Source organism: Bos javanicus, chromosome 21 (genome assembly GCF_032452875.1).
Source record: "Bos javanicus breed banteng chromosome 21, ARS-OSU_banteng_1.0, whole genome shotgun sequence".
In the NCBI taxonomy this organism is placed as follows: Eukaryota; Metazoa; Chordata; class Mammalia; order Artiodactyla; family Bovidae; genus Bos; species Bos javanicus.
The window spans coordinates 28510782-28758899 of NC_083888.1; the positions used below are offsets into that span (position 1 = coordinate 28510782).

A 248118-nucleotide genomic window follows, 5' to 3' on the forward strand; every position below is an offset into this window, starting at 1 on the left:
TGGTGCTGAGTGGAAATAAGAAACAAACAAGGCCAACAGAATCATATTAATCATGTAAATTTAAAATATGGCGCTGTGTGTCAACAGATGAGTGGATAACCAAGCCGTGGTTTCAAAACACCGTGCTACTGTGTGCTAAGTCGCTTAGTCGTGTCTGAATCTGCGACCCTATGGACTGTAGCTTTCCAGGCTCCTCTGTCCATGGGATTCTCCAGGCAAGAATACTGGAGTGAGTTGCCATTTCCTTCTCTAGGGGATCTCCCCAACCCAGGGATAGAACCTGCATCTCCTATGTCTCCTGCATTGCAGGCAGATTCTTTACCGCTGAGCCCCCTGAGAAGCATTCACTGCACTACTCCTCAGCCCTAAGAATGAGGGAAACTCTGGCACCTGCTATGATGTGCATGAACTTAATACATTGTGCTCAGTGAAAGAAGCCGGTCACAAAAGAGCAACGACTGTGAAGTTCCACTTAGGTGAGGTTCCTGGAGGTGGTATAGTCATGTCCGACTCTTTTTCGACTCCATGGACTGTAGCCCTTTAGGCTCCTCTGTCCATGGGATTTCCAGGCAAGAATATTGGAGTTTCCATTTACTCCTCCAGGGGATCTTCCTGACCCACAGATCAAACCCAGGTCTCCTACACTGCAGGTGGATTCTTTCCTGTCTGAGCCACCAGGGAAGCTCTAGGTGAGGTCCCCATAGCAGTCAAAGTCCTAAGGACAGAAAGTAGATGGAGGGTGCTGGGAGCTGGAGAGGGAGAGAATGGGAAGTGAGTGTTAATGGGTGCAGAGTGTCATTTGGGGAAGATAGAGTTCTGTGGATGGATGGTGGTGATGACTGCACATGCAACCAGTTAAGTGAATGTACTTAACACCTCTGAAATGTACACTTAAAAGGAGTTAAAATGGTGTGGCTTTCCTGGTGGTCCAGTGGCTGAGACTCCACGCTCCCCAATGTAGGGGGCATGGGTTCAATCCCTGGTCAGGGAGTTAGATCCCACAGGCCACAATTAAAGATCCTGCTTGCCACAACTCAGAACTGGCACAGCCAAATACATTTTTTTTTAAGTAGTTGAAGCAGTAAATTTTATGTTAGGTATATTTTACCACAATAAAAAAGTAAAATCTAAAAAAATTTTGATGAAGATAATAAAAGCGCTGTGTTATATACACGGACGCATACCAATAAAAGGACGCACATTCAGTTTGCTGGGAGGGTGAGGACATAAAAAGGAATAAACAGACAAATAAGCCAAAGGGCTGCAATGCAGGGCAGACAATGACCTCTGCCCTGTCCAGAGAGGACACTCACGTCCTCACCAGGGAGGGAGAGGGCGACTGGCTGGGGAGACTGGATTTTCCCAGGAGCAGCTTTGCCAAAGGCAGGGGCTCCCTTGTACCCACAGAGCCAACAGCCCTTCCAACCCCCAGCCCCACCAACACCTTTAATGCTGTCCACGGTTCCCTTCTCCTCTGCTCTGCGGCACTCGAAGCCTGTCCTTGCCTTGCTGGCCACCTGGGGCCACCCCTTCCCCCACAGCCACGGTCAGTACACACTCCTGCCTGCTGGTGGGGGACTCGCAGCTGGCTCATGCCTGCAGTAGGTGTTCAGTGTGTTTCTGTTGGGTGACAATGAATGAATGATGGGGTGACTGAAAGGAGAGGCATTTTTAAAGGGAGACCCAGTGGGTGGAGGATCACCTGGAGGAAATGATCAGAACCCTAGAGGCGCTGGGGGCCGTAGCCTTAGCCCAGGGCCTGCCCAGGTTGTATCCAGGCCTCTGCTACTTATGCCCAGGCCTGCTGGGGGTCCTGCCCAGCCCAGTGCCCCCTCCCAGGGCTCAGGAAGAGCTCCTTCTGGCCCTTTGGGTTTTTGTAGAAGGAAGCAGGGGTTGGCCTCCCACCAGGAGAGCTGATTCCCCCGATGTGAGAAGGCCATTCTGATGCTGGACAGCCTAAAATAAAAATGCCCAGCACCATCTCAGTGACCCTGGATGTTTCTCAACCCTGTGACCCCTCTTTGCTGAAGACAAATTACTACTGACCAGTGTCATGCTGATCAGATTCTTTCTGTGTTTCTTTCTGGTTTCCAGCTGTCAGAACCGTGCTGTGCGCAGAGAAAACCTTCTTCCAATACTTTACACACTCTCATGTCTTTTTTTCAGGGTATAAAACTATATTCATTCTGTGAAACCTGGGATTAAGTCTTCACGCAAACATTGGCTGTAACAATTGAAAAGTGACTTCACCAAGGACTGATGTGCAGGCCCCAGTCTGCCTACAGATCTGTCACAGTGGAACACTGCTCAGCGCTTCGTCCTTCACAATAAATGGCCAGGTGTGCAAATAGCCTCAGAGTTGTCCAGAGGTCAAGGTCAGCTGTGGTTTGGGCAGGGTGGGCAGTGACTGGCCAGGGGGTGTCTCGGTCTGTGGGTCTACGGTTGGGCAACTCCACAATCGATGCCCTGGATGATGAAATGGGGAGTTTGGCAGCAGCCCTTGGTCCTGAGCTGGAATTTCACGTGCAGGTGACCCCAAGAGCCACAGTCAGGGGGGAGGAGGCGGGGCTCCAGGAGGTCTCTGTGGAGAGCCTTAGGGATGATGGAAAATAGGGGTGGGGGTGGGGGAGGGTGGGTATAAGGCTTGAGGTGAGTGCATGATCTGTCACTCCTGGCCTGATTGATCCAGACTCGGTCAAGATAACCACGCTGGTGGAGACCAGGCAACTGCAAGGTGGGAGCCACGGAGAGAACACTCCAGAAAACAGGCTGGCTTGTCATCTCCGGGAAGAAGCCGTCCTGCTTGGTGTCCCGAAAGGCCCAAGTGTGAGCTGGAGGGCTTTCAAGCAAGCCTGGGATTCTTTTCACAAGTTAGAGGTTCTCCATTTGCGAGCACCTGCCCCCGGCTATGCGCCGGGAGTCTCCAAGGACACCCCCTGGGACAGCGCACGAGTCCAGGAGGACAACCCAGCCAGGGCTGCGGGGCGCAGCTGCCCACGCGAGGGGCCTCCGGCCAGCCAGGAGCCGCCTCCCAGGCCCAGCTGCAGGGCTGGGTTTCCTGCAGAGCGCGATTCTGGAGCCGGGCCGCTAAGCCCGTGACGCGTGTTTATGGTTCTCACTGCCCCCGGGGACAGCTGCAGGCCTCTCCGCCCGGCCAGGGCCTGGTCAAGGGCTGTTGGAGCTGGAAACCCTGGCAGCTGCTAATCCCCTAAAGCCTCCCCGGCTTTGAGCAATCGGAGCTGTTTGTTCTTCTCAGTAAACAGCTGTTCTCCCAGTGACTGCCCAGATCGTGTTAAATATTAACAAAGCTGCCTCCACAGCCCCTCGCTGGGCGTCTGCTTTAAATATTTAAGTAATTGCCTTTCGGTCCCTGAGTGACTTTGGCTCAAATTGCTCCGTCACCGCACTTGCCTTCGGGTTTATGGAGCATCGGGAAGTGCCAGCGCTCCTGTTCTCTCTCCTCTGCTGTCTGTCCCCTCCGGACATCACTCAGGCCCTGGGTCAGATGTGAATGGCCAGAGTGCGCCCCGTCTCCCTCTCACATGTGTGTGTCTGTGCATGTTTGCATGCTCATGTGTGCGTGCGCGCGCATTCTTGTGTGCATCTGTTTATGTGCGCACGGGTGCTCAGGTGCGCGCTTCTGCGATCTGTCCTCTCGGGGGCCGGGCATCTCCGTCCTAGTGCACTTTGACCTCTAAGCCGTACTCTAGTTTGCTCTTCATCCGCGTCAGGGTTCATCTGAGACCTGTGACTCCTCTGCTGAAGGCTCACTGCGAAGATCAGGAAAAAGGACTAGGAGTTCAGAGAGCAGCCTCCGCACCGCTGCCGGCAGAAAGGGGCACAGAGCTCAGGGCTCCTGGGAGCTCGGGCTATGCCGTAGTTTCTGTGTCCGCATGGCCTCTGGTCATAACCACACGCCTTTGGAACGTCCTCCCAGAAACCACAGATTCACTTGGATTCAGCTGTGGATCTGGCTCCAAACAGGCACTATGGGGGAACCACAAGGCAGTGAGCTTCTCTAGCTTCATCCTTCCTTGGCTGAAGGTTGGGGATGAAACCACTGAAGGTCTCCATAGAAAACGTGGAAAATTCTGGCCCCTAGCTGGGGTCTTCTATCCCCGCAGGAGCCGACAAATTTGTTGGATAACAAATTGGCATCCGTCTCCAACGTGGGCTGGACATTTCTCACCTAGTTTTGTGGCATCACCTGTCCTACGGCTGCTTCCCGTGGGCAGAGCCTGTTGTAGGCGCGGCCAGCAGCACTTGAGCCTGTGTGGGAGTCACGGGCCCCAACCATGCTGGCATCTCTGCTTCTCACGCCCCTCCTTCCTAAATGGAGAAAATAGAATACCTGTCTCTTAGTATTCGGAGATTACAGTAGACCCCATCTGTGAAGCGTGGTGCCTGGACACGGTGAACCAGCAACATAAGCGCTGGAGCCACAGCCATGACCACAAGCTGGAAAGAAGCATTGCGTGGGTGGAGCAGGAAGTGTCTAGGTTGCACATGGGGGTCACTGGTAGACAATGAGCTGGCTGCTGTGGTCCAGGCTGGCCTGGAAGTGGGGAGCATTAGCAGTCAAAAATTTTGAAAAAAAGAAAAACACGAAATGATTCTATAAGCTGGAAAGCAGGTGGATGGGTATGAACGGAGGAGAAAGGACAGAAGAGTCCAGCCCGGGACATCGCCAGAGGGAGGCTGCAGGCTGCTGGTACCTCCCTCAACCAGAGGGGCACAGGCTGCGAGCTGGCAGGTCAGGAGGTGGGGGAGGGGAAGGCTGAAAAGTGCAGGACTCATTGGAAATCTGCTTATGAAGTAGCTCAGTCTGGCCATTCCCCACCCCAAGGCACAGAACAACGACAACCTCAGGCCACAAAATGGGCTTTTATTTAGAGACATTGAACAAGCTTTCTGATGTGCAAGAATTAACTCTAAAGCTATGCTTCTCAAAATACGTTCCCTACTAGCAGCATCAACATCACCTGGGAACTTGTTAGAAATGCAGGTTCCAAGGTCCACCCCATACCTGCTGAATCAGAAGCTCTCAGCCTTGCGGCCCACTGGTTGTATTTTAACCAGCCTCCTCCCACCCCACCCCCTCTAGGAGATGAAGGCCACACACTGTAGGCTGAGGATCCCTGATCTAGAACAGAGCTCTTCATTCTTGGCTGCATATTGGAATCACTTTAGAAAATGCTGATGCCTGGGGCCCCACCCCCTAAAAAGATTCTGACTTCATGGGTTTTGCACATTGCCCAGGCATCAGGATTTTTAAGACATCCACCAGCCAGGACAGAGAACCACTCCATTAAGGCCTTCCTGTTTCACACGCATCAGCCGTCAGCCCAATTGCTTAGGCCTGAAGCTTCTCAGCCAGAAGCCCTGTCCACTTAGATCTCACTGTCACCCTCCTCAGCTAAAGGAGAGGACTAGTGGAGTCCAGACTGACCGCAGCCACAGGGGAATCACGTACCAAGCACCCAGGACCACTGGTCTGGAGCTCTGCTCTCAAACATGAAAGGAGGTATAATGGTCCCAGGCACATAAGAGAGACCCGCCATGTGAATGAGAAATAGGAAGATAAGCAAGCCAGCCAGCCCTATAGGAAAAGAAACAACGCAGGGATCACAAGATAATTCCTAAAAATTCTCATATCCTCAAAGGGATATGAGAAGTTATTAAGTCTGTGAAACAAAAACCAATGCTATGAAAAGGAAATAATTACATAATCAAGAAGAAATTTTAAAAATTAAAAATGCAATCTTTTAAACAAAACTTTCAATAAAAGAAAAACTGGGATGCTTCCCAGAAAATAGGATAGAAATGAGAAAAAAAACTGAAAACATGAGAGAGATGGGGAAAAAAGACAAATAGCAATTCAAACCAGGATCTCCAATGTCTGCCTATTACAGTCCCAGAACAAGCAGAGAACAGGGAGGGGAAAGAAGCAATCTCAGATGGACTGAAGGGTATCTCCTCTGAGGTAGGAGCTGTAAGTTGTCAGACCGAGGACACCTACAAGGGTCACTCGGGGTGGATAATGAAATGTCCACACCCAGACACAGCCTCATGAATCTGAGAACATGAAGGATGAAAGGCAGGTGCTGCAAGCATTCAGGGAGAAAATAAACAAATACAAGCGGACTGCCTGTAAAGAAATAAAGCCCGGACCTCCTCAGGGAGGTTGCGTTCTAGAAGACAAAGGCCTTCCAAGGCTTAAGAGGAAATATCTTGAATGTAGAATTCTATACCTGCTGAAACAATCCTCAAAAGGATTTGGACTAACAAAAGCAGTTTGAAAACTTGTAGAAATTCTACAAGCTTTTCTTGTGGAGTTTCCTGAGGAAGTACTCCAGCAAAACAAGGAGGAAAATCAAGAAGGAAGGATCCAAGAAACAGGCTCTTGGTGAAGGGAAGTCCTCAGAGGACATGGATGCAGCAACCTGGGGGACCCCTGGTCAGGAGGTGAGGCTTTCAGGGGGGTCTGGGAGGCTTGTCTCCAGCCAGAGGAGACTCAGTGCATGGGTCAGTGTCCAGTCAGTAAAGCAGAAACTCCTACAGATGTTTCCAACAGAGGGGGTTGAAATGAGGGAACTGCTTTAAGATGTATTGAAAGCAACTTAGAATTTCCAGTCTGACATGAAAGGAGCTTGGAAGTTACCACTCCTGTCTTCACCAAACAGCTGAATGAACTGAAAATCAGCAACTCCCCTTAGACCTACAGGAGAACTGGGGTCACAGCAAACCACTGCCCCAGATATTGGAGAGACAGACAGGTAGATATGGAGAATAGAGGCTCACTGGAGCGGAAGCCTCCAGTGAGTCTGGTGGGTCTGTGGGTCCAGCGCTGAGGCAGAAAGGCCCAAACTGCCCTTTGAGGACTGGAGCCCTGGTGTGGATGAATCTGAGAGGGCTTCAGCCTTTGGTGGGGGTCCACACATTCATGAGCTTTACCTCCACGATCCCTGCAGTGAATTTCAGAGCATAATCTTCTCTTGTGCTTCCAACAGGGGAGTTAGAACAGTAGTCATTCTGGGGACTTCCCTGGAGGTCGTGGTTAGGACTTTGGGCTTCCACTGCAGAATACACCATACATGGATTCAGTCCCTGGTCGGGGAACTAAGATCCCGCATACTGCACAGAGTGGCCCCTTCCCCTCCACCCCCCCTCCAAAAAAGTGACAAAAACAGAAAGAGAGAGAAAAGTTATTGTTCAGTTGCTAAGTTGTGTCGGACTCTCTGCGACCCCATAGATTGAAGCACGCCAGGCTTCCCTGTCCTTTACCATCCCCTGGAGTTTGCTCAAACTCATGTCCACTGAATCAGTGACGCCATCCAACCATCTCATCCTCTGCTTTCCCCTTTCTCTTCCTGCCCTCAATCTTTCCCAGCATCAGGGGCTCTTCCAATGAGTCAGTTCTTCGCATAATGTGGCCAAAGTATTGGAGCTTCCATTTTAGCATCAGTTCTTCCAATGAATATTCAGAGTTGATTTCCTTTAGGATTGACTGGTTTGATCTCCTTGCTGCCCAAGGGACTCTCAAGAGTCTTCTCCAGTACTACACTTTGAAAGCATCAATTGTTTGGCACTCAGCCTTCTTTATGGTCCAACTCCCACATCCATACATGACTGCTGGGAAAACCCATAGTTTTGACTACATGGACCTTTGTCAGCAAAGTAATGTCTCTGCTTTTTAATACTAATACACTTTCTAGGTTTGTCATAGCTCCTTTTCTTCCAAGGAGTAAGCGCCTTTTAATTTCATGGCTGCAGGGATTTTAGAGCCCAAGAAAACAAAATCTCCAGGAACAGTATGAAAAAATGAAAGAAATGCAACCATTCTGAAATATTTCCAGAGCATTCTGCTCTTCTTAATAAGGCCTGCCCTCAAGAGAAACTAGTTTGCTAGAGTCTGACCAACTAGGGTTTTATCAGGCCCTAACTGACCTGGGAGGAGAGAAATGTCTAATTCCATCCCCTCCAGCCTTCCTGTCTTATTGGGAGTTGGGGTATTGAGAAGAGCTTGTGAAGGTCACAGCCCAGAGGCACAGACCCTCCAAAAGGCTGAGACCCAAACTGTGGACTATGGGAAGCTTCCCCTCCCCCACACTCGCCAGCCCTTCAGCAGGGCTTCTGAATAACAACCAGAACACAACTAATTAGATGTGCATCTCAGGCTTTATTTTAGAAGCCTCTAGGGAAACTCAAAAGACAAGGAGATGTAAACAAGAACACTAGAGTAAATTTTAGCCCCTGACCCTACAATTATAGGACTTCTAGCCAGATACGCGTGGTGAAGGCCTACCTACATCCCCAGCTCTTTTACCTGATACAGCTGTCTGGCTTTAAGCAAACATTACATGGCATACTAAAAGACAAAAAAAAAAAAAAAGAAACCAAAAAACCACACAGCTTGAAGAGACAGAGCAGGCATCAGAAGCAGACTCAGATATGGCAGAGATGTTGGAATTTCCAGACTAGGAATTTAAAACAACTATGATGAATACACTAAGGGCTCTAATGGAAAAGTGGACAACATGCAGAAATACAAGGATAAGGTAAGCAGAGAGATAGAAACTCTGAGAAAGAATCAATAAGAATCACTAGCAACTGAAACACCAGAACAGAAATGAACAATGCCTTTGATGGGCTCATTAATAGACTGGATGTGGTCCAGAAAAGAGCTGGTAAGCTTGAAGGAGTGTCAATAAACAGTTCTCAAGCTGAAATGTAAAGAGGAAAAATAAGGATTGAAGGACAGAGGCACAGATATGGGGAGTGGATGTCACCCAGTGTGTTAGTCTTCTTGGGCAGCCGTGACCATATGTTGGGGGCCTTACACAGCACTTATTTCTCACAGTTCTGGAGGCTGGAAGTCCAAGATCAAGGTGTTGGAGGTCTGGGGACTTCCCTGGTAGTCCAGTGGTTAAAAATCCACCTTCCAATGCAGAAGACATGGGTTTGATCTGAGGTTGGGGAACTAAGATCCCTCATGCAGTGGGGCAACTAAGCCAACGTATCACAAGAGAAAGCCCATGCACCGCAATGAAGATCCAGCACAGCCAAAAAAGAAAAGGTGTTGGAAGTTTGGTTTCTGGTGAGGACTCTGTGGTTTTCAGACAGCTGTCTTCTCCCCATGTCCTCAGATGACATTTCCTCTGTGTGTGTGCAGAGAGAGAGAGAGACAGACAGACACAGAGAGAACTCCGGCATCTCCTCCTTCTCTTGTAAGGAGACAGGCAAGTAGGGTAAGGTCTCCATCCTATGGCCTTACCAACCTTAGTTACCTCCTTAAACGTCCTGTCTCCAAATACAGGGCTTCAACATATGAACTCAGTGCGTAACACTCAGAGATCAGTGGCCACAGGGGGCCCCCAGCCCCTTCCAGAACTGGAGGAGTGGAGTGGGAAGTGGGGTGACCCAGGGCACGGGAGCACTACCGCCATTCACTGGGAAGCGGGGAGCTGGCCCCTGGCTAGTGCAGAGTCTGAACACGCAGAGCCCCACCCTCCTGCCAGGCCCTCGACTGTCTGAGGCTTCAGGCACCTGTTGTTGCCAGGTGCTGCCACCAGAGCCAGACCTTGCTGGGGAATACAGTTCACAGGTTTCCAGCCCCGTGGTGCCCATGGGAGTGTAGAATGCCATCCATGTTCCCAGACAGGCGCTGAGTAAATGATCAGCGCAGAACTGAGAAGCTCAAGAATCAGAAGGCAGTTTCTCTTTGTCTACAGGAAAAAAAGAAAGGGTAGTAGAACATTGAGGGAAAAAAACAGAAAGTGGTCTACAAAAGTCAGGCTCTCGTCGTGAATAAACTGAACTCGTGGTCTGATTTTGAGCAAGATGAATATGTGGAAGAGAAAGAATCCTTCGACCTTGAGGCTAAAATCTTTCTCCTTTGTGTGACTTGGGAAAGCCATCAGCCTACTGTAGAGAAGGAAACTGCATGGCTGCGGTAGACAGAGAATGTTGCCTGCCATTTCAGTAAACAGAGGATATTACTGTGGCCACAAAGCCTAAAGCCACCAGGCACTGCAGCTCTCCCCCTACCCCATCCCACCAAGATGCACCTTGAAGGGATTCAGGATGGAGAAAAACAGAATACTGGCCCGAAACAGTTAAAGTTCCTTTCAAAGGAATAAATTCAATAAGCCCAGACTCTTACATCCTCTCAGACATAGAAAAGCACTAAATCATTAACTTGAAATATCTGTTTTTTTGTGATTAGCAATCTTTTGATGTTCAACCTTCCTCCCCCCACCCCAGCAAAAATTCCTATATATCCTGTCTCCTCCCTTACCTCAATGGAACAGTCCCTCCAAGGGAGCTGAGAGGCTGCCATCCCAGCCTATGTTGGTGTAGTTTAGTCACTCAGTTGTGTTCAACTCTTTGCGACCCCATGGACTGTAGCCCGCCATGCTCCTCTCTGCGTGGAAATCTCCAGGCAAGAATACTGGAGTGGGTTGCCATGCCCTTCTCCAGGAAATCTTCCCGACCCAGGGATTGTACCTGAATCTCCTGCATTGCAGGTGGATTCTTTACAGCTGAGCCATAACTTTTAGGCTCTGCTTTTTTATTTTTTCGTTGACACTATTGTGAATACTTTAAGGAGTTGTAAAAATGCAAATGTAGTTTACTTGTTTTTACCTAGATAAAACTTAACAAAGAACAGAAAACTCAATTATGGTTGTCAAACGGAATGTTATAAATCTTTGATGCTGTAAAAGGAAAACGCAGCTGATAAGGGAGAAACAGGGAAGGAAAATGGAGGAGAGGGCAGAGATGCCATGGTGAAAGCTCAATGCTCCTTACAGTGGACAGACAAGCAATGCGTTTCAAGGCTGCAGATGTAAAAAGTATGAAAAATAAAAAATTGTTTTCTGGAGGAGGCAAGGTTAGGGTAAATGAGTGAAATTCTCATTTTAAATACTGTAGAATCAGTAAGTATTGTCTAAAAATGACAAATGAAGAAGTAGATGTATTGGCTTACTACCAAGAGTTGTGATGGTGAATGAATGGATTCTTTTTAAGAATGGAAACAAGGCCAGAACTACAAATCTTTGTCACAGAGTTTGCAGGAGGGGGTCAGCTGCCCTATGGCCTTGGGACAGTTTTGTGCTGTTTTGTTTTTTTGTCCTTTGCCATTTGCTTCTGAAGGTATTTGCATGAGTTTTTATGTTTCCTTGAGCTAAAAGAGGTTGCTAGGGATTTTTCTGGGCCTGTTTGTCTTACTGTAACCACCACAAGACTGTGTGTATCTTCACAAATTAGATGTGGTTTGTTTAACTTCTCAAATGAAGACTTTTGCCCAAGGGCATGTTTGCCTTCTCTTTCTTGCTTGTTCAGGGCGGGGAATCAGGCTTGGGTACAGCTTCAAATGCCCTCTGCATGCTGAGCTGGCTGTCCTCAGGCTCCACTGCTCCCTGCAAAGCTGTGGCCAGGCGAGCAGCTGGGAGGCGCTAGACCAGGTCTTGCCGAGCACAGAGGCCAGAGAGCTGGGTGCTGGCAGCCAGTCCTGGGCACTGCAGAGCACTCATATCCCCAGACCCCCAGGAATATGAATGTTTCCTCCCTTCCAGTGTCCCCTTCCCTCTGACCGGCTAATGGTGCCACGACCTGCACTGTGGGCAGTGGTCCCTTTGCCACCCCTGCTTGTAAGGGGCCTCCTGTGCCACCAGCTCCATGCGGGCAGGGCAGCCTCAGGTCTCCAGCATCTCCTGTCTCAGCACCCCTGCCAGAAGCCCTCCTCCCACTTCCAGGGCCTGTGGGCAGGACTTTCAGGTACCTGTTTTGTTACCCGGCATCTGCATGCCAGCCTGTTCGCTGGCATTTTCAGGACGTTGCTCATCCCTGTCCACTACCCCTGATCTTGCTGTCACTCCAGGTACTGGCCTAATAATCCTTCCAGCCCTGAGTCCCCTGCCCCCTTTCACTTCAGTACAGACCATCAGGTAAACTCCTGGATCTGTGCTATAAACGGGACAGACAAGATGTGAGGACAGGATGGCTCTCCTCAGCAAGCACTTACGGTGTGCTTGACGCTGCTCAAGGCATTTTACGTCTCTGAACTCATTTACTCCTTGGAGCTCCAATTTTATCTCCTTTCTGTAGATAAGGCTCTGGATGCACAGAGAGGTTAAGTGACTTGCCCAAGATCACACAGCCAGGAAGGGAGAGAGAAGGGATTTGATTTCAGGCTCTAGGGTCCAGACTCTCAATCTTTACACTCTACTACCCCTCCTCGAAGGTTGTTGCTGACCTTGGCCTGGGGTAAAGACGAATTCCATCGGATTGCCATCTTACCTGAGGCCTGGAACCAAGGAGAGGGTACAGACAACCTCCTGGTGTCCCTATGATGGCCTGGATATTGAAATGTTATGGCGTCACTGTCTCAGTGGACATGAATGTGACCCAACTCCAAGAGACAGTGAAAGACAGGGAAGCCTGGCGTGCTTCAGTCCACAGGGTGGCAAAGAGTCGGACACGACTAGTGACTGAACAACAACATCTCTGTTAGGTTGCCCCGAGCTAGTGGCTCAGAATGACAGAAATCTGTTGTCTCACAGGGTCTGCAGGCCAGAAATCCCAGGTAAGCCCTGCGGGGCAGCTACAGCCCTTCAGCCTTTGCCTCCATCACCACCTGGTGTTCTGCGTGAGTGACTGTTTCCTCTTCTCATATGTACCACAGTTGTATTGGATCAGGAACCACCGTCATTCAGCATGACCTCACTTGAACTTGATCATGTCTGCAAAGACCTTGTTTCCCAATAAAGGACACATTTACAGGTACTGGGGATTAGGACTTGAACACATCTTTTATGGAAACAGTTCAGCCCACGATACAGTTGTCTTTGCCCTGTGTTGTTCTTCGTGTGTGATAGATAATGAGCATAATTTTCAAAATGTCTGCCAATGCCCACTCAAGCATATTATGTAACCTTCTTTTTTTTTGGCAGTGATTTTTTTTCTAAGGGGAGGTTTACTTATCCCTCACTGATGACTGTGTACTGCTCTCTGGTGAGTCCCTGGAATGGGCCACTAAGTGAGGGTCTACAGCTTTTCGTGGGAAAGAATTCAAGAGCGAGACTAGTAAAGGGAAAGCAGGTTTACTGAGAGAGACACACTCCACAGACACAGTGTGGGCATCTCAGAAGGCTAGAGGCAGCTGGGAAATATGGAGTGGTTAGCTCTTGCTGCTGCTAAGTCACTTCAGTCGTGTCTGACTCTGCGTGACCCCAGAGATGGGAGCCCACCAGGCTCCCCGTCCCTGGGATTCTCTAGGCAAGAACACTGGAGTGGGTTGTCATTTCCTTCTCCAATGCATGAAAGTGAAAAGTGAGAGGGAAGTCGCTCAGTCGTGTCCGACTCTTCGCGACCCCATGGACTGCAGCCTACCAGGCTCCTCCGTCCATGGGATTTGCCAGGCAAGAGTACTGGAGTGGGGTGCCATTGCCTTGGGTAATTTCACAGGCTAACTACTGGGAGAAAGCGGGTGGATTTCCAGGCTTTGGGGCCCCACCCACTTTTGGCCTTTTATGGTTCCCCGGAACTGTCATGGCGCCTGTGGGCACGGCTTAGATGCTAATATATTACAATGAGCGTATAATGAGGCAGACCTTCCACCAGAAGTCCAACCTTCCACCATATTGGGCCCATTCAGGCTCTGCCAGCTTTAGGTCAAGTCGCCCACTGCCTTTTAGCGGCCGTACCCTACCCCTTCCATCTTGTTTCACTGGAAGTTGAGGAGCAGTTAGGAGACACACTGTGTAGAGCCAGCGGCCACCTGGGGCCCATGTGAAGGCGGACGGCACCCAGGCGTGGGGCTGCCGGAGACACCCTCAGGACCCAGCTGAGGAGGAGCCAGGACCGCCCGCCTCTGGAGCCCCCGCGAACCTGTGAGGTAAGGAAGCCTGCCCGCTGCCGGACAGTGGTCACTGGGGTCGGGCAGTGCAGTCCCTGTTGGTCCAGTGGCGCCCGCCCCCCGTCCCAGTGACCAGCGCCTGTGAGCTAGATCTGCCACTAGGCTCGCCCACAGGGGCTCCTTGGGTTCTGGGCTTGGGGTGGTAGCCGAGTGGGGAGCTGGCTGGCCTCACTCAGGGCTTCCTGGCTGAAGGAGATCAGTGAGCTGGTCTGCCTCGCGGCCAGAGCTTCCCAAGGGTTTCCTTCCTTTCAGGGTAGACGGCCTGCGGGGCTCCGCCCTCGCCTAATTCCCCGCCTCTGCCAACGGGGTGCCTCCCCCACCCCCACCCCGCTCCACCCCCCTCACTCCGTGTCCTGGCGATGTGACTTCTTGTCATGTGCGGGCCTCGTGTCCTCAGCCTGAAAACACTGGCACGAGGTCGCCTTTGTTTTATCCATCTAATTTCGGGAGGTGTGGCTCCTGTCCGGGATTACGTGCGGAGCAAGGATGCTCTGAGCGGTCCCCCGGGAGGGTGTAGGACAGGCGGAAAACTCGGGGAAGAGCCAAGCCTCGCAGAAGGTGGCTGGCCTCCTGGGTCCCCGTCAGGATATGAAAAGTTCTCTGTCAGCGGTCCTGTTATGAGGGCGCCCTGTTATGAGGGCGCCCTCTGCACCCGCGGAAAATGTCGCTAAACAGGGTTTTGTTTGCGATTTAAAAGAAATAGAACGCTTGGAGCATTTGGGTTTGGTGAACAAAGAACACAAAGATGTGGGATTTCCTTGGGGTCCGTCCACGCCCAGCCAGGTTCCCGCGGCGGCTGGAGGGAGCGGTGGGTACCCAGATCCCTTCTTCCTTGCGCCACCCCTACCCCCGGGGACTGTCCCTGGAGCTGAGTTCTGCCTGTTGACTGCTCTGGCATTTCTGTTGTGCTGGTTGGTTGGTTGGTGGGGTGGCTGCTGCGGGCCTGGGGCCGTGGTGCGTGGGCTTCTATCCCCAGCTCGGCTGTATTTATAGGAAGAGAATTAAAGCCAAAGTAACTGCCATGGTAAATGTCCATACCCTTGGCTCCCACCAGACCTACTAGTCGAACTGGAGCCTGAGTCAGTTCCCAGGAGGATAAACTTAATATTAGTGATAATAATACTTTGCACTTGGTCTAGTGAAAATATTTTGAGTACGGTGGAGGCAAGGATATGAATGTTTGCTTGGCGCTATTTATCAGGAAGTGCTTCTGCTTGTTTATTATGTTAGGGCTTTGTATACAAAACTATTTTTTTCCTCTCTCACCACCGGGGGCCACATTTCTTGCCTTTTGCTACATCCAAAGTTTAACAGGAAGTTGCCGTTCATATTTAAATCATATGTTTTTAAAACATCTGTAAATAGCTGAAGACAGGAGGGCTGAAAGGTGTGGAGTTGTTTAATATTCTCCCTGACAGATATTTTTGCACTTGAAATTAAATCTCAGTGGTTGTGAAACAGGAAATTTGAAAGCACCTAGTCCCAGAGATGATGACATTTTAATGCTTATTCATCTTTGAACCTCTGGGGGTTCTGAGATACTCAGGGAATAAGGATTCTGAGGGAAGGAAGTGACTCTGAGGAATTATTCTTACTTGTATTCAGACATATTACAGGAGAGCAGGAGCTAACCTGGGAAAAGCAAGTGCATATTAGTCTTCTTCCCGAGTTGACAGTGGGGAGAAAAAAAGACCCTTTATGTATTGCACGGTAGCTGTCTTCTCTCCAGTAATTATGAAGAGTTTTCTTGCAGATTCTTAACTTCCTCCGGGAGCCATCTCCTGGGTGTGTGATACATCACCTGTGGGGGACTCTGGTGTCAGTGAGGCAGCACCCAGTGATGACTGGGGGCTGTGCAATCGCAGCAGCAGGTCCCTCGGACAGGGTTGGGGCGCTCCATCTTTCCAGCACAGCCTCAGGTGATGTGTTATTCACAGGATAGAACCTCCCCAGAGACCAGTGTGCTCTGACTCCAACTCAGATGAACCCAAGATGCATCTTCCGGTTGCTTATTGGGTCTCTGTGGCAGTGATTCAGTATCTTATAATCCTTCGGAGTCACAGATCTTGCTACAGCAAATCTGGCTTCAGATCCAGGAGACTGTAACCCCCACAGACCAGCAGACATCAAGTCTGGGCACCACAGACCCATGGCACCGGCTAGCTCAAGAACTTGGAAGGTCCTTTGACTCCTACTTAGATGTTTCTCTAAGTTAAGGAAAAACCAATTATGTGTTTATTCTGCAGAAGCTTAAGGGCTCATAAAACTAGGGGAAAACAGACTTCTGCTTTAAGATGGTGGATTTTTCACAAGGATTTTTCTTTTTCCTCCCAAATCTCAATAAAGAGATACAAAACTAAAAAATTTCCTTAACAGGAAGGGGGAGTAGAAGAAGGGGTTATAGGCAAAGAAGACATTAAAGTGGATACAGAGAGATGGAAAAGGCTAGATGACAGATGGGAAGAAGCCAAGGATGGCTGTGCCCATTCCAAGAACATGGCAGTGGGGCTTACAACAGTGGCCAGTCCTCCCAGCAGAACACAGAGAGACTGGAAAGTGAACAGGGGCATCAGACAGGATGTTTAATTGAAGGTTTATCAACAGAACAGTTGTGTCAATTAGTCTCTAGCCTAAAACCCTACCCACTTCACCAGGAGAGACCAGCAATCAGGTATTTACCCCTGAGTGAACTGAAAAACCAGAAGACTCCTCCTAAAGGCAGTTGACCAAGGAGATCCAACAGTCTCAGTGTGGGTTTTGGGGACTTCCTGTTCAGATATCAAAGAATGCTCCGAAGAGCACCAGCAACCTACCGGTGAACCCTAAAGCAAAGTCTACTGGTGCACATGGCTAAGCCCATGCATGATTCTTGCCTCCAAGCCTTTATTAGCTCAGGGTATGGCTTGTTGATGAGACACAACATGCCAGCTACAGTAAACATGTTCCTTCAATCTCAGATATGAACAGAGGACTAAAGATAACCAGACACATGGGGAAAGCTGGCCATCTGAAAGAAAAAGACCAAGAAAACTAAACAGAATAGCTGACCCCATAAGATTAAAATCACAACCCAGGGATGAGAGAGAACCTGACTAATCTAGTGATTAGGTTGGTGCAAAGATAACTGTAGTTTTGCATTGTTGAACTTTGCTGTTTGATATTGGAATATATCCTTAAGTAAATGTGGTTATGTTATATATCATTTTAATGTGCATTTCTCACTCTATGTTTTTTTTACTAATGACTTACCACTTGTTTATTTTATATATTTTAGACTAGGGAAATGATGTTAAATGAAAAGCGAATTTGAGTGAGTTTCCTATTCGAGTTCAGAATGGGTCATAAAGCAGTAGAGCAACTTGCAACATCAACAGCGCATTTGGCCCAGGAACTGCTAATGAATGTTACAGTGCAGTGGTGGTTCAAGAAGTTTTGCAAAGGAGATGAGACCCTTGAAGATGAGAAGCACAGTGGCTGGCCATCGAAAGTTGACAATGACCAATTGAGAGTTATCATCAAAGCTAATCCTCTTATAACTACATGAGAAGTTGCCAAAGAACTCAACATTGACTATTCTACAGTAATTTGGCATTTGAAGTAAAGTGGGTGCCCCGCGAGCTGACTGCAAATCAGAAAAATTGTTTTGAAGTGTGGTCTTCTCTCATTCTATTCAACAACAAACAAACCATTTCTCTTTGGATTGTGACGTGCAACAAAAAGTGGATTTTATATGATAACCACTGATGACCCCTCAGTGACTGAACCTAGAAAAGCACTTCCCAAACTTGCACCAAAAAAAAGTCATGGTCACTGTTTGTTGGTCTGCTGCCCATCTCATCCACTACAACTTTCGGAACCCAGGTGAAACCATTATATCTGAGAAGTATGCTCAGCAAATCGACCAGATGCACCCAAAATTGTTATACCTGCATCTGGCATTGGTCAACAGAATAGGCCCAGTTCTTCACCATGACAATGTCTGACCACACATTGCACAATCAACACTTAAACATTGAACGAACTGGGCTACAAAGCTTTGCCTCATCTGCCATTCTCACCTGACTTCTCACTAGCGGACTAGCATTTCTTCAAGCATCTTGTCAACTTTTTGCAGGGAAGATGCTTCCACAACCAGCAGGATGCATAAAATGGTTTCCAAGAGTTTGTTGAATCCTAAAGCATAGATTTTTAACCTTCAGGGATAAACAAACTTATTTCTCGTTGGCAAAAATGTGTTGATTGTAGTGGTTCCTATTTTGATTAATAAAGATGTGTTTGAGTATGGATATAATTATTTAAAATTCATGGTCCAAAACCAAAATTACGTTTGCACCAATCTAATAGTATCTTCAGAGAAATTTGGGTGAGATTTTGCATCCACAAAATCAGAACTGGTTGCTATGAAAAGAGAATCAGAAGCAGTGGTTTTTGTTTGTTTGGTTTCTGGCTTAGAGCAGCAGCAGCAGTCCTAGAGGCTGGAAATCAGGTGTTGGCAGGGCTGTGTTCCTTCTGAGGGCTCTAGGGGAGAATCATGAGGCTTTTGGAAGCTAAGCATTCGGACAGAGGGCTGAGAGACAAAGCTGAGGAGACCATTTGGATGTGAAACACAGGGACGAAGAGATTTAAAATATAAGAGAAAACATAAGGGACCTATAGCATTACTCCAAGAGAGCCCCACCCAGGCTATCCATTTTTAGACAGAAGATGGAGAGAAGAATATTACCAAAAAAAAAAAAATGCAAACTTTTTGTTCTTTCTTTTAAAAATTTTATTAAAATATAGTAGATGTATAATGACTAACAAATTTTTAGATTTGTTAGTCGCAAGTATGTAGTAATTTAGTTATATGTATAAACTATATAGATATATATTCCTTTTTCTACATTCTCTTCCATTGTAGGTTATTACAAGATATTGAGTGAGTATAGTTCCCTGTGGTATACAGTCAGTCCTTGTTATGTATTTCATATATTTGTAGTTGTTGTTTAGTTGCTAATTCATGTCTGACTCTTTTGCGACCCCATGGACTGTAGCCTGCCAGGCACCTTTGTCCGTGGGATTTCCCAGGCAAGAATACTGGAGTGGGTGGCCATTTCCTTCTCCGGGGGATGGTCACAACCCAGTGGTTGAACTCACATGTTCTGCATCTGCATTGGCAGGTGAATTCTTTACCACTGAGCCACCCGGGAAAGCCCGCATTTATATATAGTAGTGTGTATGTTTTAATCCCCAGCTCCTAATTTATCCCTCTCCCCCATCTCCTTTGTTTTCTATATCTGTGAATCTGTTTCTGTTTTGTAAATAAGTTAATTTACATCCTTTTTAAATTGCACCTACAGCTTATATCATATGTTAATTTGTCTTTCTCTGTTTGACTTGCTTCACTTGGTGTGATAATCTTGCATGTTGCTGCAGTGGCATAATTTCGTTCTTTTTTATGGCTGAGTAATATTCTGTTGTATCTATGTACCACATCTTCTTTATCCACTTATCTGTTGATAGACATTAAAATGGTTTCCATGTTGTGGGTACTGTAAATAGAGCTGCAGTGAACTTTGGGGTGTATGTACCTTTTCAAATTATGGTATTCTCCAGATATATATGCCCAGGGGGGAGATTGAAAGATCATATAGTAGCTCTATTTTTAGTTTTTTAAGGAACCTCCATACTGTTCTCCATACTGACTTTACCAATTTATATTCCCACTGACAGTCTAGGAGGGTTCTGTTTTCTCCACACTGTACCTAGCATTTACTATTTGTAGACTTTTTTATGATGGCCATTCTGATCAGTGTGTGTGAGATAATACCTTATTGTAGTTTTGGTTTCCATTTTCTAATAAGTAAAAAATTGAACATCTTTTCATGTGCTTTTTGGCCATCTGTATGTCTTCTTTGGAAAAATGTCTTTTTAGAGCCTCTGCCTATTTCTTTTTTATTGGGTTTATTATTTTTTTATGTATATCCTGCAAATTTACCAAATTCATTGATGAGCTCTAGTAGTTCTCTGGTAGTGTTTTTAGGATTTTCTATGCATAGTATCCATGAAATTAAAAGACACTTACTCCTTGGAAGAAAAGTTATGACCAACCTAGAGAGCATATTGAAAAGCAGAGACATTACTTTGCCAACAAAGGTCCGTCTAGTCAAGGCTATGGTTTTTCCTGTGGTCATGTATGGATGTGAGAGCTGGACTGTGAAGAAAGCTGAGAGCCGAAAAATTGATGCTTTTGAACTGTGGTGTTGGAGAAGACTCTTGAGAGTCCCTTGGACTGCAAGGAGATCCAACCAGTCCATTCTGAAGGAGATCAGCCCTGGCATTTCTTTGGAAGGAATGATGCTAAGGCTGAGACTCCAGTACTTTGGCCACCTCATGTGAAGAGTTGACTCTTTGGAAAAGACTCTGATGCTGGGAGGGATTGGGGGCAGGAAGAGAAGGGGAAAACAGAGGATGAGATGGCTGGATGGCATCACTGACTGGATGGATGTGAGTCTGAGTGAACTCCGGGAGTTGGTGATGGACAGGGAGGCCTGGCGTGCTGCGATTCATGGGGTCGCAAAGAGTCGGACACGACTGAGCGACTGAACTGAACTGAACTGAACTGATGCATAGTATCATGTCATCTGCAGACAGTGACAGTTTTATTTATTCTTTTTGAATTTGGATTCCTTTTATTTTTTCCTTCTTTGATTGCTACAGCTTCAACTTACAAAAGTATGTTGAATAAAAGTGCTAAGAGTGGACATCTTGTCTTGTTTCTGATCTTAGAAAAAATGCTTTCAGCTTTTCATCTTTAAGTATGATCTTAGCTGTGGGTTTGCATATATAACCTTTATTATATTGTGGTAAGTTCCCTCTATGCTTACTTTCTGGATAGTTTTTTTTATCATAAATGGATGTTGAATTTTATCAACAGGTTTTTAATGCATCTATTGAGATGATCATATGGTTTTTAATTCTTCAGTTTGTTAATGTGGTTTATAGCACTGATTGATTTGCAAATATTGAAAATGGAAATATTTGAATATTTCTAAATATTTATAATATTTCTTAATATTTCTAAATATTGAAAGTCTTTGCATCCCTGGGATATATCCAGTTGATCATGGTGTATGATCTTTTACATGTGTTGTTGGATTTGGTTTGCTAGAATTTTGTTGATGATTTTTGCATCTATGTTCATTGGTTATATTGGCCTGTAAAACACAGAAAAAGTGTTATCTTTGGTTTTGGTATCAGGGTGATACTCTCCTTATAGAAGGAGTTTGGAAGTGTTCCTCTCTCTGCAATTTTTTGGAGTAGTTTCAGAAAGATAAACTCTTCTCTGCTTGTTTGATAGAATTCACCTGTGATGCCATCTGGTCCTAGACTTTTGTTTGTTGGTAGTTTGTAAATCACAGATTCAGTTTCAGTACTTGTAATTGGTCTGTTGATATTTTGGTTTCTTCTTGGTACTTCTTGGGAGATCATACCTTTTTAACAGTTTGTCTATTTCTTCTAGGTTATTCATTTTATTAACACATAGTTGCTTGTAGTAACATGGTAGGTAGTCTCTTATGGTCCTTTGTATTTCTGTGGGGTCTATTGTGACTTCTTCATTTCTGAGTTTATTGATTTGAATCCTCTCCTTTTTTTTTTTTTCTTCATGAGTCTGGTTAAAGATTTATCAATTTTGTTTTATCTTTTCAAAGAACCAGCTTTTAGTTTCCTAGATCTTTTCTAGTGTTTTTTAGTTTCTAGTTCATTTATTTCTGCTCTGATCTTTACAATTTCCTTCCTTCTACTAATTTTTTTCCCCCACTCATCTTTCTCTTCTTGCTTTAGTTGTAAGGTTAGGTTTTTTATTTGAGATTTTCTTACTTCTGAGGTAAGCTTGTATTGCTGTAAACTTCCCTCATATAACTGCCTTGCTGCATCTCTTAGAGTTTGGATTATGGGTTTTGGATTGTTGTGTTTTCATTTTCATTTATCTCTAGGAATTATTTGATTTCCTCTTTGACTTCTTCAGTGACCCATTGGTTGTTAAGTAGCATATTTGGCTTCACATTTTTGTGGGTTTTTTTTTTTTTTTTTGCAGTATTTTTTTCTTGTAGTTGATTTCTAATCTCCTGGCATTGTGGTTGGGAAAGTGGACTGATACAATTTCAATTTTCTTAAATTTGCCATGGTTTGCTTTATGGTCCAGCATGTCATCTGTCCTGGAGAGTGTTCTATGTGCACTTGAAAAGGATGTGTATTCTGCTACTTGTGGATGGAATGCTTTCTAAATATTAACGGAGTCCATCTGATCTGATATTTCATTTAAATTCTCAGTTTCCTTATTGATTTTCTGTCTGGATGATCTGTCCATTGATATAAGTGGGATGTTAAGGTCCCTCACTATTACTGTGTTTCTGTCAATTTCTCCTTTTATGTCTGTTGACATTTGCTTTATATATTGATAGGCCCCTATGTAGGGTAAATGTTGGAGAAGGCAATGGCACCCCACTCCAGTACTCTTGCCTGGAAAATCCCGTGGTCGGAGGAGCCTGGTGGGCTCCAGTCCATGGTGTCGCTAGGAGTCGGACAGGACTGAGCGACTTCACTTTCACTTTTCACTTTCATGCACTGGAGAAGGAAATGGCAGCCCACTCCAGTATTCTTGCCTGGAGAATCCCAGGGACAGAGGAGCCTGGTGGGCTGCCGTCTATGGGGTCGCACAGAGTCGGACACGACTGAAGCGACTTAGCAGCAGCAGCAGCAGGGTAAATGCTTATTTACAATTGTCATATCTTCTTTTTGGATTGATTATCATGTAGTGTCCTTCTTTGTTGTGACAACTTCCATTTTAACATCTTTTATTTCTGATATGACTGTTGCTACTCCAGCTTTCTTTTGATGTCCATTTTCATGGAGTACCTTTTTTCATTTCCTCACTTTCAGTGTATGTGTCTCAGGATCTGAAGTGGGTCTTTTGTAGACAGTGTATATATGAGTCTTGGTTTTGTATCCATTCAGCCAGTCTATGTTTTTTGGTTGGAGCATTTAATCTGTTTAAGGTAATTATCGATATGTATGTTCTTATTTCCATTTTGTTAAGAGTTTTGGATTTGTATCAGTACGTCTTTTTTCCTCCTTTCTTCCTCTGTTCTCTTCTCTTGTGATTTGATAGCTATTTTCAGTTTGGATTCCATTTTCATTTTTCTGTGTATATATATCTATTATGGATTTTTGGTTTGTGGTTACCATGAGGTTTTGATATAGCAATCTATGTAAATACATGATTTTTTAAAGTTGCTGATCTCTTAATTTCAAATTCATTTCAAATATCTTGCATTTATACCCTCTTTCTCTTATGTTTACTGGTTTTGATGTCTATATTTGTGTGTATCACACCTTTCCTATGTTTACAATATGTTTGTCTTTACCAGTGAGCTTTCCCATTTAGTTTTCTTGTTTCTAGTTGTGGCTTTTTCTTTTCCACCTAGAGAAGTTTGTTTAGCATTTGTTGTAAAGCTGGTTTGGCGGTACTGAATTCTTTTAGCTTTTGCTTTTCTGTGAAGCTTTTGATTTTTCTTTCAAATCTAAATGAGAGCCTTCCTGTGGAGAGTATTTTGGCTATAGGTTTTTCCCTTTCATGACTTTAAATATATCACTTTAAACATATATATCGATAATTACCCTTTTGGCCTGCAGAGTTCTGCTGGAAAAATCAGCTGATAACCTTATGGGGATTTCCTTATATGTTAAGTGTTCCTTTTTCCTTGTTGCTTTTAATATTTTGTATTTATCTTTAATTTTTGTCAGTTTGACTAATATGTTTCTCAGTGTGGTCTTTCTTGGGTTAATCCTGCGTAGGACTCTCTGTGCTTGCTGGATTGGGTGATTGCTTCCTTTTCCACGTTAGGGGAATTTTTGGTGGGTAACTCTTCAAATATCTTCTCAGGCCTCTTCCCTCTCTCTTCGCCTTCCTGGGACCCCTGTCATGTGAACGTTGGTGTGTTTGACATTGTCTCAGAGGTGTTTTAAACTGTCCTGGTTTCTTGTCATTCTTTTTCTTTATTCTGTTCCGCAGCAGTGGTTTCCAGTGCTCTGTCTGATCACTTATGTGTTCTTCTGCCTCATTTATTTTGCTATTGATTCCTTTTAGTGCATTTTTCATTTCACTTTAATAGTCAACTCTGTTTGGCTGTTCTTCATTTTCTTCATTAAAAACTTTCTGTAACTTCTCACTTTGCACTGCATTCTCTCTCAAATTCTTGGATCGTCTTTACTTTCCTTTACTTGGAACTCTTCCTCAGGTAGATTGCCTGTATCCACTTCACTCAGTTGTTTTCTGGGGTTTTGTCTGAAACATATTTCTTTTGTGTCTCACTTTGTTTAAATTCTATTTGTGTTTTTATGTATGTAGTAGCTTGGCTGTGTTTTTAGATCTTGGAGAAGTAGCTTTCTGTGGGGCATGTCCTATGTATCCCATCGGTCCTCTCCCCTCTCACCTCCCAGGGGCCAGGGACCAGCCGACCCAGGGCGGTTCTGACCTGTGTTTACAGAGTCAGTTCTGCAGTCTGCAGGATAGTAGTCTCCTTCCTTCTGGTGTCTGCCCTGAGATGGGTGAGGCTGACCTAGGGGCGTGTGCAGGCTTCCTGGTGGGAGGGACTGGTGCCTGCCCATTGGTGGGTAGAATGGGGTCTTGGCCCTCTGGGGGAGGACAGAATTGGGCAGGACCACGTCAAGGGGCATGTCTAGAGGAGGCTGAGGGCTCAGAAAGTCTTTCAGCAGCTTGTCTGTTGATGGTGGGGCTGTGTTCCAACCTGCTGATTGTTTGGCCTTAGGAATCTCAGCACTGGAGCCTGCAGGCTATTGAGTGGACCAGGTCTTGGTGCTGATGTGCCAAGCAAGATGTCAGCCTTCAGCTGAGTACTCTGCGTATGTTCACCACCAGCTTTTATGCCCCAGGAGAGAGCCACAGCCATCCTCTGCCTCCGCAGGAGACCCTCTAAGCAGCAGGTAGGAGAGGCCCAGGCTCCTGAGGAGTCACTGCTTTGCCATGGGTCCTGGCATACATGACACCTTTTGTGCGCCCTCTGAGACTGGAGTCTCTGTTTCTCCCAGCCCTGTGATCAAGACCCACTGGTCTTCAAAGCCAAATGCCCTAGGGGGCTCTTCCTCCCGATACCAGCCCCCCAAGCTGGTAAGCCTGACACAAGGTTCTCTCACTTCCGTGAGAGAACTTGTGCCATGTAATTATTCTGTAGTTTGTGGATCACCTACCCAGGAGGGTATGGGGTTGTTTTTTTATATCACGTGTCGCCCCTCCTACCATCTTGTTGTGATTCTTTCTTTGTTTTTGGTTGTAGTATATCTTTGGTAGGTTCCACTTTTTTTTAATTGATAGTTGTTCAGTAGTTAGTTGTGATTTGAGTGTTCTCATGGGAGGATGTGAGCTTAAGAGCTTCTATTCCATGATGTTGTCTTCAATCTCAAGATTATTTATCCTTATTGAGGATGCCTCTGTTCCTCTGCCTCATAATGATATTGTTGGGGCCTTGGTTAAAATGCACTCTATGTGGGACTTCCCTGGTGGTTCAGTGGCTAAGACTCCATGTTCCCAATGCAGGGGTCCTGGTTTTCATTCCTGGTGAGGGAACTAGGTCTCACATGCTGCAACTAAGTTCACATGCTGCTGCTAAAGATACCACATGCCCCAACCAAAAGGTCCCTGCAGAAAGATCAAATAAATAAAAATAAAATATTAAAGAAATCTATGCTGTGAGTGGGCAGTAGTCCCTCTACTGAAAAACAAAGACTGTCAGGTTGCCTCAAAATTTTGCCATATTCTGCTTATAAGACACTTGCCTCTGCCATCAGTGGTGGGCGGTCTGATGAGGGAGCCACGTGATAGAGCAGAGCTGAGGGAAGTGGCAACAGGATGACCAGGTCCAAAGAGGGTAGGGAAACTGGTAGGGCAGACAGTTATCTGGGGGCCAGAGCCCCAGAGTGCAGCTGTGTATGGTGCAACTCCATGTGTGATGCACTCCACGTAGAGATATTTTAGAAATAGATCTATCTTCTGATTTAATGTGGCAGAATAAACACCTGAATTTATGGCTGCTCCCTCTCAGAATTTCAGTAAAATGAAAATGGGGAGAGGGGGATGACTATGTAAGGGCAAAGAGAATGGGAGAAGAGACTGAAGCAATCCATTTGGAAGCTGAGAGGCAGATGGATGAGCAATAACTGTTAATAGACCCACAAAAGCTGAAGCCTACACTAGGGTAAACTCTAGAAACTGAAGAGCCACCAAAAGACTCTGGAGTTGAAAGCATCAGTTAACTCTGAATGAAGGGACTGGGTGAGGCTCAAATGAGAATTGGTTGAAGATCTTTATAAGAAGTAGGTAGACCTCCTGAGATTCCCATCCTCATTGTGTTCATTTAGGTGACCATCACTCTCTTGATGAGCAGAAAAAAGCTTAAAAATCGTGATTGAAATCTTAGAAACAAATATATCCATCAAACAAGATTATTGGACTTCTGTTTTAGCTGATGATAGTGTAACAGGGGTCAGATTTATCCTCTCTCCTAAAACAACTAAAAATATGGAAAAATGAATGAAACTGAACTGGAGGGCTACTTGAAATTGGAACCCTAGAAGGAGAAGATAAGTGCATGAGGTAGGAGTAGGAAACAGAAAAAAAAACATTTGAAGAAATAATGCCATAATTTTTCCAATTTTGATGAAAATTATAAACCCGTAGGTCTAAGGAACTCAGTAGCTCCCCCAGCATAAGAAATGTAAAGAAGACTACACAAAGGCACATCATAATAAAACTGCTTAAAATCAGAGATAAAGAGAAAAGAGCACCAAGAAAAAAAGTACATTGCTGTTAGATACAAGTCATAGCAATTTCTTGTTGGAAACAAAGCAAGCCAGAAGACAGTGGAGCAACATGTTTATGTACTGAAAGGGAAAAAATGTCAAATAAAAATTTTATACATGGTGAAAATGTACTTTGAAGACAAAGGCAATACTAAACACATTTTTGAACATACTGAAGCAGAAAATATCACTTACAGAAACAAACTACAAGAAATTTTAAACGAAGTTATAAAGGCAGAAGGAAAATGATCTAGGGGTAAAACTGGATTTGCAAAAAGGAATGATGAGCGCCAGAAATGATGTGTACGTGAATATAAGATTTCTTTTCTAGTTTTTTAAAAAATAATTTTTAATTATAAAAGTAATAACCATGGAGGGTAAAGTTTGTAACATGTAAAATCTAGACAAAACATAGCACAAAATTCAGGGGAGGGAGAATGGAAATATACTATTGTAAAATTTTTATACTACACATGAAATGGTATAATATTACTTAAGTGAGACTATAATAAGTTAAAGATGTATACTATAAACACTAAAGTAACCACCAAGATAAGAAAGTAAAGTTATAGCGTAGCTAATAAAGCCAAAAAAGGAGATAGTTAAATTATAAAATAAACCAAAAGAAGCCAACAGTAAAGGAAAATAGGAACAAATAAAAGATGAGACAAATAGGAGACAGATATCAAAATGACATATTTAAACCCAAACACATTAATAATCACACTAGATGTAAATAGTATAAACATCCCCAATGAAAAGGCACAGATATTCAGAGTGAATAAAAGAAAGCAAGACAACTATTCCCTTCCTTAAAGAAACCCATTAAAATATAAAGACACAGGTTAAAAGTAAAAGTTGAAAGAAAGCATATAAAGGTGAAAAAAAGATTTAAAAAAGATCCAGTTGTCTGGATTTAAAGATAGCAGGAATGGCTGTCAGAGAAATTAAATTTCAGAGCAGAGACTATTATTAGGGGTAAAAAGATAATTTCATGATCATAAAGGAGGCAGGCAATTTAACAAGAGTATAAAAAACAAATGTAAACATTAATGCGTATCATAATAGAGCTTCAAAATACTTGAAGCAAGAGTAAAAATATTTGTAAGGGAAAATGGACAGATACAAATTCTAGTTAGAGATTTCAACATTCTACTCTCAGTAATTTGTGCAAAAAGTATATAAAAATCAGTAAATATATAGAAGTCTTGAATAGTATTTGCAACCAACATATTCTGATATTTATAGAACCTTCCACTTACCATTCTTTTGCAATGCATATGAAATGCCCACTAAAATAGAAAATTCTTGGGCAATAAAAAATTCAATAACTCTATAAGAATTTAAATCAGTCTATTCTCTGACCACTATGGAATTATATGGATACCTGTAATATCTTCAAATATTTGGAAATGAACACATTTTAAAATAACCAAAAGTCAAGGGAGAAATAAAAAGATAACTAAATCAAAATGAAAATGCAATCTGTCAAAATTTGTGGGATACAGCTAAAGCACTATGCAGAAGAAAATGTATAGTGCCAAGTGCATATATTAGAAAAAAGAAAAGTCTCAAATAAATTACTTCATCTTATACTATAAAAAATAAGAGAATAAAAATTAAACTCAAAACAGATGAAAAGAATGAAGGTAAGAGTATAAATGAATAGAGAATAGAGAACAAAAGAAAAAAATCGATGAAACCAAAAGTTTGTTCTTTGGTAAAATCAATAAAACTCAAAGCTTCTTGCCAGAAGTATTAGAAAAAAAGAAAGAAGATAGGAATAACCAATATCAGGAATCAGAGAGGTAATATCATTATAGACTTTATACATATTAAAAAGAAAATTATGAAGTATTATAAACAACTTTGTATCAGTTTAATAACTGAGATGAAAAAGACATTCTTTGAAAAGACGTAAACTTTCAAAGCTCATTCAAAAATAAATAGATAGCCATAATAAAGAACAACATTCTGATACTTGCTGCAACATGGATGAACTTTGAAAACTATGCTGAGTAAACCAGACACAAAAGTGAAAATGTTGTATGATTCCACTTATATGAAATACCTATGATAGGCAAACTCAGAGAGGAATAGAGGTTATCAGGGACCAAAAGGAGTGGGGGAAAAAGTTTGCTGTTTAATGGGTACAGTTTCTGTTTGTAATGATGAGAATATTCTGGAAATAGTGGTCATACAATTACAGAACATTGTAAATGTGCTTAATGCCCTTGAATTGTGCATTTGAAATGTTTAAAATGGTAAATTGTATGTTATGAATATTTTATCACATAAAAATTTTATCACATAAAAATTTTTAAAAGCTGAGTCTGAAATAGATAACCTGAATCAAAAATACATAATCTGAATATGAATAGATCTATTAAAGAAATTTAGTTTGTAAGTAAAAATCTTTCCAAAAACATGAGTCTAAGCACATATGGCTTCACTTAAGTGTATTCCATACATTTAAGGAAGAAAAAATAATCAGTTCTACACAACTAGGGCAATTGAGTTTTGAGAAAGATGCCAAAGTGGTTCAAGGAGAAAGGAATAGGCTTTTCAATAATTGGCACCAAAACAGTGAGATACACATATTCAAAAAAAATGAACCTTGTTTATTGGTTCACATCAGATCATAGACTAAAATATAAAACCTAAAACTACAAATCTTGTAGATGAAGAAAACATAAGGAAAATCATTGTGAGCATGAGTCAGGTAAAGATTTTTCAGATACAACATAAAAGCATAATCCATGCAAGAAAAATTATTATATTGATTGTGGTGACAGTTTCAATTTTATATACATTTGTCAAAACTTACCAAATTGTATATTTTAGATGTGAGCAATTACATATTAATTATATCTCAATAAAGCTGATCAAGGAATATTGTGGTAAAAAAGATTTAGAACACAAAAATGACTTGGGAATTTAAAAATAAAAAAGCAGAAATGAAATGTTTAGTAGAAGCCTAAAAAGAAAGTTGAGGAAATCTAAAAAAAAAAAAAAAGAACAACTCCAACAAAGAAATGGAAAATAGAAGCTAAAAAGTGAGGAAATTAGACTAAGCAGGAAGTTCAGTTCAGTTCAATTGCTCAGTCGTGTCTGACTCGTTGCGACCCCATGAACACCAGGCCTCCCTGTCCATCACCAACTCCCGGAGTTCACCCAAACTCATGTCCATTGAGTCGGTGATGCCATCCAACCATCTCATCCTCTGTCATCCCCTTCTCCTCCTGCCCTCAATCTTTCCCAGTATCAGGGTCTTTTCAGATGAGTCAGCTGTTCGCATGAGGTGGCCAAAGTATTGGAGTTTCAGCTTCAACATCAGTCCTTCCAATGAACTCCCAGGACTGATCTCCTTTAGGATGGACTGGTTGGATTTCCTTGCAGGAAGTAGAACAGCTTAAATTATAAAACTTTCAAAAATAGAGAAGAAAGAAAATGGAGGGGGACAGTTTACCAAAGAAACAACTCAAGGAGATTTTCTGCACATGAAAGACTGAGGGGTTCACCACACACCCAGCATGTTGAGTGGAAACAAAGCCACACAGGACACATCAGAGAAAAGTTTCAAAACACTGGTGGCAAAAAGAAGGCACTGCAGTTAGGGAGAAAGCAGAGGCCCACACAAGACCCACTGTTAGTCCTGCAAGTGAAGGTGAAGGGTGAGAAAGACCTTCACAATTATTTTTATTTATTTTTTAATTGAAGCATAATTGCTTTACAGAATTTTGTTTTCTGTCAAACATCAATGTGAATAAGTCATAGGTATACATATGTCTTATTGAAAGTGACTTCTTAGGACTTTGTGTCTTCAGACTCTCACTGTGCTGTTGTTACTGGTGGGCACTTTCAGACATGCACTGTCTTGGGAACTTTTAAAAAATTGCTTATGTTTTCTTTCCCAGGAAAGGGAAGATTATCTCTTCTGTTGAAGAGTTTGGGGATGGGTTTGGGATAGGTACATTAAAAACTAAACAAATGGAAAAAAACACTGGCTTCCAGTGAAAACACAAGATTGTATAAGAAAGGAAAGAAAAATTTAATGTACTACCTGCTACAGCCTATAATAATGTATACATAGTAATAATTTTATAAATGCTAAATATTGATTTGTCCAAAAGTTATGATAATCATTCTATTAGCAGAATGGGAAGGAGAAGAAATGTATTTTAGAGTATGGAAGTAGACTGAGAGAGCTGAACCCTTATTGTACATTGTCTGAAGTAAATACATTATATTTAAAATATACAAAAAGAGATATTGGAATTTAAGCATACAGTTTAGAAATACAGAGGCAAATACCAAGGGCTAAAATCATTGAAAGTGGTAGCTTTGGGGAATGGGAAGGAAACGGCTAACCTTATGTGAGACTCATAAAACTATTTTTGAACCATGTAAACATACAACTTCTATTAAAAGAATAAAGACACAATAGAAGAAAGTTTCTCGAAAGTGAAGGAAGATATTTATCGCCAGACTAAAAAAGCCTCCAGGTTCCAAGTAGGACAGAGAATAAAAGATTCATGCCTTGATACAGACTCAAGATATTTCAGGACACCAAATATAAAGAGAAATTCCTAAAGCTTCGAGGAGAAGAGAAGTCATCCTTGAGAGAGCAAAAATATTCTGTCCTCAAACGTCTTATCAGGAACACTAGGTATTAGAAGAAAAAAGTCTAGAAAATATATAATTAAAAACACAATATTCTATACATAGAAAATTGTCACGCATGTTAGAAATATAGAACTTCAGACTTGTAAGTACTCAGAAAATTGATCTCCAGAGTGCGCTTTCTGTTTCTGCAGGATGTATTCCAGCAAAAAGCTTCAAGAAATAGTATGATTAAGAGGCTTGGTAATCACAAAGATCTAGCAAACGGAAAATAAGGCCAATAAAAATTCCAAGAAGGAAAAGCTATGTAAGAAGCTCATTCAGTTCATTTCAGTTCAGTCGCTCAGTCGTGTCCAACTCTTTGCGACCCCATGAATTGCAGCACGCCAGGCCTACCTGTCCATCACCAACTCCCGGAGTTCACTCAGACTCACGTCCATCGAGTCGGTGATGCCATCCAGCCATCTCATCCTCTGTCATCCTCTTCTCCTCCTGGCCCCAATCCCTCCCAGCATCAGAGTCTTTTCCAAAGAGTCAACTCTTCACGTGAGGTGGCCAAGGTACTGGAGTTTCAGCTTTAGCATCATTCCTTCCAAAGAAATCCCAGGACTGATCTCCGTTAGAATGGACTGGTTGGATCTCCTTGCAGTCCAAGGGACTCTCAAGAGTCTTCTCCAACACCACAGTTCAAAAGCATCAATTCTTCGGCACTCAGCTTTCTTCACAGTCCAACTCTCACATCCATACATGACCACTGGAAAAACCATAGTCTTGACTAGACGGACCCTTGTTGGCAAAGTAATGTCTCTGCTTTTGAATATGCTATCTAGGTTGGTCATAACTTTCCTTCCAAGGAGTAAGCATCTTTTCATTTCATGGCTGCAGTCACTCTCTGCAGTGATTTTGGAGCCCAGAAAAATAAAGTCTGACACTGTTTCCACCGTTTCCCCATCTATTTGCCATGAAGTGATAGGACCAGATGCCATGATCTTAGTTTTCTGAATGTTGAGCTTTAAGCCAACTTTTTCACTCTCCTCTTTCACTTTCATCAAGAGGCTTTTTAGTTCCTCTTCACTTTCTGCTGTAAAGGGTGGTGTCATCTGCATATCTGAGGTGATTGATATTTCTCCCAGCAGTCTTGATTCCAGCTTGTGTTTCTTCCAGCCCAGCGTTTCTCATGATGTATCCTGCATATAAGTTAAATAAGCAGGGTGACAATATACAGCCTTGACTTACTCCTTTTCCTGTCTGGAACCAGTCTGTTGTTCCATGTCCAGTTCTAACTGTTGCTTCCTGACCTGCATATAGGTTTCTCAAGAGGCAGGTCAGGTGATCTGGTATTCCCATCTCTTTCAGAATTTTCCACAGTTTATTGTGATCCACACAGTCAAAGGCTTTGGCATAGTCAATAAAGCAGAAATAGATGTTTTTCTGAAACTCTCTTGCTTTTTTGGTGATCCAGCGGATGTTGGCAATTTGATCTCTGGTTCCTCTGCCTTTTCTAAAACCAGCTTGAACATCTGGAAGTTTACGGTTCATGTATTGCTGAAGCCTGGCTTGGAGAATTTTGAGCATTACTTTACTAGCGTGTGAGATGAATGCAATTGTGCGGTAGTTTGAGCATTCTTTGGCATTGCCTTTCTTAGGGATTGGAATGAAAACTCACCTTTTCCAGTCCTGTGGCCACTGCTGAGTTTTCCAAATTTGCTGGCATATTGAGTGCAGCACTTTCACAGCATCATCTTTCAGGATTTGGAATAGCTCAACTGGAATTCCATCACCTCCACTAGCTTTGTTTGTAGCGATGCTTTCTAAGGCCCACTTGACTTCACGTTCCAGGATGTCTGGCTCTAGGTCAGTGATCACACCATTGTGATTATCTTGGTCATGAAGATCTTTTTAGTACAGTTCTCCTGTGTATTCTTGCTACCTCTTCTTAATATCTTCTGCTTCTGTTAGGTCCATACCATTTCTGTCCTTTATCGAGCCCATCTTTGCATGAAATGTTCCCTTGGTATCTCTAACTTTCTTGAAGAGATCTCTAGTCTTTTCCATTCTGTTGTTTTCCTCTATTTCTTTGCATTGATCACTGAGGAAGGCTTTCTTATCTCTTCTTGCTATTCTTTGGAACTCTGCATTCAGATGCTTATATCTTTCCTTTTCTCCTTTGCTTTTCACTTCTCTTTTTTTTTGCAGCTATTTGTAAGGCCTCCTCAAACAGCCATTTTGCTTTTTGCATTTCTTTTCCATGGGGATGGTCTTGATCCCTGTCTCCTGTACAATGTCACGAACCTCTGTCCATAGTTCATCAGGCACTCTATCTATCAGATCTAGTCCCTTAAATCTATTTCTCACTTCCACTGTATAATCATAAGGGATTTGATTTAGGTCATACCTGAATAGTCTAGTGGTTTTCCCTACTGTCTTCAATTTAAGTCTGAATTTGGCAGTAAGGAGTTCATGATCTGAGCCACAGTCAGCTCCCAGTCTTGTTTTTGTGGCCTATATAGAGCTTCTCCATTTTTGGCTAAAAAGAATATAATCAATCTGATTTCGGTGTTGACCATCTGGTCATGTCCACATGTAGAGTCTTCTCTTGTGTTGTTGGAAGAGGGTGTTTGCTATGACTAGCGTGTTCTCTTGGCAGAACTCTATGAGCCTTTGCCCTGCTTCATTCCGTATTCCAAGGCCAAATTTGCCTGTTACTCCAGGTGTTTCTTGACTTCCTACTTTTGCATTCCAGTCCCCTATAATGAAAAGGACATCTTTTTTTGGTGTTAGTTCTAAAAGGTCTTGTAGGTCCTCAGAGAACCGTTCAACTTCAGCTTCTTCAGCATTACTGGTTGCGGCATAGACTTGGATTACCGTGATATTGAATGGTTTGCCTTGGAAACGAATAGAGATCATTTTGTTGTTTTTGAGATTTCATCCAACTACTGCATTTCGGACTCTTTTGTTGACCATGATGGCTACTCCATTTCTTCCTAGGGATTCCTGCCTGCAGTAGTAGATATAATGGTCATCTGAGTTAAATTCACCCATTCCAGTCCATTTTAGTTTGCTGATTCCTAGAATGTCAACGTTCACTCTTGCCATCTCTTGTTTGACCACTTCGAATTTGCCTTGATTCATGGACCTGACATTCCAGGTTCCTATGCAATATTGCTCTTTACAGCATCAGATCTTGCTTCTATCACCAGTCACATCCACAACTAGGTATTGTTTTTGCTTTGGCTCCATCCCTTCATTCTTTCTGGAGTTATTTCTCCACTGATCTCCAGGAGCATATTGGGCACCTACCGACCTGGGGAGTTCCTCTTTCAGTATCCTATCATTTTGTCTTTCATACTGTTCATGGGGTTCTCAAGGCAAGAATACTGAAGTGGTTTAGTGCACCGGCTGCGACGGACCGTGCGGCAGAAGCAGCTCATATCTATGCCTAAATGTGAAAGAAACAAGGTAACATGAATGTAACGATTGACCATCTGTGATTCTTGGAGTTAATGACACTGAACCCACAGAGAGGGAAAAAAGTCCTACCTGATTGACTTGAATAATATTTTCAAAGCCATCAGTTCAGTTCAGTTCAGTTCAGTCGCTCAGTCATGTCCGACTCTTTGCGACCCCATGAATTGCAGCACGCGAGGCCTCCCTGTCTATCACCAACTCCCGGAGTTCACCCAGACTCATGTCCATCGAGTCAGTGATGCCATCCAGCCATCTCATCCTCTGTCGTCCCCTTCTCCTCCTGCCCCCAATCCCTCCCAGCATCAGAGTCTTTTCCAATGAGTCAACTCTTCGCATGAGGTGGCCAAAGTACTGGAGTTTCAGCTTCAGCATCATTCCTTCCAAAGAAATCCCAGGGCTGATCTCCTTCAGAATGGACTGGATGGATCTCCTTGCAGTCCAAGGGACTCTCAAGAGTCTTCTCCAACACCATAGTTCAAAAGCATCAATTTTTCGGCTCTCAGCTTTCTTCACAGTCCAGCTCTCACATCCATACATGACCACTGGAGCATACAAACAGTATTTGTTGTTTTTTTTAAGAATCAGCCTATGGACAGAACATGAAAGAATTATGTTCGTAAAATAGTATATAAAATTATCAACTCTGGCAAAGTAAAAATTGTTAGGGTATAATTTGTTGTTGTTGTTTAATCGCTAAGTTGTGTCCAACTGTTGGTGATCCCATGGACTGTAGCCAGCCAGGCTGTTCTGTCTGTGGGATTCTCCAGGCAAGAATACTGGGGTGGGTTGCCATTTCCTTCTCCAGGGGTCTTCCTGACCCAGGGATCGAACCCACATCTCCTGCTTGGAGGCGGATACTTTACTGCTGAGCCATCAGGGAAGCCCCTGTCAAAGTATCATTGAGAGAAATTAATAGATTAAAAACAATAGAACAAGAAGTAAGATTTAGGTGTGAGACTGAATGATTCAAAGGTAGCCAACAGAAAAATTTAAATAGTAACTGTCAAAATTTAGGGGAGGATGTAGTTTAAGTTAGCTAAAGCCTGTGTTTCATAGTAAGGGGTCAAGTTGAGTATCAAGATAGAGCCAGAGTATGCTAGAATTAGGATGCTAAGCACCAGAAGAGCCAAATGCAGAAATGGTTAAAGATGACAGCTTGTGGGCCTCTGGGTTGGGAAAGGAAAGGAAAGGGCGGTCTTTGCTTTTCATTACATGCCCTCTTCTGCTACACATATTCAGAAAAGCATTTTGAAATGCTTAAATGAATAAAATAAAATATTGATGTAGTACAAGCCCAAACAACTTTTTGTTGTTGTTTTGTAATGCAAGTGCCTGATTGCTTAAGCATCCACTTCAGAAATGGCTGCCTGGTAAATACACCACTATCCATGGGACTAGAGAAAGACCCAGGCTGCCTCTCCCACTTGTGCTCCTCATTTTAGAGATCTTGTTTGATTTCAGTAACTGGCTGCTTGGGCTACTTGTTTTTTTCTCTTCCTGCTCTTTCATTTTAAATTCACCAATAAAAAGTGAGCCTGTGAAACCCTAGACCCCCATACTCAGCCTCAGTAGAAACAGAAACCCTGGCCCAAGACCTCCCTGTGACTGTGTGGATTCTGGGTCCTGTAAGTAGTAAACCTTCATTTTCTCCAGGCTTCCTGATGGCTACTGCTGAAGGGTGTCTTGCAGTCATAATAAGAGCCACAAGGGCCTGTCCAACAACGTCACTGGTTATTGAGAGGAGGAGTCGGGTGCAGAATAGCTATACTGTGAATACACCCTTGTTCTGAGGTCTGGATGCGAAGGCTTGTTGATAGGGAAAAGCACTTTTTTTAACCATCAGGATACTAGGGTCTTTAGTGTTTATCGTCCATTTGTCATCAGGCTCCAGGATGCTGACTTTGCTGGGAATGAGAGAACAGTCCATTTTTAGTTAGGACTTGGTGACTCAGATGGTAAAGAAACTGCCTGCAATGCGGGAGACCTGGGTTCAGTCCCTGGCTTGGGAAGATCTCCTGGAGAAGGGAATGGCTACCCACTTGACTATTCTGGCCTGGAGAGTTCCATGGACAGAGGAGCCTGGCAGGCAGTCCATGTGGTTGCAAAGAGTCGGACCGAGTGACTTTCACTTTCCTAAACCAAGAATAAGGATAAGCTTACAGCTTATTGAACATGGGGTATTGTTTTGAGGCCATATGTCCGTGTGTGTGTGTGCACGCCTAGTGAATGATAAGAAGAGTGAAATGTCTGAGTTATGAATCAAAACAGACAAGCAATTTTTGTAGAATGTGATTTAGAAGACCTAAAAATAAAACACTACTAAGTATAAGAGAAAGTCCATTATTATGATCTTTAGTAATAGAGCCAACTGCTGGTTGGGATCCTCCTCTGTGACAGATTTCCCCAGTGGCTTCTGCTCAGAGAGAGCCCCTTGCGTGCTTGTGTGGTTCAGCAGTCTTGGAGATTTTTGCATCCTGTCTGGGTCCTGGCAGACAGACCCTGGGGAGCTGGTAGTGACTTGCCGCCTGGCAGACACACAGGGCCTCCGTCCTCCCAACTCCCCTCCCATCTCATTGTGGGAGGCAGTTCCTGTTTGCCTGACCTCTTACCTGCCGAGCCAGGCCTCCCATGGACCATGTCTGACCGTCCGGCCTGGTGTCCCCAGGCCTCTCAGATGGCAGACCTATGGACACAGCCCCCGCGGGATTTCCTCCCTGGCTCATTCCCACCACCCCGAGGTGCATAAGGATGGCGTGGACTGCCTGGGGATGCTGAGTTTCAGCACCAGCGGATGCTCTGACCTTGAAATCCAATCTGGCATTCACGACACTGGTGGAAACTGTACATCACGTATTTCACAAGGAAAAAGTCTCACCTGGCCAAAAATGCAGGCTGTCTTGCCAACACCTTCAGGCCATTTCCAGTGCATTGCCTTTTCCACCAGCCCTTAGATGCTTACCGTGATTGCACTTGTTTGGTTTTAATGACCACTTGGTTATCTTTGCCTTTGGGGCTGTGTGTCTGACCCTTTGCCTGGCACCTGTGGGAAAAGCTTTGCATTATGTGTGTCTGCACGGAGGTAGTGTGCATCGCAGCCTCACTTAGAAGAGAAGGCTGAGAAGAGCAGAATCAGGGCTGTGGGAGAGGGTCTGGGGCCAAGGTGGGCTGTTAACGCTTGTTCAGAAAGGCACTGGGACACCCACTGAGAAGGCCCCTCCTGACTGCTCTGCTGACACGAGTGATGACCCCCCTCATCAGGGTTTGGTTCAGGTTCCCAGTGACTGTCAGCAAATAGCACCCCCCCGCACCCACCTTGCCTGACAGAGCTCTGGGAGGGGATGATGCCACTGTAGACGCGCTCAGCTGGAAAGTGTTCAGATGATGGGCTCGTGGCCAAAGTTTGACATTTCCGTAGCTTTTGCCTTTTAATGTGCTCACTTGAGGACAGCCTGTACCTGCTTTTCTTCTTCAATCCATCACATTTTTTCTGGGAAAAGCACAAAATAATACAGAATAAGGTTTCTGGGTCCAGCGATGGCAGGTACATCCAGGGCTCCCTGATCCTAAAGAAGTGTGTATTAGTCAGAGCTCATGGTTGGCACCCCGTTTCCATGTGTGGCAGACAAGGATGACCATTTTCAAATAACTAGGAAACAGTTCAGTAAATTACTGTATCATGGCTTCTCTTTAACCTGAGACTCAAACCACCCTAGGACTGCTTACAACCTTGATGCTCACTATTCTGCAGGCCTCCAGAAGGGCTGGATATTGTAGAACTGAAGTCACCAACCCTTAACCCTGCCCCTGGCTTTGGACTAGAAGACAGAGCTGTAGACACTGCTGGACCCCTCCTTGCAGGGGGTGTTGTGTGTCCCCACGGCCTCCCACCTGGTGTCCAAGCTGCCCCATGTGCTGTCTTTCACCGTGGCTGCTCCAGCCAAGCAGAGTTCATGAAAAGGTTCCTGGGTATCTGGTCTTACGGGGCAGAAAAGACAACAGATGGAATTCACGTCGCATTGTAAAATGTGACAAGAGTCTTGCTCACGATCAGAAAAACATTTGGGGGAAGGGGGAAATAAGTAACAAAAAAATGGAGGAAAACAGAATTTAAAACTCAAGGAAGACAGGTAAGAGGTGAAAGGAAATGAAAGAAGAAACAGGAGTTGTTTGGGATGGAGCCTCTGATTTGGACAGTGGTCCATTTTGCTGGGGTGCTTGGTGAGTGGTGGGAGCCAGGAGGGATGCTCCAGGGGGATGTGCACAGGAAACCTTCACCTGCTCTGGCCTTGGTGTCTCACTCCACTCCTCACACCATAGAGCCCTCTGGGGCCAGGGATGGGCAGGTAACAGGATGCTTCTTGGGTCACCCAAACCCTTCCTGATACACCAGCTTGCAAAAGCTCCCTGACTTGAGCCAATTCCAAGCCCTGGATGCTGCTGCCAGAGGCTCCAAGCTTTATTGTGATGGCCTTCCTGTCTGTGTCTGTCTTTGTTTTTGTGTTATTTTAACCTGTCTAGATTCCTGATGGGCTGTAATTGAGCTCAGCAAGACACTGTTAATGGTTTTCATTGCCTTGATTCCTGGTCCCATCAGAAAGTGTTCGGAATTTTTAAGCTAAAACCTTCGCCTGGTACTTTTTTTTGGCTCTCCTGGGTCTTAGTTGTAGCATATGGGGTATTTAGTTGTGGCATGCAGAGTCTTTGGTTTCCCTGAATGCTCAGTGGGTAAAGAAATCTGCCTGAAATACAGGAGACCCAGGAAACGTGGTTTCAATCCCTACGTTGGGAAGATCCCCTGGAGGAAGAAAATGGCGACCCATTCCAGTATTCTTGCCTGAAGAATTTCATGGACAGAAGAGTCTAATGTGCTACAGTCCTTGGGGTCACACAGACTTGGATATGACTGAGTGACTAAGCAAACACATGTGGAATATTGAGCTGTGGCATGTGGGATCTAGCTCTCTGACCAGAGATGGAACTTGGGCCTCCTGCACTGTGAGCTCACCATCTTAGCCACTGGACCACCAGGGAAGTTCCTCTCCTGGCACTTCTTCTTAAAGTATTAGTGATACTCTGCCCTTCCCAATTCAGCTGAAGCATTTCTTACCCATCTAAGGCTGCCAGATTTAGCAAAGAAAAGTACAGGAGAGCCAGGTAAGTTGGGATTTCAGATAAATAACAAATTAATTTATTAGTATATCCTAACTATTATGTGGGATATACTTAAAAATTTTCCCATTGTTTATCTGAAATTTAAATTAAACTCAGTATCCAGTTTTCAAACTGTGATGCTGGAGAAGACTCTTGAAAGTCCCTTGGACTGCAGGGAGATCAAACCAGTCAATCCTAAAGGAAATCAACCCTGAATATTCATTGGAAGGACTGATGCTGAAGCTGAAGCTCCAATCCTTTGCCCACCTGATGCGAAGAACTGACTCATTGGAAAAGACCCTGATATTGGGAAGGATTGAAGGCAAGAGGAGAAGGGGACAACAGAGGATGAGATGGTTGGATGGCATCACCAACTCAACGGACATGAGCTTGAGAAAACTCCAGGAGATAGTGGAGGACAGGGGAGCCTGGTGTGCTTCAGTCCATGAGGTTGCAAAGAATTGGGCACGACTTAGCAATTGAAAAACAACCCAGTTTTTGTCTGGCAACCCTGCCAACTAATCCTTTAGCCATTCTATGAAAGCATGTAAGCCCAGGCTCACTCACACTAGAGATATGTGGTTGTATTTGCTGCCTAGCGATCACCCGCGTTGCTTGCAGTGTGCACGTCTCTGGCTGGATGTGTCCAGGCACGCCTCAGCAGTGGGCTCCTGAGGAAGGGCTGACTGCACAGCTCACCTTTGGATGGTGTAAGGCCATTGGAGGGGATATGTGGGGTGCTCCCGAGCTCTGCCAGGGGTAGGCAGATGGGCTTTGAGGCTGTTTACACTGAATTCTAGACTCAGGGAGCAGGCTCTGGGAGTCTCCTTGAGCTCAGCTTCATGGAGGGTGAAGGAGGCCCCACCTCAGCGTCTCCAGCAGGTGCTGCCCGGCTCTTCCTGAACCCCTCCCCTCTCAGGAGGCTCTTCACCTCACCTATGGTAACAGCGGTCCCTGTGGGTCTGCCCTTCAGCCCAGCTCCTTCATCTTCTGGCCAAGGGAAGCCTGGCTTAGGAGGGACAGGAGCACTCTCAGAGCAGGGTGTCTGTGAGGTCTTTTGAGCATGGGCCCTGCTCCTCCACAGTGAATTCTGCTTTCTACCCTCTTCATTCCTTCTTCCTTCCTTCCTTTCTTTCTCTTTTATTTGCCTATTAGAAGACCATAACTAGTTGCTATTTTTTCATCTCAAAAAGGACACATTTCCCAAAATTGTGACCAGAGATGGCGCAATGTTCTCATGAACAAGTCAGGGGCCCAAAGAGTGGAGGTGCTCTTCCCGGGCGGTGGGCATGTCGTTCCTGCCGCTCCACAGCCTGCCAGCCATCACAGGCAGCACAGTGACTGACAGGAGGATTTATTTCCGCCAACGAGAGAATGGCTCATAATTTACAGCCCACTGAGCCGGCTTCCACCATGTCATTAGAGCCTTCTTTTTGTAGACAGTAATAAATTGTCTTATCACCACTGCTGACATAACATGCTCCTTTTTAAGTGCACCATAATTTTTATTTTTAAGAGAATATTCATCCTTGATGGCCTAGCTCAGGGGCATGTGGCTGCTGCCCTGGAGAGAAGACCTTTTCTGTTCTTTTCTGTTTTGAAAAAGAAGGTATAATTCAGTTCCCACAAGCCACTGGCAGGGTAGGCTTGCAGACATTGGAGGGCAGAAAGATGTTTCTAGACATCGATAGAGGGCCTTGTCTTTCAGGAGGAACGCATCAGAAGGAGGAAGGCACCAGAAAGGTGAAGGCAAGACTTTGCTGCTGGTTTGTGTTGCCTCGATTCCTGGCCCCATCAGAAAGTGTTCTGAATTTCTACTCCAAAGCCTTTGCCTGACACTTCTCAAAGTATCAGTGATACCTGCCCTCCCCAGCTCTAGCTGAAACGTATGATACCATGTAAGGCTGCCAGATGTAGCAAAGAAAAATACATGGTAGCCAGGTTAAGTGGGAATTTCAGATAGACAGTATAAGTATATCCCAGTGATTGTGTGGGATACATTTATACTGAGATTTTTTCATTGTTTATCTGAAATTCAGATTTAACTGGGCGGCTAGTATTCATCCGCAACCCTCCCAGCTAGTCCTGCGTCTGCTCTAGGGACACATGCATCCCAGGCTGGTGTTCGGTGCCCACCCTTGGATGTGCCCTTGCTACTGCCCCTGGAGGAGGGCCATGGGCTATGGGTGTGTCCTTGGGCTTTCCATCCCAAAGGGCCAGTTTTCCACCACCCAGGGGCAGTGACTGACTGAGGGTGTCCCAGACCGGGAGTGGAGGCAGCTCTTGGGATGGTGGGCCCCCCAGCCAGGGGGTCCCCAGCTTGGAAAACCTGGTCTTCCTCCCCGCTTCACTAGGCTTGCAGTGTGGAGTGGCTTCCTCTCCTCTGTTTCCTTCAGGGGCAGCAGTATGGCCTGCTGACCCCAGGGGCAGTTCTGTAGGGACCCCAAGAGCCCAGGAGCACAGCCAGATGGGGATGCCAAAGACACCACGTCACTGATGGCAGGGACTTCCTGGGCCTGTCGCCCGTTCCTGCTGAGACACAGGTGGACCAGTCAGGGCTCTGCTTCCCTGCCCTTGCGGCCTGGTCTGGGACCCAGGGAGCTCCCTCACTGTGTGCAGGGAGGGACAAGCACCTCTGGGTGTGACTTGGCCTCCTCGTCCACCTTTCATCCTGTGCCCTCAGAGCTACCACCTCCATCCTGCCTAAAACACTCGTTCATTCACTCAACCTCAGGGGGGTCTGAGGCCTTAAGCAAGGCCCTTCTTCCCTCTGAGCCTCGACTCTCCTATCTGTGAAATGGGAGAAAAGATAGGTACTATTCAGGGCAGTTTCCAAAACCAACGAGACACAGACACGCAGGACAGCCTGGCAGAGGCCTCAGGAGGGCTGGGTGTGTTTCTCTTCTTGGCCACCTTCCTCCCCCCTCCCTTGCCTGGCTCCCAGCTGCACGTGGTATGCTCTTTCTGGGTCTAGGATGTGGAGCATCTGTCTTCAAGGAGTGGCACCTCGGGGCCGGCCGGCCTGGAGCACGTTTGTGTTCATACAGTACACATACACTTCTACAGCGTCTGTGTTCACAGGTAGCGGTCAGATGCCTCCCAGCCTGTGGCGTCATAGTCACAGATCTTATATGCTGCTGTCTAGGCAAGGACACAAGTCTATACCTACCCTGTCTCATAGTCACAGCTCTTTTGTGATGCTGTCTAGACGAGGACACAAGTCTACATCTACCCTACCTCATAGTCACAGCTCTTATGTGATGCTGTCTAGGCAAGGGCACAAGTCTATATCTACCCTGATTCATTACTGGTGAACACACATATTATGCCCATTTTATCCTCAGTTGGGAAAACCCAGGCCCAGAGAAGTTAACTGACTTGCCTGAGGTCACACAGCTAGGAAGGGCAGGGCTGGGTACATGGTCAGTTCAGGTATCTGTGCTCTAAGCTCAGTGATACACTGCCTCTCGTCCTCCTGCCTGGGCATCTGCTCAGTCTGGACCCTCTCTTCCTGTTCTGGGGGCAGGACCTGAGCTCACTTCCTGCCATGCTGTCTTGTTTGTGCCCCAAGTCCCACATGAACTTTGACCTGAGAGGCAAAGCATCTTGGCCTAAGGGCGGAGACTGAGTGAACAACAGTGACATCTGTGACCCGTGATGGAGCACACTGCTCACTGTTGGTTTTATGAAGGATCAGCTCACAAGATGGAGGGAGAAGGAGCTCAGGAGAAAGACAAAGAATAAGGGATTGGCCCTGATCCAGATGAAGAGAGCAGGACACAAAATCGTATGGGCCACAGAAATATTATATGGTTACCAAAGTCTCCAAAATCACTGTGGATGGTGACTGCAGCCATGAGTTAAAAGACACTTTTTGGAAGGAAAGCTATGATAATGATAGACAACATATTAAAAAGCAAAGACATCACTTTGCTGACAAAGGTCTGTATAGTCAAGGCTATGGTCTTTCCGGTAGTCGTGTACAGATGTGAGTGTTGGACCATAAAGAAGGCTGAACGCTGAAGAATTGATGCTTTCGAACTGTGGTGTTGGAGAAGACTCTTGAGAGTCCTTTGGACAGCAAGGAGATCAAACCAGCCAATCCTAAAGGAAATCAGTCCTGAATACTCATTGGAAGAACTGATGCTGAACCTGAAGCTCCAATCCTTTGCCCACCTGATGTGAAGAACTGACTCATTGGAAAAGACCCTGATGCTGGGAAAGATTGAAGGCAAGAGGAGAAGGGGGATGACAGAGGATGAGATGGTTGGATGGCATCACTGATTCAATGGACATGAGTTTGAGCAAGCTCTGGAAGGTGGTGAAGGACACGGAAGCCTGGTGTGCTGCAGTCCATGGGGTCACAAAGAGTCGGACACAACTGAGCGACTGAATTACAGCAACCAGATTTTCCACCTTTTGGGAATGACCGTATGGAATGCCAGGAATGGATAGAGTTTCTGGAGTTCCTACGAGGGAGAGGGGATGGACGTGGTGACCAGCAACTCTCCAAGGAGCAGAGGAGTCCCTGGTTTCATCCCCAGGAGAAAGCGTGCTGGGCTGGCCAGGGCTGCAGATGCCGTAGCTCTGTTCTCCCAGGCTGGAGTGTCTGGGCGGAGAGAAAGAATAGCAGGGATGTGCTGGCTGGGCTGGGGATTTGGAAGAGTTTAGACTATAAATAGTGAGTATATAAAAAGCCTCAAGTGGATTTTTGGAAGCCCTAAATCCACCACATAGATCCAAGCAAGATAACAGAAACCATTTAGGTTTTAGTAACATCTAAATGTAACTCGGCACAGTGCCCACCGCCCCACGCTTCTGCTGTCACCACAACCCCTGCCAGCGTCTGCCAAACCAGACACGCGCCTCAGGAGCTCGGCTGTGGGCTACGGCGCGGTGCTGGTCCACTCTCCAGGGAGCGCCCGTTTCAAGTCCCATTCTGGAGGCTGAGTAGGCCAGGTGACCAGTCCAGAGTGACACAGCCGGCAGGTGCCGGGCTGGATTCCACCCTCCTCCCAGAGCCGTACCCTGCCTGCTGCCTGCCCCGCCCAAGACCAGGCTCTGGTCGCGCCAGGGCAAGCCTGCCCGAAGCTGTGCTCATGTCAGCAGAAAATCAAAGCAGCGAGCACGTGGACAGGAAAGGGGATGTCCTTGTGTCTTGCTTCTCATGGCCTGCGGTCGCCAGGCTTCTTTCGTCTCTGCAGCCCTTGTTTCATGTGACCCATTGACGTCATGAAGCCCCACATGCCCTGGCTCGACAAGCCCGACGCCCACCCTGGTCACTGGGCGGCTCAGCATGGATGGGACCTGGCTTTCCTGCCCTTGGCCCTTGACCGGTTGCTGCTCCTGGACATCTGTGGTTGGGTGTTCTGGTCTTAACTTTTTCAGCAAAGTCATTGTCACCTGTCACCAAAGGATAGAGAACCTTTGCAGAGTGACATTTAGGATGATCACTGTCACATTTACAGGGAAAACCCAAGGCTCCAATGAATCGTTCTTTAAACTTGGAGAATTCCCTTCACAGTCCTTCCCGCCCACGTCAGAGTAGCTCATCCTCCCCAGGGTTCTGGAAGACACTGCTGTAGGAAGCCCCAGAAGGAGGTTCCAGCTGGTTTCTGCAGGGGAGGGCCATCGGGCCTGAGAATTCATCTCGCAGGGACAAATGGGGGGCCCAGGGAGCCCCATGAGATGAAAAGTGCTTCTGAGACTCAGTCCCTTGCTGGCACCAAGCTGGGTGTGAGAGGTTCCAGGGCAGAAAAGAGCACCGAAGCAGTTCCTCCTGGGGACAGGAGGGAGGGACACTCTCAGTGAAGGAAGACTTCTTGGAGGAGGTGCCCCAAGGCAGGAGGAATCTGTGTGTGGGGGCGGAGAGGGGAGAAAGGCACGCCCAGGGAAGAGATGTCCAAAGCCAGGCAGCCTGGGCCTGAAGGGCTGGTCTATCTGGGAACGTGGCTCCCCATGACAGGGCAGGACGAACAAGAAAGACAGTGCCTGCCTGCTAAACGCACAAGGGCTGTGCCTTGTGGAGTCTGGGCTCCACCCTGGTGGCCACAGAGACTCATGGTGGTCTGAGAGGGCTCCCAGGAGCGTGTCAGGTGTAGTAGGGGTGGGTTTGAGGGGCAATGAGCTAGAGCTGGAGACCACATGGGGAGTTACCCCCGGAGCCTGTGTTAGTGGTGAGGGCTCTTCCAGGATGGGGCTGGGAAGGAGGGGCCGGGGAGAGAGGCAGGGGAATGTCACAGGGAACCTTCCAGGCCAGGGTCTGGGTGGGGTTGAAGAGGCCAGAGGCAGTGAGGGTGTTAAGTAAAGGGCTGAAGGTGTGGATAGGGGGTGTGGCTTTCTGAAGATGAGGGTGGCTCAGATACTGGCTGGAGCAGGGCAGTGTCTCTCCTCCAGGGATCTAGTCCAGATTCTTGCCAGAGCTGATGAGGCTGGGGCAGCCTGGCCCCTGCCTCCTCTCAGGCTGCCCTCCTCTCACTGTCAGGACTCCTTCCCCTCTGCCTTCTTCTGCATCAGGCCCTTTGCATGTGCTGGTCCTACTGCAGGTGCAATGCCTAGAGCCGGTGACACCAGGCAGGGGTGGATGGGAGAGTTGGTGCAGATCTAGGGCTGCCCCTGTCTCCTCACTTCAGCTCCTCCCTCGCCCAGGCCACCAGTTCTTCCAATGTAAACACTTGGTGCAGTTTGTGTTTTCCTACTTAGACCTGACAGATGTCCACTCATCTGGGTATTTCCTGTTTATTTCTTTGAGCTCAGCTTAAAAGTCACTTCCTCCAGGAAGCTCAAACCATCCAGTTCAATATGCTTCCAATATCTGACCGGTCCACTGTGCATGGTGGGGGTGGAGGAGGGTGGGTCACACAGGACATCTGGGCTGCTCCGACTTCAGTTTTGCTCTATGTGAGCCTGGAAGCCAGGGGGACTCTGCACCAGGGAGTGGCCTGAGTGACTGTTGCACATGGTCCCCCATGCTGTGGGCTGATTCAAGGGGCATGGTCAGAGTAGGGGGGCATTTGGGAGACTGCCAAGTTACACCAGGGGGCACGTGTGAGTGGTAGCAGTGAGAGTGGTGAGAAGAACTCAAACTCTGAACGCATTTCCAAGGTAGAAACGATCAGATCCCTGAGAGCCTAGAATGGGGAGGGGTCGAAGGGGCTGCCCTCTACTGTGATGGGAAGTCTGGGGCAGGATGGGGGCTAGGCAGACCAGAGCTGTTTGTGTGGGGGGCCTTGGGTGCAGAGGGGAAACACCCTCAGTGTTCACAGCTCAGCTGTTGGGCCACACGGGGTTAGGAGCCATTGGCTTGTAATGGGCGCCCACAGTGTGAGGATGGCAGACCTGTACCAGGGGCAGGGAAGAGGGAAAGAGCCCAAGAATGGAGGCCTGGGGCCCTTGATACCAAGAAGGACCAGGCTGTGGAGGCTGAGGAGCAGCTGTGCGGTGGGGAACCAGCAGGGTGAGGGGGGTGTCCCAGAGACCACGTTGGAGAGGCTTCAGGGCCAAGTGGTCACAAGCTGCAGGAAGGGCCTGAGGACCAGGGCTGAGAACCGGCCCCTGGACTTAGTGACGTGAGCAGTGGTGACAGAGCTGCTCTAAAAGGAGGGAGAGAGACGGAGGGCTGCCGGAGAGTTTGTTGTCATCTCTGTCTTAGAGACGATGGACCGCAGCAGCTTGTTTATGCACAAAGATCACTTGGCAGCTGGAGCAGGGAAGCCCCTGCATGACCATGGGGCGGGACGGGGGTCCTCAGGCCGCAGGGGTGGGGCAGCAGAGCCCTTGGGTGTGGTAGGAGAGGAGGGTCTCCCCTGAAAACGTGGTAGGAAAGGGTGAGGGCCTGGGAGAGAGAGGGTGGGGCTGGGGTGGGAGTGGAGAGGAGTATGGGGACTTGCATGACCCTGGAAGTGTGGATAGCAAGTGTCAGAGAGACCTGGTGGCTGGTTCTTCAACTGTGGTCGACTGTGGGCCCAGAGTGACCATCAGGCGAAGAGCCAGGAGCTCACAGGGTGGGGTGGGGCCACAAGTAGGAGTTCCCTGGGGACCGGGGCAACCGGGGACGGGTGGCTTGGAAAGCGGAGGAGGGCAGAGAGGGACTGCATTGCTGCCTTCTGGCCCTAGTAGCCAATTTATCCACCCACCCAGCTCGGCCACTCTGCTTGCATCCCCTGAGATGCATGTCCCCACTATCTCTGTGTACACTCCAGCCCCCGAGACCGTAATTGTCTAGAAAGGGCTCATTTGGAACCCTTCTCTACAGCTTGTGCCTACAGCCCCACTGCCACCCCATCCACTGCCTTGCTCCATTTGCAGAGACTGCGAAGGGGCCCAAGTTCCTAATTTACTCTCACTTGGAAAGAGTGCTCGGGCAGTGAAGCCGAAACTCGTCCTGGCATCAGAGTGATGGTGTCTTCACCCAGGACCCAGATGCAGGTCCCACTGCTCATCTGTTGAGCCTCCTAGAAGCCAAGGCAAGAAGGGAAACTGGAGAAACTGCAAGGCTTTTATTCTTAGTTGGGACAAGCTTCTGAGGGATTTTGTTTTGCTCACAAATTCCTCGCTTGACACTAAATTTCCACGTGGGAGTTTATGAAAGGAGCACTGAGATAGACAACTGCTAGATCCAGGATAACTGTTTTGTAGGAGAAGCAGTTTTCACAAGATTCTTCAGACATGGAAGATCTAGATATAAAAGGAGAGTCTAACCAGAAAGATAAGGAGGCGGGGAGTGGGAGCTGTTTATGGCCCCCCCATCCCAGATGGTCAGACATACCCTTAGAAAGGAGTAAAGTAGGAATTGGAGCCCACACTAAGGAGGTGATGAGATAAACAGGCAGCAACACAGAACGGAAGGGAGAGCATGGAACATGGGAAGGGCAAGCCCTCTGACCCGCCACAGCTAGAGGCAATGGCTCCAGGTTGGATTTGGGCTGAAAAGATTTGGGGTTGGTTGAGGGATCCCTGGTTTGTAGATTCCCTGGGCCTGGGTGAAGCTTTCTCTGGGACTGCGGGTGGGGTGAAGATGGAGGTGCATGAAGGGAGGCAGAGGTCTGCTCTTTCCCACCCCTCCCTCATCTCAGGTTCTCTCACTGGGTGCTGTATGCGGTGTCTGTGTCAGCATCTCCTGTCCCCCAGGCTGGGTACCGGTGTGCCATCCAGGCTGGGTGGCGAGGCTGTCAGCTCCATAGGATGCATTTGTGCGTCTCATCAGGCGTCACACCTCTGAAGGCTGCATAGCCTAAAGCATCCAGGGGTTCTCCCAACAGAAGGATAGGATTTGAAAATTCATGCTAACCAGGTAATGGAAGAGCCCTTGCTTTGCCAAAGGAATCACAGCAGATTTTCATTAAAAACACCGCACTCTCTACCTCTGCTGTAGGATGTCAATAGATGCTACAAGAAAAAAGGTCAGATAACATGTGAGAGGGTTAAACAGGTTATCTTTACTGCAGTATGCCTCAGAGGCACTAGTGCCACAGTCATCAAATCCAAGACATGCCCTTGAGTAGAAGATGATCAGCGTTTGACATGTTACTAAGAAAGGAAATGTGTCCAAGTTGGGGAGTGTCACGGGGACCCTTCCATGAAGCTGTGCCAGTAAAGGCTGCAGTCGGTGCAGAAGATGAGAAGTAAACCACCACCAGAGAGGGACCACACAGTCCTGTGGCCTCTGTCCTGGCCATTGTGGAGTCAGGGAGGAATCCCGACCCTTTGAACGGCCAGCCGATTCTCAACTGGGGCCACACCACCCACGTGGTCCCCAAGGGGTTTCAGGAGCTGTGCCCCAGATCACTGGTGGGAGCAAACAGAAACCTACTTGGGAAGATCTCAATTTCAGTCCAGGCCAGTGGTGATCACAAAACACCATCTGTGAGATTTCCGGGATGTTAAAATGCAAGGAAGTGTGCAACGAGGCCTGGTGGAGGATAGGACATTTCCATGCCCCCCTGGAGGCTCCTGGTGCCCGGCAGCAGTGGTCACCATTTGTTCAGTGCAAACTTGGTGCCAGATTGGGTGAGGGACTTGGCCTGCTTCAGCTTTGACTGGCCTTGTGGCTCTTGCGTGGAGACAGCATCACCACTGCCATTTCTGGCAGAGGGTACTGAAGAAACTCTGCCTGGAGCTGCACAGAGCAGGGGCGAAGGTCTGCTGAGGGCTTGCTCTTCCCTCACATCAGACACTCTGGGGGCCATCCTGACCTGCCAAATGGAGCACATGTCCAGAAATGCAATTTTTCAATCAAGTGCCTGTTGCCTAAATGGAGGCAGTTTCTGGATCAAATTCTGCTCCAGCACACCCCAGTAGCTATGTGAAGTCGTCTTCTGTTCAGTTGTCTGGGCAGTACTGGGCATCTCGTGGCCCCAGCTGTATAAGCCTGCACTTGGGTAAAGGGGTCAGCCTTTGTGTAAAGTAATATCCACCAGCAATGCTGCCGTCTCTGGTCTGATTTGAGAAGATGCTGGCATAAATATCACGTTGTCATATTAGCATTTGCTAAAACTTCTGAAGGGACTTCCCTGGTAGTCCACCACTGGTTATCCCAGTGCCACTGCAAGGGGTGCGTGTTCAGTCCCTGATGGGGGAACTAAGACACCCACATGCTGCATGGTGCAGTCAAAAAGTAATTAATAAAAAAAAAAAAAAACAACTTCTGAAAAATGTCCTGGTTCCAGTCACCTTTCTGGTCCATGTCCTATCCACCTGTAGGTCTGTTGACCTCCCCCTCCCTGCAGAGCTGTGCGACCCCCAAGGGCAGTCTGGAGAGCTGAAGCTAGAGTGAGTGGGAAACCCCCTTCCTGCAGGAGGATGAGCCAAGTTGCATTCCAGGTCCCATTACAGAGCAGAGGGCTAGACTTCTGTTATTGAGCCGTCCTGTCACCATGAAATCAACAGGAAGCCACAGGAGGCACTATGATTTGGGATGTTCATTTTGGGAAGCTGGTCTGCTTACCACATTGAAGCCAAGATATTGTCCGGGCACATCCACAATAAATGGGAAGTTTAGCCCCAAATGAGCAGATGTTAATAAATTCGGATCCCTCCAAATAAAAATTCAGATGCATTTTAGTCTACTCTCAGCTCAGTGGGCTGAATCCCTTAATCTACTAAATTGTTATGGAAAAACCCTTATCTCTGTCTGTCAAAATCACTGCTGTCATGGGGTGCACTCTTGGGAGGCATGAGCTGCCTCATAATAACTTAGATTTTCTGCAGTGTAGCCTTAGCGTGAAGAGAGTCACACTTTTTTTTTTTTCATGTTTTCTTTTTTACTGTGGTAAATCACATAATATAAAACATACTGTTTTAACCATATATATGGTGAATGAACTCAGTGGTACTAATGACATACACATAGTTGTGCAACTCTCACCATCATCAATCTCCCAAATTTTCCACCTTCCTGAACTGAAACTCTGTCCCCATTAAACACTAATTCCCCCTCCCCCTCCCCACACCCACACCCCCACAACCCCCGATCCCTGGCATCTACCAGTGTACTTTCTGCCTCTATGAAATTGACTATTCTAAATACTTCATATAAATGGAATCAAATAGTATTTGTCTGCACCCAATGTATATTGGAATGCATTTTAAAGGTTAACTTAATAATGTCCTGCAAACAGATGGTGCCTTTTTTTCCCCTGTGCTGAACAGTAGCTTCTCATTAGTTACCTATTTTATATATGGAGGATTGTATATGTCAATTCTTATCTTCCAGTTCGTCCCACTGCCTCCTGTTCCCCCTTGGTATCCATACATTGGTTCTCTACCCGTGTCTCTATTTCTGCTCTGGAAATAGGTTCACCGGTATTATTTTCTAGATTCCACATATATGTATTAACATATGATATTTGTTTTTCTCTTTCTGACTTACTTCACTCTGTTTGACAGCTTTTAGGTCCACCCTGAGGGTCACAGACTTGAAGGAGAACAACACAGGGTTCAGGCCAGGGCCTGGAGACAGTCTGGACAACAGGGGCCAGAAGGGGACAGGTAAATATTGCTGGTAAGTGACAGTGACCCTCCTCTGTGGGCAGCCAGGGTGGCATTGGGAGGAGGTGGGCTGCAGGTTCTGGCTTTGCCTGTGCCCCATTGGGCAGTATGATCTCCCATAGGGCAATCCCACCTGCCTTCAGGCCTCCTGCCTCATGGGTGGGCAGGGCGAGGCTGTCTGCAGGTGGGGAAGGAGGGGTCTGCATTCTGCCTGGTGGGGCAGGCCCAGGGAGCTGAGCCCGCTTGGCAGGGGAGAAAAGGGAGGACAGACTGCATTTAGTGCAGAGAAGAGGAGAAGGTGTGGGGAATCAATTCCAGTTCCATAAGGGGCCTCTGGCAGGAGATCGTGTGTGCAGGAGTTCGGCTGGTCCCTGTTGGGCCTCCCATGCTCCCACCTCCACTGGGGTGACTCATGCCTGCATAAAGGGTGAATCATGTGGGTTACGAAACCAAAGGGCTCCTGAGAGGGAGGCTGGAGAGGCCCCAGGGGAGGCCATCATCCTTGGGTCCTGCTCTGTCCCCACTGGCTCCTGCCCCTCATCACCTGCCTTCTATGTGCCAAGCCACAGAAGCACACCCTGAGCTCTCTACAGCCATCCAGAGGCAGATGGTCAGGTCACTGGTCCTCTTCCCACTTAAAGGCCTTCCTGGCCTAGTTTCTGCTTTGCTGCCAGTGTTAATCAGGGTGAAGCCTTGCTTCCCACGTGTTGCCAGTTGGGACCAACAGCCCTTGGGAGGAATGGCAGAAGAGACCCTGGCCAGTCACCTGTCCCATGTGTGACACTCCTGGAGCTCTCCAGGTGCACCAAGTGTGTCTCTACTGGACTCTAGGTTGCTGGAGGCAGCAGAGCCAGGAAGACCCCACTGACTGTCTCCCTGACTGGTCCCAGGGTCGGGCGGTGGGGGTCGGGTGGCGTTTAAGTCTGCACAACTAGTGATCTCCTACTGCGAGGCAGGCCAGAGCTCATACAAACACTCAACAAAAGCTGGTGCATGGCCAGCGCTCCTGTCATCCTCTGAACAGCGCCACCGGGGAGATGACTGTTGTCACTGCACTCACAGATAAAGGGGTGGCAGTTTGCCCACGGTCGCGCTGCTGGGAAATGGACAGTTGGGGACCCACAGCGCCGTCCTCCCTCAGGAAGGCTGTCCCCGAGGTTCTTCCCAAAGCCAAACGTCTCTGGCCCCCTTGCTGTGTCCCACTGTCAGGCCTGGTTTTCAGCGGGGCCGACCCGTCTTTCCTTGTGGTTTCTTCGCCCAATATTCAGGCGAGCCGCGCTCTCACGCGGGGACGAGTAAGGCTTTGCGCGCAGGAGGTCAAACACTGTTAGGCAAATGACGGAGGCCCCCAGGCACCCCGACGGGAGGGAGATGCGGGCAACCAGGCTGGGAGTGGGACTCACCTGAAATGCCCTGGCCCTTCCGGCCGCTGGGGGAACGCGTGTCCCGAGCGCCCCCTTAGTCTGCGGGAAGTTACGGGGTGAGGGGGGAGCTCTTTGCTCGGGGCGCGCGAGGGACGGGTGCCGGTCACCGAGCGCGGGCCAGGGCACTGCCGGGCCGCGCGGGCGGGAACGCGCGGCGGCCGCCGCCTCCTCCCCTCGCTCCCGCCCGCAGCGGCGGCGGCGGCGGCGCTTCCCCGGCGCGGAGCGGCTTTAAAAGGCGGCACCCCACCCCCCGGCGCACTCGCCGCTCCGGCGCCGCGCGAGCCTGCCACTGCCATGCCTCCGCGCGCGCCGCCCGCGCCCGGGCCCCGGCCGCCGCCCCGCGCCCCCGCCCGCGCCGGGGACGCGGGCCCCGACTCGAGGGCCGCCGGCGGGCCCGGGCTCCGGCCGCTCGCGCCGCGCCCTTGGCGCTGGCTGCTGCTACTCGCGCTGCCCGCCGCCTGCTCCGCGCCGCCGCCGCCGCGCCCCGTCTACACCAACCACTGGGCGGTGCAAGTGCTGGGCGGCCCGGCCGTGGCGGACCGCGTGGCCGCGGCGCACGGCTACCTCAACTTGGGCCAGGTGAGTGCGGATGGCCCCGCGCGCCCAAAACTTTGGCTGTCGCCGGCGGGCGCGGCGCGAGGGGGCGCCCTGTGAGGAATCTCCCGGAGCGCGGCGCGGGGTCCTCGGCGGCCAACGGGGCAGCACCCAGACGCGGACACCTGCCCAGCCGCGCGGGTGGGGAGCCCGTGAGAGCGCCGTCCTCCCGTGTTCCTCAGGTCCTCCCGCCGCCGACCCGGCCTATCGGCGCCGGCCCTCCAACTAGACGGGCGGCGCGGGGCTCCGGACCCTGTACGCGCGCAGGTGGGGACTGAGGTGCTCTCCCTCGGCGTCCGAGTCTCTCGGAGGGAGGGCGGCCGGAGTCAAGGGGGCTTTCCGGGCGGCCTGGACCCCGCAGCCAGAGGCGAGGGTCCAGCCTTTAATCCCCTCCAGGCCCCCGGCAGGGGTGGGGGGAATTGGCTTCGTCTCTGGGCCTCTGGTCGGCGGGTCTGATAGCAGTTCTCTGCGGACCGGTCGTGTAACCTTAGGCTGGTCTCTTCCTTCTTTTCCATCCGCCCGCGTGTCGGGACGTTGACCTTGTGTACTTAGGTGCGCGATGTTTGGGACGGGACGGTCCAGTGTTTCGGGCCGCAGAGCACCTGCCGGGGCCTGACCACTCCCGCGCCTGGTTCGCAGGAGTGCTGTCAGCGAGCAAGAGGGGACAAGCCTGGGGCAGGACCGCGGGTGGGGTAGCTCCATAGGACCTCAGAGGCAGGCTCCCTTTTCCTGTGCCAACCCAGCCCGGCGGGTTGATCCTGATCTATGGCGGGTGGGGGCCCACCGGGGGACCTCTCTGTGCGTTGAGCAAACCTCCAACAAACACTTAGAGGATCAAGTGGAGTGACAGGGACGCGCCTGCTCATAACTGAGACCCTGCCACCAGCCAGCGTTAAATTTAGTTTCATCATTATCCGTGGCAGAAGTGGGCCACCTCTGGTGTGGCTCTGATGTGAGGGACATTTCTTTGCATCCTAAGTCCGGTGCGAACGCTGCTAACGTGAGTTGTGCGGCCTTCTGGAAACGTAGATCCTGCTGTCTGAACTGTACTTCACACCGCGTGGGTCAGAGAGTGTCTGAAATAACCCATCATGTCCTTGGTGTGTCTTTTTGTTGTATATTGAACACTCAGGTCTCTGCAAACATCCTGTGATTTAAGATTTGCCTTTGGGCAGCACTGGCTTCAGTTCCTAAATCTGAGGTTCCTAAATCTCCTGGTCCACGGTCCAGATTAAGGAAGTACTTCTTGGTGCTCTTCTGGCGCCTGCTTCCCCTGTTGGCTCAGGCCCGGCTTCTGCCACAGTTCATTGCTTCGCCCAGGTGGCCCGACAGTTTGTCTTCAACTAAAAGTGACTCTTTAATGGCACAGTAAATTACAAAGTGCCTGGGTTCCTGGCTTTTATAATTAAGTGAACAGAGGGGAACTGAAGTAGAGCAGGGAGCTCCGGGACATTGCAGTAGAGGCCTGGTGAGGCCCCTTACCACTCCTGCCCTCAGGCATCAGAACCGCCAGCCCCCTGACCACACCCCATCTTCAAACAACTTGCATCCCACTACTGAGGGGCTTGTGCTGTGAAGCCTGCTGTCTTTGCTTTGCCTGTGGGAGAGGTTTCGTTGGGGTGTGCACCCTTCCCCCCGGATCTCCTGGGGAGTGTCCAGAGCAGCCGAGGTGGGCTGCACACAGCCTGGCACTCAGCCTGGGAATGGGATGCTGCTGGGACTGATACAGGAGGCCGTCACACACCCAGGGCATAAGAGCTGTCTTGGAGGTGAGTGTGTGTGTGTTTGTGTACACGTGTGTGATTTCTCAAGGAGGGCCTGTTACCCTGTATTCCCAGTGCAGCTTTCCTCCCCACCTCCCCCAAGTGCACTGCTAATGTGGAAAAGGCCCGGAGCAGTCCGGCCTCTACCTACTCAATAAGAACTCTTTAAAAACCTTATTTGCCTTCTTCAGCCAGGAGAATTTGTGACTCATAAATAAGATGTATATATTATTAGCTTTGATTTATGGGTGAGTGAGCCATGGTGAAGCGAGGGCTGGGAGCGCTTTGTGTCCACACGGCAGAGTGTGTCACTTCTGATGGTTGTACTATGCTTTGTCTCCTTCCACGTTCCTGGCTCCCAGTTTTTCTGTGAGTGACCTTCCCTAGACCCTTAGTGGGCAGCTGGTGTTGTGCCCGGTGCCTGCCCTGACTCTTCATCCTGGTCTTTGCTGCACTCAAGCCCTGACTTTACCTTCATACAACCATGGACCTGATCCCATTTATCTTGTGTGGTGCAGGTCAAATGATACCAGTGGTTATTCACCTGTCTTGAATCATGGATCCCTTTCAGAGTCTGAGAGAGTCTCTGGATCCTCTCCATTTAAAAATATACATCATTGGGAACAGGACAAACATGTTTCTTTTTGCCCCTCAACTCATTATATTATAATGGGAATCCCAGATAATGCAACACAATTTCCAAAAAAATAAAGATTGGGAAGAGCCAAATGTCAGTCTTGACAGAGGACAAAATTAACCATATGGATAATCCAAGAGAACCCAGAGGCCAAATATTAGAACTAAGGAGAGAGAGAAGTGGGGGCTTGATTGACAAGAGACCCCTGACGATGGCCACAGCTGCGAGGACAGCATAAGAGCTGTTAGATACTTAGGAATCAATCCTAGAGACGTGTCAGACTCCCGTGAAGAGGATTATAAAACATTGTAAAAAAAGTGTTGGGAAAAAGAAGGCAAGAATGATGGAGAGAGAGATTACATTCATGATGGGAGAGGTGACTGTCACAGGTCCCCTCAACTAATGTGTAAATTCAGTATAAGCTAGTTTTAGTGCGTGTAGATTTTTATATTGAATATGAAATCACACAAATACCATAGATGACTCCGAGAAGGAAGATGGGGAGGACAGTGTCTGTCACCATGAGTTTCAGTGGTCATGGCAGTTCTGCCATGGCCTGGTGATGGTTGTGTCCGTCGGTGACATTGACTCCAGCCCAGGCATATGTGGGAGCTTGTGTGTGAGCCAAAGAGGTTCTTGTGGATGGGAGGGCTGGGCAGTCCAGGACATGGTGCTGAGAGAGCCAGGTCTCCACAGGGAAGGGCAGCAGACCCTCACCCCCACTCTGTATGGGAACTCCAGATAGGATGAGAGCCTGAGTGTGTATCATTGGGGAAGACCTTCATCACATCAGCAAAGGAGAGGATTTCTGTTTATAACTTATTTTACTGAAGTATAGTTGAATTACATATTGGGTCAATTTCAGAGTGATTCAGTTGTACATACATAAATATTTTTTATGTTCTTCATTCGCAGGATACTGAATGTAGTTCCTTGTGCTATATAGTAGGACCTTGTTGTTTATCCATCCTATAGATAACAATTGGCATCTGCTAACCCCAAACTCCCAGTCCATCCTTCCCCCACCATGCCTCCCCTTGGTAACCCCAAGTCTGTTCTCTGTGTCTGTGAGTCTGTTTTATTTCATAGATAAGTTGATTTGTGTCATATTTTAGATTGCCACTTCATTCTTTTTTGTGGCTGAGCAGTATTCCATTGTATGCTATTTCACTGCTAAGTCATATCCAACTCTTTGCGACCCTGTGGACAGTAGTGTGCCAAGCTCCTCTGTCCATGGGATTTCTCAGGTAAGAAGTTTGGAGTGGGGTGCCATTTCCTTCTCTATTGTATATATGTGCCACATTTTCTTTATTCAGTTGTTGATGGACATTTAGTTTGCTTCCATGACTTGGCTATTGTGAATAGTGCTGCCATGAACATAGGGCTGCATGTATATTTTTGAATTATAGTTTTGTTCAGATATATGCTCAGGAGTGGAATTGCAGGGTCATATGGTAGTTCTGTTTTTAGTTTTTTGAACACTCTCCATACTTTGCTCCATAGTGGCTACACCTATTTTCATTCTAACCAACAGTGTAGGAGAGTTGAGAAAGGAAAGGATTTCTTAAACAAGACACAAGAAGATCAAATAGAGAAGGGAAGAGATTGATCCATTAAATGTTCTATATAACAAAGGTGTCATGAAGGCAATGGCACCCCACTCCAGTACTCTTGCCTGGAAAATCCCATGGACGGAGGAGCCTGGTAGGCTGCAGTCCATGGGGCTGCTAAGAGTCGGACACGACTAAGCGACTTCACTTTCACTTTTCACTTTCATGCACTGGAGAAGGAAATGGCAACCCACTCCAGTGTTCTTGCCTGGAGAATCCCAGGGACGGCGCAGCCTGGTGGGCTGCCATCTATGGGGTCACACAGAGTCGGACACAACTGAGGTGACTTAGCAGCAGCAGCAACATTAAAAAAGCAAATAAGAGAGTAGGAAGTATTTATAACATATAACAGTATTTTATAACATAACAGATTCATGTGTAGATTATTTAAAAGGCTATAAATGAATAATGGAGAGGGAAATAGCAACCCAGTCCAGTATTCTTGCTGGAGGATCCCATGGACAGAGGAGCCTGGTGGGCTACAGTCCATGGGGTTGCAAAGAGTTGGACACGACTGAGCAACTAACATACGTAAATGAATAAGAAAAAGGATAAGCGCCAGGTAGACAAGTGGGGAAGTATATATGAATAGGAAATTGAATGAAAGGGAAACCCAGGTAAGAAAAAGTGCCCAGCCTCCCCGGGAACTGATGGGCCTTAAGGTGGCCGTCCCACTTCACGCCTGTGGGGTTGGCAGACCGAGATGGTGTTAGCATCAAGGGCTGCCTGGGCTGCGGAGGAGCCAGGAATTGGCAGTGGGTACAGCTGCTTGGAGAGCGATAGGAGGTTGGTTATGTCAGCATGTCCGCATCCTGGCTTCAGCCTGGGAGACCCTCACTGCTGCCCCAGGAGACGTGTACAGGAGTGTCCACGGGGTCATCTCTAGATGAAGGGAGACACCACCTAAATACCACCAGGAGAAGAATGGAGGAGAAAAGTTGTCACACCACAGGGTACTCAACAGTACTTAGAAAAGAGGGAACTAGGTGTGTATCTACATAAATACATCCCAGAATTAATGTTGAATGAAAACGGCAGGTTGCAGATGCACAGTGTAATAGTATTTATGTAAATTTTTAAAAAACACTAAGCCATTTTGTAGAACTTAGGAACGCTTACACAGGTAGTGAAAGTATAGAAGCTTGGGCTGGAAGGATCCACATCAAATTCTAGTTAGTAGAATTTCAAACTTAATCTGCAATGTTCTAATTCCTAATCTACTTTAGGAGCATATAGGTATTTGTTGTTGTTTAGTTGCCTAGTCATGTCCGACTCTTATGACTCCTTGGACTATAGCCCGTCAGGCTCCTCAGTCCATGGGATTCTCCAAGCAAGAATGCTGGATTTGGGTTGCCATTCCCTTCTCCAAGGGATCTTCCTGACCCAGGGATTGGACCTGCCTCTCCTGCAGTGGCAGGCAGATTCTTTACCACTGAGCCACCTGGAAAGGCCAGGCATATATATATATGTGTAATATATGTAAGTTATATACAAAATTATGTTTAAGCATTTTGCACTTTTTTGTGTGTCAGAACATATTATATACACCCACTTGCATACAGTCATGCATATGTACATGGATATACACATGCACATTCATATGCATATACATGTATCCACATACACCTACATACATGCACACACAGATATACACGTGCAGTGTTAAAGGAGGGGGAGAAAAATGTGCATCATACCCATGTATGACTGTTCTTGGGCCACCCTTGGGCCCAGGTGAGAAGGCCCTGCCTAAAGTCTCAGGCTGGTCACCCGTGGGCTCAGGTGAGAATGCCCTACCTAGACTAAAGTCCAGGCTGGGTTGGTCCACTTGTGTAGGAAGCGGTGACCTGGAGAAACAGAAGTCCTGGCTGCAGTCACAAGGTTCTTGGGACGGAGCTGTATCTGGAGCCCATGCACCCCTCTGCCAGTCATCTTTCTCCGTCAGGTCAGCTCTCAGCAGAGAGAGCCTCAGCCCAGCCTACATCATCACCTCTGACGTTGCTCACTCAGAGAAAAGACAGGTTGTTCATTCACATGAGAAGTATGGCAGCAAGCCATTGGCCCCCACTGGATACAGCAGCACGGCGTCGGCAGCTCTTAGAAGTGATGTTTATCTTAAGGGTGGCACTGAGGCGCCGTGCTTGCCCTTGCATTTCTGCTTTGCCTGGAGTATTGAGCTAATTTGTTGGTTCTGAGTCTGAGCATAAAACAGCAGGCTGGCTGCCAGGGCCCTGAAAGATCTAAGAGCCATAAATGGTTTTGAACTTTCCTTAAATAGTTTTACTTAAAATAGCTACTGAGCTGAGTGTACCTGGCCCAGAATTTCAGGTGGGCCTTTGTCATTCACTTGTCAACAGAGGAAAATTGTCTTGCTGCACACAGCTTGTTCTTACAACCAGGAGCAAGCTGAAGCTTTAGCCAGGTGTTAGAAGTGATGGGCCGGAACTTGTTCCAGTGAGTGTTGGGGACTTGGGAGGGACAAGGGGAGCCCAGAACAGCAGTCACTAGGTACTGGTTTTCACCTGGAGGCTATCTTGCTTTTATGTTCTCAACTGGGAGCCATATTCCTGGATGGTCTGTGAACAGCAAGGGCAAGTTTCTGGTGTGAGCTGGGGCGGGGGGCACGGTTGGGGGGTGGGGATAGACAGAACTGGGACTGCGAAAGTCATGCAGTATTACATGTTCCTGTCTGCCCTCTTCATTCATATGGTAATGGATTGAAGTGGACAGGGCTTTATTTGATGGGCAATATGGTGAGTCACTGGGGCTACAGTCGGGGGAGGTGAGAAAAGCTTGAGTTGCAATGAATGGCGCTGGGAGAGCCCCCAAGGCCAGGGTCCGAGGACTGAGAACCCGGCCAGGGGGCTAGCCAGCTCTATGGCCCATTGGGGAAGTTGTTTTAAACTTCTCCAAGCAGAGGCCAAGGGTGTTGGTCCTGGTGGAGCGGAAGAGCCTGTGGGTCGTCTGGACCCCTCCCTGGTCTTGAACTACACAGGACTGTCTACACTTTGGGGAACACTCCAGGCTCCTCAGGATCTCTGGGCTCCTGCACAGATCTGGCCTCTAGAAAGCAGTTCCTCTGATCTTTTCTGGCACCTCTGGCACTGGTGCCCCTCTCTCCAGCCAGCACCCTGCCCATGGAGGCCTTCACGATCACGAGTTGTCCATGTCCTTTCAAGCTGGGACTGCAGCACGGCCTTGGCACTGACTGGAGACCCTGGTGTGTGCTTGGGCTTGGCCGGTGGTTCCCTGGGACTGCTGTCACCATGGAGCCTGGTACTGACCTGCAGGTGCTGCTGGGCCTGTTCACCATGAGGAGACCTCGGTCCAGTTAAGTGTGACTTGCTACACATTACAAACCAGCAGGCCAGGGCCCAAAGCCCTCCCTTCTGACTGTCCTGCCTGCTCACTCGCCTGGCAGAGGGCCGTCACCCTGCATCTCAGTCTCGGGTAAGCCATTGGGCGAGGAGCCTTTCAGCTGGGTGCTGCCGCTGACACATGGGCCCGTGTGGACCCACCAGCCTCGAGTGTGCAACAGTGCCGGCGCTGGTGTGATCCATGCTGCATGGTCTTTGCTGGCTCCTTCTGCTTCACACTGAGGCTTACTCCTGAGTCTCCATGGTGGAGGGAAAAACCCATCCCTCCCCAGGGGCCGCACACAGTCCTTCATAGTCTGAGGCTTTCCCCTAGATGGGCCCTCCTCCCCCTCCCCGTGGGTCCCGGTTCACCCAGAGCTGGAGGCCTGGAGGGTGCCGCCACCTTCTTGCTCCCGTGCCTCCTATGCTGTCTGTAACCACGCTTCTGTCTTTGGCCTCCTGTTCCCCCACTTCTCCCCGTCCAGGGCATGGAGACCCTCCTGCCCCTTCTACTGCCTTCTGCTCTGGCCAGACCCCTCACTCTGCACTTGCTTCCTCGTGGCATCCTTGGTGCTGTTCTGTCAAGCGAGAAAGGCTCTCTCCTACAGCCCTCCCGGTCAGTGCCTTGTCCTTCCTGGCTGGCTGCTGCTCTGCAGCCATGCCCCTGGGCTCCCAGGCCTCTGCAGTGCTGTCTGCTGGCCACTGGGCTCTGTGCTTCGTGGGCACCTCAGTTCACACCCATGGTCTGGCTGCTCCTGGAGATGAGGTCCGATGGAGCTGTCTCTCTGGTGCAGAGCTGTCGGCCCAGGGCAACCTGTGCCTGGCAGACATGCCCACATTGATTCAGACTGTGTTTGTTAAGTGCTCCTCTGGGTGCTGGGCCCTCAGAGTCAAGGGGAAGGCGCCCCTGGAAGAGCCTCTCGTGGGGGGCAGGGTGCAGGCATTGTGACTGAGCACAATCAGGCTCCTCTCAGCATCTGGACAGAACCATCTCCCCTCCACCGCTTATCTGGATCCCTGCTTCTGGGAATCTCTCGGCGGGCCCTTCCCAGCTCCATGGTACGGGGGGAGGAGCTGCCCTGTGATGCTGTAGCTGCCCCCCAGTCTGGTCGGCTATATACCCCGGCCCCGCACCACCCTATAGGGTCCCGTCATCCTGCCGAGTCCTGGTCTCTGTGCGGTCCGGTGTCTCTGCTTGTGGAGTGTTGCAGACCTGGCGGCAGGCATGAGGCCCTGTCCAGCACCGCACAGAATGGGATGAGCAGCCATCAACTCTCGGGAGGGAGCCTTGTACTCATGGGATGGGACCGGATCTGCAGCTTGAGTTCCCATGGTAACCGGCCCATCAATGCCCTCAGTGTCAAGACGGTGGGACCGTGGAGAAGAAGAAACAGGCTCATTGTCTCTGCCTTGGCCGCTTGGGCCCAAACCAGACACACTCTGCAGGGCTGGACAGTCCTGGCCACTGTGGGGCACAACCTGGCCAGAGAGGGGCTGTGGGCTTCAGCTTCCTGACCTCCCTGGAGCCTCATGACTTCCTGCCCCTGGCGCCGTCTTCCTTGTTGGTCTGCTCAATGGGAGAAAGGGCCTGTCTGCCACAGGGGTGAATAAACCGTGTCCAGTGTCGTGGTTGGGTGCTTCCCATTTTGTTTGTGCTCTGGTTCTCAGAGATGACCTCCTGTATTCATTACACCAGAACCATCATTGCCTGTGAAAGGACCTGGCCCACCCTGTGATCCTTGTCAGATGCCCCAAGGTGGACAGTTGGGGCAGGAGGGAGCAAGGGGCAGGGTTGGGGAGCCCTCTCGTCAGATAAGGGCCTAAGGTCCCCTGGTCCGGAGAAGAGCCTGTTCTTCCACTCACCCATCATAATCCTCCAAGTCGGAAACCAGGGCATCACTGGGTTCCCCTTCCTCCCTGGTGCCCGTCTGCGACTCCTCTCTGCCTCCTGGTCGTGCCTGCAGCCTCCTCTCTGCGCCTGGGTTTCTGCCTCCCTGCGCCGTTCCCCACCCCAAGCTGTTCGTTCCCTGCCTTGAAATCACAGAGGCTCTTCTGTAGCGGAGCCTAACTGTGTGGCCCTTGGGAGTGAGCTGTCCCCCCTGCCCCCTGCCTCTCCATCCCCACCCAGAGCCCTCACAGTTGCCAGACACCCCAGCTGGTCCAGACCTTCACTGAGCTGGAAGTGTGCCACATGCCTTTTGTTTCTCTGCATCTGCTGTTTTGGGGCTGCTGCTTTAACCTGGGCACCCGTTCCCGTGGAGCCCACCTGGAGAGCCTGCCCCTCTTCAGGACTAACTGAAGTGCTGTTTCCTGCCCTGTCTGCTGCCTGGTGGGGCAGTGCTCTGGTCTTCAAGTTCCAGGGCCCTGGCCTGATAGGGAGCCTGTCTCCCTGCCACCCCGCAGCCTCTTGTGGTCTGGCCCCAGGCCCGCTGTCCACTCCCACACCACCTCCAGAAGCACCGGGGGACTGGGTCACTTGGCCACTGGGTCCCAGGACCTCTGTCACGACTGCCACCAGTTGGCTTTGAGCTGCCCTTCTTGTTCACCAGGCACTGCTCTGATCATCACCCCTGAGCCCTATTAACCCTGTTACACAGATGAGCAAGCTTAGGCACGGAGCAGTTGAGTAACTCATTGAGGCTCAGGCCCCTTAGAGCAAGGCTTTCCACGGAGGCAGCTTTCATTCCAGCATCCACTTTGGGAAAGGGTGCAGAGAGCAGGTGGCCATGGGGCTGCAGTTGGGGTTTCCTAACTGGTGAGGCAGAGGGTGCAGTCCAGGCAAAGGAAAGACTGAGATATAGCAGTGCCTCATGTCCAGAAGATGCTGGCACCCTCCCAATGAGGGGCAGGGCTGAGCTGCACGTTCAGACCCTCCCTTCTTACCAGCTCCCTGGGCTAGGGCCTCCCTTCAGAGGCTTAGGAGTGCTAGCGGTAAATAATCTGCCAGTGCAGGTTAGACCAAGAGACATGGGCTCAATCCCTGTGTCGGGAAGATCCCCAGGAGGAGGACATGGCAACCCACTCCAGGATTCTTGCCTGGAGAATCCCATAGATGGAGGAGCCTGGTGGGCTACAGTCCATGGGGTCACAGAGAGTCGGACATAACTGAAGTGACTAGGCCCACATTCATGTGCAGGAATGAAGGTGGCCCATAGCACTCCTGACCTCTAGAGTCTGAGAGTCTCAGGGCAGGGAGCTTCCCCTGGACACCTCCCATGGCCCATTGAAGCCCCCGTGTTTTCCACCTTGGATGAGAGTAGAGAACTGTCCAGCAGACACCTAGCCAGAAACCAGAACCGCAGAGAGGGGCCTTTGTGACCCAGGGTGGCACCCAGAGTGGCCTGGCCTGGACATGAAACTGTATGGTTACTTGATTTTCTTTGTGCAATACCAAAGAATACAGTATGTAGAAAAGTTGGAAAATATAGAAAAGAGCAAAAAACTCTGAGAAAAGATCATTGATAATTCTACGCCTATCCCAGATAAACACTGTTAACATTTTGGGCTGTGCCCTCTTATCATTAAGCTTTTTAGACTGTGTGGGTATGTGCATGTGTGCATGCATGTTCGTTTGTATATCTGGGTATATGGGTGTACACACACATGTACAGACAGTTCTAGGCCGATGGTGTTGCACAGTTGTTGCAGCTATACCTCCTGGGTCTGTAACTGTTTTGTGGTGAAATTTTTAATAAATGTTCAGTGCCCTGGTGGTTCCTTACCTAATCTTGCCTGACATTTAGGTCAGAGGATTCTTTGTGAGGTCATATTGCTGCTGATGGAGAATGCCAGCACTGGGTGGGGTGATGCACAGGTTCCCCGCCCTCTCTTCCCCCGCACCTGCTGCCAAGCCTCTCCCACCTGGTTCCCATGCTGGTTACACCCCAGCCCCATCCTGCATCACCCACCTTGCACAGGGTCCCATACTTGATGGCATGTGTCAGTCTAGCTCACAAGGATTCTATGAAGCACTTTTTCCTTATTTGATAAAGCTACTGGTATGCTGTGTAAATATCCTCCCTTCAAAGAGAATTCAAACAGTGAAAGATAGATGAGGAGAAGGACCCCAGATCCCCTGCCTCTCCTCATCCCATTCTCAACTGACCCCTCCCCCAACACCACCCGCCCACATGTTACTGTCCGTGTGTCCTGTTTTCACGGAGGGTGAATGGGCCATGCCAGATGTACCCAGCAGTACATTTTGGAAAGCTCTCTACTGAAGTACGTAGAGGTCTACCTCCCTCTTTTGAAGTAGTTTTAAGCTGTTGTATTGAAGCCACATATTTGGTTACGGCATTGCCTTGTTCATTCATGTTATTTTATTTTTCTCCAGGTTTTTTTTTTTCCTGTATCATAAACAACATTGCAGTGATCATTCTTGTTCCTCTTCTCTGTATGAGAATTTCTGTAGGCTACATAATAGCAAAAACAAATACGAGTAGTGAATATGTAAGTCCCCTACATACAAACCTTCAAGTTGTTTTTTTCAAAGATGTGAATGTGCATTCACACGTCCACTTACGTGACTTAGTTCGTGCGTCTGGTGTATGCTGTCACGTGCATGCCTCCTCTACACGTGGTTGTGCTCTTGTGCACTTGAGTGTACAGTCCTGTACAGAGGACAGCAGTGCAGCGTCTTTATTTCAAGCCCAGGATGTCCAGAAGCAAGTGTTAACGCAGTGGTGATACTGCTGGTACTACCGTACTTTCAAGGTACTGTAAGATTAAAATTGTTTTCTCTACTTTTGTGTTTGTTATCTGATATTTGTATGAAAAGTATTACAAACCTATTACAGTGCACTACTATATAGCCAAGTGTGTTAGTTGGGCACCTGGGCTTACTTTGTTGGACTCAGGAACAAATTGGACTTAATGATGGTCCTCTTAGAGTGGAACTCGTCTATATGTTGGGGACTTACTGTAATAATCACAGATACCTCTTGAGCCTTATTATGTGCTTTCCCTGAACTGACTCATTCAATCTTCTTAAGAACCCTGCAAGTAGGTATTGTCATTATCCCCTGTTTACAGAGAGGAAGCTGAGGCACAGGAAGGTTAAGTAACTTGTCTGTGATTGCAGCGCTTGCCCATACCAGAGCCAAAATCTGAGCTGAGGTGGTCTGGCTCCAGAGGCCAGGGAGCTGCTGAGGCAAAGCTGAGTCCGTGGGGTGGGGGTGAAGCGGGGCAGGGCTGGGAGGAGGGAGTAAGGGGTGGTCCAGGCAGGTGGGGCCGGGTGACACTGCCCACCCCTAGAAAGTAGGTGGGAGACCAGGCCCTCAGTGGTCCTCTGGAGGAGATTGTCAGTACTATTCTCACAGGTAAAAATCAGCTCTCATGGTTGTTTTAATATGCTTTTTTTTTTTTCCTGATTACTGTTAAAATTAAATGCTTCTTCATAAACTTATCAATCATTTCAATTCCTCTCTGAAGGATTTGTTTATATTCTTTGCCCATTTTTCCAGTGGTTTATTTTTCTTTTCTCCTGATGATCTGTAGGTGCCGTCACTCTCTTGTGGTTATGAATCTTTTGTCTGTAAATAGATTCTCCTGTGTCACTTTTCTCTGAATGTTGTTCAGAGGGTGTGTTGGCTGCTTGTTTTTGGAGGTAAAATGCACAGTTGCCATTGTTTGCAGGGCTTTGGGCTTGTCACTCATGTGACTGAGTGAACAAGGCAGGGTCCCTGTCGACAACAGAAGAGAACTAAGTAACCATTGCCAGAGGAATAGTACAAGGAACACACAGGTGGGACCCGCCTGCTTTAGGATGACAGGAGAGTGGGGCTGGTTTTCCCTGGGAGGATCAGGGGTGGCTTTGTGACTAGTGGCTTTGGAGCCAGACCTTGAAGGTCTATAGTTGTCAAAAGCAAAGCAGGGAGAAGCAGGGAGCAGGCTGGCCTGAGGGGGAGTGTCATCCTGCATCCCATGGGGGAGAACCCAGCTGGCTGGCTCGGACAGAGGCATGGTCACGGCGGGGCTGCTTCCAGGCGTGTGTGCAGGGTAAGGAGAACCACTAGGGCTGTGGGCCAGCAGCGTGGGAGCCTCTGCCCATGCTGGGATGAGGGGATAGAGGGAGGGGGAGCAGGGTCAACAGAGCCTTGTGGGCGCCAAGGCAGCGAGGACGCGGCACCCTCCTGGCGCCTCCCACTGGCTGAGCCCTGAGAGGTGTGCTATCAGGAGGGGTGCAGGGCTGGGCGAGGAGAGGGGGATAACCAGGGGAGCCTGGCAGGAAGGGGAGCATAACTTGAGGAGTAAGGGACGTCCTGGGTGTGGTGTCACCAGAGGTACAGCAGGCATTTGTCGGGTGCTAGTGTGAAGCCTGACACTGTGCAGGGGACTGGGTGGGAAGGTGCATCGGGCTGGCATTGCCCCTGGGACACTGCCTCGGTGCCATTGATAACTGTCCACGTGTCCTTTCGCATGCCTGCAGCCCTGTCAGACCCCATGTACCTGGATCTGTGCCTCCTTGCCCCAGTCAGAGTTTCTTTCGGTCTGTCCGACTGAGGACAGAGTTCACAATGGGAAACTAAGTCCGTTTCTGGCCACTTGGCACTTCGTCTAACACACAACGTGGTCTTTGGTTGTTTTCCTAAACATAAGCAAGTTTATATAAGAATCCCTCCTTGGGTTCTTCTTGGTTAAGCCTAATTTCTATAAAAAGGAAAGAAACCTTACTTCTGTCCTGCCCTCAAAGTAGCCATTCATGCCTGAGTTTGTTCACAGTCTTATGCACGTCTCCTAGTTTCTCTCTTGCAGGAATGTGATGCTGTCAGCCACAGGCCAGCAGCAGGACTTGCTTCCATGGCTTAAGCAAGTTTCTGTGCCACAACTTTCCCATCCCAGAGCCTCACACCCTGCATTTAAGCACGAGAGGCAGAAGCCCATTTATGGGAATGAACGCTCTTTTCCTGGAGTTTCATGTCCTTACACAACATGATCTCTCTGCTACTTTCTAGGTTTTTTTGTTTGTTTGTTTTGTTTTTAGTTTTCTTTTTCAAGGAATGTGGTTTTCTACCTTCCTCTGATACATGGACACACCAGGAAGATCAGAAAACCAAATTGTTCCTTTTCACACCAAATAGACCTGAAATCCAAAGGATTTCAGAGGTAGAATGGGTTCGCTGCCCCTAGAAGTTCATCTCTGAGACTCTTTTCCAGGCCCAGGACTAACCACCTTGCATGATGACAAGCTGTGTCACTCTTGTTCCAGCCAAGGAAGTGCATTTCCAAAACCTAACCAGGAGCATCTTTCCACTTCCCACCTTTACTTTTACTCTCAAAGGGTCTTGCACGTGTTGGTGTTTTCTTCTCATGTCAGAATTTCAATTATTCCATAGAAACGCCTGTCTTCAAGCCAACTGGTTTTAAAACCAGCTGTCACTTCAGTCGTGTCTGACTCTTTGTGACTCCATGGCCTGTAGCCTGCCAGGCTCCTCTGTCCATGGGATTCTCCAGGCAGGAATACTGGACTGGGTTGCTGTTTCCTTCTCCAGGGGATCTTCCTGATGCAGGGATTGAACCCGTGTCATTTCCGTCTCCTGCATTGGCTGCTGCTGCTAAGTCATGTCAATCATGTCCGACTCTGTGCGACCCCATAGACAGCAGCCCACCAGGCTCCCATCCCTGGGATTCTCCAGGCAAGAATACTGGAGTGGGTTGCCATGTCCTTCCCCAGTGCATGAAAGTGAAAAGTGAAAGTGAAGTTGCTCAGTCATGTCCGACTCTTCGCGACCCCATGGACTGTAGCCCACCAGGCTCCTCCGTCCATGGGATTTCCCAGGCAAGAGTACTGGAGTGGGGTGCCATTGCCTTCTCCTCCTGCATCGGCAGGTGGATTCTTTACTGCTGACACCACCTGAGAAGCCTGAAAGTTGGTTTTACTTTCTAGCAATTGGTTCCTTTCCTGAAGTTCATCACTAATAGTCTTTGAGCATGGTCTGAGCTGATGGCTGTGCCAGCCTGGGCTTGTCTTGGGGCCAGGCAGTCGCTCAGCCTCCTCCTGGGGTTGCCCCTGCGCAATGAGAGTTCTTTTCTCCTGGCAAAGCCGAGGAAGTTGTTTGTGTGTTTGCCACTGCTTCCCTCCTGTCTGTGTCTGTGTTTCACTTGAACCGTGTGGTTGGGATGTGTGAGTTAGGCTCCAAGTCTCCAGACAGGGCTGCATTCCTGCATGCACCCTGGGCTTGGAAGAGATGCTCAAAGATTGTTACAGACAGTGCACGCAGGCCCCAGGGAATAGCCATCTCACCAGAACTGCCCAGTCCCTTCTAAATGATGCACCTTTCTTCCCAGGTCTTCTGGGGGAGGTTTGTGAACATTGAGCTCAGTTTGATTTCTGTATCCTAACAGAAATCTTCATAACAGAAGATGACATATTGGCTGCTGTGACCAGCCTTCCTGTGGCCAGCAGGAGCTGGTGCCGTGGTTTCCCTGGCAGGTCGTGGAGCTTTGCTGAGGGAACCAGACTAGTATGTGTAGCTGTCTGTCAGAGCAAGTCACCAGCTGCCTGACCCCTAGCTGGTTTCTCAGAAATCAGGAGTGGGGGAGCACTTCTGTTTTCTCCCCTAGAGGATTATGGAGTTCCCTGGGTTGTTCAGCTTGTTTATCCCAATTCTTTGAGTGTCTACTACGGTCCACCAGTAGAATGGATAAACAATGTGTCACGTTCCTACAGTGGGCATCTGTCCTCAGCAGTAAAGAGAAGACAGTTGGTATGTAACAGCAGGGTGGGCCCCACAGACTCTGCAGAATGTAAGAGAAGGCTTACACCAAAGAGTCATCTGATTTCATTTCTTGTTGTTCAGCCACTCAGTTGTGTCCAACTGTATGTGAGCCCGTGGACTGCAGCATGCCAGGCTTTCCTGTCCTTCACCATCTCCCGGAGTTTGCTCAAACTCATGTCCATTGAGTCAGTGATGCTATCCAACCATCTCATCCTCTGTCATCCTCTTCTCCTCCTACCCTCAATCTTTCCCAGCATCAGGATCTTTTCCACTGAGTTGGCTCTGCATCAGGTGGCCAAAGTATTGGAGATTCAGCTTCAACATCAGTCCTTCCAGTGAATATTCAGGGATTATTTCCTTTAGGTTTGACTGGTTTGATCTCCTTGCCATCCAAGGGACTCTCAAGAGTCTTCTTTAGCACTGCAGTTCAAAAGCATCAATTTTTCAGCTCTTGGCTTTCTTTGTAGTCCAACTCTCACATCCATACGTGACTACTGGAAAAAACATAGCTTTGACTGTACGGACCTTTGCTGGCAAGTGATGTCTTTGCTTTGTCATACACTGTCTAGGTTTGTCATAGTTTTTCTTCCAAAGAGCAATCGCCTTTTCATTTCATGGCTGCAATCACCGTCTGCAGTGATTTAAAAATCAAGTTTGTCACTGTTTCCATTGTTTTCCCATCTATTTGCCATGAAGTGATGGGACTGGATGCTATGATCATAGTTCTTTGAATGTTTAGTTTTAAGCCAGGTTTTTCACTCTCCTCTTTCACTTTCATCAAGAGGCTCTTTAGTTCCTCTTCACTTTCTGCCATAAGGGTGGTGTCATCTATATATCTGAAGTTGTTGATATTTTTCCTGGCAATCTTGATTCCAGCCTGGGCTTCATCTAGCCCAACATTTCACATGATGTACTGTGCATATAACTTAAATAAGCAGAGTTCATTTCTAGAACAGGCAAAACCCACCTGTGGGAGTGGAATAGCAAGTAACATGTGGACTGCCTGGAGAGGGGCATGGGGAGGTATTCTGTGCTGATGGCAATGTTCTCTGTCATGAAGGGGATTTGGGGTCATACAGGTGCAAACATTTATCAAAACTAAACAAATTTATTTATCTCACCGTATGTAAATTTTACTTCAGAGGAGAAAAGTCTGTGAGCAAACGCTGAACTCTCCTGATGGTGTGGATGTTGAGATGTTTAGGGGAAGTGTACTGTTACTGTATTTTACTTTGGATGCACCAGAAGTAAGAGCGATTGACAGATAGACAGAGGCCTGGATACACAGAAACGTAAGTCACTTCAGTGATTATGTCAGTGGGGCAGTCAGAGTGGTGGGTGTGTGGGTGTTTGCAGTTCTTTCAGCTTTCTGTATGTTTGTAAATTTCCACAGTAAATGTTGGGGAGGAAAAGACTCTTAGGGGTGTGGTGGGCATAGGGCAGATTCAGGAGAAATCCCCTACTGTCCTGATAGGCTCGTCAGTTTGTGTTCAGAGATAAGGAGGAGAAGCCTAGTGGTTTAGTGGGGCAAAGAGGTCATCAGAGAAATCCCGTGGAATCTGTGCTTGGGGGACGGACGCTTTGGTAAGGTGAGCTCTAGGGTCATGCTCACATCTGGCAGGATTACTGTGGCTCTCTGAGCCCAGGGACAGAGAGATTCGGCCAGGAGAGAAGCACCCAGGGCACAGCGCTGTGCGGAGGCCTGCCGTCTGAGGGCCTTCCTGCAGAGGGGAGATAAGCCTTCCACAGACAGCCTGGCACCGTGGTGCGGGTCTGGGTTGCTGGCCTGCTGCTTATCTTCTCAGGCCTGTTCTGCGGTGCTTCTATAATTACAGGATTTGAATTATCGTACAGACTTTTTAGCCCCCTTTTTAAATCATAGAAGTTATTATTTTTTTAATCACCTGCAATTTGAAAACAATCAGCAATTGCTAAAAAGCTTTCTGGAAAAGAAGGCAAAATGATACATTGATCTCAAAGATGTAGTGTGACCTTCAGGTAACAATGAACATTTGATGTTAATACGAACAGCCATTGAAATCGTTCTGAATGGGAAAGTTTGTTGTCATCAGCAGTAGTAGCTATGAGAATGGAGTAACCATTGGTGCCATTGGTGGAAGCTCTTGCGGACCCAGGCAGTGTTGGATTGAACCAGACTAGTGGTGTTCTGGTGGGGGGCTGCCCTATGCTGGGGCCGTGCCCCTCCTTAGTGAGGGGCTGCCCTAGACCAGATGCGCCAGAGACCACCAACGTCAGGCTTCTCCCAGAGCCTCTGCCTAGGGAGGAAGCTCCCGGTCTGCTGGTAAGTAATTTAGGGCATGTGTGAGAAGCGGGGGTAGGGAGAGCAGAGAAGAATGAAAGCATTATTCTAAGAAGCTGATCTTATTTATAGATTCTCCTAATTCTATTAAAATGAAGGCCGGAGGGTTATAAAACTTGGAACACATAACACAGAATAGCCATGAAAGGACGTTAAGTGAAAATAGGGAACAATAGTAAAATGAGAAGACAGTGTCGACAGGAAGAGGTGACGGTTTTCTGAAATAAAATTGTCCTAGGGCACACTGTATGGGTAGAGTGAATTAAAATGAGGAGAGAACTTGGAAGGAAACAGAAAACATTTCATAATGAAAAGGGGAAAGTGTTAGCCGACTCAAGAGGAAAACAAAGATTACACTAATTACATTAAGCGACAAATAAATAAAATGCCATCGTTGTAAAGAGAAATAAAACTAATTAAATACTTAATGTGCTTTAAGAGGGCTTAGCAAAATAAAATGTATCAACTGTGATAAAATATGTAGACAGCCGTGATTTTCCTGCTTTGGCCCAGCAGCTAGGATGGTGCCCGACCTCCTGCATGTAAAACAAGGGATTTTTTATTCCTGACATAGCACATTAATGTTTGTATGTCATGAAACAAAATAATGAGCCCCTCGTATTATTAATAGAAAAGCTGGAATCAAACAAATGCTTTTAAATGAATGAGTTTATGAATGAATAAGGAGTTAAAAAATACACGCTCAAAATGGAAAGCAACAGAACCACCTTCTAAGATAAAAATCTGACAAATGAAAATGTGAAGGAGGTGTTTCTCTTTAGTGCCAGTAACTTAAGCTCTCTCTGCGTTTTCTGCTGGAAAGCAGAGTTACTGGTACCCCCGACAGTCAGATGCTTGGAAAATGCCAGGTCTGAAGTGAACATGGATGCGTGTTAATGCTGATAATCTTATCATCACCACCTTGATGTCTGTTAATACCAGAAGAGAGGGAAGTGGCATGTCCTTTCAGTGTTAGGCCCTGGAGTCAGAGTAGGAGAACACCGTCTGTAGGGCTTCAAAGCTAGCCAAAGGTGTCATGGAGAAGATTTCAGACATACTGCTCCTTTTACCTTTTGTCTTTTTTGAGGGGAAAAGATGAGCTGATGTGAAAAGTTTAGGATGGGAAAGGTAGAAAAAAGCCAGACCAAGAAAGAGCTGATGAGCCATTGGGTAGCCCGGACATCTGGGCCACAGAGCCTGCCCACCAGTTCCCAGGGAGACACCTGGTCAGTGGCCACTCCAGCCAGCCCACGTGGTATTCGCCCTCCTCAGCCATCCCCCTGCCAGACTCTTGTCCACCATCATGATGCTAAAGAGGACACTCCTGCTTGGAACTAATTGGTTAATGATCCTCTTTGGAGGATGAAAGAAGAGTTTAGATTCAGTAAAACTTATTGTCAGTTAGCCAGTGTGGGCACCTGGGAGCCAGTGGACAAGCTCACGAAGGAATAGTTTGTTGCCTGGACATGGCAGTTGGGGCGTGGAGTGGCTCTGTGACTTGGCACGGCTCTGTGATGCCCATTTGCCTGTTGACTATAACCAACAGGTCCACTTTCACCCCCATGGAGAACGGTGTGCCTGGAAGTGCTGAATTTTATCCTTTTCTCAAGCCATTCTCAGTCTGGGCATCACTCAGCAGGGCCTGCACAGAACCCAGACTCTCCTGATTCAGAGAACAAGAGTCAGACTGGGGCTCTGGGACAGGAGACACGAGGTGGGTGGTTTTCTCTTCTGCTGCTCCTCCCCACTACACCTGTTTTCCACTTTATTGAAATGTTGATCAATTTTGATCTATTTTGATCTGGTAGCTCTTGCCATCAGAGCCAGTGGCCAAAACAGGCTGCAGGATTGTTCTAATCCCAACACTTTGTCTGCAGTTGGTCAGCGGTCGATATCTCTGGGTCTCAGGTCACACACCGATCTGTAAAGTGTGGTTGTAATCATCACTTTCCAAACAGCATTCTCATCTGGCTGTTGTGAACATCGTAGCATGGACTTCTTCCTGTGTGACTGAGAGGGCAGACATTATCAGTGCAGCCGTTCGTGGGCTCGCTGGACTGACAGATGCTCTGCACAGGCCTCTCTTGTGGACACTGACCCTCCAGCCCAGGGCCCACCCCCATTTACCATTACCTGCTGTGGCCCCTCAGCTACATCTTGCCTGGGTGGGTTCCATACTGATTCTGGAGGAGCCACGGAACACTGGGTGTTTGTGGCATCCTGGGATCACCGTCTACCTTGGGCTGTGAGGGCTGAGCTATCAAAGGACCAGATTGCTTTAAGCAGTGGTCTGAAAGCTCCCCTGCTGATACTGGAGGGTTTTCATTCTGCCAGGGAATAGGACAGTGTGCCAGCAATTTCAGAGCATCACAAAACAGTAGCTAGGGATCATTGAGATACTAAATGAGAGGATGGTGCCTGAAACAAAGGGGGCTCTGACCTACCTTCTGTGGGAACTCAGAGGGGACCATGGAGGCAAAGTGGTCTCAGAACTTGGTCTCTAGCCAACAAGACACCTGCATCAATAACTAACCAGTGGAATGTGCGAGGTTGTCTGAGAGGTGTGGAAGTGATACTGGAGGACTGGGCACTGGGGATCACTTCTACCTTATGAAGGAAAATAGTGAGGAGGATGAAGACAGGATGGGGAGAAGGATGAGGATGATGGTTAGGTTGATGTTGATGGAGAGGAGGAGGAGGAGCATGTGGAGGGTGATGGTGAGGATAATGGTAGGATGAGGATGTGGACGATGGTAAGAATGATGAGAATGGTGATGGGGAGGATGGAGAGGATGATGGTGATAGTGACGGTAAGGGGAATGAGAGGAGGAGGAGGATATGAGGAAGAGGATGATGATGGTGATTATAAGGGTGATGGTGACAATTATAAGAGTGGTTAACTCTTACCGGGCCAGAACCTACTCTAAGTGCTTTACCTCCGTGACTCCTTACAGCCGCCTCCTCACAACGGATGCCCCTCCGGCTCCCATGTGACGGATGAGGACACAGCACAGAGAGGTTCAGTGATGCATACAGTTCAGATGCGGCAGAACCAGAGCTGACTGCACACTCACTTCTTTGTTACCTTTGAAACATGTTATTCAGTGCATATAAAATATTTCCCACAACATATATGTTCATTATTAAAAAGCATAAAAATAGAACTATTGACACCACCACCCAGCCCAGAAAGTAGACGATTATCAACATTACTTACGTATTCCTTTTTCATCTTTCCACTGTTAAAAGGTAAACCAAGGCATATTAAAAATTTTAAGAATTTATGTGAGCAAAAATCGATTTGAATCAGGCAGCACCAAAGGGGAAGTGAATATTAGTGCCGTGTGAACACAGGAGCGAGACTTTTATAAAGGAGAAGCAGAAATAAAGTGAGGAAGTGATCTGATTGGCTGTTGCTTCGGCGGCTGCCTTATTTGGGAAAGCTTAGTTAGCTAATCCTGATTGGCTGCCCTTAGGTTTTGATTTCTTAACCTTGAAGCATTTACAGGCTTGGGTTTGGTTTGCTTACCTGGGCTGCTAAGGCAGTAGAGTCACCTCAGCCTAATGGCCTCCTTGTTTAACTAATTTAACCCCACCCTGCCCACACCTCTCCAGCCCCACAGGGTAACCACAGTCCAAACAGTACGTGTGTCACAGGTGTAGGTATGCTTAGACTGTACCTTGCTTAGTTTGACTTTTGAGCTCTGTGAAAGTGAAGTTCTGTAAAAGCTGAAGCTCCAGTACTTTAGGCCAGCTGATGTGAAGAGCTGACTCATTGGAAAAGATGCTGATGCTGGGAAAGATTGAAGGCAGGAGGAGAAAGGGGAGACAGAGGATGAGATGGTTGGATGGCATCAGTGACACAATGGACATGAATTTGAGTAAATTCTGTGAGATGGTGACGGACAGGAAAGCCAGGCATGCTGCAGTCCATGAGTTCACAGGACACTACTGAGCGACTAAACAATAACAGCAACAAAAAATGATATACTGTATGTGTGTGGTGTTCTGGGACTTTCTTTTTTTTTCACTTAACATCAAGTTTCTAAGGCTCAGCTACATTGTAGCCATAGCCCCAGCATAGCTGTGGTTCATTTCACTTCTCTACAATATTCTTCAGCCAGCAAATCATCATGCGCATGTCCTTCTCCCAGCAATAAATGAATGTGATTTCTACTAAGAACAGGGTTGCTACAACAGCTCTGTGCATGCCCTCTGGTTTGCGTATGTCAGAGTTTCTCTGAAGCACGTGCCTAGAATTGGGATGACTGGATTTTTGTATACTGAATACCAGTGCTTTTTCAGTTACAAGTGTAGGAAATGACATTTCCAAGTTTGTGAATTTTTAAAAAAATCTTGTGTAGGTGTCTTCTGATTAAATAGGAAAATTAACTGTTACATAATTGTATGCATCAGTCTTTTCTCTTTTTTATAGCAGTTTTATGAAGGTATAATTTGTGAGCCATATGACCTGTTTAAAATGTACAGTTCATTTTGTTTTTGTTAGTGTATTCATATATTAGAGAGGGCTTCCCTGGTGGCTCAGAGGTTAAAGCGTCTTCCTGCAATGCTGGAGACCCAGGTTCGATCCCTGGGTGGGGAAGATCCCCTGGAGAAGGAAATGGCAACCCACTCCAGTACTCTTGCCTGGAAAATCCCATGGAGGGAGGAGCCTGGTAGGTTACAGTCCACAGGGTTGCAAAGAGTTGGACACGACTGAGCAACTTCACTTCACTTCGTAGAGTTGTGCTACCATCACTACAATCAGGTCTAGAGCATTTCATCACCCCAGAAAGAAACCCCACACCCACTGGCTGCCACGCCCCATCATGCCCTGGCTGCCCCAGCCCTAAGCATCAACTAATCTACTTTCTGTCTCTACAGAGTTGCTTACTCTGGACATTTCACATGATGGAATGATAGAGTGTGTGGTCTTTTTTGTGACTGACTTCTTTCCCTTAACACAATGGTCCCCAATCTTTTTGGCAGCAGGGACAGATTTCATGGAAGAGGAGGGGAGGGTGGTTTGGGGATGATTCCAGCACATCACATTTATTGTGCACTTTGTTTCTATTATTACTACATTATGATATATAATGAAATGATTATACCACTCACCATAGTGCAGAATCAGTGGGAGCCCTGAGCTTGTTCTCCTGCACCTGGATGGTCCCATCTGGGAGTGACAGGAAACAGTGACACCCCAAGTGTGTTGCTTATGTCTTCTCTGGAATCTTGTGTTGGTTGCTGTCATTGCAGAAAACCCTGATTCACAAAGATGGGATACTGGAAATGGAAGCAGGCTTTTCAATGCTTTTGTGCAATCTCAGGATATTCTGCCTTGACTTTAATTCAGAATGTATGGAGATTTGAAGTTGTCTCAAACATACTCTTTAGGCCACCATCATTTGTGATCTCAAGCAGCTGATCTTCTAGCACAGATAAAGTCAGTTCATCTGGCTTATTCACAGGTGGGTGGCAGATCCATGCATTCTCAGTCTGGGGGTCTTTCATGGTTGGAAAATAAGGCTCAAACTCTTAGTCTCTTTAAAAATCTCTGCTACTGTTTGAAACATCAAAATCCCAATGTTCATTCATCGCCCCCATAATTCCAGTTTGACTTTGAATGCAGTCACTTCATCTGCCAGCTTGAGCACAGTTGTCATTCTTCCCTGGAGTGATAGATTGAGTTAGCTGAGCAGGTTGAATATGTCACAGAAGTAAGCAAGTTTTGTGACCCATTCTGTGTCACTGAAATGTGCTGCCAGTGGGGGCTGCTTTTCTAAAAGAAATGTTTTCACAGTGTGGAGACCCACATTCAGAAGCAACCTCTTTGACGTGAGTATAGAAACCCAGAAGCCATTCAGTCATGGCAGCTGCTCCATCCGAGCATATACAGACACAAAATGACCAGTTCAGTGTTCTGATATGTGATCATTTAGAGGCTTAAATAGTTCTGCAGCTGTGGTGTTGATTGGCAACAAAAGTGCACATAACACAGTCTCCTGCACATCCTCCTGAAAAACATCTCCCACAGAAACAGGCATTGTCTTGTCAACACAGGTGGACTCATCAGATCTCTCTGCTAATGATAATCTGTATTTGTAACTGCTCCCCAGCACTAGCCTCACTGCTTCAGCTCCATCTCAGATCATCAGGTGTTAAGATTCTCATAAGAAGCAAGCAACCTAGATGCTTCACATATGCAGTTCATAGCAGGCTTCATACTCCTATAAGAATCTACTGCCACCACCTCTGACAGGAGGCGGAGCTCAGGTGGTCATGCAAGTGTTGGGGAGTGGCTGTAAATACAGATGAGGCTTCACTCGCTTGCTCGCTGCTCACCTCCTCCTGTGCAGCCTGCTTCCTAACAGGCCACAGATGGGTACTAGTCCATGCCCTGAGAGTTGGAGACCCCTGCCGTAGCATGCTTTTAAGATTCATTCGAGTATGTTCCAGTACTTTATTCTTTTTATTTCCAAATAATATCCCAAATATTCCTCTGTTTGGATATACCAGTATCTGGATATTTTATTTGTTTGTCAGTTGATGGAAATTGAGGTTCTTTTTGCTCTGCTCTTTTGGCTCTTGCAAGTAATGCTGCTGTGGACATTGGTAAGTTTTGTGTGGAGCTATGCTTTTACTCCTTGAGGGTTATACGGAGGAGTGGAATTGCTGGGTCGTGTGGTAGCTCTCTTTGACCTATTGAGAAGCCACTGGATTGCTTTCTAAAGTAGCTCCATCACTTTACAATCTCTCCAGCAGTGTATGAGTTTTCCAGTTTCTCCACATTCTCATCAACAACACTTGCTATCATCCATCTTTTGTGTTGTACCCATTCTAGTGCTGTTATAGTTGTGGTTTGCATTTTCCTGATGGCCGATACTGTTGAGCATCTTCCAATGGGCTTTTGGCCTCTTGCATGTCTTCTCCAGAGAAATATCTGTTGAGATCCTTTGTCCATTTATAATTGTTTTGTCTTTTTATTATTGCATATTTTAGACACAAGTCCCTTACCAGGTATGTTATTTGCAAATACTTCCTCCCATTCTGTGGATTGTCTTTACATTTTCTTGGTGGTGCCCTTTGAAGTACAAAGATTTTTTTTTTAATCCATTCTTTCATTCTCTGTCTTTTAATTGGTATATTTAGTCCATTCACATTTAAAATCATTGCTGATATCATTGGCTTAATATCATTTGTTCTTCTTCCTGCTTTTTATACTTCCTCTAATTATAATGGAGCATCTTAATAATTCTGTTTTATTTACTGACATAACACATCAATTATACTTCTGTAAAATACTTTTTTTAGAGATTTCCTTAGAGTTCACTGTATATATTGTAAACTAATTTATGTCCACCATCAAATAGCCCTGTGCCACTTGAAAGGTAGTGTAGGCACCTTGTGATAGAGTCTTCCTGGTTTCTCCCTCTTGCCCTGGTGATGCCAGACTTCAGGGGGACTTCAAGAGCACTTCCTGTGCTCTTGTTGAAGAAGCCCCTCCGTACCTGAGGTCAACAGTCTCTCCCATGCTATCCATCAGTGTCACAGAGGGCAGCAGACGGCACTGTGGCCTTTCCTTTAGAATAGCCCCATCCTAGCACCCCAGAGCAGGTCAGGGCGTGTCATCATTCCCTGGCACGTGTGCTAGGCTCTGTGTTCTGGAGCTGGGAAGTGAGCCAGGAGGTCCCTCGGGGGCACTGGACACACTGTCAGGCAGACCCAGTCCATAAACAGAATATAACAGAATGTTGCCATCCCATCACCCCAGAGAGGTCCCTCGGGGGCACTGGACACACTTTCAGGTGGACCCAGTCCTTGGACAGAATATAACAGAACACATGGAAGGTTGTGTCAGTTCAAGGCAGATCCTGTGGGCCAGGGTGGTATTTCAGGGATGTGGGACCAGTGTGGATGCAGAGCTTGAGTCTGATGTCCACCGGGAGGTCTGGGTGTCCCCAGTGTACCCCAACCTGAGAGGGGTCTGAGGGCGTGGGGGAAGGCCCTCACTCACGCCAGCTGCTCTTGCCCAGTCCTCCCCTGAAGGCAGCTTGTGTTCCTGTGGTCACCGAGGGGCTCTGGGTCTGGGCACTGAGATCCTGGGGACTCTATTGCACGGTGCACAGTGGCTCAGTGGGCTTCAGCTTCCACATGTCAAGGGGCTGCCCCTCTTTTCCTGGGTTCACGCCACCTCTGTCATCACCTCACCCCCTCCTGGCCTCCGTCAGCTGTGCCTGCCACTGGCCTTGACTTCAGAATCCTTGGTTCCCACTGAGAGGTGGTGGGGTGGAGCAGCCCTGTCACCTGCCAGACAGAGAAGACAGCTACCTGGAGCCTGTAAGGGACGCCACCTGGCTCCCAAGCATGCTCTTACCCCTTGGTGAGCAGTTTCCAGGAGACTGATCCCTTCACTTTTACCCACTGACACCAACCGCAGCAGGGACGACCCTTTTAGAGATGGAGATGAAAACCTCTGACACAGGCCTGGCTGTTGGATGTGTGAGCCCCTCCCCCACTCCCTGGGGACCCAGTGTCTGTGCGTCTTGAGAGCCACTGCCCCATGGGTGTCCTTAGTTCCAGCACCCTGACCTCCCCAGCCATCAGCTTTGGTTCTCTCTTGATGCTGATTGGCTGGTCTCGGCGACTGTAAACACGCCCTGCATGTCTGAGTTATGTGTTACAGGTCCTGGTGTGGGGAAAGCATTGGGTCAGTTTGTCTGGCCCTGTCTGCGTGGTTTACATCCCCTCAGTCTGCTCTCTCTGTGCAGGCTCTGCTGGTGCACAGTGACTCCCCCAGGGCAGCTCCATGACCTCTGGGGCCCATCTCATGGATGGGTGTGGAGCGGGGGTGTGGGCTGGGTCCAGAGGAGGAAAGGCCCTACTGTGAGGGACACAGGGACACACCTTTTGCTCACACTGGTGGGAGGGCTGCTTCAGTAAATAAATGAAGTCAGGTCTAATTGTGACCAGTGTGTCTGACGGGCCCACTTCTTCCCACCACCTTTCCCAGTTGTTATTTCAAAGTGCTGTGCATTGTGATTTTTTTTTTTCTTTTTGACTCTGGAACCTTAAAGTTGCACTCTGGGGTGCAACAGTGGCCTGCTGGTTCCCCACATGTGTTCTTAGTTACTGATTTATGGATTTTAATTCCCCTCCTCCCTCCCTCCCCCACCGTGTGCTCTCTAAAGCCATAAGCAGAATCCACCCGACTTTACAGGCTTTGCAGTCACAGTTGTCAGGTTGCCAGGCACCTGTTCTCCCCAGGCCCCATGTACCTCCTGCACTTCATCTCATGTATCAGTATGTGTAATCACGGATGCTCTGGATTTGCGTGTCACCCAGTGCCGTGGATTACCCTGAGTCCTACACGTGCACACACCCAGTCCCAGCAAGGTGGTTGTCTCAGTACTCCAAGAATGTGTACATAGCCCAATCTCAGGATCCCCTTTTGAGGGACTATTTTAGGATCGCTTGCAGTAAGGATTGCTTTATGAGTCAGGATCTCAGCAGGAGAAATTAGGGTACTGGGAGGAGGGTAAATTGATAGACTCACTTTTGCCCAGGTGTGGATGGAGTTCAGAGAAACCACCCGAGACTGTTAACAACAGAATTGCTTTTATCCCACAGCCCCAAAGGGATAGAGTGAGAAGTAATGGAGCCTAGGAGGAGAGATGGCCTTGACCAGGTGCCTTGAGAAGAGCCACAACTTCCAGGGAGACACAGCAAGCTTAGGAGACCCTACAGGGAGAGCCAGGGGAGTAGCTCGGCCGTGTTTACTCTCCTCCATCCCCGCTCTGCTCCCTTCCCAGGGTTTTCCAGGACCAAACCGCACCCTCAGCCAGAGAGTGCAGAGCTTGCTGACACAGTCCTTGTTCCTGGAGCAGAGAGCCAGGTGGAAGAGGTTGGAAAGGAGATGTAGGGAGCTAAACAGAAGATATCTGGCCCATTCCTGTAAGTTCTAAAAGCTTTGGTTTGATGTCTCACACTTAAATACTTACTCTGGCTTGAACTTGTTTTTGATGTGAAGAAGGGATTTAACTCCCTCCACCCAGTCCTGTATAAATTTCCAAGCACCATCAGTTTCTAAGTCCCTCATTTTAATTGATGTTTCTGATAAATCAAGTTCAGTATTTGCGTGGGTCTGTCTCTTTTCTGTTCCCTGGGTTAATTTGTCCCTGACCCAGTGCCTCATCACCTTTCTTGCTGAAGCCTTATAATAAAACTTGATGTCTTGTCCTTTTCCAGGAATATCTAGGCTATTCTTGGGCTGTTGGGTCTAACATGTTGGCTTTGAATCAATTTGACAGGTTCCACAAAACAAATAAATCCTGTTTGAAATTTGCCAGAACTTTTATATAAATATATAAATCTGTTAGATGTGGTTGTTATATCTTTCTGATATGGGGTCTTCCTGTCTGTGAACATGGTATGTCTGTTTATTTAAGTCTCCTTTAATGTCTATTAGCAAAGTTTTGTAACTTTATATATATAAGACTTACATTCTTTTGTTCAGTTCCTCAGTTGTGTCCGACTCTTTGCAACCCTATGGACTGCAGTACACCAGGCTTTGCTGTCCTTCAGCATCTCTTGGAGCTTGCTCAAACTCATGTGCATTGAGTCAGTGATGCCATCCAACCATCTCATTCTCTGTCATCCCTTTCTCCTCTTGTCTTCAGTCTTTCCCAGCATCATGGTCTTTTCTAATGAGTTGACTCTTCAGATCAGTTGGCCAAAGTATTGGAGCTTCAGCTTCAGCATCAGTCCTTCAGTGAATATTCAGGGTTGATTTCTTTTTGGATTGACTGGTTGGATCTCCTTCCAGTCCAAGGGACTCTCAAGAGTCTTCTCCAATACCACAGTTCAAAAGCATCAATTCTTTGGTGCTCAACCTTCTTTATGGTCCAACTTTCACATCCATATATGACTACTGGAAAAAAATGTAGCTTTAACTATATGGACCTTTGTTGGCAAAGTAACATCTCTGCTTTTTAAATACACTGTCTAGGTCTGTCATTGCTTTTCTTCCAAGGAGCAAGTGTCTTTTTAAATTTCATGGCTGCAGTCACCGTCTACAATGATTTTGGAGCCCGAGAAAATAAAGTCTGTTATTGTTTCCATTGTTTCTCATCTGTTTGCCATGAAGTGATGGAACTGGATGCCATGATCTTAGTTTTGTGAATGTTGAGTTTTAAGCCAGCTTTTTCACTCTCTTTCACCCTCATCAAGAGGCTCTTTGTTCCTCTTCACTTTCTGTCATAAGGGTGGTGTCATCTGCATATTTGAGATTATTGGTCTTTCTCCTGGCAATGTTGATTCCAGCTTGTGCTTCCTCCAGCCCAGCATTTCACATCATGTACTCTGCATGTACGTTAAATAAGCAGACAATATACAGCCTTGACGTACTCCTTTCCAATTTGGAACCAGTCTTTTGTTCCACGTCCGGTTCTAACTGTTGCTTCTTGACCTGCATACAGTTTTCTTAGGAGGCAGGTAAGGTGGTCTGGTATTCCCATCTCTTGAATAATTTTCCACAGTTTGTTGTGATCCACAGAGTCAAAAGCTTTAGCATACTCAATGAAGCAGAAGTAGATATTTTTTCTGGGATTCTCTTGCTTTTTCTATGATCCAACTGATGTTGGCAAATTGATCTCTGCTTCCTCTCCCTTTCCTAAATCCAGCTTGAACATCTGGAAGTTCTTGGTTCACATACTGTTGAAGCCTGGCTTGGAGAATTTTGAGCATTACTTTGCTAGCATGTGAGGTGAGTGTAGTTATGTGATAGTTTGAACATTCTTTGGCATTGCCCTTTTTGGGATTGAAATGAAAACTGAGCTTTTCCAGTCCTGTAGTCACTGCTCAGTTTTCTAAATTTGCTGGCATATTGAGTGCAGCAGTTAAACAGCATCGTCTTTTAGGATTTGAACAAGCTCAACTAGAATTCCATCACCTCCACGTACTTTGTAGTGTTGCTTCCTAAGGCCTACTTGACTTTGCACTCCAAGATGTCTGGCTCTAGGTAAGTGATCACACCATTGTTCAGTATATGGATACCTTAAATTTTTTATATATAGGAATTGCACATTTTTTGTAAATCACTGCAGATGGTGACTGCAGCCATGAAATTAAAAGACTCTTACTCCTTGGAAGGAAAGTTATGACCAACCTAGATAGCATATTCAAAAGCAGAGACATTACTTTGCCAACTAAGGTCCGTCTAGTCAAGACTATGGTTTTTCCTGTGGTCACGTATGGATGTGAGAATTGGACTGTGAAGAAGGCTGAGCGCCGAAGAATTGATGCTTTTGAACTGTGGTGTTGGAGAAGACTCTTGAGAGTCCCTTGGACTGCAAGGAGATCCAACCAGTCCATTCTGAAGGAGATTAGTCCTGGGATTTCTTTGGAAGGAATGATGCTAAGGCTGAAACTCCAGTACTTTGGCCACCTCATGAGAAGAGTTGACTCATTGGAAAAGACTGATGCTGGGAGGGATTGGGGGCAGGAGGAGAAGGGGACGACAGAGGATGAGATGGCTTGATGGCATCACTGACTGGATGGATGTGAGTCTGAGTGAACTCTGGGAGTTGGTGATGGACAGGGAGGCCTGGCATGCTGCAATTCATGGGGTCGCAAAGTGTCGGACACGACTGAGCGACTAAACTGAACTGAACTGATGGTACCTTAAGTTTTCTAGCAGTTGTTGCTAAAAAAAATCACCCAGTTGACTTTTTAAAAATATTGTTCTTATATCCAACCACCTTGCTGTAAACTCCCTTATTCTTTCTAGTAATTGGGAATGCTTTCAATATTTCCCTGTTAAGATGGATACTTGCTGTTTGTTTTTATAGATAGCTTTTTACCAGGTTAAGGAATTTCCTTTCTCTTTATAACTTGCTAAGAGCTTCTTATCATATGGGTGTTGAATTTTAGCAAAAGTTCTCCTGCTTCTCCTTTAATCTTGTTCATGTAATGATTACGTTTATTGATTTTCTAATGTTAAAATACCCTTGCATTTCTCAGATAATCTAAACATGGTCACAGTGGATTATTTTGTTTTTGCTTTGCTCAATTTGGCTTTCTAATATTCTAGTTAAAAGTTTTCTTCTGTATTCATAAAAAAAATGAACCCATGATATATTCCTTTCTTGTACTGTCCTTGTTTGGTTTTAATATTAAAGATTTTCTGGGCTTAGAAAATTTTACTCTTTTTCTATTCTCTGGAAAAGTTTATGGCAGACTGAGATGATTCTCACCTTGATTTTGGTAGAACTTACCCATAAAACTGTGTAGGCCTGTTTGTGTAATAGAAAACATTTTTTTAACTACTGCTTCTGTTTCTTTAATGGAAAGTCTGACATCCAAGGACTTGCTTATATTATTTACATTTTCAAATTTGTTAGCTTAACATCATTCATAGTGCTCCTTTATTATTTTTAAATTCTCTGCTTTATTTGTAGTTGTATGTCTCCTTTCATTTACAACATCACTTCTTTGTGTCTTCTCTCAGTTTTTTTTGGTGATATTGCTGTGAGTTTGCCCTTCTTCCTAGATTTTGGCCTTGTTTATTCTCTATATTATAAATTTATTTTCTCTTTTTGCAGAATTCTGCTCCTAACTTTATTATTTTCTCCCATGGTTTATTTATTTAGTTAAACAATGGTTTTAGTTAGACTCTTAATCTCATGAATTTTCAGTGTGTCTACTTCTAATATGAGCACCTAAGGTAATACATTTCCCTCCCACTGCCTTATTCACTGGTGCTTATAAAGTTGTTGTATGTAGTATATTCACTCATCCAGTTCTATGCATTTTTAAATCCCCATTATGATGTTTTCTTTGACCCATGAGTCATATGAACATGTTTGTTAATTTCTGAGTGTGTGCAGTTTTTGACTCCCTCTTCACCTTACTGATGTTGCTTTTAATTCCACTGCCATCAGACACTGTTGTCTTGGAGATCAGTTTTTGGATGCTGTGGGGGACCTGCTTCTAGCCCTGGTCCTGGATCAGGTTTTGATAAGGTCCTATGTGTCTGGAAAGAGTGCTGTCCTCTGTTGTTGGGGTGGAGTTCTGGGTCCTCTGGACCCTATGTCTCTGTTGCCTTTTTGTCCTGTTCTCTGGGGATTTTGCTGTGCCTCACGGCCTCTGCAGTCTGGGGCATGTCCAGGAGGAACAGGTTTGGGCTGGCCCCAGAGGATGAGAAGGATCCTATCCGACGGAGGAGAAGGGCCTGGATGCGGGAGCAGCATGGATAGTGGGGGGACAAGGCTACAGGGTGGTGTAGCCTCTGAGGGAGGGCAGAGGGGAGGGGCCAACACCAGAGAGTTTGGGCAAGGGCCTTCACAGAAGAGGGCAGGGGAGGGTTGTCTGAGGGGTCAGAGGGGCCCACAGAAGGGAGGCAGCCGAGGGCTGAGCTGGGGGGGTCTGGCTCTGGGGCGTGTGCTCTGGTTACTGGGACGCCTGGTAGTGCTCAGGGTCTCCTTAGGTGACAGCCTGACCACTTGGTCAGGGGACTGGAAAGGCAGGAGTCGCTAGAGGTAGGGTTCTGAGGGCAGTGATTGAAACAGCAGGCCCAGAGGACCAGGTGGGGCAGGTGGGCCAGTGACCAGGAGCATCCAGATTGTGGTGGATGGGTTGGGAGAGCTGTGGTGAAGGAGGGATTTGGGTGTGGGGGCCTGGCAGGGGCATGCCCACTGTGGCTGGAATTGCAGGGTGTCTGGGAGAGATGAGGGGAGTTCTGAGGTCAGGGTGTCAGGAGGGTTGTTTATCAGGTCATCAAAGTCCTCTGTCAGTGGCACAGTGGTAAGGAAAGAGGAGGGGGAACCCTGTGACGGTGGCCACCCCTGGAGCACAGGGGTGGCGGGTAGGTGGACCTGGGTGGGGGAAAGCTCCCAGGAGCGTCCTTTCCTGGGAGGCTGCCCATGATCACCCTGCTGACTGTCCAGCCTCAGTGTTTCTGAGGTCAGAAGGAGAGCCGTGAACACTTAGGCTAGACACCAGGACTGAGAAAACCAGGACACACTGCTGACTGGGGGCTCCCAGGCAAATGGGAGCTTTCAGCTGAGACTAAGACATGGTATACAGATACACCACATGGATGGAGGAGTGTTTTGTTTGTTTGAGGCTTTTTTAAAAAGTGATCACTTATGGTAAAATACATGCAACATAAAATGCAACATTTTCACCATTTTCCAGTGGACATTTCAGTGGCATTGGGTATACTGACAGAGCTCCTCCTGTTGCAAAACTGAAAATCTGTGTCTGTTAAAACTAATGGACCACCAGGAAATTCCCTCGTTTAAAAACAATAATAGGGATTCCCAAGGGTTCAGTGAGAGGACTTAGTAGGGGCTGCATGAGACACTGTCCTTGTCACTGGGGACAAACACAGTAGAGCCTACGGGGGCTCACTCTAGGCTGCCGGGTCTGTTGCTCATGGGGAGATGCCCTGAGAGGAGCAGCACTGTGAGAACAGAACAGGGCAGGCCCTGGAAGTGGGAGATGGTCTCTAGAGGGGCCCAGGGGTACATGCAGCCCCCTAGCTATATTTTATTTGATCTAGAATGGTTTCAGAAAATTGGAATAATTACTAACTAGTTCAGTTCAGTTCAGTCGCTCAGTCATGTCTGACTCTTTACCACCCCATGAACCGCAGCACGCCAGGCCTCCCTGTCCATCACCAACTCCCGGAGTTCACCCAAACCCATGTCCATTGAGTTGGTGATGCCATCCAGCCATCTCATCCTCTGTCGTCCCCTTCTCCTCCTGCCCCCAATCCCTCCCAGCATCAGGGTCTTTTCAAATGAGTCAGCTTTTCGCATCAGGTGGCCAAAATATTGGATTTTCAGCTTCAACATCAGTCCTTCCAATGAACACCCAGGACTGATCTCCTTTAGGATGGACTGGTTGGATCTCCTTGCAGTCCAAGGGACTCTCAAGAGTCTTCTCCAACACCACAGTTCAAAAACATCAATTCTTCGCACTCAGCTTTCTTTATAGTCCAACTCTCACATCCATACATGACCACCGGAAAAACCATAGCCTTGACTAGACAGACCTTTGTTGGCAAAATAATGTCTCTGCTTTTTAATATGCTGTCTAGGTTGGTTATTTAAACATTGGGAGGAACTCTGCTCAATATTCTGTAGTAACCTAAATGGGAAAAGAATTTGAAAAAGAATAGATACGTGTGTGTGTGTGTGTGTGTGTGTGTGTGTGTGTGTATGGTTATATCTGAATCGCTTTGCAGTACACCTCAAACTAATTAATACAGCATATAAATCAACTGTACACCAATATAAAATAAAAATGTAAAAAAATTAAGTTTTGGGATATTTCAGATAGAAATTTGTTTCCAGCATCTCTTTTTTAATGAGTTTTATTATTACAAAGTTTATTATAAAATTAAAAAATTATTAAATAGTTTTTAAAATTAAAAAGTTATTATAAAGTATTGTAAGAGTTGCATTTTAAAGTTGAACATTATACTTCAGCTTATTGATAGGAACGATAAATTCAGTGCTACTTACTTTTTTATAATTTTTAATTTTTTAGTTGAAGTATACGAGGTATAGTCCACGGGCTCACAATGAGTCGGACATGACTGAATGACTAAAAGACAAGAACAATAGTTAATTTAAAATATTGTATTAGTTTCAGCTATACAGCAAGGTGATTCACTTTTAATGTTTATATTATATATGTATTACTTATAGCATATATAATAAATATATATATATATTCAGATTCTTTTCCTTTATAGTTTATTACAAGATATTGATATAGTTCCCTGTGCAATGGTGCAGGTCCTTGTTATTTATCTATTTTATATATAGTCGTTTGTATGTGTTGATCCCAAGGCCCTCCACCAGCTTCTCTTGAAAAATAGGAGAGCTGGTCCCTTCCCCACAGGGAGGCAAAGAGGGAGTGTGACCCAAAGGGTCATGTTAGATCCTTTCGGGTCTCAGGACAGATGTAGTCTGTGCCTCAACTTGGCTCTCTCTTCCCCCGTGGGGCTCGGCATCACCCTCCCAGAGGATTTGCCCATCATCCTCTGGGAAGGGCAGGTCCTCGCTGCTGATCTGGCTCTGGAAGAAAAGCTGCTGGGCCTGGGGGCACAAGGATTCAGTCTCTGGGTACCCTGTTCCCACTCAGGGGATGTGCCATCTGTCTGCCAATGAGACTGTGGAGGTGCCAGTTTTCGGCTCCAGTGAGGAACCATAAATCAGACAGAACTGCACAGAACTAATGAGCGCACCTCACTCAGAGCTTGTCTTACAGATTTGGTCACATGAGTGATGACAGAGGCATGAATTCACCTCACAGAGCTGAAAAAAGTGACTCAGCCTAGAACCAATTGTATATTGCAACCTCATTCTCTACACATGGATGAAAAAGGAACAAGAAGGAAGTCTCTCTCAGGGACTTGAAACACCCTGAGGATGGCCAGATGGGGTGGGCAGTGTGGCCCTGGGGCAGGCCTGGCCAGTAGGCGGTGCACTGTTCACTCCGGCTTTGTTGGCTCTGTCGAGGTGGGAGTGTTTTTCCCACGGGGACCGCTGATAAAGAACTATGTGTGTGTTTTTAATTGAAATTAAAGAGCAAATGGGATTTGTTATCTGGCTTTGTGACTGACTTTGTTGCAATCCATTTTCCCTCCAAAGTGAGATACATATTACTTCCTATAGAAATGATAGGGAAAAAGCTACCTGAACAACAGCCTGCCCTGTGTCAGGCCCTGGGCAGGCATCTCACATGTGTCCTGCTTCATTTATCCTCCCAGCAACCATGGGGTGGGGTGGGGGGATTAGAGAGGGGTGCTGTCATCCCCGCTGCCTAGTAAGGGAAATGACAGCAAAGAGAAATTAAGGAACTTGCCTGGAGTCTCTTCAGTGAAATGGAGGACCTGGCACTTAGATCCAGGCAGTCTGGCTCCAAGGCTTCAGTCAGTGTGTGGAGTCTCCCCTGCCCTAAGTTCCATGCTAGGCAGTGACCAGAGTCCCTTTGCCATCACTTCCCTGCCCTGGCCCCATCTTGCCCTGTTTTTCCTCGGAATCCTGGTAAAGAAGTTCTCCCCACTAGCAGGATACCAGCTTCTCAAAGCATGGGCCCCCTTTCTCTGTAGGAGCAACGGGTCACCTGTTGCTCAGAGTCTGTGATCTGAGTGCCGGCCTTGCAGAAGAGCCTTCACCAGGCCTCCCTCACCTGTCCTGGGCTGCTCACTTCTGTGAATCTCCTCCCAGAGGCAGGTCCCAGACACTGTGACCCAGCTTGGGACCTGCCTGGAGCCTTGTGGAGAGAGTAGAGCTGTGAGCGGACAGGTACCGGCAGCTGCATGGTTGTCCTGGGCATAGTGAACACGGGGTGCTGTGTTGGGGGGCATCCTCGGCCCTGCTCACGAGTCTCTGGCAGACAGTCGTGTGTGTTGACTTTGTGAATCGTGGGCGGAGAGAGGGCAGACAGAACAGGGTGATCTGTTTCCTCTCTCTTTCCTTTTACACACTGACTTCTTGCCTATAAATGAGTACTTTTGAAGTTTTACTTTGAATATGAAAGTTCTGTTGGGATTTTTTATGGCCACACACTCCATAAACCATCATGTTAGCATGAAAGGGACGGAGAGACGCTGGTTCAGCGTCTCCTCAGAGAGTAGAGTCCGACCAGGGCGGAGACGGGCAGCCCCCGCAGACCCCGACCTGAGATGCCGCAGCTGTGTGGACAGTCACAGCACCACAGCAAAAGGCCCGATGGGGAGAGCCGCACGAGGCCCTCTCTAGTTTATAAACCAGGACATGCTGTGTGGCTGGGAAAGGGCCCTCCAGGTGAGTGTTGGTGGAGCTGGGGCAGCTGCTGTCCCCCAGGGGACTCTTCACTGTGAGTCACAGGTGTGGGGTTGAGTCCTGAAGCCAAACAACAGTGCATGGCTCTCTTCCTGTGTGCTTGTAGTGCACACTGTGGAGTTTGGGCACTCATGTGCTTTTGCTGAAGGCTTCCCTGGTGATTCAGAGGTAAAGAACCCACCTGCAGTGCAGGAGACACAGGAGACACAGGTTTGATCCCTGGGTTGGGAAGATCCCCTGGAGGACGGCATGGCAACCCCCTCCAGTATTCTTACCTGGAGAATCGCATGGACAGAGGAGCCTGGCAGATTATACTACATGAGGTTGCAGAGTCAGACACGACTGAAGTGATTGAGCATGCACTCATGTGCTTGTACTGAAGGTTTCTTAGCTCTGTGAAATACAAGCCTCATGTCTGAGCAGGGTCAGCCCACATACCCCCCCACCTGCCAAGAGGCCAGCTTCCAGGATGGGCCTGGGCTGCATGGTCAGCAGACCCCCAAGGACAGGCATCAGGAGTTAAGGGATATTGGATCAGGTGAACATGGGCTGTCTCCATGGGCATGGCTGTCCCCTCCCAGGTGTCTCTTTTCCCTTTAGGGGAAGCCACGTAACAGAGAGGGATGCAGGACTGGGATGAGCGGCCTGGAGCCCAGAGTAGTTGGTAATCACAGCCGGGCAGTGTTGCTGGGCTCTGTCCTGTCCTGGGCGGGCTGCACCTCCCCTCCTCGGGCCTCCAGTGCTGCTGTCACTGGGGCTAGGGGTGCCCAGCACCCAGAGTGACCTCGGAGAGAAGTCAGTTTTAGGAAGAGTGGGACAGGAACGTAGAGACATTTTTTCTGTAATTGCAGTAAAATAGTGGGCTTCCCTAGTGGCTTAGACGGTAAAGCGTCTGTCTGCGATGCAGGAGACCCGGGTTTGATCCCTGGGTTGGGGAGATCCCCTGGAGAAGGAAATGGCAGCCCACTCCAGTATTCTTGCCTGGAAAATCCCATGGGCCATGGAGCCTGGTAGGCTACTGTCCATGGGGTCGCAGAGTCGGACACGACTGAGCAACTTCACATACATAATAAAATTTACCATATTAACCATTTTTAAGTGAACTGTTCAGTGACATCAAGTACACTCACATTGTGGTGCACCCATCACCCCCATCATTTCCAGAACATTCTCACCTTCCAGAAATGAAACTCTGTCCCTCCCCGGCCCCTGATTCCCACTGTCGCTGTCTCTGTGACTGTGACTCGTCTCCTGCCTCCGTGGGGTCACACAGGATTGTCCTGTGTGTGTCTTGTCTCATTGAGTGTGAAGTCCTCAAGGTTCACCCATGCTGTCGCAGATGTCAGAGCTGCCTTCCTTTTTGAGACTGAGTGATAGTCCCTGTGGGCATGGACTGCACCTTATAATCGCTCCATCCATCCATGGGCACTGGAGTTGCCGCCTTCTCTTGGCTACTGTGAACGTTAGTGTTCACATGTCTGTTGGAATCCCTGCTTTCTCTTCTTCAGGGTATTGAAGTGATGTATTTTTAAAGTGAGTATTTTAAAGATTAATTTCTTCAAAACACTTTTTAATTTCCCTTAGGATAATTCCTCTCAAGTGAGAGTTTCAGATATTAAACTTTGAGTCTTAAACATTCCTCTCACAAGGACAGAAATCTTCTTTATCAAATCTTGTAGCCTTCTCACCCGCCTCTGTCAGGTAACCCTAGGCTGCAGCTTGGTGCTGGCCCTTCTTTCTGGGGAGCCCGGGAGGGGGCCAGTAGGACCAGGTGGGCCTTCCCCTGTTTCTTTGCTCAGGGCATCCCAGCATTGACCATCTCCCAACCCCACACCACCCCGAGTGCTGTGTGGCCATTGTGCTAAAGGTCGCTGATAGCATCTTCTCCACTCACACGCCGAGGTGCTCTCTGCTGAGAGCAGTGTGGGCGTGTCTGTCCCAGGCTGTCTTACCTGGAGATGGGACCCTCTGGGGTGAGGCTGTCCCCATATGTCTTCCATGCTCAGCAAAAAAAAAAAGGTATGTGCTAGCGTGAGGAGAGCCCAGTCCCTGTCACGAGGACCGTGGGCTACCTGCAGCAGCAAGTGGTTGCAGGCAGGCCGCATGACGGGGCTCCTATTCAACAGTAGTTGCCAGTGAGGTGCTGGAAACTTACAGGAGCTGAGGTAGGATCGGGATGCTGGCCTCCTTGTAAGAGTTCCAGGTCCCTATTCTTGACCTGCCCACTGCTTCCCAGTCAGGGATCCCTCTCCCCTCTGGAGACCACGCACTGCAGAGCAGTTAGCAGGCAGCAGGGACATGGTGTGAACCCAGCCTCACCCTCACCATCAAGTCAGCTTCATGGAATTGAGGGGTGGTCAAGCTTAGAAATGGGATAAATGACTAATTCTGGAAGTCATAAAGATACCTTTAAAGAGTAAAGGATTTAAGATGAAAATCTTCAGAAAGGCCGTGCAGTTTTTCAGATGTCTCTCTGTGGATGTAAAAGGTGTAGCTTGATCTGTACATTAACCATCCTCATCTGAAACGGGACCATTCGGCTTGGTGACTTCAGGGAAGAGAAAATGAAGTCTGTTAAGTAAAAATTAATGGTTTTTCAGGAATTTGTAGGAAGTCGAGCAGCTTAATGACATGCTTTGGGTGGATGCGTTTTGAAGAAAGCAATTTGAGCAGACTAGGAAATTGTGCAATAACCTTAACTTGGGTCAGAATTTAATTACTGCAGTAACAGAGTGTCGCTGTGTGTCTCTGTGACCAAAATGGGAAGCAGGATTTTTTAAAAAGGCTTTTAAAAGTAACAACAACTTGTCCATTCTCTCTCTCTGGACTTCCTTCATTATAAATACCAGGTAACCCAATGCTGGCTAAATATAGGTTCAGTGGCCATCTCTGTTTATGATTTTCTTTAGGCGGAAGTTACCAGCACAAGGCCAGATTAATTTGGTGTGTAGGTTTTTATAGGCTCTAATTAGTTATGTTTTTCTTGAGCAGACCAACTGGGATCAGTAACATTATATAACTGAACTCTGACGCCCAAGACTTTGAAACACAGACGCCTCTCTCAGAGCTGGGGCCCCTGGGAGATGCCGACCCGGCGGCCCGGCGGCCAGCCCACTGCAGCTGTGAGCAGCCGGGCTCAGAACATCTGTTTCCAGCCAGGAGCAGCTCCAGGAGTGATAAACTGAATACCTTCTTGCAAAGTCAGAAGCCTCATCTGCAGCCCATTGGTTTCTGCATCCTTGAGGTTTGACATGGCATGACTACTTATCAGCTGTCCCCGGAGGCAGATTCCACTGTGCTGGCCCAGGAGGAGGTGGGGCAGCCAGGGACAGAGCAGAGTGTGCACTTGACCAGCCTCCCTACCTCACTGCTTGACAGCCCTGCACCTGCGTCTGAGTGTCTGAGGTCACAGCCATTGGAGGCCTGAGTGGGTGGTGGACCTTTGGAGCCATGGAATGTCATCTGGGGTGGACCTAGCACGCTCATCAATGACTTTGCTGCACAGCAGACTTGACAAATGACTCGGGGCCCTCCTCTTCTGTTCTTGAAGCTCTGCAGAAACCGCCAAGTCATCTCCTTTTCCTCCAGGAGGGCAGGATGCGCCCCACTGGCAGCACCCCGGATCCCTCCCACCTCACACCTGCCCTGCATAAACAGGGAGGTGACATGAAGCTAGCTATGCTTACACTGATGGGAAAAGCAGGACAGGAGGGGCTCTTCCTGTAAACACCCCGGCCCAGGCCTCTCTCCCCATCACACTTGGCCCCTGCCCCTTCTTCACTGGACTTTACAAGCTGTTGCTGCCCCCCACCCCCTCAACCCGTGGTCCCCTGGATGCTTCCTCTCCATGGAGCACCACCACCTGCCTCCGAGCCCTGCAACCCTTGGAATGGACGTTAGAGGGGCCAACATGGGCCTCACCCAGCCACTCAGTTGGTGGGTTGTCTTCCTGTATCCACAGCCTCAGGACTGTCCTGGGAAGGGGGCTAGAGAGCCCAAAGGCCAGACGACTGGGAGGCCCAAGGTCTTGGTCACCGCTACACTGGACAGCTCTGTGTGTGTGGACAAGAAGATGTGTGTCCTTCCAGTGTGACTCAAGGTCTGTTCACTTCACCAAACATTTCTTGGCCTCCTGCTGGGTACCAGATGCTGCCAGTGCCTGTGGGTTATTACAGATGACAGTTCATGCCTTCAAGGAGCTTATCTTGGAGGAAGGGACAGAAGATGGGCTATAATGGGCACATGTAGGCACACTAGGCTCTGGGAGGTCCAAGAGGGCTTCCTGGGGGCCATGACAGCTGAGGTGATGGTTAAAATCAGAGCAGGAGGTAGACTTGTTGTGAGATGGCTGGCGTGAGCAGGCTTGGGGGTGTGAAAGCAAGCAAGGGTCCCTCACACACAGCAACATCACTAGAGTACAGGGGTGATGCTGGCGAGGCCAGGCCTGTGCCAGAAGGAGAGCTGACCTGGCTTGGTCATGGAGACATGCATATGCCCTGTGAGGGGCCCATGGGCTTCTGCTCCTCCAGGAGGCAGGGATGGTGGTGTGGTGGAGACTGTAATGGAGGCTAGGAGGCAGTAGGGCCCTGCCCCATGATGGGGGCAACAGGGAGCCACCAGACTTGAGAACCCTTCAGGCTGTCTCTCTTGGAGGGCTTGGTGATGGATGCCTGGGAGGACAGTGGTACCTTCACCCAGAGGAGGGACTCCTCAGGAGGAGGGGGTCTGGTAAGGGTGAGGACAGCAAGATGGTGCTGAATTCAGGGTGATGCTCTGATTGTGGGGGTCGGCACAGCCTTCCCAGCTCAGCATGCTGGGTGGGGGCTGGGGGTCTGGTAGGCCAGTGGGGAAGGGACAGGCAAGAAGTGGAAGGGCCTTCTCCTAGGAAGAGCTGTCCTCGGGTTGGGGCACGACCCTCAGCTGTAGCTTGGTGCCTCTCGGAGGTGGTCCAGACCTCGACGACCAGGACCTCCATGTGGGGGCAGGCCCAGCCACAGTGAGTTTGCTCCTGTTTGCACACCAGGCCTCCCTGTCATTCACCATCTCCCAGAGTTTGCTCAAATTCATGTTCATTGAGTCGTTGATGCTATCTAACCATCTCATCCTCTCTTGTCCCCTTCTCCTGCCTTCAATCTTTCGCAACATCAGGGTCTTTCCCATTGAGTTGGCCCTTGCATCGGGTGGCCAAAGTATTGGAGCTTCAGCATCAGTCGTTCCAGTGAGTACTCAAGGTTGATTTCCTATAGGATTGACTGGTTTGCTCTCCCTGCAGTCCAAGGGACACTCAGAAATCTTCTCCTGTACCACAGTTGAAAAGCGTCAATTTTTTGGCTCTCAGCCTTCTTTATGGTCCAACTTTCACATCCATACATGACTACTGGAAAAACCATAGCTTTGACTATATAGACCTTTGTTAGCAAAGTGATGTGATGACTTTGCTTTTTAGTATGCTGTCCAGGTTTGTCATAGCTTTCCTTGCAAGGAGCAAGCGTCTTCTGATTTCATGGCTGCAGTCACCAAATGTCGGTACACACAAATCTGAATGTACAACATGCATGTATATATGCACATTCTCACATCTGTGCACACATGCAGTCATACATCTACATATGTATGTACATAAATACACAGGAACCCATTTCTATGCCTGTCCATCCACAGACACACCCATCAGAGGTGTGCATGGGCCACAATGGTCTCTCTCCAGGTTCCTGCACTGGTAGGAAGGAGAGAGAGCCCCACAAGGCCCTGGGCTGCTGTGAACAGTGTGTTGCGGGGGACCAGGTAGGGTGAGTGGGGTCACCATGACAACAGTGCTGGAGATATGTCCAGAGGCAGAAGGGTGATGGTTAGGGATGTGAACTCGGATTCACCTCCTGACTGTGCTGCGTGCAGTGAAGGGGCGGTTCTGAACCACTCAGAACCTCTGTCTCCCCATCTACACCATGAAAGTGAAGATGGCCCCTGCCTTGTAAGGCTGCTGTGAGGCTCAGGTTGTGTTGTCTCAGCTGGAGGCCTGGGACAGGGGGCTGCCGTGTTCTGAACCAGGAGCCCCAACAAAAATCAGGGGCCTTGGGAGCTGCACAGAGAAGGAGAAGACAGGACTTGCTGTTCCCTGCTCTTTTTGTGCCTGTTTTCCATCTGTATTTTGCACCAAGGGCATGTGGAACTAGGTTTCTAAAGTGCCTCATGGAGGGTCCCAGTTGGGAACCACATCCGGCTCTTCACTGTGGGTTCTTTGATCCCATTTCTTCCAGTGTTCTGGCTTAGAATACTTAGCCAGGGTTTTGATGTTACCAATTTTATCAACTAATGTGTATAATTACATACCAGTGTTGAGTGAAGAGATGTGGACCTCGCACACTCAGCAGATTGTTCATTTTCTGGCGAGTGCAGTAGGCTAAGAGAACAGCTCTGATTAACCCATTGTGGAAATAACACAGATGAGAAAAAGAAAAGCATTTACAAAAATTTTATGTTGTGACCAACACCTACCCACCCCTGCCAGAATAAAAAAAACTTAAAAAACACCTCATAGACTGGAGATTGGATTCACTGAGGCAGAGTGGATTGAGGTTCTGGGGGCTCAGTGCCAGCAAGGGCTGGTCAGCAGCTGGAGAGAATGGGAGGAGAGGAAGAAGAGAAGACTGCCTGGGCACTTGGGCAGCAGGGTTCTGCAGCAGCCACTGCCCCCGGGTCAGTCGAGCAGGTGGCTCAGCCACCAGCCAGGGAGGTGGTGTGCAGAGCATGGGCAGGCATGGCGGCTGGGGCACAGTGTCCAGGACAGCGGGACTGTGGAGCTGGGACAAGTGCCCACGTTAATGTCAGTGCAGAAATCAAGTGAAAATAAGGGCCTCTTCTTACCCATGGGGTTGCCCTGCACTTATGATGTCTTTTGTGCCCCCTGCCCCCGCCACTTCTCTGTCTGCTCTTCTGACTCCACCTCTTATTGGTCTGACCCTGAGGCTGTACCAGTAGTGCTGCAGTGATCCTGAGCCCTAACCCGTGTGCCTCTGTATCATTCAGTGTGAGGTTGTCGCCTGTCTGGGCACAGTGGGGAGAGTCTGAACGTAATGCTGTGCTTAGCCCCCTTGGCTTCAATTTTCCCATCTGTGAAGTGGGGCCATCTCTGTGGCTCTTCCCTGACCCCTGCCTGTGAGGCCAGGGGCAGTCAAGTGTCCATATGTTTACCCCAGCCAGTGGCCACATCCCCAGTGTCTTGCTCTCCTGTCCTCCTATTTCATGAAGGCCCTGGTGAGCTTGAGGGACAGTGCCCTGAGCGGGAGGGCGTAATCCGGGTGGGGAAGGTCACTGAGTGGGGGGGTGGGGTGCGAGTCAAGGGGCAGGAAACAGCCACGTGGTAAATGCCACATCATCCATGCTGGGCCACGTCCCACTTCAGGCAGGGACATGAAGGGAAGCAGAGCTTCCCGCTCTGCTAGCTCTTGATCCTTTCTGACCTTCTTCCCATCTTGGAAACCTCATACTCCCAACCAGTCCTGATCCTGGGGAGGGTGAGTCAGATGGGAGTGACCGGGTCACTGGACAAGGATGGTGCCTGGAGAGGAGGCAGCTCCGTGACTAGATAAGATGCTGAAGGCGCTGACCTCCTAAGCAGAACCCCTCGGTATGGGGACTGGTGGTCTGGCCTCAGACTGGTGGACCCCCACCCCAGACACGCCCTGCAGCAAATGCTAGAGTTGCAGGTTGGCAGGCCTTCTCTGTAAGGTCTGCACATGGCCTGTTTTAGGCGAGGGGGCAAAGGGTCCCTGTGGCAGCCACTGGGCTCGGCATCACAGTGTGGGGGCAGCTGTGGACAGGATCCCCAGGGAAGCTTTACTTACAGAAACAAGAGCTGTGTGTACATCCTAGGATGGAAAGCAGGGTCACCAACAGACACGGCACACTTCACTCAGCGCAGTCAGGAGGTGGAAGCAGCTCAAGTGCCCATCAGTGGGCTAATAGACAAGCGATGATGGCATATGCCCACCATAGAGTGTGGTTCAGCCTGAAAGACAGAGGGAGTTCTGACACCTGTGGCAACAGGGGTGAACGTGGACATCATGGTAGGGCAGCAAACCCGTCACAGAAGAGCCAGTGGCTCCCCTGAGACAGCCAGAGTTGTCAGGTTCACAGAGACAGAGCAGATATTCTGTGCCCTGTCTACTCTCTGTTTGCCTGTTCGCAAACCTTTCATCTCGAGGAAGGACAGTTTCTGCTCCCCATGCCCGCACACTGCTCCAGGAGGGCCCAGAGGGTGGGAGTTCACATGTAATGGAGGCAGGGTTTCAGTTTGGGAAGATGAGAAGGTTCCCAAGATGATGATGGTGATGATTGCATGACAGTGTGAATGTGCCTGGTGTCCTGAACTATAGATACTTAAACACTGTGACAGTGGTAAACATTATGTCTGTTCTGTGTGCTGAGTCACTCAGTCATGTCCAACTCTTTGCAACCCCATGGACTGTGGCCCACCAGGCTCCTCTGTCCATGGGATTCTTCACACGAGAATACTGGAGTGGGTTGCCATTTCCTCCTCCAGGGGATCTTCCCGACCCAGGGATCGAACCTGTGTTTCTTACGTCTCCCACATTGGCAGGTGGATTCTTTACCAGTAGCACCACCTGGAAAGCCCTCTGTCTGTTTTACCACAATTTAAAAAGCTAACACAATAAGCAGGAGATAGATCATTTGCCTGTTCTCCGTCCTCTGCCCGCTGCCGCCCTTGAGTGGGTCAAGACGTGGTTGACCACATGGCGCGTCCTTGGGCTTCAGGATGTCACGTCCATCCAGATGAGGGTGGTGCCAGGGCCTCTCCCAGTGTCAGGACTCCCTCCTCAGCATCTGGCCCTGCCTCCTCCCTCTTCCCTCTTCCTGCCCTCACAGTCTCTCCAGGGTCAGACAGCCTTCTGTCCCATGCCCTGTCTGCCCTCTGTTTGCCTGTTCACAAATCTTTCATCTCAAGGAAGGACAGGTTCTGCTCCATTCACAAATCTTTCATCTCAAGGAAGGACGAGTTCTGCTCCCCATGCCTGCATCCTGCCCCAGGAGGGCCCAGAGGGTATACAGATGCACACAGAACCCTGGGAGGATCTGGGTGGCAACTGTCAGAGTTCCCAATAGCCAGTGACCTGACTCACTCCCCTTTTTCCTGAATCAGATTCCAGCTTCTGCACCTGGTGTTGTCAGGATGGGAGGGTGTCCTTGACTGGTGTCCCCTTCTCCCCTGCACCTTACCCAGACCTTTATCGTCCATACTGGGCTGCACATAAGTTCCCAAAATAGATGTGGCATTGCCCGTTGCTGCCCCCGGGGCAGTTTGTCTGGTCAGCACCATGGGAGCCATCTGTTCTTCCCTGGAATTGCTCAATGGAAATGACTCTCCTCAGTGCAGACCCTCTGAGCCCTGCTCAGGGTGGAGCTGGACAGGGGCAGCGTCACGGGCCTGCACGGCCTGGGGACTGGCCTTTGCAGAAAGGCTGGGCTGCTCTAGGGCCAGATGCTGCCCTGAGTGGCGTCCAGGGCTACCCTGATGCGGGCCTACTTAGGATCTATGAGTGCATGCTCAGTCGTGTCTGCCTCTTTGTGACCCTGTGAACTTTGCGACCCCATGGACTATAGCTCACAAGGCTCCTCTGTCAATGGAATTTTCCAGGCAAGAATACTGGAGTGGTTGCCATTTCCTCCTCCAGGGGATCTTCCCAAACCAGGGATTGAACCTGCGTCTCTTGTGTGTCCTACATTGACAGATGGATTCTTAACCACCTTTCTACCTGAGAAGCCCAGTGCTTATAGTTGGCAGCTCTGAAATTAATCCCTCCCCTTGTCAGCCCATTGGATTCAGCTCTTAGTTTCTCCATGTCCTGAGTGGAAATTGATTTGAACACCTGGAATTAAAAGACCCAAAATTGTGATATATCTCCCAGGGATGGTGGCCACTTGTGGATTAAACATGGCTGTAAGTTAAAGCTGCATTGTTGTTAAATAACAGCTTGGCTTGCTCTAGGAGGAGCCCTTTGACAGACATAACAATTAACTTCAGTGAAAAAGTGAGCAGTTAACTGTAGGAGGAGAAATAAGAGTGCTTCTGTGCAAAACAGGGCAGAAATAATGAGGTTTATGATGGTTGAAAAGATGCTTGAAGTCGAAAATGAACCAAGAGTCATAATTGCAGAAAACCACGTATAGAGCACTTCCTGCCTGCCAGGTACTTTGCTGGCTCTTTGTATATGAAGAGCTGTGCCCGACTCTGTATATGTGTACGTGTGCGTGTATTGTTGTTGTTTAGTCGCTCAGTGGTGTCCAACTCTTTGTGACCCTACAGACTGTAGCCCGCCGGGCTCCTCTGTCCATGGGATTCTCCAGGCAAGAATGCTGAAGTAAGTTGCCATTTCCTTCTCCAGGGGATCTTTCTGACCCAGGGATTGAACCCAGATCTCCCGCACTGGCAGGCGGATGCTTCACCACTGAGCCTCCAGGGAAGTTCGCGTGTGGTGTGTGTGTGTGTATGTGTGGTATATGTGTGATGTGTGTGTATGTACAGTGTATGTGTGGTATGTGCATGCAGTGTATGTGTAGTGTGTGTGTGGTGTATGTGAGGTATGCATGTTTGGTGTGTGTGTATGTGTGTGAGTGTGTGTATAAGTGGTATGTGTATGTGTGTGTGGTGTGTGTATAGTGAGGGGAGAGGGGAGAGGGACTGTCTTGGAACAAACCTTGAAGATAGTAGTTACTGTTCTCAGAAGGAGACTAAGAGAGGGTCTGAAGCCCAGATTCCGCAGCAGGTAAAGCTGAGTCAGGGTGTATCCCAGGCCCAGGGAGGGTTTGGAGGAGCCAGGGTGAGAATTCCAGCTCCTAATACAGCCAGGATTTCCTGAACAGCAACTGTGTTCAAGGCACTAAATTAGGCAGACACCATATAGACTCTTAACTGGCTAACCTTCATAGCTGTCATGGTGTTCGCTGTTCTGTGCTTGAAAACAACTGAAACACCCTGGAGCAAGCTTGAGCAAACAAGGAGGTTCTTCATTTCAAGGACAAGCGGTGTCTCTGGAAACTGAAAAGCAGGATGCAGCCGGACTGCTGGGTTTTCTGGATATGAGGGTAAAGGGTACAGTCAAGCAGGCTCTCTCTGTAGACACCTGCGCAGTCTTCTTGTGGAAAGATGTGGAAATGGCTGCTCAGCATCTCCATGTCCCTTTAGGTCTCTGCCTGGTCCCGTCCACTGCACTGGACAGATGCAGTGTCTGTGAGCAGGAAGAGGGGCAGCGGAAGGTCATGGTGAATTGGGTGGACATTAGTCCTGCTTAAACAAGTTCTTGGGGTATGTAGTTTTATCCCCACTGTACATGTAAGGAGCTGAGGTTTGCAGGAGGGGAATCTTGCTCAGGATCACAGGATCATGCATGGTGAAGGGAGCGGACAAGGTTTGGATGAGGCCTGTCTGGCTGAAACCAGGCTTGTCACCATGACATCTGACTGCTGCAGAGGACAGTCTGTCTTAAATCCATCCTCTCCTCAGGAGCTGGAAGAGAAACTAGGATGGTTCCGCCTGAGGAGGGCAGCCTGAGAGTTTGTGTAGCATTTGCTCCATCTTCAGTGACAAGGCTCTGCTCAGGGCTCGTGCCCAGCCAGCTGTTTCCAGCAGCCAGTGGAGTTTAGGAGAGGCAGGCCTCCTGAGCACAGTGTCCTGATGCTCCAGGGTTGTGAGACACGAGGCAGGTCGGGGCTGGGATGGCGGGAGGAGGTGCAGGAGCAGCCTACCACGTCCCCTCCAGCCCTCCAGCTGAAATCCACCCTGATAGACCGCTGCTGGCCGAGAGCCGGGACACCCTGGGACTCGGGTGTTCTCAGCTGACCTTTCCGCAGTCCCCAAGCAGATGGGGCTGCGTGTTTGCCTTGGCTCCTTGCTGCACTTGGGAACGGACATTCATTCTTAGATGTCTCAGTGTACCCTGGGGGGCAGAGAGCATGGAGTTTGTTTATAAATGAGTGTTTGGTGTAGACTTAGACCTGACTTGACACGAACTGAGCTGCTTCAGGGATGCTTAACCCAAAATGAACAGGAATTCTTGTCTAAAATAACTTGGCCATGGTAATACAAACTTTAAATGATACAAACTCACTGCAAGATCTGGGGAGCATGTACTTCATCGGAAATACCACCTAGTGTTTATCCAGAAAGGGGTCTCCGAGTTGACATTCACAGACCTAGAATCTGTGGCAGGGATGTGAGCGGGGGAGTGTCATGGAGGGTGATCTCGCTCTGGGGGCAGGATGGGTCTCTCAGAGGAGGGGGAGGTGTTCTGAGAGGCAGGGTTTGGTGAGACCATACTGATTGGTGGTATCCTGCTTCTTGTTTTGCAGATTGGAAACCTGGACGATTACTACCACTTTTATCACAGCAAAACCTTTAAGAGGTCCACCTTGAGCAGCAGAGGCCCTCACACCTTCCTCAGGATGGACCCCCAGGTACAGCTCCGCTCCCTGGGCAGATGCTGTCTGAGGACCTAGAGTGTCGTGTGTGGGTTGTTTGTGTCTCTGGTTCTGAAAATGCCCAAGTCTGAATTTTAATGAGCTTCTCCATGACCCTAAGTTTTCCTCTCTGAACAAAACAAAACAGATGTGCAGCTACATATCAGAGCGTTTCAAAACTCCAAATATTTGGGTCCTTAGTAAGACTTGAGAATTTAAATTCTTGACTTCTGTTTGAAACAACAATCAAATGACTATAGGGCTATCATTTTAAATCTTTAAAATTCAACAAAACACATAGTAATTAGCGGAGATAAATGTGTGCATCTTACCCATAAAGGCTATGGAATTCAAACTGTCGTTTTAATAATGAAATTAGAGTTTGGATAGGCAGGTGTTTTTGTGGTTGTCATAACACATATCTTAATGGTTACCATGAACTTGAAAACTTGGGCAGTGAACGTAGCTTTTTCTTTAAAAATCCCTGTGATCTTTGAGATGAAAACAGATGTAATTTGAAAAGAGGCTAATAACGTTTTTAGTATAATTCTTATTTATCAGTGGTTAATCATACTTTCTACATAGATTTGAGATTAATATTTGACTCATGGGTCAGCAGATACTTGGTAAGATTAAAGATGTAAGATGGCCAAGTGAGCCTTTGATGGCCTCATTCATTCACCAGGTGATTTTGGAATACCTGCTGTGTGTCCCTGTATGTCCATATCAGGGCCATTGGAGTGGACGGTGGGGCTGACAGTCTATAGAAATACACATGATATGTCACAGGGCATTGAGAGCTACAAGGGATGGTGAAGTGCAAGTGACAAGAAGTTACGGCCACAACAAACAAATGAGGCCATTGGTAAACTGTAGTTTTAGAACATGGAAATCACCCTCTCCTAAAAGCAGTGTGCAGAGTGTTCATTTAGACTCCCAAGCAGGTATGGGGTGTTCCTGCAGGGATCCCCAGAGAACGTGGATAGTAAAGTTTCTGCAGAGAAGCTGGCCGTGGTGGTGTCCCAAGCACCACCCCCCACCTCACCCCACCCCCACCACCCCGCCACCATCGTGGCTCCTCTTGTGTTGATGGGAGAGATGGTTTGTCCTGGGAATGCTTCTCCGGTTACAACTTTGTGATTTCTGGTTTCAAGAGCATGGGGAAGTCATCCCAGTGCATGAGCCAGCCCATCCACAAGCTGGGCTCTGATAAGGTGGACACACAGTGCATGGTTCTGAGTTCACTTTATGGGTGGGTACGAGGATGGTCGGATGCATGGTGGGTGGGTGGACAAACAGAAGGAGATAGAATCAAACACTGTGCTAATCCCATTCTTCCCTCACAGCTAAGAGGAAGTTTGTGTTTATGAAGGGCACCTTATGTGCCTCCTCCCACCCGGTGTGTGTGTTCACACCACAGAGCTGGAAGGACACTTTTCACAGGGGCTGGTGCATTTTTTTTCCTCTCAGAAGCGAAGCCAGGTGGTAGTGGCTAAGTCGCACAGGACGGGCCATTGGAGAAGAGTGAGCAGACCCCATGTCACCATAGGGCTGAGTGCAGAGTGCATGGCCACCACAAAGACACATGGGGGTCCTTGCAGCTGGTGGTGGGGGCAGTGCTGAGGTTCGCAGGGGCTCCTCACCTGTCTAAGCTCAGAAGGGAGTTGCTGCCGTGCCCTCCACAGTTTTTCTTAAGCACGCAGAGGTCTGTCTTGTGAGAACAGCATGCTTGTTTGGAGTTACTGTTCCCACAGGGAGAGTCAAAGCGAAGGGATGCTGTTTGCATGGGGGACATCCCCCCCCATAGAGATGTGCATGAGAACAGGATGGGATGGTAGGATTCTTTGTCATTTATTTATTTGGCTACATGTCTTTTATTTATTTTAAATAATTTATTTGGCTGCATCTGGTGTTAGTTGCAGCACGCAGACTCTCTAGTTGTGGTGAGTGGGCTCAGTAGTTGCAGTGTCTGGGCTCTCCAGTTACAGCACTTGGGCTCTGGAGCATGTGGAATCTTAGATCCCCAACATGGGATGGAAACCTTGTCTCTGGCATTGCAAGGCAGATTCTTGCAGGGCTGTCCCTGGTTGGGAAGTTTCTTGATTCCCTTTCTCCTGCCCAACAGGATGCTTGGCCTCCCCACCACCAATAGCAATGGATCAGAGGCCAGACAAGAGATTTAGGCGAGACTTTATTGGGGCCCCTGCTGCAGCAGAGAGAGCAGGAACAAACAACAGGCTCCCTTGCTTGCTTGCTTCCCGATGTGGGTGGGGTGGGGGGAGGTGGTTCCTTATATGGGGTGAGGGTCAGGGTGTGTTCAGGGTCAGGCTGGAGGGGTGGCTTAGGTGGTCCTCCCGCCCCTTTGGTGGTGTTGAGTGCAGGGGGCATGTGCAGTCCCCTGCTTCTGTTCCAGGCTCTTCAGAAGTGGCAGCTGGGTTTTTAGTCTTTTTGTATCTTGTCTGGAATTTCCCCCAACTGTGCATGCATGCAGTTACTTTTAGTCCCATACACTTTCTCTGTATCTTATTGCTGGAGGAGAGGTTTGTGCAGGTACAAGCACCTCAGTGAAGGGCCCCAGGCCTCTGCCTGTCTCATTTCCGAGGAATTTTGGAGAACTAAGTGGCTTCTCAATTGTTAAAACTATGGCAGAAGTGAAATAGGAGATGTAACCTGTGTTTTGGCATGGGGGTGGGTGGGTAGGGGGATTCACTCTTTTCTAGTGTCTAAATTGTAAACCTTTTAAAGGTATTCAACTCAACTGTTCCACCCTTCCTTTCAGAATTACTAACTGTGCACCTGCTGAGTGTGACCCTGTGTCCAGGAACGCAGAGATGCCCACCTGGTGGTCCTCTTGCCTGTGGCCCCAGCAGGGCCAGACATGGGGCCTGGCTGTGAGGCTGCAGGAGACAGCTGGGCAGGACTTGGGGCGGGCCCCAGCTGGCTCCTCTTTGGCATCTGTGGTGATGGGCTTGTGCCGTGTGGGTGGGTTCCAGGCACTGCATTCACTCTGGGTCTGCGGGCAGGGGCTCCCGGTGATCAGTTGTGGCCTCGAAGAAGAGGGGAGGAACTCCCACAGGCAGTGCCAGTTAACTTTTTTCAAATTAAAAATCCTTTTTATGCAGAGCTTCTTAATCAGCTCCTGGCAGAGCTGCTGTGGGAGCATCCTGCCAACAGAGGAGAGAAAAGGTAAACAGCCGCGCATTCCAGTGCCCGCAAGGCCCACGTGATTGCGATTGTTTCCCACAGTTCTCATTAAATATTTAGCCCCAGGGAGAGCATATAGACAATGGAACCAATGTCAAATTCAGAATCGCAACTGAAACGCCTCCGTTGAAATCAGTCTAGTTTTAATGCAAACCAAATCAATTAGCTGTCAGTCTGACTAATATTTACTCTACCAAGTCATTGTAATGAAATATCAGGTAAAATTAGCTATTTACAGAGATGTTTAGTGTTATCTTTTCCTGCAGTGCACTAGGATGCTTTCCCAAATTAGCGAAGTGTTTTGTGACACCTTCGCGATCAGAGAGTTGTGTAATTAATATTAAAAAAAGAAAAAGATGATTTAATACTATCCAGCGTCATTGGAATGCAGTTGCCATTGTGTTTGAATGACCAAACTGGAGATGAATGTTATAGGGCTTAGGATAAAGTTCAATCGAATGCAGATGGTATTTTATTTTAATTAGCTCCAGTCCCTATTGTATACAATTGCTTTGATAAGTGATGGAATTTAAAGCTCACCCCTACTTCGCCTAAAAGCTGATACAGCGTACATTTGTTAAACAGAACCGAACAGAACACCAGCGGGAGGGAAGATTGAAGACTTCAGTCACATGCACGCACATTCTTTAGGCATCTCTGCCCTGACCCTGTACCAGCGTCGTGCAGTTGTTGTCCCTAATCACCTTTACTTGGTGTTTTAAACCGCCTTTGAAAAGGGTCATTTTGCTCGAAGAGCCTGGTGGGCCAGCCCTCTCTCTTCTTGGGAGAACAGCCAGCCTGCTCTCCGGGTGCGGTATCAGTCGCTGGGTTTCTCCAAAGGGCTGTCATTTAAGCCAACTGAAAGCATTTGTTTTTAACTTGTTCTTTCGCCAAGAGTCTGGAGCAGGGTGGATGTTACAGAAGCACCAGCCAATAGCTGTAAGGGCTCCCAAATGTTTTAAAAATTACTTGCTCTGACTAGGTTCCAAGCTGGCTGATAGTTGGATGTTGAGTCTTCCAAGCCTTACATTTTAGAGTGGTGACTCTGGCTCAGCCCTCCCACTGTGTGCTCAGCCAGATCAATGACGGAAATGGAAGGATAAAGATGTTGTCAGGGGCCCTCAGTGGCTCCTCATGGAGTGGTGGGAGGCTTCGGGTTGACTCTCTGCTCCAGCCTTTCAGCGCCTGGGAGCTGGGAAGTGATTTCCAGGGCCAGGGTGGGCATGCTGTTTGTGGGACAGGACTTTGCCCCAGAGCTTCATCAGCTTCAGGTTCTCCTCCAGCAGTGATGCAACACTGAAGCTGATCTTTCCATTAACCACAGAGGGACTTTTATCTGAGTTTTGTGTGCTAGAGCCACTGGGTGTGCAAACAAACAGAAAGTTCCTGGCAAATACCAGCATGTGGACAGGAAGTGGCTGCATTGATTTGGGGGTTGATGAACTGTGGGATGGGATGGGTTGGACTGGGGAGTGGGGTGGACTGCCACACACAGCCCGATGGGTCCGCCCATGTGGGGTGGGGAGGCCTTCAGCTGTCTGCACACTTCAGCACAACCCCGCTGGGTCTAGTGGACTCTGGCTGCTATGAACTGGCAAACAGAATTTTCAAATAGGCTTTAAAAGATGGTGCTCTATGATTTCACCAGCAGGCTCACACTTCCACTTATATGCCTCAAAAAGTCCCACAGTCCCACTTACATGCCTCCAAGAGTCCTACAGTCACCGTGTCCCAAAGCTGAGTAATGTTCCAACCACAGCTCTGTCTCAGAGAGAAGCTGCGCCTCCCCCACTCTCGTTCCTCCACCTGGGCAGCCCCATCCTGGCCTTGTCCTGCGTCCCCACCTGCACCCCTACCCCAGCCCTGTCCTCTGTTGCCTGGATGCCGCACAGCCCCTTTCACTGGCCAGCTGTGGGCATCCTTGCCCAGCCCTTGTTGTGGTGCTGTCGCCCTGGGACATCCTGCCCAGGCCCCCTGGTCTGGCCTCCCTGCAGCCAGGCTGGGCTTTGTGATCCTCATCGGATGACATCTTCACTTCCTCCACCAGCCTGTGCACACACTGCCTCCCCTGGTGTCTCCTCAGTCTCAGCCTGTGCGCCCTCCCACTGGGAGCTGGCTCAGGGCGCTGCTCTAAGTGGTGGGAGGTCCGCACTCTGGGTCTGTGAGGTCCCTGGGACTCCTGGAGCGGAGGGGTCCAGGCTGTCTAGATATTGTCCCAGCATGAAAGCCACAGGGCCAGAGCTCATCCGGCCACGTTTGGAGCTGCCCACTGCTGCAGGGCACGCGCTGTCTTACTGGGCTTGGGAACCCACGGGCATCCTCCTCCCTGGGGTTCCCAGCACTGCGAGCCCATCCAGAGCAGCAGACAGACCCTCAGCCCTAGGTCCTGCTCTTGTTCCTGTAAATCTGTTTCCAGCCGCCCCAGAAACTGCCAGGACCAAGGGCCCAAGCTCGGCAGAGTTTGTGGGAGTGAAGAGGGAATCTTCGTTTGCTGGGAATCTGTTAGTGATCAGGACTGGCACAGGGCTGCTGGGAACTGCAGGTCATTCCCAGGAGGCCTGGGATTCCAGGCCCAGGAGCTGCAGAGAGGTGCGGGGAGAGATGGCTGGGTTCAGATGCAAGTAGCCCATCCTGTGCCTGGGCGGTTGGGGGTTGGGGAGGGTGAGTCACGTTCTCAGGGCCTGGCCACCCTCACTTGCTTTCACTCCCAAGTCCGACAGGCCACCCGGTGAATAGCAGATGGACCCTCAGTGTTTACTGAAGCAGATGTCAATTTTCACAGGGTAGGTTCACATAGCAAGTTGTATCTGTTACTGTTTTCTCATAGACTTCTTTTTATGTGATGACTTTTTTTTTTAACAAGAGTAACTTTACATATTATCCTATTTTTGTCTAATTTATGTTCCCTTGTGGTGGTGGCAATGAGGGAAAAAGGGAACCTTCTTCATGCTGCACAGAGGTTGTGATACTGACCCTGAGGTGAGGGTGGAAATTTCTTGATGAGCTTATGTCAGCTGAGACTGGCCTGCGGTCAGCCCTGGATGTGAGTTCTGGTGCCCAGACTGGCCCAGCACGGGGAGTGAGGACTCCAGACCCCCCCCCATAGTCCATCACCCAGGGATGTTCGAGAAAGGTGTTTCTGGGTCCCCAGGCCTGTGGCTCTGAGGGAGAAATACCCACCAGGATGCTTGGGTCTGGCAGCGTCCCCACTGCCCAGTGATCCTGAGTCCCTGTCATTCGGCTGCCGAATGCCCAACTTCAGAAGTACCTTGTGGTCTTGGTTAAATTGTGACAAAAGCCCTAAAGAGGGCTTTAATTGACCAGACGGCAGAAGCACTGACGTGGGCTGGCTGGGCACCCCTGTCTGGCTGGTGATTCTGGAGTCAGCGCTCCAGCCCCCTGTCCATTTTGTGATCCTCAGGGCACAGGGCAGGTGGGGAGAGCTTCCCCTTTCCTTTCAGGAAAGGGAGAACTCATATAATCAAGGACCCTGACCTCCTGAGTCCGGTCTTGTCTCCTGCATTTGCAGGTGGGTGGTGCCGGCTCATACCAGCGATGAGCAGACACCTCTGGGCCCCTGTCCTTCAGCTTTGACAGGGAGGATTTGGGAGGTGGCCTGTGCTCTGGCCAGCTGAAGGAGTAGAGATGTGCCTGGGTCCCCAGTGGCCTCTGTCCTGTGGGGGGATTGGGGGGGCGGGGAGTTGCGTCTAGGCTGCATTAGATCAGCTTTGAATTTTCTGGTTTGACTTCCTTCTCTTCTGTCTCTTCTACTGCCCAGGCTCTTGGGTTCGCATAGCAGCCTGGCATCTCCTCCCCACCCCACATGGTACCTCAGAGGGCTCAGGTGTCTCCCTGAGACTCTCTCTAAGGAGGCTGGTGCCCTCTGCCCCAGGAGGTCAGCTGGCAGGGGGGGTGTCAGTCCTCTGTCTCCGATCACTCTCCACCTCTGCAAGCTGGCCTCTGTGCTTCTTCTTAACTGTGCCAGAATCACAGGCCTCTTGGAAAGGCTGATGAAGGCTGTGGACACCGTTTCTCTCAGAGGAGGAAAGACACCCTAAGCTCACATCTACACGGCTCTACACACAGCTTCTGGGGCTCCTGGGACTTGAGCCTGCCCCTCCACCCTCCAGGGACCCTGGATGCTGGGCAGGAAGCCCCCACTTGGCAACTGCTCATTTCCTACACATGCAATCCATGGCCTGTCCTCAGAAAAGGAGCACGTCACACACTAAGGTGATGTGCTCTGGTCAGGGAGCGTGGTTTCCTTTCTGTGGGTCCTCACGCCATGAGTTCACATCTCACTGCTTCTCAGCTGGTAGAAAGCTGGCCCAGCACGTGCTGCAACAGGTGTGTGGAGCACTCAGGATTGATGGGACTCGGGATGTGAGCATCCAGGCCTTCACACGCAGGGGCCCCAGACAGGCTGATCTGACCCTCACTACACAGGCTGGAGGCTGAGGCGCAGACGACAGGGTCACAGGTTTACTTTCCCAGCGTGCCTGCCGCTCGCCTCTCTCCTGGAAGAGGCCTTCGGATCTGGGCCCCAGACACTTGGAGTCTGGCCTCTCGTGACTTCCAGAGACTTGCCCTGGTCTGCAGGCATGGCTGGCTCTGTCACAACACACAGGAGAGGGAGTCTCCATCCTTCCCCGGTGACAGAAGGATGCATCCCTCACTTCGAGGACACCAAGGTGGGGAGAGAGGGGAAGGCAGACCAGAACTGTCTCTCTTGCTGTGCATGAACACGGGACCTGAATAGAACTCCATGTCACAGGCTGAGCGTGGGGGCTGTGAGGAGGCAGGCAGCTTGATTCAGTTCCTGCTCTTCCCCTTGAGTTGGTGGAGGTCTGGGAGAGTGGTCACAAGGGTCTCAGAGAAGGGCTGTTGTCCTTCATTCTTTCTCCGAGCAGAGCCCCCAGGGCCCCTTCTGGGCCCCACCAGCTCCTGGTGATGGCTCAGAGCTTCCCTAGCAGGCAGGGCCTGTGGGTGGTGGAGGGCGGTAAGCAGAGCACAGGTGTGCAGTGGCTTTGGGTGGAGTGCAAGGGCTATTCTTGCTCTGGTGGCATTCTTTCATGGGACAAAGTTTCAGAACAGCCCCTTGTCACTTGTTGCACCCGGGACGACCTGCTGGCTGCCTTCTGGCCCAGCAGCCCAAGGGAAGAGGGTATGGGCCTCCTGCCCACACAACACTTGGGCACTGCATGGCCTGATAACTCACAGTTTTCAAGGCCGTTCTAGGGTCCTGCTCATTTACATGACCTCTTTCTCAGCATCTTTTAAGTTTACCTCCTCTCAAGTGCAGAGTGACATTTAGCGGATGCCAGATTTTAACTTGACTTCTTAAGAAGAGAGCTGGAGGAGGTGTTGTCTCCCGAAGTACGCACTGCTCTTCACCTCATCTTGAGAAGATGGTAAAGTCTCATGATGAAAATGTTTAACAGGAAACATGCAGAAAATGGATAAAAGAAAAAGTCAGAGTGATGTTTCAGCTTCAAAATATGACTGAAGAAATGAAAATGCTTTACACGGGTTATAAAGGCTTGCCCAGACAATATAACCTGTGCTGAGCTGGGCTCAAATGCGGCAAACCCAAAGCACCAGTCTTCCGCACAGAGTCCACACTGCTCCCCTGGTGGTCATGGAGACCCAGTCGCGCGCTCTGCTCCACAGTGGTTTCGAAAGTCTGTCTATGGCTATATTTGAATCTAAAGCTTATTCATTTAATGTCATTCCTTCATTCAGAGAGCATTTAGTGAACTCCTACTGTATGCCTCACATCGCCTGGCACACACAAGTACAGTGGTGAGCGAAATGCAGCCCTGGCTTCACATAGGCCAGTGGGGAGCAGAGGGTGGTCATAAAGACCTGGACATGTCCAGCCAGAGCTGTGGGCGGTGCTGGACAAGCCAGATCAGGGGAGCCCCAGCCCCAGAAGACATGCTTCCCTTTTCAGCATCAGGGGTCGTTTTGCCATTTAAGGAAGACAGAGGACAAGGACCCTGTTACAGGCTGAGAGCTGGAGAGACTCGCATGACCAAGGCACATCCTTCCCTCCTGGGGAGCAGGGTGGTGGCTCCTGAAGAGTCCGTGTCCACGTCCTCCATGTCAGCAGTGTCACTGCACAGACACGCTCAGGGCACAGGAGCCTGGTGGCCCACCCCGGCTGGCCCAGGTATCAGGGCACGGTTCCCTGGTGAGGACGGTAGAGAGGAACACAGTGAAGAGGCACCCACCATGCAACCAGGCCTGCGGGCTGGAGGCCAGGCCAGAGGGGCCCTGGGCAGGGGTCAGACTGTGCCAGGTGTCAGTCATGGAGCAGGGACCCTCCAAGAGTCATGTGACCTCCAGATGCTGGGGGCATGGCAGCCACGATGAGCTGTGGGTGATGGGGTCCTGATGCCTTTAGGAGACTCTTGTGTTGGAGAGGATCCCTGCTTTGTCCTGACTTGGGGGGTTGAGGGGAGACAGTGGGTTTTAGTGCCACTGATTTAGGAGAATCAGGCAGTGAGAGGGCCCTGGGTGAGCGGGCAGGACCCACTTTTGGGGCAACTTTAGTTTGAGAGGACAGCAGGGGCAGGTGTCCAGGGCCCAGTGATGTGCAGGGAAGGGCGGTTAGGGTGGGGGCTCCAGCCAGAGCTGGTAGCAGTGGGCACCCTGGGATGGCCCCTCTGTTTTGGTGAAGTCCCCACGCCAGCGCCCCTGCTACAGCCCTCAGCCCCTCCTCTGGGGGCTCCAGGTCTGATGTTAGGTAGGACAGCCTCATGAATTCTCAGACATGTAACACCTCAGCCCTGATCAAGGCTGTGATCCCAGGATGGCCATAGCAAGTGACCACCAACTGGGGGCTTCAGACACCAGAAGCATATTGTCTCAGAGCTCCAGAGCTATGGTACTGGCAGATGTGGTCCCGCTGGGGGGTCCTGCCTTGCCACCTGCAGCTCCTGGCAGGTCAAGGTGCTCCTGGAGCTGTTTTCTTCCCAAGGCCTCACTTTCCTTGGTCTTAGTCTCCCCCTGCCTGTCCCTTGTCAGGATGCTTGTCGTGGGATTCAGGGTACAACCAGATAATCCAGCATGACCTCGTCTTCAGAGCCTTAGCTGATTACAGTTGCAGAGACCCTCTTCCTGAATCAGGCCACGTTCCCCCCATTCTGGGTGAGTGAAAGCACCTTTGGGAGGCCGCAATCAACTCCCTGTGAAACCTAATGAGAGTTATGGAGAGCCAACAGGGACTTTCTTGTCTCTTCCTTCCTTCACAGACCTGAAGGTTTTTCAGAGCGATCAGTTCTCTTCCTAAGAAGGCTGGGGCCCCACCCAACAGCTCAGCTCTCACCCTGCACACAATTGCCACATGTGTATCTTAATGTGACCCAGGCCGCGGATCTGCAGTCTTCCCTGAGTATATACCCTTGGCCTTGACAGGTAGCCAGAGTGCACCACAGTCTCTCCTGCCATCTTCACCAAAAGGTCTGAGCACCTAGAAGTTCTGAGGGCCCTAGTGAGCCAACCAGAAGTGAAACTGCCATGTAAAATGGGCAGGCTGCCAGCAGAACAGGACAACTTTCCCTGTGCTCCGGCCTCTCGGGGCAGGAAGAGCTCACGATCAGCCCCGACCCAGCCCGACTCGCCATCATCACCAGCTCACCGCCTGTGTTCCTTCCTCTTCAGTGGTTTGGGAAAAGTTTCAGAAGGCTCCCCTTATAGTTGGTAAAGAATCCGCCTGCAATGCAGGAGACCCTGGTTCGATTTCTGGATCAGGAAGATCCACTGGAGAAGGGATAGGTTACCCACTCCAGTATTCTTGGGCTTCCCTTGTGGCTCAGCTGGTAAAGAATCCACCCAAAATGCAGGAGACCTGGGTTCAATCCCTTGGTTGGGAAGATCCCCTGGAGAAGAGAAAGGCTACCCACTCCAGCATTCTGGCCTGGAGAATTCCAGGGACTGTATACAGCCCATGGGGTCACAAAGAGTCGGACATGACTGAGGGACTTTCACTTCAGAAGGATGTGTGTTATCTCTTAAGTGTTTGCTAGAACTCACCTGTGAAGCCATCTGGTCCTGGACCTTCGGATGTTGGGAGTTTTTTCATCATGGTTTCAGTCTCAGCAACTGTGGCTGGTCTGCTCTGGCTCGTTTCCGAGCTCTGCGCAGGAATTGGTTCCACAGACGACATGTCCTTAGGGTCCTGAACTGTGTGTTCTTTTGTCATGAACAGCCTTACTGTTCACGATGAGGTGCCCCCTGGGAAAGCCACAGTTTCAGGCACTTGGCTGGGGATCACCGGCACCCCTGACCCTCCTGGAAAGGTCCACTGGCTCTGGGTTCCAGCCTGAGGGGCCCCTGAAGCAGAGCTCTGTGTCTGAGTGGAGGTGTATGTATGTGTGGGGGGGCGGGGAGGGGCTGGTCCTGGGTGGGAATCAGTGGTGTTTACACTCATGCTCATGACCAGAACCAGCAGTGGACACACTGGAGACAGTGCAGCGTTATTGAGCAGGCCACTGAGTAAGGGGCCATGGGGCCATGCTCCCCAGAGACACAAGGGCCAGTCTGGAAAATGGCAGGAGGATGGAATGCAGGAACCCTCTGCCCTTTCCTGGAGCCGGGTGAGAAGCAGGGCTGTGGCTGGGGCCTGGAGAAGGGAGATGCGGATTGGCCCTGACCAGGTGACCATGGGCTGAGTCAGCCTCTGTGCCTGGCATCTGGGAGTTCGTGTGTGCAGGCCTGGCGAGTGATTTGTTGTATCCAGGTCCATTGGCCTGACAGTGCCTGACAGCTGTCAGTGTCCTGCAGTGACCTGTCCCGGGGGAGAAAGCTGCCCCAGACCATGCCATAGGGACAGCCCCCAGCTGTCACCTCCACCCAAATTATGTGTCAACTGGGTTCTTAGCCAGAGTGCAGCAGCCACTGAGACCAGGAGCCCTTACTGCCTTATCCCACAGGGGGATTGTTCTGTGACTGGTGGCACTGTGCCCTCCATCACCTGCCTGATTTTCAGGAGCCACCCAGTTGGCCTTGGGAGAGGAAGGTCCCCCTCCTTTGTGATGGGAAGTGCAGCCTGGTGGGTAGTGAGTTGGCTGAGCTGGTGGGCCCAGAGCATCCCATCCCAGGAGCTTGAGCTGTCTGTGGGGTACGACCACTGTACTTACAGCACACAGCCCAGCCAATTAGGGCATAGGGTCTTAGGCATTTTATACCGAGTTAAAGCTTCTTGGTTCAGGTAGTAATACTTTGGGAAGTCTCACAATGCCTTAAGAGGGTGTTATGAGCAGAATATTTCACTGTGCTATTTTACTTGCCATGCCCATGTCTCCTGCATCTCCTGAATTGGAATGCAGGTTCTTTACCGCTAAACCTTCCCTGGTGACATTTGCTTCTGAGCATGTTGTCCTTGGAGATCAGGGTCACCCTTAACTGTGGGGCTGTTGCACTCTCCTCGCTCAGGTGCCTGTGGGGAGGTCAAAGCTGAGGTCTGAGGGGAGCTGCTTGGCCCTTGACCTTTGTGCCTCCATCCCCCTGGGGTCACCAGCCTTGGCCTAACCTCCAAGTCACCCAGCCCCCCATGCCCAAGGCTCCATCCTTGTCTTCCTCCCCTACTTTCCCTGCCCTTGGCCACCTGTCTGCCTCACTCTGGGCTGCCTAGTGGGAGTCCTCGACTGGAGCACCAACTTCTGAGAGCAGGGCTGGGTGTCCCCATTCTGCCCACTGCAGCCCCTGTGCAGAAGTGAGTCCCAGTGGCAGGAGAATGGGATTGGGAACCCATAGCACCTGGACCGAGAAAACGTTTAGGTTCAGGGCATGGGAGTTCCAGCTCCCTTATCTTTTAAAAGTGAAAAAAAAAACACCTCTTCCACTTTGAAACACACACACACAAACACACACGTGATGACGATACATCCTTGTGCCAGTCACTGATGGCACACTTTATATGCCATCCTTCCTTGTGGTGCCACAGTGATGCCCATTGCACAGGTGATATGAGCAAATTGAGGCCAGGGAGGCTCCCTGCTCGAAGTCACTCCGCTGGTGAGTTTGGGCCCAGATTTGAATCCAAGCAGCCAGGCTCCAAGATTCCTGCTCTTAAGTAACATTTATCCTGCCTCTGAAGCTTTTTTCCCTTGGTTGTGACAGCAGGTCATGCCGATTGAAAGAAGTTTATAAAACCCTAAAAATAATTTTAAAATCTTGAACAAACAGTAAAATCTTAAATGAACGCCATCCAGAAATTGCTATCAGTATTTTGCTGTGTGCCTCCCTAGGTTTTCTCTGCATGTCTGGTACCAGGTCTGCAGTAGTTGCTGTGCTTCCATTATAGGGATCATCATAATTAACCGTGTCCTCCCGATAAACCATTTGACACCTTTTATGCCTCTGCACTCTCCATTCCTGACGTGTATTTCCTTTTAACTAGGGACAAGGGTCACCAGAATACTGGCCATTTCACAAGGTCTCCTTTAGCAGGATGATTTTCCTACTGTTGCGTAAGAGCGGTCCTCTTCCCTTCCATGTAGACTGGTTTTCATCTTTCAAATATGGTTGCTCTGAAGTGAAAATGTCTCCTTGGAATTAACCATCCGAGGCATCTGATAGACCTAGATGTTCATGGAGAAGGATGCCTGGAACACCTGCAAAGCGGCCTTGTGGAACCAGGACATGGCTGCTGAAACAGAGAGTAACTGCATTTCTCCCCTGCTAGGTGAAATGGATCCAGCAACAGGAAGTTAAACGGCGGGTGAAGAGACAGGTGCGAAACGACCCGCAGGCACTTTATTTCAACGATCCCATCTGGTCCAACATGTGGTACATGGTAAGTAGGCCATGGGCCTCTGTCCCCGCCCTGTGTTTCTGAGATGGGTCAGCTCCAGACAGACGGACTTCTTTTGCATGTAGAACCCCTATTTCAGTGCTGTCAGGCACATGCTCTCTTGTGAATCTTTCATTATGTGAGGGTCAGGGTGAAGGGCCCCCGGAGCAGGGGAGGGTGGGCGGCACCTTGAGCCATGGATGGAGCCCCTGAAGGGCGGGAACACCAGGGAGAGCCGTGGGGACATGGCCTGGCTGGGGCAGGAGGGCCTTCCGTGTACACATGGCCAGGTCAGGGCAGGAGAGCGATGCAGCCCTCCTCGATGACTCTTGCTAGGACCAGGAGGAGGAATGGAGGTCCTACCCTGTCCTCCCACTAGCACCACAGCACCTCTGTTGGGCTGGCAGGTCTGTGTCAGGCGTGTCTGTGCTGGGGGCTTTGTGTCTCGTGTGCCTGCAGCACTGTGGTGACAAGAACAGCCGCTGCCGGTCAGATATGAACGTCCAGGCGGCATGGAAGCGGGGCTACACGGGAAAGAACGTGGTGGTCACCATCCTGGATGACGGCATAGAGAGAAACCACCCAGACCTGGCCCCGAACTACGTAAGTGGAATCTTGGTGCTGGCTCCCTGAGACGCTCACCTGCGCTGGTCATTACCTGAGACGACGTACAGCATAACCTGCTTAAGCCCCCCCGCCCTGCCCCATTATGTTACAGTACGGAAACCGAGCTGGCAGTGCTGGTGAGCCCAGCTGCCCAGAGCCAGGGGTGTTTGAGAGGGTTCCCGGGCACTGCTGGGGCCCTGAGGGGCTCAAATGTGTGTGCTTGGGTGTGTGTGTGGGGTGTCCCCTCTGCACACATGTCTGTGTGCCTGTTTACCTTCAGATCGGCGTGTGTGGGGGTTGTGTGTGTGTAATGGTTGTGTGTAGGGACCCTCTGCCTGTTACTCCTCCAATGGTGCAGAGAAAAGAACCTGGCACGTGGTAACTTTTGAGAACTGCCTTCGAGATTCTAAGGCACTTGGGTGCCTCGGTTACATCAGTCATCTCATGTTGGTTGGGTAGATGGTTATGCACCCTTAACGATGTCAGTTTTTTAATTTTATCTTCTTAAAACATTTATTAAAGTAAAGTTGATTTATAATGTATTAATTTTTGCTGTCTGGCAAAGTGACTCAGCTATATATGTGTAAAACATCTTTTCTGTTACGGTTTATCACAGGATATTCAATATAGTTCCCTGTGCTGTGTAGTAGGACCTTGTTATTTATCTACCCTATATATACTAGTTTGCAAAGGATGACAGTTTTGAAGTCAACAATCAGGAGAGCTTTTACAACATGTCTTAAAGGAAGATAGGAGATTATACAGATAATATATAAAGCAAAAACATACATATTAAAAATATAAGATGAAGGGAATTATGAGGCATAGCTAACGCATGGATGAACCGTGAAGACAGTACCTGGGTCACGAAACGACACACACTGATTGTTACTGAAATCGCAAGTCTGTGTGCCCAACACACAGTGAGGCCCATCATATACTAAACATTAGACTTTGGCGCAGAGAAAAGTTTATTATAGGTTCATACAAGCAGATGGGTGGCTCATGCCCTAAGAACCCCAAAGTTACTGAAAGCTTTCAGCGAGGCCCTTTAAAAGCAAAAGGTGAGGGAGGGCCAAGGTTGGTTGTTGCAGACTTCTGTGTGTCAGATCCTTTGTTCCTGAGGTCAGGTGGTCAGGTAATGGTGTTCCTGTAAATCTCTACCAGATGAATGTTATTCTCTGTCCTGTCAAGAAAGCAAGGTCCCAAGGCACAGCTTTCACCCTTCAAGGTCCCAGTCCTGGCTCAGAGGAGACAGGTCTCAGTTGGCAACTCCCTCAGGGCCATGAGGGAGCCAGGCATCCAACCCACTGATCCTCAGGCTGCTTAGGCCGCCCAAATGGGGAGACCAGGTCCCACAGACTGTGACCCAAACAGATGGGCACTGCTAGTTAGGTTGCAGAGACAGGGATGGGGGAGAGGTTCACGGCTGCTTCAAGGCCTGGGGTAAAGTTAGTGGGTGGCCTTGGCAAGGGCTCTGAGGGCCATAGTCTCCAGTCTGCTTCCTGGGCCTCCAGCTCACTGAAGGCTGGGTAAGCTGCAGGGCCTCCAGGAGAAGGCCTGAATCTGCCTCTTACCTCACTCTCCACCTGATGACCACCATGCCACTGACCCTTGACTCAGTCACTGCCACAGTGGTTCCTTGGTGTCAGGTGCTAGTGGTCAGGGCCCACTGTAGCACTGACCAATAGCTGAGCAGCACAAATAATGGTCACTCATTGACAGTCGGCTACTTGTGGGGCCGGGCCCATTGAGGCACCAGAGTAGTGGCTGAGGAGCCCTGTTGCCTAGTAACAGGGAGCAGAGTAATGGCTGCCTGCTAATCCTTCTCTGTTACATGATCTCATGTAGGTGAGGTCCCTGGAGTAGTTGCATTCATAGAGATGGAAAGCAGACGGTGGCTGCCAGGGGCTCAGGAGGGAGGAATTAGGAGTTAGTGTTTAAGAGGTGCAGAGTTTTGCAAGATGAATCCTGTGGATGGATGGTGCTGGCAGCCACACAACTTGTGGATGTACTTAGCACCATTGAGCTGTAAAAATGGTTAGGGTGGTAAATTTTATGTGTATTCACCACATAATTATATATATGTATAATTGTTGTTACAGTAAGAGAGTGCCCGGCTTGTTTCTGTTTGCAGTCGAGGCCTAAAACCAGTTATAAACAGAGTTGTGATACACTGGGCCACTTCTCTTTGGTCACCAAGGTTTCATTTTTTAGGATTCCTACGCGAGCTATGACGTCAATGGCAACGATTACGATCCGTCTCCGCGGTACGATGCCAGCAACGAGAATAAGTACGTCCTGGGTCACCTGCCTGACCCCTACCTGCTTCCTTCTCTGTTGCTGTCCCCACAGATGGTGGAGCCAGCTCACATGGGGACCCTAGGCTGGAGATGGGCCGGGGGCAGCTCTCTGCCTCCTGGTGGGGTCTGGGGCTGACCACCAGGAGCAAACCCCACACCACCTTCCAGGCTCGCAGGCTCAGTGGGTTTGGCCCCTTCCTGTGGGCTGTCACTCTGCTGGTCAGCTGCAGTGGGTGTTGGGCCAGCATTATTCCTGTTTGCAACATTGTCGGAATATCTCATGGTCTGCACAGCCAGCTTTGTCCAGATCACAATGTGTTCTCTCGGACCACTCAGTCAGCACCCAAGCCTTCTTGACCCTGTCTTTGACCTCACAAGGGCAGTGGTGGAGGCCCAAGTGATGCTGGGGCTGGCTGTGTGGCTCTGTGCAAGTGGGGTGACCTTGCTGAGTCTCGGTGTCTTAGAGATGCCTTGTGTCCTGATGCTTCCTCCTCCGAGGGCTGGGCGCGGGGGTGAGATGATGGGTGAGGGACACACCGTTACTGTTCGGTCATTGAGACTTGTGATAGGGGGAGTGGGGGTGGTCTGGAGAGACTGGGGGACTTGGCACCACTGGTAGCAGCCCTGGGGGTGATGTCTAGTTTCCCAAACCTGCCTGGGCGCTCCTGTCCAGTGTCCGGCCAGACCTTCCTCCATCAGCTGGCCCTGTGCATTGGCTCTTCCCCTTCTTCCAAACGTGTTTAGAGGATGGTGGAAGCCCTTTCTTTCTTTCCCCTGCCGACACGAGGCCTTCAAGGTGTGTCCTCAGCGTTCCCTGTTTCAGTCCATTTAATGCTGAGGTTGGAGTCCCAGTGCCCCAACGGAGCCCCGCAGGAAGGCTCAGCCAGTGGAGGCAGTTAGTGGGCTGGCCGCAGTGCTCCCAGCACCTGTGAAGGCCTGGCCTCACCTCCCAGGTGCCCTACCCACTCCATGGCCACCACGCTGGGGCTGCAGGGGTGCAGCGGGCAGGGAGGGACCACCCAGATGCGGCGTGGTGAGTCCCGAGTGGGACCCTGGGCCCATGACTCAGGGACAGCCCCAGCTGCAGGCACACATGGTCCAGAGTGTGGACGGAGGGAGGGCTGCCCCGGGGGCTGACCCTTGGGCTCAGGACTGGCTTTAAAGGTGGTTTTGATTCCAAATCAGTGATTCTCACCTCTGAAGGGCCTTCTCAGAGATGTGTCTGCTGTAGGTGGCAGAGTGGGGTCATTACTGAGGAGAGTGCTGACCTCAGGTCACCTCTTCCTATTCCACCTACTGCTGTTGAGTGTTCCGTGTCCAGCCGTCCTCCTTGCCCTCTGCTGGAATGGCTGTGGAGAGGTGTGTGGGGGGAGGGGTCTGCCCAGGGTGAGCACAGGGTAGGGAGAGGGCTCAGGGGACAGAACCTAAGCCTTTGTTTGTTCTTATTTCATCTCTGCAGCCAGCCCAGCATCTGCACTGTGCTGTTAGTCAGGGGGACGCAGAGCCTGGGGGTGGGATGAGGAGGCCATGGGTGCCCAGCAGAGCCCAAATCTGATACAGGTGCATCACATCTGCAGGGCAGCCTGTGGGGCACATGGATGGCCCAGCAGTGATGGGGAGAAATGGGGGACAGCCTCAGTGTCCCCCAGCTTAGGGACAATGGCTCTTCTCACAGGAGGGTCCTGCCACGGGGGCGCACGGATGGCCCAGCAGTTATGGGGAGGATTGAGGGAGGACCTCAGCGTCCCCAGCTTAGGGTCCTGATTGCCTTCTCTCCTTCCCGCAGACATGGCACTCGCTGTGCAGGAGAAGTCGCCGCCTCCGCCAACAACTCCTACTGCATTGTAGGGGTTGCATACAATGCCAAGATTGGAGGTGAGGCCCAAGTGCACTGCCGAGGGGCTCAGGCTGTCCTGGGTGCAGGGTGCAGTCCCCTGCAGGTCTGGGCAGCTGCACTCCCCATGGCATTAGACCGAGTCGGATCCTGGGCCTCACCTCACACTGCCTGGGGCCTGTAAAGCCTCCGTGGGTGCTAGTGTCTGGCCCCTGAGTCACCGCTGTCAAGCTGACTGCTCCGTGAAGCCGCTGGGTCCTGCTGCTGGCCTTCCCAGGCTTGCCAATCACTCTCCCAGCAGAATTTATGGTTTTCACCTGAGAGGAAGCCTAACCTTGGCCCCAACTCTTGCTGTAGCCTCCTGGCCCACTGTACCTGCCCCTCAGCTTTAGCCAGAGAACATTTGTCACAGTGACCCGCAGACTTGCCTGGTCTCCCCTGTTTGTCTTGGTGGACTTGTAGCATTCACATCACCCCAAAAGCCTCCCTGCCTCCCTTTTGGGTCAGTCCACCCATGACTTACAGTTGCCCACACCCAAATGTGCTTCCGTGGAGGCTCTCGAAGCTGGATGCTCCCGCCTTGTTCTCCAGGGGGTCAGCCTTCCAGGGCCCTGTAGGGAACACTACCTGACCCAGGATATCTCTGGCTCTGTTGTTTATTTTCTCCATTGGAGAGTCAGGCTTCTCTTGTCAGCATGGGGCTTTAAGAGCAGAGAGTCACGCAACTTCCTCTCGCCTCCCTCACCCAAGCCTGGCAGTTGGTCATTTCAGAATGGCAGAGGGTCATTCAGCATGTCCTCTGCAGTGTCTTGTAGGTGCATGCGGCTGAACTGGCACTGAGCAGGTGTGTGCCAGGCCTGAACGGTCCCCAGCCATCCACTTGGCCTCGGGGCACTGCGTGCTCACCTATGGCTCTGGCCCTCAATTTGAAAGTGCTCATGTGCACGCCAGTGGCTGTGCTGGGTGCCTCCTTCCCATGGCATGGCCTTCTCGGCTGCTTTTCCTTTATGAAGGGGCCGTAGCTCCTTCAGCTCTGTGATGAGCAGTGAAGGGTGGGGAGGTTGGGCCAGGGGTTCTATGGGTCACTCAGTCCTTGGGGAGTTTCTTGAGTTTTGAGAAAAGGCTCCCCAGTTTTCAGTTACTGAGGACTCTCCACCTGCCCTGTCCCTGGAAACCTTTGAAGTGGCTGGGACTTGTCAGTCTGTGACATCATTAGCCACCAAGAGCATGTCCTGCAGAGAACACATCAGAGGACTGTCACCTGATCTCACTCCATGGACAGTTCTTTTATGTTGAGATGTGTAAGGTCTCCCTGGAGCCTTTGATGAGTGAAGACCCATGAAAATTCTCCCTGACTGATCTGGGTACCAGTTGAATTCCCACCACCCACTGCCTCTGTGTCCTGGGACAATGGGTGTAAACTCTCTGTGAACATGGGTGGGGTTGCCATGGAGAATGGGTGGGGGTATTGGCATTGACCCAGGGAACCTATGACAGCCGCGTCTCCAGAGCTGCTGCACACAGCATCAGCCTCTCCACCCTCTTCCTGACCCTCCCTCCAAGCCCACCTGGACAGGCAGCCTTCAGGCACCCTAACACAACCTCCCTCTCCACGTGCTGGCACAAAGCAGGGAACTTCTCTGAGACATTCTGATGTTTCCATGAGCTCTACCTTTTTATATCTTTTCTGTTTCTAAAGTTGTTCAAGAGATTAAAGTGTATATCCTAAATTAATTCCAATCTACATGGAGTTAATATTATACAACTTCATGTATAATATATGAACCTAAAACATTACTTGAGTTCACACTTAGTTTCACCTTTTATGCTGTTGTTTTTATGTTTTCATATTTTATAAACCCACTGTTTATTCTTGCTGTAAACAGTTGGCTTGTGAAAAGAAGTATACTTACCTACATGTTTACCCTTCCATATTTTCTAGCTTCAGATTCCTTCTGTCTGGTTTCAGTTTTTCTCCAGCCTGAGAATTTCTTTTACTGCTTTAGTATTTCTTGAAGTGTAGGTATGCTGGTGAGAAATCATCTCAGCTTTTATCTGAATTTCATCTTCTTTGAAAGAAGTTTTGGTGAATCCTGGGGTGACATGGTTCTCTCTCAGCCCTTTAAAAATGCTCTTCCATTGTCACTGGCATTCATTGTTTCTGATGATGAGTTGGTTGTCATCCTTATTGTTGTTCCTCTGTATGTAATGTGAGTTGTTTCTTTGGCTACTTTTATTTAGCCACCTCATGCGAAGAGTTGACTCACTGGAAAAGACTCTGATGCTGGGAGGGATTGGGGGCAGGAGGAGAAGGGGACGACAGAGGATGAGATGGCTGGATGGCATCACTGACTCGATGGACGTGAGTCTGAGTGAACTCCTGGAGTTGGTGATGGACAGGGAGACCTGGCGTGCTGTGATTCATGGGGTCGCAAAGAGTCGGACACAACTGAGTGACTGAACTGAACTGAACTGAACTTAAATATTTAGTAAATATTTCATTATTTACTTTTATTTATTTAGTATTTTTTCCTCTCTATGCTTTGTCTATGATGACTCTGATGGCCCTTGGTGTAATTTCTTTCATAGTTATCCACCTTGGGATTTGCTATGCTTCTTAGTGGGTTGTTTGTTTATTCTTTCTTTTTCTAAATGAAGTTTGGAAAAATTTCTGTCAATGTTTCTTTAAATATTTTTTGCAGTCCTGTTTTCTCTCTCTTCTCTTTGGGCACCAGTTATAGCTGTTACATTGCTTGATATATCTCACAGGTTAAAGCTGTATTCATTTTTTAAATCTTTTTTTTTTTCGTGTGTGCTTCAGATTTGATAATTTCTTTCGCACTATTTTCTTCAAGTTCACCAATCCTCTCTTTTGTTGTGTTCAATCCATTGTTATTTCCACCCAATGATTTTTTTCCTACTCAAATTTCTTTCCTACTCAAATATTGTGCTTTTCTGTTCTTTGATGTCCATGTGGCTATTTTTCACTATTTCCAAATCTTTTCTGACATTCTCTTTCTCATCATCCATTATACTTATATTTTATTTTGGATTCTTTAAAATATTTATGAGTTTTTTTTTTACAGTCTTTTGTACTGATTCCAATAGCTTGGTCATATATGATATGTTTCTATTTTTTAAATTGAAGTGTAGTTGATTTACAGTGTTTCAGGTGGACATCAAAGTGGTTCATATATATAATATATATACATATATCTTCAGATTTTTTCCATTATAGATTATTACAAAATATTGAAGATAGTGTATAGTAGGTCCTTGTTATTTATCTGTTTCATATATAATATGTATCTGTTATTCCCAAATTTAGGTCAAACAAAAACAAGTATATGATATCACTTTATGTGGAGTTTATAAAACAGTGATACGCTTGAACTTACTTGCAAAAAAGAAACAGACTCACAGACAGCCACAGACAAGCTTCTGGTTACCAAAGGGAAATGAGGGATAAACTGGGAATGTGGGTATGTTTCTAATCATTGATTTTTCTTTTTATAGTGTGCAACATACTCCTGTTTCTTTGCACATGTCTAGTAATTTTTTATTGTACACTGGACATTGTTCCATTATACTGTAGGGACTCTTGATTCTGTTATCCCTGAATACAATTGAGTGTTGTTCTTGCTGTCAGTTCAATTTTTCATTTTGTAATGACTCATCTGTTCTGATTTGCCCTTCGCCTTAGAGGAAATCCTTTAGCTCAAGAACAGTCTTTACTCTTAGATGTTGTTCAGTCGCTAAGGATAGTGTGACTCTTTTAGTATTTCAGTGGAAACACTGAAGCGTTTAACCAGCATGTCTAAGTTGGCAAGGTTCAAGCTCCAAGTTGACCGCAGTGCCCCTGCAGTGGCAGCCCGCTGGAGTATCTGCTCACTCATTCAGCCTCCCCCTATTCCTCTCTACCTGGGCTTCTTAGAGACTTGCCCAGATGTGCTCCATGCAGGGCTTAGCTGAATATCTGAGGGAAGTTTATGTATGTCTTCTTCTCTAGCTCTCTGCTTTCTAGGATTTCTCTCAATTTCCAGCTTCTCTAACAGTTCCAGACTCAATCCCACAGCTCCCCAGCAGAATAAGATTGCATTTTCCTGATTGAGTTCTAGCTTCTCTGTATTAAAAGACATGAGGAGTGCCCTCAGAGGAAAAATGTTATGAACCTGCATCATACCTGGTATGGTTGCTCTTTTAAGAACTGAATCACCTGCTTCTGCCTTCTGGTTGCTTTCCAATGCCCTTAAAAAGTTTTTGTTTTCTTAAGTCTTTAGTCCAGAGTTTATAATTATTATTTTTAAAAGAGTTAGTGTAATAGAAGCTACTCTGCCTTTATTGGAACTAACACTTGTAGTTTCTATTTCTTTACCAAATAGATGGTGTATGTTCTGGTGGCTCAGATGGTAAAGAATCCACCTGCAATGCAGGAGACCTGGGTTCAATCCCTGGGTTGGGAAGATTCCTGGAGGAGGGCATGGCAACACATTCCAGTATTATTGCCTGGAGAATCCCCATGAACAGAGGAGCTTGGCAGGCTCCATGGGGTCACAAAGAGTCAGACACGACTGAGTGACTAAGCACAACACAGCACATTGCTGCATGGTAGTTACTCCAGCAAACATTTGTGATCTAGCACAGACAGTGGATTAACTAAGTGATTCCAGCTGAGGGTCATTCATGAGGTTGGCTGTGATTGTCGTCTGAGGGCTTGCTGGTGGCTGGAGTATCCACTTTCAGGACAGGTCACTTATTTGGTTGTTGGCTAGAGTCCTCCATCCCCTCCTGACCGTTGGCAGGAGGCCTAGCTTCCTCTTCATGTGTACTCTCCGTGGGGTTACCAGAGTGCCTGTGGCATGGTACCTAGCTTCTCTCACTGCAGGTGATTCAGAGAACCAGCAGGAAGCAGCAGTGCTTTTTATGATATGGTCTTAGAAGTCACACACAGTCAGTTCAGTCACACTCTGTTCTTTAGAAATGATCCCAACATATACTCAAGAGGAGAGACATTAGGCTGCATCTGTTGAATGAAAAAGTGTCAAAGAATTGTGGATATGGTTTAAAATCACTACAGATGGGCTCCTAAAAGTGTACTATATATTTATACAAATGGAGTAATTTTTTTCTACCAACTTGCTTTGTAGAATTGCATGTTTCTTACATGTTTTATCACAGGAAAATAAATGGAATAAAAAGTGGCACTGTCCAAATTATGTCTTTAAAATAATATGCTTGCTTGTTAACAAGTCGAAATAACTCCACAATGTATGTAATGCTTTATCAAATTGCAGAGGAGGACAAGGAAGGTAAAATATCATCTGGAACCTGGTGAAAACAGAAATAACCAGTACTTACAGAGTTCTGTCTACATCGTAGGCACTGATGAGGTGTCTGTCTGTGTGATGAGGTGTCTGAAGTGTCTTATGTGTCTTACATAATCTCTACAGAGCACTCTGTCATTGATGCTGCTTTTGTCCTCATTTCACAGATGAGGGCCAGCCAGCTCTTAGCCTCTACTCTTTTACAAAATGCAATGCAGGAGACCTGGGTTTGATCCCTGGGTCAGGAAGATCCCCTGAGAAGGAAATGACAATCCACTCCAGTATTCTTGCCTGGAGAATCCCATGAGCAGAGAAGCATGGCGGGTTAGAGTGCATGGCATCACAAAGAGTCAGACACAACTTAGCGGCTGACACTAACCCTTTAAACCATATTTACTAAGTGTGGATAGATGGATGAATGGATGGATGGATGGACAATATTGTTTTTGTTTTTGTTTTTTAAACTTTTGATTGTACCATGCAGATGGTTCCTTAGACATGATGGTGTGACTTAAGATTTTTCAACTTAACCATGATGTGAAAGTGATACATCAAAGTAGAAACCCTAGTTTGAGTTTTGAATTTTGCTCTTTTTTGGAGCTAGCAATATTCCATATGGAATTCTCTCATGGTGTTGGGCAGTGGGAGCCTCGGCTTCTAGTCAGTCACAGAGCCACAAGGGTAAACAGCTGACTCGTGTACAACAGTTGTGTCTTCACTTTCGGTACAGTATTCAGTAAATTACAGAAGATATTCGATGCTGTATTATAAAGTAAGCTTTGCCGTAGGTGATTTGCCCGTAGGTGATTTGTAGGCTAATGTGAGTGTTCTGAAAATGTTCAAGGGAGGCTGGGTAAGCTATGATGTTTGTTGGGTAGGTATATTAAATGCATTTTTTACTTAAATCTGTCCTAAGTTGAGAATATTTTATGAGAATGTAACCCTATCATAAGTCAAGAAAGATCTGTACTTGTATTTAGTAAAATATACTAAGTTTAATTTTATGCAAACTTAATACGAGAGAAACTAAGTAAAACTTAATATTCCTGAACTTTAGATTTAATTTTATGTTTAATTGTGTTTGTTTAGTGTTTAACTTTATGCTTGCTTTATTTGATTTATGTGCATTGAATAGAAGAAAAAGAAATCAGCTTAAGGGAGAGAAATTGCTGAACTTCACATAAATATTTCCTTATGTGAAGAAATGACATATTTTCTCAAATATCTCTTTTATTAAAAAAAAAAAGCCCCAAGATTGTGACAGCCTTTAAAGATGCCAGAGTTAATTTTTTGTTGTTACATATATTTCCCATACTGAGTAATTAACATTCATTTCAGCTTGTTCTCACTTCACCCCACACTTCAATTTTAGTTCTTTTTTTAAATATTGTTTTTACATTGTCAAGGTTCAGTATTAGTCACCTGTCATGATTCTCATAGTTTTTTAGTCTTGGGTCCCCACCATCATTTTCAGTACACCTTTTCACTCCTGAGTAATCTAATTTGATTCATCTCTTAATTCACTGGACTTTGCCACCCATTAACTTTTTCAAGCTGGAGGAGGGCATAGCAGCCCCCTCCCGTAGTCTTGCCTGGAGAATCCCATGGACAGAGGAGCCTGGTGGGCTACAGTCCATAGGGTCACAAAGGGTTGGACATGACCGAAACAACTTAGCACACATGCAACTTTTTCAAGAAAGGCTAACAGGTGCTGTTTTCTTTCATCTTTGGGAAGTTCTGAAGGTAGCCTTTGCACCTGAGTTATACCTTTAATGTATACAGCCTTATGGAACTTGATAAACATCACCTGCTTGTCTTCTGGATCCACTGTTGCTTGGGAAAGTTTGAAGTCAGCCTAAATCCTTCTCCTTGTAGGTGACTTGACTTTGGGGCTTGGATTACTGTTGCTCTTCAGTCGCTAAGTCATGTCGAACTCCTTGTGACCCCATGGACTGCAGCATGCCAGGCTTCTCTGTCCTTCTCCTAGAGTTTGCTCAAACTCATGTCCACTGAGTCAATGATGCCATCCAACCATCTCATCCTCTGTCGTCCCCTTCTCCTTCTGTCCTCAATCTTTCCAGCATCAGGGTCTTTTCCAGTGAGTCGGCTCTTTGCATGAGGTTGCCAAAGTATTGGAGTCCCAGCCTCAGCACAGTCCCTCCAGTGAGTGCTCAGGGTGGGTGAGCCTTCTTTACTCTGGAAGTCCAGCCCCTGTGGCTACCTCTGGCTGAGGCTTCTGCAGCAGCTGTTCCAGGGATGCAGCATCCTCAAAAAGATCTGAGTGTTTTCAATTTTAGGCAAATTTTCTTCTGTTATGATTTTTGAATATTTTTAGCTATATATGTTCAGTTTTATGCTTCTTGTGAACCACTTAAATGTGTATCAGATCTCTATTTCCTAGTTTCTATATCTCTTTCTGTTCATATTTAACTTAATTCTTTTCTGTTTTATTTTCCTCAGTTTTTATCCAGCTCTTCTATGTCTGACTGTTTAACTAGTGCCTTCTTTTTCCCACACTTTTTCTAGTGTGGCTTTCATTTCTGAAGGTGTTGAGCTGTCTCCATCTGTGTCTTTCCTCAGGGTAACACACTTTGGTCTTCTTTCTTTTGTCTTGTTTTCTCTTCATTGAATTCTTGTGTCTCTTTGACCCCTTGCTTCATGGAGAAATCATGTTTTCTTTAAATTTTGGATATGATGGAACAATGCTTGCTTATACTTTTCATCATCTTCTTCCCTTGTCATGTTCCCTTTTCCCTTATGTTTTTACAGCATTGTTGCAGAGTGTCAGGCTAGTCACTTTCTGGTTTTAATTAGTGACTGGCTGGAGAAGATCAAGGTCTTTCTTCCTAGGCTGCTAAGATGCTAAAACAGAAAGGAAGAGAAGTGGGGCATTAGCTGGGCTGGAGGCACTGTGGACCTGCCAGTCCAGTGCCTCTTAGTGGCCCCTCCGCTCACCAGGGAAGTAACATCCATTCATCACATGCTGACTCAGCAGGAATGCGGCAGTGCTGATGATCACTTTTTCTCCTACAACAAATCAGGCCACAGAAACTGCCTGTTCTTGGAAAGCTGATGTGTCTGTCTGATTCCTGGTCAAACATCACTGTTTTCTGAAATAATGGACATTTGGATGGATTTTCATCTTGGCTGTAAAAGCAGTGCAGTGGCAAAGAAACAGACTCCCCCAGCCACATGTACCAGTCTTATGGCCCCCGAGAGCATCAGTACTTTGTGAGGAATTACGTACCCGTGGGAATCATGGAGGCAGGTGTCATCTTTTTTGTTTTCAGAGAGGAGAGTGGATCACTTCTGCTTGTTTAACTGAAAGTCCCAAACTTTCATTTTAGACACTTTTTAATTTTTTTTAAAGTTGTGGAGCTATACATTGATGACTTTTACCGTTTTTTGTATGTAATGTTTCAGTTAAAATCTGTTTAAAAATTTTATGATGTATTTGTAATCTTCCCTTTCAACTCTTGGGTTTTGGACTTTGCTTAGAAAACCCAAGATAATAAATTTGTTTTATATTTTGTCTAGAAATTTCACTTCAGAATAGTTCATCTTGAAACCTTCATGGTTTTGTCTTTTCTGTTAAGCTTTTTAATCCATGTACAGTATATTTTTGTGAATGTTGTGGAGAACTCTGACTTTACTTTTCTCCAGTATTAATATTTAGTGATCTCTGCATGCCACCCTTATCATATACTAAATTTCCAATGTATATTGGATCCTTCATCATGTTTCATTAGTCCGTTTGTTTTTAATCCCTAAATAATATTTCATTTTAAATTATAGTTTGAGAGGATTTTTTTTAGGATATATTTTTTCTTAAAGTTTTTAAAAAATCTCTTGGCTATTCTTACACATTTTCTCTTTCAGATGAACTTGAGAATCCACTTACCAAGTGTCATAAAAAATCCTGTTGGGATTTTGATTGGGATTACATGGAAATTATAGATTTATTGGGGGAGAATTGGCATCTTTACAATAATGAGTCTTCCCACCCAGAAACATGGTATGTTTTTATTTATTCAGGTCTTCTTTGACATCATTTAAAATAGTTTTATCATAGTCCTCATTTTGATTCTATGCATTTCTTGTTAGGTTCATATCTAGGTTGATTTTTTTAAATTGCATTGCTAATTGGTTATTATTGAAATGGATATAGAAAAGCTATTGATTTTTGTGTGTCAATTTGTTAAATCTTGCCACCTTAATGAACTATATTGGTGCTATTATTTTTTATTCTCTTGGCTTTTCTAGACAGGTATAAATAAAAGCTGTCTATAAATGATGGTTTTTCTCTCTGTAATAGTTAACACTTTATCTCCTTAATAACTGTCATTTCTTTCCTATGTCTTATTTCAGTGTATCAGAACTTCCGATGAATAATAATTGTTTATAGGTTTTGTTGTTTGTTTCTGATGCATACAGGAATGTTCCTAGTGTTAACACCATTTGTGGGCGCCTTCTATAGCTTTCCTCCTGTTAACTCTTGATTAAATTAAGTAAATTTTCATATTTCTAGACTTCTAAGAGTATTGATCAGGACAGATGTTGAATTTTATTACATGTTTTTTAAGAAAGCATTTAGTAAGGTGATTTTATTGTTTTTCAACTTTACTGTTTAATCTGTTTAATGCAGTAGTTGCAGTAATACATTTCTTAACATTGGAAATTTCATCCTTTCATTCTTGTGATGCGTTTTATTTGATTATGACTATTAGTCTTTTGGGCTTCCCTGGTGGCCCAGACAGTGAATAATCTCGCAGTGTGCGAGACCCAGGTTCTGTGCTGCATTCAATTGTTAATATTTTATGCATGGATTTTGCATCTTTATTTATAAGATAGATTGAGCTGTTTTTTATGATATCCCTCACCAGTCTGGGTATAAGAGTCATGCTGATTTCATAGAACGAGTTAGGAAGCTTTCTGCCTTTTACTGTACTCTGAAATATTTCATATACTGTGGATATTGCCTGTTCTCTGAAACGTTGGTGGACCTTGTTAATCAGTCTGAGCATTTATGGTGACTCTTTAAAGGGCTGGGTCTGTTCAGGCTTTCTGTTTGTCCTCGAGGGAATTTGGTAGTTAAGCTTCCCTAGAAAATCATCAATCTCCAGATTTTCAAATATATGAGATAAATTTTATGTCGTATTTTCATAATTAACAAACATATTCTCCATATTTATAGTTAAAATTGTTCCTAATCTTATTTGTGGCATCTTGCCCTTTCCTTTGGTCAGACTGGTAAAAATTTGCTATTTCCTACAGAACAGGTTTTTTAGAGAACTAGATTTTTAAAACTGAAATTCAGCTGACATATAACATTATACTAGTTTCAGATGTACAACTTAATGGTTCGATATTTGTATACAGTGCAAAATGATCATAAGTCTAGTTACCATCTGTCACCCCACATGGTTATGAAATGATTTGATTTTTCTTGTCATGAGAACTTCTGAGATTCATTTTTTTTAGTAGTTTCATATTTGCAGTATAGTATTACTGACTGTATTCACCATGCTGTATGTTATATCCCCATAACTTATCTACTTTATACCCAGAAATTTGTATCTCTTAGTCCCCTTCACCCATTTACCCCCCATCAGACACCCTTCCCTCTGGGAACCACCAGTCTCTTTTCTGAGCAGTAGTGGCCCCGTTGTCCATGGTTTCGCTTTCTGTGGTTTCATTTACCCACAGTCAGCTATGGCCTGAAATACTAAGTGGAAAATTCCAGAAATAAACAATTCCTAAGTTTTAAATTACATCCATCTCAGTAGTGTGATGAAATCTTGAGCCAACCCGTTCTGCCTTGCCTGGGACATGAATCATTTCTTTGTGTAGTATGTCCCTGTGTTAGGCACTTAGTGGTCATCTCAGTTATCAAATGGACTGTCGCAGTAACACAGTGCTTGTGTTACTTAATAGTGGCCCAAGCCCGAGAATAGTAATGCTGGCAATTTGGATACGCCAAAGAGAGTCCATAAATTGGTTCCAGTAAGTGAAAAGGTGAAAGTTCTTTGCTTAGTAAGGGAAGAAAAAAACTCATATGCTGAAGTTATTGAAATCTATGGTAAGAACAAATCTATCCATGAAACTGTCACGAGGGAAAAATTTGTACTTTTGCTGTTGCATCTCATAGTGCAAAGGTTATGACCACAGTGTATGATGAGTGCTTATTTAAGGTGGAAAAGGCATTCAGTTTGTATAATAAGATATTTTGAGAGAGAGAACGAGCAAGAGAGACAGACCACCTTAACAAAAGTTTTATACTGTGCATTGTTATAATTGTTCTCTTTTATTCTTATTGTTGTTAATCTTGTTAAAATTGTTAATATTGTCATAGGTAAGAATACGTATATAAAAGAAAAAGTGTAGGATACAGGTTTCATATTATCCATGGTATCAGGTTCACTTCAAGTCTTGAAATGTATTCCCCACAGATCCAGGGAGATTGTAGTATCTGTGAGGTTTTTTTTTTTAGATTCAGCATACAGGGTTTGTCTTTTCTCTACCTGGCTCATTTCACTTAGCACAGTACCTTCAAGGTCCATCCATATTGTTGCAAATGGCAAGATTTCTTTCTTTTTAATGGGTAATCATATGTGTCATATATATATATATATACCTCACATCTTATTTATCCATTTATTCATCAATGGACTCCTAAGTTATTTCCATGTCTTGGTTATTGTAAGTTACACCACAATGAACATCATGGTTAATGTATCTTTTTGAATTAGGGTTTTCATTTTTGGATGTTATCCAGAAGTGGGATAGCTGGACCATATGATGTATGTGTGCTAAGTCACTTCAGTTGTGTCCGACTCTTTGCAACCTCATGGACTGTAGCCTGCCAGGCTCCTTTGTGGAATTCTCCAGGCGAGAATTCTGGAGTGGGTTGCATGCTCTCCTCAGGGGATCATATGGTAGTTCTTTTTTCTTTTTTTTAAATTTTATTTTATTTTTAAACTTTACATAATTGTATTAGTTTTGCCAAATATCAAAATGAATCCATCACAGGTATACATGTGTTTGAGAAACTGCCATGCTGTTTCTCATAGTGACTGCACCAATTTACAGTCCCACAGCAGTGCCCGAGGAATCCCTTTGCTCCACATCCTCACTAGCACTCGTCATTTCTTGTCCTTTGCATAATAGCCCTTCTGACAGGTGTGAGGTGATAGCTCACTGTGACCTTAGTTTGCATTTCCCTGCTGTTTAGTGATGTTAAACATCTTTTCATATGCCTGTTGGCCATCTGTATGTTTTTTTGGAAAAATGTCAGTTTATATCCTCCCCCCATTTTTCAAACAGATAGATGATTTTAAATGTTTTCTCCAATTCAGGAAGTTGCCCTTTTATTTTGTTGATGGTTTTATTCACTGCACAGGGTTGGGTGTGGTTCCATTTGTTTATTTTTACTTTTGTTGCTATTGCCTTTGGAGTCAGATTAAAAAAAATACTACCGGGGGTGATGGCAAGGAGCTTGCCAGCTATGTTTCTTCTAGGAGTTTTGTAGTCTTAGGTCTTTACATTCATGTTTTTAATCCACTTTGAGTTATTTTTTGTGTATGGTGTGAGATATTTGCCCAGTTTTGTTCTTCAGCATGTGGCCGTCCAGTTTTCCCAGTTCCATTTATTGAAGAGATTGTCCTGTCTCTGTTGTATATTCTTGCCTCCTTTGTTGTGAATTAATTGACCATATATGTTTGGGCTTGCTATTTCTGGGCAAGCTATTTCTGGGCTTGCTGTTCCACTCTGTTGATATATTAATTTTTTTTTTTTTTTTTAGCAATTCCATACTATTTTGATTGCTAGAGCTTTGTAATATAGTTTCAAGTCAGGGCACATGATACCTCCAGCTTTATTCTTTCTTGTCATGATGGCTTTGGTTTTTACAGTTTCATACAAATTTTAGGATTATTTGTCCTAGTTCTGTGAAAAAAATGCCATTGAAATTTTGATAGGGATTGCAGTAAAACTGTAGATTGCTATAGATTGCTTTGGGTAGTATGGATATTTTTACAATATTAATTATTCTAGTCCATGAACATGAAATATCTTTCCTTTATTTCATTTTCAGTTTCTTTCATTATGTCTTATAAGTTTTCAGTGTACAGGTCTTTCACCTCCTTAGTTAAATTTATTCCTAGATATTTTATTCTTTTTGATGCAGTTATAAATGGTATTCTTAGTTTCTCTTCTGATAGTTGCTTGTTAGTGTATATAATACAACAGATATTTGTATATTAATTTTGTGTTCTGAAACTTTACTGAATTTATTAGTTCTACCAGTTTTTTATGAACTCTTTATGGTTTTCTATATATAAAATTACATCATCCAGAACTAGTGATAGTTTTACTTCTTCCTTTCAAATTTATATGCCTTTTATTTCTATTTCCTGCCCAGCTGCTGTGACTGGGACTTCTAGTACTATGTTGAATAAAAGTTGCAAGAGTGGACATCCTTGTCCTCTTCCTGATCTTAAGCAAAGGCTTTCAGCTTGTTACTGTTGAGTGTGGGTGGCTGTGGGCCTGTCGTATGTGGCCTTTTTTATGTTGAGTCATGGACCCTCTGTATCCACTTTGTTGAGAGTTTTTATTGTAAATGAATGTGGAATTTTGTCAAATGCTTTTTCTGGTATGTCAAGATCATCATATGATTTTTATCCTTCATGTTTTGTATCATGTTGACTGATTTGCAGATGTTGAGCCATCCTTGTGTATCTGGAATAAATCCCATTCAGTCAAGATGCATGATCCTTTTAATGTATTATTGAATTTGGTTTCCTAATATTTTACTGAGGAGTTTTATATCCAGGTTTGTCAGGAATATTGAACAGTATAATTTTCTTTTTTTGATGTCCTTGTCTAGATTTGGTATTAGAGTAGTGCTGGCCTCATAACGTGAGATTAGGAACATTCCTTCCTCTTCAGTTTTTTTGGAAGTTTTGAGAAGAGTGCGTATCAAATCTTCAACTGTTTGTTAGAATTAAACAGTGAAGCCATCTGGTCCTGGGCTTTTGTTTCTTGGGGGTTTTTTGATTACAGATTCAATCTTCCTAATAGTGATTGGTCTATTAGGGTTTTCTAGTTCTTCATGATTCAGTCTTAGAAAATTTTATGTTTCTAGAAGTTATCCATTTCCTCTCGATTGGCCAATTTGTTTATGTATAATTATTCATGGTAGTCTCTTCTGTTATTTTCTGTTTCTTTGTTTGATATCAGTTGTAATGCCTCCTTTTTCATTTATGATTTCATTTAAGGCTTTTCTTTTTTTTCTTAGTGAGTCCAGGTAAACTTCAGTCAATTTTGTTTATGTTTTTAAAGAACCAGTTTTATAGATCTTTTCTGTTATTTTTCTATTTCATTTATTTCCACCCTGATCTTTGTTATTTCCCTTTTTACTAACTTTGAGCTTCATTTCTTGCTTTTGTAGTTTCTTCAAATATAAAGTTAGATTGTTATTTAAATGTTTTCTTGTTTCTTGAGGTAGCCTGTATTGCTATAAGTTTCTCTCTTAGAACTGCCTATGCTGCATCCCATAGATTTTGTTGTGCTGTATTTCCATTTATATTTGTTTCAAGTGATTTAAAAATTTCCCCTTTGATTTCTTCATTGATCCATTGGTTGTTCAGTACCATGTTTAATGTCTATATATTTGTGATTTTTTCAGTTTTCTTCTTGTGATTGATTTCTAGTTTCATACCATTACTTGATATGACTTCAGTTTTAACTTTATTTAGATTTGTTTTGTGGCCTAACATATATCCTGGAGAATGCTCCAAGTGCACTTGATAAGCATGTATATTCTGCTGTTTTTAGATGGACTGTCCTATATTTGTCTATTAGGTCCCTCATTTAAACATCATTTAAGTCTGATATTACCTTATTAATTTTCTATCTGGATGATCTAACCATTGATGTAAGTGGGGTATTAAAGTCCCCTACTAGAATTGTATTGCTGTCAATTTCTCACTTGAGGTCTGTTAATATTTGCTTTATATAAGTAGGTGCTCGTATGTTGGATACATTCATACTTACAAATGTTACATCTTATTGTCAGTTTGCCCCCTTTGTCATTGCTTGATGCTCATCTTTATCTTTTATTAAAGACTTTATTTTAAAGTCTGTTTTCTCTGGTATCAATAGAGCTGCTAAGTTGCTTCAGTCATGTCTGACTCTGTGCGACCCCGTAGACGGCAGCCTACCAGGCTCCCCCATCCCTGGGATTCTCCAGGCAAGAACACTGGAGTGGGTTGCCATTTCCTTCTCCAATGCATGAAAGTGAAATCAATAGAGCTACCCCAGGTTTATTTTTATTTCCCTTTGTGTGAAGCACCCTTTTCTGTCTCTTCACTTTCAGTCAGTGTTTGTCTTTAGATCTGAGGTGAGATCTTACAGGGAGCATATAGTTGATTCTTGGTTGTTGTTGTGTATCCATCCAACTACTATGTCTTTTGATTGCAAAATTTAGTATATTTAAAGTATTTACTGATAGGTATGTACTTACTGCCATTTTGTTCATTGTTTCCTGTTTTGGAGTTCTTCTTCTTCTTATCTTGCTCTCTTCCCTGTTGTGATGACTTTCTGTGTTGTTATGCTTAGATTACTTTCTCATTACCTTTGTATATCTACTACAGGTTTTTTCTTTGTGATTACCAGGGGACTCATAACAGCCTATCTATATAATAGTCTGTTTTATGTTGATAGCAAGTTAAGTTCGAGTGCATCCTAAAACTGCATTTTCACTCCCCACTCCCCACACTGCCACAATGTATGCTTTTGCTGTCACTTTTTATATCCTTTTATTTTGTGTATCCCTTATCATAGCTATAGCTATTTTTTACTACTTTTGTATTTTCATCTTTATACTAGCTTTATAAGTGATTAATCTACTTCCTTTACATTACCAGTGAGAATTTGACTTTCAGATGTTTTCTTATTATCAAATAGTTCCATTTCTTTTCAGCTTAAAGAAATCCCTTTAACATTTCTTGGCCTTCCCTGGTGGCTCAGATGGTAAAGAAATTGCCTGCAATGCAGGAGACCTGGGTTTGATCCTGGGTCGGGATGATGCCCTGGAGGAGGAAATGGGAACCCACTCCAGTATTCTTGCCTGGAGAATTCCATGGACAGAACGGCCTGGCGGGCTACAGTCCATGGGATCAGTTGGACATGACATAACATTTCTTATCAGGCCAATTTAGTGGTGATTAACTCCTTTAGCTTTTGCTTGTCTGGAGAATTCTTTTATCTCTCCTTCACTTTTGAATGATAAACTTACCCAGTAGAGTATTCTTGGTTGGAAACTTTTTTTTCTAGCACTTTAAATATATTATGTCACTCCCTTCTGGCCTGCAAAGTTTCTGTTGATAGTCTCATGGGGGTCTCCTTGTATACAACACATTGTTTTTCTCTTGGTGTTTTTAAGATTCTATCTTTAACTTTTGACATTTTTAATTATAATGTGTCTTGGGGTGGGTCTCTTTGGGTGCATCTTGTTTAGAGTTCTCTGGGATTCCTGAAGGGATGTCTGCTTCCTCCTCAGGGTAAAGAAGTTTTCAAACATTATTTCTTCAGATAAATTTTCTTCCCCCTTTTTTCTCTTTTCTCCTTCTACGTATCCTTTAATTTGAATGTTATTCTGCTTGATGTTGCCCCATAGGTCCCTTAAGCTATCTTTCCTTTGTAAAAATATTCTTTTTTCTTTTGTTTCTCTGTTTGGATTCCACTGCCCTGTCTCCATACTCACAGATCCTTTCTCTGCTTCATCTAGTCTGCTATTGAATCCCTCAAGGGTATTTTTCAGTTAAGTTATTGTGTTCTTTGGCTTTGTGACTTGTTTGGTACTTTCTTATATATTCACTGTCTTTGTTGAAAGTCTCACTGTGTTTATCCATTCTTCTCCAAGTTTGGGGAGCACTTTTATGACCATAATTTTGAACTTTTAATTAGGTAAATTACTTTGTTTCATTACAGCTTTTTCTGGACTTTTGATCTTGTCCTTTCATTTGGAATTTATTCTTCTGTTGCCTCATTTTTCTTGACTCTCTGTGTTTGTGTCTATGTGTTAGGAGAAACAGCTATATCTCCCAGTCTTGACAGGGTGGCCCTGTGTAGGTGATGAATTTTATAATTTAAACTTGTCCTCATTCTTAGTTGTCTTTTGAGCTATCTGTTTGATTGTTCTGGATGTGTTAGCCCCAGAAACACAATCCTCTCTGGCCAGCAGAGCCTACTCTCAAGCCCCCATGTGGGGGCTGCATGCACCCACTGGCTTTGGGGGACTGTAGGATGAGGGGTGCTTGTCTGCTGCCTCTGGTACAGCCATGGCAGCAGTGCAGGAGGACTGACACTTACCTGCCTTCTCTTTTGGGCCATAGCAGCAGCACAGGGGGGCAGGAGGACGGGTGCTAACAGGTGAAAGTCAGAGGGCAGAAATGGCAACTGCCAGCGTCCATCCCTGAGAGACTCCCAACAGGCTTTAGCTCCTTTGGCAGATTGTTTAAGATTTGCAGTTGAATCTTTTCACATGTGATCAAGGTTCTTTACATGCACCTGGGTCCTAGAGTGAATGAGTTTGCATGGGAGCCTTTAAGAGCTGACCCTCCATTCCCTCCAGCCCTGGGGGTCTCCTGGGGCATGAACCCCATTGGTTTTCAAAGCCAGACATTTGGGAAGCTTGTCTCTCTAGTGCGGATCCCCGAGGTGGGGCCTGACAAGGGGCAGCAAACCTCTGGCTTCTCAGAGGGAAGTTATGTGTTTGTGAGCTCCCTCCAGGCTGTGGGTCTCCAGGCCTGGAGTTGGGATGGGGAGAGGGTGTTGGCGAGACCGTGTCTCCACGTCTCCTACCTGCCTTGAGATGGCCTTTTTAGCCATTGTTGAGTAGCTGCAGCTAGCTCTTGGGTCTCTCTCCAGAGGGCAATTTTTCATATTAATATGTAGTTTAGATTATTAAGTCGGAGAAGGCAATGGCACCGCACTCCAGTACTCTTGCCTGGAAAATCCCATGGATGGAGGAGCCTGGTAGGCTGCAGTCCATGGGGTCGCTAAGAGTCGGACATGACTGAGCGACTTCCCTTTCACTTTTCACTTTCATGCGTTGGAGAAGGAAATGGCAACCCACTCCAGTGTTCTTGCCTGGAGAATCCCAGGGACGGGGGAGCCTGGTGGGCTGCCGTCTATGGGGTCTCGCAGAGTCGGACACAACTGAAGTGACTTAGCAGCACTAGCAGCAGCAACATATAACCCAGGGACAGGGGAGCCTGGTGGGCTGCCATCTATGGGGTCGCGCAGAGTCGGACACGACTGAAGCGACTTAGCAGCAGCAGCAGCAGCAGATTATTAAGTATCAACGAGAGGAGGTGAGCTCAGGGTCTTCCTGTGCCAGTGTCTGGAAGCATTCTGTTGTCTCCTCCTGGCAGGGTCCTTGCCTGAGTCAGCAACCCCCCTGTCGTCCCCCCATTCTTGATGCCTACCTGGTCCCCATGCCTCGCCCTACCAGTGTCCATGCCTGAGTCAGCATCCCATGTGCTCCCCCTTCCCTGGCTTCCCGGTGTCTAACTGGTCCTGTACCTCCTTCTAAACAACTCTGGCTCACTTGCCTTGCCCCTCTGGAGAGCCAGTGGAGACAGCACAGCACACAACTCCTGGTGATCCAAGGCTTCCTTGGCTCTCGCCTCGTCCTCCCAGGATTGGCTGGTTTCAGGTTTCACCCGGGACCTGGACTGAGGCAGCTCCACCTTCCCAAGCTCCTTGATGAGGCCTCATCTCCCTCCCACAGCTGAGACTGATTTTTTTTATTGAGTTCTTTTATTTTCAACTCATGAATTTCTACTTTTGTTTGTTTATTAATTCCTCCAGCTTTTAAATTTTTATTATTTTTTCCTACCTCCTTGAATAGAATGTTTTGTTCTTTACTTTCAGGCTTTGATGTGCTTTAATAAGTAATAAACATTTTACTTGTTTTCCTCTCATTATCTATCTCTGGCTTAATTACACAGTGCTTCTATTATTCATTTCTGAACAATCTTTAATTTCAGCTTTGATTTTTTTCCCCTGTAGCTCAAAAATTATTTATAAGGGATTTAAATGTTTTTTTCCAACTTCATATAGAATTTTTTGGATGCTCCTTTTGTTGCTAATTTTTAACTTTATTGGAATCAGGGACTGTTCTCTGTATAATTTCTGCCTTTCTGAATTTGTAAAGTTCTCTGTGTGGTCTAGGACATGCTCGGTTTCTTATGAGCATTCCAGCGGGTATGTGACGAGTACTTGAGGATTACTTTTCCTCCGGGCTTATGTGAACAAGTTTCTACAAATTAGACCAGAGGTGCACCCGTGCCCCCAGGCTCCCTTGGTTTGCAGATGTGTTTTGTGTGGCCCACACCAGTGTTGGTTTTTCTTAACTAGAGGCAACATTTATGGATCAAGAGATTTTATGTAGAAAATAGGAATTTGCCACTTCTTTTGAAAAAAATCAGAAGCTCTGGCTCCTCTGGCCCTCGTTCCTTTATGGCAACGCTCAGCTGGGGCTACACAGTGGCCACCCTGAGAGGGCAGTTTCCGCACCCCACTCAACACCTGGTCTTGTAGGGCTGTCCATGTCAGCCATCTATCCTGCCTGCCTGGTGCCTGGAGAGGCCACATTTGTCACCTGGCTGCATTGAGCTCCTTCAGGTGTGTGGGCATCTTATATTTTTTCTGCCTAATCTCTTTCTGAGAAGGGATGTTAGTCTCCATATCAGTTGTGGATTTGTCGATTTCTCTCTATTTTGGTGTATACATTTCATAGTTACGTTACAAGATGCATAAAAGTTATCATCTCTCTTTGTTGTAATGGCTCTTTCTTTAATCAGTATAATACATTACATAGTTACATTACAAGATGCATAAAAATTATCATCTTTTTTGTAATGGCTCTTTCGTTAATCACTATAAAAATCCTCTCTTTGTCTTATTCTCTTTTTGCCTTTAATTGTTCTTTAGGTGATATTAATATTGCCACACCTGGTAAATTATTTTATCATCACTTTCCTCATGTATTTTTCATTTCTTTATTTTTAACCTTTTGTAAGTAGCATGTGGGCTGCCCTGGTGGCTCAGTGATTAAAAAAAAAAAATCACTTGCTAATGCAGGAGATGCAGGTTCGATCCCTGGGTTGGGAAGATCCCCTAGAGGAGGAAATGTCAACCTGCTTCAATATTCTTGCCTGAGAAATCCCATGGACAGAGGACCCTGGCAGGATACAGTCCACAAGATCTCAGAGTTGGACATGACTGAGCAACTAAACAACAAAGCAGCATGTATCTACTTTTTTTTTAAATTTTTGATACCATTTAAGAACCTAGAGCCAGACATCCTGTAATGTGAAGTCAAGTGGGTCTTAGGAAGCGTCACTATGAACAAAGCTAGTGGAGGTGATAGAATTCCAGTTGAGCTATTTCAATTCCTGAAAGATGATTCTGTGAAAATGCTGCACTCAATATGCCAGCAAATTTGGAAAACTCAGCAGTGGCCGCAGGACTGGAAAAGGTCAGTTTTCATTCTAATCCCAAAGAAAGGCAATGCCAAAAAATACTCAAACTACTGCACAATTGCACTCATCTCACACGCAAGTAGCTCAGCGGTTAAAGCGTCTGCCTGGAATGTGGGAGACCTGAGTTCGATCCCTGGGTCAGGAAGATCCCCTGGAGAAGAAAATGGCAACCCACTCCAGTACTCTTGCCTGGAGAATCCCATGGACAGAGAAGCCTGGTAGGCTACAGTCCATGGGGTCGCAAAGAGTTGGACACGACTGAGCGATTTCACTTTCACTTCACACGCAAGTAAAGTAATGCTCAAAATTCTCCAAGCCAGGCTTCAGCAATATGTGAACCGTCAACTTCCTGATGTTCAAGCTGGTTTTAGAAAAGGCAGAGGAACCAGAGATCAAATTGCCAACATCCGCTGGATCATGGAAAAAGCAAGAGAGTTCCAGAAAAACATCTATTTCTGCTTTATTGACTATGCCAAAGCCTTTGACTGTGTGGATCATAATAAACTGGAAAATTCTGAAAGAGATGGGAATGCCAGACCACCTGATCTGCTTCTTGAGAAATTTGTATGCAGGTCAGGAAGCAACAGTTAGAACTGGACATGGAACAACAGACTGGTTCCAAATAGGAAAAGGAGTATGTCAAGGCTGTATATTGTCACCCTGCTTATTTAACTTATATGCAGAGTACGTCATGAGAAACGCTGGACTGGAAGAAGCACAAGCTGGAATCAAGATTGCCGGGAGAAATATCATTCACCTCAGATATGCAGATGACACCACCCTTATGGCAGAAAGTGAAGAGGAACTAAAAAGCCTCTTGATGAAAGTGAAAGAGGAGAGTGAAAAAGCTGGCTTAAAGCTCAACATTCAGAAAACGAAGATCATGGCATCCGGTCCCATCACTTCATGGGAAATAGATGGGGAAACAATGTCAAACATTATTTTTGGGGGCTCCAAAATCACTGTAGATGGTGATTGCAGCCATGAAGTTATAAGACGCTTACTCCATGGAAGGAAAGTTATGTCCAACCTAGATAGCATATTCAAAAGCAGAGACATCACTTTGCCAACAAAGGTTCATCTAGTCAAGGCTGTTGTTTTTCCAGTAGTCATGTATGGATGTGAGAGTTGGACTGTGAAGAAAGCTGAGCGCCAAAGAATTGATGCTTTTGAACTGTGGTGTTGGAGAAGACTCTTGAGAGTCCCTTGGACTGCAAGGAGATCCAACCAGTCCATTCTGAAGGAGATCAGCCCTGGGATTTCTTTGGAAGGAATGATGCTAAAGCTGAAACTCCAGTACTTTGGCCACCTCATGCGAAGAGTTGACTCATTGTAAAAGACCCTGATGCTGGGAGGGATTGGGGCCAGGAGGAGAAGGGGACGGCAGAGGATGAGATGGCTGGATGACATCACTGACTCGATGGTTTGAGTAAACTCATGAGTTTGAGTCAAACATGAGTTTGAGTAAACTCCGGGAGTTGGTGATGGACATGGAGGCCTGGTGTGCTGCGATTCATGGGGTTGCAAAGAGTCGGACACAACTGAGCGACTGAACTGAACTGAAGAGTCTCTTTTAAAGGGAATTTGATGTAGTCACCTTCCGATACCAGATATATTTGTTATTGTATTTTGATTTTTCTTTTATTATTTACTAATGTATTAAATTATTTACTTATATTTTTTTACTATTTTTCATTGTTTCTTTTACTTACTCCCTTTTGCTAGATTGATGTAGATTGTTGCTTCTTCTTTATTTTTTTTCATTGTAATGGCTTGAAATTTTTGCATTCCAGTTCTGTTTTTCTAACACCTTGAAACACACCTATCTGAATTTATCTTTCTGCAGTGTTGCACTTTGATCTGCACCTGCCCACTTCTCCCGAGCTAAGCAAGAACCCTCTGCCTTCTTCCTCTCTCCTGTGTTGCCCCCTACATTGGCGTTGCTTCCCACATTGGCATCATCCAGGATTTTCAGTCCATGTTGTTACTACATTTCTACATTACGTGGCAACAGTTATGAGGGCTTCACTGCAAAGATGGGCCAGTTTCTTTGGTTACCTTTTTTTCTTTGATCCTATGTCTGTCTTTTATGGTAATGTCATTCATTCTTTCAAAAGATATTTTTGAGTGCTTTGCTGTATATATGGGTAGCTATCTAGGTAGTAAACTTTCTGAGTTTTTGAAGTCTCTATTTTCTTCCAGCAGATTTGGCTGAGTTTAGATTTTAAGTTCAAAATAATTTTCACTGGGAATTTTAAAACCCATGTCCCCTGGTTTTTTTGGTATGAGGGGTCCGGTGCCAATGTTAATTTTTGTTCCTTTTCAGATACTTCCTTCTTCTTCCAGAATCTTTCAGAATTGTTTTTTCTTTTCCTCATTTTGGGATTCAACCTGTGTGTCGATATGAGTTTGTTTTCCTTTTCCTGTCTGGCCCTCCTGAGTTATTAATCATCTTATACTCCAGAAATCATGTGAGCTTAACTGCTAAGGGGGAGCCGGTTTCTTTGGTCATCACTGTTTAGATTTGAGATTGAAATTTAAAGACTTCTGTGCTTGGCTTCAGGGGATCCTTCTGTTATTTATTTGACTCTCTTGCTTGACTTTTCCTCATTCCATCCTCCCAGAACTCTTATTAATAAGACAGTGACTAAAACTCGGCCTCTTAACTTTCAAACTTTTAATCCCTTTGACCTTTTGTCTTGGGTCTTGGGAGAATCCCTAAGCTCAGTTGTTTAATTCTCTGATACTCTATCTTTGCAGTTTTGACATTTTGAAAATAATTTACCTTCTTGGATGTTTTCAATCAAGTGTCCAAATGAAATAATTATAGATTCACATGCAGTTGTAAGAAACAGTACATAAAGATCCAGTGTATCCTTTACCCAGTTCTCCATCATGGTGATCTTTGTGAAACTACAGCAACAGCATCACAATCAGGATACTAGCACTGATACAGTCAAGACAGAGAACAGGGTCACAGAGAGATCCTTCATGTAGCCCCTTTATTGACACAACCACTGCTGCCTAGCTCCTTCCTTAACCTCTGGCAACCATTGTTGTCTCATTTTAAAAATGATGTATAAATGGAGCCATAATTTGGGACTAGGAATATTTTGGGAATGTCTTCCTCTTGCAAAAGTGAATTAACTCTAGGGACCAATCTGTGTGTGTGTGTGTGTTTGTGTGTGTGTGCACATGCTTAGGTGCTCAGTTGTGTTGTACCCCGTATTAAGAAGTCACTCTACTTCCTATCCCAGAGTCAGTACCCGATCACATTGGCCAACAGAGATTGTCGAGTACTCTGTGGTGGGATTGAATCATGGTAATGATAAATATAAATATCCCAGTTACAATGTATACATGAAGATGTTCCATTAATATGTGTTATAGATTCTAAGAGGGCTAAATGTAAACTTTGCCCTCATTGTCCAAAAGAATTGATTTAAATAAAATTCTTTTTCTTTCATTTTTAAACATGTGAAGAAATGAAGTTCAAGAGTCTTCCTTCCCAGCTTTCTTACTTTTAACTAGAGGTTATAATCAATGTCTGGGTAGAGTATGGGACCACATTGATTTTTAAGTCATAGAAATATTAGCTTCTCCATTTTCAAACATTTTCTCTCCAACTTGTTAATAACTTATTTAATATTAATGTTAAAAAATTTATTTTTATCTGGTCAGAATAATTTTTATCTTCTAGTTTCTGATGTTAGTTTTATGATTACTATTATCTAATTGATTTGTAATAAAGGTTGATAAAACTTGAAAAAAAGGAACCATATACTATGTAACTGTTGGGATTAATGTCTTGCACTCATTATGGTTCTTCCAAAATTCTTCCAGGTTGTTGTGTACATCTGCAGTTTGATCCTCTTCATTGAGAAACAGTGTTCCATGGTATGGATGTAATGCAGTTTGTGTCACTGCTCTCCCACTGAAGGATATCTGTGTTGTTTCTAGTTTGAGGGGTATTACTAGTAAAGCTCCTGGAAACATTCTTGTATGAATGTGGGGGCATTCTTCCATTCTTGTGGGAGCAGTGTCTTCATTTCTTTGGGATAGACGTCCAGGAGTGCAACTTGCTGGGTTCTATGGAAAGTTACATGTTCTATTTTTTTTTTTTTTTTAAGAAACTGGCAGTGTTTTTCTGAGACGCTGTGCCATTTGACATTCCCACTGACACTGTGCGAGTGATCCTGTTTCTCTGCTGCTTGCCAGTATTTGGTATTGTCACTGATTCTACATTAGCCATTCTGATGGGTATGTAGTGATATCTCATTAATTTGCATTTCTCCAAGGCTAGTGATGTGGGACATCCTTTCATGTCCTTATTTGCCATCTGTGTGTCCTCTCTGGTGGTATATCTCCTCATGTCTTTTTTCTCATTTTCTAATTTTTAACTATTAAGTGTTGAGAGATCTTTGTATGTTCTAGCTATTTGTGCTATGATGATGATGTTGTTCGTGAACGTTTTCTCCCATTTTGTGACTTGTCATTTCATCCTTCTCAACTATATCTTTTGCGGTGTAAAATTTTAAAATTTTGGTGAAATCCAGTTGATCAACTTTAGCTTTTATAGGTCATTTTCTTGGTATCAGTCTTATAGCTCTGCTTTATCTTACATTCTAAAGATAGTGTCTGTTTTTCTTTCTGAAAGCTTTATAGTTTCATAAAAGTTGTCCGTTCCACTTTGAGAGGCCCACTCTGAGCTGGTTCTGTACAATGTGTCAGACCTGTGCCTAGGTCTCTTGCTTTTGGCTCTGTCTGCCTGTGGACATTTAGTTGCTGTGGCGCTGTGTGTCGCAGTGCCTTGCTTCCATTGAGTTGCTTTTGCACTTTTGTCAAGAGTCATTTGAGTTGTTTGTATGAGTTTATATTTGAGCTTTCAGTCTGTTCCATTGATCTATGTGCCCGTGTCACTCTGCCAGTGCAGCAGAGTCTTGACTGTCGTAGCTACAGAAAGTTATGAAATAAGGTAGACTGATTGTTCCCACTTTATTTTTCCTAATTCTTTCGCCGTTCTGTACAAGTTTTACCAGTATTTTGTCAGTATCTAGCAAAAAATCTTGCTGGGGTTTTGGTAGGAATTGTGTTAAACCTGTATGTTAATTGGGAGAATTGACCTCTTTACTATGTTTATGAACACAATATATCTCTTCATTTATTTATATCTTTGATTTCTTTCGTCAGCACCATGAAGCTTTCACCATGCAAGTTCTATACATGTTTGGTTAGGTTTATATCTATTTCATTTTATTTAAATGATGATAAAAGTCATTGTTTTTCTTTGACATTCGTGTGTTCATTGTTAACATACAGAAATACAAATGTTTGTTGCATGTTAATCTTGTATCCTGCAACCTTTCTAAACTTTATTATTAGTTCTAGGTATAGATTCTTTTTATACTTGATACTTTTATCTGCAAATTGGGGCAATTTTATTTCTTCTTTTTAATCCATGTGCCTTTTATTTCCTTCTCTTGGTTTATCACCATGGTTACAACTTCCGGCCAAGAGCAGACATCCTTGCCTTGTTCCTGACCTTAGGAACAAGGTCTGGACCTTTACATTAAGAATAATTTTTTTGTAAATGTTTTTTAGGAAGTTCATTATGCTCCCTTCTATTCACAGTTTTTGAATTTTTTAAAGAATGCATGGGTGTAAAATTTTGTCACCACCTTTTCCTCATCGAGTGACATGTTTTATGTGATTTTTCTTTAACTTGTTAGTATGGTGGGTTATCGGAGAAGGCAATGGCATCCCACTCCAGTACTCTTGCCTGGAAAATCCCATGGACGGAGGAGCCTGTTAGGCTGCAATCCATGGGGTCGCTAAGAGTCGGACATGACTGAGCGACTTCACTTTCACTTTTCACTTTCATGCATTGGAGAAGGCAATGGCAACCCACTCCAGTGTTCTTGCCTGGAGAATCCCAGGGACGGGGGAGCCTGGTGGGCTGCCGTCTGTGGGGTCGCACAGAGTCGGACACGACTGAAGTGACTTAACATAGCATGGTGGGTTATATTGGTTTCTGAATATTGATCCAGTATTGTCTGTAGAGTAAGCCCCACTTGGCCATGATGTTTTCTTTTCCTTTTTGATACATTACTGAAACCCATTTGCTAATATTTTGTAAAGGGTTTTTATGTTCATGAGGAGTCTTGGTTTGTAATTTTTCTCTCTCTCTCTCTTTACACTGTGTTTGATCTTAGTATCAGGGCAGTCCTAGCTTCAGTAAGTGAATTGAGAATTGTTCCCTCCCTTTTATGTTCTGAAAGTGATTGTGTAGAATTGGTGTTAATTCTTTAACTACTAATAGATTCTTCTGACCTAAAAAATCTCTTTTGGGGGGAGATTTTTTTTTTTTAATTACAAACTAAATTTCTTGAAAAGTTACAGAGCTGTTCAAATTGTCTGTTTCATACTGAGTGCAGTGCACATATGCTGTATTGTGTCTGAGTTTTTGTGGACTGTAGCCCTCCAGGCTCCTCTGTCCATGGGATTTCCCGGGCAAGAATTGTGGTAATTTGTATGTTGTGAGGAGGTGGCCCGTTTCATCTCACTTGTCACATTTATTTGTGTAGAGTTGTTTGTAGTATTCTCTTATTGCACTTTTGGTGCAGTAGAGTCTGTGGTTATATTTTGTTTAATTCCTAATGTTGGTAATTTGTGTCTTCCCACCCCCCCTTTTTTTTAAGTCATTCATACTTGAAGTTTACCAAGTTTTAGTAATCTTTTTAGAAAACCAGCTCTTTGTTATGCTTATTTTCTCTAGTGTTTTTCTGTTTTCAACCTCATCATTTTCTGCTCCCGTCTTTATGCTTCCTCCCTTCCTCTTGCTTTGGGCTTCGCGAAGTCTTTTTCTAGGATCTTGAAGTGGATGCTTCCGTTATTGATTTGAGATGTTTTCCTCTTCTCTGATGTAAACAGTGGTGCCATAAATCCCTCTCATAGCAGAAAGTTTAGCCATGTCTCACAGATTTTGATATGTTGTATTTGCCTTTTCATTCAGTTCAATGTTTGGTTTTTCCGTTGATACTTCCTTTTGGGCTCATAGATTATTTAAGAGCGTGTTGTTTTGTTTCCAGCTGTTTGGAGATGCTCTGTTCTCTTTCTGCCATTGGTTACTAGTTAGAGTCCAAGTTAGAGACCCTCGTGGTTGTGGAACACACTTGGATAGGAGTTCAGTTCTCCTAGATTCATTGAGGTCAGGGGTGAATCTATCTTGATAGTCTTATGCACACACTTGACAAGGATGTGTATTCTCTCGTTGAGTAGAATGTTCTAGAAGTGAGACCCTATTGATTGTTAGTAGTGATGAGTTCTTCCACATCCTTGCCAACTTTCTGTCTGGCTGTTCTGTTGACTATTGAGAGAAGATGCTGGAGTCTGGCAAGGTGGTACCGGCCCCCCGAATTGCCCACTTTGTTCTCCCCGTCCAGCCTTGGTGCCCTCGTCCTTGGTGTCAGACTCTGAATGAAGCCTGCTGCTGCCCACTGGCAGCCCAGAGGGGAGGTGGCTATCCCACCCACCTAACCCTAACCCCAACCCTAACCCTCTGACATGGCAGGACCTAACCCTAACCACCCCACCCCCTCGCCCACCCCGCTCCACCCCATCCCCTCACCACCACCACTGCCACTACACCCCCCGCCGCAGCCTCCCATCCCACCTCCTCCTCCTGTCCCTTGTTTTCCAGGGCTGTTACTGTTTTATTCGTTTCTTTTCTTGCTTCTGTTATTTCTAGGGCCCTGAGTAGAGGTGGACCAGGGGCTCGATTTCTCTTCGTCATCCGGCCAATCGGTATTTTTATTGTGATGGCGCTCAGTGCTGTCACTGGTTGCCATTAGTTACCAGATGCTGCACCAACACACATAGTCATCTGTGCATCTGGTCCTCAGAATGACACTTGGAGCTGGGTGTTAGTACAGTTGCTTCACACCAGGCGAGACTGACAGTCAGAGAGGAGGCTTGCCTGCTACGTCTGGGTCCACACCACTGCTGCTGGCAGAGCCGACATGTGAGCTCAGGCCCCTGGTGTTAAGCCAAGGTCGGCCCTTTGCAGCTGTGGCTCCTGGTGCTGCAGTGGTGACTGGTGAGGACTGTTGCCACCATGCCCGTGAGGCAGCGCAGAGCAGATAGAAAGGGTCCGTGGTCCACAGTGGGCATGTGAATCCTTCTCCTTGGCTGCATTCACATTTCTTCCAAAGGTAACTGGGCCTTGCTTCTCTCTTCCAGCCTCATATGTTCTAAGCCGCGCTCTCCATCCTTCCTGGGATAACTGGGTCAACCTGGGAAGTCACAGAGAGAGGATGGCGAGCCCTCCACGCCCCTTTCTCCTCGCTGTCTTTATTCTCTCACTGTCTTAACCTTTTTTTTTTTTTTTAAATTTTAGCCCTGTGCTCAGTGTTCCCCATCGCTCTGTCCCTGTCTGCTTCTGGTTGGCAGTGGTGGTGGGTGGGCTCAGACTTGCACCCACCAGCCTTCAGCTCATCATAATCAGTGTCTCACCTGCCAGGTGAGTTCCGGACAGAGCCCTCCTGGCTGGTTCCTTGAGAGCCCCTCCCAGACATGGAGGGTGAGCCAGGCCACTGCATTGGGTCCTCCGGCCTCAGGGCCCCTCCCAATGTCCTGTAGGATGCCCACCCCACCCTGGCCTAAGGAGAACTTGCTGGGTGAGGTCACCTGTAGGGTGCGTGATGAAGCCCTTGCCTTTTTTACTTTCAGTTCAGTTCAGTCACTCAGTTGTGTCCGACTCTTTGCGACCCCATGAATCCCAGCACACCAGGCCTCCCTGTCCATCACCAACTCCAGGAGTTCACTCAGACTCACGTCCATCGTAACTTTAGGGGGCATCTGGCTTTTGGTGAGTTGCTCCCCTGAGCTGATGCTTAGCAGGACTCAGACATTTCCCTGAGGCAGGATGGGGTCACCTGAAGCACAGCCTGCCCCTGGAGCTCAGCTCCAGCTCCAGCTCAGCAAAGCCCACCAGCCCGAGGGACAGATCCCCAGGCTGCTGGGGGGCAGGCGGTGCCCTGGAACTGAAAGGTGTCCTGCTCAGGCCTCGTGAAGGACAAAGGGCAGGAGCCTTTTCAGCCTGTTGACTGTTTCTGGGAAGTTCAAGTGCAGCAGCAGCAGCCACATTCCTGCTGGTGTTTTTGTTCCCTGTTTTGATGGGGGAACTGAATCATGCTTTTCCTTTCATAAACAGGAGAATGCTAAGTACATAACAGCTAAATTAATCCTTGCCCATAAATTAGTTCATTATGTTAATTCAGACTCACAGAACTCAGTCCCATTAGCATTTCCATTAAGCTGTTTAGGCTTACGAGTATTTTAAGAGTACAATTTAAGCTGCAGATTAATCTTCAAAGGCTCCAAGTGTGTTTTTAACTGCAGGAAAATTTAAAATCCATTGGGAGGTTTGGGGGGATTTAATGACTGTGGGTAGCACAGCCCCCACATTCTCATCAAAGGCCCCCACCTGCTGGGTATGGTACTCCGAGGCTGAGAGGAGCCTTAGGAAGGAGGAGACGGGCAGGTATGGCCACCATCCTCCCCAGATGACAGGTGAGCCGATTCTAGGCTGCATGTGCGATTCTGAGGTTGTCCGCACAGACACTGAGTGGAAGCAGTTCCACTCCTGAGGGCTTGTGAGAAAGATAGGCAGGGAGAGAACACAGAGCCTGTCCGAGCTGCGTGACAAGCCAATGGCCTTCTTGCTGGGTGGTGTGACTGTCTTCTTGTCACTGCCGTCTGGTGTTCATCAGAGGCCCGCTCAGGGCATCCTGTCATAGGACATACATCCTTCAGGGCTCCTCACATCCCTGCCTATGGGGCTAAGTCCCTGTCCTGCCTGCTGTCCCCTGTCCCATCCTGCCAGCCCTCATTGAACTACTTTGCTCTCTGGACCCTGCTCCCTGGTGCAGAAACCATGAAACTCAGTCAGGATTTCAAATCTCCAGCGCACTGCTGAGGTTCTTCCACTTTTTACTGTTCTCTGACAAATCAGCAGAACCTCATTATGAAAGAGTGACGTGTTTTGAAATAGAGTTTTCATTATTATTCAGATATGACAGGCCCACAGGTCAGGAGACAGTGGTCCCTGAGCAAAGTCTGTCACTCACAGTTCCCAAGAGGATGGGTCATGCTGCCATGGGGGACACGTGGCAGGCTCCAGGGTCTCTCTGGAGGCAGAAGGAGCAAGGGAAGCAGTGATCTGCAGCCCTTATTGTGGTTTCTGCATAAAAGACAAGTGAGGAGGGGTGAGCAGGCTTAAGATGGACTAGTTTGAATCATTTCAGGGCTTGGGGCTTAGGGGCTGCCCCTGGTGGTCTGGTTCCTGGCCCTGGGGTGACTGGGGCAGGTGGAGAGTAACCTGAAGGTAAGACCCCCACTCCCAATGAAAGACATGCTTGTGGGGTGGACTCTGGATTGTCTGGTTTGCCGAAGGAAGACATCCTAGGGGCCTCCTGTACCATCTCCAAGAACTGGCCAGCCTGGGAGTGTGGGGGTTCAGTCCCTGCAGGGTCAGCAAGGCCTGAAGCATCAGAATACAGAAAATAAGAGACAGGGTTCATGCAAGACCTACTGGGAGAGGCCTCCTCTCAGGGGCCCAAGACGGTGCAGGACCCCAAGAGTTTACTGGACACCACTGGCTCCTGCCTCATTTCCACCATGAGGGATATCGGACTGAACAGGAGCCCAGGGAGACCTGGTGTGGTGGTCAGCTGTGGTGTCTGGACACTTCCTGTAATCCTGTGGCAAGTTAACATGTGCCTCCCAGTCCCGCAGACACGCCCCAGGTCTTAGAAGGAGGCTGTTCAGTGCAGGCATGTTTACAGATCTGAGAATCTTATTTGTCTTGGGCCATAATGAGAGCAGAAGCCTTTCAGGTTTGCAGCATTTCTAAACAACTGTTGCAACCTCCCTCAGTCCAGAATGGCTGTTGGTAGGACAGAATATACTGTAGTTTTAGTGGAAAAAGAGAGAAAGATGAAATCAATTCTCTGTGGAAATTGCTAAAATAAACTCAGGATTAATGAACAAAATTTGTTGGGGAGGCCCATTTGTCACACTCAGGAAGCCACAATCTAATTTTACTTGCCGCTGTTCATTGCTCTTGCATTGCCATTCATTTGCTGAAGGCAAAACACATTACCTCTCAATAGACAGGAGTGGGCCCACGTCAGGCTCCCCTTCCCTCCTCCAGACGGCCTGATGGCTGACTTCCTGTTGGGGAGAGGGAGGAGGGCAGGGGGTGTTCTTCCAATTGTCTTTTCCTTGGCTCACCAACAGAAACATTTTCTCTCGGCTCTAGAGGCTGAACGTCCAAGGTGAAGGTGTCGGCAGGCCTGGTTTCTTCCAAGGCCTCTCTCTAGACCAGCAGATAGCTGCTCATCTCTGTCTCCCCGTGGTCATCCCTTGGTCTGTGTTGTCTGTATTGGAATTTCCTCTTAGAAGGACACCAGGCCTGTCGGATGGGGGGTACACCCATGTGACCTCACTTCAGCTTAATTACTCCTTTAAGACCCTGTCTGCAAGTCCAGCACCGCCTGCCTCCCACTGGCCTGTGAAAGTGGATGGATGCAGGGCACTTGTAGGGGTGATGCAGTGGCCCTGGGTGGGTTTGCCCATCACACACAAGCCTGTGATTTGCATGTGCTGTGTGCTCAGTTGCTTCATTTGAGTCCGACTCTGTGTAGCCCACCAGGCTCCTCTGTCCATGGGATTCTCCAGGCAAGAGTACTGGAGTGGGTTGTCATTCCCTTTTGTAAATTAGGAGCAGGGGAAGGGAGGAAGGATGGGTCACTATGAGAAAATTGTGGTGGTTTTTTTAACTTCCTCAGGAAACTTATAAAATCAGTGCTTTCGTCGGGTTCTTCAGGACAGTGAGGCTGCTGTGGGAGCAGGTCAGTCTGTGGAAAGGTGACTGCGGCAAGCCCAGCTGTGCAATCTTCCCGGATGTGACTCTGCCAGGGGCTGAGCTGCCCAGCAGGCCCTGCAAAGCCCCCTCCCCATCCTCCTCATCACACTTCTCCCACCTCATTCGCTAAATGGGACCTCAGAGTGGACGGGTCAGCACCGTGTGTCCCGTTTCCGGGAGCCCTGGACCCAGCCTGCTGCCCAGGTGTGGGCACACCAACAACCAGGACAAACCAAATCCAGATGGTTTGTCCACATTATTTTTGTACCTGACAGTTTATGAGTCTTTTTTTTTTTCATTAAAGAAATGATGACTGTTTTCTTCAGTTGGGCATTTCCAGAGAGCCATTCGCATTTAATGCTAATACCGGAACAGCAGGTCTCCACTGGAAATATTTACCTTTTCCTTGTTGGCAGCTTGTCAGTGTTGGGAAAACAGATGCTTAATTAAAATCTCAGTATGTCATGCTTTCTTCCTCACACATCAGTCACTCTTCTTCCAGGTTGGAGGAGGCATGTGAGAGGTGTCGGGAAGCATTCCGGTCTTCTGTTTTTATGTACTTGGGGGATGTCTCCTGGCATCTTGTTCCTGTTCAGACATTGGCATTCCACCACCCATCCCTGGCCTGGAGAGGCCTGAGGGTGGCAGGCTACTGTCACCACCTAGATGACAGAACTGGTTTGGTTTTGGCTGTGTGTATGGTCAGCGGGGTCTCTTGCCAGGAGAATCCATTGCCAAAGATAAGGACATGAAGAAAGCAGCTGCTTTTTTTCAGAAAGAAGAGGGCATCAGGGCCCCAATGTTATATTATCCTCCCGACTGCCCCAGCAGATTTTGTGGAAAATATGGGCTCAGAGAGTGTGAGACCCTGGCCCAAGGCCAGATGCAGCTGGGATGTGATTCCACCCCTGGACTGTTGAGCCCCTGCTCTCTTCCCCCTGAAGCACTCTGCGCTTCATCTTGCCCCGGGGCTGCATCTTTGCCCCACGAAGCAGCCAGCATCCTGTACTGGTTGTGGCCCCTCCTCAGTGTTCATGGCTCCAAGAGCCCCAAGGTCCCATCTGTGACACAGCCATGGAGACACGGGCCCTGGACACACAGACCGGAGACCGGGAGGCATGGTTTTAGGGGCCATGCTGACTGCTGTCAACCCCCAGAAATCAGAAAGGAGAAAGTACAGCACGGAGGGTCCATCCTCCACAGATGCTGACAAGCCCAAAGAAGATTCGGCTCTTACTCTATTCAAACGGAGAACCTCTATTTATCAAAAGACATCATAAACAAAGTGAGCAGACAAGGCACTAACTGGGAGAAGGTATTTATAACATAAGTAACTGACAAAGGATGAATTCCCAGTGCACGCTGTGTTATTTAAGCCTGCTTCCACTCATATTAAAGCGCCCACTGTTAAGGCAGTGGATAAACTAATGCACATTTCTGGGTCAAGGCCTGGGTCAAGGCCTCAGGTGTTCAAGTTCATATTTTCCCAAGATGGAGGTTCATGTGTGTCTGTTATTTATTTAGTAGGCTTTGTAACTAACATGTGTACCAGGCTTTATTTAATAGGCTTGTAACGTGTGTACCAGGCAATCGTTCATGTGTCAAATAGTAAATGTTTTAAAAATAAAGGTAAAAAGTAGTTATTGTTAACAGCCCCTGGAGGTAGGTCTACTGCCCCGGTTTTTACTGATAGGGTCAGAACTAGCTGCTGACACAGTGGCCACTTACCATGTGCCAGGCACGTTATATGAACCATCTTTTTAGATGTTTTGGCGCCTCAGCAGATTTGACAGCTTTCATCACTGCACATTGCAGACGTCAGAAGCTTAGGGAGATGAGGTAGCCCTGTGGTCACTAACTGGTTACAACAGGTGGTTGGGCAGGGTCTCCCTGGTGGCCTGCACCATGTTCCCCCTACCTTCCATGGGTGAGGGGCCTCCTCCCCAGGCCTCCTCTCCGGAGCTGGTGACAAGGTGTCCACCCCCCCCCCACCCCCCGTCCTGTGCCATCACATCCAGGCTTGAACAATGGTGGCAGCTCTGCATCTTGCTACCAGACACCTGAGGGTCCAAACCGCTCAGGCAGCCATGACAAAATCTCACAGACCAGGCGGCCCAGAACACAGGCCCTTGTGGCTCACAGCTCTGGAGGGCTGAAACCCAAGTTCAAGGTGCCAGCCCACTGCTTTCTCGTGAGGGCCCCATAGTGTGGCATCTGGCAGATGACCGCCATCCGTGTTCTCACGTGGCAGAGAAGATGAGAGGCACGCTCTCACCGTCAGTTCTCCTGAGTCTGCTAGTCCTGTCCTGGCCCCTCATGACCGCATCTGAACCTCCTGAAAGTCCTGCCTCCAGATATGCTGGCATGGGGTTAGGGGGTCAACCCTGAGCCTGGGAACACAAGCCTGTGGTCCATGGAGGGTGAAGGAGTGGGGAGCAGGTGGAGCCAGCAGGTAAAGCAGTTTGCGTTGGTGTCTGCTCACTCTTGAGGCCATCCAGCCACAAGGAGCCGGACGTCTGGTGACCTCAGCCTTCCCTCAGGCCTTAGCCAGGGCCCACGTGGCTGTGGGCGCCATCATTGAACCTGTGATGGTGCTCAGGTCTGAGTCCCTCTTGTTCTGCTGTGAATTTCTCTGACATTGTGTTCAAGCAGGGTTTCCAGGCTGTCAGGGCGGGAGTTGCTAGTGGCTGGGGTCCCAGCTGAGTGTGGGGCCCGATGTTGTACATGGGAACCCTGCCCACGAGGGGCCAGCATCCACACAGCTCTCACATCCGCCTGTGCTTTCAGGCATCCGAATGCTGGATGGAGATGTGACCGATGTGGTGGAGGCCAAGTCTCTGGGCACCAGACCCAATTACATCGACATCTACAGCGCCAGCTGGGGGCCAGACGATGATGGCAAGACGGTGGACGGGCCTGGCCGGCTGGCCAGACAGGCCTTCGAGCACGGCATCAGAAAGGTGTGGTGACCCAGAGCCGCGGTGGGAGGGCAGGGTGAGGGGCAAAGTGAGGGCTCTCAACAATTAAAAACCAGAAAGAATAAAGAAGCCAAAAACATAATATTAAAAGCAATTCTACAAACCCAAGATGATCTTCTCTGTGCATTGAAGGGCTCTACTTCTCACCCTTTAAGAGACGAGTAAGGGATCAGCTTCATGCTGGTTTGCAGTCTGTCATATTAAGTAACCAACATAGAAGTAAGGAGAAATCTTGTCATGTAGGTAGAAGTGAATAAATTTGAGGGACGTCACCGGAGGCCCAGTGGTTAAGACTTCACACTTGCAGTGTGAGGGCAGGGGTTCTGTCCCTGATCGGGGAAGCAAGACCCTACATACCGCTCCCCCCAGTTAAATAAATATATAAATAAATTTGAGGATCACACACACACAGTCGGAGTGACTCAGGGAGAGCCCCGACACAGGATGAGGTGGGACCAGGGCTAGAGTGAGGGAGAAGTCAAGTGGGGGCTCAGGGCAGCAGCTACCCACGAAACCAGAGCAGAGGGACGTCATTTCATTACAGAGTTGCTGCTCCCAAGGTGCCTGCAGCTTACCTGCCAGCCCCAGGACTCTGCCTCGCAGCCTGACAGCCCCCATCTTGGGGTGTGCAGCTGGGTAGTGGGGGTCCTAGACTGACCGCCTGGCCTGTTAATGGGGCTCTGCAGGTGAAAGGGTGTCTGGGACTCAGCCCACCTGCCCACAGGACCCCCATCCTGGAGCTCTGTGCGTCCATCACAGGCTGTGTGCTCACCTGGCAACCCCAAGGCATCAGGTCTCCATGGTGCTCCCTCCCCGCCAGTGTGCCACCCAGACATTTAGGACATCTTGGGTGGAGCCCACCAGGGGCTGTCAGAGCAAACACCTGAGCATGGGCCTTCAACCCATCAGCCAAGGGGGGCAGAGGAGGACACCCCAGTCACTCCATGGTTGTCAGTTCTGGGTCCTTGTGAGTTAGGAAAGCTGGGGCAGAGGGTCCTAGGTCTCACAAGGAGGGGGCACAGTGGATTTCTGGGCGAGGACAGCTTCCTGGAGTAGACACTGGCCTGTGGTCAGTGTCCCGGTGGCCCTGGGTGGCCAGGCAATGCCGGCGAGGTTAGAGCTGGAAGTCTAGGCCTCCCGAGGCAGGGTTTATGCCTCTGACTTCTCCTGTGGGAGATAGGACAGTGGGGCTGGGTCAACCACATCTTATTATTTATATACTTTTATCATATTATTAAAGTTATTATTTTATCATAAACTGTGCACCATGACTAAAGTGTGGTCAATACATAGTTAACAAGTCAGATGGTACCAGTGGTTGTCCTGAAAGCAAGGCTTTCCACCCTCTGCACCCCACCCCGCCCCCCTCCACAGGCCCTTGTTGATGATTTCCTTTGTCTGAATAATACAATCTGGTCACTTTTCTGGATGTGCTAAGTTTGGTCACTTTCAATCTATTAATTCCCTTCTATGGGGCTGGGGTGTTTGTCTCCTGAAACACCCCCAGCCCCAGACCCCATGGTCTGGTGGCTCCGGGCCACGTGATACTGTACACAAGTGTGAGGCTTCTTATTCTGCCCTCTCTCCTCCCCGGCCGCTCAGGGCTTGAATGTCTGAGAAGTGAGTGACCAGAGTGGGGTTCCGTTCTCACGTCCCTCACAGCTCTGTGCTTACCCTGACACTCATGAGACAAAAGAAGAGGGGAACAGGTAGACATCAGCATGTCCATAGCTACACAAAGGACACAGACGTCTTCCTCTATCCTCATGATCCTGAGGAGATGTGCAGGCTCTTCAGTCAGCTCGGCGAGTGGCCGAGCTCACGGGGTGCTGGGAGGTCAGGCGCGGGCACGTTAGCCGCTGCCAGATGCACAGATCTCATTGCCCCAATTTCCAGCATCCCTCGTGTGCTGGGTCATGTGGCTCTCACTCTTGACACCAAGGGGAACCTCCTAAAATTAGGTGTAAGTTAGAGACCACTTTTATTGAATGGAAGATGCTGCTTTTTAAAGATATTTTCTTTATTCACATACTTGGTCACACCGGGGCTAAGTTGTGGCACATGGGCAGTTTAGTTGCAGGTGTGAGCTCTTAGCTGTAGCATGTAGGATGTAGTTCCCCAATCAGGGGTCGAACCCGGGCCCCCTACATTGGGAGCGCGGAGTCAGAGCCACAGGACCTCCAGGGTCGTCCCTGAAGATGCTTTTTGAGAGATGTGAATCCTGAGTGTCGGCCATTTCTATGAGATGATTTCTAAAGATTCTGAGAGCTGAGGACGAGCTGTTTCCAGGAGACAGGCTGGTTGTCTGGGCCTGACCTCTCTCGGGTGTATAGGTGAGCTGTAGAGAGTGGAGTGTCGGAAGCTGTGAGGGCTCCGCATGCTGAGTTCTGAGCCACGCTGGCCTCATTCAGCCATCAGGAGTGCCGAAGCTGCAGAGGGACCGCGTGGTTCCTGCCACTCGTGTCAGTTTCCTGAGATACTGAGGTCACTGCATTGTTTTTTTTTTAGTCTTTCTGAATAAAATATGTCACATAGGAACCTTAAATTGCAACTGTCAGAAGCTGTCACTGAAAATCCTCCTAGAAATTTGATGGTCTCAAACCAAACCACATTCTTCCGTCTGTTTTCCTCCTTGATGCCCCACTTGTCACCTGCAGCCTCCCCTGTAAAACCCGACTGCATCTTTGGTAGATGGTGCAGGTTCTGGTAGGCACCATCAGATGCTGTACTTTAGCATAAAGAGGTGTTGGATATTGGTCCTCATGTGGCTGGTCACCCAGAATGGGAGAGTCTACCACACTGTGGCTGAAGGCCCTGGCTGGGTCCAGTGCCTAGCATTCACTAGCATTCCACACCCACAGACGAGCCATCTGCTTCCCTGGCAAGATGCCGAAACACATTCTGAGGAGCGGAGGTGGTGTCTTCCTGAACAGAAGTGCAAGTTCACGGCTGGGGTTGACACGTCCTCACCCTAGAGCAGGGTCCCCATCTCCAGGATCTGATGCCTGATGATCTGAGGTGGAGCTGATGTAATGATAATAGAAATAAAGTGCACAATAAGTGTAAGGTGCTTGAACCATACCAAAACCACCCCCACCCCAATCTCTGGAAAAATCATCTTCCACAAAACTTGTCCCTAGTGCCAAAAATGTTGGGGACCACTGCCCTAGAGCCTCCACCCCGTGGCTTCCAGGTGAACAGAAGATGTGGAATGTGAACACACAGTCCTCAGAGACAGCTTGGACGTTCCTTACACCTCCGCCCTGGGTGTTTCCTCTGCCCCGTTCCCATGCTCTTTTCCAGGAGACTGTTCTCAGAAGGGAGAGAGGCTCTGGATGCTCTGACGCCTGTGAGAACTCAGGGGTCAGGGGTCCCTGCAAAGTACAGGGTGAGGAGAGGCAAGTTTTTGGTATTTAGGCCTCTGTTGTTCGCCAGCATCACTGGGGAGCTCATTAGAAACACAGACTTGGGCTTACCTGGACCAGCCAAGCCCATACCTGCAACGTAGTGAGACCCAGGCATTGTCCTCTCACATGTGAGCTGTGTAGGTAGTGTGAGCAGTGTGGGCCATGTGAGTAGTGTGGGCGCTCATGAGTGTGAGCGGTGTGGACACTCACGAGTGTGAGCTGTGTGAGTGGAATGGGCGCTCACAAGTGTGAGTGGTGTGAACAGCATGGGCGCTCACGAGTGCAGGCCATGTGAGTGGTGTGGGCACTCACGAGTATGGGTGGTCATGAGTGTGGGCACTGTGGGCACTCATGAGTGTGGGCGGTGTGAGTAGTGTGGGTGCTTACAAATGTAAGCAGCACTCTACAAAGCAGGAGTAGGAATGTAGCTCCCACTGCCTTTGATCAGTAACCTGCAGTGTGGTGAGGACTGAAGGTGAAGGTGTCCAGAGATGATTCGCGTGAGAGAATCAGAGACAGGCTCTGATTGAATTTCATTCGGATTCTTACTGCTTTGTATGACCTTTGTGTGTGTTACTTGCACAGACAAACCCGTGTCCTCAGTCCTTCTAGCAACTGCCCTTTGTGCTGGCCACTGGGACAGGACTCCCCAGAGATGTGTGAACAAGAGTGGATGAGGCAGCTTTGTGCGGGGGGCTGGGCTGTCTTTCAAGCCCCAGGTTAGAGCTGGCGGGAATGTTGGAGTGAAGACAAACCGGCACAAGAGGGCGGGCCCTGGGGTCCACTTGGTCCACATGTGGGGTGTCCTGGCGCCTCCGGGGAAGGTGGGTGCCTCAACCCAGGTGGCCTTGGGTGCCAGGGTCACGTGTCTGCATCCCATCAGAAGCAGGGCTTCAAACAGCTACCAGGGTTGCAGGATTCCTTTGAAAGCTTCCTTTAAATTGGCCAGTAGTTGGGGAAAGCCTGGGTTTCCTCCTGCATATTTGGATGAGGGGGTAGGGGGTGAGGAGCTTGGGGCGACTGCCCATCTGGAGACAGGTGTTGGCTCCACCCTCTGAGGCCAACTGCACCCACTAGCAGGTCCTGCCTTTGGACCAACGGGTCAGCTCCATCTGGCACTGGTGTGCTTGTTCAGCCGGTGTCTGTGGCTGGAGGAGCCTGGTTGGGCCCGTGGGTGAGGATGGAGCTTGGCCAAGCTGGCAGTCTGAGCGCTTCAGTGTTGGCCCTGTGGAGGCCCTGGGGCACTCTCCTAGGATGGCCCTGGGCATTCTGGCACCTGGCCCTTGACCCATAGGTCCTGGGCCACCTGCTTTTTGAGGATCTTGCTCCCCAGGAAGGGTGCATCTGCAGCTGGTTTTGCAGAACCTTCATCCCCTCCCTCCCAGGACTAGCTCTTGCAATTCAGAAAAGTTAGATTCATCCATCAGCTCCCATGTCAGCATACGTGGGGTGCAGTGTGGTGTTTATGACCATGGGTTGCCACAGAGGAAAGCACTGGCATGGCCCTGGGACAGGACAGGTCAGGTCACGGGAGGGCCTGCATCTTCCCCTGAAGAGCAGGGAGCGCTCCTCAGTACCGTCCAGTCATTCTGATAGATCCAGAGTTTTGCCAAGGACTCTGTTAACATCAAGAGGAAGCCCAGAAACTACACACTCGGGGCCCCCATCTGGTCCAAGTGGCATCCTTCTGAGTTTCCTCCTGGGGGAGGTGTGCTGGGCCAGGCTGAGACCAGCCAGCAGGGGCGTCCAGTGAGGGCTGACACCTGTCCCCACCCTCCCATCCAGGGCCGGCAAGGCCTGGGCTCCATTTTTGTCTGGGCATCGGGGAACGGCGGCCGTGAGGGGGACCACTGCTCCTGCGATGGCTACACCAATAGCGTCTACACCATCTCCGTGAGCAGCACAACCGAGAACGGCCACAGGCCCTGGTACCTGGAGGAGTGTGCGTCCACCCTGGCCACCACCTACAGCAGCGGGGCCTTCTACGAGCGCAGAATTGTGAGTCCGGAGAAGGGTCTCGGGGGTGGGAGGGGGATGCTCCTGCCCCTGGTCTCATGAGTCCTCAGGGGCCCCAGGGAGCGGTGACTCCTGCTCTCGTCCCACGAGGCCTCAGGGGGCCCTGGGGAGTGGGGTCTCCTGGTCATGGTCCCATGAGTCCAGAGGGGGTTCCCAGGGGGAACGGCTCCTGCTCCTGGTCCCATGAGTCCTCCCGGGGCTCGAGGAGGGCAGGGTTCCCGGCCAGGAGGCCGTTAGGGCAGTTCGGACTCAGCCGCATTCAGCCTTGCCATCAAGGAACTGGTTGTGCCTGGAGGTAAACCCCAGGCCCTTGGCAGCCTCCCTCGGACCCTGCCTTTCTAATTTTGGCACAGAATATCAATTAAAACCCTCTCTGGCTCGGGGGGTCTAAAAATACCCTGTAAGAATGGGGTGCATTCTCACCACAGTGTCTTTTTTTAGCTTTCTAAATTCTGCGGTCACATTGCTTGGGGTCCAACTGGCCCGTTCAATTTCCACGTGTAAAACAGAAGGAGAGAAAGTCTTGGCTCTACGCTGAAACATTTTAGAAATCCAAGAGTCTTGGGTGTTCCCTTCCTCACAAAAGGACTTTTCTACACCCTTTAGGTTGAGAGTGGTTTTGTCTGCTGCAGTGGCTTCAACGAACATAAATCAGTGTAGTTTATCTTTTAGAAATAGCTTTTAATTTAGTGTATGGGTAAAGTTCATGCTTGTTCCTTCCCCAGGTGCTTTAATACTTTAAAAAGGTAGGAGGGGAGGGTTTCAAGTTGAAGTCAATGCAGAATTGAAGTGCACAGTCCTTAGGATGGTTTTTAGATGTCTAAAAAATGAGACCTTGGAGCTGGCCAGGCGTGGTTTAACCTGAAAACTCCCTGGCTTCTTTTCATTTCTCCTGCTGCCTGGCCACATCTGTAAATGTTATTTGCAGGCACATTTTTATACTTTCTTGTGGGAGCCTAAGGCTTCCCATTGCCCACTGTCCTCTGCAGTACTGGGAGGATCAACGGTCCTTCTGCTGCCAGCCTGGCATTGGCCTTGGCCAGCTCATGAAAGTACTCATTAAGTTGTTAACTTTCCTTTCTGCTGGAACAGGCACCCCTCGGATGGGGCTGAGATGCTGAATGGTGTCCTGTTGCTTTAAATATCTAGCTGGTTTGAGCTTGGACTTAGGACCTGTCAGAGGCCTGGGCTGGAGTAGAGGGATGGTGCAAGCAGGGCTTGCAGCTTTGTGTGCTTAATGAGTCACATAGCCTGTGCATGTGTGTGTGTATGTGTGTGCGTGTGTGTGTGTGTGTACATGCATGAACACACACCTTAGCTACAGAATGCCTGTATTCCTCCATCTCTTCATGAAGAATTCTCTGAGCCCTGACGTTCAGTAACTGTGTGTCACTGGGCAGAGGGCGGAGGAGAAAACAGTGGGCAGCTGCTGTCCAGGGCCCTTCCCTGGTAGCACGGGTGGCAGGTGATTTTGTTTCAACTCATCCAAGGCAAGGTGTTTGCTCTGAGTCCCTTAGAGACCCAGCCAGGGGGCGCGCCCTGTGCTGGATGCTCAGCAGCCCTTGTCTGTGTTCGGGCAGGCGTCCGACGGCAAGCATAGCTGGGGCCCCTGTCGCTCTCGTGCACTGAGTGCCGACGGCAATGACTGCCTGGTGCTGAGACGGCACCTGTCCCTCCTTCACACTCTCATTACCCCGGCCACGCCATGCCCCAGCAGCACAGAGGGTCTCAGGAAGGGGCAGCCCACCCTGGCTCCACTATCCCCTTCTGCCAGCCAGGGGAGGCTCCTCTGCTCACACCCTTTTCTCTGAGGCTGCAGAGCCAGCCCCAGGCCTGCCCTGCTCTTGGAAGCTCGGTCTTCTGCCCAGACACCCCCATTTCCCTCCTGCCAGTTTGGACTGAGCACAGGCATGTGCCAGGCACCGGTGTTGCTTCCCCAGCAGCCCTGGGAAGGGTGTGTCAGTAGCCCATTGGGAGGAGGATCCTGGAGTCACAGGGGGTGCATCCTCCTTGCGGCGCCCTGCCCTCTCCAGGGTCGAAGAGGGGGAGTAGGCTGGTCCCTGCCAGCACCCCATGAGTCTTCCTATGTGTGTGACCCGCGCGGGCTCCCTCTCTCCGGGTGATGGTCGACCTCGCTGAGCCCTGACAAAGGAAAGACACTGTTTGTAAGAGGCTCTGGACTCTCCCCACAGGGGAAATTCTTTCTCAGGGATTTGCAGATGGGTGGCTGGAGCCTGGCAGTTACAGGTATGTTAGTCTCCTGTTGGCACCATAACAAATGATCCCAAGATTCCCAGCTGGAAACAGCACAGCTGGGCCATCTCACAGCTCTGGGGGCACAAGTGCAGCAGCCTCCACGGGCCCATTTTCTGGGCCTTACGAGGCTGAGTCCAGGTGTCAGCTGGGCTGCGTGTTTTCCATAGGCTCAACAGGAGGGCCTGTCCAGTACGCATCCTGCATGTTGGCAGACCTCAGTTGCTTGTGGTTTTAGGACTGAGCTCCCGTCTCCTCATGGGCTGGCTGCCGAGGCCAGTTCCTGGCTGCTGTGGGCCACCCACCTTCCTGGCTTGCATCCCCAGCATCCTCTCTAAAGCTAGCAGCACAGATCGAGTCCTTCTTGAGCCGCATCTCTCTGACAGATGTAAGGGCCTGTGATTACATCGGGCCTGCTGGATCATCCAGGCTAAACCCCTGACTTAACAGCTGGCTGGGTGGCAGCCTTCGCTCCATCTGCACTAGCATGAGGGTCACTGCAGGGCCAGCCCCCCTCCTAGCACAGTAGATGTCTCCTACCTGTGCCTCCATGAGGTCACCACCTCAGTTCAGGGGGGTGCAGTCGGGCCGTGCCATGGTGAGACTCAGAGTCCGTGCCCTGCCCAAGGGTGCTCTGCATGTAGCTCTTGCAGCAGACAGGGTGGGGGCTTTGGGACACTGCCAGCTACGAGGAGGACATCCTGGTAGGGGTGGTCTGTGACCTCTGACCTATCCTCGGCCTCTGGCTCACAGCAGAGATGCTCTCTGGGCCACCTGGCGCCTGCGTGTCTTTTACGCTGCTCTGAAGTTGGGGTGACTTTGGGGTCATTGATGGGGGCCCTGGCAAGCAGTCTTGCTGTGGAGGCCCCTCTGTTTCATTCTGTCTCTCCGTGGAGTCTCAGGGTACATCTGCAGAGGTGTGGGTGTGTGGCTGCGACCCCATCTCCCCACCCGACTGTCAGCCTGTTGCTCTGGGGGGTGCCAGACCCGTGGAAACCTCTGTCCCTGAGATGTGTCTGCGTAGCACCTCTTCCGTCCCTAGGTCAAAGTCAGCCTGCCTGGGGCAGTGTCCTGGGCAGCCTCTGACCCGGCTGCTTGCTTTCCCCACCTCCCCTCCCCGCCAGGTGACCACGGACCTGCGTCAGCGCTGCACAGACGGCCATACTGGAACCTCGGTCTCGGCCCCCATGGTTGCCGGTATCATCGCCTTGGCCTTGGAAGCAAAGTAAGTTCTTACCTGCCTTCCCTTCTTTACCTTTCTTCTTTTTTAAAAAGTGTTTAATGTATCAAAATACACATAATGTAAAATTTACCATTTAAGCCATTTTAAGTGTGTAGTTGATGAAGCATATTCACTGTTGTATGACTGTCTCCACCACCTCCTGCAGGACGTCCCTCTTTGTCCAAACAGCTCCTGTCCCCAAAAGACAGCTCTGCTGCAAAAAATCACACAGACAGAGCTTAGACAGGAGATGCTCCGTCTCACAGTCCCAGGGCCCGAGGTCTAACTGAGTGTCTCAGGGCTGGTTTCCTCTGAGGCCTCTCTCCTTGGTGCGTCATCTTCTCCCCGTGTCCTCACGTGGCCTTCTTTGAATGTGTGTGTTTGTTGTTCAGTCACTTAGTTGTGTCTGACTCTTTATGACCCCATGGACTGTAGCACACCAGGCTTCCTTGTCATGTATGTGTTTAGATCCTTTCATAAGGACACCAGTTACCCTGGATCACGGCCTACCGTATGGACCCCATTTCACCTTAACAACCTCTTTATGATCCCATCTCCATAGGCAGTTACATCTGAGGTCCTGGGGGTCTGGTTTCCACGTGTGACTTTGGGGAAGGGACACAGCTGGCAACCACAGCTGTGTTCTCTGTCTTTGAGTCTGACTCTTCCGGGCTTTCAAATGAGTGGAGTCACAGAGTGTTTGTCCGTCACTCAGCACAGTGTCTTCCAGGTTTGCCCATGTCACAGCAGATGTCCAGATGTCTTCCTTTTTCAGGCCGTCCTTAATAGGAGTCAAGAGGCTCCTTCCTGTCTCTCCCTTTTTCAAGCTCACAGCCTCCTGCCTTCATAGGGGCACAGGGAGCTGGTGGGCACAAACCTCAAGCCTGCACTACACCCCAGATCACACTTTAGGTCAATACAGCTGCCCTCTGTCAAGGGGGTTCCTGAGTGGTGATGCTTTATCTGCTTCAAGCCACATAAAAACCCCAAAATTGCCATGTGTTGGATGGGTCCACTTTACATACGGTCATAGAATCAAACAGGTTTTAGTTTAAACATCAACAGTGGCTCCCAGCAACAACCTGTGGCTTTGAAAGAGTCATTTGCTGCAGATGAGATTGTAAGAAGTTGTGTTTGGGTTGCTGAGTCCATCTAATTATGTGTGTTTTGTTTGTTGATTCACATCAGGAGAAAAAGCATAAAACTCAAATGCTACCCATTTTACAAAGAAACAGGTATGTTTGATTTTCAAGCCAAAATTTTAACTTCTGTGTCCTGGGGCTCATTTTAAAATACTAAATAGTTACTTGTGTGGAAAGTTGCATTCACATACTTAGTGATTCATTGTTTTATATTTTCTTTCCTCCCTTTTTGGAAACATGCAAGGAATTTTGTTAGCTGAGGATATATAGAAAACAAACCCTGTTTTGTGCCACTCGTTCCATTAAACCTGGCCTGTGGACTCACGAACTCCCTGATCGCTATCTCCTCATCATTGTAGCCCATCCTCAGAATTTTACAGATGGCAGGCATCACTGGACACAGCGTCCACTTAGAGCGTGTAAGTGCAAGGGTTGGTCAAGGGAGGAAGGAGCTGTAACGGGCATGCTGCCAGCCTCAGCTGAGGGGCTTTGGAGGCTCCAGGGCCAAGACCGCTGCTCATGTGTGCAGTGTCTTCCTGGCAAAGCCAGGTCGCCCAGGAGAGGAGAGAAGCTCTCCAGCAGGAGGCTAGCAGGCAGCACATGACAAGATGAAGGAAGAGCCTAGTGTGCGAGAACAGCCCCGAGGGTCAGCCGGGAGTTCAGGGCCATTTTGGAATGTCACATCAGTCCCTTCTTCATGAGAAACCATGTCCAACACCATTTCTTAGATATGTTTCCATACAACTGTGAGTGCGGCTTTATTTCTATCATCAGAAACGAGGTGAGTTTCCCCCTAGGAAAATAGTTTCTCACAGCCTCCCTTTCTGGACCCTCTGTCGTCAGCACTGAAGCCCAGGCTTCCTGGTGCCTTATGCTGAGCTTCCGGGGCGAGGGGAGGCATTCTGCATCTTTGTGGGCCCCACGGTCATGAGCAGCTGCTGCTGCTGCTGTGAAGTCACTTCAGTAGTGTCCAATTCTGTGCGATCCCATAGATGGCAGCCCACCAGGCTCCGCCATCCCTGGGATTCTCCAGGCAAGAACATTGGAGTGGGTTGCCATTTCCTTCTCCAATGCTTGAAAGTGAAAAGTGAAAGGGAAGTCGCTTAGTCATGTCCGACTCGTAGTGACCCCATGGACTGCAGCCTACCAGGCTCCTCCGTCCATGGGATTTTCCAGGCAAGAATACTGGAGTGGGTTGACATTGCCTTCTCCAGTCATGAGCAGGGACCAGCCCAAACAAGCAAGGATGGGCTGTGGCCACATCTGCCATCTGGACTGCAGAGCCTGTGCCCGGTCTTTCCGTCAGGGGGGAGTCTGCGCCCAACCTCACTGCCAGAGGGTGTGGTCTGTGCTCCCTCTCCACCAGAGGGCGTGGTCTGCCCCCTCTCCACCAGAGGATGTGGTCTATGCCTGGCCTCTCCACCAGGAGGTGCGGACTATGCCCCCTCTCCACCAGAGGGCATGGTCCGTGCCTGGCCTCTACGCCAGAGTGCGGCCTGTGGCCCCCTCTCTGCCAGAGGGCATGACCTTTGTCCCCTCTCCACCAGAGGGCATGGTCTGTGCCTGACCTCTCCTCCAGGGGGCGTGACCTGTCCCTAAACTCTCCAGCAGGGGTCATGTCCTGCACCTAGCCTCTCTGTCAGAGGTGTGGTCTGTACCCACCTGTCTGCCAGAGGACGTGGCCCTGGGCATCTGGGGCCGCAGGTCCTCCTCTGACAGTGAGGCTGGCTGTGGTCCTCAGGTGGGGCCGTGGATGAGGGGATGGCAGGTCAGCTTGTGCCAAGGAAAATCTGGAAACTGGACCAATGGAAGCAGTTGTGATGAGGCAGCCAGGAGGCCAATATCTGGCCAGGGACAAGCACAGTGGAGAGAATGTGGTGAAGTCAGAGGAGGCCAGGGCTAGGACCGGGGAGTGAGAGCCCCCAGGGAGGAGGACACACCCCCCAGGACCCAAGCTACAGATGAATGTCTCGCAAGTAAAGAGGGGACATTTGTTGGGAAAGTAAAACAGTGCAGCTACTGTTAAAAAACTGTAATGGCTCTTCAAAAAAATTAAAGAATTACCATGTGATCCAACAATTACACTTGTGGGTGTGCACCCACAGGGATCAAAGCAGGGGCTCAAATAAATGGTTTTACGGCCATGCTGTAGCATCGTTACTCAATAGCAAAAGGTGGAAATGCCTCAGGCATCCATCAATAGGTTAGTGTGATCTGTGCAGCCACAGAGAAGAAAGGAGACCTGACCCCTGCAGCAGCAAGGGCATCACACTGCATGAACTGAGTCAGTCACAGAGGGTCAAATCCCACATGACTCCACTCATGTAAGGCACCTGGAGTCCTCGGATTCACAGATGGAAGGTGGTGGGAGTGGGGGCCAGGGATGGGAGGAGGAAGGGGGGTTAGTGCTTGATGGGTGCAGAGGTTCGGTGGCTTAAGATGATCAAGCTCTGGAGGTGAACGGTGGTGATGACTGCACAGCACAGGGAATGTATTTAATGGCACTGACTGTATGTCTAAGAACCATTAAGATGGTGCATTTCACGTTATGTATGTTTGCAAACACACAAAGAGCAGGCAGTTGGAAGGATGTTTGTGAGGACTGGTCAGGCAGGTGCTGTTGAGGAGGAGACGTCGAAGACTGGGTCTGCTCTTGTCGGTGACGCAGTCCTAGCACTGTGGACAGAGGGGTCTTGAGAGCTTGTGTTGAGAAGTGTTGAAAAGGCAGGCAAGGATATCTTATCTGCATTTTTTGTAGTAGGCAAGTGTTCTTTAACAAAGTGCCTGTACTCCACACCAGAATGCATATATCGTAAAGGTAGAGTATCTAGAATCTCAAATTCTAATGTGTGGCCAGTAGTCCTGGAAGTGGGGTATGGACAGGAGATGGCTGGCATGCCCCAGTACACAGAGCACTCCCTCACGGGGTGCAGACCAGCCCAGGTTTTCCCACCACATGCTAACACACAGTGCCGTCATCTCATGGATTCAGGGGGATTGTGGCCCAAGGCTGGACTTTCCCCAGGTGTCAGGTCACCTGCTGCACCGTCTTATCTCAGGCTTCGAGGATCAAAATTGATTCTTGACCGAGAGGGTGTGACATCTACCCTTGCCAAGTGGTAGTGTCTTGGGGCCTCCTCAAGTACAGGAGCGAGGCCAGCCCCCAATGCCCCGCCTCTGATGGACCTGGCGGTCGGCATTGCTGACTGATGTGAGTGCAGCTGTCTGTCCTTGTGTCATTGCAGCAGCCAGCTGACCTGGAGGGACGTCCAGCACTTGCTGGTGAAGACGTCCAGGCCGGCCCACCTCAAAGCAAACGACTGGAAGGTGAACGGTGCCGGTCATAAAGGTGCGGCTGAGACTCGGGGGCTGGGCAGGGCCAGGTGCCATCCGGGCAGAGCCTGTGGGTGACCTTCCAGAGCCTGTATGGGGGAACATGGATTTCTCACCAAAAAAAACCCCAGACAACAGTAATTGTGTGTCACAAGAATGAGGAGTGCGAACTTAGTAGTTTAAGCAGAGTACCTACAGTCACTTGAGTATTGGGCTCCCTAAACCTCATGACCTTTGCCATGTCAGGGACCCCAGTACCGATACTGACTTCATGGTTCTCTTTAAATTTTTGCCTATTTTTTTTTTACACAAAGGAATATATTCTAAAAGAAAACTGCATTACATCTAGTCAGTCATGTGTGTGTGTTATTGGCTCAGTCGTGTCCCACTCTTTGTGACCCCATGGACTGTGCTCCACTGGACTCCTCTGTCCATGGAATTCTCCAGGCAAGAATACTGGAGTGGGTTGTTATTCCCTTCTCCAGGGGATCTTCCCGACCCAGGGATCAAACCCAGGTCTCTTGTATTGCAGACAGATTCTTTACCACCTGAGACACCAGGGAAGCCCCCCAGTCATTCATGAGCTTGATGCCAATCATAATAAATGAAGTTTGCTTACATGCCACCTGAGGGCAACTTGCACTGTTAGCCCTGAGTAGCTTTCCCTAAGTTTCCACATCTGTGCAGTGAAGACACTGAGACGGTTATGTGAATTCCTTTCTAACTGTAGAACTTCTGTCAGCAAGTCCTTGTGTTTTAAAAGGGCTGTCTGCCATCACAGCTTGGGGCTGACCCAGGTACCGTGAGCTCAGCCCATGGTCGGGCTTGCAGCCAGGTATGTGAAGGCCTCTTGAGCAGGTGGTGATAGGAGTATGCTCCTGGATTTGTCTGTCTTGCTTGTTACCAGAGACACTTGAAAATGATTTACATTTAGCCATGGTATATTAAGGAGAACATTTTCCCTTTTTTAGGGTCAGATCCAACTATTTTGACACCAAGCCTGACATTCCTCTCTGTAAAATATAGGTCAAGCATTGTCACCCCAAGTTCCAAGAGACATTCCTTTAATGAGGAGGTTGGCTGGACCTGATGCATCCTTGTCTTACAGGGATGTTGGTGGTGATGGTTCACTGTAACAGGAGCTGACCTACATTTCAGTTTTGGCCTAATTAGTAGGAAAAGGGGTTGTATCTAGTTTTTAACCTTGCCTCCTAACTCTGAAACTCCCCTGCATGGCCAGATTAAACACTGACTCAGGCCAGCCTGTGTACTGGACAATGCTACTTTCCCCGGATGCCCTGGAAATTCCCACAGGAAAAGCAAATGGAAAAAGAGAAGAGCGGAGCCTTGTTTGATTGTCTACTGCACGCATGTTTGCGTGAGCCACAGCATCTTGGGTCTTGTTTTTCTCATCTGGTTCAAGACTCAGGGAGCACAGTTCAGTTCAATCGCTCAGTCATATCTGACTCTTTGCAACCCATGGACTGCAGTACTCCAGGCTTCCCTGTCCATCACCAACTCCCAGAGCTTGCTCAAACTCATGCCCATCAAGTTGATGCCATCCAACCATCTCATCCTCTGTTGTCCCCTTCTCCTCCTGCCCTCAGTCTTTCCCAGCATCAGGGTCTTTTCCAGTGAGACAGTTCTTCCCATCAGGTGGCCAAAGTATTGGAGTTTCAGCTTCAGCATCAGTCCTTCCAATGAATTCAGGACTGATTTCCTTTCGGATGGACTGGTTTGATCTCCTTGCAGTCCAAGGGGCTCTTTTGGGAGCACAGGTGCCAAGAATTCCCTTTAATCTAAAGAAACTGGTCCTCATCTAACAGAAAGAAAGTTCTAGACCCTCCCAGCATTTCTTTCACTTTGCACCCAGACGGGACACATTTTCTGGCCCTCACTCCTGGTCTGAAAGAGTTCTGTCCAGAGAGTAAGGCTGCCGAGACCCTGGTGCATCCTTGTGGGGGCAGGGGCTGCAGCCAGGGCACTCTGGAGCTGGCTGTGGCCCCTGCAGCTATGAGGGGACAGAGGCAGCCATCCCTGGGCATGGGGGGCTGGGTCTGAAGGCCCTGTCTTTTCAGTTAGCCACCTCTATGGATTTGGCCTGGTGGATGCAGATGCCCTGGTCGTGGAGGCCAAGAAATGGATGGCAGTGCCCCCGCAGCACACCTGTGTCGCCATCACTGACAAGAGACCCAGGTGAGCTCGGCTCCTGCACATGCACTGGGCCCTGCTGGTGGGCATTTGGGGGGTGGGGGGTGGGGATAGATGTTCACACGTGCATTCCTGTGCTTGTCGATGGGGACACATGTGCGTGCGCCAGTGTGTGTGTGTGTGTATGTGTGTACGTGTGTGTGTATACTTTCGTGCATACACGTGTGTGCATGTGTGTGCGCACACTTGTGGTGCATCTGGATATGTGTCTGCCTTTTTTTTCCTGTGGATTATGAGACAGGTAGAGGAATCGCTTCTCACTCCAGAACTGTTTCGAGGCCTTTCACTGTCGATGTCGTTCCCTTTTATCTGTTGCTCCCTCAGCCTGAGCCCCTAACGAGGACTGGAAATTCTTAGCGTGTATTTAGCGGAGCTCCCGGAGGAGGGCACTGCCCTGCCAGGGGGGGTGATGGGCAGCAATGGCACCTGCCCCAGGGTCCAGGATGGCAGCCCTGCTGCTCCTCTGTTGCAGGCAGGGTCTGGTGTCTAGGGAACACCAGTGTGTCGCTGTGTTTGGGCTCCGATGACTGGAAGGTTTAAGCGCTGGGGTTTAACCTGCCTTGAACCATGTTTCGCAGAGTCCTGACTTCACCTTCCTGCCAAGGTTGAGCACTGCCCTTTGTGTAAGTTATTCTCAGTCAGTTGCATTTGTTCATTAAAATTTTTGTTTTAAAATTTTCAGCTGTCAAGTAATCAAAATGGCAAGAACCCTGTTCCATTAGGCTCAGATGATCCTCCTGAATTCTGCGTTGCCACTGTCCCTTTTACCCTTTTTTAGAGTGTTTCTCTAGGCCTTAAAATCTGATGAAGAATGGAAGAATGAGATGCATTCTTTTCTAGCATTTATAACCTTTGGAAAATGTGTGTTTTTTAAAAAAATGATGAGGTGATTGCTTTGTCAACAAATATAGATCACTCTCTGAGGTCGCCTTTTCCGTGAAGGCATCCACTTCTTATAATATGCCCTTTTGCGATAAAATTTTCAGAGAAGTACTTTTTGTTGATGCCTTGTGTGCAGTAGGAATTCAGAAAGTATTTGTTGGATGAATACCACACAGTGGGAGCTTTGGAAAAATTACATTTCCCTCCTGATGCTGATGGTGAAGACTGACTGTCAGCTCGTCCCTCCAGGCCTGACCAGCTGGTCGGCCAGCAGATAGGTCTCACTCTTGACGCTGGAAGGCATCGCTTTCTCTGGGGAGCCTTAGACTGTCCTATTCAGAAGAAAGTAGAAGGTTCCCTGAGCCTGAGGAGGCCTGTCGCATTCTTCCGCATGGTTGGTTGGGAGATGCCTAGCTCACAGGTCCTCAGGCTCCAGGTTACGTGACGCCTGCCCGGGGCTGCGTCCGGGCTGCAGCCCTTCCCTCCCACTGGCCTCCCCGTCGGGCGGCTCCTGAATGAAGCATTCTTCTCCTGCCAGAAATAGTTTTAAGATGGGAGAGTGGTGCCTCGGTGGCGCAGGGTTGTTTTTATTTTTATTTTATTTTGTTTTTTAAGTGCTGGTCCATGGAGTCTAGACAGCACGGGTGGAGGGGCGCAGCCGTCACACACAGTGTGACATTGTTTCTGTCCTTTGAGGAGGGAAAGGCCACATACTCCAGCGGACAGGAGAGTCGCACATGTCTCTAAGGGAAAATCGTCTTTGCGTTCAGCAGCCTTAGCCTCGCAGGACTAGTCAGCCAACCAGCTGTCCGACACCACAGACTCAACTACAGGTTCGGTTGTCCCCAGGGACGTGAGGGCCAGGACACAGACACATGGGCCACCAGGCGGGTGCTCCGCATGGAATCACATGCCCGCTTTGACCTGTGGTCACAGCCTGCCTGCCGGGGTCACTTGAGCCACATGCTCGGTGCCCCCTGTGCTTATGGCCGGTTTCCTTTGTCGGGTTCTTGTGTAGCTTTGACTAAGCTGCTCGGATGGTTTGGCTTAAAGATGAAAAGGAAGTCTTCCCACACACCTGCTTCTCCTCCCCTGCTTCTCCTTGCTCCCTCTCCACGGATGCTTCTTGGTCCAGGGGTCCCCCAGGATGGCTGTTCATTCTCTCAGCCTCTTTCTGGTTTCTTCTCATGGTGGAATCCAGGAATGCTGTGAGTGTCCTAGACCCAGCTTTAGTGCTTCCTGTGGAGAGCAGAGAGAGAGAGAGAAGAGAGAGACAGAGAGAAAAGGAGAGGGAGACAGGGAGGGAGAGAGAGACAGCGAGGGGGAAGAGGGGGCCTCCTTGGGCATCTTGTGCAGACCTTTGTACCCACATGGGACTCATTTCCCTGCCCTCCCTCCTGAGTGGAAGGACGAGTCTACCCCAGTGTGAACTTCAGAGAACCTTGTTCACTGGGATTAAGTGCAAGCGTCCTGGTAAGTCTGCAGTGATGTCGGTGAGGTCGTGTGGGGTTGTGGGCCAGAGGCTTGGGTGTCCCTGGTCATGTGCAGGGCAGGAATGAAGAGTACCAACACCTCTCCACCCTCCTTCCCCCCACAGTCCTCCCTGGGGTATGTCCTGTCCAGGGAGATGGTCCCCCTGACCGTGACCAGAGGAGTCCCGGGACTACCCTCTCTGCAGATCCAGCCTGTGCTCAGACATGGGTGTCATACCCACTGTGCCCTGGAGGACTGCTTAGGCCCTGCTGGTGTCCCTCTGCTGGCAGGCTCCAGCGCCACCCCGAACCTGAGTCAGGCTCGGGCCAGAGGGGCAGAGGGCCAGCAGCACAGCAGAGAGGTGGTGATGGGGAGAGGGGGCAGGCTGCCATCAGGGACTGTCGGGGGAGCGGTCAGTCATTCTCTGCAGAAAGGCCATACTGACCTCCTTGTCTGGACGCTGTGTATCCAGGGTCTGGCAGTGGAGGGACGGCAGCCTGTGTCTGTCGGCATCCCTGAAGTTCATGGAGTAGGCCGTGGAGCCACCAGGAGAGGCCAGGAGAGAGGCGCCCTTGGGAGTGGGGTGGTGAGGAAGGAGAGGGGCCAGGCACCCCCTGCTCACCAGGGGCCAGCCCTCCCCGCACCCCTCAGAGGCCAGCCCTTCCCCAACTCCTATTCGCAAACACTGATCTCCAGATCTCCATGGGCCACCTGATTATAGCCTTCACCCACCCTACCCCGGAGCAGCCCCCGGCACCCACAGAACAGGCATCAGGGCCAAGCATGGCCGGGTGGCTGTCAGCGAGTGTGGAGTCTTGGCCCAGCAGGAGGGCAAGTCCCTTGACCTCACCGGGCACATTCATGTTTGAGAATGACTTGTCCAGGCCATAGAGGTGACACTGCAAGCATGAGTGGAGGCCCAGCCTCTGTTGTAACGTGCAGGCACACAAGGATGGCATTCTTGACTGGTTTTGGGTACAAATGGTTTAAACCTCCTTAGAAGTTTCTGTCCACTAATGGAAAGTAAATAGGGTCATGACCAGTGCCATCTACCTGTGCAAAATTATTTTAAAGTCTAGGGGTGTCAGATAGAAAAGGGTGAAATGATACTTTTATAACCTTTCTGAAAGTGAAAATCAACCTTAATATAACTCCCGTGAATGAAAAAGAGTCCCAGCTTTTAAAAATCTTATCTGACCCATAGGATTTTCTAGCTAGCATGTCCCTACATCTTTAAAGACCCAGCTACAGTTGGACAGTTGATGACATTTGTGCCTCCCAACTCCATGCTGAAAGACAGCCAAGCAAGAGGAGTTGACCTGCTCGTCTTCGGTTTCAGCAGGTTTGGAAGGTTACCATCCAGACAGTGTGTAGTTTAGTGTGGCTCGTCTTTTATTAAAGAACTCACCCACCATGCAAAGATACTTCAAAACTAAAAGCTTTGACTCAGGGTTATCTCCAAAGCAGAACATCTATTTCTAGATGTTCAAGAATTAACTGTGCATTAACCACATGCTGTTTACTCTTCTGGTGTCTCGTTAAACCAGACCACATGTGATGGTCTTTTTATAACAGTTCTGCTTATAAATATGTAGTGGGTTGATGGGTGATGATTATCAGGAGCTTACTGTGTGCCAGCCTTTGTTCTAAGCACTGTGTGTATGGATTCACTCATTCAAAACCCCCAACACGGGTGTGAGGTTTGGAAATTATCATTATTTTTTTTTAAATTTGGCTGCAGCCTCATTGCTGCACAGGCTTTTGTCTGGTTGTGGTACATGGGCTTCTCATTGCAGTGGCTTCTCTTGTTGCAGAACACGGGCTCCAGAGTACAGGCTCCTTAGTTGTGGCGCACAGGGTTAGTTGCTCCACAGCTTGTGGCATCTTCCCAGATCAGGGTTGAACCCGTGCTCCCTGCAGTAGAAGCATGGAGTGTTAACCAGTGGAATGCCAGGGAAGTCCAATGCTCCCTGCTTCTGAGATGAATATTGGAACTTGAATGATACAGTTGTCCTTGTTGTTCTAGGAAGTCACCATAGACACTGGAGAGATACAGGCAAGGTTCCCAGGGGTTCTGAAACACTCTGGGCCAGGATGCAGGTCTGGGCTTGAAACTAAGCTGGGGAGGGGTCTTCCAGGTGGGAGTGCAAAGTGAGGCAGACTTGGGAGATGTTACAGGTTCAGTTCCAGGTCACTGCAATAAAACAAGTCACATGAACTTTTTGGTTTCCCGATGCATGCAGAAGTTACATTTCTAAAACACTGTAGTCTGTTGTGTGCAATAGCACTGTGTCTAAGAGGACAATGTACCTACCTTAGTAAGAAGTACTTTACTGCTAAAAAGAAAAAAAAGAAGGACTTTTACTGCTAAAAAAAAAAAAAAGACTCACCATCATCTGAGCCTTCAGTGAGTTGTAATCTTTTTACAACTGTACATCAAACATCACCAGAACTTTATTAAAAGTGTGAAACCTTCAAAGATCATTGAAGAGTTTGAAATATTGTGAGAATTGCCAAAATGTGACAGAGATACACGAAGTGACCAAATGCTTTTGGAAAGGTGTGGCTGACAGACTTGGCTGCTGCAGGGTTACCACAATTTGTAAAGCACGGCAGTGGAGGGAGGTCCCTGTGCTGACTGCCGCGGCCCCCCAAGCAGAGTGGAGGGGACGGGGGGCACCCGTGCTGCCCAGCTTCTCCTGCTCTTCCCCAACACTTGGTTTACTCGAAAACAGTTCTGCCTCTGGTTCTGAACGTCACTTGGATGCCCTAAGGTTATAAGCACCGTGACTAGGTGAGTGTCTTGAATTTAGTAAATTGGGAACTTGTCTCTACAGATATACGAGCAATTAGATGGTGTCATGTGCTAGAGAAAGCTGAATGCAAGATCTAGGAAGTGGCTATGAGCCTTCAGGCTGGTCGCTGTTCCCCACCTTCCCTGAGAGGGTTGCTGCTGAGGGGAGTAGGATGAAGGAACACCTGGAGGGTCCAGCATTGAGTCTGGCACAGCTCAGCAGGAAGTGACACATCTCTGTCCCCAGAGCCCTTTTCCAGGAGGGCAGCTCCCACAGCTTGAATATCACTGGGTCTGAAGGGACCTCTGAAGTCCTCAGGCTCTCTGGGGTCCTGGAGAGATGGCTTTGTGCACAGATGACAGTTTCAGAGTTTAGTAGCAGAAGAACATTCTGAGTCATCTTGGGAGCTTTACAATCTTTCTAGATCAGCTTTTGTGATTAATGTGCAGCTTACCTGTGTTTGTGTTTCTGTGCATGATTTGACTGAAACCCTGCAGCTTCTGTGCTCAGCCCAGCCAGTGTGTGTACCCTCAGGGAGGGCCAGCAGCTGGGGTCCCCAAGAGACGCTGCCAACCTCAGTGAGGACGCCACGTGTGCTCCCTAAAATGTGCTTTCCTCTTGGGGCATCAGCTCCAAGGCCAGGCTGGGGAGGCAGCTGTGGGGAGTGTGGGGGTCTTTACTTCTGTTCCTGTACCCTGAGGTCAGGCCCCTCATCACTGGTAGTGGGGTTTCCTGGGTGGGATGCATTTCTAGGGCAGGGTGATGGCTCCCCATCCCAGCTGGCAGGTGGTTGAGGGTGGGAGCTTGGTTGTGACTTTTGTGTCTGTTTCACCCCTGTCTTGCTTTTTAGCTGAGGAGAGTGTAGGGTTGCTTAGTGAGTCTTCACAGGAGAGTGTCCACCACCCCCTTCCCCAGCACCCACATTGCCTCCTCAATGCAGGAGGTAGGAATAGTTTACCTGAAGATGAGTGAATGCCCGTGGGGCTGGGCGGGGCTGCTGACCACCAAACACTGACAGTAAAACCTAGGAAAAGCACTGGGAGAAGTAAGCATCTCTGTCAGTTTACAACGTATACAAGTCATGTTTTCAAATATTTAGAGAGTCTCCAGAGGAATTACATCACTGTTTATAAGTGTTTTGATTGTTTTTTATGACTCAGGCCCTGTCGAGCCAAGCGATTTAATTCCGGAGACACTGAGCCCACACGGGAGCTCCCTCTGGGGGAAGCCCCCTCCCCAGAGGGAAGTCGGGCATAGTGGAAACAGCGCTCCCCGCAGTAGACTGAGTGCTGGCCCAGCGTCGCAGAGTTACTCCTGTGCTGCTGGGCAGAGCGTGGCCTTTCTTAAGCTCACAGGCCATCAGAGTGAGCTGTGCAGGTGCAGCACTGGCGGGTGGCCTGGCCCGGCTCTGCAGCAGTGTTAGGGGAAGGCTTGTCTGCTCCATCTGGGGAGTCCTGAGGGATCAGGGTATGGTGCCTATCCCCAGAGACCACCCCAGATGGTAAACACCCTTGGGTTTGTTCAGAGCACAAACTCCCTTGTGGGGTGGGGGGGCGGCCAGCGTTCCATCAGGACCGTCCAGAGCAGACTTCCTGTCCAGCCTCCATGAAGAGTCCTCTGGTCCAGTCACCGTGACCTCCACCAGTGACCCCAGGTCCCTTGTCCCTCTCCTACTTCCTGGCTTCTTGAATGTGATTGTGGGTCCATGTAGACATCTGTGTCGGACAAGGTGGCTCAGGTGGACGCAGAGGACTCGGAGCCTCACATGTGTCCATGTGTCCCAGCTCTGCCCCTCCACAGCTCTGTGACCTCTCTGGGTTAAATGGGTCGGTCCTTGTCAGTATGCAGGCCAGGGGCCAGTGCCCGGCATGTAGTCAGCTCAGAAAGTGTTTGCTGTTGTTAGCATTCGGCATCATGACCTGTATCCTCAAGGCCAGTCTTTGAGACAGAGTGATGGGGTTTTAAAGCCTCTCATACCCCAGGATGCTCAGGAGACTAGCTGGCCACACTGAGGGGGCCGAATTCTGGGTGTGCAGGCTGAGTCTGCGCAGGAAGACACTAAGTCTCTCTGAGCAAATCCCAGAATGATCAACCCTTTCAGGGCAGGTGATGTGACTCTGACAAGCGTGTCTAAGAGGGAGACACAAGGGGCTTTGGCTGGGAGGCCTGTCCTGTCCCCTGGTGCACAACTTAGGGGTTTGGAGCCCCACACTAAGCCCACCCCCACCCCTGGCAGGAGCATCCCGGTGGTGCAGACGCTGTGGACCACCGCCCTGACCACTGCCTGTGCCGACCACTCAGACCAGCACGTGGGCTTCCTGGAGCACGTGGTGGCCCGCATCTCTATCTCCCACCCGCGCCGTGGCGACCTGCAGATCCACCTGACATCCCCCTCTGGGACCAGGTCTCAGCTGCTGGCGAAGAGGTGAGTCCAGGTGGGCAGGGGCCGGGGGCTAGGGGATGGGGTCCAGAGGGGTGGCTGGGTGAGAGGTAGGTAGGGGCTGGGCGCAGCTCAGTGTCACAGGACTCTGCAAGGTGCCAGCATATTGGGGGCTCTGGAGACACACACATGCAGCCCCCCAAACCTGAGAAATAGCCTCCTGCAGCCTAGCCTTCAGACATCCAGAACCTTTTCCACTTTTTCTATCACTACGGGCAGTGGTAGAGGCCGTGGCTGTCTGGTGGAGAGATGCGAGGCCCTGCTGGGCTCCCCCTCGTAGCACAAGGGTGACAGTGGTGTCTCCCCTCTGGAGGGGGCCTGGGCCACCTTCTGCACTTGGGGAATGGTGTGGGCACAAGCATTTGAGGATGCCAGCCGGCAAGCTGCAGCTTTGTGCTATTTTGCAACCAGAGTTGTTGTTAGAACTTTTAGACGTTTCCTTTAAAAATCCACAAGTCTAGTCTTCTTTAGAAATTGGAATCTGTCCAATTTTGTCCAGGCTTGCATGCTATGGGCAGACACTCACTAGAGCGGTCAGCGCCTGTCTCTGCATCAGCTGAGGCTGGACGGGGCTGCTCATCTCCCGGCCCTCTTGAGGTCACTTCTTGGGCATGGGCTGTGGGACCGAGAGACCAGAGCTTGCAGCCTGCTCCTCCATGGGCCAGCAGGCGCGGGGGGCTGCTACTGCTTCTTGGCTCTCGAGGCATCCTGAGGTTCCTCCATCTCAGCTAGCAGAGTTATGAGGACTAGATGTGATGACCCAATGGAAGTGTTGGCCTATGCTCTGTGCTCCTCCCCTCCTGACTCCCACTCCTTGCTCAGGCCCAGGGTGGGAACCCCAAAATGAGAGGGCTATGAACCTGGACTCACCTGGTTCCTAGCTGCCCATGCCCTGGGTCACACTGAGCCCAGGCTGTCATCTGAGTCTTGGGAGTTGGGTCTTTCCAGGGCAGGCTGTCAGAGAAGGCAATGGCACCCCAAAATCCCATGGACGGAGGAGTCTGGTAGGCTACAGTCCATGGGGTCGCTAGAGTCGGACACAACTGAGCGACTTCACTTTCACTTTTCACTTTCATGCATTGGAGAAGGCAATGGCAACCCACTCCAGTGTTCTTGCCTGGAGAATCCCAGGGACGGGGGAGCCTGGTGGGCTGCCGTCTATGGGGTCGCACAGAGTCGGACACAACTGAAGCGACGCAGCAGCAGCAGCAGGGCAGGCTGTGGGATTACAGCAGGAGTCTTTGTTTCAGGATCCAGTCACTTTTTGACCTCTCAGCTAAGATCAAGTGTGGGATCGATCACCTACTTTATTTTTGATCTTGCTTAATTCAGCGGCTTTTTCGGGTTTCTAGGTTTCTTTTTGCTTTGAGTAAGCGGATATCTTATGTCCCTCAGTCCCAGAAAGAGCTTGTCTTTATTCCACATTCATTGGGGGTAATATGTGAAGATCAGCCTTGACCTTGGTGGTTTCTTAGAAGAAAGTATCAAGTTTTCCCCTCCCCACACTGTTTGTGTAGAGCATGCTCCCTTTGTAAACATTTCTGGACGGTGGACGTTTAGAGAATCCCCAACTGGGAATTGAGTCTGACATCATATGAAACATCTGAGTTTCTGATGAACAGTAAAGAGCCCCTACACATTAGAGGTAGAGATAGACAGGTTGTGAAGGAAGAGTGAGGTGAGGAGCCTGGAAGCCTTTCTTCTCGGGGTCTGAGGGCTGGAGATAGAAGGTGCCCATGAGCTGCTCCCTGTTTCTGCCTGAAGCAAGCTTGAGAAAGTGGACCCAGGCCGGAGGTCCAGCAGGAAGGCCCAAGGGGATCGGGCAGCTGTGGGGACCTGGAGGGGTGAGGCCAGTGCTCAGGGGTGTCTCATCTCCCCACGTGCAGCTGTGGGGACCTGGAGGGGTGAGGCCAGTGTTCAGGGTGTCTCATCTCCCCACATGCAGCTGTGGGGACCTGGAGGGGTGAGGCCAGTGTTCAGGGTGTCTCATCTCCCCACATGCAGCTGTGGGGACCTGGAGGGGTGAGGCCAGTGTTCAGGGTGTCTCATCTCCCCACATGCAGCTGTGGGGACCTGGAGGGGTGAGGCCAGTGCTCATGGTGTCTCCTCTCTCCACGTGCACCTGAGGGGACCTGCTAAGCCCTGGGGCCCAAGCGAGGGTATGTTCTCCCTGGGGCTGAGCAGTGGTTCACGTTCCTCATTCCTATCTTCTGGAGAACAATGCTGCTCTCAGACAACTTGAGCTTTTCCTTCACTTCACAAGTCGGCATTTCGGAAGGGCCTTCTCCGTGACACCCTTGCGGCTTTGCAGGAAGGAATGATGTGGCCCTGCTGCCATCACTTTCCAGTGTCCAGGAACTGGGGTCACAGCTCTGTGGAACCCTCCTGGGGTGGAGCATAGGGGCGCTTGATGGTGATGGAGAGAACCCAGGACAGGAGAGGATATTTCAGCTCTGCCAGTCACTGGAGGGGGGCTTGCAGCAGATCCCTGGGCCTGAGTCTTCATGTGAGAGCTAGGATGGGGGAGGAGCCCACCACTGATGGAGCCCCATCTCATGCTGGGCGCCACCTGTGCCACTTGGCTGCCTTCCTCAGTGAGAGTTTGGGGACCCGCCGAGGTTGAGGGTGCAGGCACCTTGCCGGGTGGTGCTGCACAGCCAGGGTCTACCCACCATCCCTTCTGGGCCCCTCTGGACTGACCCCGCGACTCCAATTGCAGACTGCTGGATCATTCCAACGAAGGCTTTACAAACTGGGAGTTCATGACCGTGCACTGCTGGGGAGAGAAGGCCGAGGGGGAATGGACGCTGGAAATCCAAGACATGCCATCCCAGGTTCGCAACCGGGAGAAGCAAGGTCAGTGGCTCCTGGGATGGTCCCAGCACTTCTGTGTTTCAGCCCTGTGGTTAGCCCTAGACTTGACTCAGCCACAGTACCTCAACCACTCTTTGCTTTTTCTTAGAGGTAAAGTTTACATAATATAAATTTCACAGCTTTAATCATTTTTAAGTGTACAGTTTAATGGATTTCAGTACATTCATGGTATTGTGCAGCTATCACAACATCTAATTCCAGAACTTGGTCATCATCCCATGTAGGAGTCCCTACATGTTCAACAGTCACCCCACTCCCCACACCTTGCAACCCTAGCAGCGCCTAACCTATGTTCTATGTCTGGACTTGCCGCTTTGGGACATTTCATATAAAGGGAATCACAGTGTTGGTGACCTTTTCTCACTGGCTTCTTCTGTGTAGCATCATGTTTCAGGGTTCATCAGTATTATAGCCAGTGTCAACACTTCATTCCTTATTACAACTAACTACTCTCCCGTTGTATTGATGAACTGCATTTTGCTTATTCATTCATCACTTGATGGACAACTGGGGTTTTTTTCTCTCTTCATAACTACTAATAATATTATGAATATCCATGTACAAGTTTTTGTGTGGATGTGTGTTTTTAGTTCTCTGGGCTATGTACCTAGGAGTGGGATTCCTGGGCCATATGGTAAATCTGTATTTAACTTTTTGAGGAATTGCTGGGAAATTTGACAGTGGCCAGACAGTGGCCAGACAGTGCCTGTCATCAAGATAGGAGGATTTTAAGTTCCCTACCAGCACCCTCTTTTGTTATAACCATCCTAGTGAGTGAAAAGTAGTGTCTCACTGTGGTTTTGATTTGCATTTCCCTAATGATTAGTGATGTAGAACATGTTTTCATGTGCTTATTGGCCACTTTATCCCTTCTTTGGGGGAAATGTCTGTTCAAGTCATTTGTCTACCTTTAAACTGGCTTGTTTGTCTTCTATCATCAAATTAGAGGAACTCTAAATATTCTGGACACTAGACCCTTACCGAGGAGAAGGCAATGGCAACCCACTCCAGTACTCTTGCCTGGAAAAATCCCATGGACGGAGGAGCCTGGTGGGCTGCAGTCCATGGGGTCGCTTCCAGTCGGGCACGACTGAGTGACTTTACTTTCACTTTTCACTTTCCTGCATTGGGGAAGGAAATGGCAGTCCACTCCAGTGTTCTTGCCTGGAGAATCCCAGGGATGGAGGAGCCTGGTGGGCTTCCGTCTATGGGGTCGCACAGAGTCAGACACGACTGAAGCGACTTAGCAGCAGCAGCCCCTTACCGAACAATGAGATTTGCAAACCTTTTTCCCCAGTATGTGGGTGGTTTACTTTATTAATAGTACCCTTTGATGCAGCCATTTTTTATTTTGAGGAAATTCAATTTATTTTTTCTAGTTTTCCTTCACTTTTAATATCATGTTGAAACTACTGCCTAACCTGAGATAACGAAGCTTGAAAACTGTTTTCTTCCAGGAGTTTTATAGTTTTAGCTCCTTGGTTTAGGACTTGGGTCTGGTTTTAGTCACTTTTTGTGTGTAGTGTGAGGTGAGAGTCCAAGTTCCGTTTTTTTGTGTATGGAGGTCCTGTTAGCCCAGCACCATTTTTTGGAAAGACTGTCCTTCCTCAGAGCAGTGTAAATAAACACCTGCCTTCTAGCTCTGGACTTGTCTGACCTGCTGGACGTGGGGGACGGGGACACTCCCCTCAGTGTCCAGAGCGTCTGCCCAACCCTGCAGTGGCCCCTGGGGCGGGTTCATGTGTGTGAGCTCCACCTGTAGAGACACCACTCTTGAGGTGGCCTTTGTGGGAACAGGGTGTCCAGTGAGTGTTGACAAGCCACACACCCTGCTCCCCGTGCAGGACAGGAACAGGCCCCCCAGTCTGCCTTCCAGGTAGAGCTAGCATTGGTTCCACTGGCTCTCTGCACATAGAGGGGCCAGGAGGGGAAGAGTGAGGGCCAGGTCCTAAACCATGCAGGTCAGCGTCGTGGGGCCCCAGACAGTGACCTAGGACAACCAGGGGCTCCCCCGATGCTGACCCCAAAGCCCAGGAGAAACTCGGGCCTATGAGCCACCTCGAGGATGTGGTCGGTGCTGGGCATGCCATCAGGTCAGGGTGGCCCCTGGGCACCGGGTCTCCACTGGCCTCAGGGCCAGGAATGCAGCAGCAGCACAGAGCCACCCTGTCAGAATTTTTGGCCAGTCCTTCCTCTCCCGTAATCCCTAGAGCCAGTGCGTGGGGCACAAGACTGTGGGGCAGTACTGTGCATTTCAGTCCCCTCCATCCTCTGCATCTTAATTGCTTAAGAAAGAAAACAACCAATTTACTTCAGGGCTGTGCTGGATGACAACACTCCACGAGTGGGACCAGACCCGGGGCTGGTTGAGTAACAAGTCCTCAGATGACTCCCTTCCTCAAACAGTGCTCACCTCCTGTCATTCTCAGCCTGGTATGTGTCGTGTTTTAAAACTTTTCTTCTTTCACCTGAGGAGGAGATTGTTTTCCTCCTCAGTTCCTAAGCCAAAGAAACGGTGCGTCTTCTCCCAGGGTCATTCCCTCTGCAGGCCAGGTTAGGAGTGCAATCGAGTACAAACCCCACTCACAGCTGGGTTGCCTCTGCCCTTGGCACTTCAGTTGATCCCTGTTCAGCACACCCTTATCAGTACCGACCCAGAGGTTTCCTTCATTATCCCTGTGGCCAGTCTTCACATATCTGGCTTTAGGATGTTTGTGGTTGGGTTTTTTTGCTTTTAAGTGTTGCAATTAGGAGATAAAAATCAAATGAAATAACAAAGGCTAACGGATGCCTGGAACCTGGAGCTTCACTGTGCACCAGGGTCGGGGCTCCATCCTTCTCCCTGGCCTGAGGCTCCAGGGGATACTTGACTTCTGAGACCTCACTATGACCCACAGTTGTGGACTTGGCCCTGTATTTTTTTAACTCACCGGAGCTCTTGAAACACAAAAGGCACTTAGAATAGATGGTTATCAATCTTTAAGAGTTTTTCTATATACTCTCTGCCTGGCTTCAGTATCATTGATAAATCCATTCTTAACAAATCTACCATTTTAACACACTCACAGCAAATATCACCTTGAAACTAAGGGATGGAGTGTTGCTCAACTGAATGATTATGAAGTTTTCTGAAAGAATAGACTAGGGAAAAAAATTCTGAAAGATTAAATACAGATATTTAAACGTTTTCAAATTATAATAATTAAAAAGCTGTGGCACTCATTATTAGATAAACGCAAATCAAAACTACACTGAGGTATCCCCTCACACCAGTCAGAATGGCCATCATCAAAAAATCGACAATGAATGCTGGAGAGGAGATAGAAAGAAGGGAACTCTCCTGCACAGTTGGTGGGAATGAGAATTGATACAACCACTATGAAGAACAGCATGGAGATTTCTTTTAAAACTAAGAATAAAACTCCCATATGATGGAGCAATCCCACCACTGGGCATACAACCCTAAGAAAATGATAATCAAAAAAGACACATATACTCCAGTGTTCATTGCAGCACTGTTTACAATAGCTAGGACATGGAAGTAATCTACATGTCTATCGACAGATGGATGGATAAATTAGTTGTGGTACATATACACAGTGAAATATTACTCAGCCATAAAAAGGAATGCCTTTGAGTCAGTTCTAATGAGGTAGATGAACCTTGAGCCTGTTAAGAGTGAAGAAAAACAAATATCATATATTAACGCATATGTATGGAATCTAAAAGGTACTGATGAACCTGTTTGCAGGCCAGCAATAGAGATGCAGACAGAACAGACTTGTGGACACAACAGAGGAAGGAGTGGGAGGGGCAAATTGAGAGAGTACGATTGAAACATATACACTGCCATATGTAAACAGATAGCCAGTGGGAAGCTGCTATATAGCACAGGGAGCTCAGCTCAGTGCTCTGTGATGACCTAGAGGGGTGGGATGGGGTGGGAGGTGGGAGGGCACTTCAGGAGGGAGGGGACATAGGTACACTTACGACTGATTCATGTTGTTGTATGGCAGAAGCCAACACAGTATTGTAAAGCAGTTATCCTCCAATTAAAAATAAAATTTTTAAAAACTGTGGCATTGGTGCCAAAATAGACAGATGAGGCAAGGGGACCACAGCTGAGCCATGTAGACACACTGAGTGCAGTGTTTCTAACTGGTGGGGCAAAAACAAAGTGTTGGATAAAAGCTATTGACAATTGGTGCACCATTTGGAAAGGAAATCATCTTGGTGGATTTATACACATACAAGTAGAAACTTCTGTTTGGCAAAAGATACCATAATATTAAAATCAGAAAAATATTTACAAAATATTCTGGATAAACTCGAGTAATTCACAGATGGCCTTTTTCACTTCTCTGTAGCCCAAGGACTGCACACTGTTTCTGCGAGGGCTTTCTGGTCTCTGTGCCAGCAACTCAGTTCTGCCGTTTGAGTGCAAAAACAGCCACAGGAAATACACAAATGAAGACCATACTTGTCCTAACAGAACTTTACAAAAGCAGATGGGATATACCTCCTGCCTTGTTCTTTTTTCTCAGGATGTTTTGGTAGTTCTGGGTCTTCACCAGTTCCATATACATTTTAGGATTATTTGTTCTAGTTCTGTGAAAAATATCATGGGTAATTTGATAGGGATCGCATTCAATTTGTAGATTGCTTTGGGTAGCATGGCCATTTTAATGTTGTTAACTCTTCCAATCCAAGAGCATGGGATATCTTTCCATTTCTTTGAATCATCTTCCATTTCCTTTATTAATGTTTATAGTTCTCAGCATGTAATTCCTTCACCTTCTTGGTCAGGTTTAGTCCCAAATATTTTATTTTATTTTTTGATGTGATTTTGAAAGGAATTGTTTTATTTTTACATTTCCTCTCAATATTTTATTGTTAGTGTAAAGAATTGCGACCAATTTCTGTATGCTAACACTGCAATTCTACTACCCCACTGAACCCGTTTATCAGTTCTGATAGTTTTTGGATTTACTAAACTGAACCTTCAGGGTTTTCTATACATAGTTCCATGTCATCTGCATGTAATGGCAGATTTACCTCATTATGTCAAGGACTTGCTGTGAGAATGAGCAGACTCTAAGGGGGGGTGCGCTCAATTACAACCAGGACTCAGACCTTACAAACTGCTCTGCCTACCCACCCACACCCCAACTCCTTGTTATTCCAGTAGCCAGCCCCTCTGAGCAGAGCCTTGACTCTGCCCCAAGGACCAGACTTCACAATCAGGAGCTCTTATTTCAGTAGTTCATTTCTTTAATTCTCCACTTGGAGGGGTAAAAGTCTAATCACCATTGGTTTAATTGCTTATTTAATAAATCAAACTACATTTTTTTTTTTTTACTAAATCTTGCTCATCAGTAAACAGTCATCATTTGAGTTCTCAATATGCTAAAAATTGATTTTTCCAAGGAAGATAATTAAACAGTATTTGGTATAAAAAATTCCTATACATAGGCAGGAAGACACCTTCTTCATCTCTAACATCTCAACTCCCATGGTTAGATGACTGCAGACAGACAATATATAATATTAATGTTTTTTATATTAATATAACCTAATATTAATATATAAATAATCACTAAGAAGTCTAGCAATCTCACAGATTGCTAAGAAAGATGCAAAGCTTCCCACTAGAAAAATAGGCAGAGAGCTTAAAAAAGCAATTCATAAGAAAAGTGACAACCAGTCAACAAAAGCTGTTTCCCTGGTGGCTCAGTGGTAAAGAATCTACCTGCAATGTAGGAGACCTGGGTTTGATCCCTAGGTCAGGAAGATCCCCTGGAGAAGGGCATGGCAACCCACTCCAGTCTTCTTGCCTGGATAATCTCATGGACAGAGGAGCCTGGCAGGCTGTAGTTCATGGCATTGCAAAGAGTTGAACACAACTGAGCAACTAACACTTACTTAATCTTTGCAGTAATAAAAGAAAATATAAATTAAAACAGAGATGGACAGTTAAATACAGTAAGTCCCCTCCATATGAACAAGTGCCACTCTGAGAGCCCCATTGTAAGTCCAATTTGTTCCTGAGTCCAACAAAGTCAGCCCAGGTGTCCAACTAACATATGCGGCTATATAGTACCACACTGTGGTAGCTGTATAATACTTTTCACACAAATACCACATAAAAAACAAACACGAAAAAGAGAAAACAGTTTTAATCTTACAGCACAGTACCCTGAAAAGTACATTAGTACCAGCTGCATCACCGCTGCTTTTACACTTGCTTCTAGACATCCTGAGTTTGAAATAAAGTCACAGTCTATGCAGGATTGTACAGTAAAGTACACCTGAGCACAACCACGTGTAGAGGGCACGCTCATGTGATAGTGTACACCAGACACGTGAACTCTCAAGAGTGGACTTGTGAACAGACGTTCACATATTTGAAAGCCTACAACTTGAAGGTTCGCACGTAGGGTTTACTGTATCAGAGTAGCGAGCGAGTGGAAGTTACCAAGTGTGCCTGGCGTTCCGCACTTGGGGCCACGGTGTGATTTGGTGCGAAGAGCCTGAACGCAGATGTCAAGAGGCCTGGGTCCCAGTTCCAGTTCCACAGAGTACAGCCTGGGGGACCCTGTGAGTGACAGGAACTCCGTTGTGCCTGTTTGGGCACCTGATGGGTGTGAGTGTTTCCAGCATGACGTGGCACACCGTGGGTTCCCCTGGACGCTCGGCCGCTTTTCACCTTGTCCCACAAGTGCACATGCTGACCGCAGCCTTTGGGAACTGGCCCACGTGCCCCTGGGGAGGCTTCTACCCAGAGGACACAGGTGGAGACCTGCCTGGTGCCTGTGGGGAGAGTTAACCTGCCTGTGAGAGTAGAGAGCTGGGGGGCTTGGAAACACCAGAATCTGGGGTGGGGTGGGGTGGGGTGTGGGTAGTGCCAAGGCCCTGCTCGCTAGGTTACCATCCAGTCCATTCTTTCAAGCTTGCAGCTCAGCAGATCCATTCCATATCCGTTCTTCTTCTTAAGCAACATTTTTTTCATACAAAAGAAGCAAAAATTTGCTCACAGCTTGATTCTGAAACTGCTGGGAAGACATAACCCACAGCTTGCCTTCCCAGCTCTGAGTGACTGTATGAGCTTGGGGTGTGCTGGGGCTGAGCCTTGAGCAAAGGTCCTACATTTCTTGGCTTTCTCTGGAGCCCACCCAGCACACCAACTCCACCAGCTCACTTCCATGGAATCCCAGCTTTGAGTTTCTCCTTTCCCTAAACCTGAAAGTCGGAGCCAGGGCGCGATCAAAGAGACCCAGCCGTGTTTGGTTGGTGTGTTTGCCAAGTCATGCGGAATAAAGCTGCAGGGCTGGGTAAGTTATGCAGCTGGAACCTGCTCCATGCTCACGCTGACCTAATGGAGAAGAGGCAGAGTCTGTGAGGAGGCAGGGGTGAGAGGGAACCCGGGCCTGCAGACCCCAGAACCCTGCTGCCTTCAGGCCCAAGGACTCTGTGTGCGGTGAGCGTGGAGCAGAGTGTCTGCGGGTGTAACCTGATCCTGGAAGCTCCCAGTCCCCTGCCCTGTGGTGTCGGGGGATCATGGCCCCTGTGTTGCAGGCCGGGGAGGTTCCAGGTCATGATGGTGCAGATGGTGAGCGGAGATGTCCGCAGTGGGCATCCCTGGACCTGTCGTGTGTTTCTTTTCTTTGTCAAGCTCAGTGATTCTTTGGCCTGCTGTTCTGTCTGCCTTACCAAGCTGTGGTGCTCTCTCATTTTTAAGGAAATTGCAAGTCTTTTTTTTTTTTAAGATTTAAAGAGAATCTTTATTTGGCTGCCCCTGGTCTTAGTTGTGGCATGTGGAATCTTTAGTTGTGGCATGTGGGATCCAGTTCGCTGACCAGGGATCTAAACAGCACACCCTCCACTGGGAGCATGGAGTCTTAGCCATGGGGCCACCAGGCACATCCCTGTGGCGTTCCCTTGGATAGAAAGGAAGGGACCAAAGAAAGCCCAGGGAAGTCGTTCTTTCTGGACTTTATGCTTTGCTCTGTCCATCTCGCACCACACCCTCTGTGTCCTCCCAGGTTTGCTCAGCCCGGCTGCCTAGGGACCTTGCTTCTGGCCCAGTGGGGAGGTCCTGCCCTATGTCAGCTCCCTGGGTCTCCTGGAAGCTGAAGGTGTGTCTGGCGCACAGCTGCCCTGTCGTACAGGTTGTTGAGCTGGTCCTCGTGGAGAGGGGGAGAGGGGGCCAGTCAGGCTCAAGAGGACATGGGAAGGCTGCTGCTTTCTCTCCACCTCCAGGTCATGTGTAAATCCCAGCTTTCCAGTGGCAACTGAAAAAATGCACACCTGGTGAGTTGAGAGTTAGGTTTTATTCAGTGGACACACTGAGGGCTAAAGCCTGAGGAACTGCCTCTCAGATAGCTCTGAGGGACACCTCCAAAGAGGCAAGCAGGGAGCCAGGGCATTTTAGAGCTTTTGCAACAAAATCCAGGTAGTCCAAATATCAAAAAATTAGTATTAATTAAAGAAAACCAGTCATTTCAAGTTAAGGAACTTGGTGTGTTTTTGTGTGTGGGAAGAGACAGGCCCTGGGCTCCCTGAAGGTGCTCCTCTGACACAGGCGCCCACCAGCCGAGGCCAGCGCCCTGCTCCTCTTCATCCTGCAGCCCTCCAGGGTGCATGCTTGTGTGGGAGGGTGGGGGCGCTGCAGCAGCTGAGGGCGCCATGGGCAACTGTTCTCTCCATCCTGAGCTCCTGCAGCGCTCTGGTCCAGCTGACTCCATGGTGGCAGCATCCTTTGTTTACTGATACGGAGGTGAGGTCTTAGTTCACGCCAGCACCTAGCTACCTGGAGGGGCAGGTAACATACCTGGAGTGCACCAGAGGTTTGCCCAGGGAGAGGGTGCACACCCTTCCCAGCCCTACAAGGCCCATGGGGAGGAGCTCCTCAGCCTAGAACCTGCAACTTTGCAGGGAACACACAGCCAGCTCAGTATCTGTTGCCCCCTGCCTGCCCAGCCTCCCCTACCCCCTGTGATTGCCTCTCCCGGTAAAGCCCCAGCCCATAGACTTTGCCACAGACTCTGGCTTTCTAGAGAACATGGCCTCAGCACAAGGTCATTGGCAGATTGGGTGTGTGCTCCAGTGGTCCCTGTGAAGTGCTGGGAGGGTGGTCATCATGGGCATCCTCAGGACTGGTCTAGTGTGATGCTGGTGCGCTGAGATAGAGCGGAATGCTCTCTCTCCTCTCCAGCACCTGCAATGCGGCTAACATGCAGTTGTTGGATGGGGGAGTGAGTGAAGGTGCCTGTGGCTGTAAACCTTGTTTAAATCAAAAGCCCATATAATTTGAATCATCTGTTTTAAGCCATGCATACTCATCTGTTCATTTCAGTCGCTCGGTCACAGTCGTATCTGACTCTTTGTGACCCCATGGCTTCCCTGTCCTTCACCAACTCCTGGAGCTTGCTCAAACTCATGTCCATCGAGTCAGTGATGCCATCCAACCATCTCATCCTCTGTCGTTCCCTTCTCCTCCTGCCTTCAATCTTTCCTAGCATCAGAGTCTTCTCCAGTGAGTCAGTTTTTTGCATCAGGTGGCCAAAGTATTAGAGCTTGAGCTTCAGCATCCATCCTTCCAATGAAGATTCAGGACTAATTTCCTTTAGGATTGGCTGGTTTGATCTCCTTGCAGTCCAAAGGACTCTCAAGAGTCTTCTCTAGCACCACAGTTCAAAAGCACCAATGATTGAGCATTCAGCTATCTTTATGGTCCAATTCTCACATCTGTACATGACTACTGGAAAAACCATAGCTTTGACCAGATGGACATTTGTCAGCAAAGTAGTATTTCTGCTTTTTGCTATGCTGTCTAGGTTGGTCATAGTATTTCTTCCAAGGAGCAAGCGTCTTTTAATTTCATGGCTGCAGTCACCATCTGCAGTGATTTTGGAGCCCAAGAAAATAAAGTCTGACACTGTTTCCATTGTTTCCCCATCTATTTGCAATGCAGTGATAGGACCGGATGCCATGATCTTCAGTTTTTGAATGTTGAGTTTTAAGCCAGCTTTTTCAGTCTCCTCTTCACTTTCTGCCATAAGGGTGGTATCATCTGCATATCTGAGGTTATACTTATAACCCATATAATAATCAGTTAAAAGAGGAAGAAATTAGTCTCTCCCATGTGACTGTTCTTTCCCTTTTTTCATCATAAAAAGTTCCATGGTTTCTTGATTTCAGCTCAGTAACTTTCATACGTTTCTTTCTTACTGAGAGCATAGCTGTTCTCACTCTCTTGTTGGCTTTATTGACTGTTGAATTGACATCTGCTTTGAGCTAATCTTCACTTCGAGAAGAAGAATGGAGCTTTTGCAATCTGGGTTTGATGGCCCGATTTATCTTGTACTGGCAGCTAGAAAGAAAGTCAGGTTTCCAGCAATGCCTTCTGTGCTGGCTTCCAGGTTTGTCACTAACACTCCTTTTCTGGGAGATTGCTCCTGCTGCCTGGAGAGAACTCAGCACGTCGGGAGGCCACACACACCGATGTCCAGAAGCCCCACTTTAACCCCATTAGCTTTGAGAGTACTTGGTGGGTCTCAGAGGGTCTCTGCCTCCCTTCAGCTGTTTCAGGGGCCCGTTGTAGACATTGTTCCCCTGAGTCTCCTAGTTCAGGAGGGAGAGGGAGGGCGACACTCTGCTTGTCCAAGTTGTGCAAGCTTGTGCACGTTCTCAAGTCATGGCTTCATTCATCATTCTGTGTCTCCTGGTCTCGGGTGGAACAAAGAGATGAGATTTTTCTTGAATACTTCGTTTTTACAAATAATACACTAGACATTGATGAAAATGAACAATGAAACATATGGGACGAGGAAGAGCTCTCCTGAAAACCCCATCCCCAGGTTCCCCACCATCACATCAGCCACAGAGGTGTAGCCACCCTGGTCAGCATTCTGGCAGCCAGATCCCCTCCCCCCAGCCCCCCACCCTCAAGTGCACTTAATGTTTGAAACACTTAACCTTATCCTTTTTCAGAAACACGTCATGTTCAATATGTCCATATTTCCACTTAGTGTTTTTTGGACTTGACATTTTACAGCGTTTTCTAACCGTGCTGCATGTCTAACTTTGTATTTCCTTTTGTTACTTGCACATCTGTGTAGGCAGCATTTTATATATATTTTTAGTACCTTGCCAAGTAGAAGTATCATCACTTATTTAGAAAGTTTAGTCACTCAGTCTTGTCCGACCCTTTGCGACCCCACGGACTGTAGCCTACCAGGCTCCTCCGTCCATGGGATTTTCCAGGCAAGAGTACTGGAGTGGGTTGCCATTTCCTTCTCTAGAGGATCTTCCCGACCCAGGGATCGAACCTGGGTCTCCCACATTGTAGGCAGACGCTTTATTGTCTGAGCCACTAGGGAAGTCATTTATTTAAGCATCCCATTATTGTAGGTGCTTCATGTAAAATACAGATGTAATAACCCTTTCTGGGTCATAGCTCCTATAAATATTTTTGTGATCTGTTATTTGACTTAAATAGTCTTAAGACTTATATATAGCCTTAAGATAATCCTAAATTTCTTTTCTAGAGTTTTGCTCATTCTCTTTTTATTCCCACTTTGTGATTTGATTTTCTTCATAGTATGATTTGAGGTTTTGTTATTGGTTTTTTTTTTAGGATAAGGTAAACATCTTTCATAAATTGCTAATGAATTAACCCCAACAAAGACAAAATTGTAATTTTAGGAGATGTTGTGGGCTTCTGTGTCTGGCACCAGAAAGACCAAGAACAGAACAACTAGCGAAACAACTAGAATACACAAAACAAGCTGTGAAGTCCAGCTGTGTTGATAGTTCCAATTAAGGTAAATAGACAGACTGCTTCATTTAGAAGACAAAGATTGTCAGATTAGATTTTTGAGTGTGTTTGCTACTGCATCTGCCCCACTCTGCCTTGAGGCTGGCTTGTGCAAAGACCCTCTGCCCATGGCTTGTGGTGGAGTTCAGCCAAGAGAACTTCAGCAGGAGAATAGAAGGAGGAAAGTGGTACTTCTGTGTGAGTTATTTATCCCTCCAGCATCCCTTGGGGTCACGCCCTCCCTTCCCTTTGCCTGTAGGCTATAGTACACCTGTGGGCTTAGCACCACTTCTGTTTCTAGCCCTGGGGAACCCCATCATCCCTTGCCTCTGCTCATTGTTGTTAAGCCGCTTCAATTGTGTCCGACTCTGGGACCCCATGGACTGTAGCCTGCCAGGCTGCTCTGTCCATGGGATTCTCCAGGCAAGAATACTGAAATGGGTAGCCATTTCCTTCTGCAGGGGATTTTCCCAGCCCCGGGGATCGAACCCACATCTCTTGCGTCTCCTGCATTGGCAGGCAGATTCTTTACCACTGAACCACCTAGGAAGCCATTGGATTATCTGAGTTTAATTATGCTATCTGCTTCATGCTGCGCCTGACCGAGAGAGCTATATGTAAGAACAATATCTAAACTACAAGAAAACTGCAAAGTTAAGAATCAGTGGATGGTAAAAGGTAGCCCAAGAAAATGCTAACCAAAGAAAGCCAATGTAGTTCCGTTAACACTGGAGAAACAAACGTTAAGGTGGAAAGCCTTCTTGAAGCTGGAAGGAGGATCACAGATGTTGATAAAAGATTTGGTTCAGTCCTGATGTGGCCTTGAAATATATAAAGCAAAAATTTGTTAAAACTCCAAAGAGAAAAAGACTAACACACAAGGTGGGAGGTTTAGTGTATCTCAAGTACATTTGGTAGGCAAAACAGCAAGTCAGTAGGGAGAGAATTCTGAACATCACAGTTGAAAATTAGGTCCAACCAGTGGACCTACACACAATGACCGAAGAACACACTCGCCTTTCCAGCGCAAGGTGGATTGTTTATGAGAATTGGGCACATCGTGGGCCATTTGGCAAGCTTCAGGCTATTTCCAAGGACTGGTAGTATATAAACCCTGTCCTCTGAGAGTACACGTAAGAAATCAAAACTTAAGAGGTTACTAGAAAAAGCCTATACATTTGATAGTGGAGCAACACTACTAAATGACTCGTGCCAAAGGAAAATACCATAATTTAAAATAGGAGATTGTTGGAACTGGATGATTATAAAAATACTGCCAATCCAAACAGGTAGTGCGGGTTAAATAGAGGTGACAGAGGGAGGCCTAGCCCCGAGTGAAGGAAAAAACAAGCTGCTCTTCCCCATGCTCTCCCTGTGGATCCGGATTTTACGTGTGACCATCTTCCTTCTGCCTGAAGAGCTGCTTCTCCATTTCTTAGCCTGCTGGCCATGACTCTTCCCTGCTTGGGTTTATCTCAAAATATCTTTATTTCAGCCCATCTTTTGGTTTGTTTTTAAGGATAGGTTTACTCATTGACACGCTGATTTTGACTCTGCTGACAGGAATGAAGGCGAGGGTGCCATGGCTCCACCTATTTCTCAACAGTTATTTTCACTGGATCCTGGGTCAGCCCTGTTTCTTTTTTATTATTTCAGCACTTTAAAAATCGTACATTTTCTTCCCGTCTCCACTGTTTCTGATGCGAAGTGCTTGCATTTACTATGAAAACAAGCATTGTTTACATCTGAGCTAGCTGGCATGCTATGATAACATTTCCGTTCTCGTTTTGTTCTGGCTAGCAAGTTTGCTGAATACGAAATCAATAAACAAAAAGTGTGTTTTCACATTCCAGCATGCAGAACCTCTAACCATTCTTAGTGCCTCACTGATAAATAGAAAAGGACCCCCACACATGTGAGAAGTTTATGCAACATCAAAACAGACACAGACTTTATAGAAAACAAACCCCGGGGGGAAGAAGCAACTCAGGCAGCAAAAGCAAACAAGAGCAGGACCAGAAAATTTCAAGAAAACTGCAGCTGGTGTTGTAAAATAGAAACATGGAGTAGGGAAAAACCCACTTCTTCCTCCCTTCTGTGTTTCTCTCTCTGCCTCTGTTGTTCACTCAGAGGTCTTCACTTCAGGTCCCAAATGTGTGGGGTTTTCCCCAGGACAGGCAATTCTCTGCAGCTTCACCTGGGTGTGCTACAATGTAACTCCCTTCTGGCACCACCTGCCACGGAACAGCATCAGCCCTGCAGACTGAGGGTTCAGTCCCACAAGACTATCTGCCCCCTCTTCCCCACCCCACTGTACTTGGTACACCAGTTGTAAGCCTGGGTTATCACCTGTGCTTTTGACCGACTGCCTGTAGATCTGAAGACCCCCTCCTTGAGTTCAGTTCAGTCAGTTCAGTCACTCAGTAGTGTCCAACTCTTTGTGGCCCTGTGGACTACAGCACACCAGGCTTCCCTGTCCTTCACCAACTCATGAGCTTGCTCAAACTTATGTCCATCGAGTCAGTGATGCCATCCAACCATCTCTTCTCTGTCATCCTCTTCTCCTCCTGCTTTCAATCTTTTCCAGCATCAGGGTCTTTTCCAGTGAGTCAGTTCTTTGCGTCAGGTGGCCAAAGTATTAGAGCTTAAGCTTCAGCATCAGTTCTTCCAGTGAATATTCAGGACTTGGATTTCTTTGGAAGGAATGATGTTAAAGCTGAAACTCCAGTACTTTGGCCACCTCATGCGAAGAGTTGACTCATTGGAAAAGACTCTGATGCTGGGAGGGATTGGGGTCAGGAGGAGAAGGGGACGACAGAGGATGAGATGGCTGGCTGGCATCACTGACTCGATGGACATGGGTCTGAGTGAACTCCGGGAGTTGGTGATGGACAGGGAGGCCTGGAGTGCTGTGATTCATGGGGTCACAAAAAGTCGGACACAACTGAGTGACTGAACTGAACTAAACTGAACTGAACTGAATTTCCTTTAGGATTGACTGATTTGATCTCCCTGCAGTCCAAAGGACTCTCAAGAGTCTTATCCAGCAGCACAGTTCAAAAGCATTAATTCTTTGGCACTCAGCCTTCTTTATGGTCCAACTCTCACATCCATACATGACTACTGGAAAAACCATAGCTTTGATTAGACGGACCTTTGTCAGCAAAGTAATGTCTCTGCATTTTAAAATGCTATCTAGGTTTGTCATAGCTTTTCTTCCAAGGAGCAAGCGTCTTTTAATTTCATGGCTGCAGTCACCATCTGCAGTGATTTTGGAGCCCAAGAAAATAAAGTCTGTCACTGTTTCCATTGTTTTCCCATCTATTTGCCATGAAGTGATGGGACTGGATGCCATGATCTTAGTTTTCTGAATGTTGAGTTTTAAGCCAGCTTTTTCACTCTCATCTTTCAGCTTCATCAAGAAGTACTTTAGTTCCTCTTCGCTTTCTGCCATAAGAGTGTGAGGATGGCGGAGATTTAGTAAATTCTTTGTTGTTCATAACTTTGCTTATGGCTGAAGAAAAGCCAGGAATTCAAAAGGATTAGTTCAGAGCCCTTAATCTAACAGAATCTTTCCCCCACATCTAGCTTGTTTGGATTAGCGCTTAATTCAAAATGCTGGAAAGGAAAAGCGATACCATTGGTGGTACTTTCCCATTGGCAAACTCTGCCTTAGTCTTGCCTTAATTCTTGTTCTCTCTTTGAATAGGAATAACCCTGTTTGTTTATTAGGAGCTCAGTTCATTGAGAGGAAATGCACTGAAGACAGTGAATGAAGACAAGGCCATTTGTCGGCAGCCTCGGGCATCAGCTTGGATTATCCTCTCCTCTCCCAGCAGTGCTGCCCAAGCATTTGAGCAGGCAAATGTGCCCTTCCTTCTTCTAGGGGCTCAGGAATCTGACGAAGAGACAGCCAAGGCATTGGGATCAGGGCATCTTTTAAGAACCCTTTCCTGGAAACTAAGGAGTGAATGGTACTGGTTGGGTTTTTGTAAGCACACCTTGTGCAGATTTGACCAATAAGCAGTACATTCTTGTTAAAAGGTCCTACTGCTCTGGATGAAGGTCCTATTGAGTGTCGGCTGGCTGGGTCTCTGGTCTAACCCTGGATGGAGTCCTGTGGAGTATGGACTGGGTCTTTGTTGCCCTGGATGCAGTTCTGTGGAGTGTGGACTGGGTCTCTGCTCTAAACCTGGATGGAGTCCTATGGATTGTGGGCTGGGTCTCTGCTCTAAACCTGGATGGAGTCCTATGGAGTGTGGGCTGGGTCTCTTCTCTAAACCTGGATGGAGTCCTATGGAGTGTGGGCTGGGTCTCTGCTCTAAACCTGGATGGAGTCCTGTGGAGTATGGGCTGGGTCTCTGCTCTAAACCTGGATGGAGTCCTATGGAGTGTGGGCTGGGTCTCTGCTCTAAACCTGGATGGAGTCCTATGGAGTGTGGGCTGGGTCTCTGCTCTAAACCTGGATGGAGTCCTATGGAGTGTGGGCTGGGTCTCTGCTATAAACCTGGATGGAGTCCTGTGGAGTGTGGGCTGGGTCTCTGCTATAAACCTGGATGGTGGGTCTTCTGCTTCCTGCTTGGTTTTTCCCTCTGCGTCTCCTCTCCTCACAGCAAGGGCGGACTCTGGGCATGGTAAGAGTGCTGGGAGCTGGCACGGCTATGGGCTACATCCTCAGGGTTGTTGATGGGTGTGGAGTCGGGGAGGGGGCGCAGGGACCACCCTGCAGCTGAGAGCACAGAGCTGCACTTCCACATGAGTCACTTTTCTGAATCTCTACCATCGTTAAAGTCATTTCATTCCCCAGGCCGATCTGTGAAGTAGGTGTTGTTAATGTGATCCCACTTCACAGATGAGGACGCTGAAGAACAGGGAGAGTGAGTACTTTGCCTGAGGCCTCACAGCTAGCAGGTGGCTGAATCAGGATTCAAAGCCGAGTCCTTGCTCTGCCAGCCTCGCCTGGCGCCTCCTCCTGTGACCCAGGCTATAGGCTGTCTGTGACTGCAGACATTCGAAAACAACTTCGATGCCTGTCAAGGGCATTGTTAGTAAGTGATGCCACATCTCTCTGAGGCAGTAATGGAAAGATCAGCAGGATGTGTTTTAATGGAAAATCCCAAGTGCAGAATATGCTGCCAGGTGTGTTGATAAAAGGGACGGGGCAGAATATGTATTCATGTTTGCTTGGATAAGAATAAAACACCTCCAGAAGGATGCTCAAGAAACAGGTAGCCGAGTAGCCGTGGACAGAGATGGTGGCTCGGGCAGGCAGGTTGGGGGGACTTCCACTCTGCTCCCTCTGTACTTGTAGATTTTGAGCCTTCACATTTATTTCAGAAATGTAAATCAAAAGCACTGGGCCTCAGCTTTTTCACGTTTGCTTCCTTGACTGTATAACCAGTTTGTTTCTTTGTTGTTGTTCAGTCACTAAGTCATGTTCGACTCTTTTTGACCCCGTGGACTGCAGCATGCCAGGCTTCCCTGTCCTTCACCATCTCCTGGAGCTTGCTCAAATTCATGTCCAAGGAGTCGGTGATGCCATTCAACCATCTCATCCTCTGTCGTCCCCTTCTCCTCCTGCCTTCAATCTTTCCCAGCATCAGGGTCTTTTCCAGTGAGTTGGCTCTTCATGTCAGGTGGCCAGAGTGTTGGAGCTTCAGCTTCAGCATCAGTCCTTCCAATGAATATTCAGGGTTGATTTCCTTTAGGATTAACTGGTTTGATCTCGTTTAAAAAAAAAAATTATTTATTTGGCTGCACCTGGTCTTAGTTGCGGCACACAGGATCTTTAGTTATGGCATATAGGATTTAGTTCCCCGACCAGGGATCAAACCTGGGCCCCCTTCAGGGGGAGCAGAGAGTGTGGAGTCCTAGCCACTAGACCACCAGGGAAGTCCCTGTTTATAGATTTTTAAACTAAACTTAATGATTTAATATTTATATATATGAAAGGTAATATATGCCATGTTTGTTTGTTTTTAAATCAAACCATCCACAAGGGAAAACAATAAAAATGAAGTCTCTCTTCCATTCCTGAACCCCAGCCTCCCCTCTCGGCTTCCCTTCCAGGCCTCCCTGCAAGACAGGTCCTCCTGCTGGTTTCTTGGAATTATTTTTCTTGTCAGCTTTATCGAGATATAATTGGCATGTGGCCCTGAGAAGCATAAGGTTACAGCACAGTGACTTATGCATAGGGAGAAGTGATTGCTGCAGTCAGTCTCCCTAATGTCCTACCCATCATGTCCTACAGACACACAAGGAAGGAAAGAAGCTGGTTTCTCCTCTTGACAAGAACTCTTAGGAGCTGTTCCCATGGTTTTTTGGTATTGGTTCTGCTCTCCCCGCTCACACACAGGCTGTTCTGATCCCAAGCTTGGAGCAGCCTCCCTTCTCTTGTTTGTCCTACCAAACCTCTGCCTAAAATAAGCATCTAACTTTAGTGACAAGGCCTTTGGTGGGGTTTCTAGAGACATAATACAAAGTTGAAATAAATCTCAACTCTGATTACAGCTCGTAGAGCCCTCGTTGCTGCCTGTGGTCATATACTCCCCTATGCAGTCACTATGCAGTGTTCCTCACTCAGCACCTCACAAAGCCCAGAGCTTTGTGGTTGCGAGGTGTAGCTGTCATTTGATCCCTGGGGCTTGAGAATGCACGGTGCTTCCTAGCCTGGCTGTGTTTGCTGCACCTGGGCCCACATGAAGCATTTCCCTGTCAGTGTCACTTCCTGTGTTGGGGACTTGGCCACGGAAAGAGCCACACCCTCTGGAGACATGTCCCAGGGGACAGTCAGCCCAGGACAGGTCCCTTACCTGCTTTAATCCTGGTCGGGCCGGGAGGGCCTGAGCCTGACTTGGGGGCTTTGGTGGCTGCAGCTTTCAGGGGCTGGGACCTTATCTGGCCAGGATGCTGGGTAAAAGAAACCAGTCCTGATCTGTCGCCCGCTGCATGACAGAACCAGTTCCTGTGGAGTCAGCCCTCTTCTCAATAAACCCTGTGCAGCTGGGGTGACCGGAGCCCGTTAGCGCGAGCCGAGGCTTGTCCTTAGGCCAATCACGCTGGCCCTCGGCCCCTCACCTGCATGATGATGACGTCAGTGACCCTCCTGACACAGTCCCATGGCCCCGAATGCTGGCCACACATGTTGAGAGAGGGAGGCAGCCTGCAGTCGTGTCTACCCCCGCCCTTGTGGGCTGTATTACATCAGTGATCCCACCTGCACGGTGCAGGCCAGGTTCCCCTTCTCCTCACACCTGATCATATCCAGCTACCTGAGCCTCGTTCTCTCATAGAGGCAGCAGGGTGGTCCCTGCTGCTCCCTGTCCCCCTCCCTACACATGCAGACCAGCGAGGGTACCAGTCATCTTTCTGTTTCCAAGACCCGCCATCCTGTGACCCAGGGTGGAGACCCTAGCTAGTATGTCGGAACACACGGGACGAGGCTGAGGGCCCACCTGACCCAGATCCATCCCCTGGATTTTCCCAGACAGGGAGGGAGCTACCCATTGTTGGGGTGGGAGTTGTTTGGTGGGGAGGGGCTGCACCACCACCCAAGGAGGGAGAGGTGGCTGGGCATGGGGTGACAAGCGGAGGATGGCACTGGGCTGGGAGCCCTGCTGTCAGAGGAGGGCTGGGAACCTGAGCCGGCTGCGCTAGGCACTTCTGGGGAGTGGAGGCCCCTGGCCGGAGCACGTCCTGGGCCTCCTGAGGGCTGTCTGGACTCTGGGTGAGTCTGGATCCTGTGCCTTCCAGGGAAGCTGAGGGAGTGGACCCTCATCCTGTACGGCACTGCCGAGCACCCCTACACCACCTTCAGCACCCACCAGTCCCGCTCTCGGATGCTGGAGCTCTCCGCCTCAGAGCTGGAGCCCCTGAGGACTGCTGTGTCACCGTCCCAGGCTGAGGTTCCAGAGGACGAAGAGGACTACACAGGTACTGAGCCTGTGGCCGGAGGACACGCCTGCTTGTCCACTCCCCGGCGGCAGGCGGGTTAGGGCTGCTGGTCTCCTCTCGCTTGGGAGTCGTAGTAATGGTGGTCGTTTGCACTCACAGCTCCTTCCTCCCCTGGCTCTCCTAGTCTTTTACAGACCAGTAAGTATGCTGCAAACCAGTAAGTACTCTACAACCTTTCTAGGACGGGAATACAGGTTCCCTGTCCCCCACCAGAACATGGACCTGCCCCCGGCTAGTGGCACTCCTCTGGGGCACCCCCTTTCCTTCAGGGGACCCGGCTCCCGGCTCAGCCTCCAGACCCTCTCTCTCATCTGTCTGTTCTCTGTCCTCGTGGCCAGGATGTGGGAAGGCCGGGGGCACTGACAGGAGCCAGGATGTGTGGGCATGGCCAGGGGGAGTGACTGGCGTGGAGACTGTGGAGGACCAGGGGATAGGGTGGGGGGACTGGAGGAGGACGCGTGACAGGGTCAAGGCCTGATGTCGGGGGAGCACTCACAAGCAGCAGGGGTGCCTCCTTGCCAGTGGTCTTCCTGCAGCACCCCCATGGGCAGCCCTGGCTCAGCCTGCAATGCTCCGTGCCAGGGGCCTGGCAGCCTAGGCAGCCATGGACGCTCCCGGCACTGGGCCAGGCATGATCTTGTGGGCATACCTGGCCGAAAGCTTTCCTTTGCCTCAGAACCACCCCAGTGATTGTGAAATGTGGAATCTTTCTGGTTGGGCGTATTTTCCTTGGCTAAATATTTCAGCTGCTTGATAAATGATGAGTGAGATCTAAGAATATTGATGCTTTGAGTTATCTAATAGCTTCTGGAAAAAAAAATAACAAAATGGAGAATTCCACAAATAAAGATCAAGCATAAATTATGGGTGATTCAATTTTAAATTTCTCCTACCATGCCTTTAAAATGGAGCATTGAATTATGTATGGACTAATCTGCTCTGTTTCCCCCTGTGATTTATAAACAGTGGCAAGATTCAGTAATTATTAATAAAGGACTGATTCCCTCCCCGCTAAAATCTGCTATGGCTCTAACCTCACACTGTCCTGGAATGTCACTCTAATTCTTATGCAGCCCAGGCCACTTAGGAGCCCGACCACGGGGATTGGAGGGGTCTCTGAGGGACTGAGGGGTGTTCCTGACCCTCAGGGAGATTCCCTGGGGTCTTGGGCAAGTACGGCGGGCACACCAGTAACAGCAGAAGAACAGGAAAGGGGCCAGGGCAGGAGGGGCATGGAAGGAGGGGTGAGGACTTGGGGGATGGGGGCCTCTCCTGGGTGCCTGGGGATCCCCTCTGTCACAGACAGACAAGCCCGGGTACAGAAGCTGAGGGAGGAGAGGGACCGACTGGGGAAGACTGTGAGGTGCAGCTGTGACTGTGGACTTTGTGGAGTTTCTCACACAGCTGAGGGGTGAGCTTGAGAGGTGGCCGAGAACTGGGGAGCCTTCTCAGATGCTAAGCTGGTCATGCCGATGGTGCCTGGGGGGCACTGGGCCCTGTTCATTCCTGGTTCTGGCAGCGGGGGCACTGGGCAGTGCTGTGATGGGGGGTGGACAGGTGCCGGGCCAGCCCTCCTGGAGCCAAGAAGTAAATAAAGGGGAGGAGGTAAGTAGGGGGACAGAGAGGAGGTCCAGCCGCCTGCGGGCAGTAAGGGTCTCTGCAGACGGATCCGCCGGTGCTCACCTCAAGCCTCATGGTGACATGGAGGCTAGGCTTCTGGGTGGTGAGAAGGGCAAGGACTGTGAGACTCACTGAATATACCTGGTCCTTCAGGCCTAAGCCCGTAAGGACAGAGCCATTGAGAACCCCCAGCTGCTTTCTAATGTTTGCTCACGTATGATTTTATCCTGGATTCACTGCACACAGGAGTCAGGAAAGAGTTTTTAAATAAGCCAGTGTCAGTCCAGCACCTACAGAGGGGTGTCAACTTAAAAAATAGTCTCAACCAAGAAGGTGAGTTATGTTTTATTCGAGGGAAGCTTTTAGGACTTAAGCCTGGGAGGCAGCATCTCAAGTGACCCTGAGATAACTGCTCTGAGGAGGTGAGAGGGGTAGGAGCCAGGTTATATAGAAGTTTGCAACTAAGGGCAGGCAGTCTGAACATCAAAAATATTTTTGTGAGTTAAAGAAAACCAGATATCCCAAGTCAAGGAAGTTAGCACTTTTCTGTATGAATGAAAATGAATGTGAAAGCGTTAGTTGCTCAGTCATGTCTGACTCTTCAAAACCCTATGGACTATAGCCCTCCAGGCTCCTCTGTCCCTGGGATTCTCTAGGCAAGAATACTGGAGAGGGTTGCCATTCTCTTCTCCAGGGGATCTTCCTGACTCAGGGATTGAATCCAGGTCCCCTGTGTCTCCTGCACTGCAGGCAGATTCTTTACTGTGTGAACCACCAGGTGAGCCCAGACTCTCGCATCTGCCTTTTGTGTATGGGACGATACAGGAGTCTGTGCTCGCTGAAATCTCTCCTTCCATGTGCACCTCAGCTGTCTGGGGTCTCTGTCCTGTGCAGTCACATCCTGAGTTCCTCAGGGCTCCCTGTAGGGAGTGGCTGCAGCCCTATGGCTGCCGCATGGCCCAGGTTCTCCTCCTTCCTGGCTGCCCTGGAAGGCCAGAGTCACTGATGCCTGTGACCTCCTTGTGTACTGATAGCGCAGGAAACGCTCCATTTTCTCAGGGGGTGGCCGCCATCCTGCTGGCTGCAGAGCTGGGGGGAGAGTGTCATGCTGCCCTGTGGCTGAAGCCCTGGGAGGTGAGACAGAAAGTGAGGGGTCTGTGAGGAACGTTCGGGCTCCTGGATAGAAGAGGGAAAGGGGGCATAAGCACACCCACCCAGAAGATGGGTATAGCTGAGCCAAAGGGAACCCAGGTGCATCTGAGGAACAGTGGGGGTGGGACCAGGCAGCCCAGCTGGCAGACAGAGTTCAGGAATGATTCCTGGTAGGGATGACCCTCCTGTTGGGCTATTCAGGGTGATCCAGGAAGAGATTTGCACAGGGAGGGGGCTCACAGATGCAGACCGGAGGACCCTGCTTGGGAGGGTCTCACCGCGCTCCCTGGCACAAGGCTATCCACCCCCCGCCCCTGTGCGGGACTGGACTTGCCGTCCCTGGGTGCCCTATCAGGCTTCTGCAACCCCCACCTAGCGTGGGGCTCCCCACTGGGTCCCTGACTAATCTCTCACCAGCAGAGAGGCCCCAGGGAGAGGGGACTGAGTGCACCAGGCCTCCCCCAAGGCTTCCCCATTCTGGGACATCTGAGGACATTCTGTGTGTGGACAGGAGGATGCCGGGCTGCCCCAGTATCCCAGTGCCTTGCTCTTTCGTCCCTTCTCTCACCCTCAGCCATTCAGCAGGTATTTACTGAGCACCTGCTTTGAGCCGTCCTAACACCTTTCAGGCGCCAGAAAGTTGGCATCCAACATGGTTACTAGACCAGGTCCTGCCCTGTGGAGCTCCATCTCCCAGGCTGGGAAAGAGTGGGGAGTGTGGGCTATCTCCTCCCATCCCTACACTTCTCCTTAGGGTTAAGAAAGTTATTCTCAACTTCTCACAGGAGATTCTCCTGCCTTGGGGGGAGGTGACCCCAGGCCACAGGTTGTCAGGCCGCTGCAGGGAGGGCTGGATGCCACAAAAGGATGAGCAGACAAGAGTCAGCTCAAATGCAAATTAACGCCCAAATCCAACAGCTTCCTGTAGCTGAGGGAGGGATAGGGGAGCCTCATGCCCCCAGACCCTGAGGAGCCGTCTAGCTCACCCCCAGGGATGAGCACAGCTTTGAAAGGGGTTCCCGGTGGGACCCACAGTGAAAACTTTGGAAATGCTGACAACGGTAAACCTTGGGGGAGGAAAGCCAAATACAGCGAGTCTAACACTAGGAAGGTCTGGAGGCCCTTTAAAGAGGAATGAAGGGGACTTTGTGCCCTCAGCAAAGACCCATTGTGGCTGCACAGAGTAAGCCCTTGTGTCTTTCCCTGCTGGCTGTGAAATGCTGGTGACCGGCTAGTCACCTCCTCTTTGCTTCTGAACTTACTCCCCACCCTCTCCGACAACTGAAACCTTGTAGAAGTTGGTTGTTTTCTCTTCCAGGGACTCAAAAGCCTTCAAATGCCCCACCAGGCCCCTCCCGACATGGGGAGGCTTTCTGGAGCCACTTCCCAGTGGAGACGATGGGGGAGGTGGGGAGGAGACGGGAGGAGGGGTTCCACCATAGCTCAGCCCAGTGGCCAGGTGAGGAGGACCCCTGTGGAGGGGCCCCCAGTGCTAGGGCCAGAACCAAAGAGCTGGTCTCTTTCCCAAAGCACAGGTGGAGGGGAGACCAGGTCAGGCCCTGCGGGGTTGCCCCAGTTCCAGCAACACACAAGCTCTCAGAGTTAGAATTTGGGGATGGAGAGGAGGTGGGGGGGCCACCTCTGAGGTCAAGATAGGGGAGCCAAGCAGGGCTCAGCCCAGACCCACTCGGGCCATGGAGACCTGCCCAGCTCCATCACTGCGTGAGGCAGCATGGTGCACCCCTCTTCTTTCCTTCATTCCTCATCAGAAAGTGGCTGCCTGGTCACAGCTGTCCCGCATGACTCTGCACTGCCCTTCATGGTGGAGATGGGGGTGGTGACTGGTGCCCATGTGACTCTGCACTGCCCTTCATGGTGGAGATGAGGGTGGTGATTGGTCCCCATGTGACTCTGCACTGCCCTTCATGGTGGAGATGGGGGTGGTGACTGGTGCCCATGTGGCCCTGCCCATGTGGTCCTTCATGGTGGAGATGGGGGTGGTGGCCAGCCCAGCATCGTGACCTTGCCGCAGGAAGGATACTAGAATGTCACAGTCCTGGATCCCTGCCCACCGCTCTCCTGCTTGTCTTCAGGCAGCCCCCATCTCAGGTCATCAAACCCTCTGTTCTCAGCTGAGGCGGGTCCCCTACAGGATGGGTGTGTTGGCCCAGCAGGGGCCTGTGGGACCCAGACACAGGTTTCTTGGGGGTTCAACATGACTGAGACAGCATCTCTGTGGGTGAAAGGAAACGGTTGTTTCTTTAAGGTGTGTGCCATCCGGAGTGTGGGGACAAAGGCTGTGATGGCCCCGGTGCAGACCAGTGCTTGAACTGCGTCCACTTCAGCCTGGGGAGTGTCAAGACCAGCAGGTAAAGGGCTAGGCTGCAGCTGTGTGTCCGGCTCCTACATAGGGATTAGCGACACCACCTGGAAGGGAAAGGTCACATATAGGGTCACAGCCATGCACCCTGGAGGGAAGTCACTTTGAGGGTCACAGCCACATACCCTGAAGGGAGGTCACCTGGAGGGTCACTGCTTGAAAAGTTTATGCTTCGCAGCCTTCTGTTCTCATCACGTGAATAGCTCGTGACTGAGACAGAACTCAGAGGCCATGGGTGGCATTGTGCTATGTTCATAAGCTTTTTCTCTCCATTGTGTTAAACAAAAGTGGGTCGTACTGAGCATGGCATTCGCTTGGAAACTGCAAACAAACATCGTCTCTGGGGCCAGTACTGCTGTAAACATCAGCAAAGTCTGCCAAGAATGAGGGGTCCCCACCCCTGTGTGCCCAGGCAGGGGTGCAGCCCCCCTGGGGTGCACTCACGGCCAGGGCTCTGGCAGGGGCGCTGCTGAGCCCTCATGGTGACCTTGGAGACCCACTTGCTGCCTATCAGGGGGCTTCTGCTGGCGCTGGGAGTTCTGCCCAAGGAAGCCACGTGCCCTTCAAGTGCCCCCACCCCTTGGGGAAGCCTTGAGAGGGAAGGGCTCTGGGCTTCCCATGCAAGCCTTCCCCACTCAACTGCATCAGGAACCTCCAGGGGCAGCTGAGGGGTCCCCCTGCCCGCCCTGGCCCACCCCTCCCTGTGCCCCTGTGCAGGTGGGGACTGGGCCCAGTGATATGGTCTTCTCCGTGTCTGCCCCCACAGGAAGTGTGTGAGTGCGTGCCCTCTGGGCTACTTTGGGGACACCGCAGCCCGCCGCTGCCGCCGGTGCCACAAGGGGTGCGAGACTTGCTCTGGCCGGGGCTCCACGCAGTGCCTGACCTGCCGCCGTGGCTTCTACCACCATCAGGAGGTGAACTCCTGTGTGACCCTCTGTCCCGCCGGATTTTATGCTGACGAAAGTAAGTGAGTGTGTTCCTGGGCCTGGACCCTGACCCTTCGGAGCAGGGTCCCCTCTCCTGAGGGAACTGTCCACTCGAGGCTGGGGTCCCCTCCTGGGAAAGCTGTCCCCTCGGGGCTGGGGTTCCCTGTCCTGAGAAAACTGTCCCCTGGGGTCCCCTCTCCTGTGAGAACTGCCCACTTGGGGCTAGGGTCCCCTCCTGGGAGAGCTATCCACTTGGGGCTGGCTCCCCTCTCCTGAGAGAACTGTCCCCTTGGGGCTGGCTCTCCTCTTCTGGGAGAACTGTCCCCTCAGCTCCCTTCTCCTGAGAGAGCTGTCCCCTCAGGGCTGGCTCTTCTCTTCTGGGAGAACTGTCCCCTTGGCTCCCCTCTCCTGAGAGAATTGTCCCCTCAGGGCTGGCTCTCCTCTTCTGGGAGAACTGTCCCCTCAGGTCCACTCCCCTCTTCTGGGAAAACTGCCCTGGCCCTCTGCTTCCTGTGTGCAAGGACCCTTCACAGGAGGGAGTGGGAAGGAAGGGGGAAGTCACAGCCCTTGGACCCTGGTAGTGGACAGCAGTTCACTCGGAGCCTGGCCAAGATGGTTCAATGTGACGCAGAGATGGAGCCCCTGGAGCCAGGCCTGTCATGCGTGTGCGGGTCAGTGTCCACTGTGGAGGTTGAACAAGAGGTGACTTGAGTCGGGGGCCTTTAGGCTCACTGATTTCAGACACCCGGATGGAAAGGCCTCTGAGGACCCTACCACTTGTCCTGGAGCCGTGGGTATGAGCGTGGGGGCTGGGGGGCTGGGGGGCTGGGGATCACAGACCCCACCATCACCCCCACCACCATCCCCATCCCCATCAGTGGCTCACGGCTTTGGTGGTTTCACCACTGTGCTGAAGTTGTGGTTGCAGACAGGGAGGTTTTGGGCCTCCGTGAATGAAGAGAGCCTGCTGTTGGGTGTGACTTGGCTCAGGAAGACGGCGTGGGGGACGGGGGGGCGGGGGGGCAAGGTTGGGCCATGCACCTCACAGTGACCAGGCTCCCATGAGCTAGGCGACCCTGCCCTCACCCTGCCAAGGGGAGGAAGCTGAGCAAGGCAAGAGGGCCCAGCTGCAATGACCCAGAAGGGCGTGAGCTCAGAGCAGCACCAGCATCCTGGGGAACAGGGTGGACGGCCCCAGGGCCAACGGTTCACCATCCACCCCCCCACACCCTGGAGGAGAGCGCAGAGAGGGTCTGGGTTAAACTGATGGAGACAGTTCTCAGATGGCATGTTGACTGTGGTGCAGATGACAGGCCTTACCGGAGCTGGTGTCTGGCCCAGGCCTATAGGAGGCCCTGTCACGCCCCGCTGTCACTGCTGTGGGGAGGAGCCAGGCAGTCTTTAAGGATGTTTACAGCTGTGGAATAACCACCCTCTTGAGAGGAGCCACAGAGTCAGGCAAGACAGGCTTCACAGGCTTTGCAGACTCCTGTCCGGGGGCCAGGTTGGACACATCTCCATCCCCACTCCCCACCCCACCCTGATGCCTTGTCCCTCCAGACGTGCTCTCTGAGCCCCTGCAGCATATATGATGCTGCCTGCGGGCCCTGGGGAGGACGCCGTGAGGTATAGTGGCCAAGATGCCAGGATGAGTGACCTGGATGATCTCCAAGACCCAGGGCTTCCTCTTCAAGGTGTGGCAGATGTTGAGCTTTGTGTCTGACCCCTGTGAAGACCCTGTGTGGGGGTGGGGGGGTCAGGGGCTCCTGTGGCCCCACCCATCTCACTCAGGAAGACCGGCTGCTCAGGAAATTGCTCGGCTGCCTCCAGTCCCTGAGAAGAGAGCTAAGGGACCCCTACAGGCCTTAAGGTGACCTGAGGACTTCAGTTTACTCCAGAAAAAGGGTGCAAGGCCTGTGACCCGACCCCCAGGCACGTGGTCGCCACGTGGCTCTGGTGGTTCTGTCAGCACGTCACCCGTGACTGCTGTTCCATCCATCAGCCCCTCTTAAAACTCTTCAGCCCTCTTGGCCCAAGCTTGACCTACATCCACTCTTCTCACCCTTCTCTTTACCTCCTCTCACTTTTCTCCAGGTCAGAAAAATTGCCTTAAATGCCACCCAAGCTGTAAGAAGTGCATTGATGAGCCAGAGAAGTGTACTGTCTGTAAAGAAGGATTCAGGTAAGACCCTCCTGCTGGGCGTGGCCGCAGTGTATGCTGGTTTTAGTGTCCGTTGTGAATTTACACTTTTTCCTAAAAGCTAAAATTTCAGAGGCCCAAAGCCTTTCAGGATAAAGATTCCAAGTCAAAATCAGATCTGCACTTGGAGCTTAATGTTTAGGATAGACAGTCGGAGGATGAGGAAGGTCTCTAGTCTGAGGCAGCATTTGGGGAATCGGTCAAAGCTGATCTGCTGATGGAAAGTGGGGCTGGATGCTGGAGGGTGGGAGTCCAGCTCCTTTCTCAGGCCCCAAACCCCACCCACCTGTCTCCCTCCTGGTCTGGACATGGGGTTCCTCCCTCTGCCCCATGGCCTGGCCTTCTCTGTCTCCCAGCCCTCGTGTCTCCTTCCAGGGAGCTCTCGTGTAAACATCTTACTGTTTCCTGTAAAACATCTTACTGGATTAAAGGTTTTTATGGGAATATGTTGAAGTGTTGGTTTAGCCCATTTCATGCCATCAAATTACACACCATTTGTTCCTTAAGTCACGGTCTAGAAGCTTAGAAGTCATTCTGTTAGGAATTGTGCTGAGGCCCTTCCACAGTCCAGTCTCTCAGACCGGGGTCTGCACTTGAAGAAAGAAAGAGACAAGAGGTGGTCCTTGAGGGTAGTGCCTCCCGCCTCACCCTGCTGCAAGGGGACAGGGCGGGGCAAGGGGTCTTGTTAAAATGCAGGTGCTGACCCAGCCGCTCTGTGACTCTCAGCATGTCTCACCAGGCCAGGGGACAAGGTTACTGGTCCTGCGGCCCACCTCCCCCCGCCCACCTTCCACCACCCGAATGCCACTGTGAGGGGAAAACACCCACAGGGTTGAGTTCTTGTGCAGCAAGGAGTGAAGGAAGGAAGTGTAAAGAGCATTTTATTCCAGCAGCTCTCACCATTTAATCTTTTTTTTTTTCCATGAAATGACATTTTTTATTTTTTTTAATTTAATTTAATTTTTTATTTTTAAACTTTACATAATTGTATTAGTTTTGCCAAATATCAAAATGAATCCACCACGGGTATACATGTGTTCCCCATCCTGAACCCACCTCCCTCCTCCCTCCCCATACCATCCCTCTGGGTCGTCCCAGTGCACTAGCCCCAAGCATCCAGTATCTTGCATCGAACCTGGACTGGCATCTCGTTTCATACATGATATTTTACATGTTTCAATGCCATTCTCCCAAATCTTCCCACCCTCTCCCTCTCCCACAGAGTCATCGCAGCTACTAACAGGGAGAGGAACAATCTTCCCGGCAGCACAGCTGAGCTTGCCTGAGCCCTGAGCTTCCTCTAATCACTTCCAGATCAGGGGATTGGAGGGAAGAGGGTCCAGGGAGCCAGGAAGGGAAGGGAACCAGGACCCCATGAGTCACAGGTTCTCATCTGAGCCTGGGAGTCACAGCTTGCAGGCCTGCCAGGTCCCAGGAGCAGATTTTATTTCAAATTCATTATGAAACATGGAAGGTTTCAGGCAAGGGCAAGGCTGGAACCCATCTAGTTTCAAGGTGATTGTTGCTGCTGGCTCCTCTCCCGCATTACAAACGCTGCGCCCTGGGAGACAAGCCAGCAGGCTGACCCCACCACCCCCTCGGGCCTCGGATTCCATAGTGGCTGGTGTTAGAAAGTACACAGGACGCGGCACCCCGCATGGGAACAAGGCCACCAGAAGGCCTGAGCATCCCTCCCAGCCACTTTTCCTGAGCTCAGAACCTGAAGTGACACCAACAGCTGTGTTCTAGCACCTCTCATCTCCTCTCAGGAAAGACATTGAGGGCAAATCCTAATACAATCAGAGTTTCAGAAAGGATGTGAAAACCTGCCTTTTTCCCTGTTCACCAGCCTTGCCCGGGGAAGCTGCATTCCAGACTGTGAGCCAGGCACCTACTTTGACTCTGAGCTCATCCAATGTGGGGAGTGCCATCACACCTGCCGGACCTGCGTGGGTGAGTTCACGCCTGCTCCCCAGGCCGGCGGGTGGGCAGAGGACCTGAAACCCAGAAAGCCTTGGCACTTAGGGCTCTGTGGGTGGATGTTGCAGCGTTGAGTCCGGGAGGAGGGAGAGTGATTAATAGGCACAGAGGTTCAGTTTGGGAAGATGAAAACATTCGGGGCATGGATGGTGGTGGTAATGGCTCCACAATGCTGTGAATCTCCTTATTTTTTTATGGTGTACTCTACCCTAGTTTTTCTGAGCATGCCCAAGGCAACATATGAAAGACACAGGTGTACTATAATATTGTGTTGCTACTCACTCAGTCGTGTCCGACTCTTTGCGACCCTGTGGACTGTAGCCCGCCAGGCTCCTCCGTCCATGGGGTTCTCCAGGCAGGAATACTAGAGTGAGTTGTCATTCCCGTCTCCAGGGAATCTTCCCAACCCAGGGATCAAACCCACGCCTCCTGCATCTCCTGCATTGGCAGGTAGACTCTTTACCATCTGAGCCACCAGGGAAGCCCTAAGGCCACTGAACTATGTTAAGTGGTCAATATGGTAAATTTTACATTGTGTACATTTGACCACAATTTTTAAAAATTAAAAAAAGAAAACCCACAAGGGCCCACATCCTGGCGTTAGGAGCCTGGCCGGGCAGGGGTTGCTTTCAGGCCAGGCCAGGCTGCTCACTGCTCTCGAGCTCTTGCCAGGGCAAGCGCCTGAGGTTCAAGTCCTAAAGATTCAAGAGTCATCGGAGAGAGACAGGGTAAGTTCTGAGTGTGAAGGAATGAGAAGGCTTCTTAAGACATAGCCTTAGTTCCTGGGCCTGTCTTAGCTTAAACACTCACTCACAGGGGAAAGGCTTCCATAAGGGGGGTGTGTGTACTATAGTCCCCACAGGATGATGGCAGAGCTGCCGTCCAGGCGCAGATTCTGTGTAGAATCTGAGAGTGATTGTTTTGTCGGCTCGTGCTGCAGAGCTGTGTACAGCGGACGATGCCACACATCAGAGTTTGTGGCCCACATACATTTCTGGTTGAATCTTCTCCTCTGACCCTCCTTCCCAACCCAGCGCTGGGGTCCTTGTTCTAGGAAACCCATGTCGGGTGCAGCTTTTGCTGCAGAAAGGTTGTAAGGATGAGATCTCCATTAAGGATGTAATGTGGGTCCCGGCAGGATGGGGTAGCCTCCCAGGGTAGACGTGCCATGGCCAAGGCCATAACCTCAAGGCCCCTGGAGCAAGCCATGCCTCCCCAGGGCCACTCTGGGACAGCACCACCACCCCCCCCCCCCGCCCCCAGAAGGCCAGGGCTTGTCGGGCAGCCCTCCTGTTTTTTGCCTTGATGCCTGTCAACGTTGGTTCTATATCTTTGACTCGTTGTTTAGCCCAGCTTGATAAAGGAACATCACTGGCATCACTTATTCAAATGTCACAGTCTGTTGAGTCCATAACACCCAGCCAGGCGTGTGTCTTTATAGCACTTTTGCTCATTCAATGCAGTTTTCTTTCTTGGCACCCCCACACTGCCTGCTGGTGGATGGCTTTATAGTCGCTTGTGGGTTCTCTCACCCAGCCCAGCCACCTGTCACTTCAGGGGCCCGGCAGTCCCAGGGCTGCCCTGCCCCCACGCCCACCTGCCCAGGTGCCCTCTATGCTCTGGGATGTGTGCACCCACCCCGGCTGATGTGGGTAGAGGGACCCTGCCTTCAGCTCTGAGTCTCAGAAGGCCCCTCACTGCTGGTCAGGGTCCCTGTCCAGAGCCCCTGGAGGCCCAAGCCACCTGGCCTTCCCCTTCTGCTCTCAATCAGGGGCCTCTGCTGACCGTCTGTGAGGGCCCTGGGCACCGTGTGGGGAGGTTCGAATACACAGGAGCTTAGGGGCATCTGTCCCCACCCCAGGTGGCGGGGACCCTGGGATGGTCAGTCTGTGTCCCAGAGCCTCTGAGTCAGGAGGCTGGGATCCCTGGGGTGCCCATCTGCCTTGGTGGGTGCAGGAGACCCGGCTCTGTCTCTGGCTCTTGTTCTCATGGTAAAAGATCCAGAATGGAGAAGGTACGTCTTAACTGTGCTGAGGCGCACACCTTGGCGGGGCCTCCGCCCATCCAGGGCTTTCTTGGCTTCCAGCCACAGCTGAACGTATCTCACCCACTTTGTGTTTAGTAAATTGAACATTAAAGTAGGAGTAGACCACTGCAGATGCTGGTAGAATGGGGGGTGGCGTTCAGTGGGGAGCCAACAACGTGCCAACAACGCACACACTCCCTGGAGATAAGTGGGGGCGGAAGGAGGGGGCACAGGAGCAGCCGTCAGTCCAGAAGAACGTGTGCGAGGCTCCCCCACCACACCCCAGCTGCAGGGGGACAGCGTGCCATGCAGACCTGGGCGGTGGGCACCTGTCCTTCACGAAGGCCCGTCACGCACGGGTTCCCACTTCCGCCTTACCCCCATCCCCCCAGATGCTCAGAACCCCATCCAGGCCAGCAACTGTGGTTCTGAGACACAAGACCAACCGTTGGAGCATGGAGCCATCTGCAGGGATTCTCCCTTGATGCAGGCACGAGGTCCTCAAGTCCACAAGGTCCACAAGTCACTCCTTGAAGACGACTGGACACCTCAGCCTAAGCTGCCAGGCCTCCAGCTGAGGCCAGACCACAATCAAAGTGGGGGGAGGTCCAGTGAGGGGCACATCCAAGACAACTGCTCCCCACGCTTGACCCTCTGCGCCGTCAGCCTGCAGCCTCCTGGCCACCTCTGACACCCCGTAAGGTGCTTTCAGGGAGATTTGGCACAGAGTGGATGCCTGGCACTCACTTGCTATTCATGTGAATGGTGAGGAGGTGGGCAGACAGACAGACAGCACAGTCTCTTCAGTCTGGGCCACGCCTGCCCCACGCTGACAAGCCCTGTTGACTGAGCTGCAGGTTTTCCTTCATGACTCTTGATCCTTCATTCAGAGTCTTTGCCTCTTCTGTCCCCACACCCCACCCCATGAGCCCGAGTGGCTTTTTTTCTGTTGAAATTGTCCCGATCCTTCACACCACATCTCTGTCAGCCCCAGGGCCCCACACCTCCTCTTTCCATTCTCCATGTTGTCTCACACGACTTTCGGTCCCCTCGAAACACCACGTGGGCTGCAGATGCGGGTACAAGTTACCCTGAGAAGCAGGTGGAAATCAATAGAACATCATGTTTAACCGCATATATGTAAATATTACCATTTCTCCATGTAATTGATATTTAAAGATCAGTGAGCTATTTTACTTTTTTTTTTTTTTTTTTACTACATCTCTGAAATCTAGCGAGTAAGTTTGTGTGGTCAGGCCCCATTTTGAGTTTAAGGCTACACCAGCTGCCCTGGCCCAAACCGGTCCAGGCTTGTTGGGAAAGAAGGCCCTTAGAATCAGGCTGATGGACATGGCTGGGGCCGGGGGAGTGCAGTAAGCCTGGCGTGTAAGGTCTACTTCCTAGGAGTGGGCGAGGGGGCCAGTGCAGACATGTGGTGGGCAACAGTTGGGGGTGGTCTTGCTGTTGGGGGCAGCCTTTTAGGACCTGGATCTCAGGCGAGGCCACAGATCTGTGACACGCAGCAGATGGTGGGTGGTCACTGACCTCTGCTCTCTTCCCGTGCCCCTCAGGGCCCAGCAGAGAGGAGTGCATTCACTGTGCCCCGGGCTTCCACTTCCAAGACTGGAGATGCGTGCCGGCCTGTGGTGAGGGCTTCTACGCAGAGGACATGCCAGGGCTGCCCCATAAGGTGTGCCGCAGGTAGGTGCCTCCTCCAGGCAGTCCTCCCGGCCCAGCCCCAGATGGCCAGTGCCCGCAGACAAGGGGCCAGGTCTGCTGCCCCCTCCAAGTAGTCCTCCCGGCCCACCCCCAGATGGCTGAGCATAGTGCCCGTGGAGGAGGGACCAGGTCTGGAGGCCCCTGTCTCAGGGACTGGGGTGGGGTTCACTTTCTGAGTAATCTGTTGAGACCTACTGCCACAGACCACAGTGTGCTCACTCTGTCGTTAGGAAACCACCTGTTGGGTTTGCTTAGATTCTAAATTAGATAACTTAGAGAAAAAGAGAAGGTCCCGACAGCCTCCTCATTCCAAAGCCGTTTCCAGCCATTGCAGCAATGCCATAAGCCTCCCCAGTCTCCTTTTCCGCTCCTCCTTTGTATCTGCACGGCTCCTTGTCCTTGTCTGGGGACTCTGGTCATCGTGGGTCATGGGCAGTGATGAGAGGCCATTTGCTTGGTGTCCTCTTCATGTCCTGCTGCGTGCTGCCTCACGCCAGGCTTCGTGACCTAAGCCCAGGAGCAGGGCAGAGCAGCCCGCCTAGTCCAGGGTGAGAGTGACCATGAGGAGTCTGCAGGTAACCTTGAAGACCTTGACAGTGAGCCTGAAATAGACTCGAAACAAGGGACCCAGGGCCCACATCAAAGCAGTGTGGAGAGGCCATACCCCATCTTCCAGCTCACAGCTAAGGACCCACAGGGCATCTTCGAGGCCCCCAGGATATATTTGAGAACTGTTACAGATTGTAACCTAAACAAGTTAAACAAGTTCCGGATTGTAACCTAAACAACCTAAAACAAAAACCCAGCAACCAAACATAAAACAGGAACACCAACCACTCTGTGGTAAGCCAGTGAGATACCACCCGGTCCTTGCATTTGTAGGACCCACACAGGAGGGTTGGGGTTTCAGCCCTTCCGCCCAGCTGCCTTCACCTGGCCTGGACAAGTCCGTGCAGGCCCCTTGACACCAGCATCTGAAGTCAACCTTGATTTTAACTCACCAACTCTTTCTAGGGCAGCAGCCCAGGGACTACACGTTCTGTAGTGATAACAGTCTCATTTGTCAGACACCCTGGACCCCTGGGGTGCAGGGTGCTTCCACACTGTGAGGTCTCCCAGCTCCAGGAAAGCTCCTCCTGGGCTGCGGAGGCCAGAGCTCCTTGGGTGCTCTCCCCCATGGGAGATGAGGCTTTCGGCCTGGAGCGGGGTCCAGCACTGGGGCCAACACAGCAGGTCTCAGAGGCGCATCCCAGGAAGAGGCCTGCATGGGGCACCACGGTAGTGGATGTGGCATTGCAGAGAATTTCTTCCTCCTCACCCCCTGGCTCTGAAGACCCCTCCACATGGCTCCTCTCGGGGGATGGATGGCCTTGGTCCCCGGCTCTGAAGACCCCTCTGTGTGGCTCCCCCAGGTGGATGGACTGACTTGGTCCCCTGGCTCTTCAGGGCCTCTTCCCACTTGGGCAGCAGCAGCTCCCAGGGAACTTGGCTCTCCAAGACCCACAGTCCAGTGCCAGCCAGGCCCATTCCCAGAGAGGATGATGGGCAGGTTCAGGGGGCAGGGCCCAGCCAGCTGGGCTGGAGCCTGAGCACTGAGGAGATCCATGAAACCGAGAGACAGGGCTGAGAGTGAGAACAGTCCACTCAGACAAGGTCTGGACACCCCGAGACTTAGGAAGAAGACCTGGAAGAGGAGTAAGAATCTCTTTGAAGACAGAGCAACTCAGGGGGCGTGGGGTACTTGCCTGAGGGGGTGCTAGCCTCGCCTTCCCACCACACTCCCGCCCCAGCCCGGCCTCTCTGGGTTCACTGTTGGGGCAGGATGCGGGCAGGCCTCTGCCGTCTGAGTGTTACCAGAGCAGCCTGAAGACGCAGGTGGGTGGTGGTCCCAGCAGTGGCGGGGAGGCGATGGGGCTGCAGTGGGTGCCACCCTGTGGAGGTGGAGGACATAGTCGCAGGGATCTTTGGGGGTGAGGTAGTGGGTGGGGGACTGACTGGAAGTGGCCCCTGTCCCATACAAGGAGCTGCTCTGTGGGGCAGGCCCAGGCCTGGCTGAGCTGCCTCCTGCCCACCACCCTACCTGCCTATCTGAGCCGCTCCCGGGCCTGCTGGGCCTGCGGCAAGGTGGGTCTGGGGAGACCTGGTGCCTGGAGTAGAGCTAGACTGGAGAGGCAGCAGGCAGGCAAGGTCCGTGCATGGCCCAGAGCAAGTTGGTGTCGACCGGCTCTCCTGAGGAGCCCAACGGTGAGCCCTGTAGGTTGGGCCAGCCGTCCAGTCTCCAGAGCAGCTGCTTGTCCCCAGCGCTGCAGCCTAGCCACAGCTGGATGCAGATGGACAAGACAGGTCCCAGAAAAGCTGCTGGTGTGGCCCGAGGCCAGAGTGTGCCGACCCCCAAGGTCACGGCGCTCCGATGGTAGTAGTCCTGGGTCCCGTCTCTGGGACAGGACTGAGAGGGCACCCTCAGCCCTGTCCCCAGGGGTGAGGCTGACCTCATCGCAAAGGAGGCTGAAGACTGATGGGTGGTGCCCCAGCGGCTCCTGGGTCCTGTTTGTCACACAGGTGACAGAGGTCAGACATGAGGAGAGACCACTGTGGGGCAGGGTTACTGCCAGGGGCACTGTGGGAGGGCAGGCAGGCTGGCTGGAGGGCCCTGGGAAGGGCTGGAGTGGTGGGGCCCCTCCTTATCAGGAACCCGTGTCCCCACAGGTGTGACGAGAGCTGCCTGAGCTGTGAAGGCTCCAGCAGGAACTGCAGCCGGTGTAAAGCGGGCTTCACACAGCTGGGGACTTCGTGCATCACCAATCACACATGCAGCAATGGTGAGTGGGCATGGGCTGGACCCAAACCCCTTGGCTGCCCGGCCAAACAGGGAGAGAGGGGCAGGGACCACAGGCTGTCCCTGGGGTGGCCCTTCCCTCCAGGCCCCTCACACTGACCAGAGAGGATCCAGCCGCCACCCCGCTACTGTGGGTCTGTCCAACGAGTGACTCTTAGGAATGATTCGGACGTTGTCCCCACTCTCACTCCAGTAGCCCCAGGTGGCTTGGGTGTGGTGGCACGGGTTAGGAGAGGCCCACGTGTTCTGCAGGAAGGATCCATGTGTGTGCTGTGGGAGAGCTCTGGGGCTCTGGTCGACTGGGAGGTGAGGATAGGTTGTGAGGGCAGAAACTCAGAGACCAGGTTGGGGATTCCAGGCAAGAGGAAGGGTTGACACAGAACTCTGGGCTGGAGACCAGGGCAGAGGCCATGGGCAGACGTGCCGTGGTAAGGAACCGCCGTGGCTCAGGAAGCATAGGGATGAGCAGCCCGAAGCTGTCTCTGGGTGCTGAGAGCCTGCTGGTGTGCTGGAGGGAGAGCTGCCAGCACCATGAGGTCCCTGAGCATGGAGCTGGCAGCGGCCTGGGCCTAGCAGAGTGTGAAGCCCCCAGAGAGAGCCCGGGCATGCCCTGCAGACCATGAGGTGGCCTCCTTGCCTTGGAGCTCTGTGGTTTCCTTGGCTTGGAGAATCATGTTCCTTTAAGGCCAGGAAGCGCTTACTTCAGGAAGCCACCTTCTCGGGTGAGGTCCCAGCCCCATAAAGTGAGGCTGTCCCGGCCCCATGTGTGCAGGTCCCCAGAGGCCAGCTGCCAGGGGAAGGGCTGGCCTTAGGGGATTGGCTCTTCCCCTCCCTCAGCCATTCCCAGTGCCCTGATGAACCCCTTCCTCTCATCATCCCTCCTCCCCACTGGGGCATCCCCGGCATCACGCAGCAGCCCCCACCCTGCCCCCAAGTCTGACCCCTCTTCTTCCCACGTCCAGAAAGAGGAACAGTGACCACGGAGGGCTCCCCACACAGCCCAGCGTCCCCAGACCCTGCCCACCCCCACCCCCCAACCCGTCTCCTCCCCCACCCACCCTCGTCTCCAGGCTCAGCTCCAGCCCTGGCCTCACTGAGCTGGCCACCTGTCACCACGGGGGTGATGGAAGATGGCTGCCTTCCGGAGTGGGGAGCTGGGAGCAGCCATGTCTGGCCCCCACGTCTGACCTGTCCCTCCTTTCTCCTTTGGGGGAACCCAGCTGATGAGACGTTCTGCGAGATGGTCAAATCCAACCGGCTCTGTGAACGGAAGCTCTTCATCCAGTTCTGCTGCCGCACGTGCCTCCTGGCCGGGTAGGGGCACCTGGCCCCCGCGCAGGGCAGGGCCGCTCCCGTCGTCCGTCTGTCCGTCCACCTTTCTCCAGGCTGTCGGCCAGAGCCTGTTTCAGGGATGGTGCCCCCATCTGACAGCTTCGTCTCCCTAGGAGTAAGGTCCTTCCTGGCGACTCTGGGCACCCAGGCCAGGGCGGGGCAGGGGTTGCCTGGAGGAGGTGTCCCGGGAGCGGTGACACCCACTCACAACCCCTCGCTGGCTGCGTTCTGGCCAAGTCACAGCAGGAGCAGCATGAACTCTGGGGATCCACAGCTCCTGGGACCATGCATTCACTGAATCTCCAAGACCAAAGCAGAAAGGCCAGCCACGTGGCCCTAAGCAGAACCCTCCTCCCTGTGCTTCCATGCCCCCTGAAGAGCCCTGGCTGTGCCCCACGAGGAAGGGCCTGGGGCACACCTGCTTCTCTGCCAGCCACCATTTGGGAGGTGGTTTGGTCAGACTCAACAGAACAGATCCGGGAGCGTAAAACCTGTGACCTCTGGGGATGGAGCGTCTGTTTCTACATGGTCGGTGACTTCTGAAACTACACCCACGGCTTAGAAAGTCACATCCCAGTGGGACGAGATGGAGAGACCCTCCTTCATCTACAGCCCTCATCTCTGAGTGGGCTGAGGGCCCCGGGTCGCTGCGTCCCATCCGCGCCTCTACGAGTCTCATGGCCCGAACGGTCACCTCTACCTGATGAAAGGTAGCCCCAACAAGCAAGATGTAAGCCTGTCCGTGAATTGCTGGTTGTCAGTCACTTCCCTTCTATGGAGCTGCTCTGAAAGCCCGTGGGCCCTGCTTTTCAGGATACTTGTCTTAAGGTGGGCTCGCCTGTGTCTGAGTTTGCTGTGAGCCTATCAACACAGTTGGATTTACTTCTGCCAAACCTGTGTGGGCATTTTATAAGCTACATGTTCTAATTTTTACCAATGTTAATTATTTTGACAAATATTTCATATATTTTCATTGATATGCACAGATCTGCTTGATGAAGTCCCTTTAATATGGGAATTAACATTTGCCTTAAATTTTCTCAAGCTCGTTCTCCATTTTCGTCCTGCTTCCCTCTGTGACTGTAATGCCTTTGACGAGCCACCGGTCAGCTGGGGGGAACCCAGCTGTTGTTGATTGAATCCACAACTCCGAAAAAGAAATTCACAAGGCAGACACAGTGTTAACCCTAAATTAATAAAAGAGTTAACATTCCATGGCAGAGGAGCCTGTGTTTCTTTCCAAGGCATAACATTTAAATGTGGGCACTGGCCAGAGTATGAGATGGATTTACATGTGGTTTTATTGCAAGGTCTTGGAGCCTTAACAAATGATGCTGCAGCTGAGCTGTAGGAGAATCACACAGCCCCAGCCCCAGGGTGTCATCAGGCAAACAGACCCAGTTCGGGCAGGGGAGGGGGGCCTGGATGTAGAGAGGCCTCTTTTCTGTCCCTGGGGAGCCCAGACAGCAAGTGTCTTCAGCTGGATCTACAAGCATTGTTTAGTTAGGTTGCAGTGCGTCTTCCGCATGGTGGCCGGAAGCCCCAGGCCCGTGGGCTCCACGCTGTTGGGGTTTCACCCTGGCCTCTCTGTGAGGTAGGGGTTGTCCTTACCAGGAGTCCTTCGGCTGCAGATAAAGGAAATCCACCACCTGGAACTGACTCAGGAAGAAACAAGTGGGTGAGGGGTGTTGTTCTGGGATTCCAGGGTTGTCTCGGGATTTCAGGAGAGCTGCTGCTGGCCCTCAGGAGCCCATGTCCTCTGGACCCTCTCTGGGGACCACGGCATCTCCTCTCGCTGCACGTGATGGGACAAATGACAAGCAGGACCACCCACAGCTCCCGAGAAAACTGGTGCCAGGCCTGCCCCTTGGGTTCTGAGTCTGCTGTGGGCCTGGGTCACCTGCCCCTCACCTGGGTTTTCTGGGTGCCCCCTGCTCTGCCCACAAAGACAGGCTTTCCAGTGGTGACTGTGTGGGTGGAGGCCGCAGCTCTGGGAAAATGGGAAAGCGGCGAGGGGCTGGCAGGGGGAGTGGGCATGCAAACTGCCAGCAGCCACCATGAGCCAGAATTGACTGGAGTCATCAGTGTGAGGCAGAGGGACGGACGAAGTGAGGTGTCTGCTTGGGAGACAGTAGCCAGGACTTGGGAGGTTATCTGTGATTGAATTAAAATCAGAAGCTTGCTGGGGACCTCCAGGGCGAGGTGCCATTACAGTCCCAAGAGCTGTTTGTCCACAGAGAGCATATGGTTTAACACGTTCAGTTGCAACTAAACCAGAAACAAGTCCTGTTAGTCTCAAAGGACACCACCTACAAGAAGCCCACCAGGCAACCTTGGAGCATATGTACCCTCCTGGCCGTGGCTAGGCCAGCCTGTCCTGGGGTCAGCACTTGTGGTGCGGAGTTGAGAAGCTGCTCCCCAAATCCTAAGGACCCAGCAGCCCCTTGTTAAAAGGGCTTGAAAACTGACCACATAGAATGCCTGTGTGCAGATGGCCCGATGTGAGGGTTGTCGGGGCCCTGCTGGGACAGGACATATCTGAGGATTTTGCTTCTTGCGATAGACTCATGCGGCACATCCTCTGAACCCATCCTGTCATAGACTGCAGCTTGTAGAGCTGATGGGACCTGGCTCAGGCTGACTTGGGCCAGGCTCTTCCATCATGTGCCCAGGAGGGAGGCTGGCTCTTGCAGGGAGATGGTCACTTCAACAGCTGGCCAGATGCAGCTACGGTGCTTTCACTTTAAACTGTCTTCATTCCTGGTGGGTGACATTTTTCTGACTTTGTCCCCCAATTTAAGGCTCCTTGGTGGTCCCCAGATACAGGTCCCCATCCTCCCAGGCCACAGCTGACAGCATACCTCGTATCTCTTCACAGGACTGGGAAGAACTGCACTTCCTATAGGAAATGCACTGATAACAAATGGGGGCTGGACGGACCCTTAAGAACAAAGAGGGCAACATATAGGCATGGCCAATATAGGATGCTCTTGAAATTGGGAAACTGACACTCATTACATTTAGATCATTGATCGTATGACTGGAGGGGGCCCTAACCCTGCCAGCTCAGACCCGGGGCCCTGGGAGTAGGTGAGGGAGGGTTTAGATCATAGGATGGACAAGGGGAGGAGTTGGAAAAGTGAAGTAAAAGGAAGGATTTTTTTTTAAAATTTTAATTGGAAACTAATTACTTCACAATATTGTGGTGGTTTTTGCCATACATTCACATGAATCAGCCATGGGTGTACATGTGTTCCCCATCCTGACCCTCCCTCCCACCTCCCTCCCCATCCCATCCCTCAGGGTCATCCCAGTGCACCAGCCCTGAGCACCCTGTCTCATGCATTGAACCTGGACTGGTGATCTATTTCACGTATGATAATATACATGTTTCAATGCTATTCTCTCAAATCATCCCACCCTCACCTTCTCCCACAGAGTCTAAAAGTCTGTTCTTTACATCTGTGTCTCTTTTGCTATCTCTCATATAGGGTCATCATTACCATCTTTCTAAATTCCATATATATGCATTAATGTACTATATTGATGTTTTTCTTTCTGACTTACTCTACTCTGTATAATAGGCTCCAGTTTCATCCACCTCATTAGAAGTGATTCAAATGCATTCTTTTTAATAGCTGAGTAATATTCCATTGTGTATATGTACCACAGCTTTCTTATCCATTCGTCTGCCAGTGGACATCTAGGTTGCTTCCATGTCCTGGCTATTGTAAACAGTGCTGCGATGAGGGGTACATGTGTCTCTTCCAATTCTGGTTTCCTTGGTGTGTATGCCCAGCAGTGGGATTGCTGGGTCGTATGGCAGTTCTATTTCCAGTTTTTTAAGGAATCTCCACACTCTTCTCCATAGTGGCTCTACTAATTTGCATTCCCACCAACAGTGTAAGAGGGTTCCCTCTTCTCTGCACCCTCTCCAGCATTTATTGTTTGTAGACTTTTTGATAGCAGCCATTCTGACTGGTGTGAGATGGTACCTCATAGTGGTTTTGATTTGCATTTCTCTGATAATGAGTGATGTTGAGCATTTTTTCATGTGTTTGGTAGCCATCTATATGTCTTCTTTGGAGAAATGTCTGTTTAGTTCTTTGGCCCATTTTTTGATTGGGTCGTTTATTTTTCTGGAATTGAGCTGCAGGAGTTGCTTGTACATTTTTGAGATAAATTCTTTGTCCATTGCTTCATTTGCTATTATTTTCTCCCATTCTGAAGGCTGTCTTTTCACCTTGCTTATAGTTTCCTTTGTTGTGCAAAAGCTTTTAAGTTTAATTAGATCCCATTTGTTTATTTTTTCTTTTATTTCCATTACTCTGGAGGTGGGTCATAGAGGATCCTGCTATGATGTACATCAGAGTATTTTGCCTATGTTTTCCTCTAGCAGTTTTATAGTTTCTGGTCTTACATTTAGATCTTTAATCCATTTTGAGTTAATTTTTGTGTATGTTGTTAGAAAGTGTTCCAGTTTCATTCTTTTACAAGTGGTTGATCAGTTTTCCCAGCACCACTTGTTAAAGATTGTCTTTTTCTCCATTGTATATTATATTCTTGCCTCCTTTGTCAAAGATAAGGTGTCCATAGGTGCATCGATTTATCTCTGGGCTTTCTATTTTGTTCCATTGATCTATGTTTCTGTCTTTGTGCCAGTACCATACTGTCTTGATGACTGTGGCTTTATAGTAGAGCCTGAAGTCAGGCAGGTTGATTCCTCCAGTAGGAAGGATGTGTTAATAGGAACATGCAGGGGCTGTGGAAAGTAGCGTCCTAGGTGGTGCTAATGATAAAGAACCTGCCTACCAATGCAGAAGATGCAAGGGACACGGTTTGATCCCTGGATCAGGAAGATCCCCTGGAGGAGGAAATGGCAACCCACTCCAGTATTCTTGTCTGGAGAATCCCATGGACAGAGAAGCCTGGTGAGCACTAGTCCATAGGGTCGCAAAGTGTCAGACATGACTGAAGTGACTTGGCAGGCACATAGCACACATGAGGAGTATACATTTCAAAGCCAAGTCGTTCTCATGCATCGTGAGGTTCAGCCCAGCAGGCGGACAGGCGGCTGGGCTGATAGTCCTGAGAAAGGAGGAGTTTACATCCTGTCCAGGCCTTTTTCTGCTGCTTTCCTTCTTGAGCCCAGGCTTTGTCCTTCCTGCTGGTTGCCTCAGGCCGGTCCTGACCCTTCTCAGAGGCTTGTCTATGCACAGAACAACACCAACACCGCCACGTGGTACAGCAGCTCCTACCACCAAAAGCTACCCCCACGACGTACCAGGGGCGCTAAGGGTGGTCAGAGATCTTCTGAACTTTCTGTCCAGCAGACAGCAACCAGAGTGCCCAGAGCAGAGAATGTCTTTTTGCAAGCACAGTGGTTCTACCCTGGGGGTGATTTCTGTCTCCCTCGGGATACCTGGCAATCTCTGGAGACAACTGGAGTCATGACTGGAGGGATGTATTGACATCCAGTGGGCAGAGGCCAGGGATGCTGCTTCTGGTTTATGTTTTGGTGTTTTGGCTACAAACCATGTGGGATCCTAGCTACCCAACCAGGGACTCAGCCCGCACCCCCTGCATTGGAAAGCAGTCTTAGCCATTGGACCCCAGATGCCGCTAAACATTGTGCAATGCACAAGACAGTCCTCACAACAAAGAATTATCCAGTCCCCAAAGGTCAACAGTGCCAAGGTTGAAAAAACCGTAGTCAAGAGAAATGAGATCAAGAAAATCTATTCTCAACCTTCTGCATGTGTGCTCACTCAGTCGTGTCCAACTCTTTGCGACCCCATAGACTGTAACCCACCAGGCTCCTCTGTCCATGGGATTTCCCAGGCAAGAGTGCTGGAGTGGGTTACCGTTTCCTACTCCAAGGGATCTTCCTGACCCAGGGATCAAACCCATGTCTCCTGTGTCTCCTACCTTGGCAGGCAGATTCTTTACCACTGAGCTACCTGGGAAGCCCTTGAATCAAACCAGCTATAGATGGATTTATGTCTCTGTTCATGTGCTGAAGCAAGGGAAACCCATGCCACTTTACTATTTTAAAGTACAGAAATAAACTCTTTTGTTTTTAGTTCAATAGGAGAAAGGCTTGTTTAGCTGAGCAATTCCAGCTGAGCTATTTAAAATCCTAAAAGATGATGCTATTAAAATGCTACACACAATATGCCAGCAAATTTGGGAAACTCAACAGCGGCCACAGGACTGGAAAAGGTCAGTTTTCATTCTAATCCCAAAGAAAGGCAATTCCAAAGAATATTCAGACTACCGCACAATTGCACTCATTTCACATGCTAGCAAGGTTATGCTCAAAATCCTTCAAGGTAGGCTTCAAAGTACCTGAACTGAGAACTTCCAGATGTTCAAGCTGGATTTAGAAAGAGGAACCAGAAATCAAATTGCTAGCATCTGTCGGATCATAGAGGAAGAAAGGGAGTTCCAGAAAAACATCTGCTTCATTGAGTGTGCCAAAGCCTTTGACTGTGTGGATCACAATAAACTGTGGAAAATTCTGAAAGAGATGGGAATACCAGACCACCTGACCTGCCTCTTGAGAAACCTATATGCAGGTCAGGAAGCAATAGTTAGAACTGGACATGGAACAACAAACTGGTTCCAAATTGGGAAAGGAGTACGTCAAGGCTGTATATTGTCATCCTGTTTATTTAACTTATATGCGGAGTACATCATGCAAAATGCCAGCCTGGATGAAGCACAAGCTGGAATCAAGATTGCCAGGAGAAATATCAACAACCTCAAATATACAGATGACACCACCCTCACGGCAGAAAGTAAAGAGGAACTAAAGTGCCTCTTGAGGAAAACGAAAGAGAAGAGTGAAAAAGCAGGCTTAAAACTCAACATTCAGAAAATGAAGATCATGGTATCTGGTCCCATCACTTCATGGCAAATAGATGGGGAAACAATGGAAACAGTGACAGACTTTATTTTCTTGGGCTCCAAAATCATTGCAGATGGTGACTGCAGCCATGAAATTAAAATACGCTTGCTTCTTGGAAGAAAAGTTATGACAAACCTAGACTGTATTAAAAAACAGACTACACTTTACCAACAAAGGTCAGTATAATCAAAGCTATGGTTTTTCTAGTAGTCATGGATGGATATGAGAGGTGGACTATAAAGAAGGCTGAGCACTGAAGAATTGATGATTTTGAACTGTGGTGCTGGAGAAGGCTCTTGAGAGTCCCTTGGACTGCAAGGAGGTCAAACCAATCAATCCTAAAGGAAATCAACCCTGAATATTCATTGAAAGGACTGATGCTACAGTTGAAGCTACTATATACTGTCCACCAGATGCAAAGAGCCAACTCATTGGAAAATACCCTGATGCTGGGAAAGACTGGAGGCAAAAGGAGATGGGGGAGGCAGAGGATAACATGGTTAGATTGCATCACAGACTCAATGGACATGAGTTTGAGGGAACTTCGGGAGATAGTGAAGGACAGGGAAATGTGCTTGCTGTTCATGGGGTCACACAGAGTCAGATAGGACTTAGCAAAGTGAAAGTGAAGACGCTCAGTTGTGTCCGACCCTCAGTGACTCCATGGACTGCAGCCTTCCAGGCTCCTCCACCCATGGGATTTTCCAGGCAGGAGTACTGGAGTGGGGTGCCATTGCCTTCTCCAAACTGAACAGGGCTTGTCAAATCAACTCTCTGACCTAAGGACTCCACCTGGTGGTTCTCTCTGGAATGAAGTGAAGTTTACATTGGTTCTTTTTTATTTTGAAAAAAACCACAAAGCAAAATTACAGAACAGTTGAACAATTTGAAAACAAATTACTGACATACTACCCTCAGTTCAGTTCAGTCGCTCAGTCGTGTCCGACTCTGTGACCCCATGAACCGCAGCATGCCAGGCCTCCCTGTCTATCACCAACTCCCGGAGTCCACCCAAACCCATGGGCATTGAGTCAGTGATGCCATCCAACCATCCCATCCTCTGTCGTCCCCTTCTCCTCCTGCCCCCAATCCCTCCCAACATCAGGGTCTTTTCCAATGAGTCAGCTCTTCGCATCAGGTGGCCAAAGTATTGGAGTTTCAACTTCATCAGTCCTTCCAATGAACACCCAGGACTGATCTTCTTTAGGATGGACTGGTTGGATCTCCTCACAGTCCAAGGGACTCTCAAGAGTCTTCTCCAACACCACAGTTCAAAAGCATCAATTCTTCAGCACTCAGCTTTCTTTATAGTCCAACTCTCACATCTATACATGACCACAGGAAAAACCATAGCCTTGACTAGACGAACCTTTGTTGGCAAAGTAATGTCTCTGCTTTTTAATATGCTGTCTAGTTTGGTCATAACTTTCCTTCCAAGGAGTAAGCGTCTTTTAATTTCATGGCTGCAATCACCATCCTCAGTGATTTTGGAGCCCAGAAAAATAAAGTCAGCCACTGTTTCCATTGTTTCCCCATCTATTTGCCATGAAGTGATGGGACCGGATGCCATGATCTTAGTTTTCTGAATTTTGAGCTTTAAGCCAACTTTTTCACTCTCCTCTTTCACTTTCATCAAAAGGCTCTTTAGTTGTTCTTCACTTTCTGCCATAAGTGTGGTGTCATCTGCATATCTGAGGTTACCCTATCACTCCCTAAATACTTTAGATCATTTCCTATAAATAGGTATCTTCTCCTACATAAACACGGGAATCAGGAAGTTGACATTGATACATTTCTACTGTCCGTCCTCTGACTGGATTCACCTCTTGCTAGCTGTCCTGATAATGCCCTTAGCACAAGGGTCCAGTTTACATCATACTCTGCACATACTCATCATGGCTCTCATCTCCTTCAGTTTAGAATAGTTCCTCAGTTCTTTGACTTTCGTGACCCTGAACATTTTCAAGATGACCAGCCCTCAGCCTAAGTCCTGAAGGACTTACAGGCTGTCCCTCCGTGTGTGCTTGTCTGAGGTTTCCTCACATTTCCATTCTGGTCAAGCGTCTTTGACATTAATCTGTCAGAAGCAATGCTGTGTTCTTCTTATTGCATCCTAGTAGGTGATACAGGACTTTGATTTATTTCATTATGGGTGACGTTATCTTTAATCACGTGAAGAGGATTCCCCCTCCCTGGGCTATGAAGCAGAAAATGTTTTCCTGTCCCAGACCTACATGACCATAGTAAAACTGCCCTCACCCCCTGCCCAAAGGAGAGCAAAAGATGCTGTCAATGGGTAGAGCTTCCTGAGGTAAGAACTTCTGCTGATGTCTCTTCTTGAATTGGACCTTTTGGAAGCTCGTTTCTTCTGCAAAATGCAAGAGGCAGTCACATTTCCTATCCATGTGATTCAAATTACAGCCCAAATTATGATTTGGTGATTTGGGGAATAAGATGTTTTCTTAGACCAAACTGGGTTACAGGGAGGATGTTCTGTGTGTTAGTTGCTCAGTCATGTCTCACTCTTTGTGACCCCATGGACTGTAGCTCCACTAGGCTCCTCTGTCCATGGACTTCTCCAGGCATGAATACTGGAGTGGGTTGTCATTTCCTTCTCCAGGGGATCTTCCTAACCCAGAGATTGAACCTGGGTAGTCCTGCATTGTAGGCATAAGGACAGTATTCCTGCTACCTGTGAGGTTTTTGTATTTAAGCAGTTTAAACCCCCCTCCCCAAGAGTGAAAGGTAAGCCACAGAATATACTTATACCTAGAATATATATAATAAATTCCATAATGAACTGTTTAAAAAGCAGAGAACCCAATAGAAACAAACGGGTGAAAGACTTGAATGGGCACTTTGCAAAAATTATCAGAAGGCAGCACAGGAGAAAATCCTCAACTTCATGGTAGCTCAGTAGTAAAGAATCTGCCTGCAATGCAGGGGACAAGGGTTCGACTATGGACGATGCCACATCCCGTGTCCAGTTAGCTCCACTCCTGGGGAATCCAGGCGCAGCTGCATCAAGTCCATGCACACGAAGATTCACAGCAGCGTTTCAGAGAATCGCTGGAACTGGAGCAACCGGCGCAACCAGAGGGTAAGGTGAGAAGCAAAATGGGTATGTTATGGTATGAGAGGTACAATGGAATTGCATACAGCAGCAAGTAAACAAAGCACTGCTGCCTCCAACCTGGATGGATTCCAGGCAGGACACAAAGCCGAAGAAACCAGGTCCAGAAGCGGACTGCACCAGTCTCTATGAAAAGCAAGCAAAACGAATCTGTGATGTGGGATTCGCGGCTGCCTTTAGGGGCGGGTTGGGAAGGCGGGTGTGGGAGGTGGTTTCCGAATAGTGTTTCTTCAGGTGTGCTCTCGCTGCTGCAGACCTCTGATCTGCGCACTTTACTGCGTGTCAGGCGTCAGCAAGAACATCTTAACTCTCCAGCGGCAGCGGTGGTGGTTTAGTCGCTCAGTAGTGTCCGACTCTGCGACCCTATGGACTGTAGACTGCCAGGTTCCTCTGTCCGTGGGATTCTCCAGGCAGGAAAACTGGAGTCGTTGCCATTTCCTCCTCCAAACTGTCCAGCGAGCACAAGCCTAACCGCAAACTGGACCTTGAGGGGTGACCCAGCCCCAATCTGCACAGGGGGCCAAAATCCGGGACCCATCACTGGATCCCACGAGGACAGTCACAGCCTCCCTTTCACCTTACGGCGCATTGATGCTCGAGGAACTTACCCTCGGGGGTTTTCATACTTTGTTAGCTTGCTGACACAACGCTCCGGATGCGCGAGAGGAACGGAGACACAACCAGAGGTGCTGCAAAGCGCGCGAGACATCGGAGGCGGAGCCCGAGCCCCAGCCCGAGCCCGGGAGGCGGAGCCCGAGCCCGAGCCCGTGGGGCGTGACTCCTCGATTGATACAGCCTGGATGCCCCGCTGCGCGCGCACGCGAAAGGCGATTGGTGCTGCCTGGCGGCGCACGCGGGGAACGCCGGGACGTCGGTGCGGCGGGACAAGCAGGAGGAGCGGCGGGCGGGAGGCTGCAGGATGGTGAAGCTGACGGCGGAGCTGATCGAGCAGGCGGCGCAGTACACCAACGCGGTGCGGGACCGAGAGCTGGACCTGCGGGGTGAGTCGGGTGGTGGCAGGCGGTCCGGCCTCCCCGCCCGCCTGGTGGCTTGGCCCGGCCCAGCCGCGTGCGCTAGGACCGCCGGAGCGTGGCCGGCAGCCTGCGTCCAGCGCCCATTGCCGGACTGGATCCCGCCGTCGGCGGCGGAAGGCCCTCCCTGGGCCTTTCGAGGCGCGCTCAGCCCGGCTCCTCCCTGCACACCGGGGCCACCGCGATGGTCCGGTCACACAGCGGGCGTCTTCCGGGCCGCCGGGCGGTCTGAGCCGCTTAGGGGCAGCGGATAAACGCACGGGTGCTTGCGGCCCTCGTGCGGAACTAACAGGACGTCGTGAGGGGGTGGACGGGGTGCGGAGTGAGGGAGCGGTGTACGGGCCGGAAGCTGTCGTTTCCCCTGCGTTTCCTCGCGTTGGCTTCTGCTGTCTTTTTCCCTCTACCGGAGCGTTTTTGGGAGCGGACTGTGGGCGCTAAGCCGGCGCTGCCGCCTACCGGCGGAAGCGGTGCGGAAGCCCCCAAACCGTTCGAGTCCTTAGGAGGAGGCTTCTCTGGCGGTACGGCCATCGGTCTTGTCCTGAGATCCGCTCCCGGGGAGAAACGCCGGCTGCGGGCTCTGCCTTCTGCTGGCTTTCTTGTCCGCTGAAAGCTCAGGACTTTGGTTTTTGTTGAAATCGAGTTTCTCAGAGAAAGGTTGAACTCGGGAGTCAACAGGCAGACTTCACTGCCTTCTCTCCGACTCCGAAGTGCGCCCAGCGTTGAGGATTCTCGTTTGAGTGCAGCGATTCCTTTGTTTGTAGCCCTTACATCTGCTTGGCTCCATTAACTTCTTCGAGTAGCTGGCGCAGTCTTTATGCCCGTTTTGGACGCATCGAGGTGTTTGAGTGAGCTGTCCGCAGGGTGACTTACCGTTGTGTATCAACCACTGACTTTCAGCTCTAGGTTTGAGCTGGGGGAGGTGAAGTAAGGGGGAAGTGTTTTAATACTAAGACGATATCCCAGAGAGTTCTAGGAATCTGGCCTGTGGGATGCAGACGACTGTTGTCCACCCCGGGTGGACAGTGCTTGGACGCTGACAGCCGCTCACAGTGTGAAGTCCTGTTAGGCCGTCTCTGTAGCTCCGAGACCTTGTTTAGAGCAGTGTGAGGCACTTGTAAGTAATCTTGAAATGGTTAGCCGCTGGTTCCTGCTGATGAGTACTGTCATCCTTATGGCCCTCATCACCATCACCTTGCTCACATCCACAGCTGGACCGGAAGCTTCCCGGCAGCTGAGATTTGTGACTGTGTTCTTCCTTGTGTTGTGTGCCAGTATTTTGGCAGGGTCTGGTGGTTGCATAGGTGCCACGTAAACACTTTGGGAAGGAACGTTAAGCTGTGAGTCAAGTTACCATGAAATGCTATTAAAGTTTTAAAGTGCCTTTTATTTATGTTAATACTTGTCTGGGTTTTTCTCCTTTTTACAGGGTATAAAATTCCTGTCATTGAAAATCTCGGTGCCACCTTAGACCAATTTGATGCCATTGATTTTTCCGACAATGAAATCAGGAAACTGGATGGTTTTCCTTTGTTGAGAAGACTAAAAACATTATTAGTGAACAACAATAGAATATGGTAAGCGTGTGCTAGTGGAAAGTAGCTTTCTCCCCTAGAGCAGAAGCTGCAGAGTTCCCTGAAGAAGCTGCAGTGTATATGGCAGTTAAACAAGATTTCTATTTTTTTTACCTGCCTATTTCTCAAATGGTAAATGAGCAATTTCCCCATACAGATTCAGAGTTTTAATTTGTCATTGGTCAAGTCTTATTTGCATCTATTCAGAAACCTGGTATATTTATATATTCATAGTAAGTTTCTAATTTAAATTAATTTAAATTAAAAATCTGGTGCTTTGTACCAGATTATAATTATTCTGTATAATTATTTCATTTCTAAAATAATTATAATTATTAGAGGAGTCATACTAAAGAGATACATAAAATGCAACAATTACAGTTTTAACGGAATATCTCATTTTGCCTCAAATCCTCAGGTATTTGTTTTTCTTTAACTGCAGCTGATTTGTAGAATATTGTTTATAGAAATTAAGATTTTTTTTTTTAACCCACTTTCATCATCTCTGCGGGCTTTCCAGATGGCTCAGTGGTAAAGAATCTGCCTACAGTGCAGGAGACATGGGTTCAATCCCTGAGTTGGGATGATCCCCTGGAGGAGGAAATGGCAACCCACTCCAGTATTCTTGCTGGGAAATCACATGGACAGAGGAGGCTGGCAGGCTATAGTCCTTAAGGTCCCAAAGAGTTGGACACAACTGAGCACACGTGCGTGCACACACACATCATCACTAAATTTTGTTGGAAAAAAGTTATTGAAGGTGTGTTGATAGGGTCTTTTAAGACGTTCTGGGTGGTGAGCTGCTTTTTTTAAATAGGCACATTTCTCCTGAGTTAAACTGTTGACTGTGGTTTGGTTATTGTGTATCCTGTGGTTCTGAGCTGTGACTGCAGAAGCAGGTGTATTTCTGTGCTTCCTGCTGACCAGTCCTGAGATGAGTGAGGTCGTTTGTGTCCACAACACTTTCTCCTTGTCTTGGGGCTGTTCTGGTGGTTGGCGGGAAGAGGCCATTGGCAGTATTCTGGAGGCGTGGGTTCTCAAATCATCCCGCTTGTGTGACCTCAGACACGCCTGCTCTTTGTGCCTAAATTTCCTTCTGTCAGATAGTGTTGGAAGGAGGATCTACAAGGTTCTTCCCACTTTGAAGTCCTCTGGGCAAGTGTTTAGGTCAAGTTTTTAGCTTACTGCATTTTGACTTTTATTAAGATTTTGTCTTTTCCTTTTAGCCGTATAGGTGAGGGGCTTGATCAGGCTCTGCCTTGTCTGACAGAACTCATTCTCACCAATAACAGTCTTGTGGAACTGGTAAGTCAAACGGGGAAAGTGTATTTACAAGGAGGAGTTAAAGGCACTGCCTGTCTTTAATAGAAAACTTGGAGAGTCCAGAAGATTATCTCATTACCTTTTTTCTTTTTCTTCATTATTAGGACATGGGGTTTTTTTGGTTGTGTGTTAAACACATCTTCCACTCTTGGTCACTCACCTTTGGACTCCTGGGGGCTTGATGGAGCAGTTCCTAATTCCAGCTTAATCTGTGTCACCGGTCTGTTGTCCTTGGTGCTTTGAGTTCTGTTCAGCTTCTAAAGAGACTCACCCATTCTTTTTTTCTAGAATTTCTGTGTCCAGTATGCTAGCCACCAGCCACAAGTGGTTACTGTAAGATATACCAGAAGTATAAAAAACACTACAGATTCCAGAGATTTAGTGCAAAAGAAAAATATACACTGTCAATAATTTTTTATATTGACATTAAAATGGTAATATTTTGGAAAATAGGTAAAACAATATATTAAAACTAGTTTGTTCTGTTTTAATGTCACTACTAGACAATTACATATGTGACATACATTAAATTTTGTTGGGGAGTTTTATTCAAGAAATTATTGTTTTACTCCACATTTAGATCAACAATCATTTGAGATTGGTGTTCTTTTAAGATAAGGGGCAAGTTTCATTTTCTCTATTTGGATATGACTATTTTGATCCACTTCTGCTTTTTAAATTTCTACTCTGTATGTATAATTTTTAACAGCGTTGAGCTTAGGCTATATATTGTTTGTAACCTAAATTTTTCACTTAAATACTAGATACTGATGTTCTTATGGTATGACTTGATTTTTAGGTTGTTATGCCCTTGACCCCTCCCTTCCTTGCTCCCTGACTGTTCCTTTCCTGAGGGACGAGGTCCCTGACTGTCCTTTAGATTCCCAAGGGAGTGCTTGGCTCCAGAAGTCAGAAAGCCCCCGATCTGAGGCCGTATCCTTTCTAAACTCCGTGAGGTATTTAACCCCAGATGTGTGTCCATGCGGAATGTGTGGCATATTGGGGCAGTGCATTCTGTGTGTTGTGGTTGTGCTTAAAGCTGTTCGCACAGATGAAGGCTGTCCTGTCAGTACCGAAAGAGGCATATTAAAATTGTGTGCTAGTGGATTTCCCTGGAGTTCTGTCAGTTTTACTTGTATATATTTTCAGGTTACTTCATTTGATATATCCAGATTTTATGTATCTTACTGATGAAATGAACCTTTTATCATTGATATTTTATTAGTGGATAAGGAAATGGCACCCCACTCCAGTACTCTTGGCCTGGAAAATCCCATGGATGGAGGAGCCTGGTAGGCTACAGTCCATGGGGTCTCAAAGAGTCGGGCACGACTGAGCGACTTGACTTTCGCTTTTCACTCTCATGCATTGGAGAAGGAAATGGCAACCCACTCCAGTATTCATGCCTGGAGAATCCCAGGGACAAAGGAGCCTGGTGTCTGCTGTCTATGGGGTCGCACAGAGTTGGACACGACTGAAGCGACTTAGCAGTAGCAGCAGCAGCAGTGCAGTTTTACCTTGGCGTCTGTTTTATCCACTGCAGTATAACGAAACAAGCTTTCTTTCTTTCAGTTCGTATTTGCGTGATCATTGTTTTCCATCCAAAATTTAATTTTTTTCCTCTGCATTTATATTTTAAATTTGTGTCTTGAGAACAGGATTTAATAGGATCCTTTTTTAAAATCCAGTGTAAAGTCTGTCTTTAAATGGAATAGTCTGTTTATGTTTAATGTAATTACCAGTATATTTAAGTTTATCTTGTCTCTTTTCTAGAATTTTTTTACTTGTCTCATCCATCTGCAAATATTTTTCCTCTCCTTTATTGTTCTCTCTTTCTCTTTTTGGTATTCCACTTCTTCTGATAGTTTAGAAATTAACTGATTAGTAAATAGACTCTGTTTCTTTTCTTAGCATACTGGGAATTAGCATCCAAGTGTAAAGTTAACCATAACCTTTACCTCCTGAACAAAACAGCACCATAAGCATCTCACCACCCCTGCATCGAAACATCACTGTGTCGTGCACAGTCTGTGTGTGGGTCTGTGTGTGTAAAGTTACCATTCTTTCTTTTGTGTCTTGCAGCTTTATTGAGCTATGATGGACAAATGAAGATTATAAATATTTAAGGTGTATAATGTGAAATTTGATATCTGTACCCTGACACCCACCCCTTCATGTAACCAGTCTATGTGTGTGTGCAGTGAGAACACTTGAGTTCTATTTTTTTATCGTATTGGGTACACCTTATGTTATTTTTAATGATAGTCACCACATTGTACATTAAATCTCCAGAATTTATTTATTTATAACTGAAAGTTTATCCTCTTTAATCAGTAGCTTCACCCCCCTTTTCCTTCACCTCCCAGCCTTTGGTAACCACCATTCAACTCTCTGTTGCTATGAGTTCCGTTTTTTGAGATTTCACTTAAAAGTGAGGTCCTGCAACATTTGTCTGTCTTTGCTCCATTTCACATTGTTCTGTAGATCTCCTTTAGTGATGGTACTCCAGTTGCAAGCATCAGTGCTCCCTCCAGTGTCGTCATGAAGAGTGGCAGCTCTCTGAGCTTGTGGCTCTGTTCCCCTCCCCTGTGTTACTTGTGTTTTTCCTCATCATCCCTTTCGGCACTGTCCCACTCAGTTTAGATCTGTTATGGCAGTTTCTCATTCGTGTGGGGCTTTGTTTCGGGAGGCCCTCCAGGCCTTGTCACACACCTGGTGTGCTTGGAACATGCCTGTCTTCGGCTGCTGTTCTTAGGCTGGATGCCTGTTGCCCTGTTTGCCTTTCCCCCGCTTCTTCCTGTGTGGTGTCGTCACCGTGCAAGTCTTACAGCTTTCACAATAGTTGGTCCTTACTAGTCCCAAGTTGAGGTTCTTGCCAGAATACATTTTCATCTGGTTTGGCTGTAGCTGTTGACCATATCTTTTTGGTTTTCCTATCCTTGTTGCACTGTATTTTATAGGACAGTTTGGGAAGATTAAAAAACTAACTCGCGTTCTTCCTATATATATATTTTTTCCCTCCCTTATAACTATACTCCTTGTCCTTGGAAAATGTATTTGAAGAGATTTAGGGGAACCTAGAATAAAGGTAACAAAGATGACATGCCTGCATTGCTCCCAGGCAGCGGCAGCAAGAACCACCTCACACCAGGTTCCCTGTACGAATAACCTTCCCTGGAGGTACATCACTTTTCACATTGCTTTTTTTTCTCAATCATTACTCAGTAGCTCTTTTGAAGTTGCTACAGGAAATGATATATATTTTTTCTTTTTGTCTCTTCTGCTGTTGAGACAGAAGCTGTTGTGTCCGGGATATTAAAAAGTTCAAATTTATGAACCAGTTATTCAGTAGAATACACCAAGCGTCTGTGATGTGCTAGGGCTGTGCTGGGTGCTGGGGCAGGAAAGACAAATTAATGTATGAAAGACAAAGTGTATCCTTCTGCAGAGCTGTCAGCATGTAATGGCATCATGGTGGGCTGTGGTGTTTGTGTTCTTACCTGTGGCTGTTATTTCACAGGGTGATCTGGACCCTCTGGCATCTCTCAAGTCACTGACTTATCTGAGGTATGGAAACTGTTTGTGGTGGTGACAGTAAAGTCTTTTAAAATAACAGCATTGCTGGCCTTGATGGTAAAGTTATAGTAAAAAGTACTTTTAAAAAAACAAATATTGAAAATGTTTCCTTTGGGCTCTATTAAATTTCCCTAGCATTAAGTTCTTATGACATTGAAATGTGAAGAATAGTGAACTTTTCCTTACTTCCTGGACTCATTAGACTTTATTAAAATGGACCTCTTGAATGCTGTGCTAGGAACAACACTGGCATCAAACTGTTCCTTTTCTTGTAGTATTCTAAGGAACCCTGTAACCAATAAGAAGCATTACAGACTCTATGTGATTTATAAAGTTCCACAAGTCAGAGTACTGGATTTCCAGAAAGTGAAACTAAAAGTAAGTGTTACTCTGTTGTAAGTCGTTATTGGTTGGTGCTTTTCCTTAATACTTTTGTTACTGACTTTTATTATTAGTTTGTAATAGGAATGTGGCGGGGGGTGGCGGGGGTGGGTGGGCAGGGAGTGTTAAGTCGATTTTTTTTCCATAGCAGTGTTTATGGTGGGACTTATAGTTAAGGTGTGTGTGTGGGGCTGGTCATTCCAGAGGTGGCCTGGCTTCAAAGCCACCATGGGCTTTGTCACAGCAGACGGCCTGCCTAGATACATGCTCTTGGGGAGCTTCATATCGTTCACTTTGCACTAGCTGTAATTGTCAGGATGATTCTCCCGTTGTTGGGGATTTTTTTTACCTTCCTTATTTCCCAGAGAGCCCCTCCTGGAAATTTCGGAGAGGGGGCTCTGCTCTCTCCAGGGACCTTCACAGAGCAGGGGACTGCTGTATCTCTTCTTATTTTGAAATGGGCTTTGTGGTATTTTACCAGCCCAGAGTATTCCAGGAGAGTTTTCTTCCATGTTTTCTGAGGAATGCATCTAAATGCATGTGGTATTCCTATTTCCATTAACTCTGTGTGTGGTGTCGCTGTAGGAGCGTCAGGAAGCAGAGAAAATGTTCAAGGGCAAACGGGGTGCACAACTTGCAAAGGATATTGCCAGGAGAAGCAAAACGTAAGATCCGGATATCCAACTTCACTCCACTTCACCTTCAGAAACATTATCTGTCTGGCATTTTGCCTCTTGCAAAATGAAATGAAACACCTGTGACTAATACAGTCCTAAATTTGCACAGTGATGATCCATGGCCCACAGTGGCCCCTGTATCACGTGAGATTTCTAGCAGATGAGAGCAGACGCTCCAGTATTCAGTCTGCTGTGATAGTACTGCACCCTCTTCCTCTGTGGCAAGATGAACTGGGTGGTGTTTCTGAAGGAGAGAGTTTCTTGTATCAGTTTGTTAACAAAGATAAGATACTACACTGGTTGAATTACTTTCAAAGCTTTTGAAAGTAAAAGAGAAGCAATTTCTGTCAGTTTGGATTTGACAGTTTTGTTCTTCCCTCCCCTCCCAAGTTTCAATCCAGGTGCTGGTTTGCCAACTGACAAAAAGAAAGGTGGGCCATCCCCAGGGGACGTGGAAGCCATCAAGGTGAGCACGAGTCAGGATTCTCAGACTGGAGTGAGCTGTTCAATCATGTAGTAACTCAAGTAATGAGTTAGACACCGCAGGTTTCTCCCACGGTTGTTAGAATCCAGCTACATTTTTGTAAGGAAAAACTAGCTTTCAGTTCAGTCGCTCAGTCGTGTCCAACTCTTTGCGAGCCCATGAATCACAGCACGCCAGGCCTCCCTGTCCATCACCAACTCCCAGAGTTCACTCAGACTCACGTCCATCGAGTCAATGATGCCATCCAGCCATTTCATCCTCTGTTGTCCCCTTCTCCTCCTGCCCTCAGTCCCTCCCAGCATCAGAGTCTTTTCCAGTGAGTCAACTCTTCGAATGCGGTGGCCAAAGTACTGGAGTTTCAGCTTTAGCATCATTCCTTCCAAAGAAATCCCAGGGCGGATCATTGGTAGGATCTCCTTGCAGTCCAAGGGACTCTCAAGAGTCTTCTCCAACACCACAGTTCAAAAGCATCAATTCTTCTGCGCAGGCGCTCAGCCTTCTTCATAGTCCAACTCTCACATCCATACATGACCACAGGAAAAACCATAGCCTTGACTAGACAAACCTTTTTGGCAAAGTAATGTCTCTGCTTTTGAATCTGCTATCTAGGTTGGTCATAACTTTCCTTCCAAGGAGTAAGCGTCTTTTAATTTCATGGCTGCAGTCACCATCTGTAGTGATTTTGGAGCCCAGAAAAATAAAGTCTGACACTGTTTCCACTGTTTCCCCATCTATTTCCCATGAAGTGATGGGACCAGATGCCATGATCTTCGTTTTCTGAATGTTGAGCTTTAAGCCAACTTTTTCAGTCTCCACTTTCACTTTCATCAAGAGGCTTTGTAGTTCCTCTTCACTTTCTGCCATAAGGGTGGTGTCTGCATATCTGAGGTTATTGATATTTCTCCCGGAGATCTTGATTCCAGCTTGTGTTTCTTCCAGTCCAGCATTTCTCATGATGTACTCTTCATGTAAGTTAAATAAGCAGGGTGACAATATACAGCCTTGACATACTCCTTTCCCGTTTTGGAACCAGTCTGTTATTCCATGTCCAGTTCTAACTGTTGCTTCCTGACCTGCATACAGATTTCTCAAGAGGCAGGTCAGGTGGTCTGGTATTCCCATCTCTTTCAGAATTTCCCACAGTTTACTGTGATCCACACAGTCAAAGGCTTTGGCATAGTCAATAAAGCAGAAATAGATGTTTTTCTGGAACTCTCTTCCTTTTTCCATGATCCAGCGGATGTTGGCAATTTGATCTCTGGTTCCTCTGCCTTTTCTAAAACCAGCTTGAACATCAGGAAGTTCACGGTTCACATATTGCTGAAGCCTGGCTTGGAGAATTTGAGCATTACTTTACTTGCATGTGAGCTTAAATATATTATTTGACCAGATTTTGACTTGAATTAATTATATGAGCTGGTCAAAGTGGAGGCAACTCTGGTCTTCTCATTTTCTCAGGATGCATTTATCTGAACAGTTAGTTACCTTTGCTTACTGTCTTGATTTTTACTTTGAAGGACTTGCTGCCTGAAAGATCCTGCTTGATGAGAAATCCTAATTTGGTAATGCTGCCTCCTAAATCATCCAGTGACATAATTCCAATTAACTAGAATTTTAGGGCATATGCACTGATTATTTGCTCTCCTGTAAAAGGGTCTGCAGCTCTTTACCAATTTGGGAACTTCATAATTTGGTTTTGGGGTTGATTTCACTGTGCCAGCAAAATTCTTCCTGCGAGAGAGACTATTTAATATTCGAGTTCAGAAAGGTGGCATGAGTTTGTGTGAGTGTTTTCTGTTAACTGGATGAAAATAACTGTCCATCTCTCTTGTTTCCTGGTGTCCAGAATGCTATAGCAAATGCGTCAACTTTGGCTGAAGTGGAGCGGCTGAAGGGCTTGCTGCAGTCCGGTCAGATACCTGGCAGAGAACGCAGAGCAGGTCAGGAACCACGTTCTGACTTCTTTTCCAGATTAATGATACACTCCTAGTGATCGCAAATTGCTTTAGATGTTACGATCCAAGGATGCTCGAATAGTGCCTCCTTACCATTATAATCTACACAAAATGCCTTTAAATGCTCTTTGAAAAGAAATCATTTGATAAAAAAGCTTATGTCCTAGGACTCTGGGGTTTTTGTGAAATTTGAGACAAATGTTAGTTCACAGCCATGGAGTGAAAGCGAACAGTGGAAGTGACCATGATGCCTTTGACCCCTGTCCGTGTGGGCCCACTTAGCAGTGGGGAGCATGGGCTCTGGAGCCAGACAGACTGAGGCTCAGAGCATAGCTTCACCAGCTTTGTCCTTGGATGAGTTTCTTAACCCCACTTGATCTTAAATCTGTTTGCTCATCTTTAACCAAATAGTAGTAGTGGTGACCTCAGAAGGTTGTTGGGAGGATTAAGTAAGAGGCTTCCTAGGCCCTGAGCACCGGGTGTGAGCTGTTCTGATTGTGGACACCGGCTCTGTGTTGGGCAGCGTGATGGACACTGACTGGGGTATAAAGTGAAAACTGCTAAAGACGGTGCCTGTTACAAGTTTGACATGAATGTAACTGGGGGCTCTGTCTAGACCAGTGGCTCAGGGCAAGTTCCCTTGAGGAAATAATGTTTGAACGGAAGCTAAAAGTGAGTAAGACATTCATTAGAGCAGCAGTTCTCACTGTGTGGTCCTTGGGCCCCTGGGGCTCCATGAGGAAAACTCATAAACACCGAGGCATTATTTGCTTTTTAAGTGGTGTGACCATTTGTGCCTGATAGTGCCAGAGCAACGGCAGGTAGAGTTGCTGGTGCCTCAGCCCAGGTACATGGGTTCACAGGACCAATGATACTAGGTGTCATTCTGAGCTGCCGGGTACCCAATGAGGTCCTTTGTGAAGCAGTGAGGATCATTGGCATTCCTGGATATCACCCCAGGGACACATCATTTGATGTGAAGAAATGGGCCAACATTTGCGATCTAACCTTTAAGAAACTACCATTTTGGGGAATTCCTGGTGATCCAGTGATTAAGACTCAGCTTTCATTGCCCAGGTTTGATCCCTGGTCAGGGAACCAAGATCCTACAAGCTAAGTGGGGAGACCAAAAGAACAAAAGCAAAAAACTACCACTTTTGTCAAGTTTTGGCATAGTATCAAAAAAATATCCACAGCTGCCTGCACAGGCTGTTAAAATACTCCTCCTCTTTCTCACTGCATGTCTTTGTGGGCCTGGCTTTCTTCACACCCTTTAGTCAAAACAACATATTTTGGCGAGTAAAGTGATGAAGGCAGAACAAGGGCCCGTCTACCATTGGGCAGACATTGCAGAGATGGGCAAAAGTGGAAAACTGCACCAACTTTCTCATTATATATTTTTATTTTAGAAAATATTGATACTGTATTTTATAAAAATACAAACATTAATGGTACTAGGTTTATTGTTTTAAGGAATTACTGTTTTTTTAATGCTTTCAGTTTCCAGCATAGTATCGATAAATGTAGTCTACTTGAAGAAAAGTTCTTTGGGTGCTAAAACTAAAGTATTTGAGAACCTGTGACCTAGACAGAGCAGAATGACATTCTCAGGGGAAGGAACACTCTGTGGTGAGAGAGCCTTGCACCCTGGGCCTGAAGGAGGACTGTGAGCCAAGGTCCAGGGCTGGCGGGGGGTATGGGTGAAACAGGCTGGCAGGGAGAGCTCTGAGTCCAGCCAGAGGGCCCTGTAGGCCGTGAAATGAGGGACCTGTGACCCTGAGAACAGCACAGGCTGCCAAGACCCACGGGGCTAATGACAGGCAGGGAGGAGGCTGTGACACGTGGCTCACTTTGGCTGCAGCGTGGCAGAATTTCTGTTACTGTGCCTCCCCTTGAGCATGTTATGTGGGCCTGGGACTCATATGGGGCTTTTCAGTGTCGTCTGAACACGTGGGGCACCTTGAGGAGAGAAAGGTGGGAATTGTTTGTGGTTCTCTTAGGTTTCAGTGGGCCCAGGCGTCTGAACGGCAGTTCCTGGTGACATTCTCGCTTTCTTTAGTTTTGTGTCTAGAAATGTAACGTTTGGGTCTAACTGGAAACATAATTTAGACAGAATCACTGGCTGACTGTCTGCAGCATGTAGTAGGTATCCTCTCCCATCTTTCTTTGGAAGGTTCCTAGTTTCTTTGCCGATGGCAAAGTAAAGTAAACTTTATGTTTACTTTAAACATAAAGTATAGGCTTTTTATCTTGATAAAACATGAGTTACAGGCTTGACCAGAGTGGGTTAGAACAGCAGGCATAGAGTTGACTTTCATGAAGCAGCTTTGTGACCCATTCCCTAGAAGCTGACCATCCTTCCAGGGCCTGCCAAAGACAGGTGGTCCCTGGACCTAAGTTCCTCTAGGCTGAGGCTGCTGTCGGGCGTCTGCACCTGGTCTAGGGTCTGGCAGGCAACAGCAGCATCGTGGGTGGACGCCCACACATGCTCTAACCTAGGTGTGACTTGGCTTTGTGTGTTTTCTAGGCCCCACTGATGATGGTGAAGAGGAGATGGAAGAAGACACTGTTGCAAATGGGTCCTGAGCAGGGCAGCCTCAGCACCTCAGGACGTGTAACAGTCCACCTCGGACAGGTCCTGCCTTGTGTCAGCAAAGTAGAGTTCATCAACATTGTTGAAATGCTCAAAACTGCTGCTTGTAATTTTGTAATACAGATTTTGAAATCTAAAACCCAGTTTTCTACCAGTAGTACAAATAAAGGACACTCTCTGTGCTGCGGGTTGTGTGTCACTGGGGCGTGTGCAGTGAGGTATGGATATGGGGAGTTGGAAATGCAGCAGGGCGGCTCTGTGGGCAGGCTTCCCAGTCCTCTTGAAATGTTTAGATTTTTAAATTCATAATAAAACTTAGATTATCTGTGTGCTGCTACTGGTTGTTAGAATTTGCGATATTGGCTGCATTTTTTTCTTCATGAAGGCTCACAGACATCATTAAAGACAGCCAGGCCCCAGGGCTTTGCAAGAATCAGTGTCCTTTGAAGTTTTTGTTTAACACTCTGCACCAGCATGTGACGATAAATTGCTGATTTGGACAGTTAGAGGGAGTGTGACATCTGCCTGTCAGTCAGTGGGATTCAAGAGATTGGGACCACCCTGGACCAGTGCTTCCCCAGCTCAGTGCACTGTGAGCCTCGGAGGGCTTGTCAGAGCGCAGGGTCTGTTGTGGGCCCTGAGGCTCTGTGCCTCTTGTGGGCTCCCAGGAGCTGTCCCCCAGAGGGGACACTAAGGATCTCCAGCCTTCTGCCCACCCTGGCCTCACCCACCTTACACCTTCAGCTTCTCCAGGGACTCGTTACAGAAAGCACTTCCCTTGCTCTTTGCAAGTAGAGTGTGATATGGGGTCTTACCTCCTGTTCTGTGAGCAGATCGTATTCCTGGGTGACTGCCATGTCAGAAACCAAGATGTGTACTCAGCTCCTGGCTGCACCAAGAGGACTGCCCTGCAGGGGCCAGGCTGCTGGGGCCTGAGTGATACTTGCATCTTCTGATGAAAAGTAGAATTCAGGCCTGACAAGCAGTTTGTGTGCAGCTTGCTTTCAAAGGGTGTTTCAAGGGATGAAGTTCAAAACCCCAGGTGGTATCCCTTTAGCTCCTGATAGTGAGCTTAGACCCTGTCTGGTTTTCACTCAGCTCGGAAGGATTTCAGTACTGTGATTGCTAGTGCTGTGTTCATCATCAATTTGGGCATATTTCCCTGAGGGACCTCCTACACACACCCCCACCAGCCCGCCTCCATCACCCCTCACCCCTCCCTCCCTCCTCTGCTGTGCTTTGTCTTTGAAAGCTCCCACAAGGAAGGGTTGACAATCTTGTTACTTGACCAAAGCACAGGACTGCGGAAAAGCCACAGCCATTCCAGAGGGCTACAAGCTCCTGAGCTGCCTCTTCCCCTACCAACTGGCTGCTATCCCCTCAACCAGCAACTGAGAGGGGGTTGAGAAAAGGAGAGAGGATGAAAAGTGTCCTGTGAGAGCCTGCTCCATTCCAGGGACCACCCCAGCACACTAACCTGGCCTCGCTCCCCTCTCCTGTCTGCACTCACCACAGAAATACCATTTTATAGAGGATATGATGCTGTATGGAGAAAATCCTAAAGACACGGAAAACTACTGGAGCTTGTTAATTGATTTGGTAAAGTTGCTGGATACAAAATTAATACACAGAAATCTGTTGCATTTTGAGACATAAACCACCAATGGAATATCAGAGAAATTAAGGAAACATTCGCATTTACCACTGCATCAAAAAGAATAAAATACCTTGGAATAAACCTACCTAAGAGGAGACAAAAGGCCCATATTCCAAAAACTAAGATGCTGATGAAAGAAACTGACAACCATAGAAATAGATGGAAAGAATGGGAGCTGGAAGAATCAGGCTCCCTGACTTCAGACCATGCTACAGAGCTACAGTATTCAAAACAGTATGGTACTGGCACATAAGTAGACGTACTGATAAAACTGCATAAAAGTCCAGAAATAAGCCCATTTATGGTCCATGGGGCTGCAAAGAGTCAGACACGACGGAACACACACACGCAGTCAATCTACAACAAAGGAGACAAGGGTACAATGGAGAAAAAAGTAAGTGGTGTTGGGAAAGGTGAACAGGTTCATGTAAAAGAATGAAATTAGAACATTCTCTAACACCATGTACAAAAAAACTCAAAGTGGATTAAAGACGTAAATGTAAGGCTGGCTACTATAAAACTCCTAGAGGAGAATAGGCAGAAAAAACACTGACACAAATCGCAGAGTTGGGATCT

At 48.6% G+C, this 248118-nt stretch overlaps 2 protein-coding genes and 2 long non-coding RNA genes across 7 annotated transcripts; 2 read left to right on the forward strand and 2 right to left on the reverse strand.

Annotated features, from left to right (window-relative positions):
• The first annotated feature begins 13616 nt into the window (after positions 1–13616).
• Positions 13617–223464, forward strand: PCSK6 (proprotein convertase subtilisin/kexin type 6). Of its 4 annotated transcripts, XM_061394654.1 has the most exons (23): positions 13617–13897; positions 51905–52019; positions 103630–103734; positions 117632–117742; positions 118199–118342; positions 120563–120639; positions 122435–122523; positions 158071–158243; positions 163454–163666; positions 167062–167162; positions 171547–171650; positions 173713–173830; positions 181232–181420; positions 184155–184291; positions 203880–204059; positions 204180–204218; positions 209119–209221; positions 209999–210195; positions 212253–212340; positions 214208–214311; positions 217936–218065; positions 220790–220902; positions 222140–223464. In XM_061394654.1, the coding sequence occupies exons 3-23, from the start codon at positions 103723–103725 to the stop codon at positions 222235–222237; spliced, it is 2520 nt and encodes an 839-aa protein (XP_061250638.1). In that variant the 5' UTR covers positions 13617–13897; positions 51905–52019; positions 103630–103722; the 3' UTR covers positions 222238–223464. The 4 variants fall into 4 exon arrangements, with proteins under 4 accessions (XP_061250638.1, XP_061250636.1, XP_061250637.1 ...); XM_061394652.1 differs by lacking the exons at positions 13617–13897; positions 51905–52019 and adding an exon at positions 53725–54009; XM_061394655.1 differs by lacking the exons at positions 13617–13897; positions 51905–52019 and adding an exon at positions 101588–101642.
• On the reverse strand, positions 48502–53717 carry LOC133234292 (uncharacterized). Its single transcript, XR_009732096.1, has 3 exons — positions 53410–53717; positions 49103–49405; positions 48502–48694 (listed from the first exon to the last, which is right to left on the reverse strand). It is a non-coding gene; the product is annotated as an uncharacterized LOC133234292 (long non-coding RNA).
• Positions 73076–76031, reverse strand: LOC133234293 (uncharacterized). Its single transcript, XR_009732097.1, has 3 exons — positions 75642–76031; positions 75361–75509; positions 73076–74434 (listed from the first exon to the last, which is right to left on the reverse strand). It is a non-coding gene; the product is annotated as an uncharacterized LOC133234293 (long non-coding RNA).
• Positions 223465–233123: 9659 nt separating the features above from the next.
• On the forward strand, positions 233124–246072 carry SNRPA1 (small nuclear ribonucleoprotein polypeptide A'). The gene is made up of 9 exons (XM_061394660.1): positions 233124–233295; positions 234752–234899; positions 236123–236201; positions 239740–239786; positions 240071–240173; positions 240762–240841; positions 241244–241319; positions 243184–243277; positions 245820–246072. The coding sequence occupies exons 1-9, from the start codon at positions 233214–233216 to the stop codon at positions 245876–245878; spliced, it is 768 nt and encodes a 255-aa protein (XP_061250644.1). The 5' UTR covers positions 233124–233213; the 3' UTR covers positions 245879–246072.
• Positions 246073–248118: the final 2046 nt, after the last annotated feature.

Excerpts from the sequence above, each read along its gene's own strand:
- SNRPA1 (XM_061394660.1), top strand. The coding sequence starts at position 233,214 with ATGGTGAAGCTGACGGCGGAGCTGATCGAGCAGGCGGCGCAGTACACC. Across the intron at positions 234,900-236,122 it reads GTGAACAACAATAGAATATG|CCGTATAGGTGAGGGGCTTG; the intron begins GTAAGCGTGTGC and ends TTTTCCTTTTAG. Across the intron at positions 240,174-240,761 it reads TCCAGAAAGTGAAACTAAAA|GAGCGTCAGGAAGCAGAGAA; the intron begins GTAAGTGTTACT and ends GTGTCGCTGTAG.
- PCSK6 (XM_061394652.1), top strand. The coding sequence starts at position 53,725 with ATGCCTCCGCGCGCGCCGCCCGCGCCCGGGCCCCGGCCGCCGCCCCGC. Across the intron at positions 158,244-163,453 it reads TCGAGCACGGCATCAGAAAG|GGCCGGCAAGGCCTGGGCTC; the intron begins GTGTGGTGACCC and ends CCTCCCATCCAG. Across the intron at positions 209,222-209,998 it reads GGGAGTGTCAAGACCAGCAG|GAAGTGTGTGAGTGCGTGCC; the intron begins GTAAAGGGCTAG and ends CTGCCCCCACAG.